General features: G+C 41.8%; 5 protein-coding genes across 22 annotated transcripts; 2 read left to right on the top strand and 3 right to left on the bottom strand.

The window, feature by feature from the left end:
• STRADB (STE20-related kinase adaptor beta) lies at positions 206–28,417 on the bottom strand. 7 transcript variants are annotated; one of them, XM_005654192.3, is made up of 13 exons: positions 28,143–28,388; positions 24,778–24,868; positions 20,986–21,066; positions 10,650–10,749; positions 7,467–7,588; positions 6,041–6,149; positions 5,116–5,239; positions 3,787–3,958; positions 3,380–3,484; positions 2,710–2,957; positions 1,694–1,736; positions 1,406–1,500; positions 206–1,035 (listed from the first exon to the last, which is right to left on the bottom strand). In XM_005654192.3, exons 2-13 carry the CDS (start codon positions 24,787–24,789, stop codon positions 1,032–1,034), a joined length of 1,215 nt encoding a protein of 404 aa, XP_005654249.1. In that variant the 5' UTR covers positions 24,790–24,868; positions 28,143–28,388; the 3' UTR covers positions 206–1,031. The 7 variants fall into 7 exon arrangements, with proteins under 7 accessions (XP_005654249.1, XP_003133635.2, XP_005654248.1 ...); XM_003133587.5 differs by lacking the exon at positions 1,406–1,500 and having other exon boundaries at positions 28,143–28,417; XM_005654191.3 differs by lacking the exon at positions 1,406–1,500 and having other exon boundaries at positions 24,778–24,865; positions 28,143–28,378.
• Positions 27,581–92,374, top strand: TRAK2 (trafficking kinesin protein 2). Of its 3 annotated transcripts, none has more exons than XM_021075699.1 (16): positions 27,581–27,783; positions 55,634–55,926; positions 60,097–60,291; positions 68,345–68,421; positions 69,502–69,618; positions 70,621–70,830; positions 71,753–71,831; positions 73,261–73,391; positions 73,792–73,866; positions 75,352–75,489; positions 77,991–78,070; positions 78,370–78,567; positions 80,478–80,776; positions 82,572–82,838; positions 84,959–85,064; positions 88,095–92,374. In XM_021075699.1, the coding sequence occupies exons 2-16, from the start codon at positions 55,836–55,838 to the stop codon at positions 88,771–88,773; spliced, it is 2,742 nt and encodes a 913-aa protein (XP_020931358.1). In that variant the 5' UTR covers positions 27,581–27,783; positions 55,634–55,835; the 3' UTR covers positions 88,774–92,374. The 3 variants fall into 3 exon arrangements, with proteins under 3 accessions (XP_020931358.1, XP_020931357.1, XP_013837785.1); XM_021075698.1 differs by lacking the exon at positions 27,581–27,783 and adding an exon at positions 28,454–28,733; XM_013982331.2 differs by lacking the exons at positions 27,581–27,783; positions 55,634–55,926 and adding an exon at positions 28,478–28,733 and having other exon boundaries at positions 88,095–92,369.
• On the top strand, positions 97,285–133,131 carry ALS2CR12 (amyotrophic lateral sclerosis 2 chromosome region 12). 5 transcript variants are annotated; one of them, XM_013982308.2, is made up of 16 exons: positions 97,285–97,930; positions 98,311–98,376; positions 104,337–104,493; positions 104,965–105,039; positions 108,125–108,173; positions 108,903–109,117; positions 110,553–110,646; positions 112,861–112,922; positions 115,018–115,115; positions 116,712–116,764; positions 119,750–119,849; positions 121,749–121,852; positions 124,776–124,838; positions 128,035–128,124; positions 128,228–128,337; positions 132,727–133,131. In XM_013982308.2, the coding sequence occupies exons 3-16, from the start codon at positions 104,381–104,383 to the stop codon at positions 132,842–132,844; spliced, it is 1,344 nt and encodes a 447-aa protein (XP_013837762.1). In that variant the 5' UTR covers positions 97,285–97,930; positions 98,311–98,376; positions 104,337–104,380; the 3' UTR covers positions 132,845–133,131. The 5 variants fall into 5 exon arrangements, with proteins under 5 accessions (XP_013837762.1, XP_020931107.1, XP_020931109.1 ...); XM_021075448.1 differs by lacking the exon at positions 98,311–98,376 and having other exon boundaries at positions 97,285–98,262; XM_021075450.1 differs by lacking the exon at positions 98,311–98,376 and having other exon boundaries at positions 97,286–98,262; positions 108,984–109,117.
• Positions 135,165–159,976, bottom strand: CASP8 (caspase 8, apoptosis-related cysteine peptidase). 5 transcript variants are annotated; one of them, XM_021074712.1, is made up of 11 exons: positions 159,869–159,976; positions 157,828–157,867; positions 157,232–157,296; positions 151,422–151,759; positions 148,072–148,177; positions 147,091–147,229; positions 146,666–146,710; positions 145,592–145,677; positions 143,087–143,228; positions 138,575–139,076; positions 135,165–136,615 (listed from the first exon to the last, which is right to left on the bottom strand). In XM_021074712.1, exons 4-11 carry the CDS (start codon positions 151,724–151,726, stop codon positions 136,480–136,482), a joined length of 1,461 nt encoding a protein of 486 aa, XP_020930371.1. In that variant the 5' UTR covers positions 151,727–151,759; positions 157,232–157,296; positions 157,828–157,867; positions 159,869–159,976; the 3' UTR covers positions 135,165–136,479.
• On the bottom strand, positions 187,694–225,553 carry CASP10 (caspase 10). Of its 2 annotated transcripts, NM_001161640.1 has the most exon segments (12): positions 188,679–188,761; positions 193,912–194,249; positions 194,251–194,364; positions 198,355–198,847; positions 200,294–200,402; positions 201,231–201,307; positions 203,482–203,518; positions 210,622–210,731; positions 214,136–214,271; positions 221,400–221,493; positions 223,453–223,918; positions 225,375–225,534. In NM_001161640.1, coding segments are annotated over 10 exon segments (1,563 nt in total). In that variant the 5' UTR covers positions 223,794–223,918; positions 225,375–225,534; the 3' UTR covers positions 188,679–188,761; positions 193,912–194,197.

Raw genomic sequence — 243,793 nt, 5'->3', positions numbered from 1 at the left:
GTCATCTCCCCTATAGGAGCAAGAATAATCACATAAAGGGCTGGAAGATCTTCTGTCTCCATTGACTCAAATATCAGGTTGTCTTCAATGCAACGGGTTATATAAATAACTCTCTTTGTTTGAGAAAGAGCTTCCCTTGGTGAAACAAATTAGAATCTATGTTTGAGTTTTGTCAAACCACACAAAGAAAATTATTAACCATAAACTCAATTCAATAAATCTTTATTGAATTCCCACAGGGTGCGTGAATTTAGGATCTATAATTTACATAAGTAGAAAAGTGTTACTTCAGCCTTTTAAAAATAAAAAAAGCAAATTACACCTTCTCTATGTATTTTCAAGTGAATCATTTAATGTGAGGCTCAGTTTGATATTACCATAAGGATTAACAGAATAAAATGGGACCATATAAACATTTTCCTTTCTACCAAAAAAGGGTTTGATGCCAGGATAAACTAGCCTGTTGGTGTAACAACAGCTGATCAAAAAGGCTAGAGAATCTGGAAGTAAAAAATGTACTTGGAAGCTCTGTCCTCTGAGGACTCATTCCCCTGAGGGCAGCAAAACGCTGAAAAAAGTAACTGGCTCAAAAATTACATTAAGAGATCAAACAGAAGTCACAGCTTCGGGGGAAAAAAACTGAGAAAAGATGTCACAAAATGCACTTACATCATAATTCCAAAGTTTCCCTGGAGTTATAATAGCACTCTGAACTAACGAAAGGAGCTACAAACTCACGCTCCTTTGAACAGAGTGGTTTTAAATGACAGATTCTCCAGTGCACCAACTGTATTTTCAAGTATAATTCTAGTATTTGTACCTAGCAATACAGAAGAAAAAGCAGCAGGGAGAAAATGTCAAGTATAAAGGACATAAAAGGATTTGGCAGCCCTAGAATTCCCAGTTTAAGTCTTTTTCATCAGGAAAATCACATTCCGGCTCAGTCCAAGGTGACACTGGAGGCAGTGCTATTGATGGCTTGCGATAAGCAGGAGGCAACAGTGAAAGTATTGAACTCTGGCTTTCTTCTTTCATCTGTTAAAGAAACTCAAAATAAGGCTATTGGTACATGAATTCAATACATTAGTTACAATAGCAAAAGTGACTTTCAAAGAAATGTTAAAAGTGTTTACATTGTTTTTAGGCATTTTCACTTAAAAACGCCTCTGATTCTGGTCATCTAAGAAGTAACAGCCAAATAAACGGATTTTTATCAGATTATTTTGCCCTTGCTTCATTTCTAGCCAATACAGAAAAACAAAATGCTCTAATCAAAATATAAACTAAGGATAAAGTAATACAAGACAACATTCCATATTTTCACTCATTTTGTTTTTTAAAGTGGAAATATTTCATTTTCTTTTTATTTTTTTGGTGTAAGGGCAGGGGGGAAAGAGTGGAGCACCTGGGGCATGTGAAAGTTTCCGGGCCAGGAACTGAACCCCCTGCACCAAAGTAGCAACAACACTGGTCCTTAATCCACTGTGCCATAAGAGAACTCTAGAATGGAAATATTTTTTAAAAAGTCTGTAATTGAACTACCAAAAGGGTTTTCTTGATTTTAACTCTATCTTGTATGAAAGTTATTATTAAGAATCTTGGTAATGAAACTGTCTCATCAAGCCAACAAAATGACATGACTTTTTAATAGTATTAAAAAAACATCTAGACAACATAAAATAGATCATCTCACCTGTTTGAAGAAAACATGGGACAATAAACTGCTTGCTGATGGCCTGAAATTTTTTTGAAAAAATTATTTTAAAAAAGAACCTCACATTAGAATATAGATTTTTTTGTGTAAACTATACTAGAACTTAGGTCTAGAGCTCTAAAACCATACACAAAAATTAAAAGGAAAAACAATATATGTCAGGAAGCCAAACTCTTAGCTTCAACTTTGACTAATGAGAAGAATCAATTCTAAAGATAACATTCAATTGGTCCATGACTTAACGTTTATTATGCACTTACTAATTCTAAGGAACTACACTAGGCGTTAAGAGGCTAAAAAAAAAAAAGATCAAAAAGACACACACCTTATTTTCTAAATACTAATGCTAATAGTTATCTAAGATAATAGTTATTGTAATACCGGCAACTAACACTCTTTTTTTTTTTTTTTTTTTTTTTTTTTTTTTTTGTCTTTTTGCCATTTCTTGGGCCGCTCATGCGGCATATGGAGATTCCCAGGCTAGGGGTTGAATCAGAGCTGTAGCCGCCAGCCTACACCAGAGACACAGCAACGCCAGATCCAAGCCACGTCTGCAACCTACACCACAGCTCACAGCAATGCCAGATCCTTAACCCACTGAGCAAGGCCAGGGATCGAACCCCCAACCTCATGGTTCCTAGTCAGATTCGTTAACCACTGAGCCACAACAGGAACTCCATACCGACAACTAACACTCTTGAACTGCTTGAAGTTTCTAAAATGTCTTAACATAAATGTAGTAATTAATGTACAGAAAGGAGAACTGATTTTTACAAGGTCACTTCATTAGGAAATGTTACAGCCAAGACTTAAGTCCAAGTCTTCTGACTTCACATCTAGTATTCTTCCCACTTGTTCATTGCCTGTATTTACTTTAAGCACCAGTATTTTCTGAATTAGACTATAGTGTTTTGATGAAAAGATTGATAAAGATTTTAATTTGGTGGAAAGGAAGTATCACAAAACTTATGCTATTTAGAACTGACTGATATTACCTTTTCTCAGGATCTTGTTGCAAACAGAGCTGTACCAAGCTAAGAAAGGCAGGAGAGAATGTTTTCGAGGATGGTGTTTGTAGTCTGTCACTATTTACTGTGCGAGTTCCACTGGAGACATGTACACTTTCTCCAATCCCAGAGTCTACACCTGATCGAGAATTTTTCATTCTGGATTCTGATTGAGGGAAAATACTGATGATATCCAATGGGCTATAAGGAGGACCTTTCAGTTTCTGTAACAACATCTAAAAGAAAGAAAAATTTCCTTCAACCCTTTTCAGACAAAATATTAAAATAACAATAAGGATCTTAAGTCTATGGCAAAGATGTTTAAAAGAATTTATCTAGAATGTAGGGATCTTTTCTTTTTTTGCTTTTTAGGGACATACTCGCGGCATATGTAGGTTACCAGACTAGGGGTCCAATTGGAGCTACTGCTGCCGGCCTATACCACAGACACAGCAACACCAGATCCGAGCCACATCCATGACCTACACCACATTTCAAGGCAATGCCAGATCCTTAACCCACTGAGCAAGGCCAGCGATCGAACCTGCAATCTCATGGTTCCTAGTCAGATTTGTTTCCACTGTGCCATGACAGGTACTCCTAGAATGTAAGGGCTCTTATGAAAAGAAAGTAGTTCAGAAATTTTAGCAGTATTTACCTGAGTCCTGTGCATGTCCTGGAAAGGTACCTGCCCACTGGCCAATTCACATGCTGTTATCCCAACGCTGTAAATATCTGATTTTACATTATATCCATGTAAATCCTGTAGAACAATTAATTTGAAGTCCTTCAGTGTAAATCCCCTTTAAAGTTATATACATATGCTTCGTTGATAAAGGATAGTAAATAATAATGGAAAAAAACTCATGAGAAATCAAAATATACCTAATATATTATACATTAGGTATACATTTAAAAACTCCTAGCATAATTTTGACAAGAAAGAATAAAGAAGCCTTGTGGGAGCTTTTCATCCATCCAAATATAAGGGTGCAATTGCCCTTTAGTCAAATTCAGAAGACACTCAAGACGCACAGACAACCCAATGTAATGGCCACATCTGACCTGTCTCAGTAGTTCTGGACTCAGCCACGGCTGCACTGATGTGCTGAACTGTGGGAAATCATACACAGCCCTATGCCTCTGTCCATGCTTAACCAAACTATGCAGATGGGACAGGCCAGAGAGGGTCACTAGGCCATCACCAGAAATGAGGATATGGCTGGCTTTAATACTCCTAGAACAAAAAGAAACAATCCTAAATACTAGGAAATTGGCCAATGAGGAAAGAATAAAAATCTGGTCAGAATAAATCCATGTATTTCCTTGGAAATTAAACACTCTTTATAAAATAGTATTTGAAGCATAAAGTTAGAATTTAAAGTTAAGTGCAATATTATCCAGTAAAGACAGCCTCTTGCAGCATTAAAATTTATAAAGATCAGTCTCAGAAAAATTTCCCTTGACAAATAAATTATAAAAGAGCCTTATTTTTCATCTTAAACTCAGAATTTGTAAACTAATAGAGCAGGATGGCCAATGGTCCGGTAAAGTACGACAAAAGCTTGATTAATTACAATATCGTCTGTTAGAAATCTTCAGTTAACCAGAATGCTAAAAAACAACAAAGAGTAAGAAAAAAAGCTTGAAGGAGGTTGAAACAAACAATAAGAAAACAAGTTTGCTTATTTATTCATTTATTTTTATTTTTTGGCCGCACCCATGGCATGTGGAAGTTCCTGGGCCAGAGATCAAACTCAAGCCACAGCAGTGACAACACAGAATCCTTAACCGCTTAGGCCACCAGGGAACTCCCAAAAAACAAGCTTATTTAAAAGTAACTTAATTAAAAAGGAAAACAAAGTCCTAATGTATCTTAGAACAGCCATGTTTTAAATATTCAGCCAACTACTTCTGCACCTATAGTCTAGCAACAAGAGAACTGCTATTTAGTATGATAATCTAGTGTTGCAAAATGTTCAAGAAATCAAAGCTTGGTTACAATTTGTACATGATATAAACATTACATAATGCTGAAAGGCAGATAAAGAAGCTCTTTATTTGCTTAAGAAAAAAAAAAAAAAAAAAAAAAAAAAAAACCACCAGAGTTAACTAGGATCCCACTCCTTACAGCTTTATACCCCAAACAGATAGGTTCTCTTGTCCCTCATTATTGATACTTGATCTCTACGAGGACAGGCACCCCACCCCAGCAATGGGCATAGCACTTGGCACAAAGGAAGTGGTCTGAACATTTCTGGTGAATGAACTATAAAATATGAGCAATACCGTACCTACTGGCCCTTCTGCCCTCAATTTTCATTTGCAACTTCCCTAACCCTCCATACTAATATTCAACTCCTCCTTCCTAAAAAAGCACAAATAAGTAAATACCTGTGAATACAGCCATTTTGGTGCAGATAGTTCAACCCTCTCACTGCTCCAAAAAGAATGTTTCTTATTAAAGTTTCACTCATTCCATCAGGAAAGTAAGTCCTCAAGAGTTGACTTGCTGAACCTGAAAGAAACCCCTGAAATCTTTAAATGAACACTGAATATAATTTTGCTTCTAGCTGTTTTAAATGTTTTTTTCAACCATAAACACCCACGCGCCACTCCACATTACATTTTAGAGTCTAACCATTTTCCTATGCAAAGGTAATTTTCCCTTAAGAATCTTTAAAAAGACTTTCCAACAACATGCTAGACATCAGGAAAATGAATTAACAATCTTCAACTTTACTGAAAAATAATACATACTGTGTGAGTATGTATATCTTCTAAATCTAGAATCCATTCATTTATTTATTCAATATACCTAGTGAACACTACTTTGTGCTAGTATTTTATGAGCACCTGGGGACAGCAAAATGAAAAATACATACATGATCCTGCCCTCAAGAAGCTCAAGTCCAGTGAAGGAGACAGGTACACACACAGATATTTACAATACAGTGAAATAAGTTTACGATGCACAGAAACAAGGACAGGGATGGTATGCACAAGTGGAAAATCTAATTCTCCTTGAATAATAGCAGCTCTCCACTGAGAGGAAGGAAACTGAAGGGAAAAGACAGCTTATACAAAGGCATGGACTTGGAGAAGCAATCAGTGGTGGTTTCACTGATGATCAGACCCATTCTACTTTCTTTTCTGAAGACTAAAATTCAACATGAACCAGATATAGAAGTACATCATGAAATCTAGAATTGGCTTCAGATTTATAAATTAAAAGTAGTGAATCATAAATCTAAGATTACACTTATTATAGTATCTAGGCTAAACCATCAATTATTTTACCTAAAATGAGTTTTCTTACCATATGCCATAAAAGGAGAAATAACCCAAAGCCAGCTGCCAACAGTGAAAACAGTCCAATAAGTTGTAATATTAGGATGCCGGAAAAAGTGGGATAGAATCACTGCTTTCTAGGATAGACATATAAGAGACAAGACATTTTAAAACAACCTTTTTCCCTCATGATGAAGATTACAGCAGTAGTGGCAGCTAACACTCAACAGAGCTTAGTACTAAGCAATAACTTTAGTGCTGTTATCCTTTTAAATCTCACAACACTACACAAAGTATGTGATATTATAAATCACATTTTATGGAAGAGGACACTTAAAAATAAGTTAGAAAACTTGTCCAAGAGTACGTAATAAAAGAAGTGAAAGTAGGATGTGAATTTATTAGACAATCTGACTCCAGAGGTCATACTCATGTTCTCATGATAGAAACATTTAAAAACTATACTAAAATGTCTCACTTCTAGGAGTTCCCTTGTGGCGCTGCAGGTTAAGGATCTGGTGTTGTCACTGAAGCAGCTCAGGCTGCTGCTGTGGCACAGGTTCCATCCCTGGCCTAGGGAACTTCCATGTGCCTTGGGTGCTGCCAAAAAAAAAGTCACTTGTGACACTAAATCAGAGAGAATTACTGTTAACACTTTAGTATAATTTCTTCCAGTCTTTTTCTGTGCAATATACATGTGCACATATAAATATTTTAAAAATTGGGATAATATCAAAACAAAATCCTTTCTTTTTATCAAAAATGATGAGTGATAATGGAAACAGTATTATAATATTTCTGAAATGCTATTAAAATTTATCAATTCAGAAACTAATTTTACTTAGCTGGATGAAAAAGAAACTTTGCTTTTGTTTCTTCTATTTCCTTATATCACTACTTGTGATGGGACTGACAAGGCATATCTAAATAAATTCCTGACCAAAGTTTTGAATAAGTTATTCATTTGAAGCGATTTACAGTAGTTACCAAAGTTTGAATATATTTGTTCTTTCATGGATTTGGCTTCCAGGTATTCTCTCTAATTCTTTAATTGCATATTTATTAGAAGAAAGCTACCCTTCTCTGGAGTTCCCGTTGTGGCGCAGCAGAAATGAATCTGACTAGGAACCATGAGGCTGCTGGTTCAATCCCTGGCCTTACTCAGTGGGTTAAGGATCCAGCGTTGCTGTGCACTGTGGTGTAGGTCACAGACACGGCTTGGATCTGGTGTTGCTGTGTCTGTGGTGTAGGCTGAGCCGTAGCTTTGATTCAACCCCTAGCCAGGGAATCTCCATATGCCAAGGGTGTGGCCCTAAAAAAAAGCAAAAAAAAAAAAAAGCAAAGAAATCTACCCTTCTCTAACAGAACTATTAATTTGCAGAAAAAAAATTCTTACAGGTGTAATCACCTCAAATAGACACTACATTAAATGTACCATATTTTTGTACTGTTACCTGTAAAGCTTTCAGGCGTTCTTCAGTGCAGTTTTCCAAATTTGTAATTTTTACAGTGACCAGTGTTCCTGTAGGAGTATGTCGTGCAAGATGGACAGAAGTCAAGTTGTCAAATCCTCTTCCTACATCAGATGTAAAACTCAAATTAGCAACCAAAGGAAAAAACTGATAGTCTGGTCTTCATCAAAATCAAAAACTCCTGCTCTTTAAGAAAACACTGTTAAGTGTTCCTGTGGTGGCGCAGCGATAACAAATCCAACTAGTATCCATGAGGACGCGGGTTTGATGCCTGGCCTCGCTCAGTGGGTCAAGGATATGGTGCTGTCCTTGTATAGGTCACAGACATGGCTCAGATCCAGAGTTGCTGTGGCTGTGGCATAAGCCAGCAGCTACAGCGCCAATTTGAGACCAAGCCTGGGAGCTTTCATATGCCAAAGGTGTGGCCCTAAAAAGACCAAAAAAAAAAAAAAAGAAAACACTATTAAGAAAATGAGAAGCCAAGCCACTGATTGGAAGTATTAACAATATTTATGTCTAACAAATCTTATACTCAGAGTACTATATAAAGAACTTACAACTCTAATAAATGACAAACATCCCAATTAAAAATTAGACGGAAGATTAAATAGGCAAGCCACAAAAGAAGACACAGAAATGGCCAAGTGCATGAAATGATGCTCAAGACAGAGGACTGCAAATTAAAAACACAACCATACACTACTGAATACCTCTTGTAATGGTTAATATTGTAATGTGGTAAACAAACTGTGACATATTCAAACAATGTTAGTCAACAATCCACTACCCCCAGTCTCTGGCAACTGCTGATGTGATTTATTGATCATATAAATAGTATCATAAGGAGAATAGTCTTTTGTGTATGAGTTCTTTTGCTTAGTGTAAAACTTTTGAGGTTCATCTGTGTTTCAATAGTTTCTTTCTATTGCAGAGTTAATAATCCATTACATGGATATACCACAACTTATTTTTTATCTATTCATAAGTTGATAGATACTTGGGTTATTTTCAATTTTTGATGACTATAAATGAAGCTGTCAAAAACAATCTTTAAGTAGACATATGTTTTCATTTCTCTTTAGCAAATACCTGCAAGTGGGATTGCTGGGTTACATACGTTTAACCTTAGAAGAAATTGCCAAACTTTTTTGGAAAGTGGCTGAACCACTTTGCATAGCCACAAGCAATGTATAAGAACTGCAGTTTCTTGATATACTCACTAGCTTTTGATGTTGTCAGTTTTTAAATTAAAAACACCTAGAATGGTAACCTATTAACAGAAACCTAATAAATGTTAGTTTCCTCCCTCTCTCTGCAGTCACCAAATTCTGCCACTTTTAGTGTTGAAATGAAGTTAATCTGAAATTAATCCCTTCCTTCCCAGTGTTAGCATCACTGTCTTAGCTCAAGTCCTGTCCTCTTTCCCTGGATAGATACAGTGACTTCCCCACTATGCCCTGCATTCTTAACCAAGACATGTACCACAACTTCTGATGTAACTACTTCAAAAACCTGTGCCTAGGAAGTTCCCATTGTGGCTCAGCAGTAATGAGTCCGACTCAAATCTATGAGGATGCGAATTCCATCCCCGGCCTCAGTGGGTTAAGGATCCAGTGTTGCTATGAGCTGAGGTGTGGGTCGCAGACACGGCTCAGATCCTGAGTTGCTGTGGCGTAGGCCAGCAGCTACAGTTGATTCAACCCCCAGCCAGGGAACTTCCATGTGCCACAAGTGCAGCCCTGAAAAGTGAAAAAACAAACACCTGTGCCTAGCTCCCATTCACCAGGAATTTTGATTCAGTAGGTCTGTGATGGGATACACACATTGCAAATTTTAATTAGACTCAGGTGAAAAGGATGATACTGCTGGTTATAAATCACTGATCTCTCTCTTCCAGGTTGCTGCCCAGAACTGCTGCCAATTGTCTTTCTAAATTCAGCATTTTATCAAAAGAAATGTACTACAGTGCTGCAGCTGAGAGCTTATACCTTTACAGTCACAAATGTTTGGTTTTGAGTCACTAACTATAGGACTAAATTCCTATACTTAAATTCTCAGAGCCTCAGGATCCTCATCTGCAAAATGGGAGTGGTAAAGGGGTGAAATAAAAAAATAACAGATAAAATGTTCAGCCTGATGCCTATTAGATGTTGTTATTGCTATCATCACTATCCCACAATGATTCTCTAGCAACAGAGGATAAATTTCAAACCTATCTTTAAGTCCTTTGAGTAATGAAGTGGGTGCACTGCAGGGGCTGACAGACAATCTGAACTTCTACACACCCCACATAAGATCTTTCACCATGTGCTCCAAACATCCTTTTTCAGATTTATCTCCTATCACTGCTTACTCTCCCTTTGTTCCTGAGTTTAGCCACAGAACAACTATATGATGGTACCTCCTCTAACAGCCCTTGCTCAGTCACCTACTGAAGTAATTATTTGGACTGACACCACCTGAAAGTCCTTTCTGATTTTGGGGCATTTGTAACCAGTCTTATTTTTAGAAAAAGTTAAAGTCCTTTTTTTTTTTTTTTGGCCATGCCTGTGACATGTGGACGTTACCAAGCTAAGGATCAAATCCATGCCACAGCAGCAACCCAAGCCACTGCACTGACAACACCAGATCCTTAACCTGCTGCACCACAAGGGAACTCTAAAAAGGTCAAATTCTTATTCTTTCTTGTCACCTGACCCTGGCATAGGAGGGTCAATGGCCTAAGCTTTGGTCAATTAGTGGATGGAGTGACATAAAGAAGTGGGGGCAGTAAACTCACTTAAAACCTTACTTAAAATCCCATTTGTAGTAGAAACGTTTTTTAGTTAAGTTTGGAACTCACCAGTGGGGTCCCAATGTCTGGTGGTAAAAGTACCCTATTAAGTAGTACACTAACTAAGCTGCTCTTATGCTATGGCCCTAGCTATGGTTCTAACCATGTAGCTTCTCTTGGTTTCTTCCGAGCCTGTTTCTCTAGCCAATGATTCTATAAGTTGGCAAAACTGTTTTTAAAAAAAATTCATTTTATGGAGATCTGACTGACACAGTATTTCATTTTATGTTCTGGGTAACAACGGAAAAAGACCTATTTAGATATTAAGCTTTTTGTCATCAATTTCATTTCTAACAATAATGGTCAATTAATGTAAGATTGAGAATTATTACCTATTTCCACTTGGAGTTCATAGTGAGAAACGTTGGTGGAACAGATCACTTCACTGGCTCTGGTGGATAGAGGCAACAAGGAAAGGGATGGCTCATCAACCTACATTGTTTTAAAAACATGAAAACAAAATAGGTATAAACTTTTTTGGTGCCCCAATTTGGTCCCCTACTCCAATATAAAATACTGATACTGTCTTTTCAAATAACACTAGTGCTCATTAGGAACGCACTGAAGGGTGACTTAAGAGACTGTTTTAAGATCCATAAGGTGTTTGCAAGAGCTAATATATGATGCTAGTTATAAGGCCATCAAACTGTAAAGGGGGAGAGGGCAGAAAAAGAAGATTCATAGTTATCAAAGAACACTTTTCAGCACAATTTCCATTAAGCATTTTTAGGAGTTGCTAAGAATAACTGTTGACTCTTCAGGGTATCTAATAAATATATCAAGGGAAGAGATGCAAGGACATGTGAGGCATATTCTATTGCTTATGTTCTTGCTTCAAGTGGTTGCCAGTTAAAACCATTATACATACAGGTACCTGCTCAGCTAGGGGAGGTATTCCAAGAAACCATTTCCACACTGCAACCTATTAAAAGAAGCTGAAGAAGTTTCTCACAAGGTGAGATGAATCAGAAGGGAGGTCAGAAAGAAAAATAAACCTCAAGAGATGGGAGAACAGAATAGGGTACAGGCCTCCTGAGTTAATTATAATTACCATATACCATTTGAGGGTTTCATGAAGAACAATGGAGCCAAAGTACTAGGTTTGCACCAGATCCCAGAATACAGTGAAATATCATGCATGCAGGAGAAAAGAGGCCACCTCTGGTGTGACATGATAGCTATGTGGATTTCCCAAAGGACACGAGTACTCCAAGACATTAGGAAACTTTACAGGCACTAGTAGATGGTAGGAATCTTGTTACTACCTCCAAAGTAAAGAAAGGGAAGAAGGGAATGTACTAGGAATTCTGCTAACTACTTTTTACATCCATGATTCTACATGTTTCCTAAACTTTTAAGAGAGCAGAAAAATATAGTACTAAGTTATGGCTAAAGGTGAATAAAGAAGAATAATCTTCAAGAGTGATGAAAAGCTATATAAAAAGAAAGTCTACCATAAGATTGGATACAATCCCAATGAAGAAAGAAATCTAAAGAAATCAATTTAATTTTTTTAGAACAGGTAGTCTTAAATTCCTATTTAAAGAATATATATAAGAGAGAAAAAAAGAACATGTAGCAATTTTTTAAAACTTTAAAGAGATAAGCTCAAGTCTCTCAGGAAGGTTAGAGCACAGAATGAACTGAGGTTTATAGTTCACTGCTTGAAAAAATGGCATCAGGTTACCAGATGATGGATTGAAATCAGGTTAATCAACCTCTATCTTGCCTCCATCAACTCCATTAGGGAAATAGTCTTCTTTAAACTAGAAGTACTTTCATTGTAATTAAGTAGCCAAAGCCCAAAACAATTTGTTTTAAGTAGGTTCAAACCACTAGACCAAAGATGATTACATTTGGATATTAAGCTTGCAAATATAGTACGACTCAGATGAGAAGCCAGAATGGCAATACTGTGTTTAAATTACTGCCTTAATTTTCAAAAAAGGGAGAAAAAGACAAAGGGGCAGGCTTGATGCTGGGCAAGGTCTGATATCAAATTACTACACAGACAAGTTATTAACACTTAAAACAACATGGCAGTCACAAGAAGACAACATAAATTCATTAACAATAAATCATCTTAAAACTAATCTCACTTCTCTTTTTGATCTGATGACTAGTTAGAGAATTAGAAAGCAAAAATCATAGCAGTGTCCTTGTCCTTGTCAAACTTGTTAATAAATTCCTAAAAATTCAAAAGACCTGGTTAATAAATAATCTGGGAAAAAATATCATGAATTCCATTTACAGTATCATCAAAAGAATAAAATTCCTAGAAATTAATTTAACCATGGCAGTGAAAGACTACAATGAAAACTACAAAAAATTGTTGAAAGAAATTAAGGAAGACAAAACTGAATGGAAACACATCTCGTGTTCAAAGACTGGAAGACCTTGAGTTCCCTTTGTGGCTCAGTGGAAACATATCTGACTAGTATCCATGAGGATGCAGGTTCAATCCCTCACCTCGATCAATGGGTTAAGGATCTGGTGTTGCAGTGAGCTGTGGTATAGATCACAGATGCAGCTCAGATCTGGAATGGCTGTGGCGTAGGCCAGCTCTGATTTGACCCCTAACCTGCGAACCTCCATATGCTGTGGGTGTTGCCCTAAAAAGACCAAAAAAAAAAAAAAAAAAGATTGGGAGACTTGATATTATTAAAATCTCAAGGGATCCCGAACAACACAATCTTGGGGAAAAGGAAAAAGAATTGGAAGACTCACTCTTCCTGATTTCGAAATTTACTACAGAGCTACAGTAATTAAAACAATGTGGTACTGACGCAAAGACAGACATACAGAGCAACAGGCTAAAAATAAACTCTCATATATATAGTTAAATAACTTTTGATAAGAGTGCCAAGATAATTCAATGGCGTAAGGACAGACTTTTCAACAAATAGTGCTGGGAAAATTAGATATCCACATGCAAAAATATGAAGTTGGACTCTTACCTACACAAAAATTAACTCAAAATCGATCAAGGACCTAAACTTAAGACCTAAAATAATAAAACTCTTAGAAGAAAACATAGGAAAAAAGCTTTATGACATTGAATCTGACAATAACTTTTTGGCTATGACACCAAAGATACTAGTGACAAAAAAAACTGACAAATTTGACTTCATGAAAAATATAAAACCTTGTACATCAAAAGACACTATCAACAAAGTTAAAAGGCAACCCATAGAATGAGAGGACATATTTGTAAATTATACTTCTGGAACGATGTTAATACCCAAAATATATAGAGAACTAAAACCCAACCAAAAAACTCATCCAATTCAAAAAATGGGCAGAGGACCTGAATAGACGTTGCTCCAAAGAACACAAACATGTGGTCAATAAACACACGAAAAGGGGCTCACTATTACTCATCATTACGGAAATGCAAATCAAAACTACAATGAGATACCATTCCACACTCTTTATAAAGATGTTACCAAAAAAAACCAAATAAACAAACAAAAAAAAAAACCCAGAAAATAATGAGTATTCAAGAGGATGTAGAGAAACTATAACTCATACATTATTGGTGTACAAGTTCCAATCACTGTGGAAAACAGTACAATGGTTCCTCAAAAAGCTTAAACAGATTTACTACATGATCTAGCAATTCCACTTCTGGGTATATTCCTAAAAGGAATATGAAATTTGAATTTGAAATCAGGGTCTCAGAGATATTTGTACACCATGTTCACAGCAGCACTATTCACAATAGCTACAATGTGGAAGCAACTCAGAGTCCACTAACAGATGGATAAGCAAAATGTAGTACATATATAATGCAATATTATTCAACCTTAAAAAATAAGAAAATTCTGCAGCATGTTGTAATACAAATGAACTCTAAGGACATTACGCTAAATGAAAAAACTGGGGGATAGTAGATGCAAACCATAGCATTTGGAGTGGATAAGCAATGAGATACTGCCATACAGCACAGGGAAATATATCTAATCGCTTGTGATGGAAAATGATGGAGGATAATGTGAGGAAAAGAATATATAGGTATACCTGGGTCACTTTACTGTACAGCAGAAATTGTCAGAGCATCTTAAGTCAACTATAATTTAAAAATTAAAAAATTAAATATGAGTCATTTACATTAGGTACTTAGAGTAATCAAAAATCAGAGACAGAAAGTAGAATGGTGGTTACCAAGAGCTGAGGAGAGTGGGAAAGAGGAGTTATTGTTTAATTGGGTACAGAGTTTCAGTTTTACAAGATGAAAAGTTATGGAGATGAATGGCGATGGTCTTACACAACCTTATGAATGTATGTGATGCCACTCAACTGTACATTTAAAAATGCTTATGAGGAGTTCCCGTCATGGCGCAGTGGTTAACGAATCCGACTAGGAACCATGAGGTTGCGGGTTCGGTCCCTGCCCTTGCTCAGTGGGTTAAGGATCCGGTGTTGCCATGAGCTGTGGTGTAGGTTGCAGACACGACTTGGATCCCGTGTTGCTGTGGCTCTGGCGTAGGCCAGTGGCTAGAGCTCCGATTCGACCCCTAGCCTGGGAACCTCCATATGCCGCGGGGAGCAGCCCAAAGAAATAGCAAAAAGACAAAAAAAAAAAAAAAAAAAAAAAAAAAGCTTAAGACAGTGACTTTTACGGTATGTGTATCTTAGCACAATACTTAAAAAAAAAAAAAAAAAAAAAAAGCAGCACTTGCGGAAGTTTCCCAAGTTCTAGACCTCTCTCTTGGTAACATTAAGGAGCCAATGACAGACACTTTGCTTTCTAAACACTACCTCAGTCTGAAGGGTAATACCTGAATGAAAATGAGCATTGGATATTACATCCTATTGTACAAAAGCATATGTAACCAGAAGACTTTCTTTTCTTTTTTTTTTTAAGAGTTCATATTTCTTTTTTTTTATTTTCCCACTGTACAGCAAGGGGATCAAGTTATCCCTACATGTATACATTACAATTACATTTTCCCCCCACCCTTTGTTCTGTTGCAACATGAGTATCTAGACAAAGTTCTCAATGCTATTCAGCAGGATCTCCTTGTAAAGCTATTCTAAGCTGTATCTGATAACCCCAAGCTCCCGATCCCTCCCACTCCCTCCCTCTCCCATCAGGCAGCCACAAGTCTTTTCTCCAAGTCCATGATTTTCTTTTCTGAGGAGATGTTCATTTGCACTGGATATTAGATTCCAGTTATAAGTGATATCATATGGTATTTGTCTTTGTCTTTCTGGCTCATTTCATTCAGTATGAGAGTCTCTAGTTTCATCCATGTTGCTGCAAATGGCATTATGTCATTCTTTTTTGATGGCTGAGTAGTATTCCATTGTGTATATATATCACATCTTCCAAATCCAATCATCTGTCGATGGACATTTGGGTTGTTTCCATGTCCTGGCTATTGTGAATAGGGCTGCAATGAACATGCGGGTGCATGTGTCCCTTTTAAGTAGAGTTTTGTCTGGATATATGCCCAAGAGTGGGATTGCGGGGTCATATGGAAGTTCTATGTATAGATTTCTAAGGCATCTCCAAACTGCACTCCATAGTGGCTGTACCAGTTTACATTCCCACCAGCAGTGCAGGAGGGTTCCCTTTTCTCCACACCCCCTCCAGCACTTGTTATTTGTGGACTTATTAATGATGGCCATTCTGACTTAACCAGAAGACTTTAAAGTACTAGTAAATAAAAGTGAAATAACAAAAAAGAAAATAACTGTAGATAAGACCAGGATAAATTTATAAACAGGATTAACTGGGATTACTTCATTTTGTAGGACTAACGTATTTGCAAGGCAGGTTCCACTTTATAGAAATAATTATTTTAAAAGAAGATTAAGAGATTAAGAGGAGGAAGCTCCCAGAGATAAATTTCTCAGCATGTTTCTTTAAAAATATATCAGGTCAAACATTTAGAGAAGAGCTAACACCTCTCCTTCTGAAACTATTTCAAAAAATTGCAGAGGAAGGGACACTCCCAAACTCATTCTATGAGGCCACCATCACCCTGGTACCAAAACCAGACAAAGACTCCACAAAAAAAGAAAACTACAGGCCATTTCACTGATGAACATCGATGCAAAAATCCTCAACAAAATACTAGCAAACTGCATCCAACAAAACATTCAAAGGATTGTACATCATGATCAAGTGGGATTTATCCCAGGGATGCAAGGGTTCTTCAATATCCACAAACCCATCTGTGTGATACACCACATTAACCAACTGAAGAATAAAAACCATATGATCCTCTCAATAGATGTGGAAAAAGCCTTTGACAAAATCCAACACCCATTTCTGATAAAAACCCTTCAGAAAGTGGGCATAACGGGAACCTACCTCAACATGATAAAGGCCATATACAACAAACCCACAGCGAACATCATTCTCAATGGTGAAAAACTGAAAGAATTCCCGCTGAGATCAGGAACAAGACAAGGATGTCCGCTCTTGCCACTACTTTTCAACATAGTTCTGGAAGTCCTAGCCACAGCAATCAGAGAAGTAAAAGAAATAAAAGGAATCCAAATTGGAAAGGAAGAAGTAAATTTATCCCTATTTGCAGATGACATAATTCTATACCTAGAGAATCCTAAAGACTCTACCAGAAAACTGTTAGAGCTCATCCACGAATTTGGCAAAGTTGCAGGATACAAAATCAATACACAGAAATCAACAGCGTTTCTATATACTAACAATGAAAAAGCAGAAAAGGAAATTAGGGAAGCAATCCCATTTACCATCGCATCCAAAAGAATAAAATACCTAGGAGTAAACCTACCTAAAGAAACGAAAGACCTATACTATGAAAACTACAAGCCACTGATGAAAGAAATCAAAGATGACACAAATAGATGGAAAGATATACCATGCTCGTGGACTGGAAGAGTTAATATTATCAAAATGACTATACTACCCAAGGCAATCTACAGATTCAATGCAATCCCTATCAAATTACCAGACATTTTTCACAGAACTTGAACAAAATATTTTAAAGTTTGTTTGGAAACTCAAAAGACCCACAATAGCCAAAGACATCCTGAGAAAGAAAAATGGAGCCGGAGGCATCAGGCTCCCGGAATTCAGACTATACTACAAAGCAACAGTCGTCAAAACTGCATGGGGGAGTTCCCGTCGTGGTGCAGTGGTTAACGAATCCGACTAGGAACCATGAGGATGCGGGTTCGGTCCCTGCCCTTGCTCAGTGGGTTAAGGGTCCGGCGTTGCCGTGAGCTGTGGTGTAGGTTGCAGACGTGGCTCGGATCCAGCGTTGCTGCGGCTTTGGCGTAGGCCAGTGGCTACAGCTCCAATTCGACCCCTAGCCTGGGAACCTCCATATGCCGCGGGAGCAGCCCAAAGAAATAGCAAAAAGACAAAAAAAAAAAAAAAAAAAAAAAAACTGCATGGTACTGGCACAAAGACAGACATATAGATCAGTGGAACAGGATAGAAAGCCCAGAATTAAACCCACACACCTACAGCCAACTCATCTATGACAAAGGAGGCAAGAATATACAATGGAGAAAGGACAGCTTGTTCAAGAAGTGGTGCTGGGAAGACTGGACAGCCACATGGAAAAAGAATGAAATTAGAACACTGCCCAACACCATACACAAAAATAAACTCCAAATGGATTAAAGACCTAGATATAAGACCAGACACTATCAAACTCCTAGAGGAAAACATAGGCCAAACACTCTCTGACATAAACGACAGCAGCATCTTCTCAGATCCACGTATCAGAGTACTGACAGTAAAAACAAAAATAGGAGTTCCCGTCGTGGCGCAGTGGTTAACGAATCCGACTAGGAACCATGAGGTTGCGGGTTCGATCCCTGCCCTTGCTCACTGGGTTAACGATCCGGCATTGCCGTGAGCTGTGGTGTAGGTTGCAGACGCGGCTCGGATCCCGTGTTGCTGTGGCTCTGGCGTAGGCCGGTGGCTACAGCTCCGATTCAACCCCTAGCCTGGGAACCTCCATATGCCGCGGGAGCGGCCCAAGAAATAGCAACAATAACAACAACAATAACAACAACAACAAAAAAAAGACAAAAGACCAAAAAAAAAAATAAATAAAAAAAAAAATAAACAAATGGGACCTAATCAAACTTCAAAGTTTCTGCACAGCAAAGGAAACCCTGAACAACACAAAAAGACAACCCACAGAATGGGAGAAAATCTTTGCAAGTGAATCAACTGACAAGGGATTAATCTCCAAAATTTATAAACACCTTCTGCAGCTCCATACCAAAAAAACAAACAACCCTATCAAAAAATAGGCAGAAGATCTAAACAGACAATTCTCCAAAGAAGACACACAGATGGCCAAAAAACACATGAAAAGATGTTCAACATCACTCATTATTAGAGAAATGCAAATCAAAACCACTATGAGGTACCACCTTACACCAGCCAGAATGGCCATCATCCAAAAGTCTACAAACAGTAAGTGCTGGAGAGGGTGTGGAGAAAAAGGAACACTAGTACACTGTTGGTGGGATTGTAAATTGGTGCAACCACTGTGGAAAACAGTATGGAGATTCCTCAGAAAACTAAACACAGAACTACCATTTGATCCAGCAATCCCACTCCTGGGCATCTATCCAGAGAAAACCACGACTTGCAAAGACACATGTACTCCAATGTTCATTGCAGCACTATTTACAATAGCCAAGACATGGAAACAACCTAAATGTCCATTGACAGAGGAGTGGATCCAGAAGATGTGGTACATATACACAATGGAATATTACTCAGCCATTAAAAAGAACGAAATACCAGCATTTTTAGCATCATGGATGGACCTAGAAACTATCATGCTAAGTGAAGTCAGCCATACAATGAGACACCAACATCAAATGCTTTCACTGACATGTGGAATCTGAAAAAAGGACAGACGGAACTTCTTTGCAGAACAGATGCTGACTCACAGACATTGAAAAACTTATGGTCTCCACAGTTTGAGGGGTGGGGGGATGTGCCTGGGCTGTGGGATGGAAATCCTGTGAAATCAGATTGTTATGATCATTATACAACTACAGATGTGATAAATTCATTTGAGTAATAAAAAAAAAGGAAAAAATAAAATAAAAAATATATGATGCCTTGGCTAGCAGAATCACTGGACAAAACTGCTGGTCTGGATCACAACAAAGAAGACATTGTCGAGCTCTTTCTAAACTAGATCTTATCAGCCCTTTATCATTTTTGGTCCCCACTGTTCTCATTCTTCATCTCACCTAAGAGGAGCAGGTGTTTAATAAGACAGGACCTTTCAATTGAGTAAACGAATATGGTAGGTGAACTTATGACTCACATCACTAAGAAAAGTAATGAAAACAGTATATATTCTGATACAGAAAGAACATTTTCCTACCAAAAGGATGTATTAATATGACACAAATGAAAATACAACCTAATTTCTTTTCACTTAAAAAAAAATAAAAAAATAAAAACATAATAAAAATATATCAGGTATTGCCCAGGGATGATAAAGATGAAAAAGATATGGTGCCTGTTTTATGGGGATCATGTGGGAGACATAGACATCAATCACTCACAGATAAAATAATAAATGCCATTTCATGGAACTATCTAAGATCTCGAGGAGCATAAGAGAATTAAAGGCTGGGGTTCCCTGGTGGCCTGGTAGGTTAAGGATCTGGTGTTGTTACTGCTTCAAGAGTGGACAAAAAAAATAAAGGTACAAGAGCATAAGCTTCTGAGATGTGATATCTGAGCCAACTCTTTATGCATAAGGAGGAATTGGAGAGGCAGAAAATGGAGAAGGGTATTTCAAGTAAACATTCTGTGCTAAGACTCAGTAGCAAGAAATGAAACTCAAACATTAGACATATTCTATACTATCAAAGAGTCCTTATACCACACTAAGAAGTTTAGGCTTTATCCCACAGGCTTTAAGAAACCAATGGAAATTTTAAAGCTGGAAAGTGTAACAAACAGGTTAACAGTGTTAAATTCTGATCTGAGTGGGAGAGGAGGTTAGACACTAAGAAACTAGAGACAATGAGTTTATCTGCAATAATCCAGGTGAAAGATGATGAGATCTGAGTAGTAGCAGTGATCAGGTGAAGGAAGATATTGCCTCAAGGGCATTTCAGAGACAGATCCACAAGCCTGGTATATAACTAAGTTTAGGGGTAGAAGTATAGGCAATGTGAGGATAACTCCAAAGTCTCTAGTCAGGATGATTTAGTAGATGAATTTTGCCAAAGTAGGAAATTGAGTGAGTCTGTGAAGTTTTAGAGAAAATCAGTCAAGTTGCACAGCGATGCCTTTGAAAACTCCAGTCAGAGATATTCTTATACACACAACTGGTTGGTGCCCAGGAAAGTCCAAAGTTGCAGACAAAAATTTCATAATCATCAGTTCTGCTTGATGGACAGGGTCCCCTCATGACCCCGAGAAAAAACAGCTCCAGGACCACATGAAATCTGAGCAACTGAAACCACAGGAGCAGGTGAGATTGCCTTGGAAGAGTCTGTTTAGGCAGAAGAGCATGGGCCAATTACAGACTTTTGGACAATAGCTTAAGCAGAGGAAGAAGAAACAGTAAAAGATACTGTAAAGAAGAAGAGATATAGAAGAACTGAAAATTATATTTTGTAAAACAGTATCACAGAAGGCAAATGAAGAGCATTAATTGTACTTAACCATCTTCTTACCAAGTTTTGATGGGTACTGGTTTCAGACTGTTTTTCAGATCTGAGTGATTCAACTTGTGTTCGGGAAGTGCAGAAACAATCCTGTAAATTCAGAAATATGAGTGAAAAATAAGTCATAAGATAAAGGTGGCATGTGCATACAAAAAAGTCTGTTGAAGGAACAGAAAGGGCAACATGCAGGAATCTGCATTGGAGCCAGTATTCAAACTGTGGAGATACACAGTATGGGAGAGAAGTGAGGAGCAGCTGGATATGCAGATGACATTTCACATCTCATATCTGTTATTTTACTTGGCACTGTATCTGATTTTTTTTTTTTTTTTTTTTTGCTTTTTAGGGCAGCACCTGTGCCATATATATGGAAGCTCCAAGGCCAGGGGCTGAATCAGAGCTGCAGCTGCTGGCCTATGCCACAGCCACAATCACGCTGGATCTGAGCCGCATCTGCAACCTGCGCTGCCATCTTGGGGCAATGCTGGATCCTTAACCCACTGAGCAACACCAGGGATCAAACCCGCATCCTCAGGGACACTATGTCAGGTTGTTAACCTGCTGAGCCACAACAGGATCTCTTTATTCTTGCCCTCTACCCTGGAAGTAAGAATATCAATTCATTTTTACTGCTGTTGTTGATTTTTAATTCTTTCATCTTTAGAGTTTTCTCTCAATATTTAGAGATTATTCTGCTGTACTCATATAATTTTATCTTGATTCTCAGATTTTTTCCATCAAGTGTAGGAACCATGTTTATCCACATTAAAACACACATTGAATATATTTGGAACCAATTTTATTTTGTAAGGTGATAAAATCGCTAATCAATTTGAATCAAATTAAGAGACTTAGTTCCAGTATCACGATTTACATTTTCCTGCATTTAACCCAAGATTCTATTATTACACAGTGTCAACAAAGAAATTTAACTCCTACACATGTTAGTGGAACAAAGCTAATGTTATACTATTTAGGAAGAAAAAGTATGTCGAAAGCATAAACAAACTGTGTGAAAGAGACTTTTAATTATTTTTAAGCATATCATAAACATTCATTTCAAATGAACATTAAAGTATAATATCAAGTGAGTCTTTAAGTCTATCCATGTTTACTTAACACTTTGTAGTCACTTGCTTAAAGTAATCAAACTTCCTTTCTTTTAAAATATGCCCAGATTTCTTACTGACCAAACTAGTCATTTTCCCAGTTAGCCTAAATTACTGATTAAGTTGAAGTACTAGTCTGTATACCTTATCAGTCTTAAGATAATAATTTCATATATCACCATTTTATATAAAATTCATCTCTGAAGAAGAGAAGCTAATAGTGTCAAGACAGTTGTAGAGTGAATGACTGTTGTGGCTTAACAGGTTACAACCCAACTAGCATCCATGAGGATGTAGGTTCGATCACTGGCCCTGCTCAGCGGACTAAGGATCTGGTACTGCTGTTGAGCTCTAGTGTATGCTGCAGATGCAGCTCAGATCCCGAGCTGTGGCTGTGGTGTAGGCCAGCAGCTGCAGCTCAGATGTGACCCCTAGCCTGGGAACTCCCATATGCCACAGATGCAGCCGTAAAAAGCAAAAAAAAAAAAAAAAAAAAAAAGATAGTTGTAGAATCATTTCTTTTGCAAAATGTCTAGTGGTTTGTATAAGCTGAAAAAAACTTACAATTTAACAGTGTTTGAAGATACTTATCACTGCTGTTCAGAATAAAAATAATCTCCAGTTAGATTATTTAAGTATTATATTTGGTACTTATATATATTTTGCTACATTTACCCTAAACCTTTCACAATAATCATTAATACCACTGTGTGGAAAAGTTAACACAGTACGCCTTGAAAAGACCTGCTTGCAAGGCCGACCATTGACTGGTATCTAGGAACTAGGATTCTGGGAATTTCCCACCATTCCCTGATAAGAATGGATCACAGTGCCTAAACTGTTCATGCAAACAACATAGTTTGTGCTGAACACCTGCTTTATTTCTGAGAACCTGGAATTTCGTTACCTGCTGCTCCTTTGAAAACATCTTTTCTTAGCTGTCAAATAGAGGGTAAAACTTGAATGGGTAAGAATCCTTCATAAGTAAAAACATTAACTATATCTCAGTTGCATAAATATCTCATTTAGGGGAAATATGAATGTTTTGATTCAAAGGACTCTAAGTATTTCATCAATATTTCATCAATGCAGAAGAATATAACAAAATTATTAACAAAATGAATATAAATGACCCATTATCAAATTCTATTATTTTTCAAAAAAAATCCATAATTATGACAAAATAGATTAAATAAGATGTTCTTTCCCCCTAATTTGTCCCCTAGGAAAGCACACAGCCCTCTAAAACTCAAGATCTTCATCTATCAAGTGCCCTCTTATATCTCATCCAAGCTACAAACGGATATAAAATTGTTAATCTTTAAGTAATTCTTTAGAGAAGGGTTCAAAAAGTTATGGCCCATGAGTCAAATCTGACCCCCACCTGTTTTAGTGCATAAAGTTCACATCCATTTGCATTTATTTACATATTATGGCTATGGTTGGTTTTAAAACAGAAGAGTAATTTAATGGAGACCATAGGGCACACAAATCCCATCTGGCCCTTTACAGAAAAAGTTTGCTGATCCCAGCTTTAGAAAAATGAGGTAGATATTTCACCTCAATGTATGTTCCAGATATACAAAGTTCCCCTTTTAAGTGGAAAAACTTTAAACACAAAGTAAATGCATTCTGTATTTTCCAAATAACTAACAATATAGTCTCCTTCTAACTTCATATTATGCCTCTCAGACTTGGCGAGTGATGGAGTGTACTGGCAGATATCGGTTTGAGCCCTGGCTCTAATTCTTGGCAGTCTTGAGCCAAACTCCAAATGAGGATTATACCACCTGCCCTGCCAATCACTTACAATTTTGAAGACAGAGAGATATAAGAAAGTATTTGTAAATTACAAATCATCATACAAATGTACCCATCACTTTTTAAAAGAGCACTGCTTTAATAATTCAAACTTTGTATTATATTCTACATAAGACATAATCAAAGTTCTAAAACTACTTAATCTAAAGTAGATACCATGGACTTAATATAGGCAAGAAACAAGTTGATATATATACACACTATTTTACACTGATTCAAATGTTTGTTGTTAAGTCAAGAGGCTTTTGTGGGGTCTTTTTGGTTTTATTAGAGCCACACCCACAGCATATGGAAGTTCCCAGGCTAGGGGTCAAATCAGAACTGTAGCTGCCGGCCTAAGCCATAGTCACTTGGGATCTGAGCCGAGTCTGCAAACTACACCACCTCAAGGCAATGCTGGATCCTTAACCTACTGAGTGAGGTCAGGTATCAAATCCATGTCCTCATGGGTATTAGCTGCGTTCGTTACTCTAAGACACGATGGGAACTCCCAAAAGGCTTATTTTTAACACTATATTGACTACCTTTAGTCAGATGGAAATGTGTAAAAAAGAGTTTTGAAAGATTTAAAGGATAAGGCATAGCTCAACTGGATGAAAGAACATCTAAGGACAGTAAATGTATGAAAAAAAGTGGGTATGGGACAAAGGAAAACAAGGAGTATAACAGAAAAGGACAGGAGAAGCACTTTTTTAAAAAGACAAAAACCCAATGAAAATATAACTCATTTTTAAAGACCAGAAGTCATTCAGATCAAAACAACATCTTAAAGCATAAGAATATTCCATCAGAGTATGTCCTCTATGACCTTGCACTAACCTCTAACTACTCTGTTGATACAAAATTAGATCCATGTTTATTAAAAACTTACCAAAAGAGACATTGAATCGCTTTAGTTCACAGAAAGTGACAAAAATCCATCTATTCCAAAGATTTCTGCTTTATCTTCAAGAAATATCCTACTATAAAAAAAAAAAGCAAAATAACTTAGATTTATATACAAACTCTTTGAAGACCTAGTTGCCATAAACCCATTGCTATTTGGGCAGCTATTCTCTAACAGAGGATTACAGACATTTCGGCAAAGTGTCCTTAAAAGCATTTCTGTTTACTGAAGACTATTTGGGACCTGACATTAAAATAGAAAGGCAGAGTGAAGTGGAAAGGAAATTCTGAATATTTCCAAAGTCTCCATATACCCCCATCTTTCCTTTCCTATCTTTTCTGTATTATGTTTTTAAAAAACACTAAGCAGATATAAGAATACAGAAAAGGCAATGTTGGACACACTTTTGGTTAATAAATGGTGCCAACTATAAATATACTCCAAGAATTTCCAATGGTTCCATTTATAAGTAAACTTTGCATCTTCCAAAATGATTTAATAGGTAATTAATCTTCCTCATCTGATTAATCACCATTAAATCACTTAGGGTCACTGACCAGCAAATTTGGGAAAGAATCAGGATTAGTAACAGACTAGGAATTAATACCATTTTCTTCTCGCCATATGTTTTAAAATTTTTTGTGTCATTTCCATACAAAAATAATAGTTTCTGTAGGTCGAATATTTTTTATTTTATGATTCTTAGATCTGATTTCTTTTACTTCTTGGAATTTACTGACATATATGAAAGATACGCAGTAATCATACAAATAAGTTCTGTCCACTTTCATTAACGGAGTACTAAGCTCAATAGTTTATGAAGATTCTAACAGATTCAGAGGGTTAAAAGAGCTTCTTCAGATTCAAGGAGCTACTAAAGCACCACCAAAAGTTTCCAGATCTTTCCTAAAAGGTGGTAATGCTCTAAACCTGCTAGTGCCAGGTCTTTCCTTATACCTAACCAATATCTCTTTCATCTAAATTGTGGCTCATTATTTCATTTTAATGAAGTTCCCAAGTCTAATCAAGGTATCTACAAACATCTGAACAAAATGAGAAAGAAAAAGACTTTGCTCACCATAGAGTAGCAGCCAATTTTATTGCTAGGGAAGGATGTCAATTTACTCAGGATATTCAGTATAAACCAAAGACAGAAAACAGGACGAAGAAAAATCTGAGAGTGCTTGATTATTTTGTCACCTGCCATTCACTATCATCAATGTAAGACGCTGGTGTCTGCTGTGTTACAAGAGGGGGAATGCAACACCTGCCCTGCCCACTTTCCAAGGTGACTGAGATCAAATTGAATATTTCATCTGAAAGGGCTCAGAACTAGCAAATATTGTGTCAATATAAGAGCTGAAGAAGATGTTTTGAAAGGTACACTCAGATATTATTGGTGGCAGTACCAAACAATAGGGCTCATTTGGAAAGCAGGTTGGCAATGTTTTAATAATGATAAAAATGTTGGGACATATATAAACTAATATATATACAAAAATCAATCAGTAACAAGGCCTACTATATAGCACTGGGAATTCTATTCAATGCTCTGTGATGGCCTATACGAGAAAAGAATCTGAAAAAGAATCGATATATGTATAGCTGATTTACTTTCCCGTACAGCTGAAGCTAACACAACATTGCAAGTCTACTCCAATTAATTTTTAAATATTCATACCTTTTGACCTAATAAAATTCTCACTTCCATTAACTTATTCTAAGGAAACATCCGAGTAAATGAAAAAACCACACACCTGAAAGTCACTGTGCTATTGACTAAAAAAGCCAAGTATTCACTTCACAAATGTTTAATGAATGCCTGTCATGGGTCAGGCACTGTGCTAGGCACTTGGGACACTCATTAGTGACCACCGCAGACAAGGCCCTGACCACTTGTAGGGGACATTCCCACAAGCAGTAAGATTAGAGATATCATGATTAACTGAATTTCCTGGTTCTCAGGATTTTGTTTCCTGCTTTTCCCACGTAATATAAGTAAGTTCTTAAACAACAAAAATTTTGTAAACTCCATTACACTTTTTTTTTCCCAGAAAAACTCATAAGAAACACAATCTGTGAGAACTGTGCATGGGTTAATCCCAGAGATTTTGCTTTAGATGTGACAGACTATTAAGAGATAATATTATAAGACATTTTGAGGTCAAGGCAGCAGCTGCCCCTGCTAAGGGCAGCGGGGGGAGGGAAGGATAGCTTTGCTGTCATAATTTTCTCCTGCATGCGCTTTCACTAGGTATAAATATAAATTCTTTAAAAAAAATCATGGTGAGACTTGTATTTCTAAATATATTCACAGGTACATCAGTGTGGTCTCTTGCACTTGTATCTAAAAAGCTAATTAGGATAAAGCCTTATAAATAATTTAAATCTGTTCTATATTAATGGTTCCTCCTAAGGCTTTAATCTGAAAGGTTAAATTAACACTTGCTGAGAAAATCAGGAGCGCATCTAAATTACACAACTGGGGAGGGGGGAGAGAATTAGTTAATGTAAACATCCAAAAGAGACCACTGTTACTGGGAATGCAAAAAACCTGATTTAACTGCGCAGAGCTCTAAGATTACTGTAAGTTTCAAAGGGATCCTGGGAACCCATAAAGTCTTAAAAATTAGAGCGACGCACAACTCAGTAGAATTTTCCAAACTTAGCATCGTGACTCACACTTTCAAAAAATATTTACGAAGTGCCTACTGTGTGCCAGGCTCTAGGCTAGGTAGGCGCTGTCACAAATTCTGATCAAGTTCTAAGGGAAAAGGTGCCTGACACAACAAACCCACGAGGAAACAACACAACGCTGAACTTAAATACCGAGGACCAAACGCAGCTTGAGCATTTAATGATGTAAAAGCTTCCTTCCGAGTCCTGTTTTGGGGCACTTTGTTAGCGAACTCACAGAAGGTGTCACACGGAGCGGGGGCCGGAGGGCGTCCTCGGTTTGGAAACTTCTCGAGCGGGGAAGCACGGCCAAAGGTGAGAGCAAGGGTAAGGGTGGGGGTGGCGGGGCCGGGGGAGAGCGCGGCGGGCGGATGGGCCCCCAAACACCTGGCACCGCCAACCCCAGCAGGCGCCGCCTACGCCGCACGCAGGTGCCTCCGCCGCCGCGAGGCCCAGGACTCCCGGGCAGAGCCGGAGCTGCGCGGGGCGCACGGGCCGGTCGCCACGCAGAGCCGGGCTCCCTCCACAGCCCCGCTGGCCGCCCGGGCTCGGGCTTGAGGCAGGGTGGCGAGTTCTAGTCCCGGGCTTCCCGAGGTTAGCGCGAACGCAACCGCGCTCCCTCACGTCCCAACTGTCCCTCCCTTACCCTCCCCGGCCCGGCGTCCCCTCATTACCTAGGCGGCGACCAAAGCCAGCAGCTCTCCTCAGGCAGCCAAAGGTGCAGGGCCCGGGTGCCCGGCCCGCCCAGGGGCAAGGCGAGAGCGCAAGGCCCGCTCCCAGCGCGGGCCGCGAAGCTCAAGAGGGCGGCGCGACCCGGACTGGGACTGTGGGCCTGGAACTCGGCCCCAGCCCGGGGCACCCCGCCGGGACGGGATTCGCCCCACCCCGGCTGCAGGGTCGCGGCCCCGCCTCCCGCCTCGGGGCCGCCGGTTAGGGGGCGTGGCCTTTCGTGCTAGGGGCGTGGCCTAGAGGAAACTGCAATTCCCAGCAGGTAGTGCGCTAGCGCCTTAGAGGCTGCTGGGAGAGTGGGTCTCGTCCTCTCTTCCCCAATTGTGCGGGGCGGGGGACTGTAATTGAGCCGGCGTCGCTGCAAAACCGAAGTCGCCGAGTGATGATGTTGTGAAGTCGCCCACCAGTCCCTGCCACGCCCGGGCGGTTACAGGCAGCGGCGGCCGCTTTGGCTGCTGCTCCTAGGCTGCCGCCGCTTTTAGAATCTTCTCCTTGAAGGAGCGCGGGCGCAGGACCGAGGACCCCGGGCTATTCCTGTAAGTAACCTTCCCGCGCACGACCCGAACTTGCTCTTGCCATCTTCTCTTGAAGGCAGAGGAGCCTCCTCGCCCCGCGCTCCTCCTGGTCCTCGGAGGTCGCGCGCGGACACTGGAGCCGGAGCTGGGTACTGGAGGGCTGGGTGCTCGCCGGGTCCCCGCCCCGCTCTGGGAAGCGGGTGGTTTTCTAAGGATAAGGGCGAAGTGGTGGGCATTGGACTCTGGTCCCCGGGTTCACCCCAGATGCGCCTCTGAGGAGGATTAGCAGTATCCCATCCTCTGCCGGACAGTACTCACCTAGTGCCCCATCCCCGAGCGATGAGCGGCTTTAGTGTCTGGACGTTAAACCTTAAGCCTCAGTCGCCATCTGTGATGGGAGAGAGATGAGACGATAGTGGAAAAGAGCTCTATGTTGAGTTGGGCTTTTCTTGCAATTGATTTTGAGCCAGACGTCTTTTAAAAGAAAGACAGTTGCCTTTAGTTTCAACCGTAAATAATGAATATTGGCAGATATCCTTTTAGTATCAGCATAAAGATAATCTCCCAAACACTTGAAAGACTTCTGGGTCATTTTAATAGTGGTGAACTCGGTTACTTGCCCACGAGCCTTTTATTTAAACCTGCAGTTTCTGCCCCAGAAACAAACTTTTCACTGGAAATTCATCAAGCTAGAATGGACCATAGAAATAAAATGAAAAGGACTCTTCCAGGTTTTTGTTTTTAATTTATTTCAGTCATTTTTCCCCTCAACTTCAAATCTTTGCTGTAGAATTGGAAGTCTGAGCTAGAGTGATCTCCAAATAGCATGTTGACGGTGGTGACATGACACTACAGAAGAAATTGTGAAGGACATTTGGTGGTAAGAAAGGGCAAGCATGAAGACACTTTATCATCTCAGCAGTTATTCCAGCTTTCTGTTTTTAAAATTCAGTAACATTCAGCAAGTCTCAGACATTCATCAAACACTGAAAGACAGTTGTTATATTTACATATCTTTATTCATAGGATGACAGGAGTCAGACAAACATTTGAGTACTTCCAATCAGCCAGGCATCTCAGTTATGAGCTCTACATACGTTGGATCTCTTAATCACTAAAATAATTCTGTTGCATAATCTGAGGTTCAAAAACTTTGCTTATGTAACAAGTAGAGATTCATACCTAGATCTATCTGCCTTACTTCAAAGTGTGGGTCAGGTAACTTGTACCTACTTCAGAATTACTGACCTTAAAAAAAAAAAAAAAATTACTGACCTTAAAGGTTGGAAAAGCATTTTCCAGCATTATTTCCTAATACCGGTTCCTACTGCATACCTTGGACATCTAGAATAAATCCTGAAGCCCTGCTTTAGTGCTTTTGAACCAGTTGTTCTATCTACTTGCAATTCTCATCCTCCACAGAGTTAAAGACCATTACAGGGAGTTCCCGTCGTGGCGCAGTGGTTAACGAATCCGACTAGGAACCATGAGGTTGCGGGTTCGGTCCCTGCCCTTGCTCAGTGGGTTAACGATCCGGCGTTGCCGTGAGCTGTGGTGTAGGTTGCAGACGCGGCTCGGATCCCGCGTTGCTGTGGCTCTGGCGTAGGCCGGTGGCTACAGCTCCGATTCGACCCCTAGCCTGGGAACCTCCATATGCCGCGGGAGCGGCCCAAGAAATAGCAACAACAACAACAACAACAAAAGACAAAAGACAAAAAAAAAAAAAAAAAAAAAAAAAAAAAAAAAAAAAAAAAAAAAAAAAAAAAAGACCATTACAAATGCACCTCTTTACTTATGTAAGCCTTGGTAGGATTGGCCTTTCATCTCAAAAGTCTTTCCAGTTCAAAGGCTTAGTGGTTCTGTAATTGAAAATATGAGCCAAGGAGTGTTATCCTCTTCTGCAAATGGTTAACATCTGTAGTCACAAAGAGTAGAAAAAATTGTTTCTTAAGATTTTTACTTCAATACACAAAATACGGTAAACACCAATATAAGGAATGAGATGATAATGTTATTTCATGTTTATTTTCAGCTTTGTTTATATCATCCATACCAATTTTTGAACCTCTGGTTACTATCCTGTTTAGTTAATAAGAAATCTGAACACTAAGGTAATATTCACATTTAAAATAACTTAATAGTTGAAAGAGCTAAATTATTCATGATTTCCAGTCATATTTGATCTGCAGTAATCGTATAATAGGAAACATTTGTATAGATCTTACTATGTGTTAGATACTTCTCTAAATGTTTCACCTATATTAGCTTATTGTCACAGTAGCAGTATGAGGTGTTTTTATAGATAACTAAAGCAAAGGGTAAGTTAACGTACCCAAGGTCATGCTGATACTAAGTGATGGAACTGGGTGTCAAATCCAGGCAGTCCCAGAGTCTTTACTATAACATTTATTGAGCACCTACTGTGTACCAGCCCTACAACAGAATGCTTTTATTATAATTTGCCATTTATCTTTATAATTACCTTATGTAGAATGGAAGGTTGGCATTTAGTGACTTGTCCAAAGTCACGAGATAAGTCAGTGGTAGAGCCAGGATTTGAACTCACACTTGCCTTTCTTCAAAGTCCATGTTCCTTCTTCTACAATAAATAATCAAATCTTTAGTAAGTACCTTCAGTGGGACAGACACCATGCTAAGTGGTAGAATTTACACTTCTCATAATTCTCCAGAATTAAGAGAAAATAAATTTCTGTTGTTTAAGCTGCCCAGTCTGGTAGTTTGTTATGGCAACCCGTGCAAACTAATGGAGAGATGTTTTACCGAAGAGATGACTTACAAAAAGCCTTTGATGTGTAGCCAAGTGCTTAGGTTTCATGGTAAGGAGTGTTGAGAAATGAAGCTGGAGACTAGGCTGGAGTCATATTTGGATGAGTTTGTATGAGACACTAAGGATTTTAAACTTTTTCCTAAGGGGTATGGAATGGAGGGAGTTTGTAGCAATAGGAATACATTAAGTCTGTATTTTAGAAAGATACTCTGTGAGCCATGGAGGATGGATTAAAGGGGGTAAGACTGGAGGCAATAAGATCAGTTAGGTATCTTATTGCCACAGGAAGCCGAACTGAATATTTTCTCGGAGTATTGAAATGGCAAACTAAAGTGGAACCATTGTTAACATAAGAACGATTTTAAAGGGCACAGCTGACCCTTAGGGCATACATAAGGTCATTTAGGAATAATTTGTATATACCTCTTTCGTACCTAGAGATTGGCTTTGCTTTTGACATTTTGCTTTCCATAAAGAAAGCTTTATTCAGTTATCACAGAATATTCATTATTTTTCCACTGTATTTAATAGACATTCTTATGATACTTATTCTCTTCTATGCCAAGTCCACTGACAACTTCATGAAATAGCTACTCGGTATTACTATCTCCATTTTGTACATAAAGATATTGATGCACAGAGAAATTAAGTAACTTGCCCATGGTCACGTAGCTAATAAATGATAGTGGTTAAGATTCAAACTCAGGCAGTCTGTCTTTAGAATCTGTGCTTTTAGCCATTATACTCTCCTGTTGCCATTTACTATTTATCGAGGTCTTCAAATGCCTCTGAAAAGAGGAGGAAAAAAATACCAAAATAGAATATGTTTGCCACAGAGAATATAAAGTTAATCAGAAATGATAAGGAACAAGTGTATTTTTTCTTTTTTTTTTTTCCTTTTCTTTTTTTAATTTTAGAGAGGAGTTCCTGTTGTGACTCAGTGGTAACAAACTCTACTAGTATCCATGAGGGTGTGGTTTCCATCTCTGGCCTCACCCAGTAGGCTAAGGATCTGGCGTTGCCTCCAGCTGTGGTGTAGGTCACCACTTGGCTGGGATCTGGCCTTGCTGTGACTGTGGCTGTGGCCGGCAGCTACAGCTGCAATTTGATCCCTAGGCTGGGAGCTTAATGGGAAAAAGTGGCATTGACCTGAGGTGTGAAGAATGTCTAGACTTTGGATATGTAGAAGGGGGAGAAGACATTAAAGGTAGAAGACATAGCATGGATGAAGTTATAGGTTTGAGAATTTCCTGGTGTGTCTAGGGAATTGGTAAATACAGTCCTTTGTTTTGGCTAGAAAATATTGTGTGGTTGGAGAAGCCAGTTTTTTGGGGGGGCGCAGGGGTGCAGATAGTGAATGTCTGGGAAAGAGAACTTACGAAGTGAGGGGCAAGGAAAACTGAGGTTTTTAAATCAAATGTTTGAGGTATATACTAGAAGTAATTATCTTTTAGGAGAGGATAAATAAAGTTCATCTAGTCCCATTTTAACCATTAAGTCCCATTTCATTTCATGCCATGTCTCACAAACCCCACACATCCCTCTTGCTGTTTCCTTTCACTTAATTTATGCCTTTCTTACCATAATCTAGGCATAATGCGATGAGATTTCTTAATTGTTTTTCTGTCTCTGACCTCTCCATTCCTGAAATTTATCCTCTATTCTGACTCCAGGTTTATTTTTCAAATGTCACTTTCCACTTAGGAACTTGTTCCCTCTGGGATCAAGTTCAGACTTCTTAATCTGCACTAGTCAAATTTAAAGCTCCAAGTACTTCCCCATAATCAATCCCACGTAAGTTGGTCTGTACACAGCTGCCAAATTAGCTTTGTCTGCTGTTTGCTTTGGGGCCTTCTTCTCTCTTTGTCCCTTTACCTACTGGATACTCCCATTCTCACTCAAAATCTTTTTTTTTTTTTTTTAATTTTCCCACTGTACAGCAAGGGGGTCAGGTTATTCTTACATGTATACATTGCAATTACAGTTTTTCCCCCCACCCTTTCTTCTGTTGCAACATGAGTATCTAGACATAGTTCTCAATGTCACTCAAAATCTTTCCATCCTTGAGGAACCTGTATTCCTTGAGGAGTCCTGTATTAAATCTTACTCCTATGTGAAACCAGGACTTCAGCTAGAAAAGAACTCTCACCCCACTGACTATCCATAGAACAGTTCTAAGACTCATTAAATACTTATTTCTTATTTGGTGCTGTTATCTTATGTTCTTAGATATCTTAGATCATGAGATCTTAGATCTAATCTAGATCCTAGAGATCATTAGAACTCTCCCCATTGAGATCAGATTTCTTGGATTTTTATCTTCCCTTAAGTCAGAAGCTGTTGTATACTACTTTTTATCTCTTTTCAGTACTTTTAGTTTAATTCAAGAAGCATTTTTTGAAAGCTGTCCAGTAAGCAACTGATTGACAAGTTGTTAATTGAGATCATTTTATTGAAATTTCTTTTATAACTGGCTTCTTAATATGTAATGTTCTGACTTTATTGCTGACTTTACTACTAAGTGAGGTACCCTTAGGGACATCCTGTTTAACTGCCCTCTGTTATGGTTTATTCATGCTAGAAAATGAGCATACAAAGCCTACCCGTGGTATAGAAGTGGAACTAATTCATGTTGTAAAGATCGTTGAGGTCTTTGAAGCTTATCCATATATCTCTCTTGCCAGACTTTGAGTTCTTTCTCTTTAGAAAGCTTTCTGACAAGTCGCAAAGAAGGCAGGAATCCTTCAGATAAAACAGGGTCTAATTTGAGAGTGTTATGCTATGCTGTGCAACAACAGAATTGATAGTTACACATGTTAAATAGTGAAAGAATTCACACACCAGTTCAGCTGATAGTTCATTTCAACAGCAAATATTTATTGACTTGTTTGAGATCCTGCCATTATATTTCCATTCTGATCATCAAGGAGGAGGAAAGAAAGAAGAATAGCACTTTCCCCCTTCCTTTCTGGAAGAGGACTTCCAAGAATTGAATTCTAATATATGTTGTGAAAGAAACATTAGATGTTGAGTTAGAAAATAATGGTGGCAGGGGAGGTTACTTCAGGTCAAATGCACTGTATCTTCTTCCCGAGGATGACTTTTAAGCTGAGACCTGAAGGGTAAGAAGTAGTTGCATACATCTAAGGATAACCTGACCCCCTTGCTGTACAGTGGGAAAATAAAAAAAAAAATAAAAAAAAAGAAGTAGTTGCAATAGAAAGATAAAGAGGGAAGAGTATTCTAGGTACAGTGAACAGTTGCAAAGGCCCAAGATAGGAGAGAGTGTGATGAGGAAGTGGAAAGAAATGACAGAAGGCCTGTGGCTAAATATGAGCAAGAAGGAGAGTGGTGCAGGATGAGGGAGAAGTAGTCAGGGCCCCAGCAAGGCCGGATCTTGGAGATTGAGATGCGGAGTACAGATTTAATTCTAAATACTACAGGCACCTTTGAACTTTTTTTTAAAGGAGTTTAGTTTTAAAACCTATTCCTGTTGGAGTTCCTGCTGTGGTACAATGAGATTGATGGCATTTCTGGAGTGCTGGGATGAAGGTTGAGTGGGTTAAGGATCCAGCGTTGCCACACCTCCAGCTTGCCACACCTCCAGCGTAGGTTGCAGCTTCGGCTCAGATCTGATCAGGAACTCCATATGCTGTGGGGCAGCCAAAAAACAAACATCAACAATAACACCTTTATTCTTGTTGCCTTATGGAAAATAGAAGATTAAAGCATGGAATCTGTTAGGAGGTGTTTCGTATTCTAAGAGATGATGATGCTTGAATTAGGATGATAGAAGAAGGGATGAAGAGAAGGGGCACATTTGAGATATGTATGGGTAATAGACTGTACAGGATTTGATAATGGGTTGGATGTGGCAAGGTGAGAGAGAAGGCATGTCCTGTTTGGTGGATCATTTCAGGGGATCATAATTAGCCTGTGAGAAATTTTAGTGGAGCTCAGGGAGAAGTCTCATCTGAAGATGCAGATTATGAATTATTAATGCTAAAGAGGTGGTTTAATCTGTGGTAGTGGATGGTTTGCACAAAGGTAAGTGAAAAATAAGAACATGGTCACAATTGGAACTTTGGAAAATAGTAACATTTAAGGATCAAAGGGAGGGAGCTGGGTGATCCATTGAATGGATCTGAGAAAGCAGCTCCAGGTGAGCCATAGCAGGAAGGTTGGAGTAGGGAGTAGTCAATCGTATTGAACCAGAATGACATAAGACAACAACTAGGAGCGTGTGAATGGATCAGTTAGCAGGAACTATTGGTGACTGAAGGGAGAGTAGTTTCAGGAAAAGTTAGATTGCTATAGGGTTGAGGTATAAAGGAGAGATGACAAAAAGAGAATGAGAGTAAATACTCTGTCAAGAGGCTTGACTGAAAACAGAGGGCAGCAGCTAGGAAGTAACCCAGTGTGTTGGGACAGGATTTTTTTTTAAATTTTTATTTTGTCTGTTTTTAATAAAATGGAAGGCTTTGGGCATGATAATAGGCCAAGGAAGAGGTAAAGCTAGTAGAGTATAGGGATAAGCAGTAGAATAAAGTTTAGAGAAGGTAGGAGTAAAGACTTTTAAGTAATATACATTTTATTATTTTTTAAAACTGGGTGAATCTATGCATGTGGTATAAAAATTAGAATGAAGCAAAGGCCACCCAGTTCCTCTTCTTAGAAGATTGCTAATTTACACTCCCATCCACAAGTGTGCAAGGGCATGATTGAAATTATGTTTGTACTTAATTCTCAGAGTTTGGAGAGAAAGCTAGCTATAAATTATATGGTTTGACTGCTGGGAGGAATGAAGTGGATCAGAGATGAGTGAGAAGATGTGGTGTGGAATTGGTTCAGAAAAGAAGGATGTTGAAGAGACTAACAACAGAGTTCCTGCTGTGGTGTGTGGATTAAGAATCCAGTTGCAGTGGCTCTGGTCACTGGGAAGGCACAGGTTTGATCCCCAGCTGCAGTGGCATAGGTCACAGCTGTGGCTCAGATTCACTCCCTGGCCAGGGAAGTTCCATATGCTCTGGGTGTGGCCAAAGAAGAAGAAGAAGAAAGTTCTTTTGGACTTCTTGCCATGGTGCAGTGGGTTAAGAATCTGGCTATAGTGGCTCAGGTTGCTGCAGAGGTGCAGGTTTGAACCCTGGCCCTGTGCAGTGGGTTAAAGGATCCAGCATTGCCATCGCTGCAGTGCACGTCACAGCTGTGGCTCAGATTCAGGCCCTGGCCCTGGCCCGGGAACTACCATATGCAGAGTGGAGCCATAAAATTTTAAATAAATAAATAAATAAATAAATTTTTTAAAAAGGCCAACAGGGTGCATGTCTATGGTGTGAGGTCCATGGTTGAAGACTTTGTACCAGCCCCTCTCCACGTGGCTTCGTGACCTTTTAAAGAGAACTTAACTACATCTTTATATTTAAAATGTATGTCAGCTGAGAAAATGGATTTCTCAAAAATTCATCACTTAAATAAAGTAAGTACATGTTTGGGGTCCAAGTGCCAAAACTCTGTTTTTGGTTCTTAGTCGCTTTCAGTCAAAGGCATGTTGTGTGGTGCTTTGGGGTTATTCAGACCAGTGGTATAAATCAAAACAAAGGGAAGCTTGTTGGTTAAGAAAGAGCACTCTCTGTCTGAGGGAAGAAAGGAAGAGGATACTGGGAACCAACCAGTGTCTCTGAGGTGGTACTACTGTTCCTAAGGCATATAATTTAACAACTTAAGAAAAATTTCTTTTCAGCTATTCTCATCTTTTTAGCTAGTGTTAGGCTAAACCACTGACTATGACTATTTTATCTTTAGTCACAGAGATTGAAAGATTACAAATGAGACATATTAGCAATTGTGAGTTTTTTAAAGAAGATATTTGGTCATTTCTTATTTGATATGGGGATTATTTTAAGTTCATTCATAAACAGCTGCAAACAGTCTTAGTGGGAAACATGATAAAACCAAGGAATGAGCCAAAGGTTCAGGTTTAGCTTCCTGACAAAACTGACAACTTGTTCTTTTTTTAGTTATCACAAGAAAAGTGGGTAGTGTGTTATTGCTATAAAAATAATAAATCACCCTTTTACCATCAAACACTATACAGAATTTTTCATAAACCAAATAGTGTTTTCTTTCACATGTTCACTCTTCGCTTGATTTTGTTTTTCAAGGCAGTTTCTTTAGTTGATGTTGGACTGAAGTGTTTTAATAATTGTGTTCATTCAGTTACTTCTGAATTCTGTGTTGACATTTTAATTATTAAGCTTATAGTCGGGCATGTGTTGTGGACCTACTGTGTGTCGATTGCTTTAAGGTTTTTTGGGCATACAAAAATAAGATACCTTCATTCAAGGAGCTTGTAGTGAGGGAAAAATTGAGCATGTACTCTTCTGGGAGCATCTGAGTAAGGGAGTCAACAAACACTGGTTAAGGAGCAAAATCACAATGAAAAATGTTAAGTTTTCCTAAACCATTTTCTCCATGTTTCCACTGTATTTCTTTATACTGATTAACACTAAAATTCTCACAAAAGAGATGCAGACCCTAGACTTTTCTTGAGAGACAAAGAAAGGACAGAGTGTAGTCACAGCCAGCCTAGGGAAAAGAACACCAGGTGAGAAAGCACTTGGCGACAGTGCCAAAGGAAGAGAAGCCAGCCAGCTAATTCCCTGGGGATGGAAAGAAGGAGGGATGAAAGTAGAGGTACTTGAAGAACTAGCCAAGGGCTGAAAAACAGGTCCTAGGGTTCAGTCTCAAGCAGACACCTTCTGGGTTCTCCGATAACCCGGTTATCTGGTTTCTCAGCCAACAGCAAAAGGGAGAGCCATACTGGCAACAAAGACTGATAGCCTCACCGTGGGAGAGGAAAGAGAATTAGAAGTGGACTTAAAATCTCCAGAAAATTAGCAATTGGAAACCATTTAGCATAGGGAGAAAGAACTCTTTAAAAGCTTATAATCCCGAAGCATATCACCATAATCACTATAATACAGTAATTGCTAGTCATAGTTGTGACCATGAGTCATCAAGTTCTTTTTAGCCTCTTAAGGACTTTTTTCCTCTTCCCATATAGCAATTTGTTGGAGTTTTCTCATTACCATGTCTTAACTTTAGGGGGAAAATATCCTACTATCTATGTTTCTAAAATAAGGAAATGGAGGTGTGACCCATGCCGCGGCTACAACAATGCCAGATCCTTTAACCCTCTGTGCTGGGCCAGGGATCAAATCCATGCCTCCACAACGACCCAAGCCACTACAGAAGATTCTTAACCCACTGAACTCCTAGAAGCCAGCTTCAGAAAACTTCTACAGGGCTTGTTTCATTTGGTATATTCTAGAGAAAGGTCATGAATTTAACAGATGTTTGAGTTTTTGCTTTCAGTGTCAAAAGAGCTCATTTTTGCTCAGGAAAATTCTCACAGGGTAGTGATGATGCCTCTTCATTTGTTCAGGTCCACAAAGTGAAGTTTGTGTGCGCAGAGTTGCTCAGGCCTGGAGGAAAAGACACGTTAAGCAGACTCACTGAATAATGATAAATAAGCAAAGATGTCTATTCTTTTTGCTTTCTTTTTCTTTTTATAGCCACACCTGTGCACATGTGCAAGTTTCCAGGCTAGGGGTCAAATCAGAGCTGCTGCTACAACCACCGCAACACCAGATCTGAGCTGCACCTGCGACCTGTACTGCAGCTCACAGCAATGCCAGATCCGTAATCCACTAAGCAAAACCAGGGATTGAACCTGCATCCCACAGAGACAACGTTGGGTCCTTAACCCCCTGAGCCACAACAGGAACTCCCAGGATGTCTATTCTTAACATAGAGTAAAACTGTCAAATGAACTATGTGTTTTGGTTCCCATAGTTAATACATTTTCCCTTATAGGAAAATCTGCATGAGAAACCAAGTTACTATAAGTGTGTGTTGGGGGGGGGGTGTGTACGTGCATTGAGAGGTAGAGGACATTTGAAACATAAGGAACACTATGCTAAGGGAGTGGAGGAGTGAGCTGAGTAGCAGTATGCACTCCAAGAGCTATGCTAACTCAGAATAGCAAGGGCTGAAACTGGGGCCTAGGTGGAAAGCTGTTGCCAGAGACAGAGAGAAGGGCTTGAAATAAGGCCAGAGCAACAGGCTTGGAGAATAAATTGATGGGAACTGGTGACAACTTAGAAAGCAGGGATTGAGGAGAAGAAAGATGACTCTGAAATCTTTGGTTCTGCTGCTCAGGTAAATTGATAATATTAACTAATAGGTAAAGCAGGAAAAAATAGATTTCATAGAAGAAGGATAATGGGTTCAGTTTAGAATGTGGTGAGTTTATGGTATTGATTATAAGTTGATACTGAGAGGTCCAGTTTAAAGCCAAGAAATGCCAATTTGGGTTGAAGTTAGAGCCTTAAGGACTTATTATCATGTAATTGGAAATTAAGTCCTTTGAAGTAGATGAGATTCCTAATGAGAAAAAGGAGAGGGCTCAGGATAAAATCCTGAAGAAATGGGGATACTGGTAGCCACTACAGGCAAGTGGAAGGAGTTCCTGCTGTGGTACGGTGGGTTAAGAATCCTACTGCAGCAGCTCGGGTTGCTGTGGAGGTGAGGGTTTGATCCCCAGCCTGGTGTAATAGGTTAAAGGATCCAGTGTTGCTGCAGTTGTGGCTCAGATTCTGTCCCCGACCTGGGAACGTCCACATGCCATTAAAAAATTAAATAAATAAAAATTTAAAAAATAAAATACAGATGGAGAGAGTTCCTAAATTTCCTTAGCCAGCTGGTTACTATACCCATCAAGCTCAGAGTCTAATTGTCTGAGATGTTGCAGGTAGCCACTTGCCATACCTCAGAAAGCTGTATCTGTTCTTATTTGATTTCTGAATTTCATTGGCAAACCAGAATCATCCACTGTGTGTCAATTCTCCCTCAAAAGGTAACCTTATCTTGAAGTCCTGGAGTTGACTGGTTCGGAAACCATGAGTCTTATGTCTGAACTGTAACTTGAACATCTCTTGCCCAGTAGAATTACATTACTAAAATGAATATATGTCTTAGATATGCAGAATTCTAGAATCATTCTAGGATTATATGTTTACAACCATGTTTATAATAAATATTCTATCCTGACCATCACTCACTCCAATGTTAAGTTACACCCTGTTCCTGCTCCTAAAAGATTGCATGTCCTCCTGCCACTGATTACTTCATTGATCTGAAGAACTATCTTGCCTACAGTTTTTCAGTTTTTGGAAACTTATTTCTGAAGGCTTTAAGTATTTTAGGTTTAAAATAACTGAAAATTTTCAGATCATTTTAAGCTGCCAAAGCCAATTTATATTTGACTGTTAGAGGAGATAGAGAAATGAAGACACAGATTTTCTACCTCTTTTTGAATTATTTATTTTGAAAATTTGAATTTACTTTACTGCTTTATGAAAGTGCTGTTTCAAGGGGTCTTCTTGGCTATTTTATTTGAGAGTAAGTCTTGAAGAGCAGATTATAAAGAAATATTCTTAAGTTTGTCAGCATGATTATGTGTTCAGTTTATTTCTTAATCTTCCATGAAGTGTTTGTGTAGGTTTTCAGATGATGGTGTGTTTTGATTTAATCTACTGCCTAAATATTACCAGTCAGTGTTGAAAACAAAAAATGCTTTCTGATTTGCTGGGGAAGGATTTATTTGGTTTTAGACATATAGTACATATAAAGTAACCACAGACTCTGTTATATAAAATGCCTCTGCTTGAGGCATTTTTGCCCTCATTTTTGGTTAAGAGAACAGGAAATCCACAAACTCTGTAATGCTCTTTCCTCTGCATTATTCATTTTTGAAGACTTATGATTGTTTTTTTCTTTTTTTTTTTTTAACTATTACTTTAGTCAAAAGGGCATGATTCTCTGTGTTTAAAAAAAGATACATAGTAATTATGATGACTTTATCAGTATCCTGGAATGTAAATTCTTGATGGCAAATGCTCTTGTGAATGAATATTTTAATATGTCTATAGCCCAAATGTCAGATGAGTGTCCAGACAGACGCTTTAGGAGCTAAACAGTTGGCTCGCACCTTTGGTTTCATGTTATGGGGAAGCCAAAACCCTTCCTGAGATTTCGGCAAATTCCTAGTGTTCTTGTGGCCTTTGAGTTACTGCCATCTGGATGGGACTTCTTTCCCTTCCCTTCTCTCTTCCTCCCCGCGGCGGGGGTGGGGAGGGACCAAACAGTTGTTTCCCTGGACTTATGCAGAACAGCCTTGCCTTCCACCATAAGTGCCTTTTTCTTGTGTTTTCCCAAATAAAAAGCATTTCTTTCCTAAGAGAAGCTCTGCTGTTGCATGTAAAGATGATGAAGTGTGTGTCTTAGGTGATTATAATAATCCTTCCAATAACTCTTATTTTCTCCATTTACCAAATTTTCAAAAATTTAAATAATTCATACTAAACTCAGTCTCCATTCTTTAAAGAAGTTGTAATAAAACCGCATCTTGAAAAAGCTTTTGCAGTGTTAGAATTGACTATACTATATAGCACTGTGTATTTCTTTTGCCAGGTGGTACAGAGAAGATAGTGGTCATTTAAAAGAATACAGAATTTCAGGAGTTCCCATCGTCATGGCATAATGGAAAAGAATCTGACTAGGAAGCATGAAGTTGCGGGTTTGATCCATGGCCTCGCTCAGTGGGTTGAGGATCCAGCATTGCCATGAGCCGTGGTGTGGGTCGCAGACGCAGTTCAGATCTGAAGTGGCTGTGGTGTAGGCTGGCGGCTGTGGTTCTGATTAGACCCCTAGCCTGGGAACCTCTGTATACCGCAGGTGCAGCCCTAAAAAGCAAAATAAATAAATAAATAAATAATAAAAGGATACAGAATTTCAGATTTTAAGTATCACATTGCTCTTTCTCTTAGAGAACTAAAGACTATTTTGTGAATGTAAGACAAAAGTCTACCCTTTTGAAGTTTGCATTTAGCATTTTTGCCCTATTTTCTATGCAATTTCCTTTGGCTACACTATGGCATCACTAAATTATTTCTGACTGCCAAATAATAATTTGCAATGGCTTTTTTACTTCTAATCAATCATGATCTTTTATAGAAACAAGTTCAAAAAAAATAGGTGATGGGAAAGAGGGATAAAACTAGGGATGCATAAATAGTAGTTAACACTGTTTTTAGGATTTTTATATATATACTGTCTTTTTAAAAAACTTTGATTACACCGCTGCATGCAGAAATTCCCAGACTAGGGATCAGACCCGCACCACAGCAGTGACAACACCATATGCTTAACCACTAGGGCACTGAAGATCTCCTCTCTGATCTTTTTTGATATTTACTGTCACTGGGCCATCATGTAAAAGTTGGAATTCTTGTCTAGAAGTAGAATTTTGAAAAGATTTCATGTTCATATTGCTTATTCAGGTACTTGTTGCCTTTTCTTGAAGAGTTTTGTGTCCTTGTTTTACTCTGTGGTACAAAACTGTTGTGATTGAGGGTATAGACCAGAGGTCAGCAAACTAGCCTATGGGCCAAATCCAGCAAATCTATAAGCTAAGAATTGTTTTTCCACTTTTTAAAGGGTTAAAAAACAACAACAGGGAGTTCCCGTCGTGGCGCAGTGGTTAACGAATCCGACTAGGAACCATGAGGTTGCAGGTTCGGTCCCTGGACTTGCTCAGTGGGTTAACGATCCGGCGTTGCCATGAGCTGTGGTGTAGGTTGCAGACGCGGCTCGGATCCCGCGTTGCTGTGGCTCTGGCGTAGGCCGGTGGCTACAGCTCCGATTGGACCCCTAGCCTGGGAACCTCCATATGCCACGGGAGCGGCCCAAAGAAATAGCAAAAGACAAAAAAAATAAATAAATTAAAAAAAAAAAAAAAAAGTCACCTGGGGAGTTTCTTTGTGGCTCATTAGGTTAAGAACCCAATCCGTATCCATGAGGATGCAAATTTGATCCCTGGCCTCCCTCAGTAGGTTAAGGATCAGGCGTTGCTGTGAGCTGTGGTGTAGGCCAGCAGCTGTAGCTCCAATTCGGCCTGGGAACTTCTATGTGCCTCAAGTGCAGCCCTCAAAATCAATTAAAGAAAAAAAACAACAACAAAGATAATAGATGACAAAAGCCTAATATATGACTGCAAAGCCTAATGTATTTACTGCCTGGCTTTTTACAAAAAAAAGTTTAGATTCTTGAGTTTAAAAAGTTTAAAAGTGTATAAAGAATTGTTACAAGGTCACAGGTGGAAACTATCAGTGGTTATGTAATTGTATATTCTGAATTCTGTGTAATCCATTACCAGATGAGTTACATTAAAATGATGACACAGATCAATAAAATGTTGACCTTGAAAGATAGATGAGTAGACTACTAAACAGCATGTCAACAGTCTATCTCCCAATGAAGGGATGGTAAAAGATTACAAACAACTTTCATTTGATTGTTCATATTTATATATTGCCTGAATTTTTTTGAATAAACATATTACCTAATTTATAATGAGAAAGAAAGGTGCACAGATGTATATGTGTGTGTCGTGTCTGTGTGTTTTAAAGAGAAACTGAATGGAAATTTCAGTGTCACTTGTGGCTGATTTTCATCAGATGATAAATATGTTTGTTTAAGGAATATAACTTATTATATACCACTTTTAAACTCTTGTCGTCTTTGAACTTTAAGCACTTTTCCCTTCAAAACTTTTATCAGATAACCAAACACCTGAAGATGTCAACATCGAGGCTTAATCTCACTTTTTTTAACCATTTCTTTGGCTGAAATCTAACTACACTTCTTTAGAGCAGCTGGGTAGTAATGTAAAAGCAACTGGCCTTTTAAGAAATTGTCAGGAACTGTGTTCCACATAGTGTACGTTACAGAGATTGCTAATTTTGCATTCATTGTTTCCAGCAAGTGTTTTCATGTCCAGGCATAGTCAGATGTTAAGGATTGAAGAGGTGCAATAATATAGATAAATAGTTTGCCAAAAGAAGAGTAAGACTTCCATAGATTTTTTAAAAAATTTTCCTTCTGTTACCATACTACATTGTTCCAAATTTCCCCCTTTCCTCCATGCAGGGTAAGCATTTTAATATGTTTATAATGCAGAATAAATTTAATTTATGTACATTGCATTGTGGTATCTCTCTCCTTTTGCTTCCTGCTTTATTCATTCAGCACTGTATTTTTAGCGCTGTGTTCTGTGGTATATATCCACATTTTACCTGTCTACCCTCCAAGGAGTTGTCTCTATGAGCTATATGAGAATTTCTTTGAGATAGATATACCCAGGAGCAGAATTGCTGGATCCTAGGGAACATGTACCTTAATTTGACAGCATGGTTTCTATGGTTCCTTTGAATGGCTTCACTGTGCATTCCCACCATGGGCTTTATATTTGGGTAAAATTTTGTAAGAGTTTCTCTATCATCAGTAATTAGTGGTAAGAAGGGATTACCTCTAAGGTGAGAATAATTGTTAGAACTCCTGAATTATTGCTGTATCTTAGCTGGTGGCAATTCCAGATGAGATATAGAGCCATGTTTTTTTATAAGAGCATGTGTTTTTTGAGAGCTAAAGCTGTTGACAAGGTGGAAGGATAGGAACTGATCTGAATCCTGTATCTTCTAAATCTACATTCTTATGACCAGGTCTCATGAAATGGTATTGTTCATATTTTATAATTCTGTCTCCTTATCTAACTTTTTAATCATGTGAAACACATAAGTAATGCTTCTGTTTATCAAATACTATTAAATATGATTTATAAACATTAACTCATTTAATCCACATAGCCTATAAAATAGGTACTGTTATTGTTCCCATTTTATAAGTGAGGAAACGGAGGAACAGGGAGATTGTTTTAATATCACCAGTTGAGGAATGGAGAACTAATGAAAAGTCCATGAAAAGTAAACCAGGAGTTCCCGTCGTGGCTCAGTGGTTAACGAATCTGACTGGGAACAGTGAGATTGTGGGTTCGATCCCTGGCCTCGCCTCGCTCAGTGGGTTAAGGATCCGGCATTGCCATGGGCTGTGGTGCAGGCCGCAGACGCAGCTCAGATCCCGAGTTGCTGAGGCTGTGGTGTAGGCTGAAGGCTACAGCTCTTATTAGACCCCTAGCCTGGGAACCTCCATATACTGTGGGTGCAGCCCTGGAAAAAGGCAAAAAGACAAAAAAAAAAAAAAAAAAAAAGTAAACCAGTTATGTAGTATATGTTATTTCATAGTCCATTACAAATATGAAGGTGTTCTTTAACTTGACTAACTTTTGCATACGGATATCTGTAACTCATCATAATGCCAAATGGGAAAGGGAAACATGTTTAGCATTATGCGTCTAAGAATTCCAAAATAAAATTTATGGATAGTGATAACATTTATTAGTTGCCCCAGTTGTTATTCTGGCACACTGGATATGTTTATTTTCTAGATGGTAAAACTTAATTATTCAAATACCATAAACTATTACCTTTTCACATTTTCTTTTAAATCCTGCTTTCCTAACTTCCTAAAGAGTAGGTATAAAAGCATGATTTAACATGATTAGGGTCATATTTTAATAACTATCATTGTACTTTGATGAGGATGTAGATGTGAAATGTGAAACAGAAGGCTTCTAATAATGACTAGACTTGGCGTTCTCGAAAAAGTCCCTAATATCCTTTTTCTTTTGGATTATTTGCCTAATTTTATAAAAGGTAAAGTATGGCATATACAGACACTGCTGTGTAATGTGGCTGCTTTTCTGTAAAATTGTCATTGACTCACAAGTGATTCCTTGCCTAGAAAATCTTCTTCAATGTTGCTGTGGCAGTTTTAGTGATTTGAAGATCTTGATGAATCAAATACCTGTTAGCAGTAACCCATTCTCTTGCTATTTACTGTTTGTTGAGGAAACAGAGAGAAACAGTATCCTTTTCCACTGCAATAATTTGAACTGGATTACTGGACTATAAATTTGTTATCTTTGCAAACAAGATAGTAGGCTTATTTTTTTTTAAACTTTCTTTAATATTTGGCTTGAAACCAAATGCCAAGCACAAGCAACATATAAAATTACATCTCCAAATGTATAGGACAGAAAGCCCAGTCCTTGCATGGTAGATTTACTCTCTTATAAATCTGTTGAAACACAAAATTACCTGCTTAGAACCTGTAACTTAAAGTTTCTGGATAGGGACAAAGTATGCCTCAGAGCAAAGGATTCATTCAGCTCTGCTGGTTACCAATAGATGGTCATTTTCAACTCAGCCATTATTGTTATTTATGTTTGTTTTATACATGTATAATTTTGAGGCATCTTATAAATATTACAAATTCCATTTTGTCTCTGAAAGCAATGCTAATGATAAATTGATGAACACTAAAATAGAAGTAGTGGGGAGTTCCTGTTGTGGCGCAGTGGAAATGAATCCAACTAGTATCCATGAGGACACAGGTCCGATCCCTGGCCTCATTCAGTGGATTAAGGATCTGGCATTGCCGTGAGGTCAAGGACACGGCTTGGATCCCACGTTGCTGTGGCTATGGTGTGGGCCGGCAGCTATAGCTCTATTTTGACCCCTAGCCTGAGAACTTCCATATGCTGAGGATGCGGCCCTAAAAAGAAAGAGTGTAAAAAATTGGAAGTGAGAAGATTACACGTTAGATATATGACTGGAAAATGATTATGAAGGACAGTCCCAAGATGTGTGAAAAAAAAGATGTGCCTGTGCAGTTGACAGTCAGCCAAGGGTGAAGAAGTATGAATGTTTGAAGTGGTTTTAGCAGAGGATTATCGTTCAGGTAGGATGCCTGTTTAGTCAAAGGTTAATTCAGGTTAAAGTTGGAGTCTAAGAACTGAAAGGCCGAGTGGTGCTGTGGTAACTTATCAAAAACCACAGATGGCACCATGGTTCCAGACCTTTTCTTATCTGCAGGTGAAACTCTGGTGTAGATTCCTTAGCTGCCAGAGGTTCCCTCCCTTCTGTTGGTAGAGATTGTGGCAGGGAGGGGTTGCCTGCCTCAGTAAATGCTCATTGTAAACAAAGTAGGGCACTTAATTTTTTTTAAATGCCAAAAATGTACCAGATAGGTGAGAATGCAGACCCCATAAACCTGAATCTCACTCAGGGTTTTGGACTTTTAAACTAATGGGTTTAAGTAGCCTTTTGGAATCCATCCTGTTTGTAAGTAGAGCTGCCTCCATGTATTTTATATTCTGAAAACCTACTGGTCATTAATTGAATGACACAAAAAAAGAGGGACCAAATAGTTCCTCAGGGTGAACTTTACGTTTGCTGGTGGAATGGCTGGGCTGAACGTAGTGCACCCCAGGGCAGCTGGGGTAGTGGCCCATCAGTGCAGCTGGACTTGGTGTTGGTGTGTGGGCTTTGCCCTTGTGAGCTCTGCTGCTTACTCTCAGGTTGGATTTGGAGGTTGACACCACTTACCACCCTTTTTTTTTTTTTTCCAGCTCTTAGCACTGAAGCCATCATATAGTCTTTTAGTGGCGTAATGTCTGGTTTAAAAATTATTATGGCTTTTTTGGTAAATTTTATCTTTGGTGTAACCAGGTACATTAAAATTAGTGACTCTTTGTCTTTGTTAAAAATCTGTTATTTAATGTAGGAACATGGTTCATTATTTTTTAAATTATACACTTTATCTTGTCTGGATTAAGGTTGTCACTGCCTACAAGAACTGCTGCTGGAGTTGGTAATTGGCACTGTCCCCACTTCTGTGTGCACATCAGCAGCCAACATGTATTTTAAATTAATTGCCAAAGTATTATTTGTACAATAAAATGTTAAAATATATTTCCAGTTTAAATGTTTGTTACATTATTATATTTACTGTAATTCTAGGCTCTGCACTTTTGCTGAAGTGAAGTGTCCCTGAATTGTTTTAGTCTTTTCTATAAGCCTCTTTTAGCCAGAATATCCTGTTTTAAGGAAGTAGCAAGATTTTTTTAAGGCACAAGGCCTATATTTAGGCCCTCACTGTTGACCATTTAGTTTCCATAGCTAGGCTAACCTATCTAAGTCATCAGTGTGTTGTATTCTGCCAGCAATATTTATATGAATGACATGTTTGTTCTTTTTAAGTCTCATTCTTATTAAAATAAGTCACTTGGCTGATTTACTTTATTTTCTCTGAAGTGTGCAAGAATAACAAAGGCTGCCTTCTTGTTAAATAATGCATGCTTGGTTGATTGTTTTATGAAGAAAAACAGTGAAGTTGTTCCTAAAAAGAGTGAATAATGATCCAGCATAGCAAGTCGATGGTACTCAAGGAAGTACTAAGAATATCTGTGTACGATCTAGGAAGGGAACTGAAAAAGTATTATTTGTGCTTGCCAGAGTTTAGTTTCTACTCCATTTAGGACTCTGATTCTGCAAGCTTTCTGTTTATTCATGCATTGGAGAAGTAGGGAAAAAAAAGATTAATGGCACTAAACTAACATCACTCATCAGAGGGCAGGAAGTAAATGGCTTAGGTTGAGAGAAGAGGCTATTAAGCAGTCAACAGTAGGGTTTACAGTGTGCTCAACTTTGTGTAAGGTACAACAGTCATAATAATGATAAAATAGTACTATTTGGTAGTGATGGAAATAACTAATACTGGCATACTTATTGTATTCTAAGGTTATTGTTCTAAGACCTTTACATGTGTTAATTCTTGTAATTTCCCCAATGACCATCTAAGGTAGGTACTGTTATCCTCTTATAACTCCCTTAATCTCCATAGCAACCCCATAAATAGACCATGTTATTAAGCTGATTTTACACATGAAGAAATGAGGTTCAGCATTTTGTCCAGGGTCATACAACTAGTACGTAGTAGAGCTGAGTTTTGGAATCCATGTTTTTAACCACTGCGGTAGTCTCAATAATGGCCCTCAAGGATATCCAGATCCTAGTCCCCTGGAAACTTTGCGTATTACCTGATATGGCAAAAGGGATTTTGCAGAAAGGACTAAATTAAGAATTTTAAGAGGGGGAGATGATCTTGAATTATCCAGTTGGGTCTTAAATGAAACCATGGATGTCCTTGAGGGGGGCAGCAGGAGATTTGGCAGAAGATGGTAATGTGACAGTGGAAGCAGAGACAGAGATTTGGAGGTGCTGTGGTGCTGGGTTTGAAGATGGAAAGGGGTACCCTGAGCCAAGGGTTACAGGTCTAAAAGCTAGAAAAGACAGGGAAAGAGATTCTCCCCAGGGCCTCCAGAGGAAGCACAGCCCTGCCAGTTCTTGGGTTTTTGGTTTTGGCCCATTAAAACCTTTTCATCCCTCGAGGTCCAGAACTATAAGATAATAAATTGGTGTTGTTTTAAACCACTAAATTTGTTGGTAATTTGTTGTAACAGCAATGAGAAAAACTAATACAGCAACTATGGTGTGGGTAAAGGTACTAGTTATAGTTAAGCTTTGAATACATATTCAACTACGGTAGCCATTCTGAGCTCAGAGCTGACTCTTAAGCCAGAAACTTAAGAAATATTAGGCAGAAGACATCATTTTTTCTTCAGGCCCAAGAAAAAGGGGAAAGCTGGAAGGAATGAGCATTTCAGTGTCTACTGTATGTCAGGTACCGAGCCAGGAATTTCTGTTGTTCATTTAGTCCTCATACCTGACCCTCCCTGTAAAGAGTAGTTAATTATTACTCCCACCTTGACAATTATGAACTGTTGAGTAATGTGCTCAGAGTCAGAAAACCAGTAATAAAATAAAATTCAGGCTTTTCTAATGCCAAGGGGCATACATTGTTCTATAGTCAACATTGCTACTCTAAACTAATCCTCCTGAGGAGCTCAGATCTAGACCAGGGCATATCCAAAGGGTTTACTTACTTCTAAAGAGTCACCAGGAAGAACTTATCATTTCCAGATCACCCTGACCTGGAGCACAGTGTGCAGACTGGGCAGGTTCCTGGATTGCCCTGCAGGTCTAGAGTCTTCCTGCATAACTCTGGAGATGGACTTAGTTCTGTGTTCACTTAGCTTTCTCCATTCTTGTATGTAAGCGTTAAAACCATACCATTAACAATATCACCAAAACTAATTAAAAAGCAGTTCTCTAGATCACAGATCTAGCATTCATAGTTGAAACATATTTATACGTACACACATACACCTTTTTGTATGTTCCTATGTGATATATGTAAATATGAAAACAAACAAACAAAAAAAGGGACTCATAATGTAAATATAAGATTAAACCAGCCAGTGGGAGTTCCCTTCATGGCTCAGCGGTAACAGACCCGACCAGGATCCATGATAATGCAGGTTTGATCCCTGACCTCACTCAGTTGGTTAAGGACCCAGCGTTGCTGTGAGCTGTGGTGTAGGTTTCAGATGTGGCTCAGATCCCAAGTTGCTGTGGCTGTAGGTGGGCAGCTGCAGCTCCAACTAGACCCCCAGCCTGGGAACTTCAGTATGCCATGGGTACAGCCCTAAAAAGCAAAAAAAAAAAAGATTAAACCAGCCATTTATGTTACAAATGGCAGGCAGAAGGTCCCAAAGTTATCTTTAGATTTTCATAATTATCTTTGATTATGATATGATTAAGTACAACAATTTTGTTTAAGAACCAGTTTGGATAGATATGAGGAGCACTTTGTTTTTCTCTCTTTTCATCCTCCTCCTCCTCCCTCTCTTCTTTCTCTCCTCTCTTCATCTTTTCTTCCCTCTCCACTTCCTTCTTCACAAGCAAATTTGTAACTTATTACTTTTAAAAAATACATCTCACAAATTGAAAATAACTTTTAAGCGTACTTGTAGGTATAGAAAGTAGAAGTCTGTTCTTTACTGAAATTCTTCTAGTATTAGTGATCTAATTACAAGTATATCTAAATAGGAGTTCCCGGAGTTCCCGTCGTGGCGCAGTGGTTAACGAATCCGACTAGGAACCATGAGGTTGCGGGTTCGGTCCCTGCCCTTGCTCAGTGGGTTAACGATCTGACGTTGCTGTGAGCTGTGGTGTAGGTTGCAGACGCAGCTCGGATCCAGTGTTGCTGTGGCTCTGGCGTAGGCCAGTGGCTACAGCTCCGATTGGACCCCTAGCCTGGGAACCTCCATATGCCGCAGGAGCGGCCCAAAGAAATAGCAGAAAGACCAAAAAAATAAATAAAATAAATAAATAAATAAATAGGAGTTCCCGATGTGGCACAGTGGAAACAAATCCAACTAATAACCATGAGGTTGAGGGTTTGATCCCTGGCCTCACTCAGTGGGTTAAGGATCTGGTGTTGTCGTGAGCTGTGGTGTAGGTCACAGACACAGCTTGGTTCTGGCCTTGCTTCAGCTGTGGTCTAGGCCAGCAGCTGTAGCTCCAATTCGACCCCTAGCCTGGGAACCTCTATATACCACGGGTGCAGCCCTAAAACAAAACAAAACAAAAAAACAAGTATATCTGAATACTTGTAGGGGGTTCCCTATTTCAGAAGTTGATCTGGGAAATCATTGACTTAGACATGGTTATTTGATGCCTGAATTGTTTTTTTGGGTGGGAGGGTTGTCTTTTTGTCTTTTTAGGGCTGCACCTGTGGCATATGGAGGTTCCCAGGCTAGGGGTGTAATCAGAGCTGCTGCAGCTGCCGGCCTGCACCACAGCCACAGCCACGGCAATGCCAGATCCAAGCCACATCTGTGATCTACAGCATAGTTCAGGCAATGCTGTATCCTTAATCCACTGAGCGAGGCCAGGGATCAAACCCAAGTCTTCATGGATGCTCGTTGGGTTTGCTAACTGCTGAGCCACTACGTGATCTCCAGTGCCTGAATTATTTTACTACTAAATCAAGGGTTGGAAAGCTTTTTCTTTAAAGCGTCAGATAGTAAATATTTTAGATTTTGCCTGACTGTAAGGTCTCTGTTACAATCACTAAGCTCTGCCATTGTAGCATGAAAGCAACGGTTGACAAAACAAACAAATGAGCATGGCTATGTTCTAGTAAAACTTCATTCTTTTTTTTTTTTTTTTTTTTTTTTTTTGTCGTTTTGCCATATCTAGGGCCGCTCCTGCAGCATATGGAGGTTCCCAGGCTAGGGGTTGAATCGGAGCTGTAGCCACCGGCCTTCACCACAGCCACAGCAACGTGGGATCCGAGCTGCGTCTGCGACCTACACCACAGCTCACGGCAACGCCGGATCCTTAACCCACTGAGCAAGGCCAGGGATTGAACCCGCAACCTCATGGTTCCTAGTTGGGTTTGTTAACCACTGAGCCACAACGGGAACTCCTGAAACTTCATTCTTTTTTTTTTTTTTTTTTTTTTTTTGGTCTTTTTGTCTTTTGTTGTTGTTGTTGCTATTTCTTGGGCCGCTCCCGTGGCATATGGAGGTTCCCAGGCTAGGGGTCCATTCGGAGCTGTAGCCGCTGGCCTACGCCAGAGCCACAGCAACGCAGGATCCAAGCCGCGTCTGCAACCTACACCACAGCTCACGGCAACACCGGATCGTTAACCCACTGAGCAAGGGCAGGGATCGAACCTGCAACCTCATGGTTCCTAGTCGGATTCGTTAACCACTGCGCCACGACGGGAACTCCTAAAACTTCATTCTTAAACACTGAAATTTCAAAGACCTTGGTAAAAATTACCTGCGACACAAAAACTTACAAAACAGATGGGTTTTGACTACCTACTCAAGAATCACTGTTGATTCTTTGTTGACAGAACCCTTAGTTGAGATTTTGTTCAAATTCCTCATGGTCGAGTACTTCAACGGAGTTTCTTCCTCCTCCCAATTTCAGGAGGTGGAGGTGGGCAAATCTTTATTGGTCTGATCCCATTTTTGTTCCATTTCCCTTGCAGTGGTTAATTTGGGAGTGGTAATTTTGACAGTAAAATAGTACATGGGGAAGAATTTAATTGCATACAATAGACTCATCTTGGATATGAAAATGAATTTTGGACAGCTGGAATTAAAATCAAAGTACCTGAACAAATACTTTTGAACTTTATTTCATGTTGTACTGGCTGGCGAGATTGCTATATTGACAAACATACTTCAAGAAAATTGTTGTATATATAAAATAGAATTTTAAAAAATTATTAAAATTTCCTGAATTCAAATATTTTAAAAAAATGTGTTATGCCAATATAAAATTATGGACCTTTCTGGAAAGGACTGTTGTTTATTATGTTTTTTCCCTTATACATTTTTTTCATTTATGAAGTATAAAAACAGCAACCCTATGCTAATAACCATAGAAGTTTTTGAAACTTCACTGATCCATGAAAATCTGAAAGCCTGAATGTTGCAAATCTTGGCGTGTACTCACTAAACTCCATCTTACCATCTTGCTTCTTGATTACTTACAGCTTGGCTTTGGGCTGAATCTCTTGGTTGATCTGGTTTCTAGAAGGTTCCTGTTGATTTTATGGTCTCTGTATACCCCCCCATTTTAAATCAGATGTCTCTTTTGACTTCTATGTAATATTTAATTCCATTGCCCATTCTCTCTCTGAAATTCTGTTCCCTAATGTTTACTGAAAATGCTTCTCTGTGCTACCTTAGTGACCATTTTCAGTCTTCCTTAGTTCTTTTATTTTGGTCATTTCTGTTTCTTGGGTGTGACTCTTAAAAGAACACTGAATGTTTACAATGCCTATAAATAGTAGGCAGGAGAAAGAAATAGCCATAAATAGAAGCTGCATGTTGCTAAGCAGACACTGTTTAGTAGAACAGTCTTTTGATATAAAGCTAGGCTTATAATGAATATTGAACATTTTTCTTAATCATTAACAACTGAGTTTTTTTAAAAGTACACACATATATTTAATGCATTATATTCCACTATATGTACCATATTTAAACTATTTTTATGGATATTTTTATTCCAGTTGTGTGTGTATGCTTTAAAAAAAGAAAGTACTGAATGGGCATCCTTATGCCTACATCTTGGCATATTCTTGAGTATATCCATTTTATAAATTCCTCATGGTACAGTTGTTCAGTTGTGGTATATATGCATTGAAAATGTTGATAGGTATTGCCAGATAGCCTTTGTGTATGTGTGTGTGCGTGTGTGTCTTTTTGCCATTTCTTGGGCTGCTCCTGCGGCATATGGAGGTTCCCAGTCTAGGAGTCAAATCAGAGCTGTGGCCGCCTACCTATGCTGGAGCCAGAGCAACGCGGGATCCAAGCCTCGTCCGCGACCTACACCACAGCTCACGGCAACGCCGGATCCTTAACCCACTGAACAAGGCCAGGGATCGAACCCGCAACCTCATGGTTCCTAGTTGGATTCCTTAACTGCTGAGCCACGATGGGAACTCCCAGATGGCCTTTCTGAAAGCTTATATCAATTTGCACTTTTATCAACAGTATGAGTACCAGCTTTCTCCATACCCTCTCTAGCAATGCATGTAATAAAAGTTCGTGTTTGCTGATCTAAAGAATGAAAAATACTTTCTTTATATTTTTATTTATTTTAATTATAAATGAAGTTGAGCATCTTTTTTATTGGTGATTTTCAACTGGGGACAGTTTTACCCCCTCTCCCCCAGAGGGCCATTGGTAATGTCTGGAGACACTTGGGGGCTGTTAAAACTGGGAGAGGATCAGGGAAGAGGATTCTACTGGCATGCTGCTAAACATCCTACATTGCACACAACACTGTATTATCCAGCCCCAAATAGTGCCAGGGTTGGGAAGCCCTGTTTTATATTATTTCATCCATCTTCCATTTTCCATCTTCCATTTCATCTTCTTTGTCAGTTTATTATCTGTTATTCTTGAGTTATTGGTTGCTTTAGGGTGAACAGCTTTGATGAATTATAATTTACATTATATTGCACATATTTCAAATATACAATTTGATAAATTTTGACCTATGTATGTACTTGTGAAACCATTATCACAATCAGAATAATTCATCATCCCCCAAACTTTACTCTTGCTTCTTGGTAATTCCTCCCCAACCCCAGACAACCACTGGTCTGCTTTCTGTCACTATAGATGTATACATTTTCTAGAATTTTATAGGAATGTAATCATAAACTATCCTTCTTTTATCTGATCTCTTTCATCCAGCATAATTATTTTGAGATTTATCTACATGGTGTGTGTATCATTAGGAAAATATTCTTAATGACAGACCTTTTGGACAATGGGGCTGCTGTTTTTAATGAGCATGCTGAATTCTAAAGTCACTTGATGTGTTCTTTGTTTTAGGTCATGACCATCCGAGGTGTGATAATCACATGAGAGCATTTGTTCCTCCAGATGTCATTTGACTCATCAGGAAAAAAAAATCTGTTTAAAAGAAAACATCCATGTGGTCAGAGCTTTTCTTTATTGAATGGCTTGATGGATTTCCTTTACTCTGATTCAAACCAAAGCTGTCCTTCTCAACCAAAGCAAGAAAGGATCTTGCATGAATCAGTCCCAGAATGCCATTTTTATATCACCGAAAGGTGAAGAAAGCCTCATGAATATCAATCACAGAGACTCAGAGAGCATTACTGGTGAGTCCAGTTTAATAAATGAAGTACTGTTGCTTATAGGATAAAAGGCATATAAGACCTGCCATGATAAAACCCAGCTTCTCTTTCCATCCCCGTCTACTCAGAGACCAACTGAATTAATCTCTCCATCTCCAGGTCTCCTATCACATTTCCAAAATCTTAGGTGTGGTTCTTTATCTATGTCTGACTTCCTACACAGTGTGAGCCTTAGTCAGTCAGTAGGAAGTGCTTACTTATCTCCCTGTTGTCTTCCTATTCCTGTCTTCCTATCTCTGCTTCCCGAGGACAGAGTGCTTGTGTTTCTATACCTTGCAGGCACCTGGTAACAGTACCTGGCACCTAAGAGGCTCTCAGGACACACAGTGTATGCAAACACAGGTATAGCCCCGTAAGTCCTTATCTGCAAGACTAAATTAAAAAACTCTGTACTCCCCAAGTTTTTTTGGTAAACTTTAATTCTAAAACTCATTGGTCTACAAAATCTGACTTGTGCAGCTATTTCTAGACTTATCTCACTTAGTTCGAATATTTGCTGAAAAATCTTTTAACGTTTTTCAATATTGGATGCTGCTACAAAACCAGTTGAAGGTGTTGGATAACATACAGTAAATGCACAGTGCTACTCTAAAATGTCACAAAATTCTGAAGCTCATCTAAACCCAAAGTTTGTTTTTCTCACTTTTTATTCAACTTTATTGAGATATCTTCATTAAGATACAATAAAATGCACCCATTTTAAGTATACAGTTTGGTTTTGATAAACATATATACTCTCATGTAGCCACTAGTACAATCAAGTTATAGAACATTTTTATTATCCCCCAAAAGTTCCCTCATACCCAGATCACCCCACTCCTCAACTGCTGGCTCCAGTCATCTACCAGTGTACTTTCTTTTGCAATAGATAGTTTGCTTGTTCTAGAATTTCCTGTAGATTAATCTATGTCTTTTGTGCCTGGCTTTTTATGCAGCAGTGTGTTTTTGAGATTTATCTACATTGTAGTATACATGTCAGCAGTTCGCTCCTTTTTATTGCCAAGTTACAACTACTCAACTCGGCTGATGTAGCAGTAAAGCACCAATAAAAACAATACATAAACAAATGTAATTGTTTCAATAAAACTTGATTTGCAATAGGCTAGAGTAGGCCTGTGAGCCATAGTTTGCTGACCTCTGCTTAACAGCATCAACACTTAGTAGTGTTGTCAGTGCTTTTTATTTTAGCCATTCTAGTAGGTGTATATTAGTATCTCCATGTGGTTTTAATTCATTTTTCCCTGATGACTAATGATATTGTCTTTTCTTGTGCTTATTGGCTATTTCTAGATATTTTGAATTGTCTATTTAAATAATTTGCACATTTTTATATTTGTCTTATTATTGAATTGTAAATTTTCTTTATATAGTCTATGTAAATCCTTCGTTAAATAAATGAGATGCAAATATTTTCTCCCAGACTGTGGCTTGCGTTTTATTTTTTTTTTTTTTTGAGGCTATAATCTTTTTATTTTTTTTATTTGTTTATTTTATTTTCCCACTGTACATCAAGGGGATCAAGTTATCCTTACATGTATATATTACATTTACATTTTTTTTTCCCCACCCTTTGTTCTGTTACAACATGAGTATCTAGACAAAGTTCTCAATGCTATTCAGCAGGATCTCCTTGTAAAGCTATTCTAAGTTGTATCTGATAACCCCAAGCTCCCGATCCCTCCCACTCCCTCCCTCTCCCATCAGGCATCCACAAGTCTTTTTCTCCAAGTCCATGATTTTCTTTTCTGAGGAGATGTTCATTTGTGCTGGATATTAGATTCCAGTTATAAGTGATATATTTGTCTTTGTCTTTCTGGCTCATTTCATTCAGTATGAGAGTCTCTAGTTCCATCCATGTTGCTGCAAATGGCATTATTATGTCATTCTTTTTTATGGCTGAGTAGTATTCCATTGTGTATATATACCACATCTTCCGAATCCACTCATCCATTTTGATGGACATTTGGGTTGTTTCCATGTCCCAGCTATTGTGAATAGTGCTGCAATGAACATGCGGGTGCATGTGTCTCTTTTAAGTAGAGTTTTGTCTGGATATATGCCCAAGAGTGGGATTGCGGGGTCATATGGAAGTTCTCTGTATAGATTTCTCAGGTATCTCCAAACTGTTCTCCATAGTGGCTGTACCAGTTCACATTCCCACCAACAGTGCAGGAGGGTTCCCTTTTCTCCACAGCCCCTCCAGCACTTGTTATTTGTAGATTTATTAATGAGGGCCATTCTGACTGGTGTGAGGTGATATCTCATGGTAGTTTTGATTTACATTTCTCTTATGATCACCGATGTTGAGCATTTTTTCATGTGTTTGCTGGCCATCTGTATATCTTCCTTGGAGAACAGTCTATTCAGGTCTTTTACCCACTTTTCCATTGATTGATTGGCTTTTTTGCTGTTGGGTTGTATAAGGTGCTTATATATTCTAGAGATTAAGCCCTTGTTGGTTGCATCATTTGAAAGTATTTTCTCCCATTCTGAAAGTTGTCTTTTTGTTTTCTTTTTGGTTTCCTTTGCTGTGCAAAAGCTTTTCAGTTTGATTAGGTCCCATGGGTTTGCCTTTTCATCTTAATGGTGATGATGGTTTTCTAACTTTTGAAGAGTGGAAGTTTAAAATATTGATGGTGCTCGGTTTATCAGTTTTTGCTTTTAAAGTTCATATTTTGTGTCATTTCTAAGAAATCTTTGCATATTCCAAGATCACAAAGAGATTCTCCTTTGCTTTCTTTTACTTTTTTATTTTTATTTTATTTTATTTTTGCTTTCTTTTAAAAGTCTTATAGTGTTTGCATTTACATTGAAGTCAGTAGTTCATTGTATAATTAATTTTAAATATGTAACGAAGTTAGGGTCCAGATTTTTTTTCCCAATTGAATAGTTAGTTGTTCTTGCACCATTTGTTGAAAATATTATCTTTTATGCTATTTTCAGATATCTTATTTAAGAGATCTGCTAAGGATTGAGAGGAGCTTCTTTAGAGCCATATTTAAGTGCCTCATCTCTGTGATTATGTACCTCATCCTAGTGGTTATGAAGCCACTGCTAGTCTAGGTAAATAGGATTATCTGATATTGTCAGCCTCTTCCTATTTGATTTGATTAATGTCAGCCTCTTCATTGTTAAGGTCAAATAGTTGAAATTTACTCTTTTAAGGTATGTTTTCTTAAAATCAACTTTATTGTTCTTTGCCAGAGTTAGAAAATATTTCTTTATGCTACCCACAAAGGAAATACCAGATCTCTTTAAAAGATAAGAGGGTTGGTATGATATCCTGTATTTTCTCTATTTTAAGCCCTAATATTTTAAGCATGTTAAAAGGGATGACTTTTTTTTTTTTTTTTTTTTTTTTTTTTTTTGGTAAACTGCTAAATTTAGGAGGTGTTAAATGGTGGGCAGTATCTCAAATAAGAAGTCAGGAGCAAACACAAAGGCAAAGAAGCCCAAGAAGTATATGCAGGGGGAGTTAGAGGTATGCAGGTAAGAGGGTAGTAATGGCAAAGGTATCACATTTTTAAAATAAAAATGATTAAGTACTTACTCTAGCACCAGTGTTGAAACACTGTGCTGGAATGTTAACATTACTGTGTAACATTTAACCAGTAAATGTTAACTTTTTAAAAAAATATCTAGATGCTATGACAATATGCTAAGGTATAATTTTTCTAGATAATGAAGTATCTTCCCACAGAGTTCAAATTCTATTATTAAAGAACATGTAATTTTATTCCTTTTGAACTCACTATTTTCTGCTGGTTGTTTTGTGTGGCTTTTTCTCCCCCACGCATTGTAAGTTCTTTGAGATCAGAGCTCTTTGAAGCAGCAGTAAATAGATAAGGAGGAAATAAGAAAATTTTAAAACATCGTTATATTCCCTAAGCAGTATATTTTTAGATAGCATACAAGGAAATTCATGGTATGTTATTTTTACTAAAGGCTTTTTCAAAGAAACCTAGAGAAAGACCAACTCCAGTACCAGGATATAATAATAAAAATCACTGGAGACATCTTGGGCTCTTGTTTCTTTGGTTGTCCTACTTTCACAAAGCCAATTGCACCAATTTTTCCCTGTAGCCTAGTAGATTGAAATATGTTGGATTCATTTACATGGAATCTCCTCTTTAGATGTCTGTTCCAATGAAGATCTCCCTGAAGTTGAGCTGGTGAGCCTGCTAGAAGAACAGCTACCGCAGTATAAGCTAAGAGTGGACTCTCTCTTTCTGTATGAAAATCAAGACTGGACTCAGTCCCCACACCAGCAACAACATGCATCTGATGCCCTCTCTCCAGTCCTTGCCGAAGAGACTTTCCGTTATATGAGTGAGTATTTTAGAGTTTGTCCGTGGATCTAAAGATCATGAGTATCTTGCTGTTGACTTTTAAAACATTTGACATCCCTAGCCCAAAAAAAAGTTTGTACCTACTTTTACTTGAACTGATTAAACAACATGAAGAGATGACTCCAATTGTGTTATGTCTGAATGCAGAAAGTTTATCATCCTTAATGACTCTGAGTGTCCAGGGTTTCAGGCATCCTCAGAGGTTTCTATTTCTCCTATCTTTAACTTGATACTTTCCACAGACTGAGTAGAAAAGGGAACTTTTTAAAAAAGCAGTAAAAATATTAAAAATGTTAATATCTCTTTATATTTCTCAGCATTTATTGTCCTAATAGTTTAATATCTTGAGCCATTAGCTTTTTGACTCTTATCTACCCCTTTAAACGGACATAGTCACAGAATCTTGTCAAGTCATTAGGAAACATAGTTCTTAGATTCATAAGTAGTTTTAATAATGCCAAGGAGAACTGCATGTACACTTTCTGGTAATTTTCATTATTCACTTAAGAAAGATTCAGAGAGAGTATTTCAGTGAGAAACTAAGCCAGATTTGTTCAGAAAATAAATGTTTTACACCCAGCTATTAAAAATGACAAAATTAAGTAGAACACAATTTTAAACTTTAAAGTTTGGAGACCTTTTTTTGCTTTTGACCTTATTCCAAAAATCTGCTTTCAGACTGAGTGTACTTTTTTTATTCATTCATTGTAAAGATGCTGTATGTGTAGTAGCTGTTAGAATACACAGTAAGTCCCTAAATTCAATATCAATATATTTATAAAATTATTTTCATATGAATTAGATATGAGATTACATCAGGTCTTAGATATTTTCCCAGTGAAGGCTTCAATATGTTAAAGATTCTAACCGGAGAATGATTGTTGTGAGCTCCTCATTTTCATTAACTTTTAGTGGTACTTTCCTGTATCAGGTACTTACCTCTCAGGAAAAGACGTATAAGCATTTGGAGTTCCCATCGTGGCACAGTGGTTAACGAATCCGACTAGGAACCATGAGGTTGTGGGTTCGATCCCTGCCCTTGCTCAGTGGGTTAACGATCCGGCGTTGCTGTGAGCTGTGGTGTAGGTTGCAGATGCGGCTCGGATCCTGCGTTGCTGTGGCTCTGGCGTAGGCCGGTGGCTACAGCTCCAATTCGACCCCTAGCCTGGGAACCTCCATATGCCGCTGGAGCGGCCCAAGAAATAGCAAAAAAAAATAAAAATAAATATATATATATATATATATATATTATATAAAGTTCTTTAATTAAAGTATAGTTGATTTACAATGTTGTGTCGATTTCTGCTATAAAACCCCAAACTCCACATCCATCCCATTCCCTCCCCTCCCCTTTGATAACCACAAGTCTGTTCTCCATGTCTGTGAGTTATCACTGTACTATACTTATTTTCACTGTTATTTTAAAGGTATCAGTTCTTTGGGTTAACAGTTCACTCAAATGTCAATAAACTTCATTATGAATTTGCATTGTTTGAATGTAAAAGATAAATGGTTTACTTTGTTTAGCAAATTGATCAGGGTTTTAAAAAGCATGATGCAATCATTCTCTTACCCTTTTCCACAGTTTTCTATCCCTTGGGATGTCAAGATTTGTGGTTTTGAATAATTATTACAGACCCCGGCAAGCCATCCTAGGGCTCAGCTCCCAGTGTTATTTCAGCCCCTTCTGATCTCTACTTCCTTCATATGCCAATAGATACTCGGTCTCATTAAAATGAATTCTAACAGCTGATAAAAAGAAGTGTCACAGACAGAAGCACTTTTTCTCTTATGTAACACAAATTGAAAGAGCCATGAGAAGAAAATAAATTTGGGAGGAAACTTGGGCACAATTTTGGGATGGAAGCCTATCTCACATGAATGAAAGGGCTCTGGTTGTTCTCTGAGCCCCTAACCAAACCAGAGATTGTTTACTCTTAAAATAGAACACTCGAGGAGTTCCCATCATGGCTCAGCAGTAACGAACCTGACTAGTATCCATGAGTCGGGTTCAATCCCTGGCCTCACTCAGGGGGTTAAGGATCCGGCATTGCCTTGAACTATGGTGTAGGTTGCAGATGTGGCTTGGATCCTGCGTTGCTGTGGCTGTGCCGTAGGCTGGCAACTGCAGCTCCGATTTGCCCCCTAGCCTGGGAATTTCCATGTGCCGCGGGTGCAGCCCTAAAAAAAGCCAAAAAAAAATATGTATATATAGAATTCTTAAAAGCACTGAATGTCCAAAGGAAATCATTCCCTCCTAGTCCCTTCCATACACAAAGTTTAAAATACTCAGGGAGTTCCTGTCTTGTCGCAGTAGTTAACAAATCTGACTAGGAACCATGAGGTTACGGGTTCCATCCCTGGCTCGCTCAGTGGGTTAAGGATCCAGCGTTGTCGTGAGCTGTGGTATAGGTCACAGACCCGCCTTGGATCCCGCGCTGCTGTGGCTCTGGCGTGGGCCGGCGGCTACAGCTCCAATTAGACCCCTAGCCTGGGAACCTCCATATGCCTCGAATGAGGCCCTGGAAAAGACAAAAAGACCAAAAAAAAAAAAAAAAATTTGTTTTTAAATAAATAAATAATAAAATAAAATACTCAAAGAATGTTTCATGTGCAGGATTTTCTTAATTTTATTAAGAGAAAGCCCACAGCTGTGGAGCAAGCAGTGCAATCAGAGTGCTCCATGACTAAAAGTACCGTTTGTTCATGCAAAGGCTAAAAATAAAAATGTGATCTACTTTTCAGGGTATTTTTTATTTGGGAATAAGGATCTCCTGTACCACTTCCTAATACATAAGAAAAGGGAGGGGGATGCTTGCTTATATAAGTTGTATTTAAGGCATCAGCTTCACTTGCTACTTGTTAGAAATGCAGATCCTTGTGCCCCCACCCCAGATCTACAGATTCAGAAACTTTTTTCCTGTCTGTGTTTTAACAAGTCCTCCTGATGGTACTGATGCACAATCAGATTTGAGAACCAGTCATCTAAAGCATTGTCACCAAAGCCATATGGCCATTTCACAGTGACATTAATTGGAGAATTTAAGGAATTATGGAGAATTTTTCAGAGAAATACAGTTGTAGAAATTATTACTTCTGATTGGTAGCTATACTTTTCCTCAAGCTCTGCCTTCAAAAATCATTAACCTATTCAGGCAGGAAAGGAAATACATCAGATAATGTTCAGGAAGCATTAACCATAAGTCAAGCTGTAGAAGTTAGCAGATTTATAATTCCTCTCAACCAGTTCCACAAAGGAATTAAGTCATATACCCTAAGACATCTATCGTAGAATGGATTACCTTATTACATATGTATCATGTACTAGTTAGGTATTATTCATGGGAGAACTGAGCAGATTGTCACTGAAATCATTATCTTAATTCTTCCCTGCAACCTAGTGAGAAAAGTTGTCCTAGATGATATATATCATCAGCCTTCTTTTTGTTCTGTCTCAGTTCTTTTGAAGGCAGTTTTTTATATTGCAGAAATGTTCTCTTTATCATAGCAGCAAGAACCACTTCTTTGGGGTAAAAACCTCAAGACGTATCTGTAGTTATCACTAGTTACCAGGAGCTATTGCAGCTTTTACTCTGCCATCTGGGCAGTGTTTGTGTTTCATTTTTGGTTTTCATTGTTTTGTTTTTGTTCTTTGTTGTGGGAGGATTGGAGAGTGATGAAAAATTAGGGATCTTTATTTTTTTTTTCTTTTTTGGCCACCCCACAATATATGAAGTTCCCAAGTCAGGGATCACATCTGAGCCGCAGTGATCCTTGACCCATTGTGCTGGGCCGGGGATCAAACCTGCGTAGCAGTGTTTTCAAGATGCCACTGATCCCATTGCACCACAGCAGAAACTCCAGGAGTCTTTAAAATTAGATAATTGTGATAAAAACTCTGGAGGTTGAAAAAGATGTTTGAGAGAACTGTTCAAGCACCATCCTCTATGACAGGGGTATCAAAATGGATTAACATTGGCATTTTCCATCCTGAAAATGATTGGGGAATGATAAATGTGAAAATACGCAGTTATAAAGTAAGAATTAGCGAAATGCGTGTGTGTATTCCCTCCCTCCATATTTTGTCAGAAACATTAGATTCTCCAAATATTAAACAAAAAATGTTGAGCATTAATTAAGAAGCTTCAGAAACCAAAATTATTCCATTAAAAAAATGTTTATCCTCTCCCTGAAGTATAATTTTTTTGCAGAGGTAGAAAGTTCATATTTGGAAACAAACAAGGAGCACTGCTAATTTCTGTACCATGTAACATATTTTTATTTTAACCTCTGTGAACTAAAGAGAAAATAGGATTTGATAGGATTAATTATAATAAAGTCAGAATGCTTGGTCTGCATACTCGGTTCCAGGGTTACAGTGACTATCTGCTTTGAGAGCATTTAATCACAATGCCTAAATGCCAAGAGAACACTTAAGAGTTTTGCCCGGAGTGCTTTTGGAATCATCCCAAGCAGCCTATCTTTATCAGAGGTATTGTGTTAAAGAAGAGAAGACAGAACTGATTAGGCTGCAAAAAGGAGTCCTTTGTGTTCCTATGTGCTTTGTGACTGACTGGCATCAACTGAGCAACTCTGTACAATTGAGGTGGCCCTGCCTTTGGGGCTTGGTATGACTGTTTGACATAAAACATAAGAATTGGAGAATTCTGGTTGTATTATCTAACTTCTTTGCCATAAAAAAATATTTAAGCATTTGAAAATTCATTTTTTTCCATTTCGAAACCTTTTAACAAGAGCTATTTTTTTTTATTACAGAGAACATTTGTTCTTCATGGAAAATTAGAAAAAAACTGAAAAGAGAAAAACAGATCAATCATAATCTCTACCCAGAGATAATCTCTATTAACATTTGATGTCTAGTCTTCCAACCTCTCTGGGTGTAGAGATAAATAGACAGACAGACAGACAGACAGACTTACCCTTTAAAAACAAAATTGAGAGAGTTCCCTCGTGGTCTAGTGGTTAGGATTCCAGTGCTTGTCACTGCTGTGGCCTGGCTTACAGACAGAATTGAGACCTCTATTTTATAACTTGTGCCCACAGATAAACACTAATATTTCATATTTCATCAGATGAAAGCCTTTTAATCTTGGTGGCACTGTGGCAGAAACAGCAACATGGTACAAAGAGCCAAGTTTTTTCTTATGACCTTGTGAGATGAGAGTTGTTATCACCTTGTTATTATTTTGGCTTTCCCACTAATAGCTTGCCTCGCCCTCTTGGACATGTCACATAATTCCTTTCAGTCAAGAGTCCTCATATAAGAAAATGAGGTCATTGAACTAGATAACTTCTTAAGGTTCAGATTTAAATTGTCAGGCTATGACAGATGGCAAACATTTATAGGAAATATGTTTTAGTTTCTCCTCACTAAAACATATTTTATTCTAAACATTTCTTTTCTGTATTACTGTGTCCTTCATTTTCTGTTCCTCTTTCATCATGTATGACTTGTACGTCACAGCTTTTAATTATCCTAAATTTACTGGTTTCACTACAAATTAAATTTGTCACTTCATCTTCAGCTCTTGTCAGTCGTGTAATATAAGCCACGTCCTTTAAATTAGTTGTGTAAAAACAGTTTTTAACTGAGTCCCCAAGATTCCTGGTTCTTGTTTTGAGTGCTAACCCTGAATCAGTGGATTTCATCCCCAGCTTTACATCACACATCTAGGCATATTTTACTTACTACCTGTGCCTTGGAGCGCCTCCAAATGAATTAAATTTGAATCTGGAATTGAGACCCACTGCTCTGTGTTGCATTTGTTTTTGCAACCATTGGCTAGTTTTCTGTAGTTTAGAGCACGGATATATCAATTTGGGTTTTTGCGTTCATCTTATTATTAAGGCTTGAAGTAGAAGACAACACGCAGTGTTAGTATCTGCCTTAATTTTTAATCCTTTGTTCCTGCTATGCTATCAAGTTAAATTGTGAAGATTCCTTAGGCCCAAAAGCCTATTTCCCTTATCCCTGTGGTTAAATTATAGAGCTGGTTTCTCTGCTTGTAAATACAAATTCTTTTGAAGTAAAAATATTTCTTTTTTTTTTTTTTTTTTTGGTCTTTTTGCTGTTTCTTGGGCCACTCCCGTGGCATATGGAGGTTCCCAGGCTAGGAGTCAAATCGGAGCTGTAGCCTCCGGCCTGTGCCAGAGCCACAGCAACGTGGGATCTGAGCCACGTCTGCAACCTACACCACAGCTCACGGCAACGCCGGATCGTTAACCCACTGAGCAAGGGCAGGGACTGAACCCGCAACCTCATGGTTCCTAGTCGGATTCATTAACCACTGCGCCACGACAGGAACTCCAAAATATTTCTTTATAGATGTTTGTTTTGTTTTGTTTTCTTATTTTCAGTTTAAAACTTTTTTAGCTATCCCCTAATACTATCAATCTGCTCTTTGTTTTACTTTTAACTTAGAGTATTATTAATAATTAAGCTCAGGGTAATTTCCAATTTCATTTTAAGCAGTGATGCTAGGAAGAAAAATTAAAAGTTCAGATTAAAGTAAGACCTATCTAAACGATGTCTTTTGAGCAATCTCAAGTGTTAAGGTGGGACTAAGGAACTACAAATGACTTAAATCATAGTATCTGCTGCCAATTCCGTGCATTATCTACAGAGAATTTTAAATTGGGGCTGTTTCATACATGCCAGTTGGGTTTAAAGAGTATAGTTATATGATACTTAGCTGTTTACTGAATACTGCTTAGTAAATTATCATAGTTGAACCTCCTGATGACCTTGTGAGATAAGCTTTATCACCTCCATATTATAAATATGGAATCTGAATCTCAGAAGGGGTAAGTGGCTTGTTCAAGCTCACTCAAATAGGTGAATTCAGCTTTTCTGCCTCAAACCTCTAATTTTTCAAACTTCATAACAAACTAATATAAAATCAATCTGAGTCAAACACAAGTCAATTTCATGTAATGAAAGTCAAAGGATCCCTCTATTATTATGCTTCATTAGTTTAAAAAGCTATTGCTTATTGTGGCTATGGAATTATTAGAGTCATATTGGTCCTGTTCTTTGGAGCTAAATTATTCAAGTGCAGTTCCTGAATTATAGAGTGCCAGAAATAATGGGTTTGGGTTGTACAGATAATAGTATAGTGTATAGTTGTTATTGTTTTTTTATAGCAAAGGCCTACATTTGATGAAGATCATCATAAAGAAGAGGGGTTAGGGGAGTTCCTGTTGAGGCTCAGCAGGTTAAGAACCCCACATAGTGTCAGTGAGGACTTGGGTTCAATCACTGGCCTCACTCAGTGGGTTAAGTATCCAGCATTGCCGCAAGCTATGGGTCACAGATGCGGCTTAGATTCGGCATTACTGTGGCTGTGGCGTAGGCTGGGAGCTACAGCTGCGATTCAGCCCCTGACCCCAGGAACTTCTATGTGCTGCAGGTGTGGCTGTAAAAGAAAAAAATAAAATAAAAATAAGGTCATTTTTTAAAAAAAGAAAAGGGGTTTTTAATTCTACTAAAAAGGGGTTCATAACAGAACTACAAAAAGTCCTACAAGGTCCTATTCTTTGTTTATTGATAACACTTTATAGGTGATCTTAGGTCTTTAAGATAATCACTAAAGAATTCTAATTAAATTCCTTTATACATAACTCCTCATGAACTCCGCCCTCAATAACTTTAATTTAGATTAGGATATAAAACAATGCAGTTCATTCTCCAGACCCACATTCTGTAGTGTGAGCGAGGGTGGCAAAGTCCCAATCTTACCGGCAGAGATGGGAAGGAAGCGACTGCCTTGTGATCATTTGATACTGTCTCACTTCACTGTATGATGTACACTTTGTAGTAAGTGGTCTAGTTCCTGAGTATCTAACCCATGAAATATTTCTTTCTCTTTTCTTTATTTCACCTATGTTTTTATTCTGAACGGCTTTTTGTAAAAGCCTGAGTTATTTGTTGTTTTTAATCTTTCAATTCTCTATAAATATTTTAAACTGTGTTACTTCTATATCCTATCAATAGTCGTTTTTCACCATCTTAGTTCTAGGCACAGACAGGGTGGAGCAGATGACCAAGACCTACAATGACATCGACATGGTTACACATCTCCTGGCAGAGGTAGGAATCTCTTTTTCTTTTCTCATACAAAAAACTAAAACTTAAAGATCATATAGAATCTATCAAATGTGTACACCAGTGAACAACGATGATGTCTTTTTTTCTAGCATGCCAACTGGCATTCCAAAGTAGAATGGTTCCTGAAGTTTTTTGTTGTGAAATAGTAGAGGGCTTAATTTTTTGTAATTGTGTTATAATGGCGATGGCTGGTTTCTCTGTCCTAGGAAAGCCATCTTTAAAAAAAAATTTTTTTTTTTTAATCCTTGCTGTCACTAACCCCGAAACAGCTGCCCATTCAAGAAGCAGCTTCATTGCACATCAACACCAATGGACAGTTTCCATCCTACAGAATATAATCCTCACCACCACCATGTAGATGAGACCTCTGTGCTCTTGCTAAGTGTAACCATCTACCCCGAAAGAGTAACTCTTGCCTTGCTTGACTTTTCTGTAGGCTTTCTTGCATCATTACCACCAACTTCTTCAGCTTCCCTTTTCTCTCTATTCCAAGAACGCTGTAACCTCAAAACTTCTAGTCCATTATATCTCCTAGTTTATTTCATATTATGATTCTTACATCATTTTACAATAGGGCTCTCGATTATGCTTTCCTCTAAGCCTCTGACTCTGAATGTGTGTAAGCTTTGCCCTAATTGGAACTGCTTTCAACATGCCTATTGTATCATTACTATGCCTCAACAAATATTTATTGACTTTTACTGTGCATCAGGCCCTGTCCTCATTTTTTAAAACTGTATTGATTTTCTAAGTCCTTAAAGTCATAAGTTTAAAGGTTGCATTGCTGGATCCTAATTAACAGGGCAATCAATAAATCTTACTTGATATCAAGAAAAGAAATGCTCTCTTGCATTTATAACTATGGCAGTCATTCATTTGACTAACACATATTAAACATTGTGTGTCAGGCCCTGTATCCGTTTGTACATCTGGGCATTAAAGTGGTTCTTGTTGCTTTCTAGGACATTGCTTTTGAGTTTAGCAAAACTGACTGCAGAATTTCTAAACTACCATTTAATTTTGTTTGTACTCAAAGAAAAGATGTATTTCGTATTTTAACAGAGGGATCGTGATCTGGAGCTAGCTGCTCGGATTGGACAAGCTCTCTTAAAGCGGAACCATGTCTTGTCTGAGCAGAATGAAGCCCTGGAGGAGCAATTGGGACAAGCTTTTGATCAAGTAAGTCTTGGATCAGGTATTTGCAACATGAAACAATTAGGTTTTGAGCAGTGTAGAATTTATTTTCCTGGGTGTCCTTAAGTGATGACAATAGGTAGATAAATAACACTAGCACATGTCAATTGTTGGTACCCGTTGAACTAACCAGTAGAGAAATGAGACATTTTTGTACAGAAGAGTACTTGTGTGGCTCTACCCTAGTCCATATAAAAGCCTATATTCAGTGCCTACAGGTCTTGTGGCATCCTGCTTAGATTCTAACACGTTAGCCTTACCCCTGTGTAAACTCTGTGTGTGATCTTATCTTAAATTTATTTTTAAAAAATATATCCCCAAATAATAAATACCCAAAGGAATTATCTTTATTCAAAATCCCAAACAAAAGGAAAAAAAGAAAAGGAAAAGCTATTTTTAAAAATATATTTATTCCATAGCAATAAATATTTTCAGTGAGAACTAATTTAGTTATTAACTCGAATGGTTACATTTCAATTTTTTTACAATTTGTTATTATCTGGTTTCATGTATGTTTTATAAATGCATCATATTTAATAACATTCAAGCCTTTGCATTGAAAGTACTTATTCCTACAACGAAAGTTGGGCTTAAAAACATAAGTTTTAACAATTTGAAGTAAGGCTCTGTTCTGATACTTTCAAGTTTCTTCAGTTTTGTTTTATACTGTGAATATATCATTATCTTATGTGCAATTTTCCTCCTAAAGGCCTATTACCTGGAATATGGAAATTGGCCTTTCTTTTCACCCAGTATAAGAAAAGCTGTATTTGTTGAGTTAATACTCTAAAATTATAGCTTAGGCAGTATCTCAGTTTTGTTATTCTCTTTTTAGCCGCTATTACTTTAGTCAGTAAAATCTAGCAGCTTGACTTTATGATTTTGTTTTATGGCAAGAAACAGTTGGTCCATGAATTAGAAGCTGTATTACTTGTAAACAATGCAAAGTAAAGACTGTCTTGTAAACCAAGTCCTTTTGATGTCCAGGTTAATCAACTGCAGCATGAGCTGTCCAAGAAAGATGAGTTACTGCGAATTGTCTCCATTGCTTCAGAGGAGAGTGAAACTGATTCCAGCTGTTCTACACCTCTCCGGTTCAATGAGTCCTTTAGCTTATCTCAAGGTTTGCTGCAGTTGGACATGCTGCAAGAAAAGCTCAAAGAACTGGAAGAAGAGAATATGGTTCTTCGATCCAAAGTACAGTCAACTTAATTCCCACTCTCCTTTACCTTAAAGGCTATGAGGTTTAGGTCCAGGTAGTATTATGGTGAAATATGGTATAACTAAGGATTTTCTATTAATATTCCAGTTAGGGAAGTGGCAGCTAGGGCACAGGTGTTTGCCTTCCATTGTTTCTTAGGTCCCACTGAAAAGTGGATAGTAGCAAACTGACAGGTGCAATAGAGAAATCCACAGCATAAAATATATATCTTATGGAGTTTATACAAATAACTAAATAATTACAACTAAGAACTATATTGGAAAATTACAGTGTTTCATGAACCTATATAATGGCAGCTGGGGAAGCAGATCAAAGAAGTCCTACTTAAGTAAGTGACATTTAAAAAAAAAAAATGAGGGAGTTCCCGTTGTGGTTCGGCTGGTTAAGAACCCAGTTAGTATCCATGAAGATGTGGGTTTAATCCCTGGCCTCGCTCAGTGAGTTAAGGATTCTGCATTGCCACAAGCTGCAGCATAGGTCGCAGATGCAACTTGGATCCCGTGTTGCTGAGCCTGTGGTGTGGGCCTGCAGCTGCAGCTCCAATTCTACCCCTGGCCTGGAAACTTCCATATGACGTTGATGCTGCCTTAAAAAGAAAAAGAAAAGAAAAAAGAAGTGACATTTGAGTTGAGGTTAAGGATTAGCCAATCACAGCTGTGTGGTGGAGGGGAGGGGTTTAGGGTGGGGAAGAGCAGGCATGTACAAAGGCCCTGAGGGGAATAAGGGCAAGACGTTTGTCATGCCCTTTTCCATATCCTTATTTTATGATAAAGCTTTAATTTTTTTTCCTTTGTAAATGATGAACTTTTATCTTCAAGTGAGTATTAAAGGTATTTTTAGCTAATACTATAAAGTCATTAGAAGATATTATCACATACTGATTTTTTTTTCTTGAAGGCGTGTCACATAAAGACAGAAACTATTACCTATGAAGAAAAGGAACAGCAGCTTGTCAGTGATTGTGTTAAAGAACTTCGTAAGTATTCTGTGTTACAGCCTTTGGACAATTCTTTGGTAGGATATTACTAACTCAGAAATTCGATCTTTAGTTTCAGGAGAAGCATCTCCAGAACAATTTTAAATAATTAACTGAAAATCTTGGAATATCACATTGAGTCCACAACTCTAAAGTACCATATGTACTTTTAAGAAATATCTTTGTTTCAAATTGTCATCATCATTAAATAAAGACCTTTATTTCTATCCATTACAGCATTTTAGAATGAAAGGAACCAAAGGTATTATTTTGTTGATGAGGAAATAATCCTACAGAGAATATGGTTTGCAAAGTCAGGAAATTGATTAGTAGCAAAGCTAAGGCTTAAACGGTGGCATAAAGTATAACATTCAGTCAGTATTAAATGCCAGCTCTGCGTCTATAAAAGAATGTTTTGGGTTCATATGTTGTTGACTAAAATAATTCAAAAAAATAAATCAGTTGGGAAAAGATTAGCTTTACTAGAGAAAAAACATTAATCTCTCTATAAATAGCCTCTTATGTTGGAAAAGAAGATATGATAACATCATATCAAATCATTTGGACTGTAGGCCTCAGAATGTAGTACCTTCTGCAGAATATTAGAGAACCAGAAGGAATGTAAATTGAGTCTTCTCTCTCAGCGCTATCATTACCCACATTTTACACTTTAAAAAACAAAACAAAACAAGAAAAATGACTTTCCCAAGAGCTTAGATCCCAGTCTCCTGCCTCCTTCTTGCTGTCCTTTGAAATGTTACAGGGTTTCCATCAATTTGATGGAACACTGAGAAATAGTTTTGCCACTTGTGTTTAGATGCTAGAGTTTTTATATGAAATGAAGATTTATTTCCCCCAGTGAATTATAAAACATTCAAGAATGCTAGGCTGTAAGAATTGCTTTAGAGGCCTTCCTCAGTTTGCTGGGTATCCAAGGAAGTCTCTCTCCTACAGAAGCATCTCAGTAGCTTTAACAGATTGTGACTCTTCCATTCTGGAAATATTCCTTGTTAGGTTTGTTAAGTTTGATTTTCATTGCTTTGGGTATCTTACTTTTATCCCTGAAGCTTTCTCATAGACAAAAATGCCTTGGCACTTGCAAAGATAAATAATTCACCTCTGTCTTTGCAGCCTTCTTGTCTTTCATAAAGAAAAAGATTGAGGCAAAATCTTTAGCTTCCTTGTCTTTACAGGTCCTCTCTTTCGCTTCATTGCCTCCTATTAAATTCCTACATGAACTTGTTTCAGAAGAACCTTTAATTTTCTCTGTTGAGTTATTGAAATTTATTATTTTAAATGTATTTTAAAGAAAAATCAATTCATGATAGTCCAGTGCTTGTTACAAAATAGGATTTGCCCCACAGGCCACAGTTTGCCAACCTCTACCCATATTTACATTAATTTTTACGTGTTTTATTTTGTTTTCAAGGTGAAACAAATGCTCAGATGTCCAGAATGACTGAAGAATTATCTGGAAAGAGTGATGAACTGATTCGCTACCAAGAAGAGATCTCCTCTCTCTTGTCTCAGATTGTAGATCTTCAGCACAAACTTAAAGAAGTAGGTCCATTTGTTCAAGAGATGTTTGCTAAGCACTGCCCTCGTACTGGGCATTGTGCCGAGTGCCAGATACAGTAAACATGGTTGATGCCCTTTACAGTGCTTTAGTCTCGTTGCTGTTTTAGACTTCTGTCATGAAATATCATGAATAACTACCTTCAAATCACTATTTCTTTCCGTAAAATGGAATTATATTTTCCTCAGAAAGTGTGATGTGAATTACCGACTTATGCTCGTTGTCGTCTGAACACCCTGATGGATATGGCTTTTGAAAAGTTAGCCTTTGGTAGTCCTCTAGACTGTATCCCTAAAAGACACTCTTAAGAAGTTTTAAAAAGAGAGAGAGCAACCTGTATTTTATATGGGAAGGCTTCACGTGTCTCTTTTAATGTGTTGTTAGCATGTGATTGAGAAGGAAGAACTGAGACTTCACCTCCAAGCTTCCAAAGATGCTCAAAGACAGCTAACAATGGAGGTAATAAAATCTTCCTTTATTTTATGTAATATGGGAGGAGAGGAATGAATAGTTTCTTCTTTGTGAATAAGAATGATTAAAGGTGATTACCAGATTTAAAACAACAACAAAAGATTAAAATGAAATAATGAGATCTAAGAAGTAAAACTTTTGAAAAATTCTGTCTCTAAAACCAATAACATGACATCCTTCATGATTAATAGAGAAACCTTGACTTTTATAAGTTTCTTTAGGAATATGTGACCTTTTACCAGTCTACATTAACTAACCCAATAGTTTTTTTTGTTTGTTTGTTTTTTTGTCTTTTTGCCATTTCTTGGGCCACTCCCGTGGCACATGGAGGTTCCCAGGCTAGGGGTCGAACCGGAGCCGCAGCCACCGGCCTACACCAGAGCCACAGCAACGCAGGATCCGAGCCGCATCTGTGACCCACGCCACAGCTCACGGCAACACCAGATCCCCAACCCACTGAGCAAGGCCAGGGATCTAACCTGAAACCCCATGGTTCCCAGTCGGATTCGCCAACCACCAAGCCACGACGGGAACTCCCCAATAGTTTTTAAAATAACATAATCTGCATTTTTAATAAGCACCCCTAGCGCTAGTGGTTCTGATCATCCAGTCCATATAGCACACTTGAAGAAATTTTTGAAGTTAAAATGTACTCTGGAGTTCCCGTCGTGGCGCAGTGGTTAACGAATCCGACTAGGAACCATGAGGTCGCGGGTTCGGTCCCTGGCCTTGCTCAGTGGGTTAACGATCCGGCGTTGCCGTGAGCTGTGGTGTAGGTTGCAGACGCGGCTCGGATCCCGTGTTGCTGTGGCTCTGGCGTAGGCCAGTGGTACAGCTCCTATTCAACCCCTAGCCTGGGAACCTCCATATGCCGCGGAAGCGGCCCAAGAGATGATAACAACAACAACAACAACAACAACAAAAAAGACAAAAGACAAAAAAAAAAAAAAAAATGTACTCTGAAAATTATGTATTCTTTTAACATGCTTGTGTATCTACAACAAAGAAGATTCTGAAACAAGGGAGAAGTGTTCAGGACGATTGAGCACCCTGACATCTTATACAATACCTTATTGACTTGATTTTGTCATTTATAAACTTAAGAGTGATGTTTAAAAATATGCACGTATAATATTATGCTAAACTAACTTGACCATGGCTGTTATACTTCTTATATAAGGGGTTTTTTGCAGGATAAGAAGCATTAAATGTTGAATTGACAGTACAGTTGTCTCAGGTACATTTCAGATTTTTAGGAAATCATGCTTATATATAATCTGGCCAAGATACCCCCTATTCTGGCAGCTTGAAATATATATACCTTTCTTGCTTAGTTTGTTTCAGAGTCTTTGTATTAAATTTATATTCATAAAGTTAGTCCTCTGATAAAAATAAAACACATCTCAATAGGTTTTTTCCCCATTGTCATTTTGAGACTATGATAAGGTTTACTGATTGCCATCCTTCTTTCAGCTACATGAGTTACAAGACAGGAATATGGAGTGTCTAGGGATGTTACATGAGTCCCAAGAAGAAATAAAGGAACTTCGGAGTAGATCTAGCCCTGCCGCTCATCTCTACTTCTCCCAGTCATGTGGAGTTTTTTCTGGGGTAAGGAATTGGAAAAGATGTTACATGCTTAAGGAAACTTGTTTAAGATTGGATGGTTCTGAAAGTAAAACAATTTCTAATGATGTAGCACATTTGAGAAGAGATTACATGGTTTGTCCTTGTTGATGGAATTCAGTTTAGGCCTTTGTTTGCATATCTGTGTCTACCCTTAATACTCATATTTATTGTAGCCTTCCTTCTAACATATGACTTTCCATATCTGTTGTAGTATGTGAGATGAACCCTAAGGAAATTAGGTTTAGGTCTGTGTACCATAGAGCTTGTTAATCTTGAGTCATCCTTACCCTAGTCCCACCACATACCACTTACTCAAATAGTATTCTGAACATCTCAAACTTCTTTTAACAGATCTTGAGTTTCTTGGTAAATTTAACTTCAGTTAGAGTATAAGCCGCACGTGTGCAGGAATCATGTTTATTTAATTCATCAATAAACAATATTTATGTATTGAATTAAAGAAATTAATGAAAACTTCTAAGTTTATACCAGAATTTGTCATGTTGGTTCAGAATTATTTTAATAATCAAGTTCTCACTTATGTGCAATCCTGTGAAATTTTGTAAAAGACTATAAATTTTAGTAGATTTTGTAAAGAATATTGGGGCAGAATTTTTGTTTTTTAACTTTTTATTTTGAAATAATTTTAAACTTAGAATATCATTCCAACTGTAGTGCAAAAAACTCTCCTATTGTCCTTCACCTAGACTCCTCAATTTTAACATTTTACTACATTTGCCATATTGTTCTCTTTATTTTTTCTGGACCATTTAACAGAAAGTTACAGATAACTCTATTACCCCTTAATACTTTAGTGTGTATTTATTAAAAAGAGAGACACCCTCCTATATAACCACATAACAACCATCAACTTTAGGATATTGACATTGCTACGATTTGATCACTATCTCATCCACAGAGTCCACTTAAATTTTGCCAATTGTCTCATCAATATCTTTTGAAGGATGCATTGCATTTGGTTGTTTTAGTCTGGGACAGTTCTGTCTTTGCTTTGTCTTTTATGACCTTTGCAGAATGTCCTCAATTTGGGTTTGTCCATTGTTTCCCCACAGTTAAATTCAAGCAATGCATTTTTAGCAGAAATAATGCCGTGCTCTTCTCAGTACATTGCATTGGGAGGCACACATTGTCTATTTATCCCATTATTGATGGTGTTAATTAACTTTGCTCTCTTGCTTAATAATGTAGTATCTGCCAGTTTTTTTCCACTGGCAAGTTAATCTTTGTTAATTAATGGTTAATTGAATTAGTGTTACTAATTAGCTTTGCAACCTTAACCAAGTGATCAAAATTACTATTTTCATGAGGTGATACTTCAAGATTGTTTAAATATTCTGTTCCTCATCAAACTTTACCCACTAGTTTTAATACCCATTGATGCTTTATATCTGCCTTAGTTACTACAATGATGATTGCCAAATGGTGATTTTCTAATTCCATTATTTTTTCAATGTTTATTGATTGGCATCCTTTTGTAAGTTAGAACTTTTTTGTTTCATTTATTTATTCTTTTGTTCTTCAAGTTATGTCAGTATAGACTTATGGAGTCACAGTTTAATCAATGGATTATAATCCATTATTACTGTTTTTTATTTTGATACTTAAATTTTCCCAGATATGGCCAGGGGAATCTCCTTCAAGCTCATCTTGTCCTTTCCCTGGCCCAGTCCTGGGATCATTCATTTCTCCAAGCCACTCTGGTTATTTTTAATGAGGAATGATATTTAGAATCCAAAATCTGGGTGCTAGCTATCCATTGCCACCAGAGTCTCATTGCTTTCAGGCCCTCTAAAACTGACAAGTATGTTTATGTTCATACACACCCACATGAACACATCTCTATCTTTCCATTCATATCCATGTTTACATAGTGTCTATTTAAAAATCATGAGTTCATACAAGCACCCCCAGTTCCAGCAATTTCAGTTCAGCCCCACTGAGCATACCACCCATGCTGTTGAATCTTCATTCCTGGCCAGGGAAAGGGGGAGCTTGCCTAATTTTCTTTTTATAGTATAAAATTTTTACCAAAAAAAAAAAGTTATGTGGTTATTATAGAAAAGTTAGAAATTACAGATATGTAAAAAAAAATAGTTAAATACCATCAAATCCTGACCTCCACAGGACTACTTTTAACATCTTGATTTATAGCCTTCAAACCTTTTCTTTTTGTGTGTCTGCATATGTAATATTTTTATTTATCATAATTGGTTTTTCCCACTGTTTTCCTGTAAAAATATATCATGGAAAAGTAGTTGGTTCCTTGTTTAAAAGTTTCATTTCCAGAATGTCTCTTTTTCCCCCTGTATTTCAGCCTGACTATTTTCTTGTATTTTCTTTTATTATAACACCAAAAGTATTGGATTCTGGAAACTCTGTTACTTAAGTTAAAGACAATTTATTTCTCCTAACAGGCTTCTTAGGTAATCACTGTAGTAATAAGCTCAAGCTCTTTTTCCTAGGAATCTCTGGCAGCTGAGATTGAGGGGACCATGCGGAAGAAGTTAAGTTTGGATGAGGAATCTTCTCTCTTCAAGCAAAAGTGAGTACCAGTCACATGTGTTGTTACTCAGCCACCAGGATGGAAATGATAAAGAAGTCACAATCCAAAGTGATCGGTATTATGAGATTCAGTAGTAAATCTGCTTACAGTTTAGTTTTTTCCTCATAATGCTCACATTTGTGAGAACATTCTCTTATCCCAAAATTTATTTTTTAATAATTTCTCCTAAGTTTCAGAGACTAGTCAGGATGGCTTTAGTTTTAATGAACTTACATGTCTCTTTTCTAGAGCACTCCAGTGGCAGGCAGTGGCAGTAATGAACACTTCTTTTTTGACAGAGTCCAACAGAAGCGGGTGTTTGATACTGTCAAAGTTGCCAATGACACACGGGGCCGCTCTGTCCCATTCCCGGCCCTGCTGCCCATTCCAGGCTCCAACCGTTCAAGTGTCATCATGACAGCAAAACCTTTTGAGTCTGGTTTACAACAAACAGAGAACAAAACGATCCAAGGGAGCAACTTGGAGGAGGACCCAGGGTAAGAAACTAGATTTACACAAACTCCCCAAGGAGTTTGTGCTGCCCCAAGGAGGTTCTGGAATGTCAGTTTTCATTTAATAATGATTCCCTCTATCATTACTTGTAATGAAAAGACTAAGTTTATTTTTTTATTTTTTATTTTTTTAGAGCCGTACCCACGGCATATGGCGGTTCCCAGGCTAGGGGTCCAATCGGAGCTGTAGCTGCTGGCCTATATACCACGGCCACAGCAATGCAGGATATGAGCCACATCTGTGACCTGCACCATAGCTCATGGCAACGCTGGATCCTTAACCACTGAGCGAGGCCAGGGATAGAACCTGCATCCTCATGGATGCTAATCAGATTGGTTTCCTCTGAGCCTCGACAGGAACTCCCAAAAAGGTTAAGTTTAATTAAGTATATTCAAAATGGAGTTTGCACTGAACTATAAAATTCTTTACTACTTTCTTCTTTGGCTTGGCAAAATTTGAATCTAAAGCTTCATGTTCAAAATCAAATTTGCTTGAATCTGTTTGGTCATTGGCAGTTATGCATAGCATTAGGTAACACTTTCTCATAACCCATGCTCATAATCTCAGCTCCTTTGGTGCCTGTAGAATAAACAATAATCTTGAATACCTACTGAGGAAAAGTAGATTGCTTTTCAATTCCTACTTGCTTAAATTTGGATTTTCTTTCTTTTTTTCATTAGTTCAGTTCATTGACTTACATACAACTAGAAATTAGAGAAAAGTACTAGAAAGTCAGCTGAATGTTTTTGAAAATTAGATGTTTGGCACCTGAGAGACAGTTTCCTAACGCAGAAGTCCATCACCCTGAGTTTTCAGTTGCATTGCCTGCTCTGTACAGGTAGATTCTGTACCCACAGTAGTATTATGTGTCAATACTACCTCATTGTTCACAGTTACCTTAAGAAAAGATCTAACAAACAGATCTATTTGAATTCACACATGGAATAACTAAAACTCAGCTTTCTGCTCTTTCTTTTGGTATCAATTATAAGATACCTCCAATTTTTAAAATATTTAATGAGGAGTTCCCGTCGTGGCGCAGTGGTTAACGAATCCGACTAGGAACCATGAGGTTTCGGGTTCGGTCCCTGCCCTTGCTCAGTGGGTTAACGATCCGACGTTGCCGTGAGCTGTGGTGTAGGTTGCAGATGCGGCTCGGATCCTGTGTTGCTGTGGCTCTGGCATAGGCCGGTGGCTACAGCTCCGATTCAACCCCTAGCCTGGGAACCTCCATATGCCGCGGGAGCAGCCCAAGAAATAGCAACAACAACAACAACAACAAAACAACAACAAAAAAGACAAAAGACCAAAAAAAAAAAAAATTTAATGAAAAAAAATGTATTGCAGAACTATGAGAAAGCAGTATTTACAAATCTTGTTGTTTTCTTTTAAATGTCTATAATATGCATAGAAAATTCTATGGCCCAATTTAAAATTTTCTATTTTTGTAGCTAATGACATGTCATAATTTAATGGGTAGCATTTTTTTTCTTTCTTAAGAGTAGTAAAATAATGATACCCCTTGCCATCAGTGGTATTATAGATTCAGTGAAATATGGTAATATTTACTTTTTTGACTGTCTAAACTGAATTTATAGATGGTCATTATCTGTCGTTTCATAAGTTAAGTGAAACAGAAAAGTTAGTAAACACAACGTAGTAATAAAGTATGTTTTGGCCTATCTGAAATCACTTGAAATGATCTATTAAAATGTTATATAGTAGTATTAGAGATTTTAGTATGTTGTTACTATTTCTGTATTCCCCATATCTAGGGAAAAAAATACAGGTTTTTAGGATCAAGCTCTTCAACAGTCCCCATTGTGGAAAGGAGAGGTCTGTGCTGTGCTCATGACTCTCACAGATCTAGTCAGTGAATGTGATTTTCCTGTAGGAATGTTCAGAAGGTGGATCAACCAGGACCCTCTGCAGAGAGCGATTTGGCAACAGCACTGCATCGTCTGAGTCTGCGGCGACAGAACTACTTAAGCGAGAAGCAGTTCTTTGCTGAAGAATGGGAGCGGAAGATCCAGGTTCTGGCTGACCAGAAAGAAGGGGTTAATGGCTGTGGCACCCCCACAGAGAGCCTTGCCTCTTTCTGCACGGACCAGTCGGAGATCACGGACCTCAGCAGTGCCACTTGCCTTCGAGGTTTTATGCCTGAAAAATTACAAATTGTCAAGCCCCTTGAAGGTAATAAATAAGTAAAGGCCATTTCTAAGCCATGTTGTTTATTGGCTCTGCCTTCCCCCAGAATTGAGATTTCTCTTGTAATTATAAGAACCCTGTGTGCAGAAGATACTTTTTATCTCTAAATCTTTGCTGTCCGTGTGACTGTGCACTGCAGTACTTTGTGGAAAAGGAATGAGGAGATCTGCAGTCTCCAAGCCATCAGCTGTCAGTTCTCTTCAACTCATGTTGGTTTTATACAAATGTGAGGGAGGAGGAGTAATCTTGTCTTGCCCTTTGCTAAAGAATATCCTTGACAGCAGTTTTCATGGTAAAATCAATCTGATGTAGTAGATGAATAAAATAATCTAAATGTAATACTTCATCTCTACTTTTTCAAAAAAGAGTTCTTTACCCAAGAAGTGTCATTTACTTAGAAATATGTGTGTCTATATTTTTCTATTGTTCAGTTCTTTTAATTTCAGTTCAGTTCAGTTTAAGATGGAACTTGAATTCAAAATAGAGTTGAATTGAGTTGAGCTGTGACTCAGCAGGTTACAAACCCGACTAGTATCTACGAGGATGCAGGTTCAATCCCTGGCCTTGTTCAGTGGGTTAAGGATCTGGCATTGCCTTAAGCTGTGGAGTAGTTTGCAGACACAGCTCAAATCCCATGTGGTGTAGGCCGGCTGTAGCTCTGATTTGACCCCTAGCCTGGAAATTTCCATATGCTGCAGGTGCAGCCCTAAAAACCAAAACAAACAAAAAAAAAAAACTAAATAGATTTCTTTGTTTTATGGAATATTGACAATCATCAGATGCTCCTCTGCTATTATCATAAAAGGGGTCTGCATTACGCAAAATTTCATCTTAATGTTTTGGTAAAATTTGCCTTTTTGAAGTTAACTTTTGAAATAGATTATTACTCATACCTTTAGCGTCTTGTCAGTCTTCCACAGAGAACTTTAATTTACAAATTTTACCAAAATACTAAGACCAAATAAGTAGCTTTATTATTATCATTACTTTTTTACACATATGATTTTATTTTATTTTATTTTGAATTTTATTGGAGTACAGTTGACTTACAATGTAGTGTTAGATTCAGGGTTATAGCAAAGTGGATCAGTTATACATATACATATATACATTCTCTTTCAGATCCTTTTCCCATGTAGGTTATTATAGAATATTGAGTAGATTTCCCTATGCTATATAGTGGGTCCTTGTTATTTAACAGTTAGTAGTATATTATTTGTTAATCCCCAACTTCTAATTTATTTTTCCCTGCTGTGTTTCCCCTTTGGTAGCCATAAGTTTGATTTTGAAGTCTGTGAGTCTATTTCTGTTTTGTAAATAAGTTCTTTTCTATCATTTGTTATTAGATTCCACATATAAGTGATATCATATGATACTTGTCTTTCTTTGATTTAGTTCACTTAGTATGATAATCTGTAGGTCCATCCATGTTGCTGCAAGTGGCATTATTTTGCTCTTTTTTATGGTTGAGTAATATTCCATTGTATATATGTACCACATCTGCTTAACCCATTCCTCTGTTGATGGACATTTAGATTGCTTGCATGTCTTGGTTATTGTAAATAGTGCTGCAGTGAATGTTTGGGTGCATTTATCTTTTCAAATTATGGTTTTCTCCAAGATATATGCCCAGGAGTGAGATTGCTGGATCATATGGTAGTTCTACATTTAGTTTTTTAACCATACTGTTCTCCATATACATGTAATTTTAGCTTCTCTTTCAAGATTTAATATTTTTAGGCAATTTTAAACATGCCCCTCTTTTGGCTTGCATACGCAGGATCACAAACTCTGCATCAGTGGCAGCAACTTGCTCAACCAAATTTAGGAACCATTCTTGACCCACGGCCAGGTGTCATCACTAAAGGCTTTACCCAGTTGCCCAAGGATACCATCTATCACCTCTCAGATTTAGAAGAAGATGAAGAGGAAGGTATCACTTTTCAGGTTCAGCAACCTCTTCAAGTGGAACAGAAACCATCAATATCCCAGCCAGTAACAGGAATCTTCCTGCCTCCCGTGACTTCAGCTGGTGGTCCAGTTACAGGTGAGAAGAGGGCTCGGTTGAGTTTATAATACCAGTAATACTTGACTTTCCGCATAGCTGTATGGTCACTTGACTGCCTCTAAATCTTACTGGAATTTACTCAATCTTGAATATAAGATAATGGAAATCTATAACATAAGTGGCCCTTCTAATTCCCTCTGCTTTTTAGCTAACCTGCGTAAATAGATCAGGCAGAGAGAGAGAGAAAGAGAGAGCAATTCACTTAGTGGATCACAAACCTTTGGACTCAGGATCTCTTTACACTCTTAAAAATCATTGAGAATTCCAGAGAGCTTATCTGTGTGGGTTGATAGATACCATGTTAGAAATCAAAACTAAAAAATTATAAAAATATTAGCTCAGTATTTTAAAATAGTTACTTGTTAACACAAGTATGTTTTATGAAAAATAGCTCTATTTTTCTAAGTAGTGAGAAATTTTTACGGTTTTGCAAGTCTCTAGTTTATGGTTTAATAGAAAATAGTTGGATTCTTATATCAACTTTTACATTGGGTCCTTTACGGTATGTTGTTTTGATTGAAGAGTATGAATAAAATGCAGCCTTACACAAATAGGTAGTTAAAAAAGGAAAAAGTATTTTAATAGCCTCTGAGGTATTAGTGGATATTCTTTGATATTATACCAAAACTTCATCAGTGATAGTTTCTTTAAGGTTTGTAGCAATGTGAACCTAAAACCCTATTAGTGAACTTTTCAACTTTGCCACATTAAAATCTATTGGTCTGTCCTACACTTTGAATGCGTCTTTTACCCATGCATGATTTTTTAACGGCATGCATTGGTCATTTGGAAAATATTGGTTCACTGAGTTACATAGTTCTTCCAAATGTTGGCACTTTTCATTATATGATATATTAAAATTGTGTAATATTACCACCTTTCTCATTGGGTAAGTCTTTTAATGTTAGAAAGCTTTTAAGGAATTCCCATCGTGGCTCAGCAGAAATGAATCTGACTAGTATCCATAGGACGTGGGTTTGATCCCTGGCCTCACTCAGTGGGTTAAGGATCCAGCATTGTTGTGAGCTGTGGTGTAGGTCACAGATATGGCTTGAATCTGGCATTGCTGTGGCTGTGGTGTAGGCTAGAAGCTATAGCTCCAATTCGACCCCTAGCCTGGTAACTTGCATATGCTGCAGTCACAGCCCTAAAAAGATAAAAGAAAAGAAAACTTTCAAGCTCTCAGTGATGGATACAAGTCTACCAAAACACTAATTTTCACTTGGAAACTCAAATTGTATCCCTGGCAACAAATCCCATCAATTATTTTCCTGAAGAGTCAGGCTCACTACATTCATTTTCAAGAAAATGTTGCCAGATATCCAAGTCTGAGTAATTGTAGTTTTTGTGTTACTTGTTCTTTTAGGTAAAAATGGTGTTCTACAGGGGGGAAAATGTAAAACTTAATTGCACATGTACTTTTCCCACAGAAAACCATTGTATCGTGGTATGTGCAGTGTTTAATGCTTATTTCCTGTTCATCACACAGAATAGTAAACAGATTCGAAGGACAAGATTTAATAAATAAGTTTTACTTCTTCATCAGGGACATTTTTGTGTGATTCTGGCTTTTGTCTTTTTCCTACTGTAATTGGACGGCATTGGCGAATACCACTTGTACAGCTTGGCGCCATCACCTTGCCTTGTGCGAAGGCACCAGCAGTGCAAATGCCAACCCAGTCAAAGAGGCAGATAGCATCTTAACATGGCTGTGAGAGTGATTTTGACCTGTAGGTTCCCACCAAGGTGCAAACCACACTTGGAGAACTGCTGGAGTAGATAGTTTAACTAGAAATATCTGATGACTAGCTCTTAGCCTGAGGGGTTTTTTAAAATGCATTTTTTTCAGACTGTGTTTTTGTCTTATTTCTAAGCTATTTTAGATACTTTTGAATTACAGTTTCAAATTATTGAAGGATTCGGCTGTATACTAACCAGTTGATACTAATGTAATATTTATATCATTTCTAGATTTGGGAATTTTTGTACAAAAGACATTTGATTAAGTGCTATATTATTAATAAATTATGATGACTGTTTTACATTATTAACCTAGTCTTTCAATTTTGTATTTGATTTCCTAAAACTCTTTACTTTAGTTGCAACCTCAAACCCAGGAAAGTGTCTGTCGTGCACAAACTCGACATTCACCTTCACCACCTGTAGGATCTTACACCCCTCTGATATCACTCAGGTTACTCCCAGGTAAGAAGGGCTGGGCACTTTGAGGCTTTACAGCTTCCTCAACTGTGTTTTCATGAATTTCTTTTTTAATTTACTGTCTCCTCAGAATTTTAATCAGCGTTCTGTGATAATTTGTCTTTAGAATCCTTGCACGTTATATTCTCATTTGATCATTATTTCTCTGAAGTAGGCAGGGTAAGCAAATATGTAGTGTCTAAATGAAGAAAGTGAGGCATAGAAAGTTCAGGTGGCTGGTCCAGGGGCAGACAGTGAGTAAGTGATCCAGATGGAACTACGTCAGAGTTAGTCAAACTGTAAGACTTGAGGGACCAGCCTTCCATGCAAGACTGCCCTCACTTCTGATCCCACCTGCAAATTCAGGGACTTCCCAAAACCATGCTCTTGTTTAGTAAATTTTCCAGAAGGACTCGCAGAACTCACTGAAAGCTGCTATTGATGTGGTTTTGTTATTATTTATTGCAGGGAAAAGTTACAGGATAAAATTAGCCAAAGGAAGAAACACAGAGTCTGGGAAGGTTCCTCACACGAAGCTTCCTTTATCCTTAAGATTCATTACTTCCTGGCATCTATGTGTGACTGTAAACAAGGGTATTGCCAACCAAGGAAGTTCACCTAAGCCTCAGCGTCTGGATTTTTTATTGAGGCTTCAGTGTGTAATCACGAATGACTGATGACCCATATGGTTGAACTCACCTCTGGGTCCACTGACCTAAAGCTTCCACCTTGAATCACCTGGTTGCTCTTTCTATTATGGCCAATCCCCATCTTACAACTATTGGGTGTGGCCAGGTCCACCCCAAGATCTAGTATGGCCAGGCTCTACCCTAAACAAATGCACTTTTGGAGATATGGCACAGATTACCTCCCAGAAGCTGAGGGCAAAGCCAGAACCCTCTGGGCATTCCAAAGTATTTATTATACAGAATAGAGTAATAAGCAATATTGCCGCAATTTCTATCCCATCAATTCCCAAAAGACTCTAAGGTGGTTTTCAGAGATTTGTAGAGCATTGCAGAGATATGTTAACTGGAAGTAGAGAAGAAAAATGAAGCAGAGAGGAATCAAGAGAAAGGATATAAAATGGATAGATAAAACTAGTGTACAAATTGTGCTATAAAATCTTATATATTTGGTAAGTAAGGGGAGCCATGTACTTGAGTCGTAACTTTCTAGCTGCCAGTGTGGAGGGAAAGGATATGATTCACAATGTCTGCAAAAAAGCAAATTGATTGTTTAGGTAAGCCATTTGGGTGCTTTCTATAAAGACCTCAATAAAGTGTCTAATAAACAGACACATCTGCAGTTTTTCTACCTTGTTCAAATAGTCAGCACGATAACAGATTTTATAAAATTGGTTCCTGAGGAGACTCTCCACACATCCTTTGGTTTGGTAGTGGTTAAATAATCTAGGAAGGGATGGGCAGTTCTACTACAAAGCAGAGACAGGGAGACTGCGAGTACAGGAGACAGACCGCCTCAGATTAGAGTCTCCTAATTGGACTAGCTTACTAAGGAGTCAAAAAGTTTACTTATCGACCCTAAATTTGCATTTTGTTCATAGTCTTTAAAAATCTTAATATCTAGATATTCTGAATATTTTGTTTTAATGTGGAAGTTTATCTATTAAATGCTGGTAATGTTTGCTCAAGGGGAAATTATTTGCCAAAGAAATACCCTCTCCATTCTATTACCATTTCCTTGAGTACCTGATTGCTTATTTAGTTTTTTCTTCTTTTTAACAAAACATAAAGTGAGAGGAACGATCCTGATAGCTGTCAAAGCTTTTAATTATTTGTAATTTCCCCAGAATGCATGCTTTCAGTCAAGATTGAGAAAAATTCATTCCGTGGATATCCTTATGCTTGTGTTGTTTGGAATTAACATCCTTGAAAGTGGAAATTTAACGATTAGAACTTTATTCTCAATCATATAAAATTGAAAGTTTAAAAAAATGTTTCTCCTTAGAAGAGCATTTTTGGTTTAATTATGAAAGATTGTATTTTCTAAAAGGTCGAAGATTATTAAATCATGGATTATTGTCTCTTGGTATATTTCATTTCATGGAATGGATATATTAATAAAAAATTATAAAGTTTACTTTAATATTTAAATTTTTTATTTTTCATCATAAAATTTAACTGTATTTCCAGATACATATTTTAGATTTCATTTTTAAAAATAAAGTTATCCTGGGGTTCCCATCATGGCTCAGCAGTAATGAACCTGACTAGTATCCATGAGGATGAGGGTTTAATCCCTGGCCTCACTCAGTGGGTTAAGGATCTGACGTTGCCAGGAGCTGTGGTGTAGGTCGCAGACGCAGCTCGGATCTGGCATTGCTTTGGCTGCGGGGTAGACCGGCAACAGCAGCTCTGACACCCCTAGCCTGGGGACTTCCATATCCGCAGGTATGGCCCTAAAAAGACCAAAAAGCAAACAAACAAAAGTTTAGGAGTTCCTGTTGTGGTGCAGTGGTTAACGAATCCGACTAGGAACCATGAGGTTGTGGGTTTGGTCCCTGCCCTTGCTCAGTGGGTTAACGATCCGGCGTTGCCGTGAGCTGTGGTGTAGGCTGCAGACGCGGCTCGGATCCTGCGTTGCTGTGGCTCTGGCATAGGCTGGTGGCTACAGCTCCCATTAAACCCCTAGCCTGGGAACCTCCATATGCCGCGGGAGCGGCCCAAGAAATAGCAACAACAACAACAAAGACAAAAAGACCAAAAACTAAAAAATAAAAAAAATAAAAAAAATAAAAACAAAAGTTTAAAAAGTAAAGTTATCTAAGAGTGAACTTTTTCATATTCTATGAAAAGAAACATATTTCAATAAGTTAATGGCTAAATTACAAATAACTAATCATTGAGGTAACAGCAGATTTTTCATTCCTCAGATACTGATGTTGTGTGGCCTGTTCCTCTATATTTACTATGGATAGCTACCCTAATTACTTTAAATGCTGACCGGAATTACTTTTTACTCTTAAAATCATTCTCCTGCTTTTGTTTTTCCTTTCTTTCTTTCTTGGTGAAGCTCTGGCTTCCCTTCATTAGGATGTGGCAGTAGTGGTAGCAGTTCATCAAACACGGCGGTGAATTCTCCTGCTCTGTCCTATAGACTCAGCATCAGTGAATCCATCACCAACCGACGAGATTCCACCACAACCTTCAGCAGTACGATGAGCTTGGCCAAACTTCTGCAAGAGCGAGGCATCTCTGCTAAAGTATACCACAGCCCAGTTTCAGAGAACCCTCTCCTCCAGCCTCTCCCTAGAGGCCCAGCTATCCCTTCCACACCACCAAATTCACCATCCCACTCACCTTGCCCTTCTCCTTTGCCCCTTGAGCCTCGAGTGCATCTCTCTGACAATTTTTTGGCCTCTCGACCAGCTGAAACATTCCTTCAAGAGATGTATGGCTTGAGACCGTCCCGAAACCCTCCTGATGTCGGCCAGTTGAAGATGAACTTGGTGGAGAGGCTGAAGAGACTGGGGATAGCCAGAGTGATCAAGACCCCGGAAGCCCGGGCAAATGGAAGAAGCCAAGAGGCAGAAAATGGTCTTCAAAGACCAAGCTCTGCTATCTATTTAAATTCAGGTAGCAATTTATTGAGTGGACTGAGGAGGAATCAGAGTCTTCCGGTCATGATGGGTAGCTTTGGCACCCCAGTTTGCACATCCTCACCCAAAATGGATATCCTGAAGGAGGACTGAGGTCTAGCCGCTGACTGACCTCTCTAACAAGTTAGCACATGAAGGAAAGATTTGCACTGATACATGTAGTCTTGTCTGAAAGAAAAGGAATGTTGCAGAAGGGTTGTGAATGTGGGAAGAGGAAAGTGGGAGAATAGAAGCAGAGTTGGAATGAGGCCCTAGAGCATGAGGTCTGACTGATAACTTGGAAGTATAAATGAATGGGTTATGTGTGTTTGGAGGCAGAAAAAGAGGAAAGGTTTAACGTCGTCCATCTGGTGGTTTTTCTGGTCTTGAAAATAAAAAGTGACTAGAAAATAAATTCATTAATATGGAAACACACCAGAAACCCTGAACTTGGTCGCACATTTACTTCTGATGAGCATAAGCAGGGAAGACCCAAGTTGGGAGACAGGAAGAAAGAAGGAGCAGCACTGAGGTTGCCTTTAGAAAGCTATTCTGGAGGGTTGCTGAAATTAACTCAGTCTGTTGTTGAGACAAGAGAAGGACACCTTTTATGTTGGCCCCTGTTAATGTCTGGTGAAATTACACATCCACCAAAGAGAATGCTTCCTGCATTATCAAACAAGAAATTTTACCTTTTTCATAAGATCAGAGTAGTGGAGACTCCCTTTTTGCTTTGTTTGCAGGCCTTTGAGCCCCTGGGAGCCCAGACATCATCCACATTCCTTTTGTTTTTGTGATTAATAAGAGTTCATTTTTTAATTTGTATTTTTATACAACATCCCCCCCAAAAACAACGTGAGTGGGGGGTAGGTGGGATTTACTTTTAAGAAAGAAAATATGGGTACATTGGAACCAAGGAAACTTATTTTCAGAATATTTCTTCTGAATAAGTGCAGTGGCCGAGGCATATGAACAATGTTACATGTCTTTCAGATTTCCTTGGAGGCTGGAAGGGTTAAACCAGAAGTGCAATCAGTAGGAATTAGAGAGTGTTGTGTATTTATGTCTGTAAGTTTTTTTGTAAGGAAAGTTGGTTGCAACAAAATTTTCTCCCAAATGTGCTATGCATATCTTTAATGAAAGATGACATGTATTTGCACAAAAATTCTCAGGCACAGTAAATTATTATAAACTGAAGTAAAACCCAGGTGCTTGCTTTGAGATTGTGTTTTTTTTTAATATAAAATAAAACAAAAACACATATGCCTTTTTCTCAATATCTGTAGAATTTGAGAATGAACTTTTTAAAGGGAAAGTCAGAGCTTTTTTTTTTTCCCTCTGGGATTCCTTTTTTATTTTTTTTAAACAAACTGTGTGAAATGGCAAAGTGAAACTTGGGGCTTAGGTTTCCGTTTTCAGCAGTGTGATGCAAGGGTGTGAATTGGGAAGAAGCAGATTTGTTTTCTTTCTTTCTTTCTGTTTTCCGAGGGTTGCTGACCAAGGTGACATGGCCTTATCTTGGCAGTGCAGTTCAGAAAGAAATGCCACTACATGAAAGGCATAATGGAGAGAAGATGAAGGAGGGGGCTAATGATTTTTGAAAATGGGAAGTATGTTACTTGTTCATTTTGGTGCTTAATTTGCAAATGTTTTGCTCCTTTTTTCCAACATAACTGAAAGGCATTTTTCTGGAGAATTCTTTTTTTTTTTCTTTCTTTCTTTCTTTTTACGGCCACACCTGCAGCATTTGGAAGTTCCCAAGCTAGGAGTCAAATCAGAGCTGTAGCCATGGCAACACCAGATCCAAGCTGCATCTGAACCCTACTCCACAGCTTGTGCCAGGTCCTTAACCTACTGAGCCACAATGGGAACTCCTCCTGGAGAATTCTTGATGAGTGGCTCCCATCCATACACCTGTTAGAAGGCCGGAGGAGGGTCCTTCTCATCTCTTGAGCTGCCTCTCCTTCAGGTGGAAAAACCAACGCACATGCAGTAGGAAGATGGGTGACTTTTCCATGGTTTTTAGAATCTTTTAATAGAACTTTTCTACATAAATTTCTTTAAAAAAAAAGTGTGTCCTCTCCCCATTCTCTCCCCCTTGCTCAGTCATTCTGAAGTCAGCAGACCACACACGTGAATGTTCAGAAGGGATTCCAGCTGGTCTATAAGTGAATGTAAGTGTCCCTGAACGTGGACCAAAAGAATTCCTGATGTTGAAATTTCTAAAATATTCCAATTCACATTTTAAATGATAATATTTGAGTTTCTACTTCATAAAGTAACTCCAGGGTGCTTATTTTAAGCAAATCCCTTAAGCTTTTTATTTATTCTCTAAGCAAGTATAATCTTCCTATTGCCAGTTTCCAAGAAACATCAGGAAATAGGAAAATATAGGGCCAGAGAGTGGTACAAGTGTTAAATTATCAGATTTTTATGTCTATTATATAAACACCTATAAATCAAGCTAGATTTTAGAGTGTTCTGTATAATTAGTATACTTTGAAAATTACCAATGTGAAAATGATCACTTTGGAGGCAGGGTGGGGATATATTCACAGCCAAATAAGCCCATCTGATTGAAGAGAACCAGACTTTGGTTTTTGAAAATTCAGTTGATGTTACTATCCCACCAGAAATACAGTGATTGTATACTGGTGCATGCTTGTCCCTAAAAAGGAATCCTAGGCTATATGCATGTATATGTAACTGGATCACCTTTCTACCTTGTATAGTAGAAAATTGACAGAACACTGTAAACCAGCTATAATGGAAAAAATAAAAATCATTATAAAATTTAAAAAACAATAAAAAATAAAAATGAATCCTGTTTTGAAATTGAGTTTTGCTGTTTTTGCAATTTCCACCTGAAATCATTTTTGGTACAGCTTGAGAATCTCTATTATGATGAAATTATGTATAAAGTATAGTTAAGAACTAGAGCCTTGTAGCAAGTTCCTTCTTAATTTATCTGTTATGTTTTAGCAGTGTTCACATTTTAGTTTTTCTGTTATCAACTGTGTATGTACTTTGATGCCAGTATAGGAAACTCCAGTCTTTTTTTTTTCTACTGAAGGTTCTCGGTGATTACATCTCAGGTATTTCTGAGTATCCTGTTATCTACTAGGAGGAATACCTTCCCTGTGAACTCAGAATTTAAAATTCTCCTGAATTATGATGATCCCAAATGTGATGTAAATAGCCTTAGGCATGGGTCTTGGGGAAAAGTTAATGACCATTGTTAAAGTAGCTTTAAAAAAAAAAAAAAATTCTGTACTCTATGTCCTTGATTTGACCTGAACGAACAAACTTTGGCAAAGGGAGGAAATAAAGGCAGCTCTCAAGAGCCTATTCTCTAGAAAAGGTGTATTTTATACAGTATTCAAAGCCTGTAATTTTTTCTGACCATTCTGGTACATAATTAGTACTTGTTGGTAATAATTTTGACTTTTGACATCTGGACCTAGAGCTCTTAGTAGTCAGTGGCCCACTCCTTTGGGATGCCTGCAAGCCTGTACTCCACGCACAGCACAGCCGCACCTACATTGAGTGGTTGCATTGCCAGCACAGCTGCCTGGGAGTGGCATGGGTGCCCTCTGGGGCTGCCAGGGAGATACTGTTGTTTGATATCTGGAGCTTGACTTTGTCAAACAGCTCTTTGTATACCTACTTTTGCTTTGTCAGATGTAAATCAAATAAACATGAGTATCTTCTTAAATTTCTGTTTGTCTTCCTGTGTTTTTGTCTCAGCTCTTTTCACAGATAACACTGTATTAAGTCTTTCCTTTCCATTATGTTGTTTTTGGTACAGAAGACGACCTCAATTTGCCAGACCAACACAAAACAGACCAACAGTAGACTGGAGTAGTAAACATTTTATTGTATTTTCGTAGATTTTTTAAAAATAGACTAGCCATATTGTTTCCTTAGCAAAGTATCAGCAACAACAACAAAAAAATCTAAAATCACTGACATACAGAGCTTTAATTTGAAAAGACTCAGGAAGTATGAAGCAATTCTTTTCCTATAGTCTACAATTTACTGTTAATACTCTTAGCTGTTTAGAAACTGTTTCCAAGAAATTTGAGAATTGTTGGATTCTAATGGGAAAAGCCCTTTGATGTTTATTTTCTGTTGCAATTTTTTTAAATATTTTTAAAAATATTTAATATCCACTTAGAAATAAAAACACTTTGTAGGAAATATTGAAATCTACGTCTTTCATAAATAATTTACTGCTATTCCCAGCATTTTTAATTGTTTTCTTTCACAAATGATTATCAATAGATGTGTTTAAGTTCAAAACACTGATGAGAGTAAAGATTTGAGACTTTCAGCAAGCATCCTGTTGGCTTTCATCTCTGTTTTTAAGTTTGAGTTATGCTAGCATCAAATTTGTTTCTTCCGTTCATTAGTTTTTATGAAATAAGGGCTAAAATGCCATAAAATTTTCAAATGAACAAATGCTGTGCAGGTTTGGCAAAGATGCCAAAACACAACTTTGGTGAACAGGCAGAAAATGTTACATTCTTTAGCATAAGAAAGTACAGATGGGGAGTTCCCATGGTGAAGCAACGGAAATGAATCCCACTAGGAACCATGAGGTTTTGGGTTTGATCCTTGGTCTCGCTCAGTGGGTTAGGGATCCGGCGTTGCCGTGAGCTGTATTGTAGGTTGCAGACGCAGCTCGGATCCGGCATTGCTGTTGCTGTGGCGTAGATCGGCGGCAACAGCTCCAATTCGACCCCTAGCCTGGGAACCTCCATATGCCGAGGGTTTGACCCTAAAAAGACGAAAAAAAAAAGCATAGATGAAGCACAGCAAAGGGGATGTGAAATGTTAGAGAAAGATACATAAAGGTCAATTACGTTAAAAAGTATTACTCCATTAAATTTATTTTTCTTACTTTCTCAGCAAAATCACCAAGTTGCTTAAAAGCAAGAGTTTCACATCACATTTAAACATTAGAACAATGGGTCAGAAAATTTTACAATTTTTTTTTTCTTTTTTGGCCACCCGGTGGCATACGGAGTTCCCAGGCCGGGGATCGAATTCCAGCCGCAGCTTCGGCAACACCAACCAGATCCCTAACCCACTGTACTGGGCTGGCGATTGAACCCGTGTCCAGCGTTCCCAAGATGCCGCCAATCCCATTGTGCCACAGCAGGAGCTCCCAAAGTATTTTAATTTCAGGTAATTCACTACCACTTACATAGCTCTTTCACCATCTCTCAAAGCAGATTCTAGATCCATACAACAATGTGAAGAATTGGTACCAAGATTCATGCGTGTTCCATCTAGACCTATATACATGTATAAATTTAAAGATAATCAGAATTCACATTGCAAGATGCTCTTCAGCCACAATATGTAGCTCTTGCAAGTACCACTCCAATAGATGAGTACCTATGGACTTAAAAATGAAAACATGAAAAGAAGCAAAAAGTGGATGCTCAGCACCACTGGGAAACACCATCTCATCATGTGTGAATCTGTGCATTCATGCTTTCTGAGAGTTTTTCCCTTTCCCCTCAGCTCACTGCTGCTGCCCTATCCCTCCTGCATTCCAAAGCAGGGACTCTGACCTCTCCAGCAAAACCACACAGAAACCTTTATATCATAGCATGTGGATACAATCATTTTTGTTTGGAAGATAAAGGGCAAGAGATGTGGAGAAGCATCCCCCTGGGGCCTGACAATGTCAGCAATGAGAATGGATGTTTAGGGCTCCAGGTCCTGCTATTCCACTGAGCTTCAGATTAAGTGCCCATGTGTTCTATAATAAACTGAGGTTTTTGTGTGAACCTGTGATATGCAGAGCCCTCGGAAGATCAGGGCTCAGGGCAACACCCTCTTTCTGGGTGTACGAGTGGCACTGCAGGCTTTTGCATGATTCCTGTGGCTCCCTGGTGATGGGCTACTTGGAAACTGCTGAGTGAGTCTGTGGGATTTAGCATAGCATCCGTTATAAGGATCTTGAAGGACAAGAAATGATCAAAGAGAACTGAGTAATTTGAAAATAATGACAAGCTCCGTAAGAGAACACTGGTCTTCTCTACACTGGGTGTATTCTCGGAGAGCCACAAACAAATTATACAAATGAGAACCTCTAAATGCTCACCCACTGATCACGTTCACCACTTCGTGAAGGCTGAAGCCTCACCGGAGATGGTTCCCATTTCCCCCAACAACATGCAGACTAATTCTGATGACACAGGTGGATCGTCAAGTCAGTTTCTCTCATTCATTTATTCAACTTTACTTGGTTATCCCATCAGTATTCTGGCCTAAGCCACCCCCATTCCAAACACTAAGGCACATTGCTTTGGGGAAAGTTACTGTGAATGTTAGTAGCATCAGTCCCCTTACGGGGTCTCTGGAAAGAGCCTTTTATGCAATGCCCGTTTCCCTAAATTCAACCAAAGAGAAGAGCAGTATATACTTAGCCCCCAGAAGCTTTCATTTCCTTCCCTTCCCCTGTTTTGAAGGTGACAAAGTTGTATTCATGTCTAAAAAGGGGAAAGAAGGGAAAAAATCCAATGTAATTAGTGCTAAGTCTCAGCCAAGCGGAGTGGCTGGAGTTTTCCATTAGCATCCGCTTCCTGTGTATCTTTGTTTTTAGGCCCTCTCCACACAAGACCCAAACCATGCTTTATTTTTTAATTATCAGAAAGATTGCCTTTGGAATGGATTAGCAATGAGATCCTGCTGTGGAGCCCTGGGAACTATGTCTAGTCACTTATGATGGAGCATGATAATGTATGAAAAAAAGAATGTATACATGTATGTGTAAATGGGTCACCACGCTGTACAGTAGAAAAAAAAATAATGTATTGGGGAAATTAAAAAAAAGAAAGCCTTTGAGTATAACTTTTCACACAATAAACAGATTCAAAGTAAATATCCAATTCCTAGATCCTATCCCATTGTTCTCCTGGTAACATCTTTCCCTCCCTTTAGCTATTGAAGTTGTCGCCACCTGTTCTGCTCATGGTACTTAGAGAATACACCCAAGGTTGGAATTGTGGCAGCCACAATGCAATCTTGGGGCTCCCGTATGTCAACACACTGAGGCTGGCATGACAAAAGGATGGGAAGAACCCAGTTCTACAATGACATTTCGGCATGCTCTCCAGAACTTATGTTTCATGAAATTTATGAACTTGTTTGATTTAAGCCACTTTCATTCAAGTGATTGTTGTGCATATTTTAACTAGCCCACTCTTTGAGACGCACTGTCATAAATATTGGTGTTCCTCCGGGCTCTGTTCTAGATCCTGCTCTCTGCACACATCCTTTCCCTGGGTGATCTCATCCACTCCCTTGGTTTCAGATATTATCTACTCTGAAGACTCCTGAAGTATTTCTAGCCCAAACTCTTCTTTGGAACTCCCCAAACATGGAACAAACTCTGTAACAGACAGCACCACTTGGATGTCTCAGACTCAACAAGACCAAGAAATCATGACCTGCTCCCTGAGTCTTTTCATCCCCCAGAATTTCCCATCTCAATAAATGGCACCACCACCTACCCAATGGCTTGGGCTAGAAACCCAGGAATCCTTACTGCCTCCTCCTTCTCCCTCAATTCCCATGTGTCCTCTTTCTCTCCATCCCCACTGCTACTCCCTCCGTTGAGGCCCCCACGGGGTCTCATGTGCCAACTGCCACAGACTCCTAGCTGGTTTCTTTCCTTCCTGTCTTGGCCCTTCCCATTGGTTTTCTATGGTGCAGTCAAAATTATCTTTCTAATATGCAAAGCCAGTCAGATTCTTTCTCTAGTTAAAACTGTTGCCTGACTCACTACACTAGACAGAAATCCCTGCAATCCAGTCCCTGGTGAAGCCCTTAATATAAGCTTCATTGTGATTTTAGTGAATTTATTGTCCATTTCCCCAATAGTCCCTAAGCCCTACAGAGCGCAGGAATGGAGCTAACTCCCCATACCACGCAACCGCACCTGGTACTCAGTAGCTAATAAGTGTGGGGTAGAATGAATGGATGGACTTATAACAAAGTTTTAAAAGCTTTGGGTGGTGACTTATCAATGAATCATGAAGTCAATCTGGTGGATTTATGATCAATTTTCATTTTATTTTATTCTTATTTATTTATTATTATCATCATTATTATTATTTTGCTTTTTAGGGCTGCATCCGTGTGCGGCATATGGAGGTTCCCAGGCTAGGGGTCGAATTGGAGCTACAGCTGCCGGCCTCCACCACAGCTCATGGCAATGCTGAATCCTTAACCCACTGAGCAAGGCCAGGGATCGAACTCTCAACCTCATGGTTCCTAGTCAGATTCGTTTCCGCTGCACCACAACAGGAACTCCCAGCTTTCATTTTATTTTTTTTTTTAATTTTATTTATTTATTTATTTATTTATTTATTTATTTTTTGTCTTTTTGCTATTTCTTGGGCCGCTCCCGCGGCATATGGAGATTCCCAGGCTAGGGGTCCAATTGGAGCTGTAGCCACTGGCCTACACCAGAGCCACAGTAACACGGGATCCGAGCCGCGTCTGCAACCTACACCACAGCTCAGGGCAACGCCGGATCATTAACCCACTGAGCAAGGGCAGGGACCGAACCCGCAACCTCATGTTTCCTAGTCGGATTCGTTAACCACTGCGCCACAACGGGAACTCCCAGCTTTCATTTTAAATAGATGAAAAATAAGTAGGTGAGAATAGTATGTAATAAGGGTATTAGTTCGTGCAAATTTTTATTATAAGATGTGTCAAATATAGTTCTTAGAGTGAGGTGGTTTAGTAAAATAAAAACGAAAGTAACTGGCGTTTAATATGCAAGCTTTTTTTTCTATAATGAAAAGAAGCAGCTCCCCTTATGAAAAAAAATCTGAGCTCCTTTGGTTGAAAAGGACTCCTGTCCCGGGGGATTACTTTCATAGATTTCAAAGCCTGAAATTCAAGGAAGAAAGTGCCTACTTTAGCATTTTAGGTTTCTGTGAGCAAATAACAGAGGAACTTCAAATCCATCACAGATGCTGCCTGCCATAGCCATTTAAGCCTAGGAGTGCTATTTAATTCTATTTCCCCAGAAAGTGTATCTTAAACATACCTTGTCTCACAGCCTTGGAGAATTTCTCAATGGCTGCCTCTCCAGCCTTCTCTCTTTAAGAGCAGAGTGTCCGAGCCAATGAGGTGCTGCTGTTCTGTTTCCATAGCAATAAAAGAAACAAACCTTCCTCTGCCATCCCCAAGGAGAAACCTCACAACTCGAGGCTCAAATCAAGAGAATCTGAACGGAGGGGTGAGCTTCTGTTCTGGTTTAACTTTCCCTGCAGTACTGAATTGTCTTTAGGAGGGAAATTCATGCACGCTCCAAGTCAGCCTTCGTAAAAGCCTTTGGCTGGCTTCAGCCTGTCTCTCTGCACCACACATACTGTGGATTTTCTGCTCTAGCATTTCAATCACTTGGAATGACCACTAAAGCCTCAAGTTCTGGAACCTCTGGATTTAACCTAAAATGAATTCTGATTTTGTGTTGATGGGAAACACTTTCTCTGTATCGTTGTGGGGTCTTTAAGGGCCTTGCCTTGGAGAGGAACCACATGGGAAAAACAAATCTTTGGGCAGTCCAGGGTAAGCTCTTTGAAAAGAGGTTTTATATAATTTTTTTCTTCTTTCTAGAGGTTCAGCTGGCTTACTGGTGACTACAGGCTCACTAGCTGGCACGGTCAGTGCACTGAGCCCCAGGTAAAATCATCAGGGAGAGATACAGGAAAGGAAGAGAATGAGGAAAAAGAACTCTAAGACGCACACACACCTATGTTCTTGGAACCGTACAATGCAACAAATCAAGCCATTGTGAATGCAGCAGATCTATCTATGCTGATATGAAAATACCTATTAGATATCCTGTTATATAAAAAGAGCGAGGCATGATATAGTGTGTCAAGTATGGTCTGATTTATGCAAAAATTTTTAAAGATTATAGAACATTTCTGGAATGATATCCAAAAAGCTGTTATAGTGGTTTCCTCTTGGGAGAGTAAGGGAGGTAGCTGATGTTTAGCTCATATGCAAGTTTACTGAAAGATTGAAATACTGCCATACTGATTGTGTGTACACATTGTCCAAGGCTCTCAAATGCCCTCCCTGCCACCTTGGTTACCGCAACACCTCCTCTGGCACCCTCAGACCTCCTCAGGATTCAGCAAGTAAGGGGTTAATGCCTGGGGGGGGGGGTGGCTGGGAATGGGAGTGGGCACCTCCAGCACCCTGTCCCACCCAGCCCTGGAGCCCATGGCTACTCTGATCCATAGCCTTGTCTTACTAGCTGTGAAATATTTTACATATCATCCCCATGCGTATTTGGAGGGAGAGGCTTTTACTTTTTAAGAGCAAAAGAATGTACACTGAGGCATTGTTCGTAATAGAAAAAAAAAAAAGGAAACAATCAGATATTCTTCAATGCAAAACTGGCTAAAAGTATAAATGGGTACATTCATAGAGGAGAAATTTACATAGTCACGATGATATAGAAACAAATCTCAGGTTTGTTTTAAAGATTTGCCTTAGCAGTTCCCTAGCAGCACAGTGGGTTAAGGATCCATCATTGCCCCAGCTGTGGACAGCCCACAACTGCAGTGCAGTTTCGATCCCTGGCCAGGGAAACTCCGTAAGTCTCCAGGGCAGCCAAAATAAATAAATAAAGATTTGCCTTAAGTATAATTAAAATGATAGATTTGTTTTGGCTTTAGTGTTAGAGAAGTGGGCTGGGTATAGAAGAATGAGGTTAGACACAAATTGATAATTGTTTTGGGGGTTTTTTGCCTTTTTTTTCTTTTTTTTAGGGCTGCACCCGTGGCATATGGATGTTCCTAGGCTAGGGGTTGAATCGGAGCTACAGCTGCCAGCCTATGCCAACAGCCACAGCAACACCAGATCCGAGCCATGTCTGCGGCTTACACCACAGCTCATGGCAATACCAGATCCTTAACCCACTGAGCAAGGCCAGGGATCAAACCCGCTACCTCATGGTTCCTAGTCGGATTTGTTTCCACTGAGCCTCTACAGGAACTCCACACAAATTGATGACTGTTGAAGCTAGCAATTTAGTTTCAATTTAACACAAACACAAAAATAAACCTATTCTACAAATTTAGAAATAAGAGCTTCTGGGAGCTCCCTGGTAGTGTAGTGGGTAGCATTCAGCGCTTTCACCACGGCAGCCCAGGTCCCATCCCATCAAACTATCAAACCACTACACATTGTGGCCAAAAAAAGGGGGCAATGATCTTCCATAAGCCAAATACCACTGGGGTACATAATATTCCTAAACTCAGTTGCCAGTTTTTAGAAAACTAATATAGGCAAGGCAGTGAGCCGAGAGCTTTCCTGACATGGTCTCATTTCATGTGCACAGCAACCCAGCGAGGCATGAATTCCCATGTTCCCTACAGATGAGGAAACTGAGACTCAGAAAAGTAAAAGTTCATTTCTTAAGATCCCACAGCTGATAAGTGGAGAAGTGTCTATGCAAAGTCAGACCCATCTGACTCCAAAACCCAAGGAAAATTTTAGTAAAGAATGTTGTGGAGGGGGGAAAAAAATCATAATCCTGACATTCTGACCCAATATCATTTTTTACTGTAGTCATTTCTAACCCACATCCATACTGCTAAAACTTGTACATAGCTGTTCATTGCACACACACTTTTATATCTTGCTTCATTTTCATTCTTCATGTTTCCACAGGCTTTCACTGAGTCAATTAAAATCTATGTAAAACTCCACTGAGTGGCTGTCCCATAATTTACCTATGCATTTTGGTTTTTAATTCTAATTTTTGATGTATCTATAATATTGTAATGACCACGATATTTTTATAGTTTCACCTATGGATCCTTCTTCTCCTTGTTGACTGGTCCCTGTGATTAGAGCCACCCAGTTTATTGGTAACCAGTTTTATCAAATATCTGTTGTGGACAAGTCACTTAGAGGCTCCCTGGGGGCACAGAGAGTGTCCTGGTGGAGCCAGGCCTTGAAGAACTGCTCAGTTCAGGAGTTCTCATCATGACGCAGCAGAAACGAATCTGACTGGGAACCATGAGGTTGCAGGTTTGATCCCTGGCCTTGCTCAGTGGGTTAAGGATCTGGCATTGCTGTGAGCTGTGGTGTAGGTCCCAGACGTGGCTCGGATCTGGAGTTGCTGTGCCTGTGGCATAGGCCAGCAGCTGTAGCTCCAATTCAACCCCTAGCCTGGGAACCTCCATATGCCGTGGGCGCAGCCCTGAAAAGCAAAAAAAAAGAACCGCTCAGTTGAGATGGCAGGTGAGAAGTGAAGGCACTTGCTGGGAGCCAGGCTGCCCCAGCCTCTCACTTCCTGCTGCAGGGACTCCTCTAACCCCCCAGGCTCAGGATTGGCTCTGCCCTCAGAGGAAGCAGATATGAGCTTCTGTCTTACCTCCGCAGCCTTCTTTCTTACCTGAATTCTAGCTGCCTGTGGCACCATCTTCTCACGGGGGATGCTCCACCTGACCCATTTCCCTTGCCTCCCTGAGATCTCCTGACCAGGTGCCCAAGCTAAGGGGAACACAGGTAGCTAAATATGGGGGCCCTGTCACCTGGTTGCTAGGCCAACATTTTCCATTCCATTCCCCCACTCTCACTCTTCTAGTGTAGTCACAATCACTTCGTAGTTAAATCAATATTTTTTACATTAGTATGTATGAGTGTGTAGCTTACTATGACTATATTTATTTTCTTATGCAATTTTTTTTTGTCTTTTTAGGGCCACACCTGGGGCACATGGAAGTTCCCAGGCTAGGGGTTGAATCAGAGCTGTAGCTGCCAGCCTACACCACAGCCACAGCAATGCGGAATCCAAGCTGTATCTGCGACCTATACCACAGCTCATGGTAATGCCAGATCCTTAACCCACTGAGCAAGGCCAGGGATCGAACCCAAGTCCTCATGATGCTAGTCGGTTTGTTAGCACTGAGCCACGATGGGAACTCCTCTTATGCGATATGTTTTAACCTAAAGTAATTATGCAATTTTAATTTTCTTAGGTGTCTAGGTTTCTATTGTTAATTTTCCGCCAAATTTCTGTTTCCTATTACAGATGCTCTGTAAACACATTATCACAAATGTAGTGCCTTAAAACAATGCCAGTTTAACTCACAATTCTGCAGTCAGAAATCTGAAATGGGTCTCACAGGGCTTACATCAAGATTTTGGCAGGACTGGAGTTCCCATCGTGGCGCAGTGGTTAACGAATCCGACTAGGAACCATGAGGTTTCGGGTTTGATACCTGGCCTTGCTCAGTGGGTTAAGGGTCCGGCGTTGCCGTGAGCTGTGGTGTAGGTCACAGACGTGGCTCGGATCCCGCGTTGCTGTGGCTCTGCTGTAGGCTCTTGGCTACAGCTCCGATTGGACCCCTAGCCTGGGAACCTCCATATGCTGCGGGAGCGGCCAAGAAATGGCAAAAAGACCAAAAAAAAAAAAAAAAAAAAAAGATGTTGGCAGGACTTTATTCCTTCTGTAGGTTCAGGGGAGTTTCATTCCCTAGCATCTTCCAGATTCTAAAAGCTGCCCACTTTCCTTGGCTCATGGTCCCTTTCTCAAGGACTCCTACTTGGTCATTTTCTTCTCTGATTCTGACCCTCCCACATTCCTTTTATATGAACCCTAGTGATTACCTTGGACCCACATGGATAATCCAGATATTCTCTCCCTCTCAAGATCCTTAACTTGCATGTCTCAGCTACTGTGAATAGTGCTGCAATGATCATAGGGGTGCGTATATCTTTTCAAATGAGTGTTTTTGTTTTCTTCAGATAAATACCAAGAAGTGGAATGGCTGGATTCAATGGTAGTTCTATTTTTAACTACTTAGGGGAATCTCCACACTGTTTTCCGCAGCGGCTGCACCAATTTACATTCCCACCAACAGTGCACATCCTCATTAACACTTGCTAGTTGTTGCCTTTTGGATAATAGCCATTCTGACAGGTTTGAGGTGATATCTCATTGTGGTTTTGATTTGCCTTTCCTGATGACTAGGGATGTTGAGCATTTTTTCTTGTGTCTGTTGGCCATCTGTATGTCTTCCTTGGAAAAATGATTATTTAGGTCCTTTGCCCATGTTTATTTATTTAATTATTAAATTTTCTTCTGGCTATGCCCATGTGATGTGAAAGTTCCCAGGCCAGGGACTGAACCCCATGCCATAGCAGTGACAATGCTTGATCCTTAACCACTAGGCCACCAGGGAACTCCCCTTTGCTCATTTTAAAATTGGATTGTTTGGTTTTTTGCTATTGAGTTTTATGAGTTCTTCGTGTCTTTTGGATATTAGCTCCTTATCAAATATATCATTTGCAAATATCTTCTCCCATTCAGTCAGTTGTCTTTTTTTTTTTTTTTTTTTGTCTTTGTCTTTTGTCTTTTGTCTTTTTAGAGCTGCCGAATCAGAGCTGTAGCTGCTGGACTACGCCACAGCCACAGCAACACCAGATCCAAGCTGCATCTGGGACCTATACCAGCTCACAGCTATGCTGGATCCTTAACCCACTGATCGAGGTCAGGGATCGAACCTGCGTCTTCATGGATGCTTGTCAGATTCATTTCCACTGAGCCACAACAGGAACTCCCCAGACATGCAATCTTATATTAGTTTCTGGTTTGAAAAATAGTGATTTGACATTTATATACATGACAAACTAATCATGATAAGTCTAGTTGCCACCTGTCACCATGCAAAGTTATTATAATATTATGACTATAGCCCCCACGCTGTACATTACGTCACTATGACATTTATTTTATAACTGGTCATTTGTATGTCTTGATCCCTTCATCTATTCTGCCCAATCTCTTACCCCTCTACCCTCTGGCAACCAGTTTGTTCTCTGTGTCAATGATTCTGTTTCTGTTTTGTTTTGTTTGCTCATTTGTTTCATTTGTCTTTCTCTGACTTATTTCACTTGGCATGATAGCCTCTAAGTCCATTTATATTGAGGCAAATGTCAAGATTGCATTCTTTTTTATGACCAATATTCCATTGTAGCTGCATTACACATCTTCTTTATTCATCAATTGATGGGCACTTAGGTTGTACAGCAAAAGAGACCATCAACAAAATGAAATGGCAACCTACTGTGCGGGTTCAAGCCCTGGCCCACAATAAGCACTCAGCTATGTCAAATGTTAAATTGCTTTCTTTCTTTCTTTCTTTCTTTTTTTTGTCTTTTTGTCTTTTTGTCTTTTTGCCATTTCTTGGGCTGCTCCCGCAGCATATGGAGGTTCCCAGGCTAGGGGTCCAATCGGAGCTGTAGCCACTGGCCTACGCCGGAACCACAGCAACTCGGTATCCAAGCCATGTCTGCAACCTACACCACAGCTCACAGCAATGCCAGATCCTTAACCCACTGAGCAAGGGCAGGGATCAAATCCACAACCTCATGGTTCCTAGTCGGATTCGTTAACCACTGAGCCACGACGGGAACTCCTAAATTGCTTTCAAGTCACGTCTCTGGGATGGCCAGGGGTGAGGTGTTACTTATAGTGAAGACCCTGCACCACATCAACAGCTTCCAGAGTCTTCTGTCTGCACTGTGGGCCATTCCTGGGTGCTTCCCAATTGGTCTCTAAGTATTATTGCTCTGATTCTGAACAGTGTAACTCTGCTGCTCTTTTCTCATTTCAGAAAGGGCCTTCTGACCTAGAAGCCAGGGCGGCCCCCGACCTGCCATGTACCCCAACCCTCTCATCTACTGCACCTGCTGGGACCCCTGGAACCTGGGACCACGAAGGCTAATCAAGACTCCTCAGCCACCCAGGAAGACCTCTCCAGTGAAGCCCAAGTAAGGATTATCTGAGATGGAGCAGAGCCTGGGCAATTGGGTTCCATTTGCAGCCTTCTTTCCTTCACAAAGTTTGCAGCACATTCAACTTGGCAGCAAAATCCCAGGTGGGTCAGAAAGTCCAGCTCTACAGCCTGTTGGCTGCACAGCCGTCTGGCCAGTGCTGCCTGGGCTGAGCGAGCTTTTCAATGACGAGGTCTCAGAATTAGTGCAGCAGAGAAAGGACCTGTCGAGGCTTCCCCTCCAAGAGGGACGAAGCGCTCCAGGAAATGAGGAACCCCCAAATTAGTGAACAAGTGCCGAGGCCTTGGGCCTGAGGTTCCCCAAGAACTTCCTAATTTTAAAGATTCCCACTGTCAGACCATATATTCCAATTTAGGGTCACTGTGGGGATCTCCCTTATTTGGGAGTACCAAACTAGGTTTCTAAATTTCCAATTTTCTCTTTCTTGTTTTTCTTTTTCTCTTTCAGGCTAACTCCTCTTCCTTCAGCTTCAAAAAAACAAAATTATGTCCAACCAATAACTAAATCTGTTATCACCCCAAAGTAAGTACTTTTTGTCCATGGGGCAGGAATGTTCCAAAGTACGTGAATAAAATAATCTCCCTTCTTGGCCTTCGCAGACTTTCCTGACTTGAGCTAATTGCTGCCAGATATGTCAGAGAATTACCAGAATCCACTGGGATTTGCCCCAAACCTCAGATCTTACAAGCAGATTCTGTGGCCTCTGCACCCACAGCTTTCAAGGTCACTACAAAGGAGCTCTCAGCTGGGTGCCCCAGAGGGCCATACCTGCCCTAAAAGGGTACAATGCCCAAGGCATGTCGTTGGCAAAGAGCCTTCCACGGATTTATGGTGTTGACTCATCCTTTTCCCGATTACTTTACAATGTCTAAGGTTGTCCCTAGATTGCAGCTCTGCTTTTACACATCAATTAAAATTTTAATCCTCGTTTATAAACTTAGATGTGTAACTTAGCTTTAGGCTTTTGCATGAATCTCTATATTCTATTTCTTTATTTGGAAAATATTTATTGAGCACCTATTATTTTCGAGACATTGAGTCAGGTGCACCGGGCCTGCAGTGAGGTTGCCACTCTCCTGACCTTGCATTTCACTGGGGAGGGGCAGGGAGCTGACCATAAACACATTAATCCATCCAAGGTCTGCAAGTGGTAGGTAGAAAAATAATGTAGGCACAGGGAGGCGGGATGGTGCGGGTGGGGCTGCTGTTTTATAAAGAGAGGTCAGGCAATCCCTTTGTAAAGAAACAGCAGGAGCTGTGCTGATACCTGGGGGGAGCACTCCTGGCAAAGGGAACAGCCAGTACCAAGGCCCTAGGTGGGAATGTGCTTGGCACGTCTGATTTTTACTGGAAAGCAAAGAGGCCCAGACAAGGGGAGTGCAGGAAGTGAGAAGAGAGAGTTGCAAAGTGAACTCAGAGACACAGCAGAGCTGGTGAATGTGGCCAGCAAAATAATGACCTCCCCCCGCCCCCCATGAAGTCCACGTCCTACTCCCTGGCAAATGAGATTATGCCCTGTTACTTGCCAAGGGAGAATTAAGATTGCAGATGAGGAGTTCCCATTGTGGCTCAGCAGGTTAAGAACCCAACTAGTATCCACGAGGATATGGGTTCGATCCCTCCTCACTCAGTAGGTTAAGGATCGCGGCGTTGTTGTGAGCTGTGGTGTAGGACACAGATGCAGCTCAGATCCTGCGTTGCTGTGACTGTGGTGTAGGCCGGCAGCTGCAGCTCCAAGTCAACCCCTAGCCTGGGAACTTCCATATGCTGTGCTTGCAGCCTTAAAAAGGCAAAAAAAAAAAAAAAAATTTAAACTGTAAAAGATTGCAGATGGAATTATATTACTGATTAGCTGGCCTTGAAATGGTCAGATCAACCTGGAATATCCAGGTGGGCCTATGTAAACATCAGAGTCCTTACCTGGGAAGGAGGAAGTCAGAATAGCAGAAAAGGAGACATGACAATAGAAGCAGAGGCAGGAGTGATGCCAGTGTTGGCTCTGAATATAGAGGACAAGGCTGCTAGGAAGAGGGCAACTTCTAGGAGCTGGAAAAAGCAAGGATACAGATTCTTCCCTACCATCCTCCAGAAAGCAGTGTAGCCCTGCTGACACCTTGATTTTCGCCCAGAGAGACCCATTCAGACTCTGACCTCCAGAACTATAACAAGTTGGTGTTGTTTTAAGCCACCAAGTTTGTAGTAATGTGTTACAGTAACAGCAGGAAACTCTGACAGTCCTGCTGGCCACTGTAAGAGATGATGTGTCCGCTGTTAGAGCTGCCATAACAAAAAAGCCACAGACTGGGTAGCTTCAGCAACAGAAGTTTATTATCTCACGGCTCTGGAAGCCAGAGGTCCAAGATCAAGGTGCCGGTGGGCTTGGTTTCTGGTGCATGACTCTCTCCGGGGCTTGCCGATGGCTGCCTGCCTGCTGCTTCCTCCCCTGGGCTTTCCTTGGCATGTTCACGCCCATGGGTCCCCCTGTGCATCCTAATCTCTTGTGCAAGGACTCCAATAAAATGAGATCAGTGCTCACCCTAATGGCCTCATTTTAACTAAATCAGCTCTTTAAAGATGGTAAATCTGAATATAGTCACATTCTGAGACCTCGGGTATTAGAGCTTCAAGCTATGACTTTGCACGGGGTGGGGGTGGGGGCAGAGTGGGGATTAACAGACAGGAAGCCATCAGAGGGTTCTGAGGATCTGACTTGCATTTCTTTCACCACATCGGAAGCTAATTACTCTTTTCCGACTCTTTCAACCTTGCAGATAAGCTCCCTCATAGATACTCTTGAGACACTTAAGTACCTGACGTTATGCTTGTATTTTCCTACCTGCAAACAAAAACTGATTCTAATCAGAGTTAACACTAGATCTCCGAATAGTAGCACTTTGCTTATCCTGAATGCATGTAATGAGCACTTTCAGGGTTCTAGAACACCAATTTCCGGTGCAAACACCAAGTATGGCTGTTGTGCAGACAACATAGATGTCACTAAAAATATGTGCATGAAAATTAAGCACTGTGCTTCTAGAGGAGCACTGGGGATCTTCACGCCAAGTCTCTCGGCCTGTGTTTTAGGGATAGTTCTACTATTAGACTAATGACAACTTGATTTTTCACTTTTCTACTGACCACCGTTTCATCACAATCTGTGTGCCAGTGATCCCGGGACTCTTAAATATTTCCTACTTCCCCTTTTTTTTTCAATTTTTGCTTTTTTAGGGCCACTCCCACAACATATGGAGGTTCCCAGGCTAGGGTTTGCATCAGAGCAGCAGGTGCCAGCCGACACCACAGCCCCAGCAACACCAAATCCCAGCTGTGTCTGCGACCTACACCACAACGCACAGCAACGCCGCATCCTTAACCCACTGAGCAAGGCCCAGGCTCAAACCTGTGTCCTCATGGATCCTAGTCAAGTCTGTAACCAGCTGAGCCACGACGGGAACTCCTTCCTATTTTCTGAAGGAGAGCATTTTAAGAGATTTACTCCAGGTAAGGTCACTTTTCAGAGATGGGTGGTGGGATCGGGGTACAGCTCCCAAGCTTGGAACTTTTCTTTCCTCATCAGTTGCTTTCTGAGCACACCTTTCTCTTGCAGGATGAAAATCCATTTAGGAAAACAAGAGGAGAGCAATAAATTACCTAATGTGAGTAAAAGACTTGGTGTCTGGTTGGGGATGAGGTGGAACTGACTAAAATGTTTTTAGGAGTTGTTTTGTTTGTAACTGTGCTAGGCATTTTCTCATATGTTATTTATTCCTCAAAAAAGTCTTTTGAGAGTTCTCCTTCTCACTACTTTTTTTTTTTTTTTTTTTTTTTTTTTAGGGCCACATCCATGGCATATGGAGGTTCCCAGTCTTGAGATCAAATCAGAGCTGTAGCTGCCGGCCTACACCACAGCCACCATAACTCAGGATCTGAGCTGTGTCTGTGACCTACACCGCAACTCACAGCAACACCAGATCCTGAACCCACTGAGTGAGGCCAGGGATCGAACCGAGTCTTTGTGGATGCTAGTAGGGTTCGTTACCACTGAGCCACGACGGGAACGCCCTATCCTCACTTTCTGAGATGCTGGTTGGTGGCAGAGCCAGACAGGATTTAAACTCAGGCCCATCTAATTCCAAACTGTGAGCAGTTTTCCCAATGCCTAGCTGCAGGGAAGGGAAGGAGCAGGGCCCAGAGGCAGAGTGCAGGGAGGTGGGGGGCAGGTATCAATGGCTGGGTTTTGCACATGTTGGGTCTGAGAGGCCCATGGGGATGTTCAGGAGCCAGCTGAACCTTACAATCAGATTTCAGGAGCAGTACCCCGGGGAGGGCACAGGAGGAAGTTGGGCCCTGGAATCCCACCTCGCGTGTCTGTCTGTAAGATGCAGGGCCCTAGCAGAAGATCGATCGGTGCAAGCTCAGCGCTCCAAGTCTGCACTGTTTACCTTACCTTCCGCCCCAACTCCCAGGAAGTGATAAACGTGTCACCTGGCTACCGCCTCATTCGAAACAGGGAGCAGGTTTCCGTCACCTTGGGAGATGAGATATTTGAGAGGAAAAAGCTTTTGGAATCAGAGCACATGAACAAAGTCAATTTTTCCAGGTAATGTCCTTGCACCCACATCCACCTGTCCCAGCCTGGCCTCAAGGACAAGCCCCTCATTTGACGCCCAGTCCCCAGTGTCCCTCCCCTCCTCAGCCCTGCAACCCACCCCTCTCCACTCCCACCGCCCTGCTCAGAGCCCATAGGAGTCAGGAGGATGGACACGTCAGGCCTTTTCCAACCTGGAGGATGACTGGGTTGGTGTCACTCGCACTAAAGGAGGTAGTTGTTCTTGGAGGTAACACATGGATGAAATATTCATAAAAGAGTCTGCATTTGGAAGGTGAGAATTGACACGAACATCAGGATTTCTGGGAGCCTCACGTCTGCATCTCTGATTCATTATGTCCACAGATACCACTCAGTTTAAGCCTCTGAGAGATGCAGCTTGGGCGCTTCTGGCCTGACTCCATCCTGGTTGAGCAGGCGGCCACCCCCTCTGTCACTCATGGTCCATCCGCTCTCTATCCTCCAGGACCATGTAAACTCAGTCCCCGCATGGTTTTCTTTCTACTCCTCAGTCTCTCATTCACATCCTCGCCTCCCCCATCTCCTCCTACATCCTCTCTCTCGTTTTCACACTCTCTTGTATCAAGGTGCTCGTCTCTGCTGCACTGCTTGCCACCCTGTTTGTTCCAGCTCCACCAAATAGAGCTGAATAAGCTTACTGATCTCATGGACGCCCCAGACCCAGAATCATCAACATCTATAACCTACTCTGAAAGCCACACAATCCCTTCTTGGTCCAGCCCGTTCCTTGTTTATGATGCACTGTCAGCATTAATCCTATTCCCCCACCTCATTTCCTAATCCTCTGAACTTTTCCCTCCTCCATTTCAACTCTCTTTACTGAGTCAAGGTCAAACCCTAACAGATTTCTTTTTTTTTTTTTTTTTCTTTGTCTTCTCTAGGGCCGCTCCCTCGGCATATGGAGGTTCCCAGGCTAGAGGTTGAATCAGAGCTGTAGCCACCAGCCGATGCCAGAGCCACAGCAATGCAGGATCCAAGCCGCATCTGCAACCTATACCACAGCTCACGGCAACGCCGAATCCTTAACCCATCGAACAAGGCCAGGGATCGAACCCGCAACCTCATGGTTCCTAGTTGGATTCGCTAACCACTGAGCCACAACAGGAACTCCAAACCCTAATAGATTTCTGACATATTCTCTTTCTCCTCTATTCAATGGGTCACTCTACCACCCCCGCTCACTTCTGGCCAGCTTACCCAAAAAGGCTATGTCAGAGGCTCAGCCACCCTACTGTCAAATCCCTTCTTCCTGACCACCCTTCCACCCCTCCACCCCCACCCTCATGATGAGGGAGCAGGTGCAGAACATGGCTGGCTCTCACCAGGCCGAGCCAGCCACGTTCCGGGAGGGGCCTGACTGGCATGGCTTGGAAGCTGTGTGCATGATGGGTTACTTGTCCTGTAGGACTGACATCGTTACCGACCTAGAAGAACAGATCTCAGAGCTGACAGTGATTATAGAGCAAATGAACAGAGATCATCATTCTGCCCAGAAATTGGTGAGTGATCCTTGAGTTAGCAGACATCTCTGTAGGAAGGGGAGAGACCAATAGTTTCAGATCACCTGCTCTGGTCCAGGCAAGAGGCCAAGCCCTTTACCTGTGGGAGCCAGGTTGTCCAGGCGACAGCTCTGACCATGGTCACCCAGCAGTAGTTCTGATCCCATCTTCATCCCTAACTGCAAGAACTCAAGTCCCTCCTCACAGCCCAACTTAATTTCCAGGCATTCAATGCCACTATCCTCTCCACACTAGGGGGCACTGGCCATTTCCAGCAGGGCTGCTGGGGCCTGCATGGTGAATTAAATTTCAGAGGTTAACAACAACAAAAGGCAAAAAGACAAAAAAAAAAGACCAAAAAAAAAAAAAATTTTCAGAGGTTGCTGAGGTTCTTGCCAATGACACCAGTGTGACCAATACTTCCAGTTTTGCTCAAAAGCTGCCCAGAATTGTCTAGAACCCACTTCCTATTGCTGTTGAAACTGCCAAAGCCCATGCTTCGGAATCTGCTGATTTCAATTTGTACCCGTCATGTTCCCTGGAGACTTTGGTGATACTTCCTTTAGATTTTATTATCTGTTTTTATCAGGGACTCCTCCTCTGCATCCCAAGCAGAGGGCCTGGTGGCCTGGCCGGAGGGATAAACCAGAGGGATGCTCAGATTCCCTCTTCCCCCACCCTTTGCCAATTGTCATTGAAACCCGTTGAAACTCATTGAAACCCAGTGGGAAGGTTGACTGCCCAGCAGGATTCTCCCCCCACCACCCCCGCCATATACCGCAGATGTGTCTGAATCCTACGGTGACCCAGCGACTGACTCAGGCTGAGGCCTTCCCTTCTGTTGATTTGTTTCTATATTTATCTGAAAACCCTGCCAGATTTATGGTCTCTTTCCTCAGAAAGGAAATTGAAGCTCAGGAAGTTAAATAATTTGCATGAGATCCTCACCTCATCAGGGGTGGGTTACTGGTTAAAATTCACCTTTAGAGTCACTGACATATCTCAGCCCAGCTGAAGACACATGTGGAGAATATTTCCATAGAAGGACCTCGGATATGGAGGTCCCATCATGGTGCAGTGGTTAATGAATCTGACTAGGAACCATGAGGTTGCAGGTTCAAATCCCTGGCCTTGCTCAGTGGGTTAAGAATCTGGCGTTGCCGTGAGCTGTGGTGTAGTTTGCAGACGCGGCTCGGATCCCAAGTTGTTGTGGCTCTGGCGTAGGCTAGCGGCTACAGCTCTGATTCGACCCCTAGCCTGGGAACCTTCATATGCCGCACAAGTGGCCCTAGAAAAGGAAAAAAAAAAAGAAGGACCTCGGATAGTGACTCTTAAAATTCTCCTGCCTGTGAACACCCCCCATTGTTGTGTGACTGTGTAGAAGGGAGAAGGGCTGACCCTGAACCCTTGTTTCAGCTGTCAGTGTCCATTCTTCTTGAGACACTGACCAGAAGACTGGATGCATTAGAATTGGAGGTTGCCTGGAAGTGAGCACTTCCTGCTATGCAACACGGCCATTCTGCCAACCAGCTCTGGGCTTTCTGTTGTTGTTGTTTTTATTTTTGTCTTTTTAGGGCTGTACTCTCAGCATATGGAAGTTCCCAGGCTAGGGGTCAAATCAGAGCTAAAGCTGCTGGCCTACACCACAGCCACAGCAATGCCAGATCCAAACCTCGTCTGCAACCTATACCACAGCTCACCGCAACACCAGATCCAGAACCCACTGAGTCAGGCCAGGGATCGAACTCACATCCTCGTGGATACTAGTCGGGTTTGTTACCATTGAGCCATGATGGGAACTCCCTATCAGCCCTGGTTTTAAGTTCGATGAAAGTAGAACGTGAGGCTTAGGTCTCTTTGGCTCTTCCAGGCCATGCCCTTCGCTCAGTCGACTTATGTATCCCCAAATCCAAAAGCCAGAATCTTACAAAGCAATTATAGTCCAGCCAAAGAGACCAGACTTGCCCACAAAACAGTGAAACGGATGGTTTCCATGCACCAATATTATGAACTGATCATGCACCGAACAACACAGAGAGAGACAAGAATTGCTCTATTCCCTCAGCAATGGTGTGAGATGGCACTGCAGGACACGGCGGGGTGAGCCTGGGGAGGGGGGCACTCACCATGAATGCAGAGACTTCTCAGAAGTTGCAGGCTGGAGCGGGAGTGATTTCCTCCGTCCTGTCTTGTTCACACCGGCCTCGTTTCCAGCTCTCCCATGAAATGGATCTCCGCTGTGCTGAGATGCAGCAGAACTTTGAAAGCAAGAAGAGGTAGGCTTTCTGGCACACGTGCCTGTGCACCAAAGGTCCTAAGGCTCCTGCCTCCTTGCAGGATTTCAGTTGCCTGGGTTTTCAGACAGCGCCAAATGGAGCTGGGTGGCGAGGGGTAGAGAATATGAGAGCAACGTCTTTGGAGAACAGGACGGTTTGAGGTCGCTAAAACAGTTTGAAGAAATCTTTTTTTTTTTTTTTGCTTTTCAGGGCCACGCCTGTGGCCTATGGAAGTTCCCCAGCTAGAGGTCAAATTGGACCTGCACCTGCCAGCCTGCGCCAGAGTCACAGCAACGGGGGATCCTTAACTACTTAGGGAGGCCAGTACCGCTGAGCCACAACGGGAACTCCCCTCCTTTCTGTTGATTGCTGAGAACCATTTATCAGTTCTCTGTGAGATTTCTGTGGTCGCTGCTGTTGTTCTTAGCCCAGCCTCTCCCTGCCTGCCTCCTCCTCCTCTCACCTCTACTGCCCCCTGGGGGCTTGCTCAGGACTTGAGCAAATCCGACAGAAGGTCTGGGAGGGGTAGGAGGCAGGGCCGCAGAGACAAACCAAGAGGAAGGAAAAGGAGGAGCATTGTCTGTGTGAGTGAGAAAATCCTTAAATTCCCCTTCCACCTCCCCCACTGGGCCCCAGAGCAGCCTCAGTAGTCCTGCTGGAGAGAAGCCCTCCTAGATGTCACAGAATTGCTTTTTTTTTTTTTTTTTTTAATTTCAAAGATGAATGTGGAGTTCCCGTCTTGGCTTAGGGGTTAACGAATCCGACTGGGAGCCATGAGGTTGTGGGTTTGGTCCCTGCCCTTGCTCAGTGGGTTGGGGATCCAGCGTTGCCGTGAGCTATGGTGTAGGTTGCAGACACGGCTCAGATCCTGCATTGCTGTGGCTCTGGCGTAGGCTGGTGGCTACAGCTCCAATTCGACCCCTAGCCTGGGCACTTCCATATGCTGCGGGAGCAGCCCAAGAAATGGCAAAAAAAGAAAAAAAAGAAAAAAAAAAAAAGATTTATGTATGTATTTTTTTAATTTTAAGGATTTGTTGATGTATGTATTTATTGATTTTGTCTTTTTAGGGCCTCACCCACAGCATGTGGAAGTTCCCAGGCTAGGGGTCCAAGTGGAAGTGCAGCTGCCGGCCTAACCACAGCCACAGCAACAAGGGGTCCTTAACCCATTGAGTGGGACCAGGGATCGAACCCATGTCCTCGGGGATATTAGTCCAGTTTGTTACTACTGAGCCACAATGGGAACTCCCTTATTTATTTTATTAACAGACTTTATTTTTAGAGCAGTTTTAAGTTCACAGTGAAACTGAGCATAAAGTACAGAGACTGCCCACACATCCTTGACCCCCACACCTGCTCAACTTATGTCAGCAATGACATCCTGCGTCCCTAAGGGGCATTCATTACAATCCACGAACCTACATGGACTCACTGTAACCTTCAAAGTCCATAGTCTCCATTAGGGTTGACTCTTGGTGCTGTACATTCTATGGGTTTTGACGAATGTTTAGTGATATCTATCTGCCATTGTAATATCACACAATAATTTCATTGCCCTACAAATCCTTTGGGCTCTGCCTCTGCATCCCTCTCTCCCCACGAACCCCCGGAAACCACTGGTTTTTGACTGTCTCCATTGCTGTGCATTTTCCAGAACGTTGTATGGTTGGCATCATACAGCCTGCAGCCTTTTCAGACTGACTTCTGGCACCTACCAACATACATTTAAAGTTCCTCTATGTTTTCTAGCTTGTTAGCTCAGCTGGCCTTTTATTTTAACACACCTCTTGAACCAGGCCAGCATCTGCCTCCTGGAATGAAGGCTGGAGAGACCTTGGGATCTAAAATTATCCTGAGTGCTCATCAGTCCAGTTTCCCAAGAGAGCTGAAAGCAAAGGCTGTGCTCTTGCGAGGAGCCTATGGCCCCCGCCTGCTCCATTCACAATAGGAGATGGTGAAACTAAGGGTCTTCAGGTGGCGTGCCGGGAGGATGCGGCAGGAAGTGAGGGCCCACCAGCTGCCTGCGTGAGGGAGGGGAGGTGGGATCTGGTGAACCCTTTAGGGATGACTGTGGCCTTCTCCTGGGATCCCACAGGGAGCTTGAGGAGGCTCATGCAGCACAGCTCTGTGAGCTGGAGAAAAACTACAAAGCAGCTTTGAAGGCAGAGAAATTGGCTGCCCAGGATAAACTAGGTATGGTTGGGACCTGGGAATGATCTTGGTGAAGGGGTGGAAGCTGACCGTGTGGGTCTAGGGCCAAGGCACTCCCACGGCTGTGGGTGGACTCCGCTAGGATTTCGAGGTTTTCCCTCTAATGCCCAGGAAGAGGGAGTGATTGATAATAAAACCGAAGAAAAGGGAAGTCTTGTCAACCAATGTCCTCCCTATACCCAGAAGATGGAAGGGCCCGCAGCCACGTTTTGGGATTGTTTTGGGATCTGAGCAAGTTCCTTCATCTCCCTGAATCTTGGGGAATTGAGGACAATAACACCTGCCTTTATCAGAGTGAAAAGAATTAGAAAGCAATTTTTAAAGAATGTTTAAAAGTTCTACAAATGGGGAGTTCCCATCGTGGCTCAGTGGTAACAAACCCAACTAGTTTGCATGAGGACTCAGGTTCGATCCCTGGCCTTGCTCAGTGGGTTAAGGATCCAGCGTTGCTGTGAGCTGTGGTGTAGGTCAAAGACACGGCTTGGATCCTGCATGGCTATGGCTGTGGTGTAGGCCAGCAGCTACAGCTCTGATTCAACCCTTAGCCTGGGAACTTCCACATACTGTGGGTACAACCTAAAAAGACAAAAAAAAAAAAAAAAATCTGCAAATGTAATACTGTGCCAATTCAGCAAGTTCCCTCACCTGTAAAATAATCTCATTAAATTCTAACTGACACTCTATGATTTGTATGGCCTGGTCACTTGTAAGGGTTGTGCGAGCCACTTTTCCCTTTATTTATGCTGCCCTGGAGAAGGGAAAAGTGTATCTCCTTCAGAATTCTGAGTTTATAGACTTATTTCCACAGGGAGTAGGAGAAATTCTGTAATCTTCTCCCTTTCTTTTATCTTACGCTTTTAAAAGCTGATATTTGCATCTCGCTGGTTTTCCAATTTTCTGAAGAGAATATGTATTGTTTTCAAAGCCGAGGCACATTAGGGAACGTTATTTTAAGAAGAGAGAAGTAGATACACCCTACAAGGTTTTGCTTCTCTTTTTCCTTCAGTGGTAGGTTTGCCCCAGGGATTAGTTCTCAGACTCGGTGTGCATCGGTCACCTGAGAAGCATATTATTGACAGACAGACACTGGGTCTGGCCTCTGAGACCTTGATTCAGTAGGTTTAGGGTGGGGTCCAGGCATCTGAATTTCTAAAAGCATCCAGAGTGTGTCCTGAGGCCACACCATGGTTTCACCACTAGCGGGATGAGCTTGAGGTGGGCAGGGGAGTTAACAGTTGAACTTGAAAGTATGTATTTGCACCCGTCGTGGTGCAGTGGAAACAAATCCAACTAGGAACCCTGAGGTTGTGAGTTCAATCCCTGGCCTCGCTCAGTGGGTTAAGGATACGGCAGCGTTGCAATGAGCTGTGGTGTAGGTGGCAGACACAGCTCGGATCTGGTGTTGCTGTGGCTCTGGTGTAGGCTGGCAGCTGTAGCTCCGATTCAAGCCCTAGCCTGGGAACCTCCATATAACCTGGGTGTGGCCCTAAAAAAGACAAAAACAAAAACAAAAACAAAAGAAAGAAAACATGTATTTCAGAGAAATAATGATGACCCTGTTGTTTTCCTTTTGTCCAGAGGAGATGGGAAAGGAATATAAGTATTTGAAGAATATGTTTCACATATATCAGGTGAGATTCAGAGCTCCTTCTAGATTATGACAGTGAAAGAAGCAAGGCTCATCCCTGGCTGGCATTGAGATGGATCGAGAGCTCTTGCCCAGAAAATAATTTCCTGAAGTTCCCAGCCTCCTTGAACCTCAAGTGGCACTTGCTGCATCCAGTTTCCTGAAATTCCCACCATCCTTGAACCTGACGATGGTGAGGGCAACTCTGCAGGACCAGTCAGTCACCTGGACCCTAAGGAAGCCTTTTGGAAAATATGTTTGTGATTACAAAAGTAATTCCTGCTCACTGGGTTGTTTTGGGTTTTTTTGCTTGTTTGTTTTTGGCTTTTTTAGGGCCACACCCGTGGCATAGGAAGGTGCCCAGGTTAGGGGTCTAATTGGAGCTGCAGGTGCCAGCCTATACCACAGCCACAGCAATGTGGGATCCGAGCCGCATCTGCAATCTACACTACAGCTCATGGCAACACCGGGTCCTTAACCCACTAAGCGAGGCCAGGGATCGTACCCGCAATCTCATGGCTCCTAGTTGAATTCGTTTCCACTGTGCCACAACAGGAACTCCTGTTTGTTTTGTTTTTTAATGGAAATTCAAAAGCCAACAAGAGCAACAACAAAAAGAAAGAACTATCACCATCCCCTAGACAACCACTGTTTATATTTGTACTTTGTAACATCTTTGATTTTAGCAGAGCACTGGGTCAAATAGAATAAACATTCGTGAGGCCTTTGATGCATTTGGCCAAATGGCCATCCAAAAAGACCCTGTCACTCTGCACGACTCCCTCAGGCAGAGCAGGGGGAGGCCCTCGTCCTCTCAGAACATGGCCCATTTGCTTCATCAGTTAATCTGATAGAAGCCCAGGGAACCAGAATTAAGGCATGATTCCCCCCCTTAGAGGGATCAGAGAGTGGGAGACCAGAAGTGGACAGAGGAAGGGCCTGGGCAGCAAGCCTCCATCCTATGGTGACCAACTGGTCCTGGTGTGCCAGGGACTTTTCAGGTTTTAGCACTGATGGTCTGGAGTCCCAAGAAAGAACTCGGTCTCAGGCAAACAACGACGGTTGATTACAGCACCAGGGAGGAACCCAAGTGAAGCCTCAGTACCACCTCTGCAATTCTATTTCCAACTCACAGTTTCAGTTTTGAGCTTCTATTCAAGACTCATTTTTGAAGATGCCCCTTGATACAAGTCAGAGGAAACACTGGGCAGGGCCTAAGAGAAGCATCAATTGGCAAGCGGTTAAAGTGCCCCAGTTTCCCAGGTCTGCTTTGTATTTGCTTCAGTCTGGGCCTTGCCGGAGAGGGTGAGCTCTGTGGAGACTGACCTGCCTCCTAGTCTTGAAAAGGATGAGACCCTCTAGCTAAAGGACCACAAGCAATTGCAATTGAGCTCTGAGGCTCACCACGTGTGGAACCTGCTGCAAGCCTGAGAAGGAAGTAGGGTCAGGGTTCTGAGACCTTACCGGCAGCATCCTGGTCCTGGCCCTTCCAGTGTTGATGTCCCACCTTCATGAGGTCTGAGCCAACCAACAGGACAGCATCGCATTAGGCTTATTTAACCCCAACTACAGAGGAAGTTAGGTTTGCTGAGAAAAAAATGAACACTGAGAAAAACCTCCCATTTTTTCCCTAAGTGTTCAAATGAATGTCTAGATAGAATTACTAGACATGATATATCTATGATATTTTGACAAATCATTTGGTAAGAAATCTCATGATGCAAAAACAAGAAAATAGGGCATTTCCGTCATGGCTCAGTGGAAACGAATTCGACTAGGAACCATGAGGTTGCGGGTTCGATCCCTGGCCTCACTCAGCGGGTTAAGGATCCAGTGCGGCCGTGAGCTGTGATGTAGGTTGAAGATGCCGTTCGGATCTGGCGTTGCTGTGGCTGTGGTATAGGCTGGCAGCTTTAGCTCTGATTATACCCCTAGCCTGGGAACCTCCATATGTCACAGGTGGCCCTAAAAAGCAAAAAAAAAAAAAAAAAAGAAAGAAAGAAAGAAAATACAGAGCAAGTGGAAGTAGAGCAAGAGGAAGCACAAAGGCATTTCTTACACAAATAATCCTAAAGGAGTTCTAATTGATGAATATCAATGACTTTCAGGGGAGTGAACCAGCATTCTGACTTGGCACTATTGTGTACAATGTTTTCATCAATGACTTGAAAGAAAATATGGTAGGTGAGGTGTAAATCAACTATAATAAAAAATTCTCTGATTAGACCCCTAGCCTGGGAACCTCCATATGCTGCAGGTATGGCCCCAGAAAGCAAAAAAAAAAAAAAAAAAAAAAAAAAAAGTAAAATATAGTAGACATAATTATTAAAAAAAAAAATGAACAATGAGACATTCTCCTGTTTCCTCCTGTGCTATTCATGAGTGATTCCCGATTCAGAGGGAACCAACATGAGTGTCTGCAACATGGGGAACCCTGTCTGTCTTCAAAGGAAGCCCAGTTCCAATGGGGCAGACACTGTGCAAAGTTTACCTTTGACCTTTAGGGTTCTGTAGGCTCTTGGGAGGCTGGGCTGGAATTGACTCCCACCGGTTACCATATGGGGCCCCCAGGAAACATCCCTGGTAAGGGAATCTGCAGAGGGCCCAGTGCTGGGCCTGGAGCTAGGGTGCAGCCTTTCAAAATGCTTTTCTGGAGTTTCTGCTGTGGCTCAGTGGTTAACGAACGTGACTGGTATCCATGAGGACATGGGTTCAATCCCTGGCCTCACTCAGTGGGTTAAGGACCCGGTATTGCCGGGAGCTGTGCTGTAATTCACAGACGCAGCTCAGATCCCACGTTGCTATGGCTGTGGAGAAGGCCAGCAGCTACAGCTCCAATTGGGCCCCTAGCCTGGGAACCTCCATATGCCGTGGGTACAGCCCTAAAAAAAAATAAATAAATAAAAAGACAAAAAATAAATAAATAAAAAATAAAATACATTTAAAAAAAAAAGATGCTTTTCTTCATGGTAACTTTATGCCTCCACAGGACAGCATTTATGATGAAATGGAGGACAAATGGTCAAAAAAGAAGGCAGAATGGGAGAAGGATGAGAAGTTGGAGCGGGAAAAGATCCTGCTACAGCAAAGTGAGTACAGAGATTTTGGACTTTGGATGACAGGTGCGCCAAAAAACTGGCATTAAGTTTGGTCTCAACTGGAGGAAGGCAGACTTGGAGTCACCAAGAGTGATGGGCCACATGGCTGGACTCCTGAATGGAAGGTGCCTGGAGTCTTCAAGAAAGAGCAACAAGGATGGAGTCTTTTATGGAGTTTAGCCACCCGAAAGTCTAAACTGTACCTTCCAGAACTCACTGGTTGCAAGTTGAGTAGTCGTGGGCTGGAACAAGCTTGGGGACATCTGTGGGTGATCAGACTTGTTATCTAGATACGAGTGACACCAAAGTTCCAGAAAAAAAGCTGTTGAATTAGTTTCAAATATCCACTTATTGGGGAAAGGGCAGCATAATCTTTTACACTGAAAGCCTTCATGCTGCCATGTCCTACCCAAACGAAGCCATGTGTTTTTTGGGTTTTGGTGGTTTTTTTTTTTTTTTTTTTTTTTGGTCTTTTTAGGGCCACACCCACGGCATACAGAGGTTCCCAGGCTAGGGGTCTAATTGGAGCTGTAGCTGCTGGCCTACGCCAGAACCACAACTCAGGATCCACGCCATGTCTGTGACCTACACCACAGCTCACGGCAATGCCAGATCCTTAACCCACTGAGTGAGGCCAGGGATCGAACCCACAACCTCATGGTTCCTACTCGGATTCATTTCTGCTGTGCCACGACAGGAACTCCAGGAAGCCATGTGATAGGTAGATAGATAGATAGATAGATAGATAGATGATAGACGATAGATAGATATTGATGTATAGATATAATTGACATAGAAGGTTGTATACATTTAAAGTGTACAACATGGTGATTTGATACATTCATGTATGACCATATATTTTGAATGTTTCCAATACTCAGCACAGAGCTTGGATCATGCAAAGTGCTTTATAGGAGACCCTCCTAACCCCACGAGCTTCCTCATAAATGGAAAATGGGGAGAGAAATCTATGGAGACTCTGTTCCCTGACCTAGAGGACTAGTTGAAGTAGAATTTGGAGTCTCTATAAACCTATTCCATATCCTAGCCCAACCCAATTTCAATCAGATTTAGTTAACTTTAACAGATGACATATAAATGCAGACACTCCCTGGAGGTCATCCACAGGGCGCTTCCCACCCTGGACTACGACGAGGTAGCATGAAGACCCTGGAGTCAAGGCTGGGGAATGGGATGTGGAGCTGCTCCTGTGTGAGACTTTACCTGGAATCCTGGTGCAGCGTAGCCTAGGTCATCTCCCAGACTCCTCGTACTATGTGGTCATGTCAACATTAAGATGCTCTAACCAATTTTGGAAGAGAAGACTTTATCTCTTCATCGTGCAGCTCAGTCCACACTTCTCCTGAGAGCCCAGAGGTTGTTTCCCTATCCATCCCCAGCACCACGATGTAAAAGCCCTTCACCCTTCTCTCCTCCTTTTTAGTATTGGGGCTCTGCTAGCAGGTTCATCTGCCTCCAACCAAGACCTCTTAAGCCTATTGCTACCCCAGGGCTAAGTACAGAATGAATTTTATGGCTGGAAAAGTCACATTAGCCAAAAGCTGTATTTTAAGGTAAAGGTATCCAGGAAAACATAGTGGTTACTTCAGCAGAGGGATTGGACAAAATAATAAGCAGCAGATCCAAAATGAACTACACAAAAGGATCCAGAGGCATTAGAGGGCAATCCGTATGGCTGATGTGATAGAGAACCAGCCACATATTCACCTCACTCTCAAGCATCTCCAGGTGCGCATCAGAGGCCAAACACCTGCAAGGACCTGACTTTGACCCGGGCCAGAATTGCCACTATCTTCAGTTACCCTGGTTTTCTCTCTGTGTCTGTTTTTCCTGCATTTACACATATATGTGATTGCCTCACCTCCACAGAACATAGGATAACCAAAAAGTTTGAGTTAGAGTCAGAAGAAGAGAAGAAGAAACTAAGTGACTCCTACAGTGCTATCTTTGAGAACTTCAATCAAGAGAAGGAGGTAACTCAGCCCAAAGCGTATCAGTGGTTGAAGGTGCAGTCTGGGTGGGATGTCCGTTTCCCAGAGGTGCCTCAGCCACAAGGCAAGCTTTTTGTCTTTTGGGGCATGATCCTCCTTTCCCAGCTTCCCTGGGAATATATGCAAGCAGACTGTCCATCTTTCAATCCTTTAGACAGTCTTACCCCCGGGTTATGGGAATGAAAATTGGCATTAACAGGAAACAAGAGAATGCTAAACATATACTGAACCTGAAATTCCCTATTTGCCAAAATCCCAGTCTCTGAACAGCCTCATTCTTTCATTTATTTTATTTATTTATTTATTTATTGCTTTATAGGGCCACACTCGAGGCTTGAGGCATATGGAGTTTCCCAGGCTAGGGTTCCAATCGGAGCTGTAGCCACTGGCCTACGCCAGAGCCACAGCAACGTGGGATCCGAGCTGCGTCTGCGACCTACACCACAGCTCACAGCAACGCCGGATCGTTAACCCACTGAGCAAGGCCAGGGATCGAACCCACAACCTCATGGTTCCTAGTCGGATTCGTTAACCACTGCGCCACGACGGGAACTCCTGAACATCCTCATCCTTGACTGTACCCAAAGGGAAAAGCACTGTTGCAAACTAAATTAAGCAAATGTGATCATGCATAACTCAGGTTTGATGAGTTTTGACAAATGTGTTCATCCAGGTAGCCAACGCTCAAATCAAGATCTAGAATATTTCATCAGCCAGAAGGCACATCTATGTTCCTTTCCCGCTAAGCCATGTCTCCCTCAAAACCTGCCCCAAGACAACGACTCTGTTGATTCCAATGAATATAGATTAGTTTCACTTGTCCTTAAACTTCCTATAAATGAAATCATACAGTATATACTCTTCCGTTTGCAACTTCTTTCCTCTCAGTATAACTGCTGTGAAATTTATCCATGAATTATTCACATCAGTTCTTTCTCCCTTTTTATCGCACAGTAGGAATATTTCTTTGCAGGAATATCACACAATATGCTTACCTTTTTTCTATTTTTGAAGATTTCGGCTGTTTCCCTTGTATGGCTTTTACAAATAAAACTTCTATAAACACCCCTGTACAACTATTTTTGAAGGTTTAGACTTTCAGTTCTCTTGAGTTATTACTGGCCTCTAAGATAGGGATAGATTTAACTTTATAAGAAATTACCATGGTATTTTCCACAGGATTTGTACCATTTTACTCTTGCATCTTAAATATATAAGAATTCCAGTTGTTCTATATAAATGACAACTCGTATTCCTGGAGTTCCCGTTGTGGTTCGGTGGGTTAAGAATGCGACTAATATCCACGAAGATGCAGGTTCAATCCCTGGCCTCACTCAATAGATTAAAGCATCTGGCATTGCTGCAAGCTGTGGCGTAGGTCACAGATGTGGCTTGGAACTGGTGTTGCTGTGGCTGTGGTGTAGGCCGGCCCTTGCAGCTCCAATTGGACCCTTAGCCTGGAAACTTCCATATACTGCAATTGCGACCCTTAAAAAAAAAACTATTATTACCAATCTTTTAATTTTGGCCATTCCGATGTGTATGAAGTGGTATTTCATTATGATTTTATTTTCCCTGAGGACTAATTATGTCAGGAAACCTTTCATATGAATATTAGACCATTTATATGTCTCCTTTTGTGAAGTTTTGGTTCTTTTGCCATTTAAAAAGAAGTTGGGTTGTTTATCGTTTTACCATCGGTATATAGGAATATTTTGTTGTTGTTTTTTAGGGCCGCACCTACGGCATATGAAAGTTTCCAGGCTAGGGGTCTAATTGGAGCTGCAGCTGCTGGCCTATGCCACAGCCACAGCAACACCAGATCGAGCCATGTCTGCGATCTACACCACAGCTCTCGGCAACACCAGATCCATAACCCACTAAGTGAGGCCAGGGATTGAACCTGCATCTTCATGGGTACTAGCCAGGTTTGTTGCCACTGAGCCACAACAGGAACTCCTGTAGGAGTACTTTTTATAGCATGGATACCGGTTCTTTATCAGATGTGCATGTTGTGAATTCTGTCTCCCAGTCTGTGGTTTGCTTTTTCATTTTGCTCATGTTGTCTTTCCATATGCTAAAGATTTTAGTTTTGATGAAAGTTGGTTTATCAATTTTTTCCTTTTACAGTAATAGCTTTTTGTGTCGTCTCTGAAACTGTTGCCTTTTCCAAGAATGTGAAGATACTCTATTTTTTTGAAAGCTTTATAGTTTTAGCTTTTATGATTCTATGATCTATTTTGAATAATTTTTGTGTTTGGAACAAGGCAAAGGGCACAGGTCATTTTTCCCCAGATAGACGTTCCTTTTTCCAGAATGACTTGTTGGGAAAAAAAATCATTCCTTTCTCCATTAAGTTGCCTTGGTGTCATTGTTGTATTTGGGGGGTGGAATGGATTCTCCATCTGTTTTGTCAACTTTTTGTCTATATTTAAGCCAACAACACAGTGTCTTAATTACTGCAACTTGAAATTAAGGAGTAAAAATTTTTTAACTTTGCTCTTGCTTTCCAAGATTATTTTGGCTCTTCTATATCCTCTGTATTTCTATGTAAATTTTAGAATTATCTTGTCAAGAAAGCCTGCTGGCATTTTGAGTGGGATTGCATAGAATATAAAGTGCAATCTGTGGAGAACTGGATATTTAACATTATTAAATCTGTACCCTAACAAGAAAAGCCTTTGATGAAAATATGATCTCTCTTAACATGTCTCAATGCACTAAGGTTAAACTTCAGATTTTCATTATTTAACTTCAATATGTTATGTCATTAGCTTATAATGTGTGTTTCATTAAAGAAACATCTAAACTTTGGTGAATATTCCTGAATTCTCTTCTGGCTTTCTTCATTTTCTGAAAGAAGTGCCAGAGCCCCAGTGCTGACATTCTCCAAAATTATTTTTAGGAGCTCTTGAAACAACATGAAAGGGACACCTTGCAATTAGAGGAGCTGAGGAAGAACAAAGAGGTAAGTTTGCTCATTTTTTTTCTATAGAGTTAACATCTTACAAATATATCGCTAAAATAGATACACTCTCCATAAAATGGAATCTATGGTAATTTCCCCCAAACCAATAAAAAATAGAAGACCTAAAGCTTAATTTTCTAGATTCAATAAGTCAAAAAGGATTTTAAAACTGTCTGAAAAGCAAGGCCATTGTTGTCTTTTTAGAGCCAGCTCTGAACAAGCATACGGACAATATACTGTGTGATCTTCAGTGTTAAATGCCTTCCATTTCTCACAAGGCTCAAACCGCAATAGGACCTGAAACAGTAAAATGCCAGATTCTTCATTTTAAGCTCTGAAAAGTACAATTCTGCCCTCCTGGAACTCTGACTCCAAGCTTTTCCTTAAAACTCAGAGTGTACCTCACTCCCACAGCCTCTCTAGGAATAAATTAAAGCACTGCCCATGGGGGAGCCACCAAAAGGGAAACTGGTCAACTCACAAACTGTCTTGTGGTTCTTCTTCCACCGAGAAGTAAATGTGGACCCAAAGTGGACATGTTTCAGGAAAGTTTAGGCATTATGAAAGCATGGCATGATATCTGAGAACCCAGGCACGGGTTCAGCCTTGTTGGGCAAACAGAGCACAGTGTCCTACAAGGTAAAGAGTGGGTTTTGGTGCAAGGCAGACTCAGTGTATTATAATAACTACTTTAATGAGCCTGGCTACTAATCTAATCACTTGTGTCATTTCTACATCTGCTTCTATCAACTGTTTTACTCCTCATGCAGGGTCATATTTTCTTGCTTGTTTGCATGTCTAGTGATTTTTTTTTTTATTGGATGCCAGCTATTGTGAAGTTTCCTTTGTTGTGTGCTAAATACTTTTATATCCCTTTAAATATCACTGAGCTTTGCTCTGGAGTTCAGTTAAGTTACTGACAACAGTTTGAATTTTCGAGCCTTGTTTTTAAGCTTTGTTAGGCAGAATTAGAGCAGTCTTGGTCTAGGACTAGTTTTTCTGCACTCCTGAGATAATACCCTTCTGAGCATTTCACCCAATACTCTGTGTATTAAAAGGTGTTTTTTTTTGTTTGTTTGTTTTGTTTTTTGTTGTTGTTGTTGTTTTTTGTTTTTTTTTTTTTTTTTTTTTTGCTCTGGCTGGTGGAAACATGAACTATTCCCATCCTGTTTTGGTCCTGGGATTGTTCTGCCCACCCAACAGGTGGTTCTTCCCCCCCAGCCTCATCTCTGTTTCTTCCATCATCATACAGCTACAGGGACACTGGACTTCTGGCTGTTTCCTCAACAAGCCAGGTTGCTCCCACTTTGGGGTCTTTGTACTTGATTATTTTCTTTTCTTGGAAAACTCTTTCCCAGATGTCCCCACAGCTCACTTCCTTAGCTCCTTCTGGTCTTTCTCAAGGGCTGCTCTACTTAAACGCTCAACCACCTGCCTGACACTTCCTTTTTCCTGTTTTATTCTTCTACACAGACTTAATAACCATCAAACCCAATACACTCCATTAAGGCAGAGATTTTTGTATATTTTCTTTACTGCTAATCCTCAGTCTCTAAAACAGTGCTTGGAATATCACAGACACTCAGTAAGTAGCAAATAATTGTTTAATAAAAATAAATAAATGAAAAAATGCAAAATGACTGGGTTCAGCACTCAATGCTGTTGCCATAAGTGATGGTGCCTCTCCAGTTAATACATTCTGGGAGGATGCTCTTTATAGACAAAAGCCCCGAAGATAAGTAGGAATTAAATGGGGCTGACACTTGAAAGCAGAGACCCATCTGGCTCATTTTTATAGTCTCTTCAGCATCTTTCTGAAGTGGATTCCACATTTATCCCTTCCCTGCACTTGCATCCTTGGTTCGTTTTCAGTTTATTTTGTATGTACTTTATTTACTTTTAGTTAAAATTGTTTTGCATCTCTCACTAGCATGTATACCCATAACAATAGGAATTTCATCCTCTTATTCATCATAACATCCCTGATGCCTTACACAGTAATAGGTTTGAGGGGGTAGAGTTTTCTAATTAGCAGATTTTTTTTGTTGTTGTGAACAGTGTTAGGTTTACTAAAAAATTAAGGAAAGAGTTCCCTGGTGGCCTAGTGGTTAAAGGATCCAGTGTTGTCACTGCTGTGGCTCGGGTCACTGCTCTGGCCAGGGAACTTTTGCATGCCCTGGGCTCAGCAACTCCCCCTGCCAAATTAAGCAAAAAGTGCAGAGATTCTCTCTCTCTCTCTTTCTCACACACACACACGCACACATACACACACACACACGTGCACAATTTCCTTTACTGTTAACATCTTGCATTAGCAGTATAATTTTTTTTTGTCTTTTTTGTCTTTTTCTTTTTTGTTGTTGTTGTTGTTGTTGTTATTGTTGCTATTTCTTGGGCCACTCCCGCGGCATATGGAGGTTCCCAGGCTAGGGGTTGAATCGGAGCTGTAGCCACTGGCCTACGCCAGAGCCACAGCAACGCGAGATCCGAGCCGCGTCTGTAACCTACACCACAGCTCACGGCAACGCCGGATCGTTAACCCACTGAGCAAGGGCAGGGATCGAACCCGCAACCTCATGGTTCCTAGTCGGATTCGTTAACCACTGCGCCACGACGGGAACTCCAGCAGTATAATTTTTACAGTTGAACCCATATCGATACATCATTTTCAACTAAAGTCCGTGGTTTACCTTAGGCTCACTCTTTGTGCCATACATCCTATCGGTTTTATCTCATGCATCATGCCTTGTACCCTTTGTTGCAGCATCATACAGAACAGTTTCTCTGCCCTAAAAACCCTCTGTCCTCCTATTCCTCCTTGTTTCCCTTCCCAGCTCCCAGAAACCACTGGTCTTTTTACTGTCTTTATGGTTTTGCCTTTTCCACAAAGTCATATAGTTGGAATCCATACTAGATATTTAGTAAAGACTTGTTTAATGAGGAGAGGATGGAGAGCTATTTGGACAACCCATGTGAGCGCTGAGGAGTGCTGGCTCTGGGGCAGTGACAGTGAGGCTGAAGGGAAGGGTATGGATGAGTGAGACACAGAAGAGGCAGCCTTAAGAGAGCATGGTACCAGGGCAGGAGAAGGCGTAGCTAAAGTGGATTCTTTCACAGTCTAGTCCAGGTGCCCTGGAGAAGGGAATAACTGAGTAGACATCATCACGAAGTCCCGAAATGATTTCTCCTTACACAGGTCTTAGAGGAAGAGCTGCATGCTCAAGCTCTTATTCTGGAATCACTTAACACAACCCTCTACCAAACCCAGATGGAGCTCCAGAGAGAGGTGGGTCCTGGCTGGACTGGGCTTGGGAGTTGGAGGGAGGAACCAGGTCTCTGGGCAGCTCTCATTGGGGAAAGATGGCTGTTAAAAGGTACATGTCTTGCAGAAAGCTATGGTGGCAAATCTGGAGAAAGCACTCCAATCCAAGCTCGCTGAAGCTGAAGAAAAGTTTCAGTGCACCATCCAGCACCTGACAGAAGAAAACATTCTTCTAAGGTATGAATGATGCTGCCCAGAAAGACATGGCTGAGTTATCTTTAGAAAGGGGGAGGGTGTGGGATGAGGCATAGGTGGAAGTGAACCTGGGTATTCCCTGGTGAAGTCCAGGCACAGGCACGGCTGGCAGGGAGCCTGGCCAAAGAAGTTACTGACTGAGGTCAGTTCATCTGAAGTGGTGCCGGGAATGTGTCCAGACTCCTCTCCCTTGCCTATGTTAGTTTTTATACAGAAGGACCCATGAGATTTGCCTGAGCCTCTGAATACATTCAGTTTTAGGATTGAGGGTTATTTTCAACTCCAAGGCCTTGAGCCTTGTGGTCTTCTATTATGGGTTCTAGGCCTTGAAGAGCTTCTTTACTCATAGGGTGTTGATTCATTCTGGAAAGAGGAATCAAAGGCTCTATTTGAATCTTGATAGGAGGTGTGCTGTGGATTTTGCCAAAATCAGGTGGAGATGTTGCTCATAAATGGGGTTGGTAGCTGATTTAACAGGGACAAGAGATCTGAGTTTCCAGAATCCGCTCCAGTGCTGTGGGAGTCAGAGCAAATACAAGATGTCACAAGGTCATTTGGTTCACCTGGTTGGCTGCTTTGATGACTGTTGTCAAATTCTAGAATTATTTCCCCCTTTGGGGAGAGAGAAATTCTGGCATGACGCTTGTCTAAGAAGTCTCAGCTTAATAAATCAGTAGGGGTGGAGGAACTAAGGAAAAAAGGGTGTGTATGTGTCAAAGGACCAAGAGAATAGGTTCAGAGACAGGAACCTCTTGAGTCTCATTGGATCCCCACTATTTGAACTGTTTTCACACTCAGAGGCAGGGACTGCTTTATAAGAGTGAGACTGGGCACTGTGTGGCTCTGATGTCAATTAGGCTTGGAAGAGGTTCATCCCCAATCTGGAGAAATATTTCTCCAACCCAATTAAGAGGGAGGCTCCAGTTCCTTGGAGCCCTATCTTTGAGAACTGGGAGGAGGTTGGAGAGGCTGATTAAAGGCCGGAAAGTATCTGAAGCATTTAAGTTTGTATCCATCTCTTTTCCAATGTGCTGGCTTTTTGCAACAATAGGGGAAACTAAGAGAGGTCTGGTCTTGTTTAATAAACTTCATTTTCTAGAATTAAAGATTAAGTATGTAGGCGGTCTCCCCTATTGGTGACCCATCTAGAGTATGAGAGAGAGCACTGGTTTGCCAGATTAAATGTGGGGTGGACATAGTGTCTCATTCTATCCTGGTCCTTCTTACAAAAGGGAAAGATCCCAGTTCAGCCCACTAAGAAACATGGAGTTAAAAAGAAAAGAAAAGAAAACATATCCAAAGGGGGAAAGAGAAAGAGAAGAAAAGAAAGAAAGAAAGAAAGAAAGAAAGAAAGAAAGAAAGAAAGAAAGAAAGAAAGAAAGAAAAAGAAAGAAAGAGTTAAAAGCTACCTAGGTGAATTAACCTCTTTAGGAAAACCAGAATTTTCTTTAAAAACAATCTGAGGTCAATTGCAATAGTCATGAAGAGATTTATCAGATTTTTGTGTGCAAGCCTGAATTTTGTTCCCATCAATGGGCTTTGGAAAAGCCCTAGAAACTACCCAATGAAGCTTCCTAGTGGCTGCTTGAGCCATATAATGATAGCGGGCTAGTCTCCTGCTTGTAACTTTAGAGGTCTTTCAGGATTTTCCCAATTCATGGTTTTCATCCAGTGCTGGGCCTGGCCTTCACCAACAAGCATATGACTTAACTGTCAGAAGCCAGAGAAACCATGTTGATAAGTTTGAATAACTACAGTAAATTCCTCAGCAAATCTGTGAGGGTCTTCCCTTACTTTGGAATAATCTTTGACTATGGCTCACAGTTTGGCTTTAGTCAAAGGAATATGAGAAATTAGAGATCTGGATTCTCAGAAGGCTTAATTTTAAAAGGACCAGTTCTGACAGGTTCAGAGGAAAAGGGAAGGGGGAGAGTTTCAGAAAGAAGGGCAAGGTCAGTAAAGAAATAAGTACAGAGAAACTGAAGGTGCAGAGGAAGTGTAGGCAGCGGAGAAGGGAAGGAGGAACATGATGCCAGAGGCAGAGTCTGGCCATGAGGAGCCAAGGGAGAGACTCAGAATGGGCCAGAGATGGAGCTTGAGACAAAGACACCAAGAAGAGCCATTCAGGAGCCATTTTATCATTCTTTAATCATTAGCTTGCCTCAGTTAACCTTAAAAATCTTATTTTGCGGAGAGGCAATTTTAGACTCCTGGTAATATTTGGAAGCCTCAAAATACCAATCAAGATAAGCAGTCCCCTCAGTTCTGGAAATGTGTAAGGTATTAGTCCAATTTAGTTTTAAGAAAATTAAGTTTGGGGATTTCAAAATTTCCCTACAACGGCCAGTGAGATCCTAACTTGCCTCCAAGTTGGTCTGTCTAGTTAGACATGCACATGAGAAAGGATACAGTTTTTAAACATAAAATTGACCAGAGTCCCTATAGAGGGAAACACTGTTAAAATATTTAGATAACTGGGATTCCATTTCTCATAAGTTTTTCTCTTAACATAAAAGAATAATTTTCAAATAGCTCAAACAGCTCAATTCAAGCGGCTTGCCACTCAAACAGACTATGAGCAAGGACCAGCCAGTTCTAAAGAAACAATTTGATTGGAGTTCCCGTTGTGGCGCAGTGGTTAACGAATCCGACTAGGAACCATGAGGTTGAGGGTTCGATCCCTGGCCTTGCTCAGTGGGTTAAGGACCCGGCGTTGCCGTAAGCTGTGGTGTAGGTTGCAGACGTGGCTCGGATCCTGTGTTGCTGTGGCTCTGGTGTAGGCTGGCAGCTACGGCTCTGATTGGACCCTTAGCCTGGGAACCTCCACATGCCACGAGAGCGGCCCTAGAAACAGCAAAAAGACAAAAAAAAAAAAAAAAAAAAAAAAGAAAGAAAGAAAGAAAGAACTTGATCCCGGAGGACCCAGATCAGAGGATTTTCAATCAGTTTCCAGAGAACAAATCCTATTCCAAAGGAATGGGCCCATAGCTGAACTGACACCATTTCAGTGAAGCAGCCCCTCTTCCCCAAGGAATGGGCTGACAGCTTCACAGCCAGCTTCAGTTAAGACAGTCTAATCTCAAAATCAGACCAAAGTGCCAAATGAGTACTCACACATAGAACAGGGTCTTAACCAGGAAGACAAAAATCTTAAAATGGATCCTGAATAAAGCCTAGCGAGCTTCAAACACAAAGAAGGCATGAGCGAGGATCCAGGGGAAAGATGTGCTTTCACTTTCCAGGGTCATTGAGCAAAACAGCAAACTCAGTGGGCTCAGTGGTGGGTTCCATACACATTTGCTCACCAGCCCCAGAATCATCAGAGGTCTTCTTTGTATATCCCCGCATAGACCACCAAAATGTTGACCTAAAACAAATAGACTGCCAGTTATTTCTCCAGCAAGGAGGGTTTATTTGAGATCCTCAAAGAATTGCAATTTGGGGTCTGCAACCATGGCAACCATGTGTAAGGCAAGGAAGAAGAACACTTTTAAGGAGCGGGAAAGGAAGTGGGGAGGCTATCATAAACCAAGAGTCCAGGACGCCCCACTGACTGAGTTCTCACCAGGAAGGCAGAGGAGTCTTCTTCCTTTTGGGCTCTGCTATCCACGCAGGGTGTGAGAGCTCTCCATTCTGGTCTCCCTGCTCCATTTAATTGAGGTTTCTGTTTATTAATTTTTTTTTTTTAACAAGGGATTTAGGTATCAGTGGTTTACCCTTAGATGGAGCTGTGTTTGTTTCCCATGAAAATCAGCTTCAGGTCAAAACTTTGGCTGTTACCTGAAGATGTGTTCTAAATCATTGAAATTTTTTTTTTTTTTTGCTTTTTATTTTTATTTATTTTATTATTATTATTTTTTTTTTTTGTCTTTTTGCTATTTCTTTGGGCCGCCCCCACGGCATATGGAGGTTCCCAGGCTAGGGGTCCAATCGGAGCTGTAGCCGCCGGCCTACACCACAGCCACAGCAACGCGGGATCCGAGCCTCTTCTGCAACCTACACCACAGCTCATGGCAACGCCGGATCCTTAACCCACTGAGCAAGGCCAGGGACCGAACCCGCAACCTCATGGTTCCTAGTCGGATTCGTTAACCACTGTGCCACGACGGGAATTCCCTAAATCATTGAAATTTTGGTCAATGCTTTAATAAAGGGACGTTACTCATTTGTGTAAATTTAGTAGACAATTCCTCGTATGGGAACTTACTAATCTAAATATGATATCCCACTAAATTCAAAACCCCTGAAAATAAGGAATGAGATCCCCACCTTCCAGTGAAGAAATAAAACCACATTTCTCTGCCCCACAGATATCCTGTTCCCCTTTCTTCCCTTTGATTCTATAGTGATACATCTCTTCTTTCTTCATAGGCAAAAGATGATTGCCAAAAATGAAGAAATTTATGACGAACGATCCAGGAAATCAACCTCTGTTACAATTTATGAGCATAATTCTGAAGACGGCGGCAGCGAAACACAAGAATCATGAGCAGAAAAGCTATTTTCTATCATCAAAGGCAGTGATAGCCTTTGTAGGTTTAAGAACTCCCGTGAGGTTTTCTTAAGAAATGCATATGGTGAGTTTAGTTCTTGGGTTGCCTTTGTTTTAGTTGTGTCTTTTCACAATCTGTTCTCTTCTGAGTGGCTGGGAATGTTTGAACTCTCATCTCAACATAGACTTTCATGACCCTTCATTGAAAAGTGATTTTCTCGGAGTTCCCGATGTGGCTCAGTAGGTTGCAAAGCTGACTATTATCCATGAGGACGCAGCTTTGCTCAGCGGGTTAAGGATCTGGCGTTGCTGTGATCTGCAGTGTAGCACAGACGCAACTCAGATCCCATGTTGCCTATGGCTGTGGCATAGCCTGGGAACTTCCATATGCCTCTGTTGCAGTTTTAAAAAGCAAAAAAAGAGAAAAAGGTGATTTTCTCTTTACCTAGAGCTGAGCTTTCCCTGGGCTTTGTACTATTTTCTCTTCTACCTATGCATATTTCATTAGGAGACACTGATTTAAAGAACTTCTTTCTATTAAATATTGATGATATTTTGGGGTGTACTTTTTGTCCCCCTGGGACATTTAGCTAGTTAAGAGAAAGAATTTATTGATTCAATTCCCCCAAACATCTTCTCTCCTATGTGTGTTCCGTCTCTGCTACCTCTCAGTCATGTTCAGTAATTTATAATTTGGGAAGAATTTCTTTTTTTCTTTCTTTCCTCTTTATTCTTCTTATGGCCACACCTGCAGCATCTGGAAGTTTCCAGGCCCGGGGTCGAATACGAGCTGCAGGCCTACGCCACAGCCACAGCCACACTGGATTCCCGATTTGAGCCTCATCTGAGACCTACGCCAGATCCTTAACCCACTAAGCCAGGCTAAGGATGGAATCCACATCTTCATGGACACTATGTTGGGTTCTTTTTTGTTTGTTTGTTTCAGTTTTATTTTTGTTTTTATGGCTGCGGCCTGCAGCATAGGGAAGTTCCTGGGCTGGGGATTGAATCAGAGCTGCAGCTGCAAGCCTACACTACAGCTCACACCAGATCCTTTAACTCACGGTGGGAGGCCAGGGATGGAACCCATATCCTCATAGATACTTGTGGGGTTCTTAACCTGATGAGCCACAATGGGAATTCTGTAGGCAGAATTTCTAATGATTCCTGCCAGCTTCTCTAAACCATCACCAAAATTCAAATGCCCATGGGGTGGGCAACGTAAATAAGAGAAGTGGGTTGGATATAAGAGAAAAAGGAATCACACAAGCACGATGATAAATGGTAATTGGCAGCAGCTTCATAAGAAGGAATTGGGCGGGTGGTGTGGGAGGCTGAGGGGTGGGGATTAGGTGAATCCACTCCATTGTTGCCAAGCAGGAGTATGGGGTTAACGTGGTCAGATATTCTGATTTTTCAAATGAAAGTATTATGGTTTTTAGGTCACATCTCCCAATTTTTACTTATTTTATTTTGTCTTTTTGGGGCCACACCTGCAGCATGTGGAGGTTTCCAGGCTAGCGGTCCAATCGGAGCTACAACTGTCAGCCTACACCACAGCCACAGCAACACAGGATCCAAGCCAAGTCTGTGACCTACACCACAGCTTGCAGCAACACCAGATCCTTAACCCACTGAGCAAGGCCAGGGATCAAACCCGCAACCTCATGGTTCCTAGTCAGATTCGTTTCCACTGCATCACGACGGGAACTCCACATCTCCCAATTTTTAAATGTAGTCAAGAAATGTTTTAAAAATAGAACTCTGGGAATTCCCTTTGTGGTGCACTGGTTAACAAACCTGACTAGGATCCATGAGGATATGGGTTCAATCCCTGGCCTTGCTCAGTAGGTTAGGCTCCAGTGTTGCTGTGAGCTGTGGTGTAGGTTGCAGAGGCAGCTCATGTGTAGGCCAGAAGCTGTAACTCTGATCAGACCCCTAGCCTGGGAACTTCCGAGGGTGCAGCCCTAAAAAGCAAAAAAAAAAAACAAAAACAAAAACAAAAAAAAAAATAGAACTCCGTAAGCCAACATTACAAGGCTCAAGTATAACATATCTTCAAATCTATGATCCAAACATTTTTCTGCCGGTAAGATTCCAATGGCAAAGAACAAAAAAAAACCGAGTTTTCTTGAGTAACGGTGAGTTAAGGATCCAGGGTTGTACTGCAGCAGCTTTGGTCCTTGCTGTAACGTGGGTTCAATCCTTGGCTGGGAAACTTCTACATGCAGGGAGTGTGGCCAAAAACATAAACACAAACAAACAAACAAAAAACCCCAAACCCAAACCAAAACAAACATAAACACTCTCCAAGGAATAATAAGAAAAATTATATTTATTCCATTAAAAAAAAGTTCATATTTTTAAAATTAGCTTTGAAAGATAATTTACTAAATTACTAAAGATTTGAAATGAACAGATAACGGGCAAATGCATAAAAGAGGCACAGCATTGTTAGCAAAAAAGCAAATCATATTGATTGCTATAGAAGCATGTATATATTCTAAGTACTGAAAGCCTAAAAAGCAAGTTTGGAAATACAAATAATAAAATATTTAGAATCGTTTAAAGTTTCTAACACAAGAATTTTTTTTTTAGTTTTTTTTTTTTAATTTGTAAATTAGTGTGTACAATAATTTGGGAAGTAGTCCCAGAAGTATAAAGTTAAAACTCTATTAACATCAGTCCTCTTAAAAGTGGGCTGAAAGCTATACTTACAACTAATTTTAAACAAGGAAAATCATTCAAAAGCCAGGCTTTTGAAATCAAAGTCTAAACAGAGTCAGGGAGTCTTTTCCTACTGACAAGTAAAGTCTTCTCATGGCTCAGAGGCAGAGGCTCATGTGTTTCTGAGGTTGCTGGTCACACTCACATCAGCAATCAGGGGCCATGGCTCTCTCACTGTCAACATCAAGCTTCCGGAGTCATCTGTGAGTGAGCGCGCTGGCTCTCCTCTTGCATACCAATTGAATAGCTCATATGCTTTCCCATAAAATCACATCCAGTCCGCAGAAATTAAGTCTGAACCAGGAATAGGGAATCAGCCCTCCTCAGGAGGGGACTGAGATTATGGTTTTTCTCAATGCCTTCTCCTAACATTTTATTTTTATTTAATATGGATTTTTCTTCCATGATTGCTGATTTAATTTTAAAAACCTTCATTTATTCTGAGCTCTCAAGTAGGAAACTTTTCCTTTGTGCTACCATTAACTCTGTGTTTGAGGTTAAAACTTTGGAATGACTTCCTTAATTTTTTTTTTTTTAATACTTAACAGTTTGAAGAGAATTCAACTGAATTATTCTGGGCTGAAGGTAGATGAAAGATGTGGGAAGAACATTCATCTGCTGTTTTTGATCCTTTGTGATGTTACATTTCTTTAAACTTTTTATCTTTTAAAATATAACTGTTTGTATCTGCTAGTTTATTTTTAAACTTTTTCATCGAATTAAAAATAATTCAAATCATGCCTGTAGCTGTTACAGCCTAGCTATTGAAAAGTCAAAGATTTAGCTTTGAATTTGCATAAAAATGACTCAGGCACTACCCCTTCAATCTAGCCCACCCCCCAAAATAGGGAAAATAGCAGCCCTTCAATAAATTAAGCATAGTGTTATGCAATCAAACAATAGCATTAATTAAGAGGAAAGAAGAGTTTTTTTCTCAGGGTGAAAGTAGGTTGTGGCATCTGTTTGCCCATATTCTTCTTATCATCCTTATTGCTTACTTCAAAGTTCACCTTGGTGAGGATGGTAAGAATATCTTCACCCCTGAAAAACATAACATAACTTTGTAATCATCTGTAGGGGAAAAAATCAACTGGTAAACCCTTCACCTGCTGTGATCTCTGATTGTTATTTCCCTCGAACATTAGGTGTTTGAAATGATAAGTTGCTAAACCAAGGAGTTCCTGTCGTGGCTCAGTGGTTAACGAATCCAACTAGGAACCATGAGGTTGCAGGTTCGATCCCTGGCCTTGCTCAGTGGGTTAAGGGTCCGGCGTTGCCATGAGCTGTGGTGTAGGTTGCAGAAGAGGCTCGGATCCAGTGTTGCTGTGGCTCTGGCGTAGGCCGGCAGCTACAGCTCCGATTTGACCCCTAGCCTGGGAACCTCCATAGGCCGAGGGTGTGGCCCTAGAAAAGCCAAAAAGACTAAAAAAAATAGTTGCTAAACCAAGACCTACCACAGCTTTCCAGGTGAAGAATTTATCTTAGAGCTTAATAACTTATCTCTGGTTTACTCAGGATCATTGCCTCAACGCCTGCCCCCAACATTCTCTGCCTCAAATTGGCGTTTTTGTCCATGGACTCACCTATGATGTCATCAAACTTTAGTCAAGTGGAAATCAAATGTCTCTTTCAGCCACCCCACCCTTTTCTTACTAGCCTCTCTTTTTTCTTTGCCTTTTCTAGGGCCGCTTCCGAGGCATATGGAAGTTCCCAGGCTCCCAGGCTAGGGGTCTAATCGGAGCTGTAGCCGCCGGCCTACACCACAGCCACAGCAACGCGGGATCCGAGCCTCTTCTGCAACCTACACCACAGCTCATGGCAACGCCGGATCCTTAACCCACTGAGCAAGGCCAGGGATCAAACCCGCAACCTCATGGTTCCGAGTCGGATTCGTTAACCACTGCGCCATGATGGGAACTCCCTCACTAGCCTCTCTCTCTCTTTTTTTTTTTTTTTTTGTCTTTTGTCTCTTGTTGTTGTTGCTATTTCTTGGGCCGCTCCCGCGGCATATGGAGATTCCCAGGCTAGGGGTTGAATCGGAGCTGTAGCCACCGGCCTACACCACAGCTACAGCAATGCGGGATCCGAGCCTCTTCTGCAACCTACACCACAGCTCACGGCAACGCCGGATCCTTAACCCACTGAGCAAGGCCAGGGATCGAACCCGCAACCTCATGGTTCCTAGTCGGATTCGTTAACCACTGCGCCACGACGGGAACTCCTCACTATCCTCTCTTAACAGCTTAGTTGGGCAACCTGTTCATTCACTTCTGTTGCTAGCCTCCTGGAACCTCGCAGGATTCCTGGTCTGTTGCAAAACGAAAATGTAGCGGGGATGTTCTGGTTCAGTCCTTTATCTGCCATGGGCAATTCTTGCTCTTCATACACTTATAACATAATGAGACGTAGAACTAGAAACAACCTGCGGAAGATTCCTTGCTACTTATCTGCTGGTTGTGTGTGTGTGTGTGCATTTGGTGAGCTGTGCCACACAAAACCATCATTTAGCTAAAGGAAACATCAGCTGCAATAAATGAGGGAAAGATATTTTCCCACATTTTGTGTGGCTTCAAATCCGGCCAAATTCGTGGGAATATAAAAGGTTTCTCCTCTTTGGCACTTACTTTCCACAAGAGGGTTTGAGGTTGGTTAGCTATTAAAGAGCTTTGACAGGGTTGGAGGAGGTTGAACGTTGAAATGGGCTACTGCCTTCTTGGAAGCCTTCCCAACTAGTTGAGTCGGTTCAGTCATGTTTCTGCCTAGAGATAGAGCTGGACTCCATGACTTTACGACGTGGCCAACGCTATGACACCCTGATTGTCGTATGAGGTCCTAAATAGAAGAAACTCCTCAGGAAGTATCTCAGTTTTTTCTATCGGTCAACTCAAGATGCTCACACTTGCCGTCTCTCCCCCATCGCAACTGACCTGAGAATTACAGCTAGGCGATCCACAGCCAGATACTTCGAGATGAATGCAAGTTTGAAGAAACAAAAATTACCTGGGACATCTTTCTTTCAGGCTCTGGCACAGTGATTGGATATACCAGGTCCCCTCCATGGTGCTTCGGTAAGAAACACAGTTGTTCACAGTGGCCATCCCCAGCAGGAAGTCCGCCTCGTCTGGGATATATCTCTTCTGAAGTGATGAATCCATTTCTAAATAGGCTTCTGTCTGTTCTGAGTCTGTCTCAATAGCTATACCTTTCTGGTATTTATCCCCTTGACAAGCCTGAATGAAAAAAATTTTGGGTTTACCAAGAAGGGAAGGGCACTTCGAACCAGTGAAATAAGAGGTCAGATCATAGATGGGGGCTTCCCTCCCATCAGAGCCGTAGATGATGCCCTTGTCTCCATGGGAGAGGATGCAGCAGACAAAGCAGTCTTTGTCATTATGGTCCAAGTTTCGGTAGTATTCCAGAACATCACAGATTTCCTTTGCTGTGACATCTTTGTAAGGCCTTACTTCAAAATGAAGATCACTAAAGGTCTTGCTCAGAGCCGCTGAAAAGTGAAACAAGAAAAGTCACATTACACCACAATAGTTCCCAGACCATAACCCAAAACTAGCGAGAACATTGATCAGATAAGAATTTGAATGAAAACTGAAGAACAAACCTGTCTGGAGTTCCCATCATGGTTCAGTGGTTAACAAATCCAACTAGGAACCGTGAGGTTGCGGATTCGATCCCTGGCCTTGCTCAGTGGGTTAAGGATCCAGCGTTGCTGTGGCTCGGGCGTAGGCCGGCAGCTATAGCTCCGATTAGACCCCTTAGCCTGGGAACCTCCATATGCTGCAGGTGCGGCCCCAGAAAAGGCAAAAAGACAACAACAACAACAAAAGAATAAACCTGTCTATGTTAGTAGCTGGATTCCATTCACTTTATTTTTTGGCCATATCCTCAGCATGTAGAAGTTCCCAGGCCAGGGACTGAACCTACACCACAGCAGCGACCTGAGCCACAGCTGTGACAGCACCACATCCTTAACCCCCTGAGCCACCAGGGAACTCCACAGCTTTTAGTGTTTACTGCCACTAGCTGCAAACATTTCCAGTCCTGAGGCAAATGAGAAAGGGGAGAGTGCTATTACTGGCCTGTTGTCTTTTCTCAACTAGTGTACAAGATGGGTAAGCTATTATTTAGGCTTACAACATAACCAGTCTAAAATCTAACTGTATTACTTGCATAATCAGAAATAAGGTGCAAATAACTTTTCCTGGATAAAAGATCCATACTTATTTTATCCTAAACCTTCTCAAAACTGTTCATCAAAATACAAGATATGAATGTTTAAAAAGTCAAGTAGAACTAAAAGTCATTACCCAAAAAAAACAGCCGTCCCCTCTCTACTCCTCCCTATTACTTGGTCATGTTCTGTCTAGTCATTAGTATGAAGGCAGCCACTTTCAACTTTTAACTACTTTTTTTTTTTTTTTTTTTAGTGTTAGCCTCCATTTTGTAATGAATTTGGGTACATTGTTATTTATTCATCTATAAATTTTAGACTTTTGAGTTCCCACTGTGGGTGATGAGCACTTGGTGCTCTTATACATTCACAGCTTCTACTGAAAGCAATAGAAATATTGCTACTACTATGTACACACAATATTCTTAAATTATGCATCCTTTCTTATTAATTTTTTTTTGTCTTTCCTGGAATTAGCAATTGCTTTATTTTTCATTGCTTTGTTTTCTACATACTTAATATTATTTTTTTCCCCAAATGCTAATAGATCTAGGCAACCTCAACATTTTCAGACTCCCTGTCTGATTCTTTGTTTTAAATTAAAATAGCGTAACTTTTGAGCACTGCATGCTTTAATAAATTGTTTTTCTTTTTTGTTTCAAGAGTCTCACCTATAAATCTAAGGTGGGTAGAGGTTAAGGTTTTGCCTCCCCTACAATTTCATCAAAATTAAAAACTAGGCTGAAAGGGAGAGGACCCAAAGCTCGGAAGCATAAAGTTCATATAAATCTGGGGTTAGCAAACACATAATGGGTGCCCATTTTTGTAAATAATTTACTGGGGAGTTCCTGCTGTGGTGCAGTAGGTTAATGATCCAGCTTGTCTCTGTGGGGGCGCCGATTGGATCCCCGGCCTACCGCAGTGGGTTAAGGATCTAGCATTGCTGCAGCTGTGGTGTAGGTTGCAGGTCTGGCTCAAGTTCAGTCCCTGGTCTAAGAACTTCCACTTGCCACAGGGGTGGCTGCAAAATAAAAAAATTAAAATAAAATGAAAGTTATTGGAAAACAGCCATAAAAAATAGCATATCTTTAAGATGTACATTATGATATGAATAGTGAAATGATTACTGCAGTAAATTTAGTAACATATTTCCTCAGTTACTCTGTGTGTGTGTGTGTGTGTGTGTGTGTGTGTGTGTGTGTGTAATGAAGGCACCTGAAACAGACTTTCTTCACATATTTCTAGTGTTCAATACAGCATTATTAACTCTGATCACCTTGCTGTACATTAGATCTCAAAACTTACTCATCCTGCATACTGCTTGCTACTTTGTACCCTTGATCAGAAATAGAATCAATACCCTAATAAAAATGATTTAAGAGTAAATAAATGAAAATCAAGGTCTGAAACCTATTTTTCAATAACAAGATACATGGTTGTGATGAATGGTGTAGTCAGTGAACTTAAGTTCTGTGGGTTTTTTAAAACCTTAGAATAGATTTGCATAAATAAACAAATGTTAACCGAAACCATTCATTGAGTCCTGGTGATTAAAATCAGCCTATCTTGGAGTTCCCGTCGTGGCGCAGTGGTTAACGAATCCGACTAGGAACCATGAGGTTGCGGGTTCGGTCCCTGCCCTTGCTCAGTGGGTTGAGGATCCAGCGTTGCTGTGAGCTGTGGTGTAGGTCGCAGACTCGGCTCGGATCCCATGTTGCTGTGGCTCTGGTGTAGGCCGGTGGCCACAGCTCCGATAGACCTCTAGCCTGGGAACCTCCATATGCCGCAGGAAACAGACCTAGAAGAGGCAAAAAGACAAAAAAATAAAAAAATAAAATAAATAAAATCAGCCTATCTTGAAGTTCCCACTGTGGCACAATGGGATTGGCAGGATTTCTGTAGCACCAGGACACAAATTCGATCCCCAGCCCCACACAGTGGGTTAAAGGATTCATCGTTGCCACAGTCGAAACTTTGGCTTGGATCTGATCTTTGGCCCCTAGCCTGGGAACTCCATATGTCTCAGGGGGGCCAAAATAGAAAAATACCAAATAGGAGTTCCCGTCGTGGCGCAGTGGTTAACGAATCCGACTAGGAACCATGAGGTTGCGGGTTCGGTCCCTGGCCTTGCTCAGTGGGTCAAGGTTTCGGCATTGCCGTGAGCTGTGGTGTAGGTCACAGACGCGGCTCGGATCCTGCGTTGCTGTGGCTCTGGCGTAGGCCAGTGGCTACAGCTCCGATTCGACCCCTAACCTGGGAAACTCCATCTGCAGCGAGAGCGGCCCAAGAAATGGCAAAAAGAAAAAAAAAAAAAAAGAAAAATACCAAATAAAATCAACCTATCTTAACTTTCTGAACTTTATTTTAAAAAAGCTCACTGGAGGAGTTCCCCGTCATGGCTCAGCAGTTAATGAATCTGACTAGCATCCATGAGGACGCAGGTTCGATCCCTGGCCTTGCTCAAGGGGTTAAAGGATCCGGCATTGCCATGAGCTATGGTGTAGGTCAAAGATTCGTCTCGGATCCTGCGTTGCTGTGGCTGTGGTGTAGGCCAGCAGCTACAGCTGCAATTCAACCCCTAGCCTGGGAAACTCCATATGCCATCGGTGTGCCCCCACCCCCAGCAAAAAAAAAAAAAAAAGTCATTGGAATTTCTCTTGGTGGTGATTTGGTGGCGAGCTGCAGCTCGGATTCAATCCCTGGCCCAGGAACTTCCAAGTGCCATGAGTGTGGCCAAAAAAGAAAACAAAAAAACAAATAAAAAAGCTTATCATTGCATTTTATAAACCTCTTAGTAAGATTTGATATTTTATGTTTATATATACATCACTTTGATTTTAAAAATTACTTCAAAAAAAAAAGCAGAAAACTGGAAAATACATATGAATGTTCTTCACTTCCACAGGGAAATGTGGTTATATCCATCTTTTTTTTTTTTTTTTTTTTTTTTTTTTGCTTTTTAGGGCCACACCCGAGGCACATGGAGGTTCCCAGGCTAGGGGCTGAATCAGAAATACAGCTGCCAGCCTGTGCCACAGCCACAGCAATGCAGGATCCGAGCTGTGTCTGTGACCTACACCACAGCTCATGGCCAGATCCTTAACCCACTGAGCCAGGCCAGGGATCGAACCCTCAACCTCACTGTTCCTAGTCAGATTCATTTTGGCTGCCCCACGACGGGAACTCTGTTTTTGTTTTGTTTTGTTTTGTTTTTTTATCTATCTTTTTTAAAACCTGTGGCCCTGTTGATTCAGCTTTTATTCTTGCCTTTTGATAAAAACATAAGTGTTAGAAATATTTCCCTTCCCTTTTGGGTTCTTCTGTACCTGCATCCAAGTCTGTTCCATTTCTATCCTTAATGTTGTGAAGTCTGGCTATATTCTTCCGTGCTACACTAAAATCATAATTGTTGAAGATCAAACAGTATCCCCGAGGCTTGCTTTTCATTCGGTAAACTGCTTCTGATGCCTGGAAAACAAAAAACTCCAACTCAGGAGCTGACTCTGTGGGTCCAACACTTGAGATGTGAACAAACAACCCCAGGTAAGAGCGGAGGCATGTCCTCAGCTAAACTGGGATCCGAGTGCACTTTTCACAGCCCCGCCCCAACTTGGCACTTCTCCCCCAAGGAACTAGTTTCCACTCATTCCCACCCACCAAGATCCCCAGACTTCTGCCCCCCAGTTAGTGTGGAACAGCAGTGTCCCACACTCAGGTTTCCTGAGCATATTTATGAATAGTGTTGTCATCACACTGTATTGGTATGATTTTTTTTTTTTTTTTTCTTTTTCCAGCCACACCTGAGGCACATGGAAGTTCCTGGGCCAGGGGTAGAGCTGCATCTGAGGCTAGGCCACAGCAGCACCGGAACTGAGCTGCATCTACGACCACAGCTTGCTGCAACGCCAGATCCTTAACCCACTGAACAAAGCCAGGGGTCAAACCCGAATCCTCACGGATACAATGTTGGGTTCTTAACCCACTGAGCCACAACAGGAACTCCCGTGTTGGTATTATTCATTCTCCTTTCTTCTCAAAGCAGAGGACATCTATGCCAGGGACTAGGATATATTTCTAATTGGGCAGGAGTTGCTGGACATATGGGTGTCCTCATGCTGTCTCTGAGCTGCCACTTTGTGACCTTGTGATCCCCCTGGCTCTCTGCTCAACTCATCCAGGTTTCTGGGCTAACAGCTGAGGGCCTGCCCGTCACACAACATGGCCCCAGGATTTTTAAAGCTGACGGCTTAATCCACTTCTGAGGATCACAGGGACAGGAGGATAGAGATGTGCCAGTCGCAGGTCTTGGCTGTGCTACAGGTTATAGTATCTAGACTCCAGCACTTGACAGTATCAGTCAGAGGAGAGGCGGTGACCTCCTAACTTTTCCAGGGCTGTTTCAGTGCTAAACTAAGGTAGTTAACATTTATTGGGAAATCCGTGCAGTTTCTGGAGGCAGAGAAAAGGGCCCCAGGCTAGGGGGCCAAATTCCTGGCTCTACTATTTAATAACCTTAAGACTTTGGACAAGTTACATGATCTCTCTTGCACTCGGTAGCATTAGCTGATGGATGGGCAAGACGCTTGCAGAGTGCTTCACTGTTCACCAAGTGCCGCGTGACTTTGGTTAATTCTTGATGTTCAGACTGAGAGAGGTCTGGTAATTTGCTCAGGAGCCCGCTAATAAATGGTCTCTCTCGGAGTTCCCGTCGTGGCGCAGTGGTTAACGAATCCGACCAGGAACCATGAGGTTGCGGGTTCGGTCCCTGCCCTTGCTCAGTGGGTTAACGATCCGGCGTTGCTGTGAGCTGTGGTGTAGGTCGCAGACGCGGCTCGGATCCCGCGTTGCTGTGGCTCTGGCGTAGGCCGGTGGTCCGATTCAACCCCTAGCCTGGGAACCTCCATATGCCGTGGAATCGGCCCAAGAAATAGCAACAACAACAACAACAACAACAACAAAAAAGACAAAAAAATAAATAAATAAATAAATAAATGGTCTCTCTCAAGCTTAATTAGAAGTCTCCCACTACAGGGAGTTCCCATCGTGGCTCAGTGGTCAACGAATCCAACTAGGAACCATGAGATTGCAGGTTCGATCCCTGGCCTTGCTCAGTGGGTTAAGGATCCAGCGTTGCCGTGAGCTGTGGTGTAGGTCGCAGACTCGGCTCGGATCCCGTGTTGCTGTGGCTTCAGCGTAGGTTGGCTACAGCTCCGATTGGGTCCCTAGCCTGGAACTTTCATATGCCAAGGGAGTGGCCCTAGAAAAGGCAAAAAGGCAAAAAAAAAAAAAAAGAAAGAAAGAAAAAAAAAAGTCTCCCACTAGACTTCTAGCATATAGGGTTTCCTCTGCTTCCCGCCACAGAGAGAAGTGAATGGACTGGTGAGTCAGGATGCGGTCAATTGTTGAAGGCTGTAGAAACAGAAGTGATTATATCTGGAAAGGCAATTCTTGGGCCAGCTCACCCGGATGAGAACATAGAGACACTTGGATCATGAGCATTTTGCTGCTTACACCTAATCACGAAGGAGAATCAGTTTTTAAATGCCAAGCTAAAAAAAAAAAAAAAAAAAAAAAAAAAAAAAAAAAAGACAACTTTTTTCCAATCCTGCTCATCTTTCCCCCCAAAGCTCTCTGCCCTTGAGGCTGATGCAGCTGCCGAAAGACGAGGTTAGAGGCTCCCTACCCCTCTGTCCTCCAACTATTCCAATAGAAATAGAAACTTAATACACAGGAAACCAAAGAGCTGTTCAGTTTTATCTGGAAGCTAAAAATGCTCAGGAATCCGATAAATAGTATCTGCAGCGCAAAGGGAAAAGGCGACGGGAAGATACCTCTGAATCACTGTCCTGTTCTCCCAGACAGTCCGACATGGCCAGCTCTCCCAGGGACCCCTCCTGGATCACCAGTTGAGACATATCTGGAAAGAGACACGGCAGGGAAGTTCCTTTGGTAAGGAGGGACATGGCACTCGGGACAACGTAAGGTCCCTTTTGATAGGGATGGAGTAGACACGGGTAGTTATAGAAGTCCCAATAAAGAATCATAGATAGAGAGGGAAATCTAGGGGACACTGGGAGATCACCGAGAGTTAATAAATTGCTCAAAAAAGCCATCAGAGCAAGGCAGGCTTGCTCGGCTCGTGGAAGGAAGTTCAGAATTGCCTCAGGTCATTGGGTGGGGGATGGAAGGAGACCTTCGTTCAGATTCAGACCAAGACAGGAATTTGAGGACCGCCCTTCTGCTGATTTGAATACACACCTTACAGGATACCAAGGAGGAGCTGCTACTCCCCAAAAGGAAGAGGTGGGCTTTTCCAACCCCCACTCCCCTTGGATGATAAAACTGTAGCCTACCTAATCCTCCGGGAAGACCCTCTTGCCCGCCTGCTTGCATCTCTCACAAGCGTTCCGTCCTAATCAATCTATTTCTTGCCTATCCCTTTGTCTCTCGCTGAATTCCTTCTGCGAGGAGGCATAAAGACCCTGAACCTCCACAAGTCCAGACATCAGGTGAGTGCTCATTTAAAAACGTGGGTTCAAGTCTCCATCTGGGTTTAGGCCAGGTTCAAGTCCTGGCATATGGGTTCAAGTCCCAGTCTGTGGTCTGGCTAGGTTCCAGCCGTTAGTGCTGTCCGTTTCATTTTGAAAGTGAGAATTCACAAACCGCCTTAAATATAATATCCATGCAGTCCACAGAGTAAGTGAAAATCTTATCACTGACCAACTGCCCTCATTTCAAACTTGGGGCTGCAGGGCCTCTGTCTTTTGACAGCTTCGACATCTACCAACCTGCAGAGAAAGTGTCAACGTAGCCACTGCTATTAGCAGAGCAGGTCTCTTGGGTCTATGAAGCTCTCAGGGGGTAAATTAAACTAAAGAAACCTGGAAAACATCTCCAAGCATTACCATTTGAAAATTCATCCGAAGCACTTTCAAGGCTCATTCTTCGATCTGAAGTTTAAAAGCAAACAAACAAACAAACATTTGATTTGAAACAGCTGTGACATAGAGGGCTCAATCAATTTATGACTACCATTTGCTGATTCACAGCTCTTAGGTTTTTTTTTTTTTTTTCTTCTTTTAAGGGCTGCACCGCCAGTGTACGGAAGTGCCCACGCTCGGAACTGTAGAGCTGCAGCTGCCGGCCTACGTCACAGCCACAACTACGCCAGATCCGAGCTGTATCTGTGATCTATGCTGCAGCTTGCAGGAATGCCAGATCCTTAACACACTGAGTGAGGCCAGGGATTGAACCCGCATCCTCATGGATACTAGTCAGGTTCCTAACCTACTGAGCCACAACAGGAACTCCACCGTCAGGTTATTTTTACCTTTGTTTAATTCTTCATAATCACAGATTTTCTTCAGCAGGGCCTTGTTGATTTGTTCACAGATTCTTTTCAGAGTCTCCAAATTTCTTTCCCCTAGGATGGCCCTCTTCTCCATCTCTATAAACATATCAAGCAAGGTCTAGAGGGAGGAGATATAAAGTTGGAAAACTGGATGGAACCATATTGGCTTTTATTTATTTATTTATTTATTTATTGTCTTTTTTTTGCGGCATATGAAGTCCCCAGGCTAGGGGTCGAATTGGATCTGTAGCCGCAGGCCTACACCGCAGACACAGTAATGTGGGTTCCGAACCGTGGCTGCGACCTACACCACAGCTCACAGCAACGTCAGATCCTTAACCCACTGAGCAAAGGCAGGGATTGAACCCACATCCTCATGGATACTGAGCCACAGCTGGAACTCCCCATTATGGCTTTTTTTATTATTTTTTTTTATTTTTTATTTGCTTTTTAGGGCCCCACCCAAAGCATATGGAGGTTCCCAGGCTAGGTGCCAAATCGGAGCTACAGCTGCCGGCCTACACCACAGTGATGGGGGATCTGAGCTGTGTCTGCGAACTATACCACAGCTCACGGCAACAGCGGATCCTGGACCACTGAGCGAGGCCAGGAATCAAACACATCCTCACGAATACTAGTCGGATTCATTTCCACTGCACCACAATAGGAACTGCCCCCATACTGGCTTTTAGATTCATTTTTTTCACTGCCACTTTCTCCAAACCAAGTGCCCACCCTAGCTTCCCAAGACCCTGCCTTGTTCCTGAAAATTAATATGAGCAGCACTTTACAATATACAAAGGCAATGCATCTACAGCACTCATGCCTGACAACGTTCTCCCCTGATAAAAAATTGAGACTTCAGGTTACTTTTACCGACTCACATTCTCTTTGGTCTCAGAAGTCCCCACTGGCTGACTCACCCTCAGGACTAAATCTCGGTGAGACACCAGGTCTTACCATGTCATCATCCAGTTTACATTTGGCAATCTCCTGACTCAAAAAAAACTTAAAGTCCTTCAATTCCGACCTGGTCACATTTTCGGAAATCTGAAAAAGCATGACCCTGTAGTGGGAAACAGAATCACTTTTAGAACTACTTTCTTCAATAATTTCCCATTTGATACATGAGTCCCAGTGCACTTGTTTCCTATGGCTCACTTTAAAAAGCTAGCTAGCTAGGGAGTTCCCTGGTGGCTCAGTGGGTTAAGGATCTGGTGTGGTCACTGCTGGGACACAGGATCAGTCCCTGGCCTGGGAACTTCTGCATGCTGCAAGTGCAGCCAAAATGATAAGTAAAAATAAAATAAAGCCAGCTAATGACTTGATTTATAGGTTTAGTCCTTGGAAAGGGGTGTATTGACACTGAGACTACTGATTCATGCCCAATTAGCCCACTTTTTTTTTTTTTTTTTTTTTTGGCTTTTTAGGGCCTCTCCTGCCATATATGAAGTCAAAGTCCCCAGGTTAGGGGTCAAATTGGAGCTGCAGCTGCTGACCTATACCACAGCCACAGAAACATGGGATCCGAGCCACATCTGCAATCTATACCACAGCTCACGGCAACATTGGATCCTTAATGGAGCAAGGCCAGGGATCAAACCCACGTCCTCATGGATACTAGTTGGGTTCATTACCACTGGGCCACGACAGGAACTCCCGAAAATCAAGATCTTGTTGCAATAGAAAAAGGCTTTGATATTGGATATTGTGCTTGTCAGAATGCAAATCAGATCATCGCTTCCTTAATTAAAACTAGTCAATGTTCTCCCAGCCACTGCCTTCAGCAGGAAGGCCAAACACTTCCCTCTGGAATAGACTTTTGTAAACTGAGCCGAGCTGACCTCTTCTCCAGCCACTCCTCGCCGTCGTCCCCCCATCTCCTCTCCAAACCCAACCAGCTGCTCTGCCCCTCACCCTTTGATGCTGTGCCCCCGACACCCCCATTTCATTGTGCACCTCCAGACAACCCCTCATCCACCAACAGCTCAGGCACTGCCTGCCTGTCCTCAAGGCTACATTCAGCCCGCTGTGCCTGGGTGTCTCTAGAAGGGTAACACACGCTGTAACTGTCTGTTTATGATGAGTTCCCTGAGAGTGGAATCAGTGCCCTTTTGGTTTCCAAAAGCACAGAGGGTCATGAGATACAGGGTTTAAGTGCAGGGGACCCTGGCTCCTGGTGTTGGAACCTTTGATCCACCATCAAGCTGTGGGCTTTTAGACATGTTATACATTTTTATCTGTAGACTGTGGATAGTATTATATCCACCCCACTGGGAGAGGTTGAGGATGACATAAATAAGTGTACCTGAAACCCTTAAACCAAGCTTTGGCAACACACTAAGTGTTCAAACATGGCAGGTATTATTATTTCCCAAAATACGATAGGCTCTTGGGATATGCTTGTTGATTGAATAAGGGAATATTTTATACGGCAGCAAATCTTTTGCTATTATGGTATAATGGAAAATAACTTCAATACAAAAACATGTTAACTTCAAAATTAAATTAGAAAATGAAAATCTGAAAATAAAAACATGGTCGACCCTTGAACAACATAAGTTTGAAGTGCGTGGGTCCATATGTACATGGATTTTTTTTTCAATAAATACCTAACACAGTACCACATGGTCTGCAGTCGGATGAATCTGCAAATGTGGAACCTAAGATACAGGGGTGGACTCTAAGTTATAAGTGGGTTTCCAATTGTGCAGAGAGTCCTCACCCCCAACTCCCATGTTGTTCAATGATCAACTGCAGTGTAGAAGCAGCGGTTACTCAGTATTATCACCCACTCCATCCTTCTCAGAAAATCTCTGCCCTAGAAGTGGTTCTGTGATGTTTTCTCAGTTTGGCCAAGATTGGGTCCAATCAAAAGCTATCTCCCCTTTTAACCTTATCACAAGACATCTTGCCTTTCTACATCTCGCATTACTGACATCTGCTGACATTTCTGTACCATCATTGTCCAGAAAGAAACCTGGATGGTTTATAAGGTAATGATTTTATAGGTAGCAACGATAATTTGAAAAAAAATTTTTTAATGCCAAACCTGCAGTTTATGGAAGTTCCCAGGCTAGGGGTCGAACTTGGAGCTACAGTTGCCAGTCACAGCCACAGCCACAGCCATGTGGGATCCGAGCCTTGTCTGTGACCTACACCATAGCTCACAACACCACCAGATCCTTAACACATTGAGTGAGGCCAGGGATCAAACCTGCATCCTCATGGGTCCTAGTCAGTTTGTTACTGCTGAGCCACAACGGGAACTCTGATACTTTGAAATTTTAATTGTCTAGTGTTTTCTTATAACTGGAAAATGGTCACACTAGCATATTTCTCATTTCCTGGAAAATATTCAACAATGTTGAACAAGCAGTAGATTGTATCTGTGCTGACCCTTTTGCTCCCAAGCTAACATGTCAAAGATTTTTTTTTAATGATTTTTACTTTTTCCATTATAGTTGGTTTAGTGTTCTGTCTTGAAGATTTTAACAGACAGCTCCTGCCCTTGTTAGAGTCTCTTAACCCTCTAACAGAGGCCCATGTCCTCTGCTTTGGCAGTTTGCCTTGGCCTTGCTCACATGGCAGGAGTGCCACCTTCAGAAGACCAAGACGAGACCCTCCAGCTTTCCTAATTATGGAGCCATTGTTTTTTATGATTAGTTGGTGCCTTAATGAAAAGATTTTCATTATAAGGACTGTACAATTCTATTAAACCAAAGTTACCCTGGATTGAATAATAACCTTCCCCACTCTCCTTCCAAATTCATGTCCACCTGGTATGTGTAAATGTGACTTCATTTGGAAAAAGAGTCTCCGTGAATGTAATCTTGTTAAGATGAGGTCACAGCAGATTAGGATGGCCCTAATCCAGTGACTGGTATCATTAAAAGAACATGGAAATTTATTTTTCCTTTTTTTTCAGGGCCGCACCCATGGCCTATGGAACTTCCTGGGTTAGGGGTCAAATCAGAGCTGCAGCTGCCGGCCTACACCACAGTCACAGCAGCAAGGGATCGGAGCAGCGTCTGTGACCTACACCACAGCTCACGGTAATGCCAGATCCTTAACCCACTGAGCAAGGCCAGGAATTGAACCCACATCCTCATGGATACTAGTTGGGTTCGTTACCAATATGCCACCACAGAAACTCCCTCCAAATTTCTTCCTGTGGCCCTGATGGGACATCTTTGCAGTGTTCAAAGTCACACCACACACACAGCCTGCACACAGCCTCAGCCAGGCCCCTAAAGATATGTTCATTCGACCCCCACCTCCCAGGTCCACACCATGGACGTTCTCCCCACCTGTAGGCAGAGATCTGGGCCCTGCCTGGTATCCGAAGCTCACTCTCCATCTCCTCCTCATTGGTTTCCAGGTAATTGATCAGAAGATCCAGTCTATTCATTCGGAAAAGCAGTTCCTTCAAGAAGGACAAGTTGCTTTCCTCCAACATTCTCTTTTCTTGGAGCCTCTGGAATAACATCAGAGCATCTTTGATGGGTTCCTGCTTCCTATGTGGGATGTAGTCCAGGCTCAGGAACTTGAGGGAAGCCAGGTCATCACTGTCCAAATGTTCCCCAATATTATAGAGACATCTGTTGAAATTCATGCTGCTCAAGCGTTAGGAGGATGTAGTTGTAACCTAGGTCAAAACGCATTGTTATGTTCAGATGAGGAAGAAAACTACCACTTACTGTTGTGTGTGTGTGTGCGCAAGCGCGTTTGTTTTTTTAAGGCCGCACCAGTGGCATATGGAGGTTCCCAGGCTAGGGGTCGAATCAGAGCTGTAGCTGCCAGCCTACACCAGAGCCACAGCAACACCAGATCCGAGCTGCGTCTGCAACCTACACCACAGCTCACAGCAACGCCGGATCCTTAACCCACTGAGCGAGGCCAGGGATTGAACCCGCAACCTCATGGTTCCTAGTCGGATTCATTTCCGCTGTGCCATGATGGGAACTCTAAGGCTCCTGACTTTTTAAGCTTCATGCCTTTGCTGATTTTCTTGGATGAAACCACAAATTCTGACTGTCACTTGAGGTGGTGATCAAGTGAGCCAGGACCCATGTATTCCGTAAATTTGATGTTAAAATGAAAGCATAAAGGTAAATTTTAATGTACTTTTTTAAATGGTGCAAAAGACTTTGATGCTTTTAGTCTTGGTGTTTTTTTTTGAAACATCTTTGGAGGGATGGAGTAGGAGGTTGAGGTTCGCAGACATAAGCGACTACACATGAAGGGGATGATCAACAAGCCCCTGCTGCACAGCACAGAGGACTATAGTCAATGTCCTATGATCACCCATAATGGAAGAGAATATTTTTTAAAAGGAGTGTGTGTGTGTGCACATATATAATATATACATATATCACTAAATCGCTTTGCTATATAGCAGAAATTTATATAATATTGTAAATCAATTACACTTCAATTTCCTCCAATCCTGATTATAGAATGCTGGGGGTTATTTTGGTGAAAATTGAAAATATAATAAATTACAAAATTGTCACAGTTATCATTATTATATACCCCCCACACACACACATACACACAAAGGTGCATTTATATAAAAATTAGAGTCGGATTGCACATCCAACTATGTACACCTGGGTTTTGTTTTTGTTTTTGTTTTTACCCACTTAGTATTTAGAATGAACATTTATCCTACCATAAATATTCTTTTTGGGCATGTTTTTAGTGTTTCTTAATTTCCACCATGTGGAGATATCAAAATTTATTTTAAGCAATTTTCCATTTCTTTACTATTAAAAATAATATTGCATTGAGAGGTTTTTTCATGTATCCTGTACATATCTTTGATTATTTCCTTCTTGGAGTTATGGGCAAAACGTTTTTCTCCTTTTTAACCGACATTATTATTTAGACAAGTTTTCTTGGTTAGGAAAGCAGAAGGACAGTGTCTTGGAAATATACATTTTGGTTTACACTAGATTCATGAAGCCTGCAGAGCCTACATCATGTACTACAAAAGCAACCAATTATCATGAAAATATTTTTATTTAGGAAAGGTATCTTAAATGTGCAGCCAGCAACTAAAAGCATGTGTTCAAAGTACCACAAACAAGGAGTTCCCGTTGCGGTGCAGTGGTTAATGAATCTGACTAGGAACCATGAGGTTGTGGGTTCGATCCCTGGCCTTGATCAGTGGGTTAAGGATCTGGCGTTGCTGTGAGCTGTGGTATAGGTTGCAGATGCGGCTCAGATCCCGCATTGCTGTGGCTCTGGTTTAGGTCCGTGTCTACAGCTCTGATTAGACCCCTAGCCTGGGAACCTCCATATGCTGCGGGTGAGCCCCTAGAAAAGGCAAAAAGACCAAAAAAAAAACCAAAAAACAACAAACGAAAACTCCTGGATATTCAAGGGAACCAACTAGCAAGTTCATTCCTTAAATCGCACTCAATGGAAACACACGTGTGCTCAACAGGGTTTGTACGTGGACTCCCACCACAGCATGATATAACCTTGAACAATTAGAAACATTCCAAATATCCTCCAATAAAGAAATGGCTAAAAACCTAATCATACTACAGAACATTATGCAACAGCTAAGAAAATGCACCCCATCTTCTGAAATAAAACTGGATAGATATTCAAGACAGGTTATTATGACAATGAAAAAAGTGAGTTGCAATATAACCAAAAAAAATTATGCATCTGTTTTTTATTTTTTAGAAACAGATAAAACAATGAGACTTTCTGTCATTACAGACACACATATATACACATGAGCAGAAAACAATAAGATAAGGAAATTCTGGAAAGAAACAAACCTAACTCAGAAAGTACATCCAATCGTATTCACAGATCTTTGATGAAAACACACAGGAAGCTGCTAGAGTGGCTGCCTCAGAGGAGAGGAACTAAAGGCCTGGGGGTGGAGTAGGGTTGGAGGAGGCCCCGGGGTGGACAAGAAAGAGACTTGCTGTTCATTCTACACCCTTTGCACATCGTGAAGGTGTACCATTTGCATGTATTATTTATCCTAAATGCATATGTACTTAAATTAAAACCTCTAAGTAAAGACATATTTTTATTCCAATATATGAACCTAGAAATAATCTGAACTGGGCCCAGCTCTGTTTACTACCTTTAAATCCAGTGTCCTTCCATTTTTAACTGGCTCTAACCACTGTTAAAACATTGTTTTATGGAATAAAATTAACCAAAGAATCAAATGACAGCAGAATTATTTTTTTCTAATGCTAAAAATGCTTCTTGTATTCATTTTAGAAAATATAGAAAAGATAAACAGGTGAATAAAAATTGCCTATAATTCCATCATCCAAAGATAAATACCTAATATCTTACTATCTCTCTTAACAAATATTTTATGTACCTATATGTTCCCTCATATTTGAACACACCATATTTCTGAGAGGCAAGTGGATTTTTCCTCTGATAATAAACACATCTTTATGTCTTTATTTTTTCTACAACATGTATTTTAAAATCTGTAAGATTGTAATCATACAAATGGACAATATTTATCTAACCAGTCTCTGATTATATCTAGGATGATTTTACAATGCAAATCTCCATGTATACCTCTGATTACGTTAACAGAATTATCACTTAGAATAAATAGAAGTAGTATACTGAGACAAGAGCATATTTAATTAAATAGAATAAATAGAAATAGTATTACTGAGACAAGAAGAATAAAGCTTCTTAAGGCTCTTGTTATATATTCAATAGCATTTTCTGATAGTATGTGATAGATGTATACATGTATTAATTTTATTTATATATATATATATTTCCAAGGCCAGGATATCATTGGCTATTACATAACTGGTGTCCATCCTCTGTAGCCAGTTCACCTCAGTTGTATCATTTTTCTTGCTATAGCCTGGCCATGCAGTTTGAAGTGATTTTTTATATCTTACTAAAGTGGACACTTAGTGAAAAAAGCTAGAGGGGCTTCTTTTCTGACCCAGGCTTTCCGGAACATACTGCGGAATGGGATTCAGCCTTTGTTTAGATCACATCTCTGGTCGTAGTGCCTGGGAAGAATGAGCACCTGCGCTAGATTTTACACCGTTAACAACGGGCCACCTCTAGGTTCTGGCCTCAGTATAAGGACCAAAAAGGCACTTCCTTTTTTATGGATCTAAGTTTACCGCATGAGCTCATGACTTAGAAACTTTGTTAGAGTAATATTTTTAAAAGAATATTCATTGTTATATTTATCTCCTTCCTAAAACAGTAAAAGTAACATGTTCCTTGGAGAACTTTAAACAGAAAAGGAAAAGCCACCTAGAAACTTGCCATTTAGAAATAATCTGGGGGTCCATAGGGGAAAAACACCTCTTGTATAGAATGTTAAATGTAAGAATTAAATCAGTCCTATCTTTAATATTCATGTAAGCAAAAAATGGTGAAATAAAATATTTTAAATATTTTAAAAAAAAAAAGAAATAATCTGGGGGTGACACCTGGTGTTTTTTTTCCAATTTTATTCACATATTCATATATATATGCATAAAATATGCACATATCTACATATGCAGAACATAAAACTTTGAATATTTTGATACATAATGTATAAGGAGGAGGAGACAGGCAGGAATGGAAAGGCCTCCAAAAGTTTTCTTTCACTTTAAATTATATATCTCAATAATAAGTCCATATAAAGATATTTGTACTATATAATACATACCTAATATTTTTATAATAAATGTGTACCCCAAAGTACTTTGATATACGTAAATGCTTATATATGTGTTTATAACATATAACCATACAAGCATAACCATGTATTTTTCTTGTCTCATTTACTATAATCCTCTGAAGATATTGCTGTTACCCCCTCATTTTGCTATGGTGAAAAATCACTTTGGAAATAAGCTGGTGAGAAGCATCAGGCCCAGATTTGAGCATCTCACTCAAGGGCCTCAATGACAGACATCACAAAGATTTGGATTTCATTCTAATTACAGTTGGAAGCCAGTGAAGGAATTTAATGAAGAAAGACACATAATCAAAATGTTTTTGAAGATTATAAATTATTTAAAAATTGGAAAGACCACAGAAACCCCCAAAATACGAAAACTGGACTTTTTAACAAATCCACTAATGCCAAGAGAGGATTAGAACCTTACACACCAAGCCAATACATGCTGGAGCCTGGATTTAGACCTCAGCGTCTTATCCCAGAATCCTAAATCACCTTTTATGCCGCAATATAATTGCAAATAAATCTCATCAAATCACAAACAATCCTTCGGGCACCATTCCAGCAGCACCCTTGCTCCTTTGGGAAACTACCTCAAAGCTAGGGAAAAGGAACCCCAAATTTGCATTGGTCTTCTGAGACAACAATCTGTATCTCATTCAACGCTCAAGAGTACTTGAAAGCTGCTGTCAGGCCGAAACACTTAAGTGATAGTGTGGTCGCTCCCACAAGCCCAGGCTGGCTGCCCCAAACTGGGGGTTCCCCCAGAACCTGCCAGAGGTCCACCTTGCAGACAAACACTGTCCACTGCAGGCCCCAGCCAGCACTATCACACACCCCAGAAAATGTGTCCAAACCTCAAAAAACTTCTAGCCAAACCGAAGAGATGTGTGACTTCACCAATAAATGCTCAACCTCACAAGCACAAGTCTCTGATGACCAGTGTGTGGTTGCCATTATATTATTCCTGTACTATTCTGCACCCCTTCAATTTCTCAAAAAAATAAACAATTGAATTCTTAGGTGTGCACGCATGTATCTGTTGATGCATGTGTTTATATTGGTGGGTCTGTGTATCAGCAGATGGGTAACTATAGCAGGAAAGTCAGTTGAGATTTAAATTTTGGTTTCTATTTGATCATCTGCCCAGCATAATTGGCTTGAAGTATCATGAAAAAAACAAAAACAAAACAAAAAAACACCCAGGAATGACCAACCGAAGCCGGAGGGGCCTGGAGATCTGGGATCTGGGGACCCTCACCACAGCTCTCAGAGGAGCTGCTCCCTCTCCCAGGGTCCCCATCCCCACTCAAATACAAGGAACTCCCCATGGGCCCTGCGGCCACCAGCTCCCACACTCAGCGCCTAGAAAACCCTAAAATCAAAGGCTTTCCTCTCCAGAGGCCCATCCGACCTTACCGGAGGCAAATCCTGGGATCCTCACCGTGGCAGCCGCTTCACAGGCCTCTTCTCTCCTGGCCCATCTACGACAAGAATAAAAGTCGAATAAAGAACCAACAGCACAGCTCACTAACTTCCTGTTTTCGAAACTCCTGAGTCACTTAGGCTGAATGAGGTAGGCCAGCCTCCAGGCAGCACCTCCGTCTAGAGCTCCAGGAGAGAGCCCAAGAACAGGAGGCAGGGCTGGGCGGGGACCCTGGCCACTTGACCTTTGGCTCTGGCTGTGTGGCTTTGGGCAGGTCATTTTCCCTTGGACCCTCGTTTACCACTCTCTTCTTTCAAGGGTTTACAGATTTTGCTGCATTTGTGATGAAGACATCAATGTTTTCAATTCATGGAGCCTTCCTGCGTGGCCAGGAGGTCTAGAAATGGAGGCCCCTCACCACAGCTCTCAGAGGCTCTGCTGACCTTCAACAGAAACGCTCATGGTTTCCCCACTGGCCCTCAAATACAACGATCACCTCGTGACCCGGAGGCCACCAGGTCCCACTTTCAGCTGCCTAGAAAATTCTAGAAGCACAGTCCTTCCTTGCAAAGTTCCCAGCAGAACTTACCAAGGAGGCAAATCCTGGGGTCCTCACCACGGCCTGGGGCCTGGAGATACAACAGAGAACAAAATACACATTAACCCTGCCTTTTTGCTGTCAGTCAGTTGAAATGTTTTCTGATGATAAAAACAGAGGGGGATAAAATCAAATAACTCTCTTCTTCAGAACTGCTTTTTTTTTTTTTTCTCCCCAAGTGGAATATAAATTTTCAGAGGGCAGAGACCCATCTCACGGATGCCTGAGGATTAATGAGGTGTCTGAAAGAGCCCGGCCACCTGCCCAGGGCCGAGGAGAAGTGTGGTGGCCCTTTGCTACCCCTGACTCCACTCTGAGAATTATGAGGGAAAACACACCAACAGAATGAAGCCCTTTTCACGGCTAACTCTTAGGCCAGGAGGGTCTTCCTGACTCTCCCTCGAGACTCTCCAGAGCATCCAGCCAGTTGGTGTCCCGCTGTTTTGTGACTAGTTCCTGTCCTCAGCTGTGAGCATCACAAAAGCAGAGACTGAAACTTTTGTGTCCATGTTCCCAGGACACAAGAGTAGCAACATCTAGAATGTTACAAGGTTTCCTGCAAATCAACAAGGGAAAAAGAAAAACCCTATAGAAGGACAGTGGATAGAAACACAGGGTTCCCTGACCGGGTACTCAGATGGCCAAAGTGGATGAATGATGCTCAGACTCATGAAGAAGCTGAAAAATGCAAAATAAAGCAACGAGCTCCCTACTTTGTACGTATCAGATGGGCAAACGTTTGCAAGCTGGATCAGGCTAAGGATTGATGGGCACGTGCTTACACAGCCTTTACATAGGGTTGAGCAGCCTGTCCATTGTGGAAGAGCAAGTCGTGGTTACCAAGTGGGATATGGCCAAAAGCAGAACTTGCAGCGCAGTGTGCTTGCTTAAAAAAAGAAATAGAACAAGCTATGCAATAGGAACACAATACAAATAATTCTAATATGTAATACTAATTGCTAACACGTACTAAGTACTTAGGGCCAGTCACGGTTCTAAGCGGCTAAGGCTGTCATTATCCGTTTAAATCCCCATGGCCACCTCATGAGGGAGTATTAATCCCATTTAATGATAAGGAAACAGAGGTTTGGAGAAATTGCCTTCTTGCTCCGGGTCACACAGTTAAAAAAAAGGAGTGTATCGGTGGCGTTGGTGGTAGAGGGGTGAGCATAGCTGCCTTCCAAAAGTAGTGTACACACACAAAACAATGATACAGTTTGCGAAGATATGAGATCAATTCAGGGAAACATATCAAAAGATTTAGAGTTGTCTTTGGGAGTCAGTGAGGTGGGTAGGAGACAGAGTGGGAGTGGGAAGATGAAAGAAAATACCCAAAACACGGCAGAGTGGAGGGGGCTGTCCCCGGGGCTTCGTGACAAAGCGCTCCAGGGAACTGGCATCTGACCCCATGAGTAGCTCAACACTGTGCCCCAGGCCAAACAAAAAGAAGACAAACATAAGTAGGTATATAGTCTTGTGGAGTCTCCAAAGTAACCCAGCAGAAGAGAGTCACTGTGTCCCTGAGGCAGCAGAGGAACTGGAAATTCCTCAGAGTTCAAAAGTAGCAAAGCCAGTGGCTGTGGTTCAGACAGAAACTCACTCGGAGATCTGAGGCCCTGGCAGGACCCAGAAATGATTCCACGGCCCCTTGAGTGAGTCCCAGAAACGTGGTATCCAGAAGCCACCTCGGTACCAGGCACTCACCTGCTCCACCCCGTCCCGGCAACCTCACAGTCACCAAATTCCCGAGGCCAAGACCCCTAGACTGCCTAACTTCACACGTCCTGATTCCTGAGGCTGCTTCCTGGCACTTGAGAGAAAAAAAAAAAAAACAAAAAACCATGGAAACCCGGCAGAGAGGAAAGGGGTGGGGTTGGAAACGCCTCCTGGAAGGTTTCTTTTACTTTCGAACCACTCCAGCAGGCTTTGCTGCCTGCCCCAGAGGATTCATTTCCTGTTCCTCTCATTGCCACCCTCAGATTTTACTAGCAAATTCAACCAGGCTTTAAAACATCGCGAGATAAAAGAATACCCTGTGAAAACGTCCTCCAGCAGAAGGGCAAACTCTGGTCTTCGGTAAGATGGAAAGAAAATTCCTGAACAGAGAGAACGAGGAAATCAACATGATTTAGAAAACTGGAGAAGTGACTCACTCCAGCAGAAAAGGTTTATTTAAAGGAACCGATGCCCAATTTTCCACGCGTTCAGAAGAGGGAGATGACCGAGGATCAGCCTGCAAACTAAAAACCAGGAAGCTGGATTGACGTGCATTTCTACTGACCACATTTGGTGGTAATAAGCCCTGTAATTTTTAAAGGCAGGCTTGCGATTTCCTGTGACAAGTAAAGTGCCATTCTCCCTTGTAGGGGATCTGGGGCAAGGAATTGACCGCCTGTTCTGTGGTCTAAACCTCAGCACTGAAACCAGGGACCAGTCCCCTGTATCTTATGGCTAGAACGCTTCCTGGGTCAAAGCAGATCTCTAGCTGGGATGTGGGGAGATGCTGCATGGAAAGGGGGCAGATCTGGCTCAGCCCTGAGCAGGGATAACAGTCCCTGACCAATGCCCTGCCCTTGGGATTGGCAGTGAACCGTGCCTGTCCAGCGCTGAGTCCGGAGGGGTGGTAATGAGGAGATCTGTCCCCCAGAACCCTGAGCCCCAGGCCCTCCCCAGCTTTTCTTCCTCCTCCACCCTCTCCCCACCTTCTGCCTCTCTTTCCTACAGGAATTTTTTTCCTTTTTTTTTTTTTCTCCTTTGAAGGCCACACTTGCAGCATATGAATATTCCTCAGCTAGGGCTCGAATTGGAGCTGCAACTACCGGCCTACACCACAGTCATAGCAACACCAGATTTGAGCCACACCTGCCACCTATGCCACAGCTCGTAGCAACACAGGATGCTTAACCCATGGACCAAGGCTAGGGATTGAACCTGCATTCTCATGGATACTAGCTAGGTTCTTAACCCACTGAGCCACAACATGAACTCCCCTATTCGCATTTTTTAAAGGATTTTCTGCCTTTTTATTTTCCCATCTTGTACATTGTATAACCAAAACACCAGCAATAATACAGTACCTATATGTCGTACCTAAACATGGATTATCTCTAATTCTCACAGCAAGGCAGAGGATTGTTCCCCCATGTTATGGATGAGGAAACTGAGGCTCAAACAGACACTCAGTTTCAAACCCAGTCCTGTCAGACCAAACTCAAGGATCTTTTTCACTGTAATACCCTCTTCCCCCTCCGCAACACTTCAGATTTGACCTGAACCATGTGGTTGGAAGAGCTGTAAATTTAAATTAAGACAATGACCTATGCACAAAAAGTCAGATCTCCTAAGAAAAAAGGAGGTGGCCTAATGGCACCAGCTAACATTTAATAAACACTTTATGTGCCAGGCACAGCCACCCTAACAGACTCATTTCACCTTCAAAACAATTCCCAGAAGGGGACCCTATTTTTGCTCCCACTTTATGAACAAGGAAACTAAGGTTTGGGGTGGTCGACAATTTGGCCAAGTACCTTCCGAAAATGAGTGGCAGAATGAGGCTTGCGTGTCTCTGAGAACCTGAGAGGTTAATCACAGTTTGAACACTAATACACAACCATGGTTCTCAAGCTGACTGATCTGAGGATTAACAGAGGAAGTTTAAAAAAAAAATACCAGAGTTCCCGTCATGGCTCAGTGGTTAAGGAACCTAACTTGTATCCATGAGGATGAAGGTTCAATGCCTGGCCTCGCTCAGTGGGTGAAGGATCCAGCGTTGCCGTGAACAGTGGTGTAGGTCGCAGACGAGGCTCAGATCCTGCGTTGTTGCGGCTGTGGTGCAGGCCGGCAGCTACAGCTCCGATTGGACCCCTAGCCTGGGAACCTCCATAGGCCATGGGTGCAGCCCTAAAAAGACAAAAGACAAAAAAAAATTAAAAATTAAAAATTAAAAAAAATACCAGTCTTCGTGAGGCAGAATAATAATTCCGGTAGTTAGTGTAGGAACATGGGCTTTGATATGTTCCCTGATTAATGTCCATGGTTTTAAGATTTGTAAAAGCAAACCTAGACAAACACGCCTTGCTTGTTGGAAAATTGATTATTAAAAGTACATTTGTTGGAGTTCTCGTCGTGGCACAGTAATTGATAAATCAGACTAGGAACCATGAGGTTGCAGGTTCGATCCCTGGCCTTGCTCAGTGGGTTAAGGATCCGGCATTGCCATGAGCTGTGGTGTAGGTTGCAGACGCGGCTCGGATCCTGCGTTGTTGCGGCTGTGGTGCAGGCCGGCAGCTACAGCTCCGATTAGACCCCTAGCCTGGGAACCTCCATATGCCGCGGGTGTGGCCCTAGAAAAGCCAAAAAGACCAAAAAAAAAAAAAGTACGTTTGTTATAAGGCAAGGTGCCCATTAACCCCTGACATCTATATTTGAGTGTTAGCAGAAGAATGTAAACAGGGGCAACTCCTAATCTGGGGGGAAGGAGAACAAAGTAGCCATCAAACCTCTGGGGCAGATCCATCCCTAAGACGCCTCTTGGATAAGACCTGATAGAGGTGACAGATAAGGCCAATGGGAAAAAGGAATGTTGTTTAGATCCCACGTTGGTACCCCCATCCCTAAGAAGTAAAAGCCTCCATAAAACAATAGAAAGGGGGACCCTTTCTCCCCCTCCCAGTGTCTGTGCTGGGAGCTTTTTGCTTTCCTGTAATAAAGTCTTTTGCTTGCTGCCTGTGTGAGTGTGTGTTCACGAAGTGCATTCTTCAGCTCCATGAACAAGAACCCAGCCTTGGATTTTTTTGTTGTTTTTTTATTTTTTTTTATTTTTTTTTTATTTTTAGGGCCACACCTGCCGCATATGGAAGTTCCCAGGCTAGAGGTCAAATGGGAGCTGCAGCTGCCAGCCTACACCACAGCCACAGCAACGTGGGAGCCGAGCCTCATCTGTGACGTACACCGCAGTACACAGCAATGTGTCCACTGAGCAAGGCTAGGGATGGAACCCACATCCTCATGGATACTGGTTGGGTCCGTCACAGCTAAGCCATAACAAGACTTCCCAGCTTTGGAATTCCTACCCGAGCAGAATTACAGGAGAGAAAACAGACTGAGCACTTAAAATAAGACCTGGGCCTTCAACAGTGCTCAGTAAATACTCGCTACCATGGCTACTTAAGTTTACAACACCTGTAAGTTGGCTATGAATTATTAGACCTATTGTACAGATTAGAAAACTAAGTCCAGTGTCAATTAGCTGACAAACAGCGTGGGTGGCACATGAACCCAGGAATGTCCACACTCATCCCTTCCCCTCCCCTCACCCCTTCCCATCCCCTCACCCCCAAGCCAGGCAGAAATGGATGAGCTGCCAGAGGCACTCAGGAGGCCATACAAAGATGAGAGGCAGAGTCTCAGGGCTTTTGTCTTTTGTTAAGTTATCGATCCTAGACTCTCCTGGTCTTAGGTCTTTTTTAAAAGGAGGACAAATAATCAACAAGTGAATCGTGAACCTCAAGTTGGTTACATTCCTTTTGTGATCTGAGAGGATCCATATTAATTCACTCGCCTTAACCAGCTTCTTGCCTCCATCTTTTGGGCTAAATGTCTGCGTGATTATTCACATCAGAAGGAATACTTTAGTCCTGGGGAAGCTGGAAGACCTGGAGGCGCTGAAGTTCAGCAGGACACGGGGAGCTGGTGTCTGCTCAGCACAGGGTGAGGACAGCCTGATTTGACCTAAGTGCCACCATATTTCCACCCTCTGGAGTCTCAGCTCCTCCCTGACGGCCTGCTCCCAAGACTTGTGTCTACTAATCTGCTAAAAGCCAGTCCGGATCTGTAAGTCTCCCTAAGAAAGACAAGAATGAGTAAACCTCCTTTCAACTGGCTGTGGCACACACGTCCCATTGACCCGGACTTGAACCACAGGACTTTATTCGAGGACAGATACTGACAGTGAAACAAAACATGCAGTGAAACAAAACATGGTTGCTTCTCTGTTAAGTTGTGTACAACTGAACCACAGGCCAGATGGTCTGGGGTGTGGATTCAGTGGGCCCCTCGTCCCCCTTCTTCAAGCTGGCTGTGGCTCTGGCCCTAGACTCTGAAGGGAGTGGTGAAGGATAAGAAAGGTGATTGAATTCCAATCCATCCATGTCACCTTCTCCAAGCCGTGAAAGGAGAGGTTCAGCCAATTCTCTAAATGTTTTCAACAGCTGCGATTGTAAGTCTTTTGACTTTTGTTTCCTTTCTTTTCTTTTCTTTTTTTTTTGCATTTTTAGGGCCCGCAACGAGGCATATGGAGGTTCCCAGACTAGGGATCCAATCGGAGCTGTAGCCACCGGCCTACACCAGAGCCACAGCAGCGTGAGCTCCTAGCCACGTCTTCAACATACACGACAGCTCACGACAACACTGGATCCTTAACCCACTGAGCAAGGCCAGGGATCAAACCCGAAACCCCATGGTTTCTAGTAGGATTCATTTCAACTGCTCCATGACAAAAACTCGCTTGTTTCAGTTTTGAGATGACTAGACAGTGGTGAGCAGGTGGGAGAATTTACAGCACTGACCCCGATGTGTACCTTCTGCCATTTCCTGGGTGCCCCTCTACTTCCTCAAAGAAGCTACTGCAGACAAGAATTTATTCTGCTCATGTAGAGAGGAGGACATTGAGGTCATCGTTAGGCTATGATGCCAGTATTGGTGTCGCCCAGCTTTTTAAATATTTTATTGAAGGTCTGAGCATAGTCAAGGTAAAGGTCCTCCAAATTTTAGCTTCGCTCTACGCCCATCCCCAAGAGCCATCTCTTGGGAACCATTTCTTGGAACCTCAAACCCTAAGGACAAATGTCAAGGGCCACTGCAAATTTTTCTGTTATAGTAAAATATGCATATCATGAAATTTACCATTCTAACTGTATTTAAGCATATAGTACAGCGACATTAAGTATGTTCCGATTCTTAGTTCCCATTATGGCTCAGTGGGTTAAGTACCCAGCATAGTGTCCCCGAGGATGAGGGTTCAATCCCTGGCCTTGCCCAGTGTGTTAAGGATCCCGCACAGCCACACTGTGCCATAGGTCGAGGATGTGTCTCGGATCTGGCATTGCTGTGGCTGTGGCTTAGGCTCCAGCGGCTGCTCCGATTCAACTTCTAGACCGGGAACTTCCTATGTCGCAGGTGCAGCCCTAAAAAGAAAAAAAAAAAAAAATACATTCAAGTTATGGTGCAATCATCCCTATCATCCAAGAGCCCCTTTTTAATTTTTTTTTTTTTTTTTGAGGTAGAGTTGATTTACAATGTTGTGTTAGGTTCTGGTGTACAGCAAAGTGATTCAGTTTTATACATAGAAAAGTGCTTTTTCATTATGGTTTGTTACAGGATATCGGATATAGTTCCCTGCGCTATACAGTAGCACTTTGTTGTTGTTTATTTATTTTATATTCATATATAGTAGTTTGTAGCACAAGACAGTTTCTTTCCTCTTTCCTTCCTCCCTCCCTCCACTCTTTCACTCCCTCTTTCTTCCTTCCTTCCTTCCCTCCTTCCTTCCTTTCTTCCCCGTGCATGCGCTGTAGGATCTCAGTACCCAGACCGGGGGCTGACCTGCGACCTCAGTGGTGAAAGCACTGAATTCGAGCCACTAGACCTCCAGGGAAATCCCTGATCCCGTTTCAAAGAATTCTCCCTACTTTCATCTCTTTTATTTCTTGAATAAACACATTTTTCAGTCTAAGGCCAGAAGGGCAGGTGTTATAAAAACCGTTAGGACACCAAAGCTCAGAAAGGTGAGGTGACTGAGCCGGGACTACCCAGCTCCTGTTATCTGCATACAGCACTAGTGACTTCTTTAAAAAAGAGAGAGAGAGAGAAAGAAAAGAAAGACGGGGTATTATTCCCTGAAACAGGTATTTTCTTCCTTGGAAAAGAAGTCACTCCTCACTTTCTGCAAGGGAAATTCATTTTATTTTTTCTCAATACAAAAAGCATTTCAAGAATGTCGGCAGTAGCACAAAACACTTTCATTTTTATGGTTGGGCAATTTTTAGAGCTGAGAATTTTTTTTTTTTTTTCCTCAAAGCTATTAGTAAAAGTAATGACACCCATTCTCAAGTGGAAAGCTGGTATGCAGACACAGGTAAGCCCAAGTGAGACAGCCAAGCAGACAAAGTGTGAATTCGATGTCTTGCCTGGATAGAACATTGCTTCTTCCCCAGGAAGGGTCTTCCCAGGCAAAAAGAATTCCTACAGAACCCAGCTCTCAACGACACAAACAAAATGACCTATTAGGAGGGTTGATGCAGTTTCTTATTTATCTTTCCGGTAATATGCTCTTCAAAGGGAAAAGAAATATATATTTGCATTAACTTTAATTTTTGCACAAGTGATTTGTATATTTGCATAACATCGTGTGTGGGTGCTACACTTTTTTCAGCTAACTCTATCTGGTAGCTCCTTCCGCATCTGTACTTATGAACTGCTAAGTTCATATCATGGGTACGTATGAATTCCTAAGTTCATAAAATGACCTCCGTCCTCTTTATTACTGCTCGGTTTTTCTAAGCCAGAGTTTAGCGAAGCTTGGGACAATGTGCATTTTAGCCAATGTCTCCGCAGACTCACTGGGGTTATTCAGAACAACAAGTTGAAGAACAAAAAAAAAATGGCATGTTGACCCTGAGGCTTGTCCTGGGAGCCAGGCTGCTTGGATAACTCATAGGCAGGGGCAGGTGGCTAGGCAGGTAAAGGGTCCAGTTTTAGGAATGGAATGCCACTGAAGTTAGACATGTTATAAACTCTCCAGGGAGTTCCTGTCATGGCTCAATGGTTACCGAACCTGACTAGTATCCATGAGAATGGGGGTTCCATTCCTGGCCTCGCTCAGTGGGTTAAGGATCTGGTGTGTAGGTGGCAGACATGGCTCAGATCCCGCATTGCTGTGGCTGTAGCATAGGCCAGTGGCCACAGCTCCGACTGAACCCCTAGCCTGGGAACCTCCCTATGCCTCAGATGCAGCCCTAAAAAAAAGACAAATAAATAAATAATTTAAAAGTTTTTTTAAAAAACCTCTCCAAATCAGGCATTTTTTTTTTTTTGTCTCTCTAAAGGTATCAAAAGGAAATTAAGCCAAAGAGCCCAGAAAATAATCATTCCAAAGAACATCTTAGAGGTGTTGACAAATTAATATTCATTCATTATTAAATAAACATTAAGTACCCAGTGATGGTTTAAGTTTCACAAAATGAAAAGGTGATGAGTAGACTCAAAAGCCAGGTTATAAAATTAACCTTTTTTTGGTGGTTTACAACATGATACAAACTTCCAGTTTCTGAGAGAATGAGTCATCCCTTATCTGACACGACAGGTAGAGGCTCCAAATACGCCAGCTCAAAACATGCCATTTTTGGCCTAAGGATTATTTTGAGCTGGCAGCAAGTGCAAACAAGCAGATACAGAAAGAAGCCTTTCATAGCGTCCCTTACCTGTCTTAAAGTAGAAACTTCTGAGACATGAAGACTGCCGTGAATCCTGGGCAAGTGTTATGGCCATGAAAAAGACAGAAAGTCTACACCAAGATGGACCTGCATGAACAAATGCAGTTTGTCCCATTTTTGTACCTTCCCAAGTTTTACTATTCTTGGAAGCCTAAAACCCTTTATCGTTGTCCTGTCCCTTCTCTGCATATGTATTGTTTTTGCTAAGCTGCTATATAAGCCCAAATTCTAATCACCACTTTGAGTTACCCATCACCAAGTTTTCTCCTCTTAAAGTGCTTTTTATGTGTAATAAACTATTTGTTTTTCTCTCTCTCTCTCTCTCTTTTTTTTTTTTTTTTTTTTTTTTTTTAAGGGCCACAGGCATGGCATATGGAAATTCCCAGGCTAGGGGTAGAATCAGAGCTACAGCTGCTGGCCTACACTACAACCACAGCAACTCCTGATCCCAGTCGAGTCCAAGACCTACACGGCAGCTCACAGCAACGCTGAATACTTAACCCACTGATGGGGGTCAGGGATTGAACCCACATCCTCATGGATACTAGTCAGGTTCATTACTGCTGAGCCACAATGGGAACTCCTGTTTTTCTCTTCTTCATCAGTCTTTTGTCAGTCTAATTTGCACAATGCAAGGCAGAGAACCTAGGAGGGCAGAGAGAAAAAATTTTCCTTCCCTACACTGTCAAAGAGTCATCCCAGTGACAGAGCCGAGGAGAGGCCAAGTATCATTGCCAGGCCTGTGGTCTCCACTGCATTTCTCTCTCTCTTTGATGCAGGGATGATGAATGAAGTTTTCCTGGAGACTCAGCATTTCAGCTAAGTCTCCACAGTTAAGGACAACTGTATCCCCACTTACTAAAAAGGAGATAGGGAGAGTTCCCATCGTGGCGCAGTGGTTAACGAATCCGACTAGGAACCATGAGGTTGTGGGTTCAGTCCCTGGCCTTGCTCAGTGGGTTGACAATCCGGCGTTGCTGTGAGCTGTGGTGTAGGTTGCAGATGCAGCTCGGATCCCAAGTTACTGTGGCTCTGGAGTAGGCTGGCGGCTACAGCTCCGATTAGACCCCTAGCCTGGGAACCTCCATATGCCTCAGGAGCGGCCCAAGAAATAGCAAAAAAAAAGACAAAAAAATAAAATTAAAAATAAAAAAATAAATAAAAAGGAGATAGGCACATCCTGGTGGGAGTAATAATAAACAGTGTATTAATTATGTCTTTATTTTGTCCTTGGATGCTTTGACATCTTGAGGCCTTGCCCATCCAGGAGAGACTGCCCTTCTCAGGGCTCCTGGGGGTGGTTTATTCCTAGACAAAGCAAACAGGGTGCCTGAGAGCAAGCCTTTCATTTGCAAATAAGCCAGTTTGAACCGCTACCCTCAACTTTGTCCTTCAAGAGTTTCTGCTCTGGGCCACTATTCCCCCACCCTCATCACTCTAGAGACAGGTATTGAAACCCCACAACTCAGATTGGGACTTGAAGCCACAGGCCAGGACTCAGACCTCGCTAAAACTCAGACTGTGACTTGACATCACCCGGCCATAACTCAGTGGGTTAAGGATCCAACATTGCCCAAGCCGTGGCATAGGTTTGAGATGCGGCTTGGATCTGGTGTGGCCCTGGCTGTGGTATGGACCTGCAGCCGCAGCTCCAATTCAACCCCTGACATCACTGTCTTTTAAAATCACACACTTGATTTCAGGACTTCCTAAAGTTCGAGTTCTTTATGTCTCAGGGTAGAAGGAATTCAGCAAGAGGCAAAGTGGTAGGTAAGAAGTGTATTTATTGAGATAGAGTGTGGGGTGTCTCGGAAGACGAGAGAAGCCTGGGAGATAGATAGTCCATAGACAGAACGTGGTCCGTCTCAAAAGGCAAGAGAACGGCCTTGGGAGTGTGGGCCAGCTTGGAAGTGAAGAGGCCATAAAATAAGGGGTGGTGAGATTTTACGGGCTGAGTAATTTCATAGGCTATTGAGTGGGAGGATTATTCCAACTATTTCAGATCAACTGGATAGCCATATAAAAACAAAATGAATCTTTTTTTTTTTTTTTTGTCTTTTGTATTTTTAGGGCCACACCCATGGCATATGGAGGTTCCCAGGCTAGGGGTCAAATTGGACCTACAGCTGCCAGCCTAGGCCACAGCCATTGCAACTCAGGATCCAAGCCTCATCTGCGACCTACGCTATAGCTCACAGCAATGCCAGATCCTTAACCCACTGAGCACAAGTCCAGGGATGGAACCCTCGTCCTCATGGATACCGATTGGGTTTGTTAACCACTGAGCCACAATGGGAACTCCAAAAACAAAATGAATCTTTATCTCCTATCTACAGAAAATTTAAATCCAGAGGATCATAAATCTATATATAAAAAGCAAAGCAAAAAACTTTTATGATTAATCCAGAGTTCCCATTGTAGCTCAGCAAGGTAAGGACCTGACATTGCCTCTATGAGGATTCAGGTTTGATCCATGGCCTCGCTCAGTGGGTTAAGGATCCAACGTTGCCCAAGCTGTGGCATAGGTTTTAGATGCAGCTTGAATCTGGTGTGGCCCTGACTGTGGTGTGGACCTGCAGCTGCAGCTCTGATTCAACCCCTGGCCTGGGAAATTCCATATGCCTCGGATGCATAAAAAGACATAAAAAGACAAAAAACGAAGAAGGAAAAGAAAGAAAGAAACACTAAGAGACTGTCTTTATGAAGTTGGACTCTTCAATCAGACACCAAAAATGCAAAATAAGGGGAAAAATGATCCGATGGACTCTTAGAATTAAGAGCTTCTCTGTTCAGAAGATGATACCATTAAGAGAATAAAAAGGCAGGCCAGAAAACAGAGGAAAAGTTACAGTTATGGTACAAAGCAATCTCTGAGGTGTGCTGATAAGTGAGAAGGGGTGCTGCACATAAGTATGACTAGAATGATAAACACTGTCTCGAAGTCATGACACTGCCTCTGCATCCCGGCTCCTTCAATATCAAAGATTGACACCTTCAAAGTGAAAATCCTTCAAATGATTTTCTGAGAGAAAATTTGCATCTTGTTTTGAAATGAGTTTTTTTTTTTTTCAACATGGAAGTCCTGGGCCAGGGGTTGAATCTGAGTGGCAGCTCTGACCTACAAAGCAGCTGTGGCCATGCCAGATGCTTTAACCCACTGCGCCTGGCCAGAGATTAAACCTGTACCTCTGCAACAACTAGAGCCCCAGCAATCAGATTCTTAACCCACTGCACCACAGCGGGAACTCCTAAAATGAGTATTAACTGAAAGACTCACTCAGACTAAAAATCTAAATTGATGATATTGCCAGTTGGGATGGTCCTTCATAGGGCACCTCAGCCGTGTCCCCACCAGATCCCATTGGACATTCACTCAGCACAGAAGCTGGTTACAACTGAGTCCCTTAAGCAAGACCTTCATACAACTGGGCATTTGGTCAACCCATGAGGTGAAGTTCCCCAAGATTTTCTTGCCCTACATTTCCTATTATATTGTTCTGGATTTTTTTTTTTTATCTTGTTGCTTAAACAGTGGGGAAGTGTTTCTACTGTGGTGCAAGGGAATTGGTGTCTTCTTGGGTGCCCTGGGACTCAGGTTCCATCCCCGGCCCAGCATAGTGGGTTAAGGATCCGGTGTTGCCACAGCTGTGGTGTAGGATGCAGCTGTGGCTCGAATCTGATCCCTGGCCGGGGGAACTCCATATGCCACGGGGCAGCCCAGAGAGGAAAATAAATAAATACATAAATACACAAATAAATAAATAAAACAGCAGGGGAAGAAAGATAAAATTAATCACCATGACTAAAGAAGTAAGGTGTTTGGACCCCAACAATTGAGGCAGTTATTCATGAATAGGTTGTGCCAAGGGGAATTTTAAGAAATCCAGCAACCCCTGAGGCAAAGCAGAGGTGAGGGGAAAGGACAGAGCTAGAAGGAAGGACCTTCAACCTGAAAGCTTCAAGGACCTAAATAGGCTCTCGGTTGATTTCAGGAGAACGTCGTAATTTATATACATTCGGTTAAAAGCAAGTATCTCCTGGACGTCCCCGTGGCCACAACTAGACAACTCCAGAAACAGATCAGTTCCTTCCTAACTTTCAAAATAAGTCTTACCAGAAAGCAAGCACAGATGCTTCTTTCTGGGATGTGTTCTTGCCAAGAAGCACCTCAAGGAGTTCCTTTTGTAGCACAGTGGAAATGAATCCGGTTAGGAACTATGACGTTGCAGGTTCGATCCCTGGCCTCTCAGTGGGTTAAGGATTCGGCATTGCCATGAGCTGTGGTGTAGGTCGCAGACGTGGTTCAGATCCTGCATTGCTATGGCTCTGGCGTAGGCCTGCAGCTGTAGCTCCAACTTGAAGCCGTAGCTCCAACTCGAAGCCGTAGCTCCAACTCGACCCCTAGCCTGGGAACCTCCATATGCCACGGATGTGGCCCTAAAAAGAAAAAAAAAAAAAAGAAGTAGAAGAAGAAGAAGCATCTCAAAAATATAATGAAAGTCGAATGAAAGATATGTTGCTAGTGTTTCTCTGTGCACAACTTCTGGAATTTCCACAGGCAGAACAGACTCAGAAAATCAGCCTGAGAGGGTGAGAATGCCAGCAAGAAAGGAGACACGCCTTCCCTGTCTTGGCTCTCGTCGAGTGGAGAGAGAGCGGCCCCCAAAGCGAGATACTCAGACTTGAGTCTGGGCCGGTCAGTTTAGCTCCTAGCCCAATTTCTACATTCCAAGAGGAGGGAGTTAAGCTAGATGACCTCTAAGGCTACAATTTCAGTCCAAAGTTTTAACAAGGGCATGATGACATGTTCTTTTTTCCATTCAGAGTCTCAAGTCTCAACTACTTTTCTTCTAGGATTCTAGTTAAAGACATTCATTCATTTAAATATATAGAGAGGAGTTCCCGTCGTGGTGCAGTGGTTAACGAATCCGACTAGGAACCATGAGGTTGCAGGTTCGGTCCCTGCCCTTGCTCAGTGGGTTAACAATCCAGCGTTGCCATGAGCTGTGGTGTAGGTTGCAGACGCGGCTCGGATCCTGCGTTGCTGTGGCTCTGGCATAGGCCGGTGGCTACAGCTCCAACTCGACCCCTAGCCTGGGAACCTCCATATGCCGCGGGAGCGGCCCTAGGAAAAAAAAGGCAAAAAGACCAAAAAATAAATAAATAAATAAATAAATAAAATATATAGAGAGAGAGCATAGCTAGATAGGTATATAGATAGAGTATATACAGAGAGAAAGCATATGTATATGTATAGAGAGAGCATATGTAGAAGATATGTATGAATTTAAATATATATAGAAAATGAGTATATATAGAGAAAAAGCATGTGTGTATATATGTATAGAAATATATGTACAGCATCATATACATATATAGAAAGAGCATATATGGATTCTATGTATAGATACATAGATACATAAAGAAAAGAAAGAGATCATATTTTAAGCCACATATTCTAACATAAAGCAGTAAAAGAAACAGAAAAGTTCTAACTTTCATGATGTGATTTGGTTTGAATTTTTTCGTTTATTACAGAGGGGGGACATTTAGTCCAGAGATACAATGGCACGGACTAACTCCTCTCCTCTAAGGAGAACTGAATACCCTGAAAATAATTCAACCATCACATGTAGACTCTCAAGGGTGCCAAGAAGGCAGAGTAGGGAGAGATCTGGAGATTTGAGGGGACACCATGTTTTGTCCCCTAGGCTTTCTTTTCATCTCCCATACCTGCCAGACTGAGAACTCGAAGGGCTGACAAGCAGAACTGCCAAAAAGCATGGATTCAAAAGAACAAATTAAAGAAAAACGAGAAGAAAAGAAAGCTTGCCATTTCTCCAGCCAAAGGACTGGAAAAAGAGCAGCCAGGCAGAAAGCAAGCAGGAGACGCCCTTAGCTTATGTGCGGGGCAGTGACAGCGAGAAATTCCCCACCCAACATCTGGGGCAGCTGCTGTGTCAGCAGGATGGGCCTGGGACCCATGATACACTCCAAATTCAGAACAGTGACAGCTACTCTGGCAATCCCTTGGGTCTACACTGAGGAAATGTGAACAGTAGATGATGAAATTGTTAATCAGACTCAGAAGTCTTAGCTTGGTGGTGCCTTTCCTGATGGTTATTTTATGCAATTTAACCTCCTCCTGATGTCCGGGTCTTCACTGACAGATTCCCAGTCATGGATTCCTTGTGTTACTGCCAAATCGTACAATAGAAACAGCAACAGAAAGTGTGAGGCAAAAACAGTCTTCTGGATGATCAGGCAAGGGCCTTCCACCACGAGATTGCCGGGTCTGTTACACAGTGAGTAGGTCTCAAAAGAAGAAATTGCTGGGCTTCCCACCAAGAAATACACGGTCAGATACAGGCCATGGGGGCTTGACAGGCAGCCCACTGGGGTCTGCACAGTGACTGATCTATGGCTAATGCAAGTGCTACTTTTTCCACCCCTCCTGATGAACTAGAGTTGAATCAGAGAGCCCAGGAAACCTTGACCCAGGCCTCTCAACTTTCAAAAGGAAAGACTGGGGGTTAGGCTGAGGGCCCTCTCTCCCAAGGGGGACTGGAGGCCTTATATTGAGATTAGATTTCAAAGGTGGGGAGAGAACTGCTCTTCTTGGGCCTTTTTTTTTTTTTTTTTTCCCGGTCACCCCATGGCATATGGAGTTCCAAGGCCAAAGATCCGATCTGAGCCACAGTTGTGACCTACACCGCAGCAGCTGCCACGCCGAATCGGCTGAGCCCATTGTACCACAGCAGGGAAATTCTCTTGGGCCTTTTTAGATACTAACGTACCAGTGATTGTGTTCTTCCAACCACTGGTAGCTATTCCACTTCTGGGTATTTATCCAAAGAACACAAAAACACCAATTCAAAAAGACATATGCATCCATATGTTCATTGTAGCATTATTTATAATAGCCAAGGTATGAAAACAATTTAGCATCAATGGATGAATGGATAAAGATGGAGTCCTACTCAGCCATATAAAAGAAAGAGATCTTGCCTTTTGCAGCAACATGCATGGATCTCGTAGGTATTACGCTAAGGGAAATAAGTCACACGGAGAAAGACAAATACTCTGTGATTTCTTTCATATATGAAATCTAAACAAAACAAATGAACAAACAGAAAACAAAAATAAATTCATAGACACAGTGAACAGATTAGTGGCTGCCAGAAGTGAGGGGAGCTGGGGTGGAGGGTGAAATGGATGAAAGAGGTCGACAGTATGGGGATGGATAGTAGCTAGACTCGTGGGGGTGTCATTTTGTAGTGTGTACGGTTGTCAAACTATAATGCTGTACACCCGAAACTTCCTTTAAAAAGTAGTGAGACCCTTGGTTTGGAAAAGAAAAAAAAAAGGAAGTTAAAAAAAAAAATCTGTCTAAAATGAAAATGAGGCATTCCCTTCATGGCTCAGTAGTTAACGAAACTGACTAGGATCCATGAGGATGAGGGTTCGACCCCTTGCCTTCCTCAGTGGGTTAAGGATCCAGTGTTGCCATGAGCTGTGGTGTAAGTCGAAGACAAGGCTCGGATCTGGCGTTGCTGTGGCTGTGGCGTAGGCTGGCAGCGGCAGCTCTGACTGGACCCGTAGCCTGGGAACCTCCATATGCCACAGGTGTAGCACTAAAAAAAGCAAAATAATAAAAATAAAATAAAATGAAAATGAGTCAAGCTATACATTTATAATTCTTGTGCATTCCTTAGTATTTATACACTATTTTAATTAAAAGTTTACATTTTTATAAGATTTTTAATTTTTTCCATTATAGCTGATTTACAGTGTTCTGTCAATTTTCTACTGCACAGTAAGGGGTCCCAGTCATACATGCATATAAAAAGTTTACATTTTTAAATGGATGATGTTTCTGGTCTCCTGATTTTCTGTTTTTTCTCCTAGACCTAGCTAGATAGAGAATATGATCCTACCAGAGAAAGGAAACTGAGACACACTGAAAAGACTCCAAATGGTTAAGAATCTGATCAACACTGATTATTAACAAAATGCACATCAAAACTACTATTAGGTACCATCTCTTAGCATTCAGAATGGCCGTCATTAATAAGTCCACAAATAACAAATGCTGGAGAGGATGTAGAGAAAAGGAAACCCTCCTACACTGTTGGTGGGAATGTAAATTTGTACAACCACTATGGAAAACAGTATGGAGGTACCTTAGAAAACTATATATAGAACGACCATATGACCCAGCAGTCCCACTCCTGGGCATATACCCAGACAAAACACATGTACCTGTATGTTCATTGCAGCACTATTTGCAATAGCCAAGACATGGAAACAACCTAAATTGACAGTTGATTGGATTAAGAAGATGTGGTATATATACACAATGGAATACTACTCAGCCATAAAAAAAGAAAAAATTATGCCATTTGCAGCAACATGGATGGAACTAGAGACTCTCATCCTGAGTGAAGTAAGTCAGAAAGAGAAAGACAAATACCATATGATATCACATATCTGGAATCTAATATACGGCACAAATGAACCTTTCCGCAGAAAAGGAAATCATGGACATGGAGAACAGACTTGTGGTTGACAAGGGGGAGGGGAAGGGAGTGGGATGGACTGGGAATTTGGGGTTGATAGATGCAAACTAATGCCTTTGGAAGGGATAAACAATGAGATCCTGCTGTATAGCACTGGGAACTACATCTAGTCACTTAATTTGGAGTATGATAATGTGAGAAAAAAGAACGTAGACATGTATGTGTGACTGGGTCACCTCGCTGTACAGTAGAAAATTGACAGAACACTGTAAACCACCTATAATGGAAAAAATAAAAATCATTATTAAAAAATAAATTTAAAAAAAGAATCTGATAAAGGCAAAGATGATAAGACAAGTGGAGGGTAGAAATAACTGACAATTTTTCAATTCAATTTTTTCTTTCATTGAAAAACCATACTTGCCCCAGGAACTTTCACATGCTGTGGGCATGGCCAAAAAAATAAAAGAAAAATTGTGTCACATCATTCTTCATATTTGTTTTATATTGCTTCTTCCAATTTTCACTTCATTTATTATAATGTTGTCAAAGCATATATAAACATTAATGCCTTATGCTTATAGCTCTTGCACAAGTATAAAACCAAAAGAAGTTTACAGATCTGATACAAGCAAAGCTAAAAACTATGTTTAAATTATAAAATTATAAAAATTATATTAATTATTAGTTTTAATAATAAATTAATTAAAATTAACTTTAATAATAAATTTCCTTTATTATTAATTTTCTAACTTTAAGAAAACATACCAGAACCCAACACAGTGTAGGCAAGGATGCCAGTTCAATTCCTGGCCTCCATCATCACATTAAGTATCCGGCATTGCTGCAAGCCTTGGTATAGGTTGCAGATGCAGCTCGTATCTGGCATTGCTGTGGCTATGGCCTAGATCTCAGCTGCAGCTCTGATTCAACTCCTGGCTTAGGAATTTCTACATGCCGCAGGTACAGCAGGAAAGAAAGAAAGAAGGACAGAAGGAAAGAAAAGAAAAGGTAACAGAACAAAAACAAAAAACAAAACTGACAATACACTGCTTACAACAGAGAGTGTTCAAGTGTAAAGACACTGAAAATATCAGGATCAGGAAAACTGGTATCATTACACTAAATCAAACAAAGTAGACATAAAGCAAAAGTGATCAGAACTATAATGAGAACTAGACAATCCACGTCATAGTATATTATCTACGCTCCTCTCTCTCAGTAACTGACAAGAAAGAAAAAGCACTTGAGTGATGAGTTTCTAATAACACAATTAACAATCTCAACCTATATGTGGCAAAGCTGATTAATCAAGCGATAGAGGTATAAGCATGTTGGGAGTGCCCTCGTGGCTCAGCAGATGAAGGATGCAGCCGTCTCTGCTGTGGCTCTGGTTACTGCTGTGGTTCAGGTTTGATCCCTGGCCTGGGAACTTCCCACATGCTATAAACACGGCAAAAAACAAAAAAAAAGTATAAGCATGCTGCATATAATGTCAAATTAAATACCAGAAGAAACAGCTTTACATGTTCCAAGCGGGAGTTCCTGGAATGGCGCAGTAGAAAAAAATCCAACTAGGAACCATGAGATTGAGGGTTCGATCCTCAGCCTCGCTCAGTGGGTTAAGGATCCAGTGTTGCCATGAGCTGTGGTGTAGGTCTCAGACTCGGCTTGGATCTGGCGTTGCTGTGGCTGTTGCTAGGCTGGCAGCTGTAGCTCTGATTCTCACCCTAGCCTGGGAAACTTCGTATGCAGTGTGGCCCTAAAAAGCAAAAGAAAGAAGGAAGGAAGGAAAGGGAAAGAAACAAAGAAAGAAAGAATTATGCAAAGGATAACTTTTCACTATGAACTAACTGGTGTTTGCTGTGTAATGACGAGGCATCACCCAATATCGCCAGTTGTTCCTGCTCTGTTGCGGATCCCAAAATGTATTGGACTCGTTCCTACAAGAACTTGGCTGAACACGGCCCTCCTCCACGCATACCCAGGCAGTGGGTAACTAGAGTGGACTAATAACCAAAGAGAGGGTGGGTGGATCCCGATTGGCACCTGGTCAAGTCAGTGCGTGTGTGTCTGGACTGAGCAAGGCTGCAGCATCCACCACTTCTCATCTCCCACCCCCCATCCCCAACTTCCTCTGGAAATTCCAGGCTCACATCAGTATTCCCAAAGTTCAAGTGGCCAGCTGTGCTCAGCCTGCCCAGGCCCAACCCTGCACAGCCTCAAAGTGGACCCAGCCCGGGGGCTGCCCCAGAAGGCACAATGGTTTTTTTTGTTTGCTTTTTGTTTTTGCTTTTTAGGGCCACACTCAGGGCCTATGGAGGTTCCCAGGCTAGGGGTCGAATCGGAGCTGTAGCTGCCAGCCTACATCACAGCCACAGCAAGGCAGGATCCAAGCTGCGTCTGTGAACTACACCACAGTTCATGGCAACACCAGATCCTCAGCCCACTAAGTGAGGCTAGGGATAGAACCCAAAACCTCATGACTCCTAGTTGGATTCAGTTCCACTGCGCCACGATGGGAAATCTGAGACTAGGGCCCTTGAACACCAATGTCAGCACCTCTAGCCTGGCTCTCCCTTTACTAACACCTTGACCTATAGCCCTCAGTCTCTGGGGAAGGATCTAAAGTTGCTGATCAGACACAAGGGTCAGCCTTCCAGAAGCAGGCAGCTGGGAGCCTGGACTTGGGATCAGACAGCTCTGCATTCAGCTCTGCCTCTCGCTGAGGATCTGGATAACTTCCTTTGCTTCCCCGACCCTCAGTCTTCTCCTGTGGGAAAGAGAGATAAAAATGACTACCTGTGAGTGCCCACTGTGGCTCAGCAGGAATGAACTCGACTAGTATCTGTGAGGATGTGGGTTTGATCCCTGGCGCTGCTCAGTGGGTTAAGGATCCAGCATTGCCGCAAGCTGTGGTGTGGGTCACCGATGTGGCTTAGATCTTGCATTGCTGTGGTTGTGGTGTAGGCTCACAGCTGTAGTTGCGATTTAACCCCTAGCCTGAGAACTTCCATGTGCTGCATGTGTGGCCCTAAAAAGCAAAAACAATGACTACCTGATAAGGTTGCTCTGGGGAACGAGTAAATCAACACAGGTGGTGCTTACATAGAGTATCTATGAGTGTCCCATAAATGCTAATTCCCGAAAGCAGCCATTAGCCACCTTCTCTGCAAGCTGCTGGGGTGGGGAGGGCAGGCAGGAAGCCTGGCCACAGATCAGACCAGACGTGAGGTGAACCAGAAACCAGGGCTCGCTGCATGTGACTCAACCTGTTCCTAACCTTCGATCAGGCCACTCCCTCCAGAAACCCTCTCCTGCTCCTGCTCCTGGCAATGCCTGCCCATCTCCTGGGTCACTTGTTTCTTACTGCTTGGCATGGGGAGTTGTTCCTTATTAGTTTTACTTCTTTGAAAAATAAAACACCTCCCCTCAAAAAAAAAAAAAAAAATCCGGAGTTCCCGTCGTGGCGCAGTGGTTAACGAATCCGACTAGGAACCATGAGGTTGCGGGTTTGATCCCTGCCCTTGCTCAGTGGGTTAACGATCCGGCGTTGCCGTGAGCTGTGGTGTAGGTTGCAGACGCGGCTCGGATCCTGCATTGCTGTGGCTGTGGTGTGGCCGGTGGCTACAGCTCTGATTCAACCCCTAGCCTGGGAACCTCCATATGCCTCGGGAGCGGCCCAAGAAATAGCAACAACAACAACAACAAAAAAGACAAAAAAAAAAAAAAAAAAATCCCATCCACAGATACAAAAAAAAAAAAAAAAAAGCAGTCGTTTTATCACTGTATTTATTTATTTAAAGCATTGATTAAAAAGTAGAAACTTCTCTATGGCCTCTTTGGTGTCAACTTGAGAGGTCATCACAGTTAATACCTTTATTCTTTCCGTCTTTTTTCAGTGCACGTAAAGCCATTGTGACTCTTGCTCTGCCACTTGCTGGCTGTGTGCCCTTGGGCACGTTATTTAACAGCTTGGTGCTTTAGTTTCCTTATTCAGAGAGTAGAGACTGTAACACCTCCTGCAGTTGAGGGTTACTATCGAAAACGAAACACCTCTGACTCGAACCCAGCGAAAACCCAGATTGGGACTTGAACCCACAGTGTTTTTCAATTAGAATCACTCATCTGGTGTCTGGACTTACTAAAGCTCAGGTTCTTGGTGTCCCCGCCCAGAAGGAACTCAGCCAGAGACCACGTGAGAGGCAAGAAATAGATTTATTAAGATAGGATGTTTGTGAGAGATACCAGCAGGCAGCTGAGGAGACTCTGGCCCAAGAATTAGGTGGCTATATTTCTATCAGGGAAGGAAAGTGGGGAAGGGGAAAAGACTGCCTTCTTCCTCGTTCTTGGAGTAGATGTCCTGCTTACATCTTTATCTCCTCCTTTGTACTGGTGGAGAGAGCATTTGACCCTATCAGGTCAAACTAGGACCTCCACGGTGCTTATTCAAATCAACAGAAGGGTGGTAACATAAGCTAAAATATGTTGAATCATCTAAGGTTTCCATATAAGGAGGGTCTCCTACTCTGGAATATCATCTTTCCCTTAAATTCCTGTCTTGGGTCCTAAGGATCATTATCCTGCTGAACTTGAATGCAGGCCTCATTTTATCTTTCACTTAATGACCTGAGGCATCGCTCATATTTTCACTTATTTTGTTTTGTTTTGCTTTGTTGTTTTCTCATTTTATTATAAATGTGCTAGTTTTTTTTTTCTTTTTTTTTTTTTCTTGAGGTCTGTTGCGGAGGGGAGGGGGGTGGGCAACGTAGGGATAGAGGAGTAAGAGATACAAACTATTGGGTATAAAATAAGCTACAAGGATGTATTTCATATTTTTACCTATGAGTTTATCGTTAAGCAAGGCTGCTTCATTCCATGACATTCTGATGGCTTTCTCAAGCGAGTATTAACTTACAGTGGTCTCTCCAAAGTTCCCTAGGTTTCCCTCTCAATCTATGGTTCCCTAAAGGAATTTCTACAACTACTTGTGTAACCATCCTACTCTATCCCTATCACTACGACAATCAAATACTTGCGAAATATTTACAACAGCTCCCGGCACACACAGAGTAAATATATAACAAGTGTAAGCAAATATTATAACATCTCTGCACATATTATGTTACATATACAATTTGAGTGCAAAAGCAGGATCCAAATACTGTGCCAGAATCGATCAAGGTATTGCCTCCCAGCTCAAATCCACTGTTCTGAGTCCTGCTTGGTGATACTGTAACTAAACCTAGAAAACACCTCCTGTGCCCACTGGCACAATTTTGGATTTTGCAGGTAGAGGGCGCTGAAGGGACAGGCAAGCAAGAGCCCGGAGCATTCTCTTCCTGGTTTGTTTAGGCGGCACCTCTCCCTGCCTTCCGCCAGGCACGGAAGACACCGTGGTGCCCACTCGAGCACCGTGTCAGCACCCAGTGAGCAGCCCCTTGTTCATCGGCCCCGCTTGCCAACCGCAGACAAGCTCTGCCCCCCTACACACACACACACACACACACACACACACACACACACACACCCTATGCACGCGCGCGCGCGCGCGCGCACACACACACACACACACACACACACACACCCCCCATGCTCACCCCACCTCCAGGGAACTTCTTTATATTGTCAGTGGTCGCAGCAACAGCTTCAACCAGTTCTGAGTCACAACCTTAAGAGCAAGAGGAGTCTTCCAGATTCTTCCTTCCCTGATTCTCCCTCAGCCCTGGAGAACTTTAACCTTGAGTAATTAACCTTCTTTTGCTAATTAATCATTCGTATTAAGTTTTCCCTTTCAAATTAAATGACAGGTACGGTTTCCATCTCTGACTGATCCCTAATTGAATATATATATTATAGCCTGCCTTTTTTTTTTTTTTTAACTGCTCAAGGTAGTAGAATGGGCATCATTCCAGGTCTGTAATATAATCTCAATTAATTCTTGTAATTTATGCCCACTATACCCGTGCATACTTGTGCAGTTTACTTAGCCACTCCTCTATGTAAGGAATAGTTTCCAGTTTGGGTAGTTTGGGGGTAGGTTCCAGTCACTGTGTGGTACTGAACATGTGTTTGTGAACATGATTATTTCTGGGGAAAAATTCTAGAAGAATGAATTCATCTGTCATAGAATTGTGTAATTAAATATTTGAGAGATGTGGTAAAATTTCTTTTCCTAAACCAATTTATATTTCCAACAATAGCCCATAAAAGGGCCCATTTCACCACATCCTTTCCAATCTTTTTTTCATTAACTTGTATTAATCTGAGCAGTTTTGGTTTGTTTATGCTATTACTAAGATTTTAAAGTTCCATAACTTCAATATTCATTTTTATTTCCTCTATGAAATACTGGTTCACATCCTTTATTCATTTTGCAGTCGAATTTTTTTCATGATAATGATGCACGTGCATTTTTAATCACAAAAAAGAAAATATTGCTAAAATATTTCATTCGTACATCAAATCTGTAAATAGAATTTTAACTGCAACATAAAACTATTGACTTAGCTGTAGCTAACTTAGAACTTACGATCATGGAGAGTGAGGTTAACAAAAGTACGTTTTTGTTTAGTAAATCTTTCTTTTTTTTTTGGCTTTTCTAGGGCTGCTTCCCGCGGCATATGGAGGTTCCCAGGCTAGGGGTCGAATCAGAGCTGTAGCCACCGGCCAACACCAGAGCCACAGCAATGCAGGATCCGAGCCGAGTCTGTGACCTACACCACAGCTCACGGCAATGCCGGATCCTTAACCCACTGAGCAAGGCCAGGGATCAAACCCGCAACCTCATGGTTTCTAGTCGGATTCGTTAACCACTGAGCCACGATGGGAACTCCTGTTTAGTAAATCTTTCTTATCCCAATCCCGTAGATTGGCAAGATTCCAACTTTTCATCGCGTGCAATTGAGCTTTTTGTTTCTTTCTGATTCATAGAAATTTCTCCTCAGTTCATTCCTAAAAGTGAGTTTCATTTCACAAATTTTCGTAGAGACCTTCATCCTTAGTCACTTACAGAGCAAATATTTCCTCTTCATTTATTGCCTGTCTCTTTTATTGGGGTAAAATATACGTGACATAAAATTTACCATTTAAACCATTTTAAAATGTACAGGTCGATGGCAGTAAGTACCTGAACACTGTTGTGCAACCATCACTACCGTCTATCTCCAGACTTTTTCATCTCCCCACACTTCATTGCCTATCTTTTTGCAAATTGAAGTCAGTTGATTTACAATGTTGTGTTCATTTCAGGAGTACAGCAAAATGATTCAGACACACACACACACACACACACACACACACACACACGCAATGGAATAGTCAGTCCTGCGAAGGACCATGGAGACCTATAAGTTCTGATATAGAATAGCCTCCAAGAGGCATTCCCATGGCAGCTCAGTGGTCAACGAATCTGACTAGGAACCATGAGGTTGTGCGTTCAATCCCTGGCCTGGCTCAGTGGGTTAAGGATCTCGTGTTGCTGTGAGCTGTGGTGTAGGTCACAGACACAGCTGGATCTAGTGTTGCTGTGGCTGTGGCGTAGGCCAGCAGCTGTAGCTCTGATTAGACCCCTAGCCTGGAGCGGCCCTAGGGGAAAAATTAAAAAAAGAACAGCCTCCAAGATATGTTAACTTTGAAATGTGAAGTGTGGAACAATCTGCTAACATTTGGGAATGGGGTAAATGAGGCAAGGACACAGATACATATATGTTTCTATAAGAATAAAACATCTCTGGAAGAATATTTAAAACATTGGAAATAATAATTATCCCTATGGAAGGAATGGGGGGCTTGTGGGACAGGAGTTAATGTGAAACTTACTTTTCCCCGTGTATCCTTTTGTAGTGTTTGAATTGTTTACCACCTCTTTGTATTGTATTTTCCAAATAAAGAAACTAGGAATTTTTCAATGCTGTTTATGATGAAAGGAAGGAGACAAGTACATTTACACATGGAACCAAAAGAAACAATAAGAGAGAGAGTAGAAGACTGGTAAACTGAGAATGCTAAATTCAAAATGGTTCCAGAGTTCCCGTCATGGCTCAATGGTTAATGAACCCGACTAGGAACCATGAGGTTGTGGGTTCGATCCCTGGCCTTGCTCAGTGGGTTAAGGATCCAGTGTTGCCATGAGCTTTGGTGTAGGTTGCAACTTGGATCCCACGTAGTTGTGGCTGTGGTGTAGACCGGCAGCTGTAGCTGTGATTCAACCCCTAGCCTGGGAACCTCCATATGCTGCAAGTGCGGCCCTAAAAAGACAAAAAGACAAAAAAAAAAAAAAAAGTTTCCAAAATTAAAACGTGGTGAAGTTCCCGATGCGGCGCAGTGGGGGTTAATGATCCAGCTTGTCTCTGTGGAGGCTTCGGTTCCATCCCCAGCCCAGCACCATGGGTTAAGGATCTGGCGTTGCTGCAGCTGTGGCATAGGTCACAGCTCCGGCTCGGATTGGATCCTTGGCCCAGGAACTTCCATGTGGCTCGGTACAGCCAAAAAAGGGGGGGGGGGAGGAAAAGGTGGTGCTTGCTTCAAGGCCAGGCTGAGGTCTTGCTTCAGGGCACTGTGGATTGCAGGTACCACAGACGGACAGCTTGCCTCTGGACAGGACTGTGAAATACTGCTCTGCCTATGCAGCATGGGGGTCAGGCATCAGAGCCTGGGAGGTGGGGTTGTTGAGATTTGAGAGCCTGCTCGGTGTTCTCTTCCTGCCACTGAATTACTTTTATCGTCTTTCCCAGAAACTGTAATTTCCTGCTATACACAAAGAGCAAAAAAGGGGGAGTCTGGCTGAAGGGATTTGTCACCTGCAGGGATCACAGACCTAAGTTGCCGGTGCCTGAGCCTGAGGAGGAGGTCGGACCAGCCCAACTCTTCTACAGGCAGCTGTGCTTCTGATTACTGGCAGAATGAATCACGTTGCTTCTAAAAACAGAACTGCCTGTGAAAACACAATCTTTAACCGGGGCCAAGTCCATTTCTCACAAGCATGAAACTGTTGATAAAACTGGCTTGTATGTGTAGGACCGGGTCACTATGCTGTATGGCAGGAACTGGCACAACATCGGAAAATCACCTACACTCTAATAAAAATTAAAAAACAAAACAAAACAAAACAAAAAAACTGGCTTGTCCTAGACATTTCAGGGTGATAACTCAAGCAGAGCCCAGGCTCCCACCTCCAGGAACCGGGCTGGTATGCAAATTACCCTCTGTTGGCCCGCCCTCTGTCCCTCAGGGAATATTTGCACAACTGCAGTGCACTTGGAATTCTGGACTTGGAGGTCAACTAAATAGAGTTCAAGTCCGGTCCCTCCAACTCTCTAGCAGGGTGACCTTGTTTTTTGCTTTGTTTCTCTGAGCCTTAATTTTCTCATCTATAAAATGGGAACAGTAACACCTCTCTGTCACTGTCATGGAGTCATCATTTTCAGCCTCAGCAAGTGGCTAGACCCAAGGGCTAGCGTGGCTAATTTGGGGGTGGCAAGAGACACCTAACCAAAACTAACGCACTGTCTCCTGGCAGGGTGGCTGGAGCTGGGGTATCAGGAAGGCTTGAGTGGGGATGGGGTTGGGGGGGGGCATGAAGATTCTCTCAAGCGGTGAAATCAGCAGCGATGTAGTTCAGATGTAGTTCTGAGCTTCTGATTGTGCATTTGGGGAATGGAGAAATGTCACTGCAATGGGATGGGAGTGGAGGATTAGGCTGTGGGCCAGAGGCAGACACTCTGCTCATCACAAAAATGATCAGTTCTAACCTGGCCTTTCAATCCCTCCAAAAAGGCAGAAGGAGTGGGGAACAATTTTTGGAGAGTTAAGAGTCCTACATATGATTTGTGGACCTCAGATTTTACTGTTGCCCCAGGCCATGCAAATGTGGGACAGGTCTGTGGATGGGAAGACAAGATATGATGTGGGGTCAAGGGGGACACAGGGGTGCTGCCCGTGCTCCTCACAGATCTCCTCTGATCCATTCTAATTCCACTCTCCCCCCGCACCCGCCCCAGCCCACCGCTACCCCCACCAGCTTGCCAGCCGGGAGAGGATTTTGCTTCTGACGGCTCACACATTTGCATAGGAGGCTATGTAGGGACTGTCCCCCGCCCACGGGATGTGCCTGGAAGTCTAAACTCCTCCGCCTGGGGCAGCTCTTAGCCAAGGATGGAGAGCTCAGGGAAGGCGAAAGACCGGCTCCCTGGCCTCTGGTAGAGCAGGACTCTGAGGATGATTTTCACTCCCCAGTGCTCCCGCCAGGCCGGACTGAGATAACACCAGTGTCCTCGGCTTTGCCTGCCTCCTCCTCTTCCCAGTCTTGGTCCCCGTCCACTGCTGGTTTCTCTGGAGAGGCCCCCTGTCTTGAAATCATCGGCACAAGAACATTCTTCCCAGAGGCTGCTTCTGAGCATCTGAGAGAAGATAGGCTTTGGGTGCACACGGGTGGGGGGGGGGAGTGTTCCGTTTCATTTTGCTGTTTGTTTTGAAGGAAGAAGAAATTAACAGCATGTTTTGTAGGTGCAGGGGAATAACCTGGGACGAGGGGAGGGTTAACAGAGCAGAAGGAGATGGGAGGGTGGCTGCGGAGGTGACACCTTTGAGGAAGCAGGATGGCAAGGTCCCTGGGCAGGACACTGACTCTTAGGAGTGACAGGGGCAGGGTGCCCATTGTGGACGGAGAGAAATCAGTAAATGCGGGTTAAGGTGCAGGTGGGCGAGGAGACACAGTGGTGGAAAGTAGAGTCTCATCTGATCACTTCCCTTAGGGAAATGAGTGAGCTCCTCATTCCTCAAATGAAAGTGAGCAGCGTGGAGGACAGCAGAGGTCTGAGCTGACAAAAGAAAGGTGTAAAGTAGCTGAGAAAGCAAAAGGGTTTCAGAGCCAGGGCAATGTCACAGGATTTCCAGGAAGCACGGAACACCTACTTGAGTTTGGTGATTTTCGGCTTTAAAAATGAGACCAGTCTGCACCATCGTGTTCTTACACCAGCCACAGCCAAGAATTCCAGCACAGGAGTTCCCATTGTGGCACAGTGGAAATGAATCTGACTAGAAACCAGGAGGTTTTGGGTTCGATCCTTGGTCTTGCTCAGTGAGTTAAGGATCCAGTGTTGCCATGACCTTGGTATAGGTCGTAGATGTGGCTCAGATCAGATGTTGCTGTGGCTGTGGCATAGGCCGGCAGCTGTAGCTCCGATTCGACCCCTAGCCTGGGAACCTCCATATGCCATGGGAGTGGCCCTAAAAAAGACCAAAAAAAAAAAAAAAAAAAAAAAAATCCAGTACAAATGTCAACTAGGCAGACATATGGGATTAACCAGAGTTTGGATTCTGCCCCATGAGCAGCACTGAGGGAAAGGCTAGGGGGTAGAGGGTGGGTGAAAGAGTGAGTTTAATGATGACACATGGCCTCTGGCTGGGAAAAGAGGGAAAGAGAGAGTGAGGGATGCTGTTGACATTGGAAAGATGGCAGATGGGGTCAAGGGACTGACTGCCATCCTGTGGCACTGAAGATGGCTGGAGGGAGGGGCCCAGTGGAAGTGAGATGGAATGGTGGGAGGGGGCTGTCATGGAGGGGCACGCTTGAGATGGAGCCTTGGGTGCAAGTACAGATACAGGTAACGACAAACTGTCCTGGATGCGTGACTGAGAGGACAAGGAGGTGTGGCTCATCTAAAGGCAGTGGGTTAGACCAAGGGCAAACGCGGAGTGAAAGAATGGGAAAGCATATGCCGAAATGGTATTATAAACCAAAGAACTCTTCCTCTGCGTGTGTTCTTACATGTCCCAAATATTCCACAGTGAACCTATATCGCCATATATAACCAGAAAAGAGCTAAGTAAGATCAAAACTATTCCTCAAAGGTAAAAAGGAGAAAAAATATATTTATTGGTAAGGCAATCACTACTATGCACAAGCACTCAGTCCACAAAGCTCGTAGTTATTCCCATTCTCGAACTGTATAGAATTGAACAGAATCATCTTAAATAAGACCAAATGAGATGTGAACTTCACAGTGTATGGAATTTGTTTCAAGAGATACATATTTTAAAAGGCACAGAGTTTGTATTCGGTGTCTGCACTTGCATTAGGAAACCCTGAGATCATCTGTGGGATGAGGAGGAGGGAGGACCGAATGTGCAGTGGACAGAAATGAGGGCAAGACATTTCCTAAACATCTTTTCATATCTTCTTATCTTTGAACAATGTAAATATAGTACCTATTCAAAAATAAGTTTAAAAAGTAAAATTTAGGGAGTTCTCTTCGTTAACAAACCCAGCTAGGATCCATGAGGATATGAGTTCTATCCCTGGCCTCACTCAGTGGGTGAAGGATCTGGCATTGCCCTGAGCTGTGGTGTAGGTTGAAGACGCGGCTCGGATCTCAGGTTGCTGTGTCTGTGGTGTAGGCCAGCAGCTGCTGTTCCGATTAGACCCCTGGCCTAGGAACTTCCATATGCCTCGAGTGTAGCCCTAAAAAGAAAAAGAAAAAATAATAATACTAGTAAAAAATTTTACTAGAAAAACTCTTTTAAAATTTCATATATGCAAAAGTTGTGTCAAGAAATAATTGTCTATGGACTTCCCCTGTGGCCTAGGTGCTATTTCTGCTCTGGTTTGATCCCTGGCCCTGGAGCTTCTACATGCTGCGGGTGCAGCCAAACACTTTAAAAAAGAAAAAAAAAAAAAATGGTTGTTTGTATTTCTTTTGGCCATGCCCATGGCATGTGGAAGTTCCCAGGCCAGGGACTGAACCCATGCAACAGCGGCAACCCAAGACACTGCAGTGATGACACAAGGTCCTTACCCCCCTGCCCTACGAGGGAACTCCTCCTTAGTGCCTTTTTTTTTTTTTTTTTTTTTGTCTTTTGTCTTTTTGTTGTTGTTGTTGTTGCTATTTCTTGGGCCGCTCCCGCGGCATATGGAGATTCCCAGGCTAGGGGTTGAATCGGAGCTGCAGCCACGGGCCTACGCCAGAGCCACAGCAACGCAGGATCCGAGCCGCGTCTGCAGCCTACACCACAGCTCACGGCAACGCCGGATCGTTAACCCACTGAGCAAGGGCAGGGACCGAACCCGCAACCTCATGGTTCGTAGTCGGATTCATTAACCACTGCGCCACGACAGGAACTCCATTAGTGCCTTTTTTAAAAGGGTTTCACTTTCAGAAACTTAGTTTCTGTTTAAAGATACAAATCTGTCACTATATTCTTACTACATCCTTAAGAGCAAATTATAGACTTTTGACAAGATCCAGCGCCTATCAGATAAAAAAGTTAAAACAAATAAACAAACAAACAAAAACTTGTTACATATGACATATCCGTCACCAGACAATTGTTAGACTTGTTTGGTATGGCTTCAGAGTTAGAATGAGCCTCAGTGGCTTAAAGTACATTCAGAGGGGCAGATTCAAGTCCAACAGAGAAAAAGATAATTAAAGTGGTTCACAGGTGAAACCAGGTGGCAGGATTGCAGAGCAAGAGAGACACAGGATTGCAAATCCTCCGCTACAGCTGTGAGATTTGGATAAGTTTAACCCTCTGAAGGACCACAGGGTCTCTCAAATTCATGACATAAACACCCAAATCCACGAGTCTGCGTGTGCTGTAAGTTCCCTGTTGGAAGACGTAAGCAGCGGGGAGGGATGGTAAAGAAGGGATCTGTCATAAATAAGAGGATGGTTGGAATAGGTTTCAAACAGTTTAACCCCTGATACCCGACAGTAAACCGAAGGCCCCCCCAGCCATGGACTCTAATCCATGCTACATTAAAAGTGCAATGTAAAGTTAATCGCTTTCTGTGGGCTCCTAGATGTGAGCACGGAAGTTATGCGGTAATGCTCACATATGAAGCAATCATACAACAGAGAAGTGCACTTATATTAATTTTTAAAGATAAGCACCCAAAGGAATGAAAATATTTAAAAATGAAGATAGAGGACTCCCAGCCCCTGAGAATAAATCCACAAAAACCTAAGGGCCAAAAAATTCCAGGTTGAAGACAACTTGACTAGATCATTCAGCAAGTATCCGACCTAGAAAATTTTGCGACTCAGATATAGTACACAGGCTTTCTATAAAATGATGTAAATGTCTATTCCAACAATCCCACTCCTGGGCGTCTATCCAGAGGAAACCACGACTCGGAAAGATATATGTACTCCAGTGTTCACTGCAGCACTGTATACAACAGCCAAGACATGGAAACCACCTAAATGCCCATCGACAGAGGAGTGGATCAAGAAAATATGGTACATATACACAATGGAATATTACTCAGCCATTAAAAGGAAAGAAATAACAGCATCTGAAGCAACACGGATGGACCTAGAAATGATCACGCTACGTGAAGTTAATCAGACAGTGAGACACCAACATCATATGCTATTGCTTACATGTGAAATCTAAAAAAAGGACACAATGAATTTCTTTGCAGAACAGATACTGACCCACAGACTTTGAAAAACTTACAGTTTCCAAAGGAGACAGGCTAGGGGTGGGGGGATGGGCTGGGGGTTTGGGATGGAAATGCTATAAAATTGGGTTATGATGATTGTTGTAGAACTGCAAACGTTATAAAATTAAGAGTATGGAAAAAAAAGGAAAAAGAAAAAAGAAAAGGAGGTAAATGTCTAATTTGGTTCACCTCAGTGGAGATTTGACTTTTAATAAAGGGCTGCTATTCAGCCTCATTCACTGTTGTGTTAAACTGATCAGTGCCTCTTCTAATTGGTCAGTAACCGCAATGTCACAGTTGCTTCTAAGTTTAAATTACCTGAGCACTGGGAGAATCTAACATATTACCAAAGGAAATACCATGCTATCACCCCACGCCCATCACCTCGGTGAGAATCTGAAGTAGAGCCAGTAGGACATTGTAGTGATTAATATTTCTAATAATGATAAACACCAGAAGCATCATTATTAAATAACCAACATGTGCATATCCAACATCAAAGTTTCCATATCCTTCATTTTGCTTGGGAGAAGCCAAACTTTTGGGGGAGAAAAAAAAAAAGAAAAGAAAGAAAAAATTAATTACAGCTCTAGAAAGGTGAGCAAAACTGGGGCAAAATATACAGACACTTTCCTCCATCCACCCACTTTCATCATAAATGTCTGCATAGACAATGGCTGTACCAGCTGTCAAGTAGCTGTGACCAAATCACATCCTCTCATCTCTGGACTCTAAATTCACAAACACACACACACACACACACACACACACACAGAAGTGTGTACATGCTCCATTTAGGAAAAATGAGTCAGAATGATTGCACCCCTGGTGTCTGTACAGACCCATGACACACAGACATAAATGTCTAGTGGTTCCTCTAGCCCTTCCTGGAGGCCTCTGGAAAGAAAATTCATGGAAAGTTTCCTGATTCCAGAATTTAACCTTGCACAAGCACTAAGTTCCAGTAAAACAGAAATATAAAATAGACCAGGACTTCGACATCAAGCCCCACACGCTTCTGATTCAGGAGTCCCCAACAGTATTTTGTCCAGTGGACTCCAAGCCAAGAGCTGGCCCTGTAGTTCCTCATTCAGAGAATGTCAGTGGGTGCTGCTAGTGTTGATTTGAGGCTAAAAGTCAGATGGAATTAGATGCAAAGCAATGCAATTTCCATTTAGGTTACTACCAGAAGACTCTGCTAACATAAGCCTTATATTCAGTGCTGCACAATTAAGTTCAAAACTTAATCCTCCCAACAGATAATGCTTTCTCTGCTTTATAGATAAGGTTCAAAAAAACTAACTTGAGGGAGTTCCCGTCGTGGCTCAACGGAAACGAATCTGACTAGTATCCATGAGGATGCAGGTTGGATCCCTGGCCTCGCTCAGTGGGTTAAGGATCCGGTATTGCCGTGGTATAGGTCGCAGATGCAGCTTGGATCTGGCATGGCTGTGGCTGTGGCTGTGGTGTAGGCTGGCGGCTGCAGCTCTGATTCGACCCCTAACCTGGGCATCTCCATAAGCTATGGGTACAGCCCTAAAAAGACAAAAAAAAAAAACCTAGATTTAGTGTCTCAGAGCAAGAAGGTCACAGCATATGTACAACAGAAACCTAAAGCTTCTCTCTCTGGATCCTTTGCTCCTTCTTTTGTTCCAAACCATCCTTCATTTGCAAAGGACTGTTAAATGGCCAACAGTCCTGTGTATACCCACCTGGGCAAAGACTATACCCACTAGTAGTTAGCTTTGACTTGTATAAACATGGTTCTGGAAGATTATCCTGACATATATATGAGATTTGCTTCCTTGGACCACCTACATTCAAATCCATATGATAACTGGCTACATTATAACAATGTTCTTAGGAATATCTCTCATTGCAAATTTGTCAGACATCAAGCATCACTGAGTTATTTTTCTTCATCACTCCTTGACATCTTTCATGAGGGCATGCGTTTCCAAGAAGCATTCAGAGTCCTCTTATGACTCATGACATTCCAGTTCAGTTAAGTAGGAAATAAAATGCTGTAAACAATAATTGCCTGGAGGCTGTAGCAAAATCACTCTGTCTCCTTGAGTTTCGGCTTCTTGGTCTGCAAATGCATCCTTAACCACGGGATTTTTAATCTCCCCTCTTTCCAGGAATTAACATCTAATTCCTTCCAAGAATTAAAAATTCCTCTTGAAATTAAAAAAAAAAAAAAAAGTTCAGTACATAGAAGTGTTCAAAACCTTCAAGTATCAAGGCTTCCATACAGAGCCACCAAAGGCATAGTCAGACACTGCTCTGGCTAAAGAGGGAGCAATGAGCCCTGTGAACAGCCCTGGTACCTGAGGCTGCCTCTCTCTTCAACACTTTGGGCCAGAGAAGCAGAGAGTGTGGCGTTAAGGCGAGGTACTGACGCCAGTCGGCTGCCAACCCGGAGGACGCTGGCTGAGAGATGCTGTTTGGCAGATTTAGTCCTGATTCAAGCCTCACATGAAGCCAGTCTCCTGTTGATGTGTTTTCAAGGGAAAGAGGCAATTAATTTGCTTCTGAGCTTTAGGCGGTTTGAGATGGGTTGTTGTGTCACGGGTATCTGAAGCTGGTGGAATTTAACACAACATGGAATTTAATGCAAATTTGTCAAAACGTCTGTCCCCAGAGGAGCTGAGGGTCTCTCTTCACATCGAGCTGTCATCTTCCTAGAGCCAACCCTGTTCTCAGCCCAAGAGAAACAGCTCCTGAGGAGCCCATTCCTGCCACTAAAGCAGGACAAGGGCATGGCACAAACCACATTTTAGGGAGGGCAGAGTCGGTGAACCATGACTATGCCACCATCCAGTGTCTAAAACAAGGCGCAGAGAGGATACAAAATTATACCAAGGGATGGGCATATAGAAAGGACACCTAAGCTCAGTCAAGGCCATGAACAGTGGTTCTGAGCTAAAAGGAACCTTAAAATATACCTGTTCCACCACTTCCTTCACAGATCCACAAACAAAGAACAATTACTTTTTTCTCAGGGTACACAACTAAATTCAAGACCACAATCCAAGGCTGGAGCTCCTGTTGTGGCTCAATGGGTTAAGGGCATGGTATTGTTCCCATGAGGATGCAGATTCAATCCCTGGCCTCGATCGGTGGATTAAGGATCCGGTGTTGCTGCGAGCTGCCAGTGTAGGTCTCAGATGTGGCTCAGATCCCATGTGGCTGTGGCCCCAGCTGCAGCTCTGATGTGACCCCTCACCTGGGGACCTGGAAACTTCCATTTACAACAGATGCAGCACTAAACAAACAAACAAACAACAATCCAAGGCTTCAATAAAGAAAGTTTTCTAACTTTTTGTTGTTGTTGTTGTTTTATAGCTGCGTCTGTGGCACATGGAAGTTCCCAGGTTGGGGAGTTCCCGTCCTGGGGCAGCAGAAATGAATCCAACTAAGAACCATGAGGTTGTGGGTTCAATCCCTGGCCTCGCTCAATAGGTTAAGGATCCGGGCGTTGTCATGAGCTGTGGTGTAGGTCGCAGATGCAGCTCGGATCTGGTGTTGCTGTTGCTGTGGCTGTGGCGTGGGCAGGCAGCTACAGCTCCAATTAGACCCCTAGCCTGGGAACCTCCATATGCCGCTGGTATGGCCCTGAAAAGACAGAAAAAAAAAGAAAGAAAGAAAAGAAAAAGGAAGTTCCCAGGTTGGGGGTGAATCACCACAGCCACAGAAACAGCAGATTTGAGCCATATGTGTGGCATATCAAAAAGAAGAAAAGAAAAAAAAAAAAAAACAGAATTTGTTGTGGCAGAAAATAGGACCTTTTCTATTATTAGAATGACAGTCGGAGGCCAGCTCACCATCTGTCACTAATTTCTATGATGAGTGGGGAAGTTGGAGCGATGGCCAAAGGATCCTCTCAAGTCTTAAGTCGATCAGAATTCGCTGCTACAATAAAAGCTCTTCCTGTGGCACAGGGAATACGACTTTTTTACGTAGTGTGAAAGCAGGCTGAGGCATCTGTTTTTTGCTTCCACGTTTGTCCACTTGTCGGCTCACATCATTGTTGACGGCGGTGAGAATGGATAAGATATCTTCGCGTCTGCAGGCAGAAGAGAAAATAGGGCTTCAACCAGGGGACAGAACTCACGCAGCAGGTCTTAGAAAAAAGACCCTAGAACATGTGGCTTCTTCCTGCTCTAACATGCCAAGATTCTACCTGGATTCTTGCCAAAGATACAGAACTATTTTCTCTGAAATTGAAAAAGAAATGCCGAATCACATGAAAATTTTCCGTTCTACATTCAGTATCTGAGAGCATTATAACAATAATAATCACAGCTTGCATTTTAATGCACTTTGTCCCCAAAGACATTCTGCATATAATAGTTTTGCATGTTCCTCCTTCAAGCTGATAGACAGGTAGATAGAGGAAAAGCATAAACAGGAGGTGATAGAAATAGCTTACTCTCTATTCTTAATCTGGGGTGGAACGCAAAGATAAACATGACACAATTCCTGAACTTAAACCCTTATGATGCAGACCTGAAACATATACCGAGGTTGGCATATAGACAAACCCCATAACACAAGGCAGAATGCAATCAACGGCATATGTAAAGAAGGTCAAAATTCTCCTACAAGTTCTGAAGAGAAAGCAGCACATCTGGCTAGGAGAAGAGACGGCTCTATAGTGGAGGTAGCATCTGAGCCAGGGCTTGCAGGGCAGGTAGCATTTATCAGAATGTTCCAGGGGCGGACTCTACATACCCGTGGAAGCAAGACAGAGGCTCTGGAGACAGAGCTCAAGTTTGAATCATGGCTTCATCACTCACGGATTATGTGGTCCTAGGCAGGTTACTTCACTATGACTCAGTTTTCTCAGCTCTAAAATGGTACCCATTTTAGGAGTTCCCATCGTGCCTCAGTGGTTAATGAATCCGACTAGGAACCATGAGGTTGCAGATTCAATCCCTGGCCTTGCTCAGTGGGGAAGGATCCGGTGTTGCCGTGAGCTGTGGTGTAGGTTGCAGACACGGCTCGGATCCCGAGTTGCTGTGGCTCTGGCATAGGCCAGTAGCTACAGCTCTGATTAGACCCCTAGCCTGGGAACCTCCATATGCCGCAGGAACGGCCCAAAAAATGGCAAAAAAAAAAAAAAGTAAATAAAAGGGTACCCATTTTAGAGATTGCCATGAGAATTAAATGAGGCAGTTTACATAAGGCACTTAGAATGCTGGCTTCCATGTTCCACAGACCATCACTTCTGGTACTAGTCATAATTCTACTACTTCTTAGCATCATCACTGTGATTTTCAGGTGGGCATGCAAGCCCTGCCTGGTTCTGAATCCCTGTATCCTGCAGGGACGTGCATCACACTAGCTGTTCTCTCTTTCTCCAGACACCTTCTCATCATTCAGTTTCACTTGAAAAAACACCTTTGGAGTTCCCGTCATGGCGCAGCAGAAACGAATCCGACTAGGAACCATGAGGTTTCGGGTTCCATCCCTGGCCTCACTCAGTGGGTTTAGGATCTGGTGTTGACGTGAGCTGTGGTGTAGGTTGCAGATGCAGCTCATATCTTGCATTGCTCCGGCTGCTATAGCGCCGATTCAACCCCTAGCCTGGGAACCTCCATAGGCCATGAGTGTGGCCCTAAAACTCAAAAAAAAAAAAAAGAAAGAAAGAAAAGAAAAAACACCTCTACCAGGAAGCCTTCTCAAGTACCTCCCTGCCCCATTCTCTATATAATTATCCTGTTTTGCTGTTCAGAGCAGGTATTATTTCCTAAAATTATCTTATTAATTTAAATATTTATTTACTTACACTTTTAGTATCCACTGTCCTCTCACTGAATTAAGTCCCATGGAGAAGAGATTTTTGTCTCTCTGTTCACAGCTATACCCTGAACCTTCTTCAGTGACCCCGTACAGCAGGCATGTAGTAGGCCTTCAATAAATACTGCCTTTTCCCAAAGCCATGGGACATGGTCTTGATGGAGGGGTTGTTAATGAGGAGGGAAAAGGTAAGGTGTCCACTCCTGGGCATCTACCCAGAGAAAACCATGACTGGCAAAGACACATGTACTCCGATGTTCATTGCAGCACTATTTACAATAGCCAAGACATGGGAACAACCTAAATGCCCATCGACAGAGGAGTGGATCAAGAAGATGTGGTACATATACACAGTGGAATATTACTCAGCCATTAAAATGAATGAAATACCAGCATTTTTAGCAACATGGCTGGACCTAGAAATTATCATGCTAAGTGAAGTCGTCAGCCATACAAAGAGACACCAACATCAAATGCTTTCACTGACATGTGAAATCTAAAAAAAGGACACAATGAACTTCTTTGCGGAACAGATGCTGAGTCATAGACATTGAAAAACTTACAGTCTCCGTAGGAGACAGTTTGGGGGGGTGGGGGGATGTGCTTGGGGTGTGGGATGGAAATCCTGTGAAACTGGATTGTTACGATCATTATACAACTACAGATGTGCTAAATTCATTTGAGTAATAAAAAAAGAAAAAGAAAGAAAAGCTAAGGTGACTCAAGGCTCCAATCTTGATTCCCAATCCTAAGTTCCCAGAAAAACATTATGACTCTTCCCAGAAATGGGGATTCACCGAGTAGGAACCTTTGGAAGAGGCTGAGAATTTGAATTCAGGCCTGTGCACGTTGAATGTGAGGTCCAAGGGCAACAGAGAGGTGGGAGGTCTGACAGACTGTGAGAAATATGTAGGACTGGCCTGACGAATGAGGCTGACTCAGCCAGGCATTCCCTGGTCCAGCAAATACTTATCAAACTTGACAGTATGTCAGATACTATGTCAGGTGCTGAGGGTATAAGGTTGAATGGAACATGTCTGCCCTCCAGAAACTCAGCGGTGGGGGACGTAGGAGACATTGGCCTCTAGCGACAGCTAAAGCAGCCCAAAGGGGCTAGAGAGAGAGCAGAAAAGACGGTCCAGGGCAGAACCTTGGTGAAGGCCCATTTCCAGGGAACCAGGTAAAGAGCCTGTGACAGAGACAGAAGGAAAGTTGTCAGATTAGTGACAGGAAACCAAGGATACTATAATGCCAAAGGCAGCAGGCAAGCACTCAGCAAATGTGAGCCATTGATAATAAATAAAGGAACCAGAGTTCCCATTGTGGCGCAGTGGTTAACGAATCACACCAGGAACCATGAGGTTGCAGGTTTGATCCCTGCCCTTGCTCAGTGGGTTAAAGATCCGGCGTTGCCGTGAGCTGTGGTGTAGGTCGCAGATGCGGCTCGGATCCCGTGTTGCTGTGGCTCTGGCGTAGGCTGGTGGCTACAGCTCCGATTAGAGCCCTAGCCTGGGAACCTCCATATGCCTCGGGAGTGGCCCTAGAAAAGGCAAAATAAATAAATAAATAAAAATAAAGGAACTAATAAAAGCCCTCTAGGCCATTATTGATGCGGTTTCCTCTGCAGAGTTCTTTCACCCTGGTTTTTACCTGACATCTACTTGTCACCCCTCAAAGGTTCCCCGATCCTCCAATTCTGGGGGAGGTGCTAGTTCTGTATGTTCCCATAACACCCGTGCTTTCCAATGTATATTTACAATAGGGGATGATCTTCCCCATCTATCTATCTGTGTAGTTTTTGTTTTTGTTTTGTCTTTTTGCCACTTCTTGGGCTGCTCCTATGGCATATGGAGGTTTCCCAGGCTAGGGATCAAATCGGAGCTGTAGCCACCGGCCTACACCAGAGCCACAGCAACGCGGGATCCGAGCCGTGTCTGCAACCTACACCACAGCTCACGGCAACGCCGGATCCTTAACCCACTGAGCAAGGCCAGAGATCCAACCGAAACCTTATGGTTCTTAGTCGGATTTGTTAACCACTGCGCCACAACGGGAACTCCATATCTGTGTAGATCATGAGCAACTTGAGGGCAGGGGCTGTGTCTTTTTCTTTTTTTTCGGTATCTTCCTTTCCAGTTATATGCTGATGCTCCATACAAGTTTGTTGGATGGAGAGATGGATGGATGCGTGGATGAACACGTAGGTGGGTACATGGATGAAAAGGAAGATGATGGAACAACTCAAAACTCTCACCTTGGGACCAAGTCCTTCAGATGATTGTAAAGAGACTGGATATACCAGCTACCTTCCTTCACATGCCGAAATGACACGTAGCCAGGGACAGTGGCCAGGCCAAGAAGGAAATCCGCCTCGACAGGAATGCTGTCCTTAAGGAGAGGGGCCTTGAGCTCAGGATTTACAGCATCTGCTTCAATGGATACGGAGGGTTGTATCTCTTCACCTTGACAGGCTTGGATGAAAAAGAGTTTGGGTTTGTGCGCCAGACCGGGGCACTGCTGGGCTGTGAAATGAGACAGGATCTCCCGAATGGGAATGAGGTCCCCATCAGAGGAGTAGATGGCTCCAAATTCCCCGTGGGTCAGCACACAGAACACAAAGCAGTCTCCATCAGCATGGCCTGGGTGACTCTGATATTTCTGCAGAACCTGCATGAGGTGGACTTTAGTCACATCGACATACACATGGACGCTGAACCCCAGCCACTCAAACACGCGCCTCAGACATTCTGTACAAAAAGGAGGGAAAGGGAAAATCATAAGATCGAGTGAGATGAAACAAAACGAAGGGGTGAAACTCTGTGAATAGTTATATTCAGTGCATGGCAAATAGCCTGAGGTTTGGGTTTCCTTTTTTTACTTTCATAACAATGCCTTTTTTTTTTATTGTCTTTTTGTTTTAGGGCCACACCCGCAGCATATGGAGGTTCCCAGGCTAGGGGTCCAATTGGAGGTGTAGCCATGGGCCTACACAACAGCCACAGCCAAGTGAGATCCAAGCCACATCTGCGACCTACACCATAGCTCACAGCAAGACAGGATCCTTAACCCACTGAGCGAGGCCAGGGATCGAATCCGGGTATTCTCATGGATGCCAGTTGGGTTCCCTAACTGCTGAGCCATGATGGGAACGCCATAACAACACCTTTTTACAATGAATCTGCCTTTTTAGAGGACCCACAGTGCTATTGCAGGTGATCCTGAGAGACAGCAGAGACCAGAGTTTTATCTTAGCTCACAGATGAGGAAGCTGAGGCCCCGTGACTCTCCCAGGGTCACAAATCTGGTTGGTGGAGGAGGCAGAGCTCAAAGCCAATTTTCTCACATTGACCCAGGCGCTCCCTCCCAACCAGAGCCGTAAATGTTCAGGGACTCTGAGTACTCTTTAAGCAGGTTGGTGACACACAGATGCTATGGTCTGAATGTTTGTGTCCCACCCTCCCCAAAATTCGTATGTTGAAATTCTTTTTTTTGTTGTTTTTTTTTTTGTTTTTTTGCCTTTTCTAGGGCTGCTCCCGTGGCATATGGAGGTTCCCAGGCTAGGGGTCCATTCGGAGCTGTAGCAGCGGCCTCCGCCAGAGCCACAGCAACACAGGATCCGAGCCACGTGTGCGACCTACACCACAGCTCACGGCAACGCCGGATCCTTAACCCACTGAGCAAGGCCAGGGATCGAATCCACAACCTCATGGTTCCTAGTCGGATTCGTTAACCACTGCGCCACGACGGGAACTCCCATATGTTGAAATTCTAACTCCCAAGGTGAGAGTATTAGGAAGTAGAGACTTGGGAGATGCTTAGGTCATGAGGGTGGGGCCCAAAAAGACGCCCCACAGAGCTCTCCCACCCTGGCCACTGAGCAAGGTTACAAGAGAAGATGACCATCTAGGAAGTGGGTTTTCACCAGACACAGAAATGCCAGAGCCTTGATCTTGGACTTCTCAGTCTCTAGAACCATGAGAAATAAATGCTTGCCATTTATAAGCCACCTAGTGCATAGTATTAAGCGCCACTGGATGGACTGGGACCCCAGGAATCTACAAGAAGCTTAGACATATTGATGATATCATCCTTAGATTTCCATGGAAGATGAAAACTATAGAAAGAAAACGTGAAAATAAAAAATGATTTTAAGCCCTCTGACTTGCATTTCACCTATGTCCAGACGTTCTTACCAGCATCTTTATGGGTTCCTGGTCTTTCTGACATCGAGGTGAATCTGTGGTTGTTGACAACAACACAAAACCCCCTGTGATTCCGGTCCATCCTGTACACAGCTGTCTCCTGCAAAGAAGCGGAGACAGGAACCACTTATTAGGGAATCCTGTTTTAGGGGTTTAATGTGTCTAACCATCCACTCCATTTATCAGTACCAAAGGGAGAGAGAGCTCAAGATCCTGGTTCTGGTCTGGAAATAACTGATTCATTCCAAGGTGGAATGCCAGGTCCTCATTAAAATTCAGACTTCACTTGGCTTGATTGCAGAATGTCAGTTCTCAAGACTAAATGACATAATATGTATTTTTAATTTTAGTAAGCCCGGTTTTTACGCAAAAGCGTCTTCCTTGTTGGATTACCAGAACGAAGAAAGCAGAGGTAAGGATCTAACAAGACCACAAAAATATCAGATGATCATTTTTTTTTTTGTAATGGTAGGATTCTGGCATGATCTGATTTTTCTAAAAACAGAAATCTCTTTTGTAGAGACCACAGTGGGTGGTTTTTAATATGTGTCATTAATTTTGAAGGTTACTATAAATAGCATTTGATTACAAATCGCTGAACTGGCTTCAGCCAGGGCCTCTCTGTGGCTAAAAAGATCTCCTGAAAACACAGTACCGCTTGGATCCAAGCAGAAAAGAAGTGGCTTCAGTGGAAAAAAAGAAATTCCCCTCTCCAGAAGTAATTCAAAATGTACATGTAACCGAAAGGACAATAACATGCCCTCCACAGGCAAAGGTCAACACATTTCTAATTGCGACAGAAAAAAGTGAAACGGACAGAGGTCATCACAGCGAGAGGAAGAAGCAAGAGAGAAATAAGAATCTGAGCCAGCAAAGTCGTTAAAGGGCTGGACACGAGTTGGAGAAGATTTGAAGAACCGGGCCAAACCTTTGTGCTGGATTTAGAAGTTAGAGTCTCAACAGATGCTCCCAACAGCTCCACGGAGACCGGAGTTGCTGTCTCACCTAGAAAGACAATTACTCAGACTCATTGTCTTTACCCAAACACCTGGATTTCCTTACAGAGGATGTGTTGGAATCAGCCCATGTGGGGTTTTTTGGGTTTTTTTGTTGGTTTTGTTTTTTGTTTTTTGTTTTTGCTTTTTAGGGCCACACCTGCGGCATCTGGAGGTTCCCAGGCTAGGGGTATAATCAGAGCTACAGCTGCCGGCCTACGCCAAGGCCACAGCCATGCAGGATGCGAGCCGCATCTTCAACCTACCCACAGCTCACGGCAGCGCCAGATCCTTCACCCACTAAGCAAGGCCAGGGATCGAACCCGTAACCTCATGGTTCCTAGTTGGATTCGTTCCCACTGAGCCACAACGGGAACTCCCAGCCCACGCATTCTTGGTTACAAGTTTAATTGGGTTGAGTCAGCATTTATCTGTCACTACATAGAGAGAGGCTGGACAGACAGGAAAAAGAAACAGGGGGGAAATTTAAAAAGTCCCAGTCACCCAACCGGGCACAGAAAAAATCACAATAGCCCTGGGCTAAATTTAGTCATGCCTTTGGCATTGGCTGAGGAATGCCCTGCTTTGAAGTGCACTGCAGACTCCCTGGTTCCTCCAGATAAAGCTGAGCTGTCAAATGAAAAGGGGAAATGTAACTTGACGCTTTCCTTTTCCCTAGCATGCCTGGTAAATTTTCGGTGGAATCCAGGAAGCTCTGCTCTTGTCACTTAGGCCCAAGTTAGTTATTAACCATGGTTAAGGGTCAGTGCTGGGTGCTCAGTTCACAATGAGCAAGTCCAGGATCCCCCAGACCCAAGTACCTCTGGAAAGGGACCCCAGCTGGAGAGCTCCTGCACACTCAGGGGAAGGGAAGCAGGTCTCAACTCTGAAAGCGCAGAATTGCAAAACTGAAGAAAATGTGCTTCTTTTTCAGAGAAGTGAAACCACAGCCTGAGCTCTCGTAGCTCCAGCCAGGTCTTCAGAGGGTGCGCTCTGGAGTCAGAGCACCGGGTGCAAATCCCGGCTCCCCTCCGTTCTAGCCGCAGAACCTTCAGCAAAGCACTAGACCACTAGACGTCCTGGGTCTCGGTTTCCTCATCATTAACTGAGAATAACAGTGGTGCCTATCTCCAGGAGACTGGAGTGTTCAAGGAGATAAGAACAGTGCCTGGCACATGACAAGCCTCAGCAATAGTAACTCTCATTGGCATCATTAACGGGCAACCTCCTGGTTAGGCAGAAAGACAAAAGAATGTGTTGGACTCTGAAGTTTAAATTTCCATGGGAGTTCCTGTCGTGGCGCAGTGGTTAATGAATCCGACTAGGAACCATGAGGTTGCGGGTTCAGTCCCTTGCCTTGCTCAGTGGGTAAGGATCTGGCGTTGCCGTGAGCTGTGGTGTAGGTCGCAGATGCAGCTTGGATCCTGCATTGCTGTGGCTCTGGCGTAGGCCAGCAGCTACAGCTCTGATTAGACCCCTAGCCTGGGAACCTCTATATGCTGAGGGAGTATCCATAGAAAAGGCAAATAGACAAAAATAAAAATAAAAAATAAATAAATTTCCAGAAAAAAAAAATGAGGAACGAACACATCACAGAGAGGATGCCCAAAAGCCGCTTGTTTGTAGTCAGTTAACTTAGCCTAGTGGCAGATTCTGGAATATTTTTCAAGGTCATGGTTTCTGGGCAAGAATTTAGAGCATTAAATGCACCTTTGCCAAGTCCCTCCCTCTGGCCCCCTCTTTCCCTCTGAAAAATACAAGCAGCATCTGGAGCCACACTCCTCCACAGAAGACACTGCCGCAGACTCATCATTCTGCTCCTCGATGCTGGCCTGAGGGCCCCTGCCCACCAAGGGCTCCTTTCCCACCCCGACCCCCAGATGGCAACCTTATTCTAAGGATGAAGGAAGAGCAGCTTTGTGCACCCCAAGACACTGACCGGCTAGGCTTTTGGAGTAGAAACCACCCAGCCCACTCCATCCCCCCCCATCGAAAAGCCTGGTATTTATCCATGCATTCAGTGGTTTGCCATGAATGAGGATAAGAACTGATTTCTCCCCCAGTCTGTAAACCTTCTCCCAAGGCCCCCCAGACTGCTTGGTATATATCAAATATATCTCTTACTTCTATAATAGGTAACATATTAATGGTCCATCTTACAAAAAGAGTATTTAGAAAACCTACCGTTACTCCCTGCATGTTCATCTTGCTGGGACCCCTCCTGTTAAAGAAAGAGGACGTTCATGAATTGCAAGAAACTCATGCAGTTAGCAAAATCTAGGCTTGATCAGAAGATAAAATACCTGATTCCCAGCCACATACACACAAAAAAGTCAACAGGAGGTGACCAGAAATGAAACAACTCCCTCCTTCCAAGCAGGAAGGTCCACGAAGACACAGCAGCAAAAGTATATGACACAGGCACAAGGATAGCTATTCATTCCAGCACTATTTGGAATAAGAAAAGACTAGAAATAATCCTAATGTGGACCCGAGTGGTCAATGTTCTGATAACGTTGCCCTAATGTTGAAAGAATGATGGGTCCTTGCACGTTGCGGTAGAGAATTCAGAAGACCGTCGCCGCACTCTTCCCCGGGACACACTGTGTCATGAAGGAGGACAAAGCAAAAAGCTGATAAAAATGGTGATCTTTTTTTTTTTTTTTTCTGTCTTTTTGCCATTTCTTGGGCCACACCCGTGGTATATGGAGGTTCCCAGGTTAGGGGTCTAATCCGAGCTGTAGCCGCCGGCCTACACCAGAGTCACAGCAATGTGGAATCCCAGCCGAATCTGTGATCTGCACCACAACTCATGGCAACACCGGATCCTTAACACACTAAGCAAGGGCAGGGATCGATCCTGCCAACCTCATGGTTCCTAGTCAGATTCATTAACCATTGAGCCACAACGGGAACTCCAAAAATGGTGATCTTTTAGGGAGGAGAAGCGGGGCAGGGAGGCAATGCAGACTTCCCTCAGTGTCCTCGAGGGCTTTTACCTTGAGTTTTATATCATTAGATACCAAATTGATTCATAGCCTAGGGCCCTTGGGTTTTCTTCATTGTTCTCCCCCATCCACCCACTCCCAGCACCCCCAGCCCTTAGCCTGCAGCTGAAGAGCCCAAAGGGGACTTGACCGAGGTATTCTGGGGAAGGGCTACCCTGCCCCTGGCTATGTGGTAGGCAACACCGGGACACTTGAGGTGACAGGCAAGTCACCCTCATGTCACTGGAGACGGCTCCCTGCTGGAGCCCACCAGGGTTCCAGCTGCAGAAAAATGACTCCTTCTGGAGCTACGCCAGGCTGCATGGCTTCGCTCCCAGGCTGCCTGCAAGAAATGGAATGGTTGCCGAAGGGTGTGGTTCAGCCCTCTTCTCTGAAGTGCTGCTGTTCCCAGCTCTGAGGGTACAAATGCAAAGAAGTTTAGTTTCACTTTCCAAATGATTTCCTGCTTTTTTTTTTTTTTTTTTTTTTTTTTTTTGCCTTTTTAAGTTCCCAGGCTAGGGGTCAAATCAGAGCCATACCCACAGCAATGCTGGATCCAAGCTGCGTCTGAGACCTCAGCTCACAACAACGCCGGATCCTTAACCCACTGATCAAGGCCAGGGATCCAACCTGAGTCCTCATGGATACTAGCTGGGTTCGCTACTGCTGAGCCATGACGGGAACTCCTTTTTTTTTTCCCTGCCTTGCTTTTTGCAGGTTACAATGCTCTTTTTTTCAGAATCCTAGTCCTTGTGGATGGCATGTGAAGGCCAGGCAGGCTGTTTTCTGGGTTTGCCCAGTTGGTTTTGAAAGCAGTTGAGTTAATTTTCTGGGATTAAGGGGATCACAGGTAGCGCAGCAGGCTCAGCAATTTGTCTTCTCCCTTGTGCGGATAAAATTAGCCGGAAAAGGGCCTAGGAGTAAGTCTTAGGGTCTGTCTGGCTTTCTTTGTCGGAGAATGTCGATACCCTTGTTGACACTCCTAAGTATCTACATCAGAGAGAAATGAATGAATGAATGAATGACCCACTGCCTGGCCACACATAGTCCTCTTTCCAGTTTTCCAGGGGGCTCCAGGAGGGCTTTAAAAAAGAAGCTGTTGTTATGTCTCCTCATTAGACAGGCATGCCTGTCTTTAAGAAAAGGCTGGGCCACTCTCAAAAATATTAGATTTGATTTTTAAACAAATTAGGGGATGTTGCTTGAAATACAGGGTTTTTTGTTTTGGTTTGGATTTTTGCTTTTTTTTTTTTTTTTTTTAGGGCTGCATCCACAGCATATGGAGGTTCCCAGGCCTGGAGTCGAATCCGAGCTGTAGCTGCTGGCCTGCGCCAGAGTCACAGCAACCTGGGATCTGAGCCACATCTGCGACCTACACCACAGCTCACGGCAACGCCAAATCCTTAACCCACTGAGCAAGGCCAGGGGTCGAACCCACGACCTCATGGTTCCTAGTCAGAGTCGTTAACCACTGAGCCATGACAGGAACTCCAACACCCGATCATAACACCGGAGAGAGGCCAGAGATTGAACCCAGAACCTCATGTTTCCTAGTCAGATTCATTTCCGCTGAGCCACAATGGGAATTCCTGAAATACAGTTTTGATCAAAGAAATCTTCACATAATGAGGAAGTCATTCTGGCTTATACATGAGTTAACTTGAACTTTATGTCAACTAGAACTGCCTGTTTATGGCCTATCAAGCATACATTGTACATCTGCTTTAATTATTAAAGAAAGGGGTGCATTGACCAAAAGTAAAGAATGTCCATACTTAAAAAATGAAGATAGGGGTTCCCATCGTGGCTCAGTGGTTAACGAACCCGACTAGGAACCATGAGGTTGTGGGTTCGATCCCTGCCCTTGCTCAGTGGGTTAAGGATCCCGCGTTGCTGTGGCTCTGGCGTAGGCTGGTGGCTACAGCTCCGATTAGACCCCTGGGCTGGGAACCTCCATATGCCGTGGGAGCAGCCCAAGAAATGGCAAAAAGACAAAAAAAAAAAAGAAAATTAAATGTTTCCCTTCCTGGGACACCCATGCTGCTACTCCCTCAATGATACGATTTCCCTCCCAGGTTCCAGGGCCACATTGACTCACTGTGTATATGCTAATCTGTTTGGGTTTGTTGTTGCTGTTGTTTTGAAACCTCGAAGGAATGTTATCCCTGGCTTGTTGGATGATCTTTGTTCTGACAAGACCTAAGACTGTGCTGAAAGCCATGCTTCTCCAGACCAGTTCCTCAGAGTTCTCTAAGAAGACGTCTCCCAGGCTACAGTCCTCAGTTGCGCTCAAACAAAACTCTTGTCTATTCCCATTTTTAGGTTGCTTATTGGTGATTTTCATCAACGGTTTCTTCTCATTAAATGCAATTGTTGGCAGTGCTCTTTTAGATAAGAACGTCCTACAGGTGCAGATGAAACATGAGATGATTTACCAAGTGTTAGCTGATCTGTCACTTCATGGAGAGAGGCAGAGTGGCCATGCTAACTTTATTTATTTATTTATTTATTTTTTGTCTTTTTGCCATTTCTTGGGCCGCTCCTGAGGCATATGGAGGTTCCCAGGCTAGGGGTCGAATCGGAGCTGTAGCCACCGGCCTACACCAGAGCCACAGCAACGCGGGATCTGAGCCGCGTCTGCAACCTATACCACAGCTCACGGCAACGCTGGATCGTTAACCCACTGAGCAAGGGCAGGGACCGAACCCGCAACCTCATGGTTCCTAGTCGGATTCGTTAACCACTGCGCCACGACGGGAATTCCCATGATAACTTTAAAGATACCTTCCAACCCTGAGAGTCTATGAGAACATATATATGAAGTCCTGCTTCTGAAAGCCTCCTGCTCCCAGCACCAACAGTTATTCCCCATCTTCACCTGGCCTTGACCAGAACCTTTCAAAGGCAGGAAAACAGCAGCACTTTAGAGATTAAGGCTGAGTCACACCCCTTAGAAATGACTCAGGTTCTGGATGACAAAGAGGAAAGTCCCATGTGTTTCCCACTTGCAAGTCAGTCTCTGAGCACAAACCTAAGTGAAAAAGTTGGTGCGGGGAGGAACGAAGTGTAGTAGGAAAAATAACTTTCGGGGGAGAAAAGAGGGCTCTTGCTTACAGCAAAATGCTGAGTGTTGACATAAATATGAAGAGAACACTGGAGTTTGAAAATCATTGCTTTTCAACCAACACTATAAATACTGAATCAAACGAATCATCAATGAATGCTCCATTTAGGGGGGCATTGCTGATGCAGAGTAGACTATTTCCATGGTCTTAAAATGTCTCCCCACCGGCTGATTATTAGCTTCAAAGGAAAAAATAGTAACTAAATAAAATTAACCATGTAATGAAGAAGTCAGGCAACCTCTGGATCAAGTAAGCAAAATTAAAATCATGAATGGGAGGCCCATAAACAGCCAGTGCCTCCAGATGGGAGACCCTGAGAAAGAGACAGTATCATTGATGTAATATTCTGGCCAGAATAGGTAGCTTGAATCTATATATTCAAGATTCAATATGAATCATGGTGGAGGCAATACCACACACACACACACACACACACACACACACACACTCACTCAGAGAAAAATTCTATTTTTTATAAAAGGTGGTAGTGGGGCTGACTGTATTCAGCAAAGGTGTCAATATCATAAAAGACAAGAAACATTGAGACATGAAAAGACTTAAAAGACCCTAAAGAAATGACAACTAAATACAATATATGATCCTAGATTGAACTATGCACTGGAGGGATAAAAACTATTAAAAAAACGTTACTGGGTCAATAGATAAAATTGAAATATGGATACTGATGTCACGAAACAATTGTACAATTTAACTTTACCGCATTGATAACGGTACTATAATTCTGTACAAGAATATCCTTATTATTAGGAAATACGTACTGAAGTGTTTAGGGGTAAACAACTGTGATGTATGCAAGTTACACCTAAAAGTTCAGGAAAGAGCTATATATGTGTGTGTGTAGATGGAAAGAGAGAGAGCACTCAAATGATAAAGCGAAAGGGGTAAAAGTCAACATCAGGTAGGTGAATCTGGGTAAACATTACACAGTGTTCTTTGTATTACTACTCCCATTTTTTCAACTTTTCTGTAAAATTGCATTTATCTCTAAATTTAAGAATTAAAAAAGTATTGGGAGTTCCTGTCGTGGCTCGGTGGTTAACGAATCCGACTAGGAACCATGAGGTTGCAGGTTCGATCCCTGGCCTTGCTCAGTGGGTTAAGGATCTGGCGTTGCTGTGAGCTGTGGTGTAGGTCACAGATGAGGCTCAGATCCCGTGTTGCTGTGGCTCTGGCGTAGGCTGGAGGCTGCAGCTCTGATTGGACCCCTAGCCTGGGAATCTCCATATGCCACGGGAGCAGCTCTAGAAATGGCAAAAAGACAAAAAAAAAAAAAAAAAAAAAAAAAAGATCCGGCGTTGCCATGAGCTGTGGTGTAATGAGCTGTGGTGTAGGTCACAGACCTGGCTCGAATCCCGAGTGGCTGAGGCTGTGGCTGTGGTGTAGGCCAGCAGCTGTAGCTCTGATTGGACCCCTAGCCTGGGAACCTCCATATGCCACAGGAGCATCCCTAGAAATGGCAAAAAGACCAAAAAAAAAAAAAAAAAAAAAAAAAAAAAGTATAACTGTTAAAATATGACACCAAGAAAATAGTAAAGAATCTATGAAAAAAAATTAAGAATTAAAAAATAAAACTTCCACAAGCAGCCCAATTAATTAATGAGCAAAGGAGCTGAATAAACATTTCTTCAAAGAAGATAAACAAGGGAGTTCCCGTAGTGGCTCAGTGGTTAACAAATCCGACTAGAAACCATGAGGTTGTGGGTTTGATCCCTGGCCTTGCTCAGTGGGTTAAGGATCCAGTCTTGCTGTAAGCTGTGATGTAGGTTGCAGACAGGCTCAGATCCCACATTGCTGTGGCTCTGGCGTAGGCCGGAGGCTACAGCTCCGATTCGACTCCCAGCCTGGGAACCTCCATATGCCGCAGGAGCAGCCCTAGAAAAGGCAAAAATGCAAAACAAAAAAAAAGTTAAACAAGGGAGTTCCTGTCATGGCTCAGTGGTTAACAAATCTGACTGGGAACCACGAGGTTGTAGGTTCAATCCCTGGCCTCACTCAGTGGGTTAACAATCCGGCGTTGCCGTGAACCATGGTGTAGGTCACAGACATGGCTTGGATCCCGAGTTGCTATGGCTCTGGAGAAGGCCAGAGGCTGTAGCTCCCATTGGACCCCTAGCCTGGGAACCTCCATATGCCTCGAGTGTGGCCCTGAAAAGATGAAAGACAGAAAAAAAAAAAAAAAGAAAAAAAAGAAGATAAACAAATGGCCAAGAAGAACAGAAAAGATGCTCAACATGACTAAAATCATTAGGGAAATGCAAATCGAAACTACAATGAAATACCACCTCACATGCATTAGGCTGGCTAATATCAAAGAACAAAAAAATAGGGAGTTCCCGTTGTAGCTAAGCGGTATCCATGAGGATACGGGTTCGATCCCAGACCCTGCTCAGTGGGTTAAGGATCCAGCATTGCCGTGAGCTGTGGTGTAGGTCACAGACACTACTGGGATCTTGCATTGCTGTAGCTGTGGCATAGGTCCGCAGCTGTAGCTCCAATTTGACCTCTAGCCTGGGAACCTCCATATGCCGCAAGTGCATCCGTAAAGGGCAGAAAGAAAGACCAAAAGACTGAAAGAAATACTGAAAGACAGACAGACAGACAGAAAGAAAGAAAGAAAGAAAAAGAAAATAATAAGTGTTGTCAAGGATGTGAAGAAACTGGAACACTACTGCATGATTTGTGAAAAGCAAAATGATACAGATGCAATGGAAAACATTACAGTGGTTCCTCAAAAAACAAAATACAAAATTAACCATAAGATTGCTGCTATGGTGTGGGTTTGCTTCCTGGCCTGGGAACTTCCGAATGCTGCAGACATGACCAAAAAAAAAAAAAAAAAAAGAATTTCAAAACAATGACAGCTGAGCATTAAAAAAGCAAATCATGGGCCCTGTGCAACCATACAGATTGTACACCCCCAAAGCCAGCCCTGATAGAATGCCATGATAAGAACAAAACCATTTCAAAGCAACCCAGTGGTGTACTGGAGTCAGCTCAAGTTAGCTCTGAGAGCCAAACATTAAATTTTCAGAATTCTGCAGTCCAGTTAATGTCATGTTGGTGACTTGAAATCAGATGTGGTGGAAGTATTTACACCAAATGCTACAAATCGGGTCCACTCTCTCTCTCTCTGGTAGTGGAGAGAGGAGCTAGCTGGTGGTTAAACATTTACCAGTACCCAATGAACCTACCTGTAAGCTTCCAAGGAGATGTTTAATGTCCGATGGGGAAAATAGTTCCTCCTTTCCTTGAGGCAATGACTCAGTTTCCTCGGCTGAGGGAGGGGTCACCACCTGGGAGGCTGAGAATAGATTCAAGAACAAAAAAAAAAATCACTGTCCGACTAGAAGTAAACCAGGACAACCCATCATGAAAAAAAACTATTTTACAGGGACCTAGAGATTTGTAGAGGCATTTGCTTCAAGAGGCCTACATATACACCCAGAAAACAATGGGAATTTATGAAATATTTTTATTTATTATTAAAGTTTCATTCCTGTAGTACTACATTTTATTCCTTATTATTATTTTTATTTTTGTAATTTAATTAGTTCCTTAAAATTACTATATGCTTTACTAAATACCATTTCTGAACTTATGGTCCTTAATGTGTCAGCTAATTGCCAAGTAAAGATTACAAAAGCATTACCTCAAGAAATAAAACCAGAGCTCAGAGACTAATAGCAAAAAGAGAAACAAAAAAGGCAAGGAAGGAAGGAGAAAGAAAGGAAAGAAAGGAAAAAAGTGATTTATTGATTAAATAAATGTTTATATATAACATGTGTTTCTATGGCGCCATTAATACGGAGGGACTATATGTGTATATGGCAAACATGGGAAAATTCCAGATAGATTATGTGGGAAAAAAGCAAGTTATGGACTATGATTATCATAATCTTAGTTAAATATGTATTATATGTATCTATCTACCTATACACATATGCACTTGTCTCTCTATAGAAGAAAAGATACAAAAATAAACTCCAAACAGTGGTTATATCTGGGGAATGGAATGGCAGGGGAAGAAGAAAGGAGAGATTTTTACCTTCTACACTCTGTATTGCTGTCATCACTGAATTTTTTTTAACTTTATTATCATTCTTAGCCATTTTTAAAAATAAATTTAAACTATTAAAATAAACCCCAAGGCTCAGGAAAACTCAGAACAAGAGCCAAGTGGCCCTTAAAGAGAGCTTGTGTCCTCATCAGATAGTCTTAGTCTTTGGCTCCCCTCGCTCACAGGAACATCTAAACCCTGCAGACCAACTGCCCATTCAGTCCTTTAGTCAAAGGCAGAATTAGGCTCAAACTCTCAGAGGAGAGTAGAAAGTCAGCCTCAGAATGTTCAATGACACTTATGACATAATAATAAATATGCACGGGGTCTCAATCCCTTTTCCTGGCACACAGCTCCTAAAACCGTAGAATCTCTGAAGCAATGAGTGTCTTTTTTAGGCTAAAGAGCTGACTTAGGGTGGGGGGCAGCTCCTGGACAGCCGCGGGTGGGGGGCTGGTTGCCAGGGGACCCAACTTTCAGTCCTCCTCCCAGAACTCTGGAAAGGGGCGGGGCCAGGAGGTTGAATTCATCTTAATGGTCAGTGATTTCATCAATCGTGCCTATTTAACAAATAAAAAAAACCCTAATGGAAGGGATTCGAGAGCTTCTGGGTGGGTGAGCAAATGGAGATGCTGGGAGGGTGACCTGCCTGGAGGAGGCGTGGCTCCTTCCCCAGGCGGTGCCTGATGCATCTTTCCACAGGGCTGTTCCTGAGTTGTATCCTGTTATAATAAATCCGTCTATAATAGTTTTATATATTTTATATATACGTACATCATCTTATAATTATATAAGGTATAATGTACAATATATGATTATATATTTTGTATATATTATATATAACATTAATATTTTTATAATAAACCAGTCGTGTCCTTTTATAATAAACCAATGACCCAAAGTGAACACTTTTTCTAAGTTCTGTGAGCTGTTCTAGCAAATTATCAAAGCTGAGGTGGGCAGCCTGAGAACCCCTGGTTTGTAGCCACGTTGAGCCGAAGCTGTGGGGAATCCGGGGACTGTGACTGGCTTCTGAAATGGGGGTGGGGGCAGTCTTGGGGGACAGAGCCCTTAACTTGTGGCAACTGCAAGAACTCTGGTGCGTGTCAGAACCAAATTAAAACATAGGACACCCAGCTGTGTCCACAGAGAGCTGGAGAATTGCTTGGGGTAGAAAAACTCACATCTGGGGTCAGAAGGGTTCCAGAAGGGTTGGTGGGAGCAGCAATAAAGGAAAATAAAATTTTTTCTTTCAACAGCCGAAAGAGATTACACCGCATGTAGCGTACAGAAAAAAAAAATCAAAAGTAGAATTCCTCTTCTGATATAAAGCTCAGTTTGCAAGATTCACTGAAGCGAGTGTAAGCATTTGCTACATAGAGAATTTTCTCCAGAGTTCAAATATTCAAAATAATCTGCCCAACTGCCCTTTGCTCACTTTGTGTGGAGGATTACGTTACAGCAAAATGATAATGTGATCAGGAAGAAAAAAAAAAAAATCTCAGTGTTCAGAGTTCAGGTTGGAGTTTCAAAATATACTTTCCATATTTCCTGCTTTTTATTTCTCACTTGATAACTTGGTCCGTAGAAGAGCTGTTTTCATTCTTCATAACTTTTACCTAAGCTATCTATACCTTATGCTTGGGTTATTGTTTGACATTTTATCAAATTAACAGCAGTCTATTTTTGCTCCTCGACATGTTTTGTGTTAACAGTATTCTTAGAGAGAAGCTTCCTTTTTGGCTAGTTGCGTTTTCAACCAGATAAATGTGCACATTACACTGCGTCTCTGAACTAAAATATGGGTGTAGCATAAAATCTTCATGAACACATCCAGGAGTGTCTGCTTTTAGCTTGTTTAAGGGTGACGACATGGACTCAAAAACACCAATATTTATCAGCATATGGCCACATGCGGAGGCAGCCAAGTTTGAGGTCTGTCGTGTATGGCTTTTATATAATACCACAGCACCACCACACTTACAGGACAGACTAAAAGCAAAACCAGAAAGAAAATTCTTCTCTAAGAGTAATTTCTGAGAGTATGAGTGTTTTTACGACTTTCCTCTCACAGCAATGTGTATTGAAGGCTGACTCTGTGCCAGACAGACATTTTACAGGAATTACCTCATTCAACCCTCAAAAAATTATGAAATAGATACTATTATTATCTCCACTTGACGGATGGGAAAAGTGAGACATAGAGCAGCTGAGGAAAGGGCCATGGGACCATTAGTAAGTGGAGTCCTAGGCAATCTGACTTCATGGACCCCACAGACCCCACTCTTCATCCCCACACCATCCTGCCTCCTTCTTTTTTATGTTATCGCCTGCAAAACAACTTTTTTCGCTCTCACGTTCATATAAAAATCAGAAGACATGTGTCTCAAACCACTTCTCCCCACCCACCCCAGCATAAAAGCTCCAAGAGGGTAGGAGCTCTGCTCTATACCTTACTGTATCTCCAACCTCTAAAATTATGCCTGGTACAAAGCATGCATTCGATAAACATGCGTGGAATGAAAAATTGGGGAGATTTTGGGTTTTCCCAAGAGAATGTTCTCCGACTGATGAGCAAACATCATACACAGCCAACTGGTTTAAGAATCCCCACAGGCTGATGCAAGCAAGCAAGCCAAGCTAGTTACCTTTCTCTCTTTTATATTTTTCTATCTTTCTCATAAGGTTAGGTGCAATTTTTTTGCAGACATCCTCCAGTAACGTCAGATTATCTTCATCTATTTGATCTTGTTTCTCCAGATATGACAGCAAACTTAGAGAGGTCTGTAAGAGAATCAGTGAAGTCACATTTCCTTGCCTCCTGATTATCCATTCGTTAAGAAACATTACCTGTGTGGCCACTAGGCACCAGGTTTTGCATAAAGTGGAGCGTCTATCCAAGAGGACATCAGTGGTATGGAGGAAGAGGCATTACCAAGTAAATCTCTATACAGTCTATATTAATACCAGATGCCAAATACACGTAACTCACTAACTACCAGGAGGTGCTTGCCGTGTATTAAAACCCAATGAGGGAGTTCCCGTCATGGCTCAGTGGTTAACGAATCCGACTAGGAACCCTGAGATTGCAGGTTCGATCCCTAGCCTCGCTCAGTGGATTAAGGATCAGCATTGCCGTGAGCTGTGGTGTAGGTTGCAGACACGGCTCGGATCCTGCATTGCTGTGGCTCAGGCGTAGGCCGGCAGCTACAGCTCCAATTAGACCCCTAGCCTGGGAACCTCCATATGCCGCAGGTGTGGCCCCAGAAAAAGACAAAAATAAAAATAAAAAATAAAACCCAATGAGGTAGACATTATGATAATCCCCATTTTGAAGATACAATAACTAGGCACAGAGAAGTTCCGCAACTTGTCCAGGGCCAATACGTGGCAGAGCTGGTATTTATTTGAACACTGGCAGACTGATGCCAAAGTCCATCTCATTAACCATTGAGCACACTGCCTCTCATTCCCAGCCATAAATGAGAGGCTGGCAGCAAAACAGGGCCACCAAAGAACTGAGAAGAAAAACGTTTCGAGAGAATTTTGTATTCGGCATTTTAAAAGAAAAAAATATTACTCAAGCACTCCTGGGGAAAATTGCAAAAGGGCTAGGATTATTTTAATTTTGAAGTACAAATGGTGTGGAAGGCACCACAATCTTTTCAGCAATAAGGGCTTCTCGATTGATATATTAATCTGGTTATGAAAAGCATATGAATAACACTGGGTTAGAGCCCACAGCAAAGAATCGGAAAGCGAACATCTTAACACAATCAAACTGCACATGCAATAAATATCAGCAGGGTGGGAACAAGGGGCAGGAGCACGTTGAGTGGTTGAAAGGGACAGGAATATTAAGGAATATTGAGAAGGAGGCCAGAGGACAAACTGAGTGAAAGCCAGGTCACAGCTGGAATGATAGGCTGGTATCAGACCATCAAGGAACACCAAAGGGCTTGGGCAAGTGTCCCATGGATGAAGGGGTGCCAGGAGGAATTTTTAAGGAAAACAATGACATGAACAGATTTGGGGTATTTTTGTTTTTGTTTTTAGGGCTGCACCTGAGGGATATGGACATTTCCAGGCTAGGGGTTGAATCGGAGCTGCAGCTACTGGCCTACACCACAGCCACAGCCAAGCCATGTCTGCGTCCTACACCACAACGCCAGATCCTTAACCCACGGAGTGGGCTTAGGGATCGAACCCACATCCTCGTGGGATACTAATTGGGTTCTTAACCTGCTAAGCCACAATGGGAACTCCAGATTTTGTTTTTAAATAGAAGTCTTGGAGATAGGCTGGAGGAGGAAATGTACAAGAGAGAAAATGCTGCCAGGCAGATTAAATGGTCTGGTTAAGAGATCATCAAGACCTGGTCAGGGAGTTCCCATCGTGGCAAAGTGGTTAACGAATCTGACTGGGAACCATGAGGTTGCAGGTTCGATCCCTGGCCTTGCTCAGTGGGTTAAGGATCCAGCGTTGCCGTGAGCTGTGGTGTGGGTCACAGACTCGGCTCAGATCCTGCGCTGCTGTGGCTCTGGCACAGGCTGGCAGCTACAGCTCCGATTAGACCCCTAGCCTGGGAACCTCCACATGCCCCAGGTGCGGCCCTAGGAAAGGCAAAAAGACCTGGTCCAAAGCTAGCAGTGGAGGCACTGGGTTTTGAGAGACCTTTCTGAAGTATATATCAGTGAGTCTGGAGATCAGTTGGAAGTGAGAGAAGAAATGAAGAGTCCAAGATGACTTCAAATGGTGATGCCACCGCTTTCTTCTTCATCATTCACCTGTTCCACAGAGCAAGCTTCACACAAGCTGCACGTGGAAGGTGATACTTGATTTGTATCTTGAAGGATGACTAGGCTTTCCTTGCCATCATGGAAAGGGGTATTCCAAGCAAAGAAAATCATATGGGGAAAACAAGAAACTAAAAATCTGGTTATGTTGAGGCTCATGGTGGCTCCAGCAAGAATAGTTTTGTGGGAGTGGTGGAGCCTGAAGCCATCTTGGAATGCACTGGAATATGACTAAAAGTAGAAGCAGTGGAGAGAGTGTGTGTAGTTGATTCTTTCAAGAAGTTTGGTGGTAAAGGGAAAGAAAATAGAGCAGTGACAGAAGGATGAGGAAGGGCTAATGGGTGTGTGTGTGTGCGCGTGTGTGTTTTCAAACAAGGCACTCAAAATACCAACAACCAAGGGAAAGGCTACAGTGACAAAATCTTAACTGAGTTCTGTCCTAATCTGATCCAAAGAGAGATAATAATTTTTTTCAAGACATCCTGGAGATAGGAAGGAGAACCAGAAAGGCAAAGCCATGTATGTGTCCTCCCCTGTAGCCCCAGCACGTCAGCAACCTGCTCAGAAAATAAAGCAGAAGAGAGGAGGGCATAAAGGAGAATTCACCTGGAGCTGACCAGCCAGGTACAGAGGTCAGAGGGAATCCCCCCAACAAGGCTCTACAGCAGGTGATGTGCAAATGAGCTCTGCTGAACCTCAAAAGAGAAAGTCCTATCCTGACAGCATCCTACCAGGAGGAAGAAAAGGAGCTAAGACATGATTCCAGAAGCAATGATGGCAATTCATTATACTTTGTAAAAAGTGTATTAGATATTGAGTAAATGACACCCTAACACACACACACACACACACACACACACACACACACACACACACACAATTTAAATGGAGTCTGCATATTACTCTAGTTTAGGAACCCCACCCTGTCAAATACGAGCAGGTAGTTCTCTTTTGTTCTGCTTCTTTGCTAAAAAGCTAGTAGATTGGGGTGTGGTTTCCTTTACATGCAACATTCTATACTGATGGCTGTACTGAGAACGGATATCCTGACAGCTGGCTGGGTCTCTCAGGATGTGTGAAAGCAGCTATGCCCGCTCCAAAATTGCGTGAAAGCTTTCGCAGAGGAAACAGAACACCCTGTAAAGGCCATTTCTGTCCATCTAGACACACCATATGCATCTAGAGCCCTTCCTTTTCGGCTGAGGGGTGTTCAGACCCTCCTCCACTGGCTGGTAAAGAATTTATTTCTGTGATAAAGTCTCTTGCACTTGTAACTGCAGAAAATGCAGACCCAGTAAGCCCTGGTACAGAAATGCCTCTGGGTTACTTAGAGTTTCTCCTCGACGCACGTTAGAAGGCTGGCCCAATAGAGATCACCCTGGTTTATCTGAGGAGTATAACTCAGCCACAATTCTGACGCGAAGAGTTCAGTCTCCTTCAAAATAAAGCTGAGATCATTTGGCATCCAATAAGGAGTGCAGGTTTCATGAATTTGACCAGGTCATTCCACAGTTTATGGCACAACTAAATGCAATAATTTCTCATTTATTATTATACAGAGTGAGAAAACCATAAATCTCTTTGGTCACTTGTGCATGGGCCTTTGATGATTTAAAAGCTAACTTAGCAGCAGAGAGAAATGTTTGAAATGCTCTTGTCCGGAGTTCCCGTCGTGGCGCAGTGGTTAACGAATCTGACTAGGAACCATGAGGTTTCAGGTTCGATCCCTGGCCTTGCTCAGTGGGTTAAGGCTCCCGTGTTGCAGTGAGCTGTGGTGTAGGTTGCAGACGTGGCTCAGATCCCGCATTGCTATGGCTCTGGTGTAGGCCGGTGGCTACAGCTCCAATTCGACCCCTAACCTGGGAACCTCCATATGCCACAGGAGGGGCCTTAGAAAAGGCAAAAAGACAAAAAAAAAAAAAAGAAAGAAAGAAAGAAAGAAATGCTCTTGACTGTGAAAATATTTCTGTAGCCACTGGTGCCTTTAAGCAGAGGTCCAGGATCTGCAGAAAGGCCCAGAGGAAGAAGTACATTTCCCAGCTTTTCTTATTGGGAAATCAAGGCTGGGTATTGAGATAGCATATGCCGTTGTCATCCCCCAGCTCACTGTGGGGTGTAAGGACTTCTGTCCCTGATAATAGTTGTAAAAGTAGAAAGTGATCTCATTGTATTTATAAACCCAGAGACTGGAAAAATTATAAGAGGATGCTCAGGAGTTCCTGTCATGGCTCAGTGGCTAACCAATCCGACTAGGAACCATGCCAGTCAGGTTTGTTTCCACTGAGCCATGACAGGAACTCCCTAGAGAACTTTTAAAACTACAAGAATTCCTCTGATGTTGAGAAGGAAAAATGCCTTAAAGGTCATTTGAGTCACTTAACTGTCACTTTGCACCAATGTGAACTTGAGATTGCATCACCCCATTCACTCATGTTTCCATTCAGAGCACCATTTCATAATTCTGCAAGGTCCTGGGACTATAATGATGAGTAAGACTCAGTGTCCACTCTCAAGGATCCCACAGTCAAGCTTTGGGATTAAGGAGCCTGGAGAGATAACCAATGGAAAGCTGCAAGAGGCTAAAATCCCTGAGGGCTCTGAAAAGGGGGGAAAAAAGGACTCAAAGACTGTAGCCAAAACAAAGAATTAACCTATAGGTCTGACACCAGGAAACATGTCTAAATGACCAAGCATGGTCCTCATTTGACTACTGCATATAAAACAGCATATAAAACTCCTGAGCGATTTTTCTTAAAAAAAATATATATATATCAGTATCATATCCCGTCGTGGCTCAGTGGTTAACGAATCCGACTAGGAACCATGAGGTTGTGGGTTCGATCCCTGGCCTTGCTCAGTGGGTTAGGGATCCGGCATTGCCGTGAGCTGTGGTGTAGGTTACAGATGTGGCTTGGATCTCCAAGTTGCTGTGGCTCTGGCATAGGCCGGTGGCTACAGCTCCGATTCGACCCCTAGCCTGGGAACCTCCATATGCCTAGGGTGTGGCCCTAGAAAAGCCCCCCCCCAAAAAATATATATCAGTATCAATAATATCAGTGTCAATAATATCAGTATCAATAATATCATTTGGTCTGGGAGGGCCACACAGGTAGGCTCTTTGCATTGGTGACATGCTCATCCCTCAGGTGGAAGAGGGAGTCCATCATTGTTCACTTAGTGCTACTTTTTTTTTTTAGGGCCACACCCGAGGCATCTGGAAGTCCCAGGCTAGGGGTCAAATCAGCTACAGCTGCTGGGTTACGCCACAGCCACAGCAACACCAGACCCGAGCCGCATCTGCAACCTACACCACAGCTCACGGCAACACCAGATCCTTAACCCAATGAGCAAAGCCAAGGATCAAACCCACATCCTCATGGGTCCTAGTCAGGTTTGCTAACCGCTGAACCATGAAGGGAACTCCTTAGTGCTACATTTTATAACTTCTACACACATTACCTGTCTTTTTTGGTATATCAAACAGTATATAACTTAAAATCTAATAAAAATAGTGGTTGATAATAAAATTGGAGTAATGTTGTAGAGTAAAACTTGAAAATTGGCCCCTTCCCAAATTAACTAACTTGCTTGTCACAAGCTGTTATGAGAAGCAAAAGAAAAAAATATAAGGTTTTGCAGCCTGGAAGAAAGCAACTTTCCTGCCCTTAAATACGACGGGTCTAGCAAGGATATCAGCAGGTGGCACTATATTAATATTAAAAGCATTACTGGAGTTCCCGTTGTGGTGCAGTGGTTAACGAATCCGACTAGGATTCGTTGCGGGTTCGGTCCCTGCCCTTGCTCAGTGGGTTAACGATCCGGCGTTGCCGTGAGCTGTGGTGTAGGTTGCAGATGCGGCTCGGATCCCGCGTTGCTGTGGCTCTGGCATAGGCTGGAGGCTACAGCTCCAATTAGACCCCTAGCCTGGGAACTTCCATATGCCGCAGGAGCGGCCCAAATAGCAAAAAGATAAAAAAAAAATAAATAAATTAAAAATAAATAAAAATTAAAATTAAAAAAAATAAATAAAAATAAAAATAAAAAAAAGCATTACTGTTAGTTCCAAGTACCTGTGTAGCCCTTTACAAAGCACAGCCTCAGACATTTGCCTCATTTGATTTTCACAGAAACTCTACACGGGAGACACCGCAAAGTCCACTGAAGAGGACACGGCTCCCTCAGAAACCTTGATGATAGAGGCGATGAATGGCTGATTCCCACTCTGTCGTTATCTACCACCTCCTCGTTTCTTTCTCATGCCCTGCATATTTCTATACCGTGAAACACAGCGAATACCAAGAGCAGTTAGTCATTTACTGCATGGTAACTATGTGCAAGACACAGGCCCTGCTAATAGTTTATGTCCGTTATTTCATTTCATCCTCTTAAGAGTCCTGGAAGGAAGTAGTATAATTGCTTATAAAATGACGTATTAGAAAAATGGAGACTCAGAAGGGTTTGATCACTTGTTCCACATCTGGAGTCCAGTTGCCGAAACAGGACTGGACTCCAGGCTCACCAAAAGTCAATGATCCTTTTTAAAAAAAAATAAATAAATAAAGTTCTTTTGTATATTTTTTAAAAGTAGATTCCACAGATAAGTGCTATCACGTGATATGTGTCTTTCTCTGTCTGACTTCACGGAGTAGGATAATCTCTAGGTCCTAAAACAGATACAAACGCACAGATTTTGAAATCAAACTTGGAGTTACCAAAATCGAAACTTTGGTGGGGAGGATGGGATTCACACACACACACACACACACACACTACTATACAGAAAAGAGAAAACTAACAAGGACCCACTGCAGAGCAGAGGGAGGGCTACTCAATGTTCGGTAAAATCCTATATGGGAAAAAAGAATGGATATACGTATATATATATATATATATATATATATATATATATATATATATAAATGATTCACTTTGCTGTGCACCTGAAACTAATACACTGTAAATATACGATACGCCAACAAAACTTTTTTTTCAAGGCAATGCTCTTAACCCTTTGATGATCGTGTCACCCGCAAAAAACAAGCCCTCCTGAAAACTTTTTCCCATGTCTTTCCAAACACCGATCCTGGCAATGCTCACAAAGACCCCTTCCACTCACCATCTGGACTCTAGGAATGGACTCCCTCAGAAGGAAGGTCATCCCCTTTAAGTTTTCGGAGCTGATGTCTTCTGACAGTTCATACAGCAGGTTTCTAAGACACACACCCAAGAGACAAATTAAAGTCTCGCACTTGCAGAGGACAGGCAGTAAATTGAGGGATTTTAACAAACATTATCTCTCGGAGTTCCCGTTGTGGCTCTGTGGTTAATGAATCCGACTAGGAACCATGAAGTTGCGGGTTCGATCCCTGCCCTTGCTCAGTGGGTTAAGGATCCGGCGTTGCCGTGAGCTGTGGTGTAGGTTGCAGACGCGGCTCAGATCCCGCGTTGCTGTGGCTGTGGTGTAGACTGGCAGCTATAGCTCCGATTCGACCCCTAGCCTGGGAACCTCCATACGCCATGGGAGCGGCCCAAGAAATGGCAAAAAGACAAAAAAAAAAAAAAAAAATTATCTCTCTTTTTACTGATCACAACCCTGTGAGGAGGCAATTATTTATCTTATTGTATAAATTCATCAGTGAAAACTTTGAGGTGCAAAGTGACCTATTAAATTATGACCTATTAAATTATGACGGTGAGAAGTAGGTGCAGGGCTCCTGCTGCCAAGTCCAGGGCTGTTTCATGTCACACCAGGAGAGTGTAAACCATGGCTTTGTCATGCCCACTCATCTCCCACGTCCATCCCAGAACCAGGCTCACTTTATACCCAGTGAGGACTCGAAGCCAGTGATTATATACGCCACTCCTGAAAAAGAAAATAACTACCCCAATTCCTAGAGAGTCATATAACCAACAACCAGGAAAACTATAAATTTCATTCATGGAGTTCCCTTCGTGGCGCAGTGGTTAACGAATCCGACTAGGAACCATGAAGACGCAGGTTCAATCCCTGGCCTCGCTCAGTGGGTTAAGGATCTGGCGTTGCCGTGAGCTGTGGTGTAGGTCGCAGACGCGGCTCGGATCCCGCGTTGCTGTGGCTCTGGTGTAGGCCGGTGGGTGCAGCTCCAATTCAACCCCTAGCCTGGGAACCTCCATATGCCATGGGAGCGGCCCAAGAAATGGCAAAGAGACAAAAAAAAAAAAAAAATTTTCATTCACATACCAACACCCCTGCATGCCAGAGGCCATTCCACCGCTGTTTAACCAGAAGGTAGAAATAATGATCTCCGGAATTCCCTCCCTGACCCGGGGGTAGCTCAGGTTCTAGGAGCCAGTTTGAGCATTAAGGCCTGAAGGATTCCAGGCCCAAAAAATAACACTTCCAAGGCCCCTCCTTGTGAGGTTGTCTGATGCAGATACTATGTCAGCGGACAATTTAAAACAGTGTTGTCTGAGGTCTGATGTCTCTATTTTACCTCTCTGGGTTTCACCCCAAAATGTAACTGGACAGGGCATAAAGGACGTCCCTCCCTACCCTACAGACACAGCTCCTTTTTTATTTGGCTACTTTGGCTCCAAGTATGCATTGCTCTCTTCTCAGATGGCTGGGGAGAGGCAAATAGAAAAGTGACTCACAGGAGGAAGGATAGCCTGAGAGCCTGCAGGCTGCCGCAGAGGAAGGGATGGGCCTGCCTGCCGGGACGGGGGTGGGGGGGAAGGGGGGATGCTTCCCCCTCAGTGAGAAGTAAAACAAAAGGAAGGCATCCCCAGGCCCAAAGGGTTTTAAAGCTTTGCTAACCTCCTGGCCTCCCTTCTCATTAGCTCCTGAGCTAGAATCCACCATCCAAGGAAGTAGATAAGGAAAAAGAAATCTTAAAAATTAATTCCTTTTTTTTTTTTTTTTTTTAGGGCCATACCTACTGCATATGTTAGGTCTCCCAGGCTAGGGATCAAATTGGAGCTGTAGCTGGCAGCCTACACCACAGCCACAGAAACACCAGATCCGAGCCGCATCTGTGACTGTGGCGACGCTGGATCCTTAACCCACTGAGAGAGGCCAGGGATCGAACCCGCAACCTCATGGTTCCTAGTCGGATTTGTTTCCGCTGCACCATGATGGGAACTCCCACAGCCTCCTTTTAAAAGCCCAGCGGCCCAGCAGTGTTGATCACCTGAACAGGGAGACCTTCCGGCGGGTGGGCAGCAAGCATGCCACCTGCTCCTTGGTGTAGTGGAGGTGCCTTAGCAGGGAATTCTGCTTGATGGTGTACAGAAGCTCCGCTAGGAAGAAAGTGTCTTCTTCACTCAGCAGCTCCTCTGTCATCAGCTGATCAAAAATATCCACGGCCGAGTTGGACCTCTCCAGGCTCCTGGAGGAGATGTGGTCTCGGCAGAGAAACTTCAAGCGCTCCACATCTTGATCTCCGAGGTTCGAATCTATAATCAGAAGCTTCCCTCGAAAGTCCATTTGACAGTAATCATCTGAACTCAGACTTTGGCCTTGCGCTGTCATGGCCGGCCTGAGACAGCAGGTGGGGGCCGTGGGTTAGAGACTAAGGAGACGGGGCACCCCAACGTCCCAGGCCCTTCCTCCGTCCTGGTCGCCTCTGTTCCAGGCCTTAGACTTTTCTAGAAGTGCTGAAAAATGAAAATCACTGCGAGGTCATTTCAAAAACCTCTAGTCCAGAAAACGTGACCCCAACCCTGGCCTGTAGGTGGTCTGAAAGAGAGCTTTTACTGGAACTCAAGTGACCCTGAGTTCTCCCAAATCAAAATGTCCTGAGTGGAAAGTAGTCACAAGAAAGGGAGCTCTTAATTCATTCCCACCCACCTGCAGAAAGAGCAGTGTTACGTTTGAGAAACAAAGTAATCTGGAGGGGTTTACTTCCAGAAATGTCTACCAACCCAAGGCCAACAGGATAACATTACCACCATAACAGGGCAAGGCTTTACTGATTTCACAGAAAGAAAAGCTAGAATCCTAGACCCTAGAAAGAGTGAGTGGTTTCAGACAACAGACTAGGCAGGAAGTCACAAACTAACCCGCCTGACCGGTTCATAAACTTATGGTCTTTCTACATGAAATTTCATTCTAATCAGAGGAACGATAAATTGCAAAAAAAAAAAAAAAAAAAAAAAAGAAAATTTCAGTGTAATTACTCATTTTTTGAGGACGTGAAGTGTATGTTCTCTGTACAAGACTAGGCTGTTTAGAAATAAGAAATTACTCTCTAAAGGAAGGAGAACATAGCAAAGACAAAAAACAGGAGTTCCCACTGTGGTGCAGCGGAAACGAATCTAACTCATATCCATGAGGACTTGGGTTCAATCCCTGGTCTCGATCAGTGGGTTAAGGATCTGGCATTGCCGTGAGCTATGGTGTAGGTCACAGAAGCGGCTTAGATCCTGTGTTGCTTCAGCTGTGGTGTAGGCTGACAGCTACAGCTCCGATTCCATCCCGAGCCTGAGAACCTCCATATGCTGTGGGTGCGGCCCTAAAAAGAAAAAAGGAAAAAAAAAAAAAACCCAAAAAACAAACACCCCCCCCCCAAACATCAATAACAAAGAGTGGTTATATGAAGGTGGTATAATTACAGATAATATAAATTTTCTTCTGGGCTCCTGTCTGTTTTCTCAAATTTTACGCAATTATTTCGCTATTACTTTAATTGTTAGAAAAAGAACCCCCCCCATGTCATTTTTAATGTGATCATCCATGGGGTCTTCCTTGCTAATAGCTCTGTCATACTAGAAACCAAATGACTGGATTCTTGGAGACATCTTATTCTACGAGACATCTTAATCTAACATGGTACATTTGTCTCGCAGTTTCCTAAAGATTCTGATCTTTAGCTTTGGTGAGTCTACCCGACTTTGTCTCCATTTATAGACTAGCATATTTCTACCAGAAAAGGGCTATGTTGGAGCCTTCCTGGGGATTTTTAAACTTTCTTTTTTCCTGGGTTGGCTAATAAATCCAGACAGAACAGTGCCGTTGCTGGCAAGCGTGAGTTTTTCCAAGTTTCCGAGACACATAGCGAGGGCAAAGCCTGGAGTTTAAGACCCCAGCAAGAAAAAGGTATTAATTACATACCTTCAGATCAAATTCCACTGATCTTCTGGAGGTTAAAGTTCTCAGGGAAATTTCCTGGAAACACACCTTGAAAACAATTATAATCCTCTGCGTCCTCCACGTTCCAAGGAAGCTCCCATTTGTTCAGGAAGGGAACTCAACTTGGTGCAGCCCAGGCAAGTGAAACTGTCTCTGAGTTTCGGTAACTTATACTTAGCTCCTGCTGACATCATCTTTCAATCACTCTTCTTGCCTCCTCCCCTTTCGTGGGGTTAGGATAATGCTGACAAACGGCGCCTCCTAGAGGCAGATGCAAGACCAACAGATGAATCGGAGGAAATGCACGTTCCAGGAGGAAATGCACGTTGCAGGAGGAAATGCACGTTGCAGGAGGAAATGGAGGAAGTGCACATTCCAGGAGGAATCGGAGGTGCATTTCCAGGACGGGAACTCCCCAAACTAACCTTTAAAATGAAACTCAAAAAGCTCATGAAACAGTAGTCAGCCATCTTAACCCTTTCTCAAATAAGTCTACGTGCGAATAAACAAACAAATTTAAGGCAAAAAAAAAAAAAAAAAAAAGAATAAGGCAAAAATAAAAAGGAGGGGAACTAGACCTAAAAGCCCATTGGGAAGTATTTGCAAGGAACTCAGTTACCAGTAGACGAAACTGGTGAAGGCTCTGCCCTCCTCGCACATTCAACCCGGCAGAAAAAGATTTTACATTGAATAACAAGACACTATATGGAAGTTCCCATTGTGGCTTAGTGGTAACGAGCCTGACTAGTCCATGAGGAGGCAAGTTTGATCCCTGGCCTCTATTAGTGGGTTAAACGATCCAGCGTTGCCATGAGCTATGGTGTACGTCACAGAAGTGGCTCAGGTCTGGTGCTGCTGTGGCAGCGGGATAGGCCGGTGCTGTAGCTCCAATTGGACCCCTAGCCTGGGAACCTCCATATGCCGCAGGTGCGGCCCTAAAAAGCCAATAAATAAATAAACTATATAATAAAAGCAACACCTAACACTTGTATCCCAACTACCATATGCCAGGTAATATTGACTCATTTAAATCATCCCAACAACCCTCTAAAATAAATACTATTTAAAAATAATCATTTCTTGGAAGTTCCCGTCGTGGCTCAGTGGTTAACGAATCCGACTAGGAACCATGAAGTTGCGGGTTCAATCCCTGGCCTTGCTCAGTGGGTTAAGGATCCGGCATTACCATGAGCTGTGGTGTAGGTCGCAGATGCGGCTCAGATCTGGCGTTGCTGTGGCTGTGGTGTAGGCCGGCGGCTACAGCTTCGATTAGACCCCTAGCCTGGGAACCTCCATATGCAGCAGAAGCAGCCCTAGAAAAGGCAAAAAGACCAAAAAAAAACCACAACACTTCTTTCTTTCCTTTTGTCAAGATGTAATATGAAATGCCTTTTCTTCTGTAATTGTGGGAAGGGTAGAATGAATATTCCCAAACTTGTCTAAATTTAAGTAAATTCATTCTGTGGGTCAGAATGTTGCTTTGGAATTTGCCATAAGTTGAATTATACACTCATATTACTTCCACAATGAGGTTGTCTTTGAGGGTTAGAAATGTTTGTTTTGCTTCTTGGTAAACTTCAAAAGTTTGAAGTATAGTATATAATGGATACCCAGTAAATGCTTAACTACCAATAAAATAAAATAAATAGTATGACTATGACCCCTCTTTTAAAACATGAAAATTAAGACACAAAAATGCTTAATATTTTGTACACCGTCACGTGGTGAGCTAGTGGGAGAGCCAAGATTTAAACCAGTATGTTTGGCTTTAAGTCAGTACACCATAATTCAGCTAATTCAAATGCACAGAGCTCTGGAAAGAAGTACATTTATCTCCGAAGGCGGTTCTATGGGTGAAACAAAGAGAAAGATTAATGATACTTTATTAACAAATGTATTAAAGTGTAATTTCCATATCCAAGGCATCAGCTAAAAATGTCTGTGTTTCAGAAAAACAAGCCTGAGTGGCAATGGTTGCACAACAATGTGAGTATATTAGTAGCGCTACTGAAGTGTACTCATGAAAATGGTTAAAATGGGAAATTCATGTTATGCATGTTTTCCCACTATTTTTTTTTGAAAGATAACAATAAGATAGACAAGCTCTACATCTCGATCATCTCTTCATTTATTCTATTATTTATGTTTCATTCCCCAGACCACCTGGGGAGGCAACTTGATGAAATTATCATCCCTCACCCTGTTCATAAACTACATTAGCTTTTTCAACTTTTTTGTTCAGTAATATTAAATATTTATCGAGCTCTTCCTAGGTATAAAGCGCTGAATTGGACACAACTGGAAAGCAAAAGTGAATAAACCAAGGGTCTGCCTTCCATAATAATGAGAATGAATACCATTTCTTGACCTCTTTTTCTCTCCTGAACTCTCTCATGTTAGTGCTATTATCCATATCCAGTAGATGAGGAGATCAAAATTCGGAAAAGAAAATTATCTTGCCATCATCCCAACCCTAGGAAGAGTCGGGAATTCAGGACTGAAACCTAGGTCTCTCTAACTTCAAATCCCATGTTCTCGATCCCAAGGCTATTATTGCCTAGAACTCCATAGGAGGTAATCTAATCCCTGTAACTATTGGGTGGTGCGGTGCTGTAATGGGGTCCGCATAAGTGCTACCGGAGCCCCAAGGAGGATGGAATGAATCCAGATCAGGATGTCTTGGAGGAGGAGGTATCTGAGCTAAGCTATGAAGACAGAAGTAGAATAAAGACATCTGAAGTAAAATTTAAACTTTGATCCTAGTACTGCTTGCACTCAAGGGAAACACTTGAATCATGTTTCAGAGTGGCGACTGTATGCCATCTTGTTTGTATTTGGCATTTTATACTTCTTCCCATCAGAATGCGGTTACTGAGGGCATGCTGATGGTGAGTAGATTGTAGTGGAAAGAATAAACATTTCTTATGCCTCTTTCCTATTGGTTGCAGTCAACTGGCCCACATCAAGGGCCAATCAAAACCTGTCCAACTGGCCCACATCAAGAGCCAATCAAAACCTGTCCAAGTTCACCAACCGCAAAGTAAAAACTCGTGAAGAATGGACGCAAGTGATGGGGAAGATGAGCACACGAGCTAGAAGAGCACTTGATGCCTTCCATCCAAATCCTGGTCCTGAGGTCGCAGGTTCTTTTGATTGGAAACCCCATCCCCAACTTCCAGGATCCCCTCCCTTCCTTATTCCATACTTTGATCCACACACTTCAGACCTTCCCAAAACTACTCTCAATCTGGGTATATGGGGGAGCTAAGCTGTGAAAAGGGGGGCTTTTTGTGATAAGGATCCTAGCAGAGATCCCCACATGGTGGACTGGATGGAAACTATAGCTAAAAAAGTAAAGTATTCATTATTCCACAGACTGATCTATTTTAACATGTTTCTCTCTCTCTTCCTCTCTTTCTAGAGCATGTGGAAGTTCAGGGAATTTGTGCCACAGCAGCAACCCAAGCCACTGCATTGACAACGCCAGATCCTTAACCCTCTGTGCCACAAGAGAACTCCAACCAACATGTCTCTTTTCTTATGAAAAAAGTGGTTAAATAAAGGGTGGGATGGACTGGAAGTTTAGGGTTAGTAGATGCAAACTATTACATTTAGAAGGGATAAGCAATGAGGCCCTGCTATATAGCACAGGAAACTGTATCCAGTTTCTTGGGATGGACCATGATGGAAGATAATGTAAAAAAGAGAATGTGTGTGTGTATCCGAGCTGGGTCTTCGACCTACGCCACAGCTCACGATGGCAACGCTGGATCCCTAACTCACTGAGTAAGGCCAGGGGTCAAACCTTCGGCCTTGTGGATCCTAGCCAGATTCGTTTCCACTGAGCCACGATGGGAACTCCCCCACTGTTTTATCTAAGTGGGTTTGAGGCAAGAAGCCAGGTAATTCTGGGGTAACAAAACCTCAAAGTTCCACAAGATGGTGATATTTCCTAAGAGAGCTCAACAAACTAGCATTAGATTATCTAGGTGATTGTGGAGTAAAAAAAAATTTGGGGGGGTAATGAAACTATTGATTTATTATGTAAATAGGTATGCTGTGTTTTCTTGACACTTTCAAAAATTTTTATTGAAGCATAGTTGGTTGATTTACAATGTTGTGTCAGTTTCAGGTGTACAGCAGAGTGATTTTGGTTATACATACATATATTAAAGGAACAAAATACCAGCATTTTTAGCAACATGGATGGACCTAGAAACTCTCATGCTAAGTGAAGTCAGCCATGCAATGAGACACCCACATCAAATGCTCTCACTGACATGTGGAATCTGAAAAAAGGACAGACTGAACTTCTTTGCAGAACAGATGCTGACTCACAGACATTGAAAACTTATGGTTTCTGAAGGAGACAGTTTGGGGAGTGGGGGGATGTGTGTGGGCTGTGGGGTGGAAATCCTGTGAAATTGGACTGTGATGATCATTATACAACTATAGATGTGATAAATTCATGTGAGCAATAAAAAAAAGCAAAAAAAAGATCACCAATGATAAAAAAAAATTTTATTGAAGTATAGTTGATTTACAATATTTTGTCAGTTTCAGAGTGATTTCAGTTACAGCAGAGTGATTTTGGTTGTACGTATATATATTATCTATTTTTTTCAGATTCTTTTCCCTTATAGGATATTACAAAATATTGAATATAGTTCCCTAGAGGAAAAGATTTTTAATGCTGCCAAAAAAAAAAAAAAGAAAGAAAAAATCAAGAGCCAGAAATGTCTTTCATTTAGAAGATACTTTGTTGTTTCTAGGACAAAAAATAAAGAGAAAGCAGCTTTAGCCTTCAATCCAATAATTTTTCATAAAAGCAGCATAAAACTTAGCCATGTCTGTATCAAAATCTACAATGAGGCTTTCCCACTGTGGCGCAACGGGATCAGCAGCGTCTTGGAAGCACTGGGACACAGGTTCAATCCCCAGCCTGGAACAGTGGGTTAAGAATCAGCCATTGCCCCAGCTGAGGCTTAGGTTGAAACTACAAGTCAGATCTGATCCCTGGCCTGGGAACTCCATCTGCCTCGGGGCAACCAAAAAAGAAAAAAAAAAATCTACAACAAATCAAGTGACATGAAATGCCCCTGATATCATTGTGTGCAAAAGGGAGTCAGGTTAAGATGGCAACATTCTGCACATTGATCTTCATATTTAGTGCAATCACCATAAAAATCCTTGCTGCCCTTTTTTACAAAAACTGACAAGGTAATCCTAAAAGTCGCAGAAATGTAAGTCAGGGACTCAGGATAGCCAAAATAATCTTGAGAAAAAACAACAAAGTTGCAATACTCATACTTCCCAATTTCAAAACTTACTACAAAGCTGCAATAATCAAGACAAGGTGGTACTGGCAAAAAGATGGGCAGATAGATCAGTGGGATAGAATTAAGAGTCCTGAAATAAACCCTTACATTTATGGTCAGCCGATTCTCAACAAGGTTGACTGACAGTTCAGTTGGGGAAAGAATAGTCTTTTCAATAAATGGTGCTGGCTATCCGTTTGCAAACGAATAAGATGGGACTCATAGCTTACACCATGTTAAAAAAATTACCCCAAATTGATCAATGACCTAAAGAGCTAAAAACCATGACCTTTATAAGAAAATACAGGTGTAACTCTTCATGTACTTGGATTAGACAATGATTTCTTATATCTGATGCCAAAAGCATAAGCAACAAAAGAAAAAATAGATCAATTGGACTTTATCAAAATATGAAGATTTGTGCTAGAAATGACACTATCCAAAAAGTGAAAAGACAACCCACAGAATGGGAGGCAAATTTTGCAAATCCTGTACCTAATAAGAGACTAGTATCCAGGCTATATACTGCAAGTTTTTTTTCTTCTTCTCCCTTTTAGGGCCACGCCAGAGGCATATAGAAATTCTCAGGCACGGGGTGTGCAGCTACCAGCCTACACCACAGCCACAGCAACGCAGGAACTGAGCCCAGCCTATATCAAAGCTCAAGGCAACCACTGAATGAGGGCAGGAATTGAACTCACATCTTCGTGGAAATTAGTCAGATTCATAACCCGCTGAGCCACAATGGGAACTCCCATATTCCGGCTATATAAAGATACTCATGACTCAGCAATAAAAAGACAATCAATTTCAAAACAGGAAAAGATGTGAACTGATGTTTCTCCAAAGCCAAAATACGAATGGACCACACACATATGAAAAGATGCTCAATACCATTAGTCAGCAGAGAAATAACCACAATGAGATATTAATCAGAACCACAATGAGATTCTAATTGACTCCCACTTGGATGTTTATAATTTTTAAAAATTACGAGTATTGGAGAGGATGTGGAGAAACTGGAAGCTCACACACTGTTGGTGGAAATGTAAAGTTATGCAGCCATTCTGAAAAACGGTTTGGCAGCCCTCAAAAAGGTAAACATAGAGTTGCCAGCAATTCCACTCTGACTTTCTGACACTGCAATCCATTTTTATATCTATACGCAAGAGAACTGAAAACACATATCCACACAAAAACCTATGCGTGAATACTCATAGCAGCACTGTTCACGAGAGCCAAAAGGGGAGACCACCTAAATATCCATCAGTCAGTTGGTGAATAAATAAACCAAATGTGTCATATCCGTACAATGCAATACTATTCAGCCATAAAATGAAGTGAAGTACGGATACATCCCACAACACACACGAACCTTGAAAACTTTACACTAAGTGAAAGAAGTCAGAAGGTCCCATAGTGGAGGACCTGTTTATATGAAATTTCCAGCATAAACAAATGTGTAGAAAAAGAAAGTGGTAATCCAGGGGCTGGGGGGCAGGGAGGACTAAGAAACGACATCTAACAAGTATGGGATTTCTTTCAAGGTAGATGAAAACGTTCTGAAATGAAATCGTGGAGCGGAGGGCACAATTGTGAATATACTAAAAACCACTAACTTCTACACTTGAAAAGGATGCATCTTATGAAATGTGAATTATAATGCAATAGAAAAAGAAAGGGAGGAATTCCCACTGTGGCACAAGGAGCTCATCAGCGTCTCTGGAGCGCTGGGACCCTGTTTGATCCCTGGCCAGCAGACCAGCATAGTGGAGGAAGGATGTGGCCCTGCCACTGCCCCAGCCTGGGAACTTCATTGGCCATAGGGTGGCTAAAGAAGGGGGGGAAAGAAGAAAGAAAGAAGGAAAGAAAGAAAGGAAAGAAGGGAGAAAGGAAGAAAGAAAGAAAGAAAGGGAGATATAGGAGGTCCCATCATGGCTCAGTGGTTAATGAATCCGACTAGGAACTATGAGGTTGCGGGTTCGACCCCTGGCCTTGTTCAGTGGGTTAAGGATCTGGTGTTGCTGTGAGCTGTAGGGTAGGTCGCAGACACTGCTCGTATCCCGAATTGCTGTGGCTGTGGTGTAGACCAGCGGCTACAGCTCCGATTAGACCCCCTAGCCTGGGAACCTCCATATGCCGAAGGAGCGGCCCAAGAAAAGACAAAAAAAAAAAAAGAAAGGGAGATCTAAGGTATGTCACAATCCCATGTCACAAACAACCCTGTGGAGATTAGTTTTCTGTGTCAACTTGACTGGGCTAAAGGATGCCTGGAGGTCAAGTAAATGTCATTTTGGGGTGTGTCTGTGAGGACATTTCCCAGAAGAAATTAGCATTTGAATCAGTAGACTAAGTAAAGAAGATCTGCCCTCACCAGTGTGGGGGGCATCATCCAATCCACTGAGGGTCTGAATCGAATAAAAAGGGAGGAGAAAGGGCGCGTTCTCTTTCTTCTTGAGCTGGGACTCCCTTTCTGCTCTTGGACTTTGGAGTTCCTGGTTCTCTGGGCCTTTGGACTCCAGGACTTACACCAACAGCATCTCTACACCCCCATCTTGTCCTTCATCCCAGCCTCCAGCCACAATCTTATTGTGTGTGCACTAGAGAATCCAGAATGTTTGTCTTAAGGAGGGAAATTGATGAAGCTATGTTTAGAGAGAGTCTCTGGGTTGCTGTGTATGAAACGTTCATACGATTGCGGGGCTGGGAGTAAGATCAGTGAGAAAGCTCTCATCATGGTTCAGTGCAGGAGTATTAAAGGCATAAGAAGTGTAATGATGGGAATAGATGGAAAAGACATTGTAGATGCAGAGCTAACATGATTTCAAAACTAGCTGGGGAGTTCCCTGGTGGCTCAGCAGGTTAAGGACCTGGCACTGTCCTTAACCTACAGGTCACTGCTGTGGCGCAGGTGTGATCCCTGGCCTGGGTACTTCCTCATGCCTTAGAGTGTCACCAAAAATAAACAATAAATCAGTGAAAGAAAGAAAGAAGGAAAGAAAGAAAAGGAAATTAGTTGTATATAGAAACATAGGAGAGTGTGAACCAGGATAAATACGATGTTGGTGTGATGTTTTATCTAAAATTAGAGACCCACAGAGTTCCCATCATGGCTGAGTGGTTAACGAATCCAACTAGAAACCATGAGGTTGCGGGTTCGATCCCTGGCCTTGCTCAGTGGGTTAAGGATTTGGTGTTGCCATGAGCTGTGGTGTAGGTCACAGACGCAGCTCAGATCCCGAGTTGCTGTGGCTGTGGTGTAGACCAGCGGCTATAGCTCCGATTCGATCCCTAGCCTGGGAACCTCCATATGCCAAGGGAGTGGCTCCAGAAAAAAGAAAAAAAAAAAAAAAAAAGACTAAAATTAAAGACCCAGGTAGAAGAGCAAATTTGGAATGGAGATTTTAAGGGTTTGTTGTTGTTGCTGTTGCTGTTGTGTTGTTGCTGTTGTTTGGAGTGTACTGGGTTTGAGGCACCAGAGAGAAAATCAAATGGAAAAGTCTATCAGGAAGCTGTAGGGGGAGATTTGAACTTGAAGTGTCTGGGCTAGACTATCCATCTTGTTATTGGCATAAGAATAGTCAGCGAAGCTATAAGGTTGTCAGAAATATATATATAAAGAGAGAAAATGAAAAAGTGATCCTTTGGGAATATCCATATTTAGGGATCAAAGGAGAAAGATAACAAGATGACTTGGCTAGAGAAGTCCATGATAGAACTTCTAGAGTGGAACACCCTGGAGAATAGGAAAATAACCACCCCACAGAATCCAAGAACCACTGGTTTGGTAACTAAGGTTCATGTGACCTGAGGATTTATAGATTTAGTAAAATTGCAAGAGAGCAACCATTAGTGAGCAACATTTAGTGGTCCTGCTCAGCCACTGGTTAGCAAAGTAGTGAGCCCTTCCCCCAAGCAAGTAAAAATTAGTGAATGACTGTTGTCCTTCTCCCCTTCTTCTACATAAAAGGACCCTGAATTCAGACTGAGGAAAGATGGTTTTTGGGGACACTAGTCTGCCATCTTTTCGGGTCTGCTAGCTTTCCAATTAAAGTCTTTATTCCTCGTCCCAACAACTCACCTCCAAATTTATTGGCCTGTCATGCAGCAAGCACAGCAAACTTGGGTTCAGAATCAAAATGACTGAGGTGAAATCCTGAGAGCAGGGAAGTATGTATTTAATGGGAAAGGTGGAATGGAAAGAGTATAGATTCGTCAAGAATTTACATAAGACAGTAGCTTGAAAGAGAAGGAACTTATTTGAAGGGGGGAACAGAGATTGTTTTCAGCCTGAGTGATCAAAGAGAGAGGACGAGATTAGAGATAAAGAGGCTTGAAATAAGGCTCCATCTTGGAAGAGGACTGATCCATGCCAGCAGAGGGACTAAGATGGGGATAGGAATCCTACATCTGGGGCAGGAAGTCCTTACCAAATAAGGAAGAAAAGATGTTTCTTGCATCACCATTCAAAGAGTGAAAAAATGGGACTGACTTTAATATCATACAGAGACATAAAGGTATAGGCATGATCACATAAATGAAAAGACAGAGAACAGTGTTAAAATGTTACATCATTGGGAGCTCCCGTCATGGCACAGTGGTTAACGAATCCGACTAGGAACCATGAGGTCTCGGGTTCGATCCCTGGCCTTGCTCATTGGGTTAACGATCTGGCGTTGCGGTGAGCTGTGGTGTAGGTTGCAGACGCGGCTTGGATCCCGCGTTGCTGTGGCTGTGGTGTAGGCCGGCGGCTACAGCTTCGATTAGACCCCTAGCCTGGGAACCTCCATATGCAGCAGAAGCAGCCCTAGAAAAGGCAAAAAGACCAAAAAAAAACCACAACACTTCTTTCTTTCCTTTTGTCAAGATGTAATATGAAATGCCTTTTCTTCTGTAATTGTGGGAAGGGTAGAATGAATATTCCCAAACTTGTCTAAATTTAAGTAAATTCATTCTGTGGGTCAGAATGTTGCTTTGGAATTTGCCATAAGTTGAATTATACACTCATATTACTTCCACAATGAGGTTGTCTTTGAGGGTTAGAAATGTTTGTTTTGCTTCTTGGTAAACTTCAAAAGTTTGAAGTATAGTATATAATGGATACCCAGTAAATGCTTAACTACCAATAAAATAAAATAAATAGTATGACTATGACCCCTCTTTTAAAACATGAAAATTAAGACACAAAAATGCTTAATATTTTGTACACCGTCACGTGGTGAGCTAGTGGGAGAGCCAAGATTTAAACCAGTATGTTTGGCTTTAAGTCAGTACACCATAATTCAGCTAATTCAAATGCACAGAGCTCTGGAAAGAAGTACATTTATCTCCGAAGGCGGTTCTATGGGTGAAACAAAGAGAAAGATTAATGATACTTTATTAACAAATGTATTAAAGTGTAATTTCCATATCCAAGGCATCAGCTAAAAATGTCTGTGTTTCAGAAAAACAAGCCTGAGTGGCAATGGTTGCACAACAATGTGAGTATATTAGTAGCGCTACTGAAGTGTACTCATGAAAATGGTTAAAATGGGAAATTCATGTTATGCATGTTTTCCCACTATTTTTTTTTGAAAGATAACAATAAGATAGACAAGCTCTACATCTCGATCATCTCTTCATTTATTCTATTATTTATGTTTCATTCCCCAGACCACCTGGGGAGGCAACTTGATGAAATTATCATCCCTCACCCTGTTCATAAACTACATTAGCTTTTTCAACTTTTTTGTTCAGTAATATTAAATATTTATCGAGCTCTTCCTAGGTATAAAGCGCTGAATTGGACACAACTGGAAAGCAAAAGTGAATAAACCAAGGGTCTGCCTTCCATAATAATGAGAATGAATACCATTTCTTGACCTCTTTTTCTCTCCTGAACTCTCTCATGTTAGTGCTATTATCCATATCCAGTAGATGAGGAGATCAAAATTCGGAAAAGAAAATTATCTTGCCATCATCCCAACCCTAGGAAGAGTCGGGAATTCAGGACTGAAACCTAGGTCTCTCTAACTTCAAATCCCATGTTCTCGATCCCAAGGCTATTATTGCCTAGAACTCCATAGGAGGTAATCTAATCCCTGTAACTATTGGGTGGTGCGGTGCTGTAATGGGGTCCGCATAAGTGCTACCGGAGCCCCAAGGAGGATGGAATGAATCCAGATCAGGATGTCTTGGAGGAGGAGGTATCTGAGCTAAGCTATGAAGACAGAAGTAGAATAAAGACATCTGAAGTAAAATTTAAACTTTGATCCTAGTACTGCTTGCACTCAAGGGAAACACTTGAATCATGTTTCAGAGTGGCGACTGTATGCCATCTTGTTTGTATTTGGCATTTTATACTTCTTCCCATCAGAATGCGGTTACTGAGGGCATGCTGATGGTGAGTAGATTGTAGTGGAAAGAATAAACATTTCTTATGCCTCTTTCCTATTGGTTGCAGTCAACTGGCCCACATCAAGGGCCAATCAAAACCTGTCCAACTGGCCCACATCAAGAGCCAATCAAAACCTGTCCAAGTTCACCAACCGCAAAGTAAAAACTCGTGAAGAATGGACGCAAGTGATGGGGAAGATGAGCACACGAGCTAGAAGAGCACTTGATGCCTTCCATCCAAATCCTGGTCCTGAGGTCGCAGGTTCTTTTGATTGGAAACCCCATCCCCAACTTCCAGGATCCCCTCCCTTCCTTATTCCATACTTTGATCCACACACTTCAGACCTTCCCAAAACTACTCTCAATCTGGGTATATGGGGGAGCTAAGCTGTGAAAAGGGGGGCTTTTTGTGATAAGGATCCTAGCAGAGATCCCCACATGGTGGACTGGATGGAAACTATAGCTAAAAAAGTAAAGTATTCATTATTCCACAGACTGATCTATTTTAACATGTTTCTCTCTCTCTTCCTCTCTTTCTAGAGCATGTGGAAGTTCAGGGAATTTGTGCCACAGCAGCAACCCAAGCCACTGCATTGACAACGCCAGATCCTTAACCCTCTGTGCCACAAGAGAACTCCAACCAACATGTCTCTTTTCTTATGAAAAAAGTGGTTAAATAAAGGGTGGGATGGACTGGAAGTTTAGGGTTAGTAGATGCAAACTATTACATTTAGAAGGGATAAGCAATGAGGCCCTGCTATATAGCACAGGAAACTGTATCCAGTTTCTTGGGATGGACCATGATGGAAGATAATGTAAAAAAGAGAATGTGTGTGTGTATCCGAGCTGGGTCTTCGACCTACGCCACAGCTCACGATGGCAACGCTGGATCCCTAACTCACTGAGTAAGGCCAGGGGTCAAACCTTCGGCCTTGTGGATCCTAGCCAGATTCGTTTCCACTGAGCCACGATGGGAACTCCCCCACTGTTTTATCTAAGTGGGTTTGAGGCAAGAAGCCAGGTAATTCTGGGGTAACAAAACCTCAAAGTTCCACAAGATGGTGATATTTCCTAAGAGAGCTCAACAAACTAGCATTAGATTATCTAGGTGATTGTGGAGTAAAAAAAAATTTGGGGGGGTAATGAAACTATTGATTTATTATGTAAATAGGTATGCTGTGTTTTCTTGACACTTTCAAAAATTTTTATTGAAGCATAGTTGGTTGATTTACAATGTTGTGTCAGTTTCAGGTGTACAGCAGAGTGATTTTGGTTATACATACATATATTAAAGGAACAAAATACCAGCATTTTTAGCAACATGGATGGACCTAGAAACTCTCATGCTAAGTGAAGTCAGCCATGCAATGAGACACCCACATCAAATGCTCTCACTGACATGTGGAATCTGAAAAAAGGACAGACTGAACTTCTTTGCAGAACAGATGCTGACTCACAGACATTGAAAACTTATGGTTTCTGAAGGAGACAGTTTGGGGAGTGGGGGGATGTGTGTGGGCTGTGGGGTGGAAATCCTGTGAAATTGGACTGTGATGATCATTATACAACTATAGATGTGATAAATTCATGTGAGCAATAAAAAAAAGCAAAAAAAAGATCACCAATGATAAAAAAAAATTTTATTGAAGTATAGTTGATTTACAATATTTTGTCAGTTTCAGAGTGATTTCAGTTACAGCAGAGTGATTTTGGTTGTACGTATATATATTATCTATTTTTTTTCAGATTCTTTTCCCTTATAGGATATTACAAAATATTGAATATAGTTCCCTAGAGGAAAAGATTTTTAATGCTGCCAAAAAAAAAAAAAAGAAAGAAAAAATCAAGAGCCAGAAATGTCTTTCATTTAGAAGATACTTTGTTGTTTCTAGGACAAAAAATAAAGAGAAAGCAGCTTTAGCCTTCAATCCAATAATTTTTCATAAAAGCAGCATAAAACTTAGCCATGTCTGTATCAAAATCTACAATGAGGCTTTCCCACTGTGGCGCAACGGGATCAGCAGCGTCTTGGAAGCACTGGGACACAGGTTCAATCCCCAGCCTGGAACAGTGGGTTAAGAATCAGCCATTGCCCCAGCTGAGGCTTAGGTTGAAACTACAAGTCAGATCTGATCCCTGGCCTGGGAACTCCATCTGCCTCGGGGCAACCAAAAAAGAAAAAAAAAAATCTACAACAAATCAAGTGACATGAAATGCCCCTGATATCATTGTGTGCAAAAGGGAGTCAGGTTAAGATGGCAACATTCTGCACATTGATCTTCATATTTAGTGCAATCACCATAAAAATCCTTGCTGCCCTTTTTTACAAAAACTGACAAGGTAATCCTAAAAGTCGCAGAAATGTAAGTCAGGGACTCAGGATAGCCAAAATAATCTTGAGAAAAAACAACAAAGTTGCAATACTCATACTTCCCAATTTCAAAACTTACTACAAAGCTGCAATAATCAAGACAAGGTGGTACTGGCAAAAAGATGGGCAGATAGATCAGTGGGATAGAATTAAGAGTCCTGAAATAAACCCTTACATTTATGGTCAGCCGATTCTCAACAAGGTTGACTGACAGTTCAGTTGGGGAAAGAATAGTCTTTTCAATAAATGGTGCTGGCTATCCGTTTGCAAACGAATAAGATGGGACTCATAGCTTACACCATGTTAAAAAAATTACCCCAAATTGATCAATGACCTAAAGAGCTAAAAACCATGACCTTTATAAGAAAATACAGGTGTAACTCTTCATGTACTTGGATTAGACAATGATTTCTTATATCTGATGCCAAAAGCATAAGCAACAAAAGAAAAAATAGATCAATTGGACTTTATCAAAATATGAAGATTTGTGCTAGAAATGACACTATCCAAAAAGTGAAAAGACAACCCACAGAATGGGAGGCAAATTTTGCAAATCCTGTACCTAATAAGAGACTAGTATCCAGGCTATATACTGCAAGTTTTTTTTCTTCTTCTCCCTTTTAGGGCCACGCCAGAGGCATATAGAAATTCTCAGGCACGGGGTGTGCAGCTACCAGCCTACACCACAGCCACAGCAACGCAGGAACTGAGCCCAGCCTATATCAAAGCTCAAGGCAACCACTGAATGAGGGCAGGAATTGAACTCACATCTTCGTGGAAATTAGTCAGATTCATAACCCGCTGAGCCACAATGGGAACTCCCATATTCCGGCTATATAAAGATACTCATGACTCAGCAATAAAAAGACAATCAATTTCAAAACAGGAAAAGATGTGAACTGATGTTTCTCCAAAGCCAAAATACGAATGGACCACACACATATGAAAAGATGCTCAATACCATTAGTCAGCAGAGAAATAACCACAATGAGATATTAATCAGAACCACAATGAGATTCTAATTGACTCCCACTTGGATGTTTATAATTTTTAAAAATTACGAGTATTGGAGAGGATGTGGAGAAACTGGAAGCTCACACACTGTTGGTGGAAATGTAAAGTTATGCAGCCATTCTGAAAAACGGTTTGGCAGCCCTCAAAAAGGTAAACATAGAGTTGCCAGCAATTCCACTCTGACTTTCTGACACTGCAATCCATTTTTATATCTATACGCAAGAGAACTGAAAACACATATCCACACAAAAACCTATGCGTGAATACTCATAGCAGCACTGTTCACGAGAGCCAAAAGGGGAGACCACCTAAATATCCATCAGTCAGTTGGTGAATAAATAAACCAAATGTGTCATATCCGTACAATGCAATACTATTCAGCCATAAAATGAAGTGAAGTACGGATACATCCCACAACACACACGAACCTTGAAAACTTTACACTAAGTGAAAGAAGTCAGAAGGTCCCATAGTGGAGGACCTGTTTATATGAAATTTCCAGCATAAACAAATGTGTAGAAAAAGAAAGTGGTAATCCAGGGGCTGGGGGGCAGGGAGGACTAAGAAACGACATCTAACAAGTATGGGATTTCTTTCAAGGTAGATGAAAACGTTCTGAAATGAAATCGTGGAGCGGAGGGCACAATTGTGAATATACTAAAAACCACTAACTTCTACACTTGAAAAGGATGCATCTTATGAAATGTGAATTATAATGCAATAGAAAAAGAAAGGGAGGAATTCCCACTGTGGCACAAGGAGCTCATCAGCGTCTCTGGAGCGCTGGGACCCTGTTTGATCCCTGGCCAGCAGACCAGCATAGTGGAGGAAGGATGTGGCCCTGCCACTGCCCCAGCCTGGGAACTTCATTGGCCATAGGGTGGCTAAAGAAGGGGGGGAAAGAAGAAAGAAAGAAGGAAAGAAAGAAAGGAAAGAAGGGAGAAAGGAAGAAAGAAAGAAAGAAAGGGAGATATAGGAGGTCCCATCATGGCTCAGTGGTTAATGAATCCGACTAGGAACTATGAGGTTGCGGGTTCGACCCCTGGCCTTGTTCAGTGGGTTAAGGATCTGGTGTTGCTGTGAGCTGTAGGGTAGGTCGCAGACACTGCTCGTATCCCGAATTGCTGTGGCTGTGGTGTAGACCAGCGGCTACAGCTCCGATTAGACCCCCTAGCCTGGGAACCTCCATATGCCGAAGGAGCGGCCCAAGAAAAGACAAAAAAAAAAAAAGAAAGGGAGATCTAAGGTATGTCACAATCCCATGTCACAAACAACCCTGTGGAGATTAGTTTTCTGTGTCAACTTGACTGGGCTAAAGGATGCCTGGAGGTCAAGTAAATGTCATTTTGGGGTGTGTCTGTGAGGACATTTCCCAGAAGAAATTAGCATTTGAATCAGTAGACTAAGTAAAGAAGATCTGCCCTCACCAGTGTGGGGGCATCATCCAATCCACTGAGGGTCTGAATCGAATAAAAAGGGAGGAGAAAGGGCGCGTTCTCTTTCTTCTTGAGCTGGGACTCCCTTTCTGCTCTTGGACTTTGGAGTTCCTGGTTCTCTGGGCCTTTGGACTCCAGGACTTACACCAACAGCATCTCTACACCCCCATCTTGTCCTTCATCCCAGCCTCCAGCCACAATCTTATTGTGTGTGCACTAGAGAATCCAGAATGTTTGTCTTAAGGAGGGAAATTGATGAAGCTATGTTTAGAGAGAGTCTCTGGGTTGCTGTGTATGAAACGTTCATACGATTGCGGGGCTGGGAGTAAGATCAGTGAGAAAGCTCTCATCATGGTTCAGTGCAGGAGTATTAAAGGCATAAGAAGTGTAATGATGGGAATAGATGGAAAAGACATTGTAGATGCAGAGCTAACATGATTTCAAAACTAGCTGGGGAGTTCCCTGGTGGCTCAGCAGGTTAAGGACCTGGCACTGTCCTTAACCTACAGGTCACTGCTGTGGCGCAGGTGTGATCCCTGGCCTGGGTACTTCCTCATGCCTTAGAGTGTCACCAAAAATAAACAATAAATCAGTGAAAGAAAGAAAGAAGGAAAGAAAGAAAAGGAAATTAGTTGTATATAGAAACATAGGAGAGTGTGAACCAGGATAAATACGATGTTGGTGTGATGTTTTATCTAAAATTAGAGACCCACAGAGTTCCCATCATGGCTGAGTGGTTAACGAATCCAACTAGAAACCATGAGGTTGCGGGTTCGATCCCTGGCCTTGCTCAGTGGGTTAAGGATTTGGTGTTGCCATGAGCTGTGGTGTAGGTCACAGACGCAGCTCAGATCCCGAGTTGCTGTGGCTGTGGTGTAGACCAGCGGCTATAGCTCCGATTCGATCCCTAGCCTGGGAACCTCCATATGCCAAGGGAGTGGCTCCAGAAAAAAGACAAAAAAAAAAAAAAAAAGACTAAAATTAAAGACCCAGGTAGAAGAGCAAATTTGGAATGGAGATTTTAAGGGTTTGTTGTTGTTGCTGTTGCTGTTGTGTTGTTGCTGTTGTTTGGAGTGTACTGGGTTTGAGGCACCAGAGAGAAAATCAAATGGAAAAGTCTATCAGGAAGCTGTAGGGGGAGATTTGAACTTGAAGTGTCTGGGCTAGACTATCCATCTTGTTATTGGCATAAGAATAGTCAGCGAAGCTATAAGGTTGTCAGAAATATATATATAAAGAGAGAAAATGAAAAAGTGATCCTTTGGGAATATCCATATTTAGGGATCAAAGGAGAAAGATAACAAGATGACTTGGCTAGAGAAGTCCATGATAGAACTTCTAGAGTGGAACACCCTGGAGAATAGGAAAATAACCACCCCACAGAATCCAAGAACCACTGGTTTGGTAACTAAGGTTCATGTGACCTGAGGATTTATAGATTTAGTAAAATTGCAAGAGAGCAACCATTAGTGAGCAACATTTAGTGGTCCTGCTCAGCCACTGGTTAGCAAAGTAGTGAGCCCTTCCCCCAAGCAAGTAAAAATTAGTGAATGACTGTTGTCCTTCTCCCCTTCTTCTACATAAAAGGACCCTGAATTCAGACTGAGGAAAGATGGTTTTTGGGGACACTAGTCTGCCATCTTTTCGGGTCTGCTAGCTTTCCAATTAAAGTCTTTATTCCTCGTCCCAACAACTCACCTCCAAATTTATTGGCCTGTCATGCAGCAAGCACAGCAAACTTGGGTTCAGAATCAAAATGACTGAGGTGAAATCCTGAGAGCAGGGAAGTATGTATTTAATGGGAAAGGTGGAATGGAAAGAGTATAGATTCGTCAAGAATTTACATAAGACAGTAGCTTGAAAGAGAAGGAACTTATTTGAAGGGGG

Source organism: Sus scrofa, chromosome 15 (genome assembly GCF_000003025.6).
Source record: "Sus scrofa isolate TJ Tabasco breed Duroc chromosome 15, Sscrofa11.1, whole genome shotgun sequence".
Lineage (NCBI taxonomy): Eukaryota > Metazoa > Chordata > Mammalia > Artiodactyla > Suidae > Sus > Sus scrofa.
This window is presented reverse-complemented; position numbering and strand designations above follow the sequence as displayed.

Coding starts and splice junctions, on each gene's coding strand:
- STRADB (XM_003133587.5), bottom strand. Junction 3,959..5,115: donor CAAAATGGCTGTATTCACAG/GTATTTACTTAT, acceptor TTTTTGTTCTAG/GAGTATTAAAGCCAGCCATA. Junction 3,485..3,786: donor GTCCAGAACTACTGAGACAG/GTCAGATGTGGC, acceptor ATTGTTCTACAG/GATTTACATGGATATAATGT.
- TRAK2 (XM_021075699.1), top strand. CDS start 55,836: ATGAATCAGTCCCAGAATGCCATTTTTATATCACCGAAAGGTGAAGAA. Junction 55,927..60,096: donor AGACTCAGAGAGCATTACTG/GTGAGTCCAGTT, acceptor TCTCCTCTTTAG/ATGTCTGTTCCAATGAAGAT. Junction 69,619..70,620: donor TGGGACAAGCTTTTGATCAA/GTAAGTCTTGGA, acceptor TTTGATGTCCAG/GTTAATCAACTGCAGCATGA.
- ALS2CR12 (XM_013982308.2), top strand. CDS start 104,381: ATGTACCCCAACCCTCTCATCTACTGCACCTGCTGGGACCCCTGGAAC. Junction 104,494..104,964: donor ACCTCTCCAGTGAAGCCCAA/GTAAGGATTATC, acceptor TTTCTCTTTCAG/GCTAACTCCTCTTCCTTCAG. Junction 121,853..124,775: donor ACTTCAATCAAGAGAAGGAG/GTAACTCAGCCC, acceptor AATTATTTTTAG/GAGCTCTTGAAACAACATGA.
- CASP8 (XM_021074712.1), bottom strand. CDS start 151,726: ATGAATTTCAACAGATGTCTCTATAATATTGGGGAACATTTGGACAGT. Junction 148,178..151,421: donor GCCCAGATCTCTGCCTACAG/GTGGGGAGAACG, acceptor TTCCCACTACAG/GGTCATGCTTTTTCAGATTT. Junction 146,711..147,090: donor TTATGAAGAATTAAACAAAG/GTAAAAATAACC, acceptor TTTAAACTTCAG/ATCGAAGAATGAGCCTTGAA.
- CASP10 (XM_021074526.1), bottom strand. CDS start 223,793: ATGACAGCGCAAGGCCAAAGTCTGAGTTCAGATGATTACTGTCAAATG. Junction 203,519..210,621: donor ATCTCCTTGGAAGCTTACAG/GTAGGTTCATTG, acceptor TTTCTTTAACAG/GAGGGGTCCCAGCAAGATGA. Junction 201,308..203,481: donor TGAACATGCAGGGAGTAACG/GTAGGTTTTCTA, acceptor TTGTCTTTCTAG/GTGAGACAGCAACTCCGGTC.